General features: G+C 40.3%; 4 protein-coding genes across 4 annotated transcripts; 3 read left to right on the top strand and 1 right to left on the bottom strand.

Moving 5' to 3' along the window:
- Nucleotides 1-44,019: 44,019 nt before the first annotated feature.
- vax1 (ventral anterior homeobox 1) lies at nt 44,020-52,255 on the top strand. The gene is made up of 3 exons (XM_038736826.1): nt 44,020-45,221; nt 46,882-47,069; nt 50,265-52,255. The coding sequence occupies exons 1-3, from the start codon at nt 45,008-45,010 to the stop codon at nt 50,805-50,807; spliced, it is 945 nt and encodes a 314-aa protein (XP_038592754.1). The 5' UTR covers nt 44,020-45,007; the 3' UTR covers nt 50,808-52,255.
- Nucleotides 52,256-85,260: 33,005 nt separating this feature from the next.
- On the top strand, nt 85,261-145,235 carry LOC119916859 (V-type proton ATPase subunit B, brain isoform). Its single transcript, XM_038736825.1, has 14 exons — nt 85,261-85,470; nt 121,064-121,119; nt 121,885-121,983; nt 123,007-123,100; nt 123,741-123,818; nt 124,680-124,819; nt 133,392-133,493; nt 134,892-134,989; nt 135,216-135,339; nt 138,273-138,423; nt 139,084-139,166; nt 142,629-142,733; nt 142,820-142,949; nt 144,066-145,235. Exons 1-14 carry the CDS (start codon nt 85,362-85,364, stop codon nt 144,206-144,208), a joined length of 1,512 nt encoding a protein of 503 aa, XP_038592753.1. The 5' UTR covers nt 85,261-85,361; the 3' UTR covers nt 144,209-145,235.
- Nucleotides 145,236-145,662: 427 nt separating this feature from the next.
- Nucleotides 145,663-191,155, top strand: shtn1 (shootin 1). The gene is given in 18 exon segments (XM_038736827.1): nt 145,663-146,291; nt 150,143-150,195; nt 150,629-150,817; nt 152,015-152,075; nt 162,380-162,464; nt 171,059-171,068; nt 174,029-174,200; nt 177,590-177,687; nt 178,641-178,722; nt 178,909-179,003; nt 179,118-179,264; nt 180,739-180,892; nt 181,128-181,251; nt 183,077-183,159; nt 188,541-188,644; nt 190,554-190,604; nt 191,043-191,063; nt 191,065-191,155. Coding segments are annotated over 18 exon segments (1,671 nt in total). The 5' UTR covers nt 145,663-146,236; the 3' UTR covers nt 191,152-191,155.
- Nucleotides 191,156-195,559: 4,404 nt separating this feature from the next.
- Nucleotides 195,560-255,703, bottom strand: LOC119917681 (enolase 4-like). The gene is made up of 13 exons (XM_038738099.1): nt 255,506-255,703; nt 244,580-244,708; nt 242,625-242,803; nt 223,694-223,836; nt 222,855-223,021; nt 222,633-222,761; nt 222,369-222,437; nt 221,642-221,806; nt 221,362-221,487; nt 214,830-215,004; nt 208,891-208,952; nt 196,171-196,288; nt 195,560-195,672 (listed from the first exon to the last, which is right to left on the bottom strand). Exons 1-13 carry the CDS (start codon nt 255,671-255,673, stop codon nt 195,560-195,562), a joined length of 1,743 nt encoding a protein of 580 aa, XP_038594027.1. The 5' UTR covers nt 255,674-255,703.
- Between the last annotated feature and the right edge of the window lie 18,775 nt (nt 255,704-274,478).

Below are 274,478 nucleotides of genomic sequence, written 5' to 3'. Positions count from 1 at the left end.
CTGCAGGTGTTTCTGGCTCCAGAGATGTGGGGTCTGGATCTGTGGTTGCAGGCCGCCTGCTGCCCCCCTGTTCATGCTCGGCACCCGCTGCTACAATTATTATTATTAGTCCTATTATCATAATATTTCTATTATATTATTAATTAATTACATTTAGTAAATAGTTATTCATTTTCTGTCTGTACCACTACTACCCTTACTGTTTTTGTATTTATGTGTGGATATGTGTTGGGCTGCTTCTTTCTCTTGCATTATATTGTTTTTTCATTATTGGAATTTCTTTTCAGCAAATTGACATTGGGTAGGGGATGGTCAAATACAATTTCTTTCTTTTTTTAAAGTTATAATGTGAAACAGTCATACTCTACTTTTTAGGTTCAGCTTGAGAGCCAAGGCCTAAAAGGCAAAGCAGTGTTGGGCAAGCTACTTGGAAAACGTAGTGAGCTAAGCTACTAGCTACTCTACATTAAATGAAGCTCAACTACACAGAAGCCCCCAAGTGAAATGTAGCAAGCTATGCTACAGCAACGTGGCAAAAGTAGCTTAGTTACATCAAAGCTACTTTTAATTTTTTAATATTTTATAGTTCATTTATATACATATATATATACACTCACACACACAGTATATTGAACTAACTTCATTCCACATTAGCATAGAAGAAAGACTAAAAACCTGCTCCAAACAGTTTGTGTGTGCCAGAGAGAGCTACATCAGACACACAAACTCTCCTACTCATTGCAGCTAAATGTAATTCCTCATGCAACAAACGGAGAACCATTGTTGTTTGTATAAAGTAACTTAATTATCACATTAACAATTAATATATTTTTATTGTTTATATGTGAATTTGTGCTCTGGCAACATTGCGACCTAAACAACCTAAACATTCATGGCAATGGGCGAGAAAGAGAGAGAGGAGAGGGAGGGAGAGACAAATCTCTCATCTCATCTCATGGAAACAAGTTTCTGCCACTACATATCAAAGTTTCCTCCTCAGTAGAGGAAGAGGTGTCCAGGCTGGACCCTGATCCTTCTCACAAGAGGTGTTACAATAACTATCACAATAGAAATGACGTTAATTAGTTAACTTAGGTTCAGGAGCAGGTATATCTACACCCGGGCTATTCAACCGGCCTCCTCTGTCTCTGTTTGCTCGACCCACCCTCCCTTTCCTTCCCTTCATCCACTCACCCTTACCCGCTCATCCCTTCATCCCTTCCTATTCAACCCAGTGCACAACTCTCATGTCTCATCTAGGTATCCTCTGGGGGGTCTATAAATCACTCGGGCGAAACCTCTACCGAGACGGAACCCCCACTCTGAGTCTCCCAGATCAGCATCCAGATGGCATCCTTCTCCACCACCATTCCCCTCTACATCCATTTATCTATCTGTACATTCAGAACATTCATGAAACCTTTAAATGACATATTGTTGTGGCGTGGTCCTTGCTAGTGGAAGTAAACTCAATCGTGTGTGTCTTTATTCCCCTGCAGCAAAGTTGCAGACATCGGCCCAAGGATCGGTACGTGATGTCACCTTCACAGGAAGCGCTTCTGCCTGCTGCACATACAGGTCCGTGTGTGGCGGTGGCGTGACTTACTGATCCTTCAGAAAGGCTTGGGAAAATGTAGTGTGTGTAGAAGCTACCGCGCTACTCGGTCAATAAAAGATCTTCGTTACTGAAAAGCTGTTTGATTTAGAAAATAGCGACGCTACCACCAAGCTTCTGAGAAATGTAGTTAAACTCGTAACGGCGCTACTTGTACAGGGTTCTTAAAAAGTCTTAAATTGAAATTAGGGAAATTAAGGTCTTAAATTGTCTTAAATTTACCGTAAATTTGCTGTAGGTATTAAATTTGCAGATGGTGCGTTTAAGGCGGTTGGGAAAATTATCACACGCTGTCGCCTAAAACGCCTAGGCGTAATTATGTGTATTTGTGTGATTTCTTTTAGTAATTGACATGTGACATGTGAGACCCCGCCATTAATAGAACTCATATGTTACGTTTGCTGCAGACGTTGACGTCTGGCTGCCTGTTATGTTATCGTAAATCGTGGCTGCAAGATTGGGAGACGCAAGTTAAAGTGGTTGGAGGAAGACCGATCGTTCTGTCTAGCTCAAACAACTGTAGCCTACATCACGTCCTCCTCTCATTTACGCAGGTCCAAAAAATTATCTATAACTACTGTAATATTCTCCTAGAATATGCTAGATGATTGATTTAATGACAATATTGAGTACATGATGCAACACTGCCCCCCAACTGATGCTAAATGTCAGTGAGTGTGTCTGTTATCTTATACAGATTCCACCCCGCTCATGCTCCGGTGTACGTTCGATTATCAATAGCAGTGCATTTGTTATCGTCATGTAACGGCCAATAAGAAGCTACAGCACGTCATTGTCTGAATATAATCTTATACGATGCATGCAAACAAGACAACTACAGGTTAAAATAACTTTCTAAAGCATGTCTTTCACCGTGATTTGTTTTCCTCCATGGATTATTTTCCCGCTCTTTAGCGGTGTACCTGTGCATTAGCTCGGCCGGAAAGTGAAAGTGAAACTTAAGTTCGGTCCGGCATCGTTTTCATGCTCCCTTTCTTATTAGGTGTAAGTTACTCTTTTCTGTTATTTTATTAGTTTATATTGAGTTTAACACAGCAGTGAATGCGTAAGGGCTGGGCGATATGGACAAAAATGGTAAAATCATTATTCAATCATTATTTTTAATTATAAGTTTAAAGGCTGATTTTTTGCTCCTGAAGAAACCAGATGGTTAATTGTGCTTTTAAACGTTTCTTTTGGTCAGAACATGACAAACACTTGATGCCAACAGCAGCCTGGTATCAAACAGTGGATCACTTCACAGAGCTGAGGTAGAACATTCAAAACAACAAATATGCATGAGAAAAACAAAGTAAGATCTTTTTTCAGTCCCTTTTCCTCAACACAATAAATATAGAAAAGAAAGTGCTGATTCGTTTGTGATTCAAATGAATTAAATATTTATTTTTATCTGAGTATAAGAAGGAGGGCAACTATACATTTTTTTTTGTATTAAATCTGGGCAATGCTACTTTTCTATAAGAACAGTACTCTCGTCAAGGGGGAAGATAAAAAGCAAAACATAGAGACCCATCAGGCAGGGTACTCCAGGGTGTGTGCGATGACCAGCACAGAGATGGGACACCCTCCCATGGGGAAACCGGTGAATCGACCCCAATGAGTGAACACTTTACTGGAGACCAGCAATGGGTGAAAACAGTCGTCCGAAGAAGTTGATGCCCCCAGGCAACCTCCCACCAAGCAAAGCGTCCAAAATAATCTACCCACAAGCCAGCAGGATACACCTGCAGCCACAGTAAAACTCCAATGATTCGGATTCCAACAGCCAGATGAGCCGGCATTAAAGCGATAAAATCAGGTTCGGGAGAACAGTGTCACGACCAAAAATATAAACACAACCAGGGTGGCTTGTGTAGCAGTCAATCACTGCTACAGGTACGAACAAGCTGCCATCTTGAAGAGGGGCATGACAGAAAAAGTTTGAGAACCACTGGGTTAGATAAAATGGTAGAAGAGAAACTGGCCAATAGTTCTCAACTTGAGTTGGGTCGAGTGAGGGCTTTTTAAGCAAGGGCTTAACCCAAGCCCTTTTGAAAGTGGTCGGGAAGGTTCCTGAAGCCAGAGAAGTATTTGATCACATGAGTGATTGCCGCGACCAGAGTAGGAGATATAGCTTGGAGGAGATTCGTAGGAATCAGGTCCAGTGGGCATGTAGTGGGAAGGCAATGGGTCAGGAGTTCTGATACTTGAGAAGTGCCATTGACCTAGGAGGGCAGAGGAGCAAATGTAGTAGGACTGGTACATGTTAGCCTTAGTGTTGAGCCTTTTGCGCCATTTCCCGAGGAAGATGGAGGGAGACATGTATAAGGACTGTTACATGGTAGGTTTTCCTGTGCCGTGTTCACTATGGAGAGATTATTTGGTCAGAACTAAAACTAAAAGTCGAAGTCGAAAATTAATTTGGTATTTAGGATAGGGCATTTAGTCATTTAGCCGTTTAGGATTGGGGATTTGGTATTTAGGATAGGGAATTTTGTATTTAGGATTGGGGATTTGGTATTTAGGATAGGGCATTTAGTCATTTAGCCATTTAGGATTGGGGATTTGGGATTTGGGGATTGAGGATTGGGGATTGAGGATTGAGTTGTGTATGCAAATGAGGAGGCGTGGCCCAAAGGCTGCAGGGAGGGTTTAGAAGGACTGAGGCGCAGAGGCACTTTATGGACTGCAGGGGGAGCTATGACTGCCAGCACACTGCCATGACAGCAAGCAGAGGAAGTGAGCAGGGCTGGAGAGAGGACTATCATTTATAATACCATAATATCTCTGACGAGAAAGCAGTTAAGATATGATAACATAACCAAGTTATCTGTAAAGATAAGGTGACAGATGGGCAGGTGACAGGTGTGTATTTACAGTGTTTGTGTGCTCTGAAAAACATAACAGCGCAGCTATAAAGTCTCAGCCGGCACACCTAGTATGGTATTATTACTACACATGTATGGATGTAACATTGAGGCCTGATAGATATCCACTAATCAGAAACAGAGAACACTACCTACATCACTGCTGATGTCATTTGACCAGGGAGTGAATGGTGATTAATGCGATTGTCATCAGTGTTTTCCTAGTGTCTCCTTTTGTTCTTTTACTTGACTGTGTTTCCAGTGTTCCGTCTGTCCCTGTGTTTATTGCCCCATGCTCAGTCTCCTGTCTCCCGCTCAGCTGCCTATTAGGGCCTAAAGTCTACACTAGAGGTGTTTGAGGTTAACACAACTCCACTGTTTTTCCCCACTGACTTATCCTCCCCCCTGCAGAGAAAGATGTTTCACTTGGACATGAAGGACCACTTGGTGTCACAGCTTTGGATCAGCCATCTGCAGCAGAGTCCCAGTCCACTGGGTCACACCACAAGTTGGAAATTACAGCTACAGCTGATTCAGTAACTTCTGGATCCACTCAGCACTTTTTCTCTCTCTTAGACATAATTTACTCTTCATTGAAAGGCTTCTATTTTATCTTGCAGAGTTTCTATGTGATCTATAATTACTGTGTTTTATTTTGCTCATTATATTATGCATATAAGTAGCACAGAGGTGAAGTCTGACGGGAGAAGCTGCTTGTCTTTGTTTTCACCATATATAATTGCTGCTGTTGCACCTGAATTTCCTTTAGTGCAGTCTGATCTTAACTAGTATACATGATCATACAGCCTGTGGACTTGCACAGTTTCTATGAATAAGTGTTGTACTATACCCAGTCTATGGCTATACCTTATTTGCTACTAGTGGTGGGTTCTGCTGAAATTAGAAAGATATTAGGGCAAATTTGGCTTTTAGTTATGATTATGTAGTTTGTCATTTGTTCTGCTGTCTTTGGAAGAATTTGCTAATTTGTAGAGACAGCGAAATAAAAGTGGAAATAGGCATAACATTTCATAATACTTCCAATTTTACAATAATAAAATGTTAAAATCAGTGTTCTTCAATTATGTATAGACGCTTCCTACACCAGGTAATGACAGATAGAGACAGTGACGTCACCTCACAAGGCCTGACCTGCACACGTTTATTTGACGTCATTTTTTCATGCTGAAGACAAGTCTTTTAAAAACTATTTGTAAGATATAAATATTTACCTTCTGAGCCATGACACTCTAATTTCCAAGTTTTGCAGTTTAAGAAGCAACATTATATATTTAAATTTGATGAAAGGTGTGGTGTCCGAACAATAATGCTGCGATGATGTGTTGAGAAGAAATCCGCTTGACACTGTTCTTGATCATAAAAGTTTATTACATCAAGGAATTCAGCATCAATTACAAGCTCTGCAGCAGCTTGGAGAGTGACCCAGCCCGATAACCACTCTGTCTCTCTGTACATCAAACACAGCTTATATAGGACATGTTTAGGTATCTGCCAAATACCATATACCGGGTCAGAGTCTGCACTCTAAAGCTCCAATCCACATAAGGGCACAGTGCTGTAGGATAAGTGTAAACATCTGTTAGACACCATAGACGGGTTTAGTCCCTTCATACACACTAATCTCTACTCCCCCTAACACTGGGTCAGAGGTCAAATTCCATAGGAGGGTTCACTGAGCCTCTTTCCAGCTGCTAGAGTGTTATTTTAAACTGTAATGGTCAAATGCACATATGTTATACACCACATATTCCCCCCTACGAGACTTAATTGAGTCTCGAAAAACAAAAAGAGATCAATTTCTCCAACACATGTTTCTTGCAATATTATTTTTAACAACATATCAACTTTATGGAGTATGAGAACGAAAAACCTGTCCGGCAGCCTTCATTCCAAATTCCCTCCAAGACAATCTAGACAGGAAAATTTTCTCACGGCTCCTCTGCCTTAGGCGGCCACGCATGGTACTCCAGTCCAATTAATAAAAGACATCTTTATCAGTCAATGCAGAGATATGGTTTAGCCAATACATGTGAAAACCTCAGGAAATTAAACAAATCAAAGCAATGTCCGAATTCAGGCTGGTCAACCCATCGGACCCTCCAACGGACCTTTCCCTGCCTAGACCCTATTTCCCTAAGCATCAAGAAAAGAAAAAAAACCTGAGGTCCCCAAATATTAACTCCTAACTGAAAGTATAAGTCTTTACACAGTTAACACAAAAAGAATATGATTGTTAATTAAGTATTATTCATTCGCATATGTATTCATATCTATATCAAAGTAGACATAGAAAAGTATTCCACTGCAGCTCCTCAGCAGTGTCGATGCAATCCAGACGTTTCCACACCATCCTTGTCCAGAGTCCATTCATATTGTCCTTGTTTGAGTATTTGAATCCCCATCTGTACATCCCCATATACTCTGGAAGAAAAGAAAACACCAACCATTATCTTGTTGCAAAATAACACATGAAAATTAAAACCTCAATGTATGAAAATACAAAGTAACATTAAAATGGATATCTTTCCATCATTACTTCATCGGGTTCCACTTCATCATCTCCATCTAAATCAGCCATAGTTAACAAAGGCATCTGAGTGTTCTCCCCAGGCATTACCACTCCAACCCATCTCAATATCATAGCTTTCGCAAAAGTCAATAGCACCGTACAAAAGCAAAACATCAAACACAGTGCTACAAAGGCTGCTACCAAAATCTGAACCACCACTGCTCCCACTGGTCCTAACTGATTTTGTAACCAAGTATTTGCTGACCATCCAGCTCCCTCAGATTGACCAAACGCATCCCTTATACTCTTTAATGCATCTATAACACTAGTGATATTATCAGAACTATCTGGGATCAAAGTATAACAACCGTCTCCTGTCAAGTTCATAGCCACACACATACTTCCTTGTTTGGCTAAAATATAGTCAAGAGCCATGTCATGTTTCAACAATGTCAGTCTGTGACTTCTTTGAGTATTTGACAGAAGATTAAACCCTCGTATAGTTTCATTTGCAAATCCCTGCAAAGTATAAGTAATATTATCAATGTGATCTGCCAAAAATGTTACACCATACCATGGAAAAAGTCCAAGTCTCCACTTCTCACCTAGACTTATCCTCCAATGGTAGGATTCAAGATTATGAAATTGTGCCATGCTCCTTTTCACCCTATTTCCAGAACCCGGATCAGAATGTTTCCCCTTTATGGATTGTAAACACCTCATATGTAAGTTTTAGCGTCGTCATGTAACAACATCCTATCCATCCATAAAGTAAGAATATATATGCCTTATCACCACAAACCCACCAAATATCTTGAAAATTCCCTATCGTCACATTGCCAGGCAAAAGCTGATCTCTTACCATCAAAGTCCTTCCCTTCTTACTAGATGGCACAGCAAAAGTTACTTTGTATGTGTTTTCTCTAACCTTACGGTCATGCTTATCCAAAGACATCATATACTCATCACACTCTGATATTCCCATAAACATCCCTGGCCCATCATACGTCTTATTTGAGCAAAAACAACTACTAGCCCTCACGGGTCTTACCTCCATTGCTTCAGGAATTGCTGTTCACTTATTTTCCTTCTGATCTAACAAATTCACATAGGGTAATTCATTTATCCAAGAACAATTAAGTCTAGGTCTAAACAACTGTGATGACCAAGACATCACTATATCTGTTGACGATTGTTGCTGATACAACAGCCATGATAAAGCATAAGATTGACACATAACGGATAGAGGTTGGGCCACTGTCTCTAAAATTGAATCCCATGTGCCTGGTGCGGGAACTTTCAACAGACATGGACCATCTAATTTCTTAACTGATCTTACAGAATGAGTTAACTGCTGGAACCATAAATTCCTACCTGCCCAGCCATCTGTAATTTTCAAAACAGAAGAATCAAACCCATATGCCTTCCATGTAGCTTCCCTCTTCTGTAACGAGCGATATTGATCAGTCATATCTTCTGGTATTTTATCAAAAGTAAAGAACTCATTTTGTACATGTGGGATAATATTCTGAACGGTTTCAGATGAATCTTCATCATTTTCTTGCATTCTTTGCTCCCCAGTCTCCATCTGTAACGTAGGCTTCTGAGTTACGTCTGTCTACCAACTCCTTTACTTCCCGAAAAATTGTAGTCGGTGTCTGTGTCATATTTACAATGGTTGTTATCGCCTCTGTAACATTCATTTCTTTCAAGGTTTCTGCTAAAACAATCACATTAGTTGATGTATTAACTCTTTCAGTTATTTCCAAGGGCCAAATGACAACTGTTCTCTGTGTATTATTCACTCTTGGAGTGACTACTGTAGTATATTGCTCCTGAACTCCTTTGGTGACTGTTGACACTTCACCAGGCTCTAAATCTTTCATCATAAGCGTCACCTTACGGTTCACATAACCTTGTATCCAATAATTTTGAAACGGAACAAATTTAAAATCTGGCTTTAAATAAGTACAACTATATTCCCCTAGGTCTTCCCAGGTAGCATTACAAGTGGTATTTTCACCGCCTCATATAATTAAGCAGAGAATACTTTCTTTGACTAGGGGGTGCACCCTCCAGTCCTGATAACAACACATCTTTACCGCGACTATTTAACCACTTGGGAGGTATATTACCACCCGTATTCCATTTCTCACATTTACAGGGAAGATATGCCGAACCTCCAAACTTAACCTTAACCACAGTAGACAATGAAGTTGGCGTTGACGAAATCATCTGAGGCGCCACTGTAGTCAAATGTGTTACATTTATACTTTTAGAAACTGTTGACGATACAAGAATAGAGTTGCTTCTTACTGCTCTTGCATCAGGCTGAAGTGTTGATGTTACTGTTGTTGACTTTCCTAGAAGTACTTCAATTCTAGTTTTCGTATCGTTTTGGTCTGACTCTTTTCTGAACTGGTCTGGGGCTGTTTTGTCTAATTGGAACACTGGCTTCTCCTGTAACAGAGGTGCAGCCCTTGGTGACCTCTGCGGCTTCCCCTTCCACTGAAATAGGCCCTGCTGATTCTGGGACATATTGAAAACCAATGTCCCCAAATCTCCTTTCCTCTCCATCAATTGCAGAGTCATATCTGGCATCATCAGAAGTGTGCACATGATTACCAACATTGTCCACTGAATGGACAATATCCCCTTCTGGGTTTTGGTTCTGGATATTGTCATGCATCTCTCCTTCTGCCTGTTCTTCCCTATTGTCATCCAGCTCTCTTGAGCCTTCACCATCTTGGCTGTCCACTCGTGGCACCTTTTCACTAGGCGCTTTAACACAATGTGATAAATGATACCACGTTGGAGACCCTCTAACCTGGACAGCTGTTCCAGTACTACGAACCACTTCAAATGGTCCCTCACGGCGTTCATTATACCACTTCCTCCTAAAGACCTTCACGAACACCTTGTCCCCAGGTTGCACTGTGCTCCTTTTTTGCTCATCGAGCTTCTCCTGCACCTCTTCTTTCCTTTGCCTGTCAGAAACATATGTGGACAATTTTTTATGGAAATTGGCCATGTATGTGACATACGCTCTCATTTCGTCTTCCAAAAGAGCCAAACTTGGACCCTTGCCACTTGTTCGTAAACAAGGCATAGGCATCCGTCTTCCTGTGACCAATTCATGGGGCGTTATACATAAATCACGCAGCTCACTTGAGCGACACACCATTAAGGCCAAAGGGAGCGCCGCTATCCAGTTTAGACCCGTATGTTGGCAAATCTTGACAATACGGTTTTTCAAAACCCCATTCATTTTTTCACAAACCCCTTGACTTTGTGGGTGATAAACTGCTCCAAGACGTTGTTTAATTCCCAATTTTTGCAAAATCAATTTCACTGTTTTATCCACAAACTCTTTCCCATTGTCTGACAATATTCGATCTGGAAGTCCCCACCTGCTTATGACTTCTCTACACAAAAACTTGGCAACCGACTGAGCGTCTTTCCGCTTGGTTGGACAGGCCTCCGGCCATCGTGAAAATCTATCCACAACCACTAGCATGTATCTTTTCCCTTCAACTGGTTTTATCATATCGACAAAGTCAACAACTAACTCACACATAGGACCCCTTGGGGTGGGAATGTAACCAGGAGGAACAGTCATACCCCTGCGGACATTATTTTTCAGACAGATTGTACACCTGCCTATGACATAGCCAATCTGTTCAAGCAAATATGGTGCCCAAAAACCATACTCCTTTGTGATTTTTCTCCTAACCTCCCCCCTGGCAACATGAGCTAACCCATGTGCTTCCAACAGGTCCAGAGGTGCTACTATCAGTCCCTCGTGATTTCTCCAAAGACCCGTAGAATCCTTAACAGCACCTCGGTCTAGCCACAACTGTTTATCAATCATAGAAGCAGCTTCCTGCATCAAAATCACTTCCTTAAGCATAATTTTGTCTTCCAAGTCCACCCCATGAGTGACCAGAAAAACCTTACCCAATTTGTCAGCTCCTGTGACAGCTTTCGCAGCTTCATCAGCAGCTTTGTTCCCTTGTGTCACTCTTGACACATCTATTTTATATGCACATGCATATTTACCTCCAGTGGAATTAGACACATACAACAAGAAATTCTTAGAGTAGTCTGGTAGTGTGAGCGCTGGCGCCTCCTGTAACCTCTGTTTGATTGTTTCAAATGCCACAAGGCCTTCCTGTGTCCAGGACAGATTGCTGTGAAGTTGAGCGTTCCCAGTATCCTTAACCATAGCTCTCAAAGGTCCCGTTAAGCTAGAATAATCCTCAACCCATGCTGAAGAATAACCAGCAATACCAAGAAACGTCAACATCTCTCTGACAGTTCTAGGCTTTGGAGCCTTACGAATAGCCTCCAATTGACAATCTGAAATGCTACTCTGTCCATGCGTTATTGTCTGACCCAAATATACAACCTTCTCCTGGCAATATTGCAACTTCTTTTGTGAGGCCTTATGCCCCTTTTCTGCCAATATTTGTAGCAATTTAATTGAGTCTTTGTGACATGTTTCTTCATCTTTTGAACAGATCATAATATCGTCGACATATTGAATTACAGTACTCTGCAATATCTGATCTATCCCTACCAAATCGTCTTTCAATACTTTGTTAAAAAAATGAGGACTGTGTTTAAATCCTTGTGGCAATCTCTCATACTCATAGAACTGTCCTTTATATGTGAATCCAAATAAACCCTGACTCTCTACACTAAGAGGAACACTAAAAAATGCACCACACAAATCTAACACCGTGAAATGTGTTGCATCAGGAGGAATTTGGGCTAACAAAGTATGTGGATCCGGAACTTCTGCTGGAAAATCAGTTACCACTTCATTTACTGCTCTCAAATCATGAACCATACGATAAGTCTCATCAGGTTTCTTCACAGGCAACAAAGGCGTGTTACTCTGAGGATTTGTTGTCATCTTCAAAACACCTGCTTTCAAAAGTCCTTCAATTTGTGGTTCGATTCCTTGAATTGCTTCATCCTTCAATGGATACTGATACTTCCAAGGAGGTCTAGCTCCTGGTCGAAGTTCTACTTTCACTGGTTGGGCTGACTTCACAAGTCCAATATCGGTACTGTGTTGAGACCACAAACATTCTGGAACTTGTCGCAACATCTCCTCTTTCATAGAATCTGAATCCATCTTGGCACTACAAATAGATTCATGTGTCATCCGTACAGCTTGTGGCTGTCCTTGTCCTTTAGCTGAAATCATGATTTTGACGAATCGCTGATCTGTACTCCTCCAAATTGCCAAATTCTCTTTTATCGGTACAAAAACAGTTTCCTCTGCTTCTGTCATCATTTCCACTATGTGTTTCTGCTCATAGTCTTCAGAAACCAACAAAGTCACATGTGGCACACTCTTCTCAATTTTGAATTCTTTCTCCAGATAATCATCAGTGTTTACCTTCATAGCTGCTCCTTGTGGTCCCAAAATTATGCAACATGAGCTTAGTTGAATTCCCTTTGGTTGATGAGCCAACCATTCCTCTGGGTTTGATTGGGCAGCATTCTTGAAATACTTGAGCGTACAATGGAATGGATATTCCGGAAGTTTCGCATCTGGCATGTTCGCCACAATGAATTTCTCCCATATCTTAGCCGGCTCCAAGAAATCTGCACTGAGATTTCCAATCCAAAATACTGCAGAGGACTCCATCTCTGTTGTCATCAATAGTTGGTGGACCATTTCTTTTGGCACTTCTATCAGACAGCCATCTGGTGTACATTTTATTGTGCAGTTCAATCTACACAAAGCATCTCTTCCCAATAGAGCAATAGGTGTATGTTCTGATACCAATATGGGTGTTGTAGTTTTCTGATTTTTATAGCAGAGCTCAATTGGTTCCGTGAGAGGAATCAGCTGCTTCACTCCCTCAAACCCGATTGTCCGAATCAGTTGATTGGACATAGGAAGATGTGTAGCATCTTCAGGCCGAACACAGGTGAAAGCAGCTCCGCTATCCGCCATCACTTCCAATGGTCGGTTATTTACTTTCACCTCAATTGTTGGATCTCTTTCCGGCCCTGATGCTACCAGCTGACACCCCCCTTTCGGATTTTCTGGGCACCTCTAGAATCCTGGCTCCGGGCCCCTGTGAGGGTTCACCAGTCCTCCAAGCGACCTTGACTGGCCCCTGAATCCTCCTCTGAAATTTCCTCCTCTGAAATTTCCTCCTGAGCTATTGCACTCACGGGCAAAGTGACCAACCTGTCCACAATTGTAACACACTTCTGGAGATTGCTGAAAGTATGGATTAAATCCTCCTCTTCTTGAGCTTCCTCGTCCTCTTCCTCTCCAATTCTGCATCTGTCCATAAACTGGCTGTGGATATGAAACAACTGGAACCACTAGTGGTGGTTGGGGCAATTGCGGTTGTTCCTGGTTTGACTGAAGCTGTGGTGGTGATTGTTGCTTTGGTAAACACTGATCCCGCATAACCAAAGCCTGTTTCTTCTCCTTCTTCTTATTTTCCACCAGTTGTATTTGATTGAGTTTCCTGAGAGTCACTTGGTCCTGTTCTTTCTGATCATGTTCCTTTTTCCTATATAGTTCCACTTGATGGGCTATATGATCTGTATAGACTCCTATTGCCATGCTTCCTAGTCCAACCACCTCTGCCAGTTTGCTCCTTACTGGTGGAGGCAGCCCCATCTGTAGTTTAGCACGCAAAATTGACCGCTCCATTTGACTCGCCTCTGGATCATTTCCTGTAATATTTCTCCACACCTGATGAGCTCTCGACACATAGGCTCTCGGATTCTCTTCTTTTCCCAATGGATCAATCAAAATATTGTCAGGATGCACATTTGTTGGAAACGTGTCTTTCAGTGCTCTCCACAGTCGATTCCTACTTGCAGTGAACAACTCCGGATCATTTACAGCAGTCCCCACATATCGATTAAGTCCAGCTCTCTGAAAAATTTCTTCCATACCTGGAATCCCCAGGAGATTAGCAAAAAGTCTCTTAATATCTCCTATGGCAGTTTGTGTTCCTACCGTAATTTCTTCCAACTTCGAGATCCAAGGATGTGCTCCATCTTGAAGAATAGGCAACTTCTCAAGTATATCTGACATATCGGTATTCTGCAAAGGCTTATACTCCAGATTCTGTCCTCGGATTATCACTGGCAGCATCTTCTTACTTGTGCTCCCTTTCCTTGGGCGTAATACATACTTCTCCAATTTTTGGGACCCTTTTTTCCTCAGTTTCTCCCTCTGTATTGTCAGCTTCTCGAGATGTTCTTCCAATTCTCTTATTTCTTCTGGATAAGTCGACTTCTCCAAACATGATATGCATCGATCCATGTCTTTTTCTATTTCTTCAGTAGTCATTGGAGGATAAAATCCTCTTGAACATGAAGCACCTTTAATCTCCCACTCTTCATCGCTGTCTCCATCTTCACTTTCATCAGAGATCTGATCTCCTGTATCCTTCTTTTTCCAACTTTCATCACCCCTTCTTTCCGCTCTGGCCAGCCTCCGTCTGATCACAGGATCATATCCACCCATGATCTCTTCTACATCACTCTGTTCATCATCATCTTCCATTCTCCTAAGCCTCGCTCTACCCTTAGTTTCCAAACGTGTCATTTTCTTCTTACTTTTGGAGCTTGGAGTCATCTTTATAGTTGTTTCTGCTTGTCCTCTCTCTATGATTGGTTCCTCTTCATCTCTGATGCAATAATCACCCTCCTGAATGATCACTGGAAGCTGAGGATAGACATCCTTAAACTCCGCTTCCTCCTCGTAAGGTGGAGGTCTTTTTGCTGAAACCGTATGTGAGAAGGGTATGTTGACTTCTGGCATTAGTTTTTCTGTTATCTTTGCCTCTTTTGCCATTTTCTCCACACCTCTGTTCCTTTTATCTTGCATATCTTTCATCAGTTTTTGACCTTCATGTTCAAACAACTTAAGAACACCCAGCTCTCTTCGTCTCTTTTCTTTACGTCGTTCCCCTTTTTTAGCCTTTTTTCCCCTTTTTTGTCAACTCCAGAGCAATCACAAAAATCTTGTTATCCAGCAATCACACGGCGCCAACTCCTACCTAATAAGCACCCACTCACCTTAGTTTTATCCCAAAAGCTCAATACCAGAATTCCCAACACAACTTGAATTCAAACGACCCCTGCACAAAAAACTCCAATATGTAATATTCAAATACAGTAACCGATCAGTCCGTTGCCAAGTCTCCCCTTAGATAGTCATAACATGAAATATGGCAGGCATACACAAATAGATTCTCTTTGTTACAAATGTGTCTATAATATCCTGAAAGGAAACAAACTAAATGTGCATCCGTAATAATTATAAATGAGTATAGACACATATGCACAGGTGTTTGTAAAGAGTTTGTGGATTGCACAATACTGGCCAGACTGGATCCGGGGCTGCTTTGCTGTGGCGCGCTGGACGGCACCCCCTCTCTCTCCTTCTCTCTCTCTCTCTCCTTCTTGTCTCTCAGACCACAGGAGAACAAAAACCAAAAACCAAACAACAATTTAGTCCTTTTTTGTACTCACAAGGTTATTTCCCCCAAAAAATAAGAGTGTTAACTCTCTGAGTAATCATAATCTATTTTCCCTAACTTTTTAACATATCTACGTTCACATGGAAGCTAAGAAATTTCGGTGTCATTTACACTGGGGATGCTGGGGACACTACTCTTCACTCCTATTTAAAGCTTACTCTGTTGAAAACGTTCTGAAATATAGCTTGTGGTTCAATACCAATGAAAATGCCTTCAGAAAAATGTATTTACACACATAAAAAACCCCAAATGAAATGCAAGTAAAATATAGAAAAAAACAAATGTGCACTTCCCAAAAAAGTAACTAACTAAGAAAAACCCCAACTGCTGCTTCTGAAATGACCCAAACCATACAGCAGCATTAATCAATAACAAATTTCAAAACACAGTTTTCCCCTTGATCAAATTCCCTTCTCTATTTCTTTATTCCTATATATATATTTTCATTAATCCCCTGCATAGTCTTTCACACACTAGGCTTCTCCTATTCCTCACACACACAACCGAGACACAGCAGGGGCAGCTCTCCACACACACACACACACACACACACACACAAGGTAGCTATCCAGTCAACAAGAATGCATTCCTTCACACTGTTTATAAAGCATGCTTCCGCCGCACCTTTTTCCTTTATTATTTTCCTTCCTAAATTTGTGCTACCTCGAGTTTGCAGATATTTAATGAGAGGCCACTTCGGACATAGTTCGTCAACACATGTATCGAGTGGTAACTTACAATTAAATTTTTCTTCTACAAGCTCCCAGTTCCTTTGAACGGACCCAAAAATTCACCTAGTTCCTTTCCAGGATTTGCGGCCCATCTAAGATCGCCTTTCAAGGGCTTTTTGTCCAGATCTGCGGCGTCCTAATCCTTATATTACCTTTTTCCTTAACCTTATATTTTCTTCCTTATCCTTATTAATTTGTATTCAAGCCGAATGACCCTGGCCAGGGTTACACTCTCTCTCTTTTTCCCTTAATCCAATTTACCTATTCCTTAAAGTCTAGTTTCACGCGACAGTAGTTTCCATCCCACATGACTTACGGTTATAAGAATCTGAGGGCCCATATTCTTAATTTTTGCAAAGTTATGAAAGCTCACTTCCCGTTACTCCTAGGCTATTCCTTTTTCTTCCTTTTATATCTATCTATCTGTCTTCATTACATTCACACACACCCCTTTTTTCATTATCCACAACGCACACAAAATTTAGAACAGAATCTTCTCACACATCCACCCGCAAGCATTCACACGGGATCGAACCGGTGTACCCTTTAACGCACACACAGACACACGAACTGACCAGCGCCCACAGTTTATGAGAAAACTCACCATATATGCTAGCTTCTGGAGCGCGAGTCAGCTCGACGGTGCCTGTGATGGAACGATGAATTCAGGCACAACACGGTCCCTTCGTGGTCGCCAATTTCTGTGGCGTCCGAACAATAATGCTGCGATGATGTGTTGAGAAGAAATCCGCTTGACACTGTTCTTGATCATAAAAGTTTATTACATCAAGGAATTCAGCATCAATTACAAGCTCTGCAGCAGCTTGGAGAGTGACCCAGCCCGATGGCCACTCTGTCTCTCTGTACATCAAACACAGCTTATATAGGACATGTTTAGGTATCTGCTAAATACCATGTAAGGGTCAGAGTCTGCAAACTAAAGCTCCAATCCATATAAGGGCACAGTGCTGTAGGATAAGTGTAAACATCTGTTAGACACCATAGAAAGGTTCAGTCCCTTCATAAACACTAATCACTACTCCCCCTAACACTGGGTCAGAGGTCAAATTCCATAGGAGGGTTCACTCTTTACACACCCATCAATCATTACTCCCCCTTAAGAGTTCACTGAGCCTCTATCCAGCTGCTAGAGTGTTATTTTAAACTGTAATGGTCAAATGCACATATGTTATACACCACACGGGCAAGTATATTTGTGTGTCATCAGCATTAATATGAAAAGAAATGCCATGTTTATGGATAATATGTCCAAGGGGAAGCAGATACAAGGAAAACAAAATGGGTCCTAAGACAGACTCCTGAGGCACACCATATTTAACTGGACAGAACGAGGAGACATAGTTGTTTACAGACACCCAAAACTTCCTATTTGACAGGTAGGATGAAAACCATTCTAGGGCAGTACCAGAGATTCCCACCCAGCGCCTCAGTCTGTCTAACATAATGTTGTGATCAATGGTGTCAAAAGCAGCGCTAAGGTAGGAGTATCAGGACTGAGCACATGCCTTCATCAGCAGACATTAAAAGGTCATTGGTGACTTTAAGCAGGGCAGTCTCAGTGTTGTGGTACTTCCTAAAACCAGACTGAAACTTTTCAAATATTTTGTTATTTTCCAGTACAGTGAGCAGCTGTTTGGACACAATTCTTTCTAGAATCTTTGCAATAAAAGGCAGTTTTGAAATTGGTCTAAAATTATGTGGGAGGGAGGGATCTAAACCAGGTTTCTTTAAAAGTGGGTTTTGAAATAATCAGGGACACAACCAGTAGATAGGGAGCTGTTGAAAACAGAGATCAAATGGGGCCCAACAGAATCTATTACTTTCAGTAAAAACTTTGTAGGTATTACATCAAGTGGGCTGGAGGACACTCTCATTTGTGATACTGTTTTTAAAAGCTCAGACAAGTCGATGGGATAAAACTGGTTAAAACTCTCTTGTTGCTGGTGAGGAACCTCTGAGTAAGAGGCCGCGGGGGTAATAGAGGCTCTGATTGACACCACCTTATTGGTAAAATAAGATAAAAACAATTCACAGTCATCATTACTTCCAGCTGAGGCACAAGGAGGGATTGGGTTTACCAGCTGATCCACAGTCTTAAACAGAAACCTGGGATTGTGTTTATGTGTAGTAATGAGTTCAGAAAAATAGTGTGTTCTCGCATCCTTAACCAAGTTATTGTAGTTAATTAATAAATCCTTCAGACTGAGGTAATGGACTTGGAGACTGGATTTTTTCCTGCATTCCCTTTTTAGGCTGCGAATGCTGTCATTTATCCAGGGTTGCTTACTAGCTTTAGACGTAGGCCTAACCTTTAGAGGAGCAGTAATATTTAGTGACGACAAGCAGATATGATTGAAGTGATCGACCAGATTGTTGGTGTTGGAATCAGACAGATGTTGGCTTTGGCTCTGAAAGAATGCGCAAAACTTTGAAACACTTTGTTCATTAAAGATGCGAGAACACACGGAGCTTGATGAGGCGGCATGAGTAACAGGCGAATCGCAGCTAAAAACAATACATCTGTGGTCAGATATGGTCATGTCCACCAATTCCACAGGGGAAATGCTGACACCCAGGGTAAAAACCAAGTCCAATGTATGACCACGGTTATGTGTTTGCCCTTTGACATGTTGTTTGAAGTTAAAAGAAGTGGCCATATTTAAAAAAAAAAAAAAAAGTCAGTTGCATTAACATTGGTGGGGTCATCAACATGAATATTAAAATCGCCACAAAGAACAATTCTGTCATAATTTAAAACCAGAGTAGATAAAAATTCAGGAAGTTCTGATAAAAATCCTCCAGGTGGTTTTGGGGGGCGATAAATTATAAGAAATATGATAGGTTGCAGCCCTCCAAGTTTAAGAGTGAGAACTTCAAAGGAGTTAAATTCATCACAGCCTACTTGATGACATTTAAGATTTTTCCTATACACGCTCACTAGCCCACCACCACGACCACTGACCCTCGGTTGACTAAAACAATCATATTGAGGCGGACACAGTTCAGATAGCTGGCTATAGTCATTATCGCAGTGCGGGCTAAAACAAAGCACATCCTGGATTATAATAATATCACTCCACATTCTGAACTGTTCATCTGTCTAACCTTATTAATTCATAACAAAATGGAGCCAAGAGAATAATTCATAACGTCAGATTTCAGGAACACGCAAATTCTTTAAAAAAAATATTCCATTTCAAAAAATTATATTCAAGAGGTACTGAGATTAAGAAGGGCTCTAATAATCACAAGGGGTACTCATCGACTTACATTATCGACTCATCGACTACTATATTAGAAAGTTGATATGTGTAAACATATACACTTGTTTGTGTGAATATATGTAGGCGATCAAGTTTGTATGTGAACTTTTTATTGACGTATTATTGTTAGTAGATGTATTTAGTGAATAAAAGAGTACATAAGGAGTACATAAGTTTGACTTCTTCCTACTCCCTTTCACATGTAAATAGAGATGGTTTAAGTACGGGAAAATATGGATTTATGTTTTGTTGTTTTGTGTTTTTACCACTGTTTGTTGTTGTTTTTTTGTTTTTTTTACATGTTTGAAATAAAGACATCAGTTAATCAAGACATGGAATGAGGCTTATTCATACTGTTTCCTAATTTTGTGCTGAAATAAACAGAAAATGTGTGGCCTGCAACAAGTCCTGTTATTATACATTGTTGCAGGCCATGGTGTATTGTGAGAAATTTGATTTAGTGAGACTGACACTTTTTTTGCATAATATTCAAAATTTGGGGGGATTTTAATATACATGTGTGCTGCCCTTCAAAGCCCCTGGTCAAAGAATTTTTATATTTATTAGAGGCATTTGATTTTTTACCATGCGTTTCGGGCCCAACTCATGAACGTGGTCATACGCTTGACCTTGTATTATCTCTGGGATTCTCTGTTGATAGCGTGAAGATTGTTGATACTGTTTTTTCTGATCATAAGACTGTTATTTTAAATTCTAACTTTCCTTGTAATGGTAATATTGTTTCTGCCTCGGTTTCATCTCGCATACTCAATCCATGTACAGCTAGTAGTTTTTCAGCTGCTTTTAATACCTTTTCATTGACTGAGTCACACTCTCCCTGTATGGGTTTAGAAGAGTTCGTCGATCAGTTTAACTCTTCTTGTTTAGAGATTTTAGATGTTGTGGCTCCTCTCAAAGTCAGGGGGAAAAAAGTCAAATCGCAGCCCTGGTTGAACAGTACTACCCGTGCTCTTAGACAGGAGTGTAGGAGGGCTGAACGCAAATGGGTTAAAGATAAATTACAAGTGTCTTATGAGTATCAAAGAGCTGTTAAATTGGCTAAATCAAATTATTTCTCTGTCATCATTTCCAGAAACTATAACAATTCTAGAGTACTTTTCTCTACTGTAAATGCTGTTCTTCATCCTGCTGCTACTCTTTCATTCACTCCTTCTGCTGACATGTGTGAAGAGTTCTTAAACTTTTTTATTGGTAAGGTTGTTGGAATTAGATCTCAGATTTTATCTGTTGGCATTGATTTTATTCCTTCTGTTGACCCTACAAACAAATTAACTAGTTTTATGCCTGTTTCTTTGCAGCAGCTTAATGATATAACTGCTCATATGAAGCCCACCAGGTCTCCTGGTGATGTGCTCCCTTCTTTTCTGTTTAAGAAGATACTTGATTCAATTGGCCCAAGTGTTCTGTCTATTATGAATATTAGCTTGTCATCTGGTGTTGTTCCGGTTAGTTTTAAGCATGCGGTTATTCAGCCCCTTTTAAAAAAAAAACGGTTTAGACACCTCCGACATGAGTAGTTTTCGTCCAATCTCAAAATTACCTTTTATTTCTAAGATATTGGAAAAAATTGTAAATGCACAGCTTAATGAATTCTTAATGAGGAATAAGATTTCGGATAGATTCCAGTCGGGTTTTAGAGCTGGTCATAGTACAGAATCTGCTCTTTTGAGGGTCTCTAATGATATCCTACGAGGTGTTGATTATGGAAAATTTTATTTTCCCTTTATATGCTCCCTCTAGGTTCGATTTTTGAGAAATTTGGGATTCATTATCATTTGTATGCGGATGATTCTCAAATTTACTTACCATTGAAACATGGGCATAAATGTGCCATTCAGTCTCTTCATGCATGTTTGGCCGAAGTTAAGTGTTGGCTTGCAAATAACTTTCTCCAATTAAATGAGGTGTCATTTTTGACACCTTTTTAAATTTGACCGGCAAATCAATGTTGTCGTTAAGAATAGTTTCTTCCATCTTAGATCAATATCTAAATTGAAATCTATCCTCTCTTTTTGACGATATGGAGAAGGTTGTTCATGCCTTTGTGTCATCCTGTTTGGATTATTGCAATGTGCTGTATCTGGGTGTGAGTCAGGCTTCTCTCTCCTGTTTGCAGCTCATTCAGAACTCAGCTGCCAGACTTTTAACGGGTACTAAGAAGAGAGAGCACATTAGTCCGGTGTTAATTAAATTACATTGGTTACCCATATGATACAGAATTCAATACAAAGCGTTGTTGTATGTTTTTAAGTCTCTGCATGGCCTAGCACCGCGATCCCGTTTAAAATGTAAAGGTGATTGGGCTTTCTCTGTTGATGCTCCTAGGCTCTGGAATGACCTTCCTGTGTCTGTAAAAACTAGACCTTCATTGCGTACTTTTCAGAGTCCGCTTAAAACTTAGTTGTTTTCTTTAGCATTTGATAATGCTCTGTAAATTGTGTATGTTATATGTTTGCTGTGTTTTTTGTCTTCTGTACAGCACTCTGGTTCCACTTGTGGTGTTGAAAGTGCTCTATAAGTTGAGTTGAGTTGACTGTAAAAAACAAAAACATGATGTAAATTAATAGAATTAAAGCATTTAAAAATTAAAGTGTACACGAGGTGGTGTAGGTGATAAACAAAGCAAGTCCAAGAAACGAAAGGCAGATCAGATGATCAGGGATGGAACACTCACAATGGCGATGACCAGTTTGTCACAGGTTTGAGTTGGTTGGGTGTGTTTTGTATTTGTTTCTGTGTTCTTTCCCTGCCATTGTGTTTGCTCTTCTCTGTAGTTTGATTATGTATTACTTTGGTCATTTGTTTATTTTTTTAATTAATTTATTTTATTTTATTGTATTTGCACTGTTAAAATTACATAGAAATGACAATAATAATAAACAATAAACAAAATATTATTTATTAAATATTAATAAATTATATAATGTGCAGGAAGGGCTTATTTAACGCCTCCACCTATAGATACAATCAAAGTAAAATCCAAACAAAAAAAGAAAAAAAAAACATTTCACTGTAATGACAAACTAATGATAGAAAATATACACTCACCTAAAGGATTATTAGGAACACCTGTTCAATTTCTCATTAATGCAATTATCTAATCAACCAATCACATGGCAGTTGCTTCAATGCATTTAGGGGTGTGGTCCTGGTCAAGACAATCTCCTGAACTCCAAATAGAATGTCAGAATGGGAAAAAAAGGTGATTTAAGCAATTTTGAGCGTGGCATGGTTGTTGGTGCCAGACGGGCCGGTCTGAGTATTTCACAATCTGCTCAGTTACTGGGATTTTCACGCACAACCATTTCTAGGGTTTACAAAGAATGGTGTGAAAAGGGAAAAACATCCAGTATGCGGCAGTCCTGTGGGCGAAAATGCCTTGTTGATGCTAGAGGTCAGAGGAGAATGGGCCGACCGATTCAAGCTGATAGAAGAGCAACTTTGACTGAAATAACCGCTCGTTACAACCGAGGTATGCAGCAAAGCATTTGTGAAGCCGCAACACGCACAACCTTGAGGCGGATGGGCTACAACAGCAGAAGACCCCACCGGGTACCACTCATCTCCACTACAAATAGGAAAAAGAGGCTACAATTTGCAAGAGCTCACCAAAATTGGACAGTTGAAGACTGGAAAAATGTTGCCTGGTCTGATGAGTCTTGATTTCTGTTGAGACATTCAGAGAGTCAGAATTTGGCGTAAACAGAATGAGAACATGGATCCATCATGCTTTGTTACCACTGTGCAGGCTGGTGGTGGTGGTGTAATGGTGTGGGGGATGTTTTCTTGGCACACTTTAGGCCCCTTAGTGCCAATTGGGCATGGTTTAAATGCCACGGCCTACCTGAGCATTGTTTCTGACCATGTCCATCCCTTTATGGCCACCATGTACCCATCCTCTGATGGCTACTTCCAGCAGGATAATGCACCATGTCACAAAGCTCCAATCATTTCAAATTGGTTTCTTGAACATGACAATGAGTTCACTGTACTAAAATGGCCCCCACAGTCACCAGATCTCAACCCAATAGAGCATCTTTGGGATGTGGTGGAACGGGAGCTTCGTGCCCTGGATGTGCATCCCACAAATCTCCATCAACTGCAAGATGCTATCCTATCAATATGGGCCAACATTTCTAAAGAATGCTTTCAGCACCTTGTTGAATCAATGCCACGTAGAATTAAGGCAGTTCTGAAGGCGAAAGGGGGTCAAACACAGTATTAGTCTGGTGTTCCTAATAATCCTTTAGGTGAGTGTATACATATACACACACACACACACACACACACACACATACATACATACATACATACATACATACAGTTAAATGGGCTTTTAATTATCTTTTGTAACATTTTAATGAGGAGGAGTTTGTTGCCAGGTGGGAAAAGCTATTCCATGATTTCCCCTAAATCTGATAGTAAATTGACCTCTGCACGTAAGAAAGGGAAGATGACGATCTAATGATTGACGAGTTGAATAAGAGTGAACCTGTGAGTTAAATTAAAAATAAGTCTTGAAGTGCTCTGGAATATTTTCAACTTGAATATACCTTATAAATAAAAACACATATTTGAGTGATATTAATATCATGAACCGTAAGTATCTGAAGATTCAGAAATAGAGGCACAGATGAGGAATGTGACTCAGATCGGGTTGCAATCCTAACAAAAGTTTTCTGTAAGACCAAAATTCTGTGAAGCGTAGTAGGAAAAGTGCTTGCCCAATTAAACTGTAATAGAGTGTAAGAAGACAGTTTGGGTTAATAAGATTACTAATCCTCCTAATTATACCAATAGATTTATTAATTTTCTTGCTAACCCGGTCAATTTGTGTTTTCCAATTCAAATTCTTATGAACAAAAATTCCCAGGAATCTTGCTGCTGAGAGTTGAGATATCTCCACAGTCTTTATTATGACTTTTATGCCACTAAAAATTATATAATTAGATTTTTCTTAATCAGAGATAACTTATTTAATCCGAACCATGTAGCATATGCAGTTAAACCAGCATTAACATTTTTGATCAGAGAATTAAAGTTTTAATGAGAAGACATTATTGGAAAAAGAGTATTTGAGACATTTGATAAATCATTAATGTAAATAAGAAATAATAACGGTCCGAGAATGGACCCCTGTGGGACCCCACAAAGTAGTCTGGCTTTGTTGGAATAGCATCCATTAATACAAACAAATTGTTGTCTGTTGGAGACATAGTTTTTTAACCATTCAAACGTGACATCATGAAAACCATATTTTTGCAGTTTTTTCAATAAAATATCATGGTTGACTGTATCAAAAGCTTTTGAAAAGTCGATGAATATACTACAGGTAAATTCATTATTTTCTAATGCAGAGTTAACTTTGTCAATCAAATGAAGCAAAGCCATATAAGTGGAATGACTTTTCCTGAAACCATACTGATGTTTATAAAGAATTAAATTAGAATCTAAATGAGAAAGGATCCTTTTGTATATAACTTTTTCTAATATTTTTGAAAAACAAGGCAATATTGATATTGGTCTATAATTATTGTAACAACATGGGTCATCTGCTTTAAACAGAGGAATAACTTTAGCAACTTTTCTTGAACATCAGGAGGCTGAAAAAAGAAATGGGAGGATACTTTCTTATAATAAAATCCACTAGATTTTATTATAAGAAATCAGAAAAAAATCATTAAATGTTTGAGCTATATCAAATGAATTATTAAAAGAATTCTCACCTTCATAAAAAATTGAAGGTAACTTTGGGTGAGTCTTATGCAGCAACTGATTTATAACTTTCCATGTGGTTTTAGTATCATTTGAACACCTCTTAAATTTTTCACAGAAATATTTCTTTTTTGCAGATCTAATGTAATGAGTATATTTATTTCTACAAGATTTATAAGCACCATGGGTAAGGGGTGTAGGATTTGAGACGTATTTTTTATACAATTTATTTTTTTTCCTAAGCAGCTTCAGCAAATCAACTGTAAACCAAGGCTTACTAAAGGCCTGACTATATTTCTTAGTAGAACTAACAATTGGCAAACATTCATTAAAACTAATGCTAATAACTTTCATAAAACTTTGATATGCAAAATGAGCATTATTTTCTTTGTAAAGGTCATTCCATGAAGTACTGGCAAGCATATCTTTAAATTTAGAAATATTTCGCCTGCACATAATTCTTTTATGCATCTTTTTCTTTTTTGTTTAGTTGTATTAAACTTAATTAACGAGTACGAACAGATCTAAATACAAGACCCCAGATTTCATTCCTTCACTCAAATTGTTTGTTAAGATATTATCAAAGTTGCTGAATTCTCCTTTACTCTAATAGGTTTATGAGTAAGAGGGAAAAAGTAACTAGAATAAAAAATATTTCATAGTTACAAGGAAGACTTCTTATGTTCAAATGGAAAGTGGAGAATATATTAGAAGGCATAGAAACATATAAGTCATTAAACTGAGTTTCATCATAAAATCTGCAAAAAAAAGGTTTGTGGCATCAAATGATGAAAATAAAAGTAGATCTGGGTCAACATCAAAATTATAAGAATCAATTGCAGAAGAATCAAAAGTCTTAAAAACATTACAATCAGAATCAGATGTATTGTAGTAGTCCATAGAGTGTATATTTACTGTACTGTAGATATGTCAAACAAACAAAAAAAGCTAAATACTTTCTAATTAAGATATGGTGGGCAACTATTGAACCAACATCTAAATGTAAACCAGATTGGAAGCACCTGGGCCAGATGCTGTGGGAGGATAAATACTGATCTGGTCCCACTCCTGCCAGCAGCATTCTTTTGTTACATTATGTTTGTTACCACTCTTCAACACCCAAGCTCCATACTTGTCACTCATCCACATCTACACCACTGATTTCACTAACACACTCTACATCGTTGATTATTAGTTTTGTCATTTAAGTTGCTACAATAAATATGTTTATTATTGGCAATCCTCCGTGTCCTCTCTGTATTTGTCATGGCCTTTGAGCCGGGTTATGACAGCAATGTCACCTCTCTCTCTCGAGCCGCCTTCATTGTAGGGAGTAGATCTTTCCTTATTTGTCGGACGGTTTCAGGGAAGTCCTCATTTATGAAGATGCCTGAGCCCTTCAGTTTTTTTGCTTTATCCAGAACAGCAAGTTAAGCCTTAAGCCACAGAAATCTGACCACAATGGGTCTGGGCTTTTCTGAAGGTGTCGCTGGCTTCCCAGTTCTGAGCCCATTCAAGCTCTATTTTCAAGTGATCCAATTGTAACTTTTCACTAAATAGTTTTCTCACTTCTTCAGAATCAGACACCTTTTCTTTCGCAGACTCTTTGATGCCATCCACAACAATATTATGCCGTCTTGACTGGCCCTCCAGAAACTCAGCCTTCTCTGAGATTAAATTTAAACTTTTACAGATTGTGGCCAAATCTGACCTGGTTTCACCACAGATCTTAGACCAGGTACCACAAGAGATTTTAAAGTAATCAAATTCTTTGAGTTTTCCAGACTCACCTTGAAGTCATAAACTTGCTTTGACAGATCATCAATCCTCTTATTAGAAGAGTCAACTATGATCTGTACACAAGATTTGAAGATTTTTCTTGCTGTTCAAGTAAAGTTCTGTGGAAGTCCTTTTGCTGATCCAATAATTCACGCACTTAAGCCATGGTAACATAATCCTCGGTGGTGTAGTTAGAAGCTTTAGGTGGCATTGTTTGGTGAACAAGGCTTACTAGGCCCGAGGATTTAGTAGTAGAGTCCCAGAAACACTTCACAAAATACAAACAATAGCCACAATTTTGCTTGAAGATAATTGATTAGACTCTTCATGCTTCAAACAGCAGCTGATATTTTGAAATTTAAAAAGGATTCCTCTATAGATCAGAAAACCAAGTTCAGAGAAACACAGCTTCAGCCATCTTGCCGTCAAGGTTTCCTTGTTATGAGTTATCGTCTGTGTTTCTAGTCTTGTTTTACTGTCTCTGTTCCTTGCTTCTGTAGGTTTTGTCAGCAAGTCACCTAGGTTGTTTGTGTTGTTTCATTTTGTGACAGTGTTCCTTGTGTGTTAGCTTTACTTCCTGTTGTAGTTTGTAGTTAGTCAGCCCTTGTGTTTCTTGTCTTGTTTTACTTCCTGTGCTTGTCGTTGATTGTCTGAGTGGTCTCACCTGTGTGTAATTAGTTTCTCCCTCACCTGTGTATTTAAGTGGTTGTCTGTCTTTGAGTGGTTGCCAGTTCATTGTTTGTTGTTAGCTTGTTTCTATAGGAGTCTCTGCATGTTTCTAGTTTAAGTCTCTCGTTTGTCTCCTGTGTAGTTTCATGTCTCCCGTTTCCGTGTGGACTACTCTCTCATTTGGACTCAAGGACATTCTTGTTGCAACTGCAAGTTTTCACCGTTGTCGGGAATAAACACCATTTACTCTCCAGTTACCTTCTCCGTGTCTGCATTTGGGTCCAATACCTCTGTCTCCAGCGTTCAGCCAAGAGGCAGAACGCAACACGGACACAGACTGAAGAAACAGACAACCATTTCTACAGGAGCAAAGGAGCAGGACGGGAGTACAACAGGTGACACAGATGTGAGGCCTGTACTACGAAAGGAGTTTAACCTACTCAGATTATAACTCTTTGCTTTTTCAAGCAAAGTCAAGGTTGACTAACTCTGACTGCCTACACTGGTGTTAAACGATACATACTACGATGGTGAATAAGATGTTAGTTGAGTCTGTGTTAACTTGGAGTTGGTACGCGCTTACTTAAAAAGGGCGGGTTCGGCCACGGAGGCACAGCATTTTCACAATTGCATGCCCTGTAGTTTTCCCAGAAGAATGCCCAATGGTGGTGATGACACAAGAGCAAGACACTTTAACCCCTAGTTGCTCCAGAGGCGTGCGACCTCTGACATGTATAGCAATTGTAAGTCGCTTTGGATAAAAGCGTCAGCTAAATGTAATGATAAAAGATAAAAAAGATGATAGTGTCAGGATATGAGGAGTGTAAAGAAACATTAATGGCCAAATCTAACACCGTGGCGACCAACATATCTATGTTAGGGTTGGTGGCAGTGCATTGAGTAAATTTGTCATTATCTTCAGTGTTCTTGTTGTAGGCTAATTATCTATTTAGTATTTTATGGACTTTTCTTTTGTGTGTAATATGATTAAACCAGCAACTGCATAATAAGATATTTTATTTAGAGTTTAGTCATGATGTTTGAATATTCCATATGTTGATAGTGTTGATAATGTTTCAGATATTTATTGGTCAGCAGTGTTGGGCAGTTACTAGTTCACTACCACCCCCCCCCCCCCCACCCCCCCCCTCCGATCAAATAAAGCAGTCTCTCACTTTTTAACTAATAGCACTTTTATCAGCAGCAAGCAGCACGTTTCTAAATGCCACAGGCTTAAATAAAAAAATAAAGCAAGTAAATCCCGACTTTTGAACTATTGTTTTTCTGCACATGTATTTTTAAGAGCAGTATTCAGTATTTTTGCAAAACATTTCTTAACGCCACTCTCACGAGTCCAAGAATCACTGGCAGTAGCGGCCAGAGTTTCTTTCTATAAGTTTCATGTTGCTGTGCTGCTTTAGCAGAGATAGAAATCAGATGTAGAATTGTTTGCGGTTGAAAGCTTTTTTGCTTGTCGCACAAAGTTAACAATGGACAAAAATGTTCTTTGCATCTTAGACTATGTATAAAATAATGGCAGTAGCTATGTACAGCTGTGGAAAGAATGCTTATCTCTCTCGTTCTCCATTCTTCGTTCAGCCTTTTGGCTAACAGCTGACTTGAACAACATAAGGGTTCAGTGTCGCTACGCAGTTGCGCATTCACGTCAAGGATGATGCGTTCAGTAATGCAGCATTACTTGGTTTAGTAACTGTAATATTACTGTTTTGGAAATAGTAATCCGTTACACGACTAGTTACTGGGAAAAGTAATATTATTTCAGTAACGCATTACTGTCCAACACTGTTGGTCAGTCAGACTGATCTTTAGTAGGGTGCAGTCTTCTTGCTAAGCCTTGTTCACAAAACACACACACCCAACCAGCTAAACAGTGTTGCTAGCAATCCATGCCAGAGGCTCAGGTGAATGCCATGATTCTGAATTAATATTGTATATCCAACCAAGGGACAGTGGGGCCTTTGTAGATTTCAACATAATGTTGCTAGCATATATAAATATATTACTAGATACAGGAATACAATGGGCCGTTGCAAGTAGATTACACCTCTGAAGACTGCGAAGGTCAGCATGTGACACAGCACATGAACCTGTTGATGTGAACTCTCTTTTGTCTCATGCATATACACTTTTTGCTAACATCAAGATGGTGTCTTATTTCTGATGTTTCTGATGTGTTTTATGTGTTTTATACTTTAGGGTAGAATATACAATTGTTTTAATACTGAATATGTGTGGAGGTTAAGGTGGGTGTTGTAACGTCAACTACTGACTCTCTGTATCCTAGTTTATTTGCTCCAAACCAGCTAATGGAAACGCACATATTTCACACTTTCTTTTTTTTTTCATTTTTGCGACATTTCAAAAGTACGCTTAAAATTCACATGACAATTACATGGAAACATGGCTAGAGATTGCAGTTGGTGTAGGATTTAACTGACCTCACCGTAATCAGTAAGACGCTGGCAGAGAGATTCTTTAATGTGTCCACAACTGATGACACGATGACCAACAAGGTTGCCTTGATTAGTTGAGACCCAGGGGCCGTATTACAGAAAGCTCCTATCTTAAGTCTTAAGTTAAGATAGGAAGAATCTAAGATATTATTTTCCCCAATTTGGTATTACGGAAGCAAATCCTAACTAGGATTATAACTAGGATATTTGCAACAAAGGAATCCTATCTTATCTCAGGTAATGAAATCCTAAATACTCAATCCAACATCATCAACATCATCAACTTTTATGTCTGTTACCTAGCAACCAATGCCACTTTTCTCATCTCACCAAGCTAAACAGCTTTTATTCTCTGTTTTTTGGTAGTTTTTTTAATGAAACATACACTGAAAATGGAGCAGAAACAACAACTATCATTGAACTTTAGGTCAGATGACTTACAGGTGTTTGTATAACCGTACTCTTCTCGGGAAACTAATCATGAAGGTAAAAAAAATAATAATAATAAAGGCTGCGGGCTAACGTCATCATGTTGCATTTCTTCTGTAAAACACTTCCTGTCTTAAGTTAGGAAAGGAACAATGACTTAGGAACTGTTAATTTTTAACAGTGTATTTCCTAAATCACTAACCCCTATTACCATGGTTACCAAGCAGTTAGGATAGGATCTGCCTGTTAGGAAGTTTCTGGGGTAAACAGGAGTTTGCCAATTTTAAAGAAGACGTTGACAAGAAGGCGAACTAGTGACAAACTAAAGGACCAGAAGAAAAGTCACAAGCAGAGAAAGCTACAAGAAAAGCTAACCGACCTTGAGGGAAAGGTCCAGGAGGAACAAAGTGTGGATATTTGGAGTCCCGGAGGGCTCTGAGGGGGACTCAGTCACCCATTTTGTCGAGGAGCTACTACAGAGAGAGCTAACTCTGCCAGAGGGGACCAACCTGCTAATTCAACGAGCACAAAAACGGGTGAAAGTTAACAACACACCTCTGTTCTTTGACAATGATTACGCAGCCGAGGTGGTACAGAAACGCAGAGCCTATATGGAAATATGGAAAATGGACCGACGGACCTCGGCTCTACAATAGCATGCAAGAGGCAGCGAAAGAGATGAGGAAAAGGGGAATGGATGTACAGATGAAGGAAGCTGACGCACGATGGAGGAGCGGATTCAGGTGGCATCAAGGTGGCATCAAGGTGGCAATGCCTCGGTGAACCATGGGCGCATGGTGGATTAACTCAGCATGCAAGGGGAAGGCTGCAGGAGTTTCGGAGAGCCGAAGATGGAGACAACATCTGATTGAAAAGGGAGATGCAGGCTTGAATAAAGTTTCATGGAGAAGTATGGAGAATGAATATTAGTGTACTTAATAATCCAGGATTTGTTGAGGAGATCAAATATATACAGCGAAGAGAACGACAATGGGGAGGGAGATTTTACTACTCTTTGGGATGCCATGAAAGCAGTCATTAGTAAGTAGCAGTAACATAAAATCAGAGACCTCACAACCAATTCACTAGAATTCGAACCAGGAAAAATAGAAAAAGTATTTGAGAAGTACTACAAAAAGCTGTATACACAACAGGACTCAGCAGACAAGGAATTAATCAAAAATTTTAAGTTCATTAGATCTACCAACAATAGGAGAGAAACATAATAAATGTATAAATTCATACATCACAGCAAAGCAACTGGAAAAAGATAATTAATAAGTCAATAACGGCTTCCAGGCCGAATGATACAAAATGTTTAAAATGCTATTGTGTGCGATGTTATTAGCAGCATTCAATGAAACCTTAAAAAAGACAAGATCCCCCCCTCTTGGAAAGAAGCCACAATCACGGTGTTTCCCAAGATAAGGAATTCTGTGAAAATTATAGGCCAATATCAATATTAAGCTGTGACTATAAGATTTACACAATCATCCTGGCTAAGAGACTCGAAACTTTTATGACAGTTCTAATTAATTAAGATCAATGTGGCTTTATCAAGGGACGCCAAACACAGGACAATATAAGGACGACTACATATAATTGAAGAAGTACAAGAAAAGGGAGAAACTGCACTGCTGCTCAGCTTGGATGTAGAAAAAGCTTTTGATAGCATCAGTTGGAAGTTTTTATATCTTAGTTTAGAAAGATTCAGCTTTAATAGACTCAGTAAACATTATTAAAACACTTTAGAATTAAACTAACTGGCAGTCTCACTAACTGGTTCAAAGTGGAAAGATCTACCAGACTGGGCTGTTGCTTATCACCATCTTTCTTTGCAATTTATACTTTGCAGTGATACACTTGAGTTTAATGTTGTTATCGATCAGCTGAAGCACTGAGGGATCAGGGAAACGGAAAGCAGAGGGACTCAGGGTGCATTGTAATCATGTGGTGATCATCTGACTTTTCACATCTGGAGCCTGGACCACAAAGCAGGATTTGAGCTTAGTGAGGTAACTTAAGGGTTAACCCTGGGTTTTCAGTACCACGAAGGTGGTTCACTTCTTAGTGGTAGACCACCATGGTAACTTATGCTAAATAGCTAACCTGCTCTGGAGCTAGATAAGAGATCAACTCTATAAAAACACCGACAAGCTGAAAAAATAAGGCTAACACAGTCATACACGCCATTAGAACAAGTCAAATCAACACATTCACATTATAGGCTACGTGCGTTAACTTAGGCATTTACACTGTCGGCGACTTTCTGTCTTCCTGCATGTTCCTGTTTGGTTTGGTCTTCATTTGTAAAATATGCCGCTGCCAGTACTGCCAGTAGACTTGTTCATGTTTGCGATTGGTCATCTTCTGCTAACACCTCCGCTTTTATGAGAACACGCTCATGGCTGGATTGGGAAACCCTGGGTTTAGTTGATAACTCTTGATAACTTGTATTGATAATTAGAAAATGTGAGCATGTTAACATACTTATGCCTGCTTAACATCAGCATATGGTTGATTCTCAGCCCCCTGACGGTTACGTTTAGGAAACTCAAAGGTTAGGGAAAGATTGTGGTATCACTTACAACTTGACAGAAAGTACAAAAAAACTTATGCGTTTTATAGACTAAACCTCATGCAACTTTTGTCAGGCATCGTCCTGATAAAGGTCCATGAGTGAAATGGTTTTATATATAATAAACTCATTGCTGACAGATGTTTAGATTCAAGTTGTTCTGTCCATAAACATCCATGATGTCCGTAATCTCTGCTAGATATGAGTCCAATGAGGGTGGTGTGCAAACTTCAGGAGCTTGATGGACTGGTGACTGGAGGTGCAGCTGTTGGTGTTCAAGGAGAGGAGCAGAGGGGAAAGAACGCAGCCTTGAGGGGAACCACAGCTGATGGTCCTGGAGTCAGAGACATGTTTTCCCAGCCTCATGTGCTGCTTCCTGTCCATCAGGAAGTCTGTGACCCACCTGCAGGTGGAGTCAGGCACAGCTGGGAGTCCACAGAAGAGAGTCCAGGTGCTGGACACAGAGGTCAGGGCCATGAGTCTGTGATCATTTAGTCCTATGGTCCATGGTTTTTGGGGATGAGGATGATGGTGGAGGTTTTGAAGCCCTTCCCCGTTAGTCCCATACCACTGGCTTTACAGACAACACTGTTGTCTGTCAATAATAATCTCCTCATATAACATGGCTGTAACTAATTGACTTACTGTGAAGAGGTCAGTAGTATATAAAATTGAATAAAATCACATTCACAACTAGTACTGTACTGAACAGCCACTGAGCAGGTCTACATTTGATAAGTGAGAGTGCTATACTTCCAATCAAAGACCTATGGCACTGTTCACCAACCATATCACATCAGGACTCATACATGTATGCATGCTATCATTAAGAAAATCACTTCACTACCTGACTGATTCATTAGACCCAATTTCTTTGGCTGAAGGTTCACCATCAAACCAATGACTAATGTTGCTCTTGATCTCAGCATTTGACCAATCTTGGGAGTATTACCTTCAGAGGCCACATGAGGGCCCCACAGGCTTAATGGTCACACATCTCTGACTGATACTGAAATGTTACAGAACTGTCCAGCGATCTGATTCTGCATTCCACAACCTTATATTTAATGGTATATGCCCCATCTGTGACAGACATGTATTCCAGCATCATAATTTATAGTGGTGAATTGGCCTTGGGCTAAAGAATAGCAAATCAAAATATGATTACATGTAAATCAAACAAGATGTATGCTCATCCACTGTTGTTATGACAAATTAGATGGAGCAGAGGGCAAAGGTTTAGTCCTGTAGAAAAGTTCCAGGTATTTATTTCAGGTGAGTAAATATTATAACTTGTTTAATGTTGTGATCTGGGAGACAATATAGTGTCCAAGTGTCTGCTAGGCCATTTTAAATACCTTGTTGACACATTTGAGGTCTGTTAGGGTCAGGGCCGTAGCTACAATCTAGAATAAATGTTTCTTGTCTTGTCTGGGGGTTTAATTACCTGAAGAGTCTGAATCTGATATTTTCTTAAGACAACATATCTTTAAATTGTATTATTTTCAGACAAACAAATATTAACTGAGATCAATATATAATATAATGATTTTCTTTCTCCCCCAGTATTATTACGTAGAGCGGAGAAGGGTTTAACGATCATTTAGGGAGAAAATATTACAGAAAATATAATTGAACAGTTACACATGACATAAAACAGAGTTAGAGAGTTTTGTTGTTGTTTTTGGTGGCTTGTCAAAACATTATTTTCTTCAGGTAGTGGGGGGAAGCTGAGGTGATCTAAATGATCTGGTGTTTCTAAAATCCTGGCTATTAGCCTGGTTAGAGGATTCTTATTAGAATAGCTAGGAGCATGACGTGCTAATACTTAGCTGAAGTGGGACACTGTGAAGTGTCTGTTCTATTAATGACATCATCTAAACATTATGATCCACCTTGTCCTAAAAAACAACGTTCATGTTGGTAAAGTACACAACCATTGTGTAAAAAAGGATTCTTCAGGAGAATACTATGATGTTGATGTAATTCTTATGATCATATAATATGCAACCCTTCATACTGCGACTCAAACACAAATTGAACACGTCACATCATTTCCTGTGTAATGCCATAGTGTCAAAGTTAAGATTTGGACAGAGACCATTACATAACAGGATTGTCTTAATGGCAACAATGTTGTGCTTTAAAATGTTTTCTTGCAACTAACCACAAATATACTACAGATAAGGTGGATTTGAATTAACAACATATTATTTTGGAATAAAGGCTACAACCTCTGTTTATTATAATTATTGATTAACTTCTAAATTCTTTTAGTCAATATAATGTGCAAATACACCTGCCTGCCTGGTGATGTCTTCAAATGAATTGTGTTGGGACCAGCAGTCCCACACCCAAAGAAATTTAGTTGACAATATTACAAAATAGAGAAAATCTTCAAATCTTCTCTTTTTTTGTTTTGTTTTGAGAAATAAAAACCAAATTTTTTTTTTTGGGGGGGTGGATTTGCTTGATAATTGATTTTTTTATAAAAGTTGTTGCTGTTTTATTTTCTGTCCATCAACTAATCGATTAATCCACAAATTATTTGGTCTGTATTTGTAATTTGCTTTTCTACAAACTTTCAGAACAGTCATCTAGATTTTGTTATCATCCTTAAACACACAATCTATGGGCATACATAAACTGTATATACTGAATATTTACAGATCTGAATAAAACATGTATTTACAGCAATTTAGTCTAATGGACATACTTAGAGCTTGTACAAGCTTATCACATCTGTAAAAAAACAACAACATTTTATATTCAATGTTAAAGAAGCGCCAAGGACATCTTTTATTTGGCAGAAGTGAAATGAAAAGGATGTTTTGATTAGACGAGACATTGCCAGACTGAATCACTTTCCTTTGTTTAGGATGTATGAGAATGTGTGAAAACTGATATATCTTTTCGTCCCACAGTCAAAGTGAGTTACAAGTACTGACTGTGACCGCTTCCACCTATCCTTCAAGTATGACTCCTTTTCATCTCTCGATAAGACTGTTATTTCACTTTGATCCAAGCAACCTGACATAAAGACAGTTCTTAAAAGTCCTGATGACTGATGAAAACCATCTTGTAAAACATTCATCAAACATGTTGCTGCAATTGAGAAATACAAAAACAGGAGAGATGAAGAGCAAAATTTTCTCATACCTCATTTATTCATCTACATATTCATTGTGCTTGTATGTGATTGCTCTGTTGCGTTTCAGGACAACACACTGCTGTATATCATTACTGATTTTCCTGATTTGATGTTGAATATCAAGAAAATGACTGACCACAAGTGATGGTGAATATCTAATCATGATTTCACTCATTTGTGCATCTTCTTAGCTCTTTTAATTGTGCTTGTGCAGCATTTCATCTGTGAGGAGATGTTGCTGCATCATTTGGGCATGACAGAAATCACTTTACCTTGCCTTCCAGTTGTCGGTGAATCAGTATGGGTTTTAATTTGTTTGCAAGTGTCTGTTTAAATCATATGATCCCTGAAATGCTGTCATTCATTGTATTTGCCTCTTTCTTTATATTTGCGGCGCAGTAGTGTTTGTTTGAGTCATACAACACCTCCTCCCTAACTGACTTACAGTGTGCAATAGATTTTCTGGAGGCATACTATATAGGCGTACTGCATAAAAATTCATCAGTCCTCCAACAAATGCAGACACCTTGATTTCATGGAACAAAAAAATAAACAATTTCAAAAATAACAATTGTGATTGAGTGCTTCATCCAGACTTCTGTGATACGGGTCCTCGTCCTCCAGGAGATTTAGCCAGTGTTTGCTCTGTCTTTGCTTATAACTGTTCTCTCATCATGTGATGTCTGCAATTAACTGCTTTATCATCTACTTTTCTGTGTGTAGTCTGGCCTCTTTCCAGGTCTTTGTGGTACAGATGAGTTTTTGGTCTTACTTTGTGGCATCTGGAAGTTACTTAATGTCTTATGAGATATTCTTCAAACATGTTTCCATATTAAGTACCTAATTTTGTCATTCCTTACCTCCATAGAATCATTTGACTTGTTATTTCCATCTACTCTATCCACATGTTTTTACAACATGTTTTTCCTTATCTGCATCCGAGATCTAAGGATGGGGCTGTTGCATGTTGTACACAACATGTCATTAAACTTAACAACAGAATAGGCTGTTTGCCAATTATTCCCAAAATGACATGCGTATATGACTTGACACATTTAGTATGTGCAATAGCTAATACCTTTACTAAAAGAAAATAGTGGCTGCTAGTCTCATGTTAACAGTGGCATCATTGGTTCCACTCCAACTTCTTGTCCCAGGTTGCATTTAGTATGTCTATCAGTAATGTCTATTAGTAATGCTTCAATACCATGAACAGACACTCTGTAGTTTATTCTGACAGTCCCACACACACCGTCCTGCTGCCAGAAATACTCACTAGAGCACCAAAACACATGTTCATGCGCACCAATGAAGGACTCATCCAGTGGTTTAAAAAACAACTAACAACTAATGCACAATTCCACAACGTTGACAAGCTGTTCAGGAAATTACTGCGCCTTTTTTATTGAAAGTATACATTCATTACGTGTTTTTAAAGATTTAAAGTCTTTGGCAGGAAGCAGTGAGCTTTGAGCTAAGAGTGTGGGTAGGGAAGTTATAAAGTACAGAGAGACAGACTAACACATTGTTGGTTTGTGTCTTGACAGTTGTTGACGATACAAAGGAAAACCATCTATCCTTCAGTTGTCAGTGCATGCTTCTTTTCTCAGGACCTTCCATAAGTTACTAAAGAGGAATACAAATAAATAATTTTGCCCAAGTTATACTGTATCCTTGTATAACTGTTCCATTCTGTGAGCTTGTTGCATAGAGAGAAATAATACGAGAGAGAGGAAGAAATAGAGAGTGAGGGGCTCGATGCCAATATGTAGATCTTCACTTCCAACATACTAGCTTCTTAGAGGTTACTGTTCAACAGCTGTATGCTACTTAATCGCTATAGCCCCCAGCAGGAATAATCTACTGTAATTCTTTATCACCCAATACAGTTAAGATTAGGTTAAACAGAGAGCAGCGCAGCTTCACAGCCAAGCCTGCCGTGTTTCCAAACACTCCCAAAAGATTTGCCCTGTTAAAAAAATCCATCTCTGTTCTGACAAATGGTGGGCTGAGTGGTGAGAGAGGGGAATAAAAACACATGATTTATTTTCAAAGCTTTTATGATGCTTTCCATTGTTCCCTTCATGCGTTAGTCTCGATGCACACTACGTTTGCCAATGGGGACGTAACTGTTGCAGAGACACAAAGGAGCTGCTCAAATTACACCTGCGACAATTACTACAGCAAGGCGCTGTCTGCGGGACAAAAGAGTGTTATCTAAAACTACTCACAGAGAATGTACAGAAAAAATCAATTACTGCTAAGGCTTTGTTGCAGGTTTTAGGCTGTCTGGTATGTCACACTTAAAATTGTATTGACAACAGCAGATTAGTACAACTGCACTGAGATATTGTTTGTCTTTAAAATGACAGAATTACATGTACTGGCATAAATACAAATGACCTCTGAGCTATACATTACTCACTTTTCTATCTGCAAAATGTATTTATTGTATTAATTATCATAGTGTAATAATGTTAGACAACTCGCTCCTCAGGCCATGGTGAATTGCAGTAACTATGCATAGGCAGTCTAAATCTTAAACTTCTTGTAATAATATTTAAACCTGGAAAACATCCACTGAGATGTGGCTGCTGCTGAGAGCCAGGCCTATCACAAAAGTAGATGATGATTTTATTTGCTGCCTCAAAAAACTCCAGAACCTTACTAACCTTGCTGCTACATTTATATAATATAATATTAAACAAAGTAACCTGATTTAGTTGGTCATTAGGAGATTAGACATGTCTGCAAAAGCTAAACAGTTCAAGGAATAGTAGCAGAAAAGGAGAGCGCTGGCGCTACAACTCATTTAAAATGGCACCTATTGAAAACATGCCTTACCAAACCACATTGAGTGAAGCAAAAGTTAAGGGAATTTGGCAAGTGTTGAATTGTAGTGAAGTAACACTGCACCTTAAGTGAAAACAGTATACCGGTAATTGGTTTCCTGCATTGGGCACTATGTAGAAAAATAAGGCTTGAGCCACTGTACTTATATGTCTATGAAGATTCTTGTACTTATATGTTGTCTATGAACTAATGTGCAGGGATTTGACTTTTCTTAAAACACATACTTTTCAACCAGACGTCCTATGCTGAAAATTCATAATGAACGAGTGTACAGCTCCTGGTAGTATCACACCGTCACACGATCTTAAAAAGATTCATATTGAAATATATTTTCATTATAAAAAGTCTAATGTCTAAATTCCTAAAACAGCTGGTTATTGCGGTTTTTAGCAAATGTTACTTAAACAGGAGGAAATAGTGCATTAGTTAGGGACTATTTTCAACGGTGGATTAATCTACATTTGGTGCTCTAATGTATTTCCGGTAGAAAGACAGTGTATTTGGGAGTAGAAGCCCTCACTGTCCATTAACAATAGAGCTGTCACTGGTCTAAGAAACCAGAAACCAACACAGACAACAATTAATATTAATTATTAGCTCAAAACTACTCAGTTAAAACCCAACATGTAAACCTTAACTGCTTTTTATGAAGGTTTATTTGTAGGAAAGATTGTTTTCACGCCATCAGAAAGCTACACCAAGGATTTTGAACAAAGCAGGATAAAAATTCCCGGCTTGCAGTGAAAACCATCAATGCTCAACAATTTTGGAGCTCAGCTGCCAGTGTAGCCCTCCGCCATAGATGGCAACAAGCTCTTTATTTAATGGGTTCAAGAACAGCTTGCTCTCTTACTGTGGAACATAATAACCACATTTGTAAGCGTAAAGCAGGGTTTTGAATGTAATCATTCATCTTGAGTTACCATGTTGTCGTTCGGACATCAAGGCTCTCCAAGGCTTGCACTCTCCGCAGCAATCCACCTAGAGCTCTGGGTCCTAATAATGGGACCACAAAGGGCCAACTTAAAAAAATTGCAGTAGATAATAATGCGCGAGTCACAGCCGTTTTCTCCAGTTTGCTTTGACTGTGTTAACTAACTATTACTATTTAACTATTTATGTGTGCCACAGTCATAGCAAACAAGAAGTCATTATGAACACGCTGGCATCTCAGCGGGTCCTGTAACAAAAGTAACCATTTCCTCCCTTGAAATAACTTGAAATTTCACCCCTCATTCTGATCGGCCGGCGGGAGCAGTTTAGGGTCTGATTTGATTTCCTCTGACACATTTATTTCTAACCAAACATTAAGTGTGTTCTAAGGACAACTCTAATTTCCGGTGTCGAAATACGTCGGGGTCACATTACAGCACAGCACATTGTGCAGCATTTTAAAGAATGTCACTGAAGCTTGTTGTGGTTAAAGCATGACTGTAATAGTGCAGATAATGCTGGTGATTTTCCACTGGCCTGTGGTGATTTGACCATTGCAGAGCTGTGTGTGTATGTGGGGGACACTCGCCTCCAAAGTTGCATGCTTCCAGTATAAATACACATGAAGGAATATATGAATGTATATTACATTATGGATGTTTTTTTAATGGAGGCAGTGCAGATATTCTACAATAATATTAAATAATGCTTGGAAGTTCAGCCTCCAGCAGGAGAAACACGAAGGCTGTTTGGGTAGAGAAGAAATTGTAGAAAATAAATTCTGGTTTGTTACTAGTCATCATGTTTAACATGAGCAAATTGTGAACAGTAATGTAGTTTCAGAACGTACAGTTTACTTTGCTGGTTATAATGCAATTGGTGGAAGAAATATCAACTGCAATAGAAAATAATGAATATACAGTGAGGGTGATATGTCTTGATCTTAAAAACCATTTCATATTCCAAACTTTCATTTATTTGAAACTTCTAAACAGTTGTTTTGATTTTACAATCTACACCTGTGAAAAAGCTTGAGATTTAATTAAATTCATAATCTTTGGTAACTGTATAATAGATTCACAAAGGAAACTGATGATAAATTATGTTAAAACTGAATGTCTGAGTGTCTGAAATATTTTTTGAGTCCACAAAGACAGTTGCAATACTGATTAAAGATTTCATTACTCAGGCTTTATTTTCCACTGTTGTGTGGAGGTATGAAGGAAATACATATAAAACAAATTCAAATCCAATTGATATTTTTTGTCGTACAGTGTGAGTGAGTGATGGTATGATGGCGCAACCATATTAAACAGCCTGTTTTGGAAGTCGAACAATGCTTTATAACTCTTTATAGCACAAAGTATATTCTCCAGGTCTGCATAAATGCGACAGTCCACATGACATAAATTTTATCTGCCCATGTCTGTGCTAGTATGTGCAGGCATCCATGTGTAACCTTAACTACAGAGATGCCCGTACCTATAAGTTTTAGACTATATCAGGGTCTTTAGACTTGGGACAAAAAATTAATTTATGCTAACAATAATTGATCTAGTGTCAGGAATTCAGGATTATTGGGCACTTCCTTTGAATATACAGTGATATCTGTGAAAAAACATCTATGTTGGTGACCCAAGAACTTTTTGTACTTGCCAGTTAATTTCAGAACCATCTTTTGTAATATTTGTTGAAATTCTCTTTACATCCCAACAGCAATCAATAAATCAAATGCTCTGACATGAAAATGAAAAAAATCTGGTATCTGTGGCTGTCACAGGACTGTAATAAGCACGGCCTACCTGCCTGTCTACGTGCACACTCTGCCCAGGCACTCACTGCGCATGAACATGTGTTTTGGAGGAGTGGCTTTGAAGGAGGACTGAAGGGAGGGTTTATTTTCGGGTTAGATACTTTCAAAATCTAGCTGTCTTTTGCTGGTTCTCCATCATTGTCTACCCCAGCTTTAAGTCAGACTATCCACTTACATCATTGTAAACCCTAATAAAGGGTCCCCTGATGTGACTATAACATTAGTAATCCATCCTTGTCTCTATATCCTGCACTATATTCACTCGGACCACTGTGATTCCCTCACATCATGCCACTGTCTTGCTTTGGCCAGTGGTAAAGCTGTAAAAAAGGAAATTTAGCATAACAACATCATTAATACATGAGTGTAATTAACATTTGTGTTGGAACAAACAGAAAACCTGCTTTTTCCTGCACATCCTCACACCTTAATGACAGAATAGGTTGTTTGCCAGTTACTCCGAAAACAACATATGACTGTTGGAGTGTACCAGCGACAGGTGTACTGGACCTTCCTCTCCATGGTAACAATAATAAACACATGATTAACATTGGGAAATAGTTGCAGTTTGGTTGGGTTTAGGAAAAGATCGTGGTTTGGGTTAAAATAAGTACATTAGTTACGTAAGTTAAGTTACTTCACGTGTAACTTACTAATCTAACTTAATTTACATAAATAACTTATATTAAGTGCAGTTATTTACAGAAGAATTTTCAGTTTTAAAATGGACAGCACCAAAAAGGGTATCTGCTGTGATAGTCTAAAGGATCACTTTCTAGATTACTTTCTATAAAGAACCCTTTGGTTTTGAGTTTATAGATCTCAGCTGATCCAGTGTGCTGCTGCAGGAAACCTTCATCTACGAGGGACAACTCAGAAATCTCACTTTCCTGCATGTACAGTAGTGAAGCCTGGTTGTTTCTGGTGTTTAATATATATATTATATTTATATCATTTTTCACTGAACTTGCACTGCAACGTAGGTGTTTGTGTATCATTTACAATGCCAATATAATTACGAATGTGCTCTTTAATTTTACTAATCTGCAAATTGAATTGCCATTCATAGTTTGATTCAAATCACCTGAAACACGGTGTTGGCAATTTGCCATTGGAAAATGTGTGTGTTGTAAAAGGGATTACAGTCTGTTATACAGTATACATGTAGTATTCTTTGCACATTATGGCACTGAGTGTGTGATATTTTTGGGGATGTAGAAACTGAACAAATCAGTCTTTTCTCCTCGTCAGCTATTGTGTTTAGCTGAGAGGCCAAGACGCTGTGTCCTCAATCTATTTCCCAGGCTGGGGCTCTGCATCGCAGCTTGAGAAGCCCAGGTTCCCTTTAGTCGCTCCCTTTTTAGCCTCCTTTTTACCTTTTTTAAACAATGCATCCTGCTCCACTCCAAGCAGCAGACCCCCAAACACTCAGTGAATAAAGTTAGTCCAACATGCAGCCCTTAAACCCACCCCAAGACTGCTGCGGGGCAGCCACACTCGCAGAATTGTTTGTTAATAGTCCAATTAGATAATTGCCATCTTTCACTCCTTTTCCTCTCTGTTTCCCATAAAGGCATGAATGGCACTCAGGGAGGGGGGCAGCTTGAAGGGGGCTTCTGGCCAGCTAAGGTGACAAGAAGGACCAGAGAATGCTCCTTGCACTAGGCCACTGGTTTGAATTGAATCATTGTGGCTTAATCAATGGTCTTATTGGATTACTGGCCACTGCTGTGTTCAGAGATATTGTTGCACTGACAATGAAAATTGCTAAGAGTTGGTGGGTGGGTAGTGGGCTGAAAGGCGAGTGGTGGAGAGAGGTAGGGCCATTCCAGAGGTATGCGTGTGTATGCGTGTATGTGTGTGTGTGTGTGTGAGAGAGAGAGAGAGAGAGAGAGAGAGAGAGAGAGAGAGAGAGAGAGAGTGTAGGCAGCCTAAGCACTAATGACAAGTTTTGTTCCCTTTCTTTGTCTTTTTCAAATGCGCAGGTTAAGATTATGAGAGCTGAAGATGGCTTCTGGGGTGCAATCATTTGAATACTGAAGGATGTGGCATTAGCGGTCAGGACCTCACTGGGTTACTCTGCGTAGCTCTCTGAATGAACACAGGACGGCACAGGAAACTTTAACACAATTCCCGTTAAAGCAGAGTACGGTGTTGGCTGGGTCAGTGCCTTCATAAATTTTGATCGCCGTGGATTTGTTCAGTATTTTTTCACCTGTCTCTCTCTCTCCCTCTCTCTCCCTCTCTCCCAGTGTCTCTTGTCTACAATAGCATAGTGGCGAGATCTGCACATTGCAGAATTCCGTTGATTGGTGAGACAAGCAAAGGGAAAACGGGATCAAAGTTTGCTGACATGCTGTGGCGATCAGGTGCGCGGTGAAAAGTTGGGGGGGAGGGGGTCTGGCCGTGTTCTGCCGGCGGAAGAATGAAGCACCTGGGAACTTTTTTCAGGTCTGGAAGACTCGTATCCCTGTGATTGAGTGCGTTCATGTGGGGTTCAGGGATGCTTGGTTGCGAGACAAGACCAATCATTTGTCTTGATTCTCTGGGCTGAGAACAGGCTAACTGAGGGGGACGGAATGAGCAAACCCCTCTATCAAGACCTGATCTATTTCCCCAAACAATTTAGTGTATTCATGAGGTTACGCTAATGTGGAGGCAGCAAAATTACCGTAATCAATTGAAACAGCGAGTGCGCATCCATGGCTCTGATTATTTGGAGATCATCTATCAGCCTGATGTCTATGTAAGAAGGAAAGGGGGGCATTGAATTACTGTTGAGTTTCACTGAGAAGTCCATGATCATTGGGCAAGGGAGTTTGGTCAGTGATAATAGGGCTCCTTGGTCGGGCGACGGAAGTATTTCACCAAATATTAGATAGCTGACTCTGCCCTGCTGAAAGGTGCTGTTTTGAAACTAAAACCCACACTGTCCAGACGATCCGGTGTGCCGTGTTCTCTGTAATCTCCTTTTTTACGACAAAGGAAAAAAGAGGCGGACAAGTTGCAGGTCCAAGAGGATAAACTGAGCATGGAGGTCAGGTACAACCAAGAGACGGAAGGGATGGGGCTGAAGAATGGACTAAAGAAGGGGAAAGATGACAAGGACTCCCAGAGCACCTTGTCCAAAAGCTTTCTCAAGGACCAGCAGGACTCCTTTTCCCCTTCTGGGACCGTGGAAAACTGTGAGAAGAACAGGGGGAGCACGGGGGACCCGGACTACTGTCGGAGAATACTAGTCCGAGGTAATGGTTGTTTTTTTTTTAAGAACTTGCAGTGTGGTACTTCAGAGATCATACAAATGAATCTTATGAAACATTGGAGACAAACAGTCTACAGTCTGCTGTTAGATTACATGCATTTTAGAATCAGGAATATCTGATGTCTTCAAGAACAAAGTTGAAAAATGAAGCCTGTGTAAAATCAGGCAGTGGTTGTTAATACATAAAGAGACAGTTGACAATTAATATATTTTATTGTTTAATTAAGAAGATTTCACTGAACGTATATTAATATTGTGATTTTCAATTTACATTTATGGAGGCTATTTAAAATAAAGATGGTTACCTCTGGGAACACTATGAGTACAATTGTAGGAACATAAAAATGTAAGACAAATACATTATCTGTCATGAAAAAGAGCTAATTGTTATGAAAGAAATGTATCTTTAATTTTAGGCCTTACTGTATGACCACAGTCATTTTTTTAGATATTTTGTTAAACACTATAATGAGCTAAATATTTCTTCAGATTTCATTCTTAAATAAATCCTAATGTTAAATTTTTTTTAAAAATGTTCAATGTCCCTGTGTAAATTTAAATGTGTGCAAGGTCTTGCATTTAAAGAGAAACACCTACAGGGTTTATACTGTATGTACTGCATTACATTTTCAGGGTAAAAAGATTAAAATTATAAATATTTCATTTAATACCATTGAATATTAGAGTTTTTACAGATATTTAATGTCAACAAATCATATGTGGAATTGTGTGTATGAGTGACAGTGGCCCAGTGACTAAATAATGTAATTTCTTTCATGCATTGTTGGCCCAACATTCAGAGTGTATGAACACAAACTAGAAATATAACTTCAACAAAAACAGAGGATTAATTACGCAAAATATAACGAGACAGAGCAGCCTCAGTACTTAAAATATACATCAAGGTTTTCTATTTAAATACTTTATTGTATTTATCAGTTATTTATTATTCATGTTTTTGATTAATAATAAAATAATTATTAATGAATTTCTTGGAACATTGCAACCACTTTTATTTGCCATGATTTAAAATTATAATTAATTTAATACTAGCTTTAAAAAATTGTTAGTAGAGATTGGGTTTATTTTAATGTTGTCGACAGCACCCATTGTTGTAATTTCTCCTTTGTGGTTAACAAATGAACCACAGCATATTCATTTTTGTTTTTATGTGATCTTCACTCATTAGGTGTACACATTTGTAAACACTTTATTTACATATTCATGTATTTTATTTAAGATGTCTCCATTGAACTCATACCAATTAACAGAATAGTTTTGCATTCATGGGATTTAATCCAGACTGATATTTTCCCCCTTAGTAATTTAAAATGTAGGGTGTTGTAAACTACTACATGTAATGCATAATTTAAACAAACAGTATTTGTACATTATGTTACATTTAGTCCACAATTACTTAGATTGAATTTAATAAATAAAATCTCAATTTGAGTTCTAAGTACTTCCACTACTGTAATCTATAATAATAATACTATATAATAATATAATAAGTTTCACATAATTAAGTCTATGTTAACATAAAACAGTCTAAAACTAGGAAAATATTGCATTTATCCATTCTTATTGTTACTAGCTCTACTCTTTGCCTCAGCATTGTTCATTTAAAGTGCTAATTGTTGCAGATGCTAAAGGCTCTATCCGAGAGATTATCCTGCCGAAGGGTTTGGATTTGGACCGGCCCAAGCGAACCCGCACGTCCTTCACTGCAGAGCAGCTGTACCGGTTAGAGATGGAGTTTCAGAGGTGCCAGTATGTGGTTGGGAGGGAACGGACAGAACTGGCCCGTCAGCTCAATCTGTCTGAAACTCAAGTATGTATGCACTGAACTTGTACCACCTAGATTGAAAACATTGTGAATTTATTATGTGTCTGTGCAAAAGACATAATGGATGCTTTTGTTTTTAACTGAAATAGCAATAATGTGCAGTGTCAATTTAATGTACTTTTCTGTGTGTCCTTTATCTTTTTAAACCAAATACTACAGTTAAAGCAGTTTGTTTATTTTAAAAGGTGCATTTTTTGTCCATATAATTTAAATAATTTGAGGCAAGGTGGAAATAAGACTTTTGTGTTTCACAGCTGATCATTAATACAAATATAGGCCTGTTGTATAAGCACTGCTGCTGTAAATAAAGCTTTAATGGCACCACTAATCATTAAAAACCTGTAATTGTTGTCAAGTGTTAGTATTTACAGACCTGTCAGTTCATTTAGGAGTGCTCGCAGGTTCTAATTCAGTTTTTGGAATAAGAGCATTGTGGTGACCTTTTGGTTTATATTTAGATTATTGTTTAGATCATTACTTAGATTGTACATTTAAGGATGTCCCACAGAAATATTTCTAATTGTATGTATCCCTTTAAAGTAAATGTAATCATCTGGCCGGTACAGTGCTGAAATAGCTTATTGAATGTTTGACGTCATTATCTGAAGCTGCTAAAATAAAACCAATAGAAAATGCGCAGACTTCCACCTCATGCCATACATGTGGGGTCAGCAGTGGGTCATGCAGTGTCCGCTGTGAGAGAACTGCATTTGCACTCCGTGTTTGACACCAGATTTTAAAACAAGTCACCTGGTAATCCTGTATGATTTGGACTTAAGGCAACCCTGGCCGTCTGCTGCAAAGCTTTGGTGTATTTTCAGCTCGAGTTTCATTCATCTGTTTATTTATTTTTTAAAAAGTGCAAAACGGCTAACGGTGCCATCGGCTTGGTCTTTGGTGCTAATGTGTTGTGGCTTTCAAAGCAGCTCTCGCAGACCTCCACTCAAGGTCAACCTTTTCTCACAAAACGACACCACAACCAACAACTTTAATCTGTTTGTTGATGTACAACAAGGTCACTGTTCCTTTTAATAATAGCTCTGCACATTTTACTGACTTATTTGCTTAAATTTTTTACATTTTAAATGTTTTAATATTTCTCTTTTTTATTTGATCAACACAATTGCTGCTTTTCTTTTTCACATGAATTCAAAACGAGTTAAGTGTCTGAAGATGTTATTTTGCTCACATAAAGGTAATATAGAGAACAACCTTTGCTCCCTATTTAGGCAGGACAAAGGCTTAAGGATTTTCTTCCAGTGTATGCTTCTTGTCCTGATGAAAGGCCTTTTAATGAAAACATGGAGAAATTAACATTTTGTTCCCTGTCACTCACAGGTTGCTACATTAAGGCCATTTGCTGTGTGCACACCTAATCATCTTTGTGGGAGTTACCAGCTTCATCTTGTTATTTTTTTCTATGTAACCTCTTTACAACAGAAAACATGGGATTGAGCGGCAGGACTTCTTCTCTTGACGCAAAAGACTGTTAACAGCTAGTGAAGAGTTAAACCACCTACTGAGGTGTAGGAAAAAATATTCAAATGTGACTGGACTAGCATTAGGACTGAGCTGGAAGCTTGCTGCTGATTGGCACATGTACGTTTTGTTCCATATGAAAGCAATTAGGTGTGATTACAGGAGACTTACAGTTACAATTCATAGAAAACCCTGTATTTGTTTCAGTTTTGACATGAATTAAATCAAGAAGATTTTGTGAAACAATGGATATGTCAGAATAACTAAATGCATCTGTTGAGACAGATGAATGACTTTATTGAACCTGTTAAATTACAAGGTTGGTGCTCCTGCACGAACCACTAAGAGTGCATTCTTTTTTTCCACCCTTAACTATGAATTTATAGAGAAGGAGTTTTTTCCTCTTTCTTGTGATACTCCATTAACTGCATGATATATACTGTACATGTTTCCAACAAAATCTCAAAACTGTGAGAAATATTTCTGAAACAAAGGAAAGCTTAAAATTCTCAGAAACAACAAGAAATACTGATCAGATATTGTAATTTATTCCAAGATGTAATTATGATTAATAATAACATCTGTGTAATTCTAGAGGCTAAAAATCTCATAATGCTAACTAAAAGAAGGTGCATGTCATTGAAGTCAGTTAATGGTGGCCATTTTGAATGTGGAGACAGAAAGAATGAAAAGTGGAACAGAACAGTTGAATGTATTATCCAGGGTTTAAAAAGTGCGGTGTATCTTTACATCAACTGTAAACTAACAACATTAGCTCTCCAACCGACTATTTTTCCCATGATTAATTTGATTGTCATTTGATTTTCAAATAAACAAGAAATTGTTTAGTCTGTAAAATGTCCCCAGAGTTTGATGGTGACATCTACTTCATTTCTCAAACCAAAAAGTCTAACAAGATATTAAATTTACATTGATTTAAAACAGAGAAAATCCACAGATCCTCACATTTGAGGAGCAGACTCCAGCAAATGTTTGGATTTTTTGCTTGATAATTGACACCTATCGTTAAGCAATAAAACCAACCAATAAACAATTCAATGGTTGTAGGAGGTTTTTAGTGCCACTTTTATGTAGGTTTTCAAAGATAAAATTACACATGGGAGCTAACTTTGGATCTCAGTTCATGCATGAACCTTTTGTAGTGGACGAGGTTAAGAAAGTTAAGTAGTGGTTTATATATGCAAGGCTATCTTTGAGTTTTGAATTAACCTCCTGCCACTTCGCCACAGCAAGGCCTTCCCTCCATGACTGAATGAAATCATTGTAGCTTTTGATCAATCCCAGTCTAGTCATTAGCTGGTGGACCGTGTGTATGTGTGTGTGTGTAAGCTTACCTGCATATATAGCTACTATAGATTAGTATCTGAAAGTGCGTTTAGCAGTCTACTTAATCTATGAACACAGAGTTGTTATCTCCGAGTACTGAGATTATCAGATTATTGCGGCACTATGATCACAGGCCTTTTTACAGTGTAAAGTATGAGTGGATGTGAATTTTTGCAGCTTTTTTTATTGCTATAATACCAACATTAGAAAAGGTTTTTCAAAGTTATGCTGTTATTTGTGTTTAAATTCATATTTTCTTCCACATACAGGAAATATTTAATAAATAATGAACTTTAAATTACACATTACATTTAGCATGTGTCTCAAACGGCTCTCTTCTGTGTTCCTCTCTAGGTGAAGGTCTGGTTCCAGAACCGGCGCACTAAGCAGAAGAAGGACCAAGGGAAGGACTCTGAGCTGCGTTCAGTGGTTTCAGAAACAGCAGCAACCTGCAGTGTCCTCAGACTGCTAGAGCAAGGTCGGCTGCTGACGCCTCCGGGCTTGCCGGGCCTTCTGCCCCACTGTGGCAGCGGCACACTGAGCTCCGCCCTGCGCCCTCCCTCCATGGCCATGGCCAGCAACGGCAGCAGTAGCAGCAGCAGCAGCGGCAGCAGCAGTGGCACGGCGGGCAGCAGCCCTCCTCTACCTGCAGTCACTAGCTCAGGGACAGTGGCGGGCCTGCAGAGCTCACCAGCGGCTCACAGCCTCTTCAGCTTCCCTATGCCCTCCTTACTCAGCGGCGTCGCCACCCGCATTTCCTCCAACCACCTGTCCATGGCTGGCTCACTGGCTGGCAACCTGCAGGAACTTTCTGCCCGCTACCTGAGCTCCTCTGCTTTTGAGCCTTACTCGCGGACCAATGGCAAAGAATCACTGGACAAGAAAATTCTGGAATGATGCTTTGTTTTTACATAGATGGCTTCCTGTTTCGCCTGGACATGTTTTCTTGGCTTTTACTGTCCTTGTTTGGTTTTGCTCATCCTCTTTCATCTGTCTATGTCATGTTCTGTAGCAGTTCATGTATTCCACTTGCACATCTGGCACCTTGTTCAAGGAAGAAAACAAATACACAAAACAATCTCATCTAACAAAGACAGGGTGGCAGTGGAAAGATTTTGCCCAAAATCTATATATAGGACTTTGTTACAGAGATTTAGAGAGACACATTCTGAGGAGATTACTGAGGGACCCTTCAGGTTTCTGTTAAACAAATGTTTAGTCCTATCTTTTAATCTAAAATAACAATATATACAGGGGCCCAGAGAATATGGCTGCTTCATAACACAAAATATCTATTCCTCCAAGAGAAGTAGTACATAGTGTATAGGAATGGTGACAGAAAGTGTAAAGTGCTGGTCCTTTCTAAATTGTGCATTATTATTTGATTGTGTTGGGTAGATGCATGTCACTGCAGTGAGTAGATGTAGAGACAGAAAGAGAGTTGTCAAACACCTGAGCAGCAGTTTGTTCTGTGAGATCCAATCAGCAAATAAAAAAATAAATAAAAATTGCAGCATTATGAATGAACAAGCAAGGTCGATTTCTCAACATAGAATTGGGGGAGAAAAAAGGGCCTCTGTTTGAAGGTCACTGCAAGGCCAGTGTCAGTACAAAACCCAATGCATCTGACGCGTGAATGCAATTTGCTTATGCAGATGCCTCGCAAAAATTCAGTTTACAAAAAAGTCTTTTGTATATGTGTTTGTACTGAGTTTGGACCAAACCAAAACATAATCCATAGACGGTGTTGTCATACTGTATGATGGTTCAGTTGTTCAGTGTTGTTTTCTCTATGGTTTAGTGAGGATTTTAACATTTTATGACTAAAGTCTTCACTTTGTGGTTTTTCCGTCTTCAAGATGCAGTACCTGACTTTTTTGTCTGTGATTTAAATACCACTGTGAGTTCTCAGAGTTTTGATGTACAGGTTCTATTTCATGCAGGAGCAAGCGCAGGAATGAGCTGCTGAAAGGGGGGATTCTTGAAGAAAAGCTTTTCAGCATTAGTAAGCTGCTTGCTTTGTTGAACACTACAAGGTAACAGGTTTTATTAAGACAATATAATAACCTTTCCTTCTTGTGTAAAATTTTCAAAATCCACAGCCTTCATAAAAGATTTAGGCAGAGCACTGCATGTGGAGACTGAATGGAATTATTGTAGTATAAAAGTACTGGAAATGGGAAACGTACCTTAAAATTGTTATTTTATTGTAAATTATTCACTTCTGTAAGTAATAGATTATTAGTATATCTGGAAAATAATGAATGGATGAATGTATTAGCAGGGTTGAGGAATCAATCAAAAGCTCTTTGGTGCTGTTGTTGTGAAATATCTTGGAATTTGTGAAATATGTGGTTCAAATGTTCATATATATCATGTATATGGCTACATACAAAGACAAATGTGTTTTTCATTTTCTTTCATACATGTTGCTATGAATTCGAGTTATGATAAATGTCATGACTGGTACAGTATACTTCATACACCATGGCCTGATGTGTCTGCTCCTGAACGCTTTTTTAAGATTTTTGGTAATGCGACAGTGTTATTATTACCACTAACCTTCGAGCAGAGTGGAACGACGTGTAGAACTTCTGGTTATAATAGCAGCATGACAAATTGGAAGAGACGCTCCAAAAAACAATTCCAGGAGTACTATCAGTGGGCAATAAAATAGATTTCCTTAGGACTGCAACTAATTATTTTCATTTATCAATTAATCTGGCAATGATTTACTCAACTAATCGTGTGATCTCAACAGTGTCAGAAAACAATGAAAAATGCCTGTCCCAGTTTCCGAGATGACATTGTTTTTTTAGAACCAAAATATATTCCATTTACAAAGATCTAAAACAGAAGACAGCATCAAATCCAAGCTGGAATCAAAGAACGAATAACCTAAATGATTACTCAATTATTGAAAGTAGTTCCTTATCGATCAACTAATCAGTTAATTGATTATTTGTATCACCTCTATATTTCTATATTTAATTGCCTAAAATGGTATAGCTACTAGTTTGTGACCAGTGCAGGAATGAAGAAACCCCTTTCACTTTTTTGCATGTTTTTATGGTGAAAAAAATCATGTAACATATTTTCCTTGAGAGGTATTATTCTCCTAAAATACAATAGAACTGAACTTCAATCAAAGACAATGAAGTAAAGGACAGTTTTCTTTCTTTCTTTTAGTAGTATCAGGTGTCTGTCATTGAAACTAAATTAATAATACACCATTTTCCATAGAATGTCAATGGACATCATTATTATGAAAAGAAAAAAAAAGTTATAATACTAGATTGATATAAATTCATGTACACACAAGAAATACCATTCACAAAGTTTGACCAAGAAAAAGCACATCTCAAGTTAAGATATTTTCTGTTTTTTAAGGGGTTGAAGGACCTTTAATTTCATTGTGCCCCCCACCTCTGAAAACCAAACCCACAAGAGGATTAGTTTACTATGCACTCGTAATCTGTATGCTTACTTGGACTGAGCTGAGAGGTAATAACAGGACAATGCCTATTGAACTGTTAGGAAAGGTGCTGGGTGAGCCTGGTGCGTCGTGGTTGTGATGTGTAGCACAACAGCTTTACGGGTTCCACCATTAACAACAAAACACCTCCCCTGGACGATAAAAAGACCCGAGACCCGAATTCTTTTTTCAACACACATAAAGACACCATATCTGAAAACAACTCAGAAAACAGAATATAGAGTCATTTGAATAATCCAAGACCAACAGTAGTCCTCATCAAGCAGTTGAGGATATGGATCAGAAGCACTGCTGTAGTAGTGTACCGTGCTGAATTATGGTTTATGTCTGATGTTTCCAGTGGTAGAAGTACTGTAGTTAAGCATAATTTTGAGGAACTTCATGTTCAGTTTATACTTTATGCTACTTGACTTCACTTTCATGCAAAAATGTGCTTTTTATCCATAACAATTATCTGACAACTGTGCTTAATTTGCAGATTAAGATTTTACATATAACGTGATACATTGTTGAAGATGAACCTACCCTACAGTATTTGAAGTAGTTAAAATTAGCTTAACCGTAAACAGCTACAACATAAGAATGCATACTTTTTGTAGTTAATACAGTAATATGCCCATTTTGCCAGAAGAAAAAGTTGTAAAAGGGCTTTTACTTATATAGTGTGGCAAAGCAACATTTACTCAAGTAAATATTCTAAGTACTTCGTCCACCACTGGCTGTTGCTGTGAATGCAAGAAATGGATTTCAGAGCAAAATAACTTGGGGTAAGAGAACAAATACCATTGCTGCACATAGTGGTTTGAAAAGATACTACCACAAGTTTAAGCTTGTTTGTAATATTCAGTCAGTTTTGTGTTCTGTTCTAAGTTTAAGTCTGCTTCTTTTGTAATCCCAGTAGAAATGAAGGGACTGTCCAGTAACAGAGAAACCTCTTTTGTGAGCAGACCCAAAGAAACCAATGTTACCCACTGTGTCTTGGGAATCTCCCAGAGGAGAAAAAAAAAGGTCACAATTATGCCTCCTGTCCCCTCTCCACCTACCCCTACCCATTCTCTCCCTTCAACAGTCCAATTAGAAGGAAGGTCTGTGAGGTTTTTGTAAGTGAGGGGTTTTGCAGGGGGGTGTATATGTCTGTGTGTGTATGAACGCGCAGGGCTGTCATAGCTGCAGACCACCAACACATTTTCTCCCATCACATGGTCTTTTAAGCTCAGGTTTTAGTAGTTGAAAGAAATGCTACATCCTTTCTTACTTTTAGAATCTGCTTTTTTGGCCTTGTCCTTTTTGTACTATATCTAGGTCTGGGGATTACTGAAGAAGCAGCCCTCATCTAGCACACTGATCCAGCAACTTTAAGCTCTGCAGTGCTAAGAATCTGCAGGATTCCCCTCTAGGGATCCCAGGCCTTTGAAAAACCTACACAGCTTAGTCACTGTTCTTCCTCACAGAATAATTAATCCCATTAAGTAATCAAAGGAGTGAGGGGAGCGGAAACCCCTCGAAAGCAAGGGTTCCACTTGTGTATTCTGTAAAACACTTAGCACAAATCCACAAAATAATCATAATTTCCAAATGTATGGAAATACTACAATTTAATTTCAGCTGCAGCACCATTGCTACTGTATTGTCTTGGCACATAGTTTGCAAATTAGAATACTATGGTATTTTCATGTCACTTTTACCAATGCTATCAATGGCTACACAGAAAGAATACAAATGTTAATATACAATATTATATTATATACTTTATTTGCAGTGGAGCTGTCATTTAGCCCAGTCTCTATTATGTTTAATTATTTACTTGCTGTGCTAGCAATATTTTGGATGGATCAAATGACTATGTGTAATGTAAAAAAAAAAAAAAGGTTGCAGTTCTCATCTCTATGGAGTGTTTAAGCCTCGTTGAGCTCACTGTTTTGGTTTACATCCCGCAACCTGTTTTGGTTCAGTCTTAGAGGTCTAATCACCATCCTTTCCATCAGCAGTAGGCAGCTGCTCTCAGGAGGTGGTGCAGACCCAAACAGAGCTAGATACGTGTCCTCGGTGTGTCTAAAGACCCCCAAACTATGAAAAAAAATCCTGTCTTGGGCTGCAAATTCATTGCAGCCCTTCATCACATCATGTACGGATCTGGATAGCATAGGATCTCCTCCAGCCCTTCATAGCAGTTGACGGCCCTGCCCACTGAACGCGAACTGAATACACCGCTCTTAGCCCCACCATCCAACACAACACCAAGCGGCCATTCCATCCAGTTAATAGGACAGCTAGCTGTATGGCTAACTGAGTTAACTAGCTAGGAGTAGCTACTGTTTGCAGCAGTTACCAGCTGAACTGCTAACAACAAGTAAAGCTGTCCATCAGTAACTGATAGTTGAGGAACAGTAGCTAGAGGACATCATAGGGAAAACCAGAAAATCTTTTCTCCACAAAATCTGATCCAGTTTCACCAAAACCAGTAAAAAAAAGTTAGAAAGTCGTGTTTTGTACAGTAATCAGTTGGCCTAGTCTTGCATAGCCATCCCTGTCTCCAAACTTTGATTCAGTGCTATGCCAGCTAGTTCCTGCCAAGGTTATTATAGTTTTGGATTCTACAGTAGTTATTTTGTTTTGAGTTTTGTTTTCAATCTCAGCTTAGTCTTAATTTGTTTTTAACTTGGGTTTGCTAGGTTAGTTTAGTTTTAGTTTATTGAAAATGCTTTGTTTTAGTTTAATTTTTATTAGTTTTTAGTGTTAGTTTTAGTCTTTGTCGCAGCATTACACCAGGCAAGTGGCACAGCTAAGAAATTGGAATATTGTGTAGCTCTCCTTGGAGCCACAGACAACAGGTCCCCAAAGCCCTGAAGGTATATTAAAATCTAAACCTTTAATAATCAAAAAATAGGTACGTGACCATTAGACACGTCAACCCAGCGCAAGGGAATAATATACTAGGGGCAAAATTATCACACAGGCAGGATGAGCACTAAGCCAGACCGTAAACAAAACAAGGAAAATAAAACCACAAAGGCAGTGACTCACTACCTGCAACCCAAACTAAAAATAATTACAGTTAATTATAAATAAATAGTTAACTATATAGGTGTTGCATTTATATTACTTTGTACGATTGTATTTAGGGTTGCAAAAAATAGGATGTGAACTGTATTTTATTAACTTATTAATTCAACATGTCCATAGCTTATTAACTATAAATAGGCTAAATCAAATGCTTTAATAAGATTTGATTGAAAAGACTTTTGCAAAGGATTTTCCATGAACATCATGAACATAAGTGGATTAGAAGTAGTAGGCTTGTGTGCAGTGTTGGAGCATGTTAGGCCTACTTCCTTTTATAAATGTTTTCTTGTCAGAAGTACACGACTCGTGCAGCACAGAGTATCTGTTTGTCTTTCAAACTGCTACAGTAAAACTATGAACAGAAAAAGCTCACTCCTAATGAGTTCCACAGAGCACCTGTTCTTTCAGAGAAATTGCTAATGAACTTGAGTAATTGTAAAGGGTGGTGTGAACACAGATTTTGGTTAAAATATTTGTCATTGTTTGCAGTTACCATCCAAACAATGAAACCACACATAAATAACCTACAAACATTTCTCAATTAACCATTTTTATGATTTGTCAGTAAATATATTTATGTATTTATATAATCAGTTTTTATTCAGCCAATTGTTAATTTTATAGTATTGAATCATGCAATTCTATAGATTGGTTAACACATACTTGTTATTCTTCACATAGGGACAATATTTTAATAATTAAATGTGCATTAAATAGCCTATATCTCTCTCTTATCTCTTATTGAATTAATGCTGATATGTCTGACTGTATACCTTTAAAAAAAACTAATCATACCATAATGTAGGCATGTGCTTAATTTACATTGTAACAATATTTCTTAACAAATAGGCTGACGTCTGACAGGCCACCGCGCACCACGCAGAACACTGGCCAACAAATTGTGACATTTGGCTTGATACTCATCAAGTAAGCTATTTAATTTCTCCCACTTTCGTCGTCTTTTGCAACAGTGATGTGCCACCTGCTACGCTCCGGCCAGACGCTGCCAGACTAATAAAGCAACACCAATTCCAATTCAAATCTGATTCATTTACATCGTGGCAGGACAGCCACTGAGCATGCAACATGCCAGCTCTTCATGTGGAGGACAAAAGCATAAAACACCAACGGTATCATCTAATAACTTCCCGCACCGCTGAACTGCCAGTCCAGCCAGACGAAATGCCCCGCAATGTCAGTTAAACCCGGCTTCATATCCACCCAAAATATAGGCTAATGTAGACCGTAAGAAATAAATTGACAAAGAGAAAAATTAAAGACATTTACATCACTTTTCACTCTATTTTAATTAGTTAATACAGTCTCCAGTATCTTTTTCTTGTAAAGCCTTGTTTCTATTTATATTTTAGTTAACGACAATGTTTTTTCACACCTAGTTTTCATTAATCCATTTGTTTGTAACGATAATAACCTTGGTTCCTGCCCCTTTGCAGGCTTCCAGAAGTTGGCCAATCAGAAGAATGTGGGCTTTTAGGGAGGGGCCTTAAATAGATTGGAGCTAAAACAGAGTGTTCCAACAGAGGGTGAATAGAGATGCTGAAGCAGTAGACAGTATGAGAAAAATAATGTGTTTTTTTTTTTAACATTAAGGCATGTAAACATTTTCTAGTAGACACCCAAAACAAAAGTATGAATCTGAAAATGAGCATAATATGGGACCTTTAAATGAGATTCACTATATAAACTATATAAAATCATCTGATCGACACAAACACAACTAATATTGTTTTATGCTTATGCTAACACTTAAAGGACAGGTTCACAATTGTTATACTGTACTGGCCCAGAAGAGATCCCTTCCTAATGTGCTTTTAATATAAGCGATGGGGGACAAAATCAAAAGAAAAGGGAAGAAAGAAAGAATGACAAAAATTTAACTGCTGTATTATCCAATTGGATTTAATATACTAGTAATATATAGCATTCCCAGTCTGTCCCTGCCAGAAATGATCATAACTGTGGCCACAGTCCTGCAAGAGTCTAGTTTTGCAAACCCATGCCCGCAATGTATAGTCCTACCACTATCAATTCTGGATCTGACACATTAGCTGCAAGATGAAGTTTGGTGTGCCTAAATGTGAAACTTTTGAAACTTACCCCCTATTTGCTATCTAGTGCATGTACTTTCCACCATTAAATTTGAATTTCCAAATTCAAAGAGTAAAAATTATGCAGTATGTAATTTCTTTACAAATGTACAGATCGAAATAGATAATGCACTCTAAAACATGTACACTTTTTATATGTATGTGTGGGGTGGTGATGGCGCATAGATAAGATGCTTGCCTTTGGTGTGGGAGATCTTGGTTCAATTCCCACTGTGAGACATCCACCATTGTGTTCCTCCAGAGGCGTGTGACCTCTGACATGTATAGCAACTGTAAGTTGCTTTGGATAAAAGCATGAGATAAATGTAGAATCTCTACTTTCTTTTCACCAAAGTGTACACAATTTAGAGTTTATTATGGGGAATAGAACACTCTTTTCTCCATGGCGGACATTTTGACTTTTCATATGCAGATGTCATAGGTCATCTCATGTTATAGTGTGAAAGGCTGAGTCGCCTGTTACTTTACTCTCCTCTAAGAATGAGATATCTTTTCAGTAGCACAACTTAACATTATGCTATATTAATTGTCCAGATAATTCACTCCATGTGTGACAATAAACAGTTAACTTAAGCCTGTCTGCTCATAGTCTGCAGATGAAATGTTATATTGAATGTCTGCATGTACTAGTACTGGTACAACACTGGTGCCCCATGTCTCCCATCTGTTGCTTCCATGTTATCTTTTAAACATAGAGGGAACACAATTGTATTTTCAGGCCATTCTCATTTCAGGCTGTCCAATACCAACGCTTTCAGAAAAAGTGACAAAGCGTGGTTATTTGACGCTTAAGGTACCCTTTAGCATCTGTGTGAGATGCCCCTGGTGCGTCGGAAGTCATAGGTGCCATTTACACTGGGGACGCTGGGGACATGTCCCCACCCCTTTTTGAAATGGCTGATTTTGTCCCCACCACTTTTTAAAGCATCATTTGTTTAAAAAAAAAACATTCTGAACTATAGCTTGCAGTTAAATAACAAATGAAAATGCTTTTACAAAGGTTTATTTGCACATTAAGAAAACTATAAATATAGAAGAAACAAATGTGAGTAGTAAATAAAGGCCAGCAAAGCGCGTGCACGTGAATAAATTTTTGATTAATAAAAAAATGTATTAATGCAGGGGTGGGGGTCGATCACCAAAAGGTGAAGACAGGTGTGAAAAGGGGGGTTTGTGTATACGGGATGTCAGGTCTTATCCTCTAAAAGCGGATGTTTGGGAGTGGCTTTAGCAATGGTTGTATATGGTTGCAATGGTTGCCCCCTGTATAGCGGGCTAGTTTTTTGACTTACATCTGAGCGCGAGAGCATGGAACAGTGTGACTGAACGATTTTTGGGACGAATCCGTATCAGAAAGAGCTATTTTTGTGCAGAACAACAGCGCCATCTTTGCAGCATCACAATTATGGACGTCACAGGTAATCAATTAGGAGTAATGACTCCAAAATTACATATAATTATAGATCCTGTTGCAATGAGTATGGCTCCCAGAAAGAAGACACCCCCAACAACATTGGCTAATTTTCTGGACCGAAAGGCATGGGCGCCTCAGAAGATTTTAGAATGTCGGGATTCTTGTTTGAGCACGGAACAGTTCATCTTTATACAAGAGAGCTTGATGAAATTTTTCTTTGTGAAAGCACACCACACATTAGTTTTTCAGCCAAAGACTGGAATTACTTCAGAAACAAAGCCTGTAAAGATATGAGTGCTTCAAAAGGAGTCTATACCACACAATGGTGCGGGTCTGTGCGAGGAGAGCTCTATCATGTAGAAACAGACCTTGAAGTCTACGACCCAGAGATATATCGTGTACAAGATAAAGAACACTGTTGTGTAAAGCTGTTAACAATGCGATATGTGACACAGATGGGACACTATGTTGTTCTAGATTTGACAAACAGACAGAATGTGTTAGACAAATGACCTCTGGATGGCGTACCATGGTGCAAATGACAGCGGATAAATATGCAGATGTGAAATCTACTCTACTCGATATAGCAAATGTTTTTCCTGTGAACGATAATGAATTTCATACGGGTCATGTGTTTTGTTTTTGTACTTTTAGCATTGATTTGTGTGTTTTAATGCTAACCAGAAAACAACATGTCGATGTCGATGTCGATGTTGCTGATGTGATGTATTACTTAACTGAATCGGCGGCTGTGGCTCAGGAGGTAGAGCGGGTTTGCCGTTAATCGGAAGGTCGGCGGTTGCGTCCCCCTGGTTGCGTGTCGAAGTGTCCTTGGGCAAGATACTGAACCCCGAATTGCCCCTGGCGGCTATTCCGCCAGTGTATGAATGAGTGTGAATGTTAGTTTCTGTTTGAGCACTTAGGCTCAGTGTATGAATGTGTGTGACTGGTGAATGCAGATGTAGTGTAAAAGCGCTTTGAGTGGTCGAAAAGACTAGAAAGGCGCTATACAAGTACGGAGCATTTGAATCTTTGGTTTGTAAAAACATAGGTGCTCTGAAAAGTGTATACTTGTAATCATTGCTTACGGATATCTTGCGTATGTTGCTGGAAATAAAATACAACACAGATGTTGAAGTGTCAGTCTTTGTAACAAAGATCATGGAGGAGGTGATGAGGAATATATACTATGCGACTGAAAATGCAGGGGGTTACGGAGGCAAGCAAAAACTTAAAAAGGCCATATTTGACACTACAGGGGTTCAGTATGCAGATTCAGAAGTAGAAAAATGGCTCATGAAGCAAGACGTCTATACTCAACACACAATACACAAGACGGCTCCAATGCATTTTAAGAGAAACAAGGTTTTAGTGAATTCAATAGATTGGCAATTCCAGATAGATCTAGTTGACATGTCCGCTTATTCTACTGAAAATGATGGGGTATGCTATTTATTAACGTGTATAGATTTGTTTTCAAAATACGCATGGGTTATGTTAAAAAATAAGAGCGGTGAATGCGTCACAGCGTCCTTTAAAGATATCTTAACTGAAGGTAGAATACCGCATAAAATTCAAACAGACAAGAGAAAAGAGTTCCTAAACAGAGATTTTGAGGCGTTAATGAAAATTAATAGTTTCGTACACTTTACCACATCAAATGAGACTAAGGAATTTCAAAACTACGCGGCCCTTTTAAAAAAGGTTATGAGCAAAATTATACTGATGAATATTTCACTGTAAAGGAATGCGTGTCAAGGGACCCTCCTGTTTTCAGGTTAAAAGACTATGACGGTGAAATATTACAGGGGACATTTTATGAGCAAGAGATGCAAAAAGTTATTATAGATAAAAACAAAACATTTAAAATAGAAAAGATTTTATCTAGAAAGAAAAGACAAGACCGGGACATGGTGTTAGTCAAATGGGTCAGATGGCCAGATAAATTTAACCCGTGGATTTTGGAAAAACAGGTCATTCAGCTACTTTAGCAGATTACAAACACACGTATTAATGGATACAGAGGATTTTTTTGTCACCTTGCCCAGCAACTCGTCTGCATTATTTTACCTGAGCAATACAATAGCAAACTTTAGAACGAAACTATCCAAGCCTTTACACTTCAACTCAGCATACGAGGTGGGTTTAATAGAAATACAATATCCAAAAACATGGGAATCGTTTTCATCAGAAGACTCAAAATTTGTCGTGTTTGATAGCTAAACTAAACAGTTGTTTATCTGAAAACGACATGGGTCACATTGAGCTTGATTACAACAACATTACCAACAGAGTAAGCATTTTACCAACGAGAGACGTAGAATTAACGTTTCAAGGAAAACTTGCACAAATGTTGGGATTTATCCCCGGAGCGGCTTTTAAAACTCATGAGGGAATTGCAACATTTAGATCTCTAACTAACACAGTTTTGACACAGATGCCGTATTTGGCGCCACATCCTGCCGATGTTAACGTACGGATGTATAATATATTTGTTTATACTGATATTGTTGATCATCAAACGGTAGGGGATAGTTACGTCCCTCTTTTAAGAATAGTACATATATCGGGGCCAAACAACCATATGATCACAAATACTTATGACAGACCACACTATCTGAGGCTCTGCAAAACACACATTGATAGTATCGAGATTTCTCTCAAGACAGATCAGAATCAACATATCCCTTTTACATACGGCAAAGTGATAATAAAGTTACACTTTCGACCCGTAAAATATCGGTATTAGACAAGGAGCAAACATGTACCATCCATATGCTCACAATGCAGACAAATACGTTGCATATTATACAGCCCAAACAGGTGGTGATTTACCAGGATACAGCGACAAACACCGACAAAACGTCAGAAGACAAGAGACATTTTCTAATGAGAATGTCGTTGGTACATAGCCTGTCACAAGAGTGCGTTAAGTCGGAGCTAGACCTGTTTATGGTGCCGTTAACACAAACAAGTATTGAGAAATGTGTCTACGTCGAATTCCCACCTCTAGCAGCGGTATCAGACTCTGCACCCCTTGAATTTTTCATTCCAGCTAGTACAGAGGACTACCTGGATCTAAACAATACGTTTCTGTACACGCGCGCAAAAATCACCAAAGCTAATGGCGGAAACCTGGATCAAGCAGACGAAGTGGGCTTTATCAACTACCCTGGATGTACAATATTTTCACAGGTCGACATATCGTTGGGGGACCGACTCATAACTTGTCTTTCACAATAGTAATTGTTAGTCCACGCAACATTCTATTAGACAAGGTGTGGTATGGTGTGCAAATTTGTGAAAAAAATACAACCCTCGGTTGCATGTGGTCAAAATAATTATGCAGAATGTAACCAGTGTGTCCAAGTATCAGATTCTTTTAAGTGTGTATAATAATATTAGAAGTTGTGTGCCATTCATTATCAAAATGATTTATAGATTGAAACGTGTACGACAATGTTTTTTGTTATTATGGTGATATAAATAAAAACACTTTGAAATGAGAAAGTTATGTCTCTATGTATTTATTTAAAACAGATAACGATATAGAATTAAAAAGTTAACCAATCACTCAATTGCATTTCAGGAGACACAAATGGACTTGTTTCATTGTTTGCTAATCGATGCCCTCTGGTAACAAGAGGTGTAGATGGCGGTCCAGTAATAAGAGGAGAAGATTCTCCAAAAGTCTCTCTTAATCTCATCAGCTTTTCTTTTGACCTGTTGATTTGGTACAACTGATAAAGGTATATTCAATATAGCCAACGATTGCAGATATTCATCCCAACCTGTAGGTCTCTGGCTGTCCGACGCGTTGTGAGAAGCAGTCACTCCTCTTATCAAATCATACACATGAGACCCTTTAATAACATTACCATTAAACACAAACTCCCCATGTTCAGTCCATGCAGATATGTTTTTTGAGGAGGACATTTTATCCAAAATATTCTGGGCTTTATTCCTGCTGTTTTTTGGCATGGTTTGGCAACTTCTTCAAAAACAAAGTCTCTTCCTGCGTGATTCTTCTGCTCTGAATCCTCAGCGACCGGCATTGACAAAGTTAGTGTGTTCTGGTCTTTTTCTCCTTGTTTTACCATGGTGAGAAATCTCTGCAATGCGATGGAATATTTTTTTGCTTTTTCATGAAGATCTTCAGTCTTTTGATCCAGAATGTCTTTTATAGTTCGATCCAGGTCATTTTCAACAGTTTCTCGAACAGACTCGTGTGCTGGAGGTCTTCTTAAAAGACCAAGCTGTTGTTTAGGTACCAGAAACATTTTTTGTGCATATTCCATAGTCATCTAAGCTTGTCTTGAACAAATAAGACTCATTATAAAAGGCACAGCGATACTCAGGAGGGGGAGAAGAAAATCGCCAGACTGTTTAGGCAACGTCTTCTTTTTCTTTGAAGCGCAAACCTTTTTATTGGCAAAAAGTCTAATCCCCGCCTTCTTCTTTTTAAATTTTTGATACTGTTCCTTATTTAAAGGAATTTTACCTTTTAAAACATTGTAAGCTATTTCGCATAATGCTACCAAAAGGTCTGGTGATGCAGATTTAATAATATTCACTCTCTGAGATGGAGATGCTCCATGCATAGTTTAGACAGGTTAAAGACAGGTTTCTTTTAATGCAATCAGACATGTTTATTTACTTTCTCTTAGGCACATACACAACAGGCAGCTCTGAAAGCAAGTCAGTTCTGAGTCTGAAATCATCAGGTGTCTTAGCTTTAAAATCAATCATCAAGTAACCGTAAGGAACACTCGTGGCATCCTCGAAACAATCCATAAAAAAATTACTCTTCCCAGGAAACATTTGTCTAGCCATTAGCATGACTTGGTATTTATCTCTGGGATTTTGAAACAAAACAAGATAATTGGTATTCAAATTAATAGTATGGCTAACTTTGCCTTGAAAAAACAAATTCTGAACTAGGTATAAACAACTTAAAATTCTATGATGCACATATTTTGTAAACACAGTTTGGACCTCAATGTTATTGCTAGCATCACTCATTAAATCATCAATAATCAAGAAATTGTTTTTATCTAAAGGCAATGTATCATAACATAAAGAAGATGGCAATCCTTCAACGAAATTCACATTTCTAATTTTCAATAACTGGTCATACAATGGTTGCCAACACGAAAAAATAAATACTACATTTTCAGTCTGTTTTGAAATGAGCTTATCGGCATTTTCAATCAACATTTTCACAAAATATGTTTTACCGTTGTTTGAAGGACCTGACACAATTAGACTAAAAGGATGTTGTAGTCTAAAATCAAAACCATCAGTCTCCCTAACAGCCATGGTATGGTAAAGTTCTCAGATCAGGAAAAACGTCTCGGGTTACGTATGTAACCCTTGTTCCCCGAGAAGGGGAACGAGACACTGCGTTGGTGACGACACTATGGGAACGCCTCTGGGCGTGGCAGGGCTGAACTATGAATGAAACTACTCCAATACTATTGGTGTTGCTAGAACGGTAGCGTGTGACGGCGTAACCGGAGGGGTATATACGCACGCTGGAACACTGGACACATTAGCCCTTTTGCTATGAAGCAAGGCACTCCAGGCGGGTTGAGGTGTGGCGGACCAACGCAGTGTCTCGTTCCCCTTCGAGGGGAAAAAGGGTTACATACGTAACCCGAGACATTCCCCTTCGAGGGAACTCGAACTGCGTCGGTGACGACACTATGGGAACGAGATGCCCACTTAGGCCGCGCCGAAACCCCGCCTGCCCCCAGCGTGCAGAACCTGACGGCACGACTAGGAGGAGAGCGCACGGGTGCCGGGTGCAGAAGGAAGGTCCAGACTGTAAACCGGATGAAAGTGTGAGAGGTGGCCCAGCCAGCCGCGTCACACAAATCCTGGAGTGACGCCCCTGCGAGGAGGGCCCAAGAAGCCGCCATGCCTCGAGTAGAGTGCGCCCTTTCTTTTTGGCCAAGTTTTCCGCTCTCACCCTTTGAACATGACAAAAGAGTGAAGACTAAATCATGCCTCAGCAGGGATGATATGACATGAGAAAAGTTGATCTACAGGAGAAACGGATCTGAAAGCCACACAGAATGCCTGAGAGCTGCACTGCTTTATATTCTGTAGTTATATATTTTTAAATGTCACATGCTACCTGAATTTTGTTTCCTTTTACATAAATAAAAACATTTCCACCATAAATTGGTGCAGAAACTTTCACCAGAATGCAGGAAATTAAGTATTTAATGATCAAAATTTCCCCCAAGGTCCCCCAAGACCCTCCGCTCATATATCTCTGCATTGAGGATATCTTTAAAACACTGTTTAAGGATCTTTTCTTCTCATTCTCGTGAAACTAATATCACATATCGTGATGTCTCGCGAGCTAAGGGTCTCTTCACACCCCTAGTCTGAGCGCCTATGTCCCCACCACTTTTCAACACAAAGTGTTGTCGGAAGTGCTATGTTAATTTTAAAGGTGTTGATAGCACATAAATAAATACATTAAAAAAGAGGTAATAAATAAATAAAGTACATTCATGGTCATAGCGCCACCTGCTGGCAACAGGGAATGACTTTTAACGAAGCAGCCCCCGTGGCACGTTTTACCTACATGTATGGAATTTCTGTGGCACATGTATCATGTCCAGACGTACCAAAAAGCTTATTGGAGTAATGCCCTAAACTCAACAGGAAGTCGGCCATTTTGAATTTTACGGTCATTTTTGGATGATTTACACATTCCGTACTTTAACGAACTCCTCCTAGAGAATTAGTCCGATCGACTTCAGATTTCTGCTGTGCCTTCTAAAGGAATTGGCGATGAAAAGTTGTGCTATCTGTGAGTTCTCGTCGTGGCTTGGCGTCCAAAATCGATGATTCGCTGTGAAAAAGGAAGTTGTTATAACTTCAGTGTGCATGCTCAGATCTGCACCAAATTGTACATGTAGAATGAGAGCCCTGCCCGGAATACATCTGTATGCCAACAAAAACACAATGTCATAGCGCCACCTGCTGGCAACAGGAAGTGTCAAATTACACCGTTATGTACTACTCCCAATTCAATTAAATTTTTCAATTCAATTTAATTTATATAGCGCCAAATCACAACAACAGTTATCTCACAGCGCTTTTCATAAAAGAGCAGGTCTAGACCATACTCTATGATGCTATTTACAGAAGCCCAACAATTCCCACCAAGAGCAAGCACTAGGCGACAGACTTGCCTAGTGCTTGACTCCCAACAGTCTCAGAAGAGCCTTAAGACATTGATGATGCTATGTTTTCGGATAACGGCGTGTCCTTGGTGTGGCGTCAAAGTTTAATAATAATAATAATAATCTTTATTTGTAGAGCACTTTTCAAAAACAAGTTACAAAGTGCTTTAACAAGTGTAAAGACAATAATACCCAAAAAACAATAATACAAAAACAATACAAGATAAAGAAAAGAAAAGACTAAAATACACGTTTAAGATAAATATAAAATTAGTAAAATAGAATATAATAAAAGGGATAAAATAAAGTCAAATAAGATCGGGAAAGGCTCTCCTATGAAAGTATGTTTTAAGAAGGGACTTAAAAGAGTTCACTGACTCAGCTGACCTGATTTCCTCGGGCAGGCTGTTCCAGAGCCTCGGGGCCCTGACAGCAAACGCTCTGTCCCCTTTAGTTTTCAGTCGAGACTCTGGAACAGACAACAGACCTCTGCCCGAGGATTTCAAGGTACGTGCTGGTGTGTATGGGACTAAAAGTTCAGAAATATAACAAGGCGAGAGGCCATGAAGAGCTTTAAAAGTGATCAATATAATTTTAAAGTCAATTCTAAAACATACTGGGAGCCAGTATAATGAAACTAAAATAGGAGTAATGTGGTCATATTTCTTTGTTCTGGTTAAAAGCCTGGCAGCTGAGTTCTGGACAGTCTGGAGTCGATCAATAGATTTTTGGATTAAACAGGTGAAAAGGCTATTGCAATGATCAAGGCGTGATGAGATGAAGGCGTGTAAAATGGTCTCGGTGTCCTTAAAAGTTAACATAGATCAAATTTTTGCTATATTTCTAAGTTGATAAAAACATGATTGAACAAGCTTTGTGGTGTGCTGCTTGAAATTTAAATTACTATCAAACCAAACACCAAGGTTTATTGCCACAGGCTTAATGTGATTTACTAGGGAACCAGCAGATGGCAGTATTTGTTTTGCCATCTGTTGGGACCCAGTGACCAGGATTTCTGTTTTGTCTGAGTTCAGCTGGAGGAAATTATTTGACATCCATTTTTTAACTTCACAAAGGCAGTTTGTTAAGTGAACTCAGCATTCCAGGGTCTGTGGATCTAAATGTGGAAAGTTTATTTGTGTGTGTTTGAAATTGGTCTAAAATTTTCAATTCAATTCAATTCAATTTTATTTATATAGCGCCAAATCACAACAACAGTTATCTCACAGCGCTTTTCATAAAAGAGCAGGTCTAGACCGTACTCTATGATGCTATTTACAGAAGCCCAACAGTTCCCACCAAGAGCAAGGACTAGGCGACAGAGGCAAGGAAAAACTTCCTTTTAAGAGGCAGAAACCTCGAGCAGAGGGTGTCGAGCAGGAACACGGGGGCAGCAGGTGACCCGCAGCCACAGCTCCAGACTCCACAGCTCCAGAGCCAGAAAACCTGCAGGAAGTGATAGGAGGAGAGAGGAGAGGGACGAGAAAGCACAAGACTACCAGAAAGGGGAGAAGTTGTGTTAGTAACATGCAATAATGGGATAAGGTTGCATACAGAGGGAGAGAAAGTAGAGGAGAGAGGAGCTCAGTGCATCATGGGAAATCCCCCGGCAGTCTAGGCCTATAGCAGCATAACTAAGGGATGGTTCAGGACTCACCTGAGCCAGCCCTAACTATAAGCTTTATCAAAGAGGAAAGTCTTAAGCCTACTCTTAAATGTGGAGATGGTGTCTGTCTCCTGAACCCAAACTGGAACCTGGTTCCACAAGAGAGGAGCTTGATAGCTGAATGCTCTGTCTCCTAGTCTACTTTTGGAGACTCTAGGAACCACAAGTAACCCTGCATTCTGGGAGCGCAGTGCTCTGGTGGGGTAGTGAGGTACTATGAGCTCTTTAAGATAAGATGGTGCCTGACCATTAAGAGCTTTGTAGGTAAGAAGAATGATTTTAAATTCTATTCTGGATTTTGCTGGAAGCCAATGCAAAGAAGCTAAAACAGGAGAAATGTGATCTCTTTTCCTGGTTCCTGTCAGAACACGTGCTGCAGCATTCTGGATCAGCTGAAGAGTCTTAACAGACTTTTTCGAGCAGCCTGATCATAAGAAATTGCAGTAATCCAGTCTAGAAGTAACAAATGCATGGACTAGTTTTTCTGCATCATTTTTAGACAGGATGTTCCTGATTTTCGCAATATTACGTAGGTGGAAAAAGGCGGTCCTTGAAATTTGCTTAATGTGAGACTTAAACGACATGTCCTGATCAAAGATAACTCCAAGATTCCTCACAGTGGTGCTGGAGGCCAGGGCGATGCCATCCAGGGAAACTATATCTTTAGATAATGCGTCACGGAGGTGCTTAGGCCCCAGAGCAATAACTTCAGTTTTATCTGAGTTTAACATGAGAAAATTACAGGTCATCCAGGTTTTAACATCCTGAAGGCACATTTGAAGTTTAGCTAACTGATGAGTTTCATCTGGCTTGAGCGATAGATATAACTGAGTATCATCTGCATAACAATGAAAGCTTATGGAATGTTTCCTGATAATATTGCCTAAGGGAAGCATATATAAAGTGAAGAGGATTGGTCCGAGGACAGATCCTTGAGGAACTCCATGACTAACTTTGGCATGCAGGGAGGACTCATCGTTAACATGTACAAACTGAAATCGATCTGATAAATAGGACTTAAACCAGCTTAGAGCGGTTCCTTTAATGCCAATGAAATATTCCAGTCTCTGCAATAGGATCTGATGGTCAATGGTATCATTGTTTAAGTCCTTTGTCTGATGCAATAAGGAGGTCGTTAGTAATTTTCACCAGTGCTGTCTCTGTGCTATGATGAACTCTAAATCCTGACTGAAAATCCTCAAATAAACTATTGCTCTGTAGAAAGTCACACAGCTGTTTAGCAACTGCTTTCTCCAGAACCTTAGAGAGAAATGGAAGGTTAGATATAGGTCTATAGTTTGCTAAAACATCCGGATCAAGTGTGGGCTTTTTCAGAAGAGGTTTAATTACAGCTACTTTAAAGTACTGTGGTACATAGCCTGTTGATAGAGATAGATTGATCATATCTAGTATAGAAGTGCTGACTAAGGGTAAAACATCTTTAAGCAACCAAGTCAGGATGGGGTCTAAGAGGCAGGTTGATGGTTTAGATGAAGAAATTGTTTAAGTTAGTTGGTAAATTGAGGGAAGCAAAGCAGTCTAAACATATATCTGGTTCTACAGCTGTTTCTAAGGTTCCTGAGTTAAGAGATAAGTTGGTGCCAGTTGAGGGCAGGTCTTGGTGAATTCTGTTTCTAATAGTTAGAATTCTATCATTCAAGAAGCTCATGAAGTCGTAACTACTGAGAGCTATGAGAATACTTGGCTCAATAGAGCTGTGACTCTCTGTCAGCCTGGCTACAGTGCTGAAAAGAAACTTGGGGTTGTTCCTATTTTCCTCTATTAATGACGAGTAGTACGCTGCTCTGGCATTATGGAGGGCCTTCCTATAAGTTTTAAGACTATCTTGCCAAATTAAACGAGAATTTTCCACTTTGGTGGAACGCCAATTCCTCTCAAGTTTCCGCGATATTTGCTTTAATTTGCGAGTTTCAGTATTATACCATGGAGCTAACCGTCTTTGTTTTAGTATTTTCTTTTTTAGAGGGGCTACAGAGTCCAGTGTCATTCGCAGCGAGCCTGCAGCTTTATCAACAAGATGATCGATTTGGGAGGGACTGAAATTAGCATAGAAGTCCTCCGTTACTTTGTGACTAGATAATGTATTTAGAGCTGATGGCATCGCATCCTTAAATTTAGCTACAGCACTATCAGACAGACATCTTGTATAGAAATTTTTGCCCAATGGCGTGTAGTTCAGCAATACAAACTCAAAAGTTATCAAACAGTGGTCGGATAAAGAGGGATTCTGTGGGAACACCACTAAATGTTCAATTTCAATACCATACACCAAAACAAGGTCGAGGGTGTGGTTAAAACAGTGAGTCGGTTCATGAACACTCTGAGAGAAGCCAATGGAATCTAACAGAGAGATAAACGCAGTACTAAAGCTGTCATTCTTAACGTCCACATGAATATTAAAATCCCCTACAATAATAACTTTGTCCGTTTTAAGGACTAAAGTTGACAAAAACTCTGCAAATTCAGATAAGAATTCAGACTACGGGCCAGGTGCTCGGTACACTATAACGAAGAGAATTGGTTGCAGTGATTTCCAACTTGGGTGCGAAAGACTAAGAACAAGACTTTCAAATGAGTTATAGTTTGGTTTTGGTTTAGAGCTGATTAGTAGGCTAGAGTCGAAGATAGCTGCAACTCCACCTCCTCGGCCTGTGCCTCGAGGAATGTGAGTATTAATATGACTGGGAGGGGTGGATTCATTTAGGCTAACATATTCTCCATCACCCAGCCAGGTTTCAGTAAGACAAAATAAATCAATATCATAATCTGATATTAGTTCATTTACTAGTACACCTTTAGAAGAGAGAGATCTGATGTTTAAGAGTCCACATTTAACTCTCATATTCGTTTGCACTATTGCTCTTGTGGTTTTAATTTTTATGAGGTTTTTATGCACAGCTCCTCTTCTGCTTACCTTTTTAAATAATTTCAGTGGTCAGGGGACAGACACTGTCACTATAGGATTTTCACTAAGTAACTCCTGAAATGGAGGAGCGGAGAAGTGTGTTAGACTGCGACTCTGCGTAGGGTTTTGGGTGGGCAACTGCTGAAAAAGAAGGGCAGAGAAGTGTGTTAAACTGCGACTCTGCCTCCTGGTCTCAACTCTGGGTTGTCATGGATTTGGTCCACTAATAAACTTGGCCAGATTTCTAGAAATGAGAGCTGCTCCTTCCCAAGTGGGATGGATGCCGTCTCTCCGGATCAGACCAGGTCTTCCCCAGAAAGTCTGCCAATGATCAACAAAGCCCACATCATTTGCTGGACACCACCTCGACAACCAGCACTGTCGACAACCAGCGGCGGAATGACGACATGCGACTATACATGTCATCACTGGTCAGATTTGGCAGGGGTCCAGAGAAAACTACGGTGTCCGACCTTGTTTTTGCATATGTACACACCGACTCAACGTTAATCTTAGTGACCTCCGATTGGCGTAACCGGGAGTCATTACCGCCGACGTGAATAACAATTTTACTGTATTTATGTTTATCCTTAGCCAGCAGTTTCAAATAAGACTCAATGTCGCCCGCTCTGGCCCCAGGGATGCACTTAACTATGGCCGCTGGCTTCGCTAACTTCACGTTTCTCAAAATGGAGCTGCCAATGATCAGAGTTGGTTTCTCAGCGGGTGTGTCGCTGAGTGTGGAAAATCTGTTAGAAATGTGAACAGGTTGATGGTGCCCCGTGGACTTTGAATGCTTACTACTATTCCTCCTTCAGACAGTCACCCAGCCCCCCCCCCCCCCCCTTTCCTGGCTACTCAGGAGATCCCAGGGGACGGCTACCACAGGCTAACTCAGGCCGTTCTGCACCGACTACCGGGGACTGGCTAGCTACCGTAGCTAAAGACTGATCTACCAAGGTGCGGAGCCGGACTTCTAAATCACTGAGCCTCGCCTCCATGTCTATAAATAAACTACACTTATTACACGTACCATTACCGCTAAAGGAGGCAGAGGAGTAACTGAACATCTGACACACCGAGCAGGAGAAAGTTGGAGAGAGAGAGGGAGAAGGAGAAGCCATCGCTAGCTGCTAAGCTAAAGTCGCTAACGGCTAAGCTAAAGTACTGTAGCGTCAGCTACCAAAACTTTAGAACAAGTATGAGATTGAACAGCAGTCACTAAAAGATAGAAAGAACTGTGAGTGCTTAGGCAAAATTACTGTAAAGAATAAGTGTTTAGCGGACAGTTGGCCGCTGTAATCTAACAAATGTAACTGTTATTTAGCGAGAGCAGCACAACACGGTACCAACACACAAGCACCGGAAACGGAAATGAGTCGACACGCTTACCGCAATACGTCAGCAGTACGTCAGCAGTACGTCCCATCTCAAATGTGGGACGTAGGGATCTAAACCAGGTTTCTTTAAAAGTGGGTTCACGCAAGCCGTTTTAAAATAATCAGGGACACAACCAGTAGATAGGTGTTGAAAACAGAGATCAAATGGGGCCCAACAGAATCTATTACTTTCAGTAAAAACTTTGTAGGTATTACATCAAGTGGGCTGGAGGACACTCTCATTTGTGATACTGTTTTTAAAAGCTCAGACAAGTCGATGGGATAAAACTGGTTAAAACGCTCTTGTTGTTGGTGAGGAACCTCTGAGTAAGAGGCCGCGGGGGTAATAGAGGCTCTGATTGACACCACCTTATTAGTAAAATAAGATAAAAACAATTCACAGTCATCGTTACTTCCAGCTGAGGCACAAGGAGGGGTTGGGTTTACCAGCTGATCCACAGTCTTAAACAGAAACCTGGGATTGTGTTTATGTGTAGTAATGAGTTCAGAAAAATAGTGTGTTCTCGCATCCTTAATCATGTTATTGTAGTTAATTAAAAAATCCTTCAGACTGAGGTAATGGACTTGGAGACTGGATTTTTTCCTGCATTCCCTTTTTAGGCTGCGAATGCTGTCATTTATCCAGGGTTGCTTACTAGTTTTAGACGTAGGCCTAACCTTTAGAGGAGCAGTAATATTTAGTGACGACAAGCAGATATGATTGAAGTGAACGACCAGATTGTTGGTGTTGGAATCAGACAGGTGTTGGCTTTGGCTCTGAAAGAATGCGCAAAACTTTGAAACACTTGACAAGATGCGAGAACACACGGAGCTTGGTGAGGCGGCATGAGTAACAGGCGAATTGCAGCTAAAAACAATACATCTGTGGTCAGATATGGTCATGTCCACTAATTCCACAGGGGAAATGCTGACATCCAGGGTAAAAACCAAGTCCAATGTATGACCACGGTTATGTGTTTGCCCTTTGACATGTAGTTTGAAGTTAAAAGAAGTGGCCATATTTAAAAAGTCAGTTGTATTAACATTGGTGGGGTCATCAACATGAATATTAAAATCGCCACAAAGAACAATTCTGTCATTATTTAAAACCAGAGTAGATAAAAATTCAGGAAGTTCTGATATAAATCCTCCAGGTGGTTTTGGGGGGCGATGAATTATAACAAATATGATATGTTTCAGCCCTCCAAGTTTAAGAGTGAAAACATTTTAAATTTTTCCTATACACGCTCACTAGCCCACCACCACGACCACTGACCCTCGGCTGACTAAAACAATCATATTGAGGCGGACACAGTTCAGCTAACTGGCTATGGTCATTCATTTGCAACCATGATTCAGTTAAAAACACAAAATCTAGATTTGCAGACAAGATAAAATCATTTAAGATAAAAGTCTTACTTGAAAGTGATCTCACATTGAAGAGAGCCATTTTAAATGAGTTTGTTCTAGGTGCTGGAGTTGGTGCAGTTGTCCTAATCCTTAAGAGATTACTAATATTTCTGTGTGGGATGTGCACATTTCGGTTTGCTGGTCTATGCGTGATGATGACAGGAATAGAAGTCTGTGGAACAGCGCTGGGAGCAGACGGCTTTACATGCCAGCAGGTGGAGACAGTTGTTTGTGGCAGTGAGGCAGAGATCTGTTCAGTGACCGGTGGTGTGTCCAGGTGTGCTGCATGAATGATTAGTCATTCACATAAGTCATGTGTGGACCGCACTACATGCTGTATGTGAGCAGCTAACATTTCTGAGCCCGTCTGTCTTAAAAAGAGACTTTCTTTGCCAGAAAATATTAAAATTATCCACATAACACACACGGTGAGCCCTGCAGGCAGACTGGAGCCAGTCGTGGAGGCCAAGGAGTCTACTGAAGCGGCCAGCACCGCGACCAACTGTGGGAATGGGACCAGAGATAAAAACGGACTTTCCACACTGCTTTAAAAAGTTAAAAAGACCGTTAAAATCTGATTTTGTCAGCTCAGACTGCTGAAGAGCTGTGTCATTTGTTCTGACATGGACTATCACTCTCTTGCAGCCACGGACCACCACTTCAGCCCAGGTTGACTGATGCTTTGGAGTCGAGCAGGAGGAAAGCCTGGGAAGGCGAGAGGGGTCCCATAGCACGGTGTCCTGGATGTTGGCGGTTGCGCTAAGGGAAACAGTCTGTTTGGCTTGTACTGAAGCCACATCCATAAAGCCAGTCAGCAGGGAATCTTTCTCTTTGAGTTCCTCTGAAAGTCGTCAGATGTCTTCCATAAGGTCAGCAATATTTTTGTTCGCTTTCTTAAGGAGTGTGCATTGCTCATGGGGCAGAGTTATCTCGGCTAGCATAGCCGCTGGAGCTTTGTTGTGGTCAGTAGCGTTGATAGTGTTTTTACGGTCATCTAGCTTAAAATCCATGTTGGATGACAAAATCCTTGACCCACGTAAAACTTAACACGTAAAAACTGGATAAGAGTCCGGTTTAAGACGGAGCTTCCGACAGGTAGCTACAGAGTGCGGATTACATCAGCAATTACGTCAGTGATCTTGTGACTTACCCAAAACTCAGTAAGCTTGACCCAGACTAGATGTCAATGCTTCGCCATGACACAGGAAGTCGTTGTAACTTCGCTGTACATTCTCATATCTCTACCAAATTTCACACATTTGATAAATGTCATGCCCTCAACACATCGACAGGTCAAAATTCACTCAACCTCATAGCACCACCTGCTGGAATCAAGAAGTGTCCCTTCAAAGATGCAGCCCCTGCAAACTGAATCACCAAGATGTGCAAAACGTTTGTGGTACATGTATCATCCCAGGACGCACAAAAAAGCCTCTTGGAGCCATATCGTAAAACAGACAGGAAGTCAACCATTTTGATTTGAATATGCAATTACAGCCCATTTATGGCCTTTTACAAGGTCCGTACTTAATCGGGAATTAATCGGATCGACTTAAATTTTCTACTGTGCATTCTACAGCCATAGACGATGAAAAGTTGTTCTATCTGTGAGTTTTCGTCGATGGGCGTGTCTGTGGTGTGGCGTCAAAGATCAACTCTTCGCCATGACACAGGAAGTTGTTGTAACTTCAGTGTACATGCTCACATCTGCACAAAACTTTACGTGCTTGATAACTCTCCCACCCCGAAGACATCTACACACCAATATTAATTTTTAGTCATAGCGCCAAGTGCTATGTAACGCCACAAAGGGGACACAGGAAGTGACGTATAACACCTTCATGCAGCATCCGAAGTGCGTAGCAAATTCACACCTCATCACAGGAATCAATTAAAAAGGTTTAAGCGAGACAACTTTTGTTCGACAGATCTGTTCATGCAAGTTAAAAGTTATGGGATAATGGTTGATGCTAAAGCATAACAGTACTTTATACAAATACAGAGAAATGACCCACATTGTTTTGTGAATTGTTCAATTAGTGAAAACTTTGTGAAACGCTGTCTACGACAAATTCTTCATTTATTTATTTGTCTCTTGTAAATGTAATAGCCTACATGATTTTTTTTTCCGTCACACACACAGTTATTTCTTACTGGATGTCAGACATTTCCCACTTGTATTGCTGTATTGTAATTATTCACGCAATACTGGCACTTGGCAACATGGCACAGAATAGAGGCATAATCAGTCAATAGAGAGGCCTCTCAGTCTTCTCACTTTCTATATTTTTATGTTAACTAAAAACAAATGTCTTTAGGGTATAATGTTATGTTGCGCATGTGACTAAGGTCACTTTACTTGCGTGACGTAGTTAAGGTCTGTGTTACGGCCCCGGCTCGAGGGGTGCAACATAAAAGAAGCGCCGATACGAAGAACTCAGCAGATGAAAGTTTACAAATGCAGAGATTTCAGAGACACGTGGTGTTAAGGGAAGTTGCCAATATCCCTTTAACATGTCAAGTTTAGTGACATACAATGCAGGACTACTTTCATCAATGCAGTCATCAATGAGGGGCAGCAGATATGCATCTGGTACAGTTACAGCATTTACCTTGCGGAAGTCAGTGCAGAATCTTGGACTTCCATCCGACTTTGTATCTAGGAGACACGGAGAACTCCATGGACTAGAGCTTGGTACTGCAAATGCATTCCTCACAAGGTAGTCAGCCTCCTTCTTCATGACTTCCCTCTTGGCTGGACTGACCCGATGGAATGGGAATGGCCTCTGGATACCTAGTGGAAGTACACATCAGAGTTAGAAGAAACTGGTTTCCAGCTTTTGACTTGGGCAATGGTCCAACACAATCTACGATTACTCTTTCAAATGGCTCACCCATTACTCGAATGGGGTTAAGAGGAGCAGGGGAGATCAACTGATTGGGTTTTCCAGCAACTTAACATACATGGCAAGTACGAAAATAATTGACAACATCATGTTTGAGTCCTGGCCAAAAGAAATGCTTAAGAACCCTGTTATAAGTCTTAGTGACCCCCATGTGTCCTGACCATGGATGGTCATGAGCCAAGGTGAGTACCTGGGAACGATAAGTTGTAGGCACAACAATCTGGTAAGTCACATTCAAGTCCACCTCCTCTGGAACAGCATTAGTCCAGCAACGCATCAGCAGACCATCATCAAAAAAGTAGGCCACTTTCCTCCTTCTTGCTTCTTCCTGGCTGAGAACAGAAGTTAGACATTTCGAAAGGGTGGAATCACCTTGCTGTTCTTCGATGAACTGCTTCCTGATGGCCAGCAGTTTCACCGCCATTGGAGAAGAGGATGTTCCGATCTTAGGCATCTGTACCTCAGGCTGACCAAGCAGGAAAAAGGTCAGGTATGTGTGCCGTGTCAGACTCAGGGTTTGTTTCTGGGCTATCTAGTACCTGAGGCACTGGCATAACCTTGCCCCCAGCGAGGTCATAGCTCAGAATGAAGTCAACACCTTTGATGGGCAAGACAGGAAGGACAGCAACATTAAACAGTACACTGACTAGAGGAGACTCAACATGTACATGATGCAAAGGAGCAGGGATGAACCTCATTCCCACACCCTGAACAACTGCACTTGACTGACATGATGATTCAGATGACAAAGGTAAGATTCCGTCCCTAATAATGGACTGTGAGCCACCTGTGTCCTTAAGAATAGTTACCGGCAGCCAATCTTTTGGGTCTCCAGTTAGTGACACGAAGCCTTCTAGAATGAAGGGTTTGAAGGCTTCGTATAAATTAAACATATGCCTTTTGACTGTGAAACGCTGGGCTGAGTACATTTATGCTTTAAAGATAAACAATCAGCAATCACATGACCCTTCTTGTGACAGTAGAAGCCTTCTCGGTCACCACGTGGAGGTGACTGTGGCCCCCTTGTCTTTTCAAATGGAGGATGGCCAGGGTTAAGATTCTCATGTCGCGGGCCTGAACCTCTGTCTAGACGAAAGGAAGACACAAACACATTTTTGTGAGTTAACACAACCTCATCAGCCAAGACTGTTGCCTTAGACAAATAAGTCACCTTTTGCTCATTTAAGAACACCACCATTTTCTCCGATAAAGCATTCTTAAAATCTTCCAACAACATTAACACGTCTGTTGCTGGACTGGTACTTGCTAACACTCATACGGATTGTTTTGGAAACCAGTCGTATATGTCATTTTTGGACAACATTGACCTACTCTGTCGATTAGGTATGAGGACTTGTTGGGAAGATCCATCAGGGCCTATTATATTCTAATAAATTATATTTAAAGGGAATACATGTAGTTTTTCAATGAAATCACTTATTAAAGGTTCAGTGTGTAAGATTTAGTGGCATCTAGCAGTGAGGTTGCGAATTGCAACCATCTGTCCAGGCTACCACTGACCCTTACCCTTTCAAAGAGCCTAGGACAGATACGTTGACTGACACAGCACAAAAGGTGTCTCTTCTGAGACAGCAGAGAGTAGCCAGTCAAGAAATGAGGTTTCGTTTGGTATATTTCATTGGCATTAAAGGAACCGCTCTAAGCTGGTTTAAGTCCTATTTATCAGATCGATTTCAGTTTGTACATGTTAACGATGAGTCCTCCATGCACGCCAAAGTTACTCATGGAGTTCTTCAAGGATCTGTCCTTGGACCAATCCTCTTCACTTTATATATGCTTCCTTTAGGCAATATTATCAGGAAACATTCCATAAGCTTTCATTGTTATGCAGATGATACTCAGTTATATCTATCGATCAAGCCAGATGAAACTCATCAGTTAGCTAAACTTCAAATGTGCCTTCAGGATGTTAAAACCTGGATGACCTGTAATTTTCTCATGTTAAACTCAAATAAAACTGAAGTTATTGCTCTGGGGCCTAAGCACCTCCGTGACGCATTATCTAAAGATATAGTTTCCCTGGATGGCATCACCTTGGCCTCCAGCACCACTGTGAGGAATCTTGGAGTTATCTTTGATCAGGACATGTCGTTTAAGTCTCACATTAAGCAAATTTCAAGGACCGCCTTTTTTCACCTACGTAATATTGCGAAAATCAGTAACATCCTGTCTAAAAATGATGCAGAAAAACTAGTCCATGCATTTGTTACTTCTAGGCTGGATTACTGCAATTCCTTATTATCAGGCTGCTCGAAAAAGTCCATTAAGACTCTTCAGCTGATCCAGAATGCTGCAGCACGTGTTCTGACAGGAACCAGGAAAAGAGATCACATTTCTCCTGTTTTAGCTTCTTTGCATTGGCTTCCAGCAAAATCCAGAATAGAATTTAAAATCATTCTTCTTACCTACAAAGCTCTTAATGGTCAGGCACCATCTTATCTTAAAGAGCTCATAGTACCTTACTACCCCACCAGAGCACTGCGCTCCCAGAATGCAGGGTTACTTGTGGTTCCTAGAGTCTCCAAAAGTAGACTAGGAGCCAGAGCGTTCAGCTATCAAGCTCCTCTCCTGTGGAACCAGGTTCCAGTTTGGGTTCAGGAGGCAGACACCATCTCCACATTTAAGAGTAGGCTTAAGACTTTCCTCTTTGATAAAGCTTATAGTTAGGGCTGGCTCAGGTGAGTCCTGAACCATCCCTTAGTTATGCTGCTATAGGCCTAGACTGCCGGGGGATTTCCCATGATGCACTGAGCTCCTCTCTCCTCTACTTTCTCTCCCTCTGTATGCAACCTTATCCCATTATTGCATGTTACTAACACAACTTCTCCCCTTTCTGGTAGTCTTGTGCTTTCTCGTCTCTCTCCTCTCTCCTATCACTTCCTGCAGGTTTTCTGGCTCTGGAGCTGTGGAGTCTGGAGCTGTGGCTGCGAGTCACCTGCTGCCCCCGTGTTCCTGCTCGACACCCTCTGCTGCAACGACTATTGTTGCTAGTCTTATTGTTATTATTGTTATTATAATCATTAACATTACGATGGTTACCATTAACACTATTATAAATATCTGTACCATTTTTCATTTAGTCTATAGCAACATTACCTTCACTGTGTGTACCTCTGTGTGTATATTGTGTAGGCTGCCTCCCTCCCCTCTCTCTCTCCTTACATCTCTCTCTCCTTACATCTCTCTCTCTCTCCTTACATCTCTCTCTCTCTCTCTCTCTCTCTCACCCCAACCGGTCGAGGCAGATGGCCGCCCACCCTGAGCCATGGTTCTGCTCGAGGTTTCTGCCTCTTAAAAGGAAGTTTTTCCTTGCCTCTGTCGCCTAGTGCTTGCTCTTGGTGGGAACTGTTGGGCTTCTGTAAATAACATCACAGAGTACGGTCTAGACCTGCTCTTTTATGAAAAGCGCTGTGAGATAACTGTTGTTGTGATTTGGCGCTATATAAATAAAATTGAATTGAAATTGAATTGAATATTTATTAAGAAATTATATTTACTTCATTATTCAGTAAAAAAGGCTTGGCCACGGAACATAGAAAATGTAAGCCAAGAGTGTGAAACACTGTCACTGTTTCTGCACCACAGTCCATTATAAACCACACATTAGATAAAGTTTATACAAACATTGACAAGGGAAACACATTCATTCTCTCTGTGATTATGGACCCTCACCAAAACTTCCCGCCAACAATAATATCTGGCTCGCTACCAGATTATGAAAAAAAATATATAAATAAATAAATACTTTGATAGCTGCTGAAATAGATCTCAGTCATGACAGCAACAGTTACTCACACAATCACTTCCTGTTTGGTGTTTTTTCCTACAAAATAAAAGCGTTAGAAGCTTGTTTACTGTAATGCAGTATTTGGAGTTGAACTGAGCTCTTATTTTGAAAAATTCTGAACAACAGTAAAAGAGTCTGCTTGACACATCTCTGAAAGAGCCGTCAGAAAATGTGATTCCCCTAAATGTCCTCTGCCTGGAGATACTGGGGAAATGAAAAAGCGTCCGTAGGTTGATGGGTGAGGATCAAACACCGAAACAAAAACAGAGCAGCACATTCGCTGCAGAATCTATTTGTTAAAGAGAGAAAAAAAATTGTCCCCAGGTGGGATCAAACACTCAACCCTTGGGTTGCAAGTCCTGCGCTTTACCAACTAAGCTAACCAAAGATTATGTTGACAAAAGTTAATTTTATGGCTTATATCCTCATCCATCTAATGGTTGAAACTATTGCTCTGATGCAAAACTTATTTGCAGACCCCTGCTGTATATTACTACTACTTCTTCTTCTTTGAAAGTAGGTATTCAGCTTAAGTGCAATTTATACTTCTGCGTCAAATTGACGGCGTAGGTGACGGCGTAGGTGACGGTGTAGGCTACAGTGTAGGCTACGGGGCTACGCAGAGGCTACGCCGTCACCTGACGTGCACCTCCTCAAAAATGTAACTACACGTCAAGTCGACGCGGACCGTAAGCTCTGTGATTGGTCGGCTGGGTAGCCTCGCAAAGCCTCCGAGCCAACCGGAAGTACCCCGGCAAAAATCAACACAGTGGACGCTATAGCGCTACTGCCGACTAGCGTTTGGGGGTGTAATTGCAGAATGACGGACACACCTACTCACAAGTATAAATGGGCCTTTAGTGATGAGTGTCTGCACTGCCTGAATTCTACCAGAAGTAGAACAAGAAGAACATAGTGACAGAACCTACTGTAGAAACATGGCGGCGCAACATGGCGACGTCCATGGAAGGGGGGATCCGCGGTTATGTAGATAGAAATGTCTCATTCTAAGGTAATAAGAACATAATGGTTTATTATGTCTTTATACACCACTGAAAACATAGTAATGGATCTTATATTACCTTTCTGTCAGTCGATCCTCAGAAATATTACACACTGAACCTGTAATAAATTAACTTTTTACTGCTTTATTGTCAATGGGCTGTAACCTCACTTAGAAAATTAAGCACATGCCTGTTTCTCTGTTGCTTGGAACAGCCACTATTCTGATTCTTATGTGAAGGTATCGGGTCGGGATGTGGCCCTGTGCATGTTCCCGGCGTCTCTCTGACTACAGTGCAGCTAACGAAATGCAGTCCATTAACACTCCCAGCACAGCTCAGATTCCAACACAAACATTAATTCCAGTAAGGATAAAAACAAAGTATTGTTTTAGTTGGCTAAAGATAGATAATATTAGTTCGCCTACTAACAAAAACATGGATTTATTCATCTCGTACTAACTTTAGTAGATCGTAACATATCAGGTACAGAACTAATCTGCAGATGCTCTGGGTCAAGATGAGACCAAACATGTCTATGGATGTCAGTTTTTGAGCCATGACAAAGGCCAAAATGTTCCCTGCAACAGATGAGGGAAGCCTTGTTTTTAGCCAACTGATAGTCAGAAATGCCTTCTGCTATGTTGTAACACTCTGTCAATAATATAGGCTTTTCAAAAAATTGTTAATCACAGCAACCACAAGAGGTCCTTGAGCATTAGAGATGTGCATCTCTATCACTGAGGCCAATGTGTGTGCATCTCAATGCATTGGCAACAATCTGATACATTAAAGATACATTAGCAACTACCAATGCGGGACAATACGATTCATCCCATTGCGATTCAACACGACGCAAAAGAATAAGCATAAGCTATACAATTCAAAATGTCACAGAGACTTAGATTTTATTTGATTGTATTGATAGAAAATTAACTTAATCATAATAACTTAAATAACTTATTATTTATTTATTACACATATTTATTTCTCTAGTGCTGCCACTTTGTAAGCATCTCATTTATGCAGTTTCTTTTGACCTCTTTCTTCTTTTTGAAGATAAAATAAAACCTAAAACCAGTCCCTCTTTTGTATCCTGTCTCCAGTTACACTTTTATAACCCCTCACACATTTAACATTTAAACAATTTTAGGAAGTTGAGCCACTCTAGGCTAATGTCTGGCGGAGATAATAATAAGATAATTTTACTAATTCATATTAAACATATTGATTTGTGCAGCTTTAACGTTATAGAAAGTTTTTGGTTATGGTTTAAAAAAGAGACCTGTCTACAGCAGGGTGTGATCTCTGGTCATGAAGGCCAGATGTACTACACCCTTCCACCATCCCAATCACCACACTCTTACTTACTTACAGTACAGTACTTGGTTAATAGTGTATGCTGAGGAATCACTCAATATGATTGTAGGAGTACTAGGCTGAATTTAACATACAGTTTATACATTAGGACAATGTGTGAGCCCTTTAAAACAACAGCAGACATACAAAAAAAATGCATGAATATTATGATACCTATTTGCCTAGATGGGTGGATCTGAGGAGTTTGAGGGAAATCACCTTTTCTAAAATGAGGGCACTGCTCCTGTAGGCAGAAACCCTTCACTTGCATTAATTTGCTATTTTTTGCATGCAGCCTGAAACATTTGGATGAGCTCTCTAGGGGCTGTCATCAGCTTCACCATGGCAGTGCTTACCACTTTAATCTGTAGTGCTTTTCCACCATCAGAGAGCTGTGCTTGTCTGTATGTGATGTGTGACTGCCTGTGTGTTGGTTGTGCAGGGGGCATGGTTCAAAATCATCTTCAAACAGTCGCTTACAAGCTATTGTGCAGAACATGCTGCGTCAAATGAGAATGGATCAGAGCTTTAAAAATTAGAAAACAGGAAACTAAGAGTTTTTAAGGGTAAAATGTGTGCAATCCTGTAATTTTACCTGTCACTCAACAGTTCACTCACCAGGACATTGTGCTGGTGAACGTGCATGTGTGACAGACAGGGAATCACAGAGAGAATGCACATATATATTAGATATAGCAGAGGCATCCAAGCTACAAATCACTGAGCATTTCACTCAGATTCTAAATATCTTACTATTACCTACAACTATTTCTTGTTTCTTATTTTATAAGTATATTTTGTCATATGTTAGTAAGAAGCATGCCTGTTTTCCGATAAGCTGTTGATGCTGCCTGCAGCTAATACCCAATTCTTTTTTTTAAGTAAACATAATGTAGGCATATGTATGCTATTTCGGCTGAGAATCTTAGTCTATGTCAACTATAGAATAAACTGTCCCCCAGAACAAATCTAGTAATTTAACTTGTGAGCACAGAACCTTACATTTGTGTGGGCTGGGTGATGATTGGTGTGGCTTCATATCAGTTGTAAATATTGGAATTCAATGTTTTTAGCTTCCAAACTGTGTGTGGATTTATAACTAATGTTTGATGAATGCAATTGAAATTGCACATATAGCCTACTAAAGATGGACTGTGATGTGGTGACCACTGTCTTATTTTTTTGTTGTGTGCTATGAAAAAAAGCATTCTGATATGCCATTACACAATATCTGCTGTGAAAAAGGCCTGTGTACCTGTCAGATGCAGCAAGAAAATGGCAAAAATAAACTTTAAAAAACAAACAAAAAACATTTTAATATTTACCCCCAAAGTCACCTCTCAAGAACCCCAGACTTACTTTTCCTTCCAAAGAAACACGTTTTAATACAGAAGAACTAGCAGCTACATCCAATAACTGGATGTCATAGAACAACGGTGTTTATAGTTTTATTTATTGTTATACTGTCAAATGTTTGCATACACACTATGCTTTGGCAACGTGTTTGGATGAAAAAGTAATGCGAAATTCCCTTCTTAACACTGTTATATGTTCCAGCCCCTTTCCATCAAACATCCGGTTCCTCAGTGTCACATGATCACCGCTCTGCTATCATTCTTGTTATTCAGCACCAGTTAGCAGAACACAACCACCAACGTTAGCTTTCTCAGGCTCTCTTTTCCTTATCCGACGATGGCAACATTGGTGGCAAACAGGGCGATGGACGTCAACGGCTTGGCAGCAGCTGCGAGGACACACACCCAGGCTGTGACCAGGAATTACATCTCTCAACCCAGGCTAAGTATGTGATGTTACCAGGCTGCTGGAGGTAGCTGCAGCTGTTAGCTAGTGGCTAACAAGGTTGTTGTGCTACATTCAATGACAAGCGAACAGTGGGGAATGCGACTGTCGCCATAATATATAGTTTAAATTAAGCTTTTAGTAGTAAAATAAACCTACAAAATACAATTTCTGTTACATTGGAAAAGTTTACCCGGATCCAGGATAGTAATGTATTGCATAAATAGTAATATTCCGATCCGGAAACTTGTATCAGATGACAGATGATGGATTTGGTTTCAATAATTTCCTGAATTCTGAATTGTAGTAATGACGTTAACGTTACTTCATTTCTAGAAATCTTTTAATTTCAGTACTGGGACTGTTGGTTTGTAAAGTTATCAAACGTGTGCTAAGACTGACAATATTTAAGAAGGAAGCCATGGCGTTTGATAATAGCATTATTCCCAGTGAACATAAACGCAGCATACGGGAGCAGTAATGTTAGCTAACGTTATTTAACAAGCTATGGAGCTGCGTACTGGGAATCACGACAATTAAATAAACCAGCTGTTTTTACAAAGGCTATTAAATTCGATCTGCGGTTACAACTGAGTAGTTTAGTATTCATAAAATAAGCTACACGTATGTATTCGTGTCAAAACCAGCTAACGCTAAGCTAGCACGCTAACAGTGGCTAAGTTAGTCCGTCGTTGAGTCGTCCTTTACCATTTTTAGCTACACCTACTTGCATTAATTAGCTTTTCCAAGCACAGTGTACATATAAGTCGTATGTAAATTTCATAAGGGAGAAATACACCACTGTGGCTGTTGTTATGACTGCGTAACGTTACTACAAACTGAGCATTAATACCAATCCGACAGAGCGTCAGTAGCACCGTCGATTACACTGCAGGCAGTCAGCTGACTCGGATGAAAACCACACGAATGAATGACACACCATGCAACTGTGTTTTCTTTAATGTGTTGAGATTTGAACATCTAGCGCATGCTGTACTGCCTTTAAAGCGTCCTTACTATGGTCACATTACTGTGTGGCGCTGTTATAAACGCTCTGCTTCTAGCACAGACTGGTGACAGATGGAATGCTGTCTCGTGACATGGTCACATGTTGTGGTGTTGACTTGGCCAGACATCCTGATGGAAAGAAAGATGCATTTTGTTTGAGAGTTATAGCTACAGTTGTTGACAAAGCTTAGTAAAGCTATCTGATAGAATACTTCAGGAAAGATAAAATCACATTTTCAGAATTATTAGGTTTTTTGCTGCCATAAATGTTGTCATATTTTGTAATGATGGAGGGGTGGGAGGCCCGTCGGTGAAGGGGTATTTTTCAAATAATAGTAGCTTAGGTTATTTCTTATTTCACCATTTTAATTCTTCGTCATTCTGCACCTTGTTTTGGTGATTTTTCACTAGCTTAGGCTACTTGGATCTGCACCCTTCCCCTTCACTTCTCTTTTCCCCACACATGCACATACCTCTTCTTGTCTCTCTCTCCCTGTGTGTGCCCTGCTGACTTACTCCGTCAGCAGTAACTTTTATAAATTCGCCTAAAAGACGCAGAACTCCTCTTTTGGATTTTTCTACCCATGATTTTGTTTTCAGCAGCAGGTGCGCTGCATGTGGAGGAGGCTTGTTAATGACGAAGCCTATCAAAACGACAGAAACAAACATGGTTGCCAATGAATCATATCTGCACTGGTGTATTCACTGTCACTTCACCTGGTTTGTGCTTGTAAAATATCCACTGTGTCTGCATCTTGTAACGTAATGGAAAGAACTCTGTGTTGGTCTGCAAAATGCTAAAATGGGTTGCCGATTATACCTGGGCGGCCGTTCAGATACCAAGTATCTGTTAAAATATATTGAGATATATTGCAATTTATTACCCTTTTCCAACTTCCAATTAGGTCCCTAAAGTCAAACTTTGTCAACATCTGTTTATCTAAAAAGAAACATTTCTCTGTTTGTTCACTTTTTCAGTCCTCTATATGGTCCTGTTAATTTTCTAGTGGACTAAAAAAGCAATAGATTTTATTATTCTAGTACCAAAAAGTTAAAACTCCCATCTGCAATTTATATACTAAAATATTGATACTTTGTGTACGTGTATCGATACAGTATTGCCATGGCAAATATCACGACACTATGCTGTATCGATTTTTTTCCCCCCCACCACTACTATACTGCCAAGAAGTGTTTTACACATACGAGGAATTTATTGTGGTGATAAGGTGCTACACGTAGACAAACATACAGTCAACATAAATAAATGTTGAAATATATAAATATGGAATTATGTGCACATTAGCATTACCTTATCAAGTAATATTTTGATAATTCAAATGAATGGAAAAAAACCCCCACCTTTAATATCTGTTAATACCTCTTAGTAATCTCTTGCATTTCTTGCTGTACTTGCTTGCCGGTACATCAGTGCCTACCACTGGGCTAAGGTGTCGTGTTTGTATGTGTATGTATACTGTTTTGTCTGCAAAGTTGCAATGTGCACTATTGGCCCTAGAAAAACTTCTCCTTGGAGAAAATAAAGTTTATCTCTCTCTCATATCTCTAATAGTTATTAGTGTTATAGCATATTTACAGTACAAACCATGTCAGTGAACTATGAGGGCAAAGATACCGAAACCAAAATAATCATTCATTAATCGTAATGGAGGAAAAATGTTCAATTAATCACGATTTCGATTTTTGGTCAAATCGTCCTAGTTTGAAGTCTTGGCTCAGCAACAAACGCAACACGACAGAGTGGCTGAGTGTCACTATGGCAGTCATGCAGCCAACTCAGACTGGCACAATGGCTGAAATAAAGAAAACATGGTCGACACAAAGTGGATGTCAAAAAAGATGGAAAAGAGTTTTTCTGATACAGAAATTGAGGTGCTTGTAGGGTAGAAGTTAGAAAGCACATATTGATTGATTGCAGCTTGTTCACAAACAAAATTAAATGCAGCAATTATAACAGAATTATATTATTTACTTACTTTGTTAATTTACACAATATGTGCAGATGGTGAAGATGTGCCGGGTGAGTCATGTTGTGTTCGCTGCAGTGTTTTCACGCACAAACTAAACTGAAAACTATACAGTTTTTAGAAGATATTAAAACTCTGCAATTCTTGCAATGCTATTTGATGTTATCTTTGTATTTTTACAACCGATGATGATAATTCCATCAGTTAGCTGAGTTAAATTCTGAAAAGGACTCATTAGCTGAATTGCTGATGAAATATTTATCAGATGGGATTTGAGATTTGAGCTGGAACTTGGCTTATGTGTTTTTACAATTTAAAGGTGCAATATGAAATAGTTTTGTGTGATATGAAGTGAAATTATACACACACCGGCCCCTTTATTAGGTACACTTGTTCAATTGCTTGTTAACACAAATAGCTAATCAGCCAATCACATGGCTGCAACTCAGTGCATTTAGGCATGTACACGTGGTCAAGACAACTTGCTGAAGTTCAAACTGAGCATCTGAATGGGGAAGAAAGGGGATTTAAGTGAATTTGAAGGTGGCATGTGTCGTGGAAATTATATCCCTGGTGAGAGGTTGAGCAAATAATTGAGTTACAACAAACCGTTGTCTTAAGAATTTATTTAACAAAACAGAGAAGTACTACAACACAAATCAGCTGGACCAGAGGTTCAGTCTCCTAGGACAGTCACTAACGTCTGGCCCAGAGCACAGGGATGTATCATCATTTACACAGTCTGGGTTTCTATGTTTTGGGGAACAAAAGATCCTCTACCAGCTTTGACTGGTCCCAGCCAAAACAGGAGAGGAACAGAAAACAACTCCACATCGCTGACCTAAACTCTACACATGTGGACAGACTAGCAGGATGAGAATAATAATAAAAGGAACAGGTTAAAGATTAAACAATGTATAAGACATAATAATAATAATAATAATAATAGAGAAATAGCACTCTTATAAGTACTTGCATAAAAGATAATAAGTATAAGAAGAAAACAACTTTCTGCCGTCACAGCATGGTTGTTTGTGCCAGACGAGCTGGTTTGAGTATTTCAGAAACTGCTGATCTACTGGGATTTTCATGCACAACCATCTCTAGGGTTTACAGAGAATGGTCCAAATCTCCAGTGAGAAAACATCCAGTGAGCAGCAGTTGTGTGGATGAAAATACCTTGTTGATGTCAGAGGAGAATGGGCGGACTGGTTCGAGATGACAGAAAGGCAACGGTACCTCAAATAACCATTTGTTACAACCAAGGTATGCAGAATACCATCTCTGAACGCACAACACGTGGAACCTTGAAGCAGATGGGCTACAGGAGCAGAAGGCCACACCAGGGGCCACTCCTGCCAGCTAAGAACAGGAAACTGAGGCTACAGTTCACACAGGCTCACCAAAACTGGACAATAGAAGATTGGGAAAATGTTACCTGGTGTGTTGAGTCTCGATTTCAGCTGCGCCATTCAGATAGTAGGGTCAGATTTTGACATAAACGACATGAAAGCATGGATCCGTCCTGCCTTGTATCAGCGTTTCAGACTGCTGCTGGTGGTGTAATAGTGTGGGGGATATTTTCTTGGCAAACTTTGGGCCACTTATCATCAGTTGAGCATTGTTTAAACGCAACAGCCTCCCTGAGTTTTGTTGCTGACCATGTCCATCCCTTTATGACCACAGTGTACCATCTTCTGATGGCTGCTTCCAGCAGGATAATGCACCATGTCACAAAGCTCAAATCATCTCATACTGGTTTCTTGAACATGACCATGAGTTCACCAGATCTCAATCCAATAAAGCCCCTTTGGGATGTGATGGAAAGGGAGATTGGCATTATGGGTGTGCAGCCGACAAACCAGTTAAAGTGTCCATCACAATTTCAAAACCCAAGCTAAGATTAAGAAGTCAAAAAATGTTTTGTTAATGGCGAAACAAGTCTTTAATGTTTGAAGGCTCCATTTTCTTAATGTCATCTCATTTACTGTGAATATTTAACTTAAATACATTTGAACTGAAAGTCCTTTATTTACTTTCTGTAATAAACTGTTATATTTTTATTACCTTTTAGAATGAGTCATTTCTATCTACATAACCGCGGGTCCCTCCTTCCATGGAAGACATGTTGCGCCGCCATGTTTCTACAGTAGCTGAAAACGGACAAAAAGCATTACGGGGCGCATTTCGTCCATAGACTGAATATAAAAATGTTTTGTCACTACGTTCTTGTAGAATTCTGGCAGTGTAGACTCTCATCACTATGTTGAATACGTACGTTAGAAGAAGAAGAAGTAATAATATACAGCAGGGGTCTGCAAATAAGTTTTACATCGGAGCAATATTTTCATCCATTAGATTGTGGGTGATAGTAGACTAATATGTAGCACTGCAGGACGCTCACCTAGAAGGTTGCGTGTTTGATCCCACGCTGGGTATAATTTTTTTTTTTTTCCCTCTTCAACAAATGGATTTTGCAGTGACCGTTTCTCTGGCTCACAACAAAACATGTGCTGCACTGTTTGTGTTTCGGTGTTTGATCGTCATCCATCAAGCTACAGACGCTTTTTCATTTCCCCAGTATCTCCAGGCAGAGGACATTTAGGGGAAGCACGTTTTCAGATGGCTATTTCAGAGGTGTGTCAAGCAGGCTACAGACTCTTTTGATGTTGTTCAGAGTTTTTCAAACGTTCTCGTGCTTTAATTATGCAGGCAAAGCCACTAAAACAGGAAGTGATTGTGTGAGTAACTGTTGCTGTCATGACTGAGATCTATTTCAGCACCGCTATCAAAGTATTTATTTATTTGTATTTTTTGCTGCTATCAAAGCATCATAATCTGGTAGCGAGCCAGATATTATTGTTGGCGGGAAGTTTTGGCGAGGGTCCATAATCACAGAGAGAATGAATGTGTTTCCCTTCTCAATGTTTGTATAAACTTTATCTAACGTGTGGTTTATAATGGACTGTGGTGCAGAAACAGTGACAGTGTCTCACACTCTTGTTTTACATTTTCCATGTTATCTGTCATTGGCCAAGTCACAGTAACAACATAATAATTAAGTAAATATAATTTCTAAATATATTGACCTAAAGAAACCTCATTTCTTGACTGGCTACTCTCTGCTGTCTACAGGTTCATTGTAATTTGCGACCTCACCGCTGGATGGCCACTAAATCTTAAACACTTGACCTTTAAAATCATTTTGTTTTTTTAAAGGAGGAATAGTACTTTCACACTGAGGTAATTTAACTTTAACAGTAGTTATTCCCTATAAGATATTACACAGATTCCCCCTTGAAAATTCACATGTGCACATTAGTTTAGTGAATCACATGTGTTTTGATGGTTTTAGATGAATGTCCTGCTTTGGGAATAATTATTAGTATTCTGTAAAGAAAAGGTAAATTATTCCCCTTTTTTCCCCCTACTCAAATAAAACAAAGACATAATTAACAAGCCTAATCTACCTTGGTGACACTGTGATTAGTTGTTGGCCTTACATTTCATTTTTTGCCCATGCTGATTACATAATTTGAATAAAGCTTTGTTGTTTTGCACTTTGCTCACTGTGTCTGATGTTGAGCTTTTATTGTGACTTTGATTCTGCTGTTGAACACGGCCCAAGCCATGAAGCCAGCAAGGTGATGGTTTTTCCTTTGTGCAAGTGTCAGAGAAGCAGGCAAGGACTAAAAGCCTTTTAGCAAACTAGAAGGAAATGACTTGATGGAGCTCAGGCCATCTGAGAGCCAAGCATAGAGGATGCAACATGTGATAAAACCCTTGTCCTAAACACATCTAACCATCCTACTTCTGAAATTCTCTTAATTTGGTTGTAGCAGAATGGCTCGCCTTTTTTCTCTCATTAAACGCATTACTAAACAGCAGTGGTCCATTCTGATGGCGAGGCAGCAATTCAGAGCCAAATGATAATCTCAAGTAGCCTAACTGTTAAGAAACCTTTATTGTGCTAATCAAATACGGTGGGTGCTGCATTTACAGTGTATGTTGCATGTTTTAGACCCTAGTGGCTAGAGTAACTTCTTTTTTGGCTTTAATGTAGCAAATACTACTTTTATATGGGGGAGGCATTCACAGAGGCCTGAGGCTGCAGGTGTAGTTTATCAACTTTAGCACAAAAACATAGAATATACAAAGTACATGATTACACTCATTACATGAGTGCCAGTGCTAATACAAACGCCTGTAGACCAGGGCCGGTATTTATCAAGCTTCTCAAAGTGCCATTTTAGTCTTCATGAAATTTACTTCTAAGAATCACTCTTACTTTCCCAGTTATTTAAGACAGCTCGAGAGGTCTCTCAAGTGGTTAGGAGTTGCCAGTAGGGCTTGTGATGGCACTATGGAGACAGAGACATGCGGAGAGGAGAGGAAGAATTCTGACGACGCGTAGTTAATAAGACTGGGTCGGACAGTGCAGGCATAATCTTTGTCAGCGAGTTGGTGAGGGACGTCATCTCACCACTGACTTTACGCAGTTATGTAACGTTTTCAGTTAAATTGAAGGTGGAGATGACGCTTCGTTTCTTTGCCACAGGACAAACGCAGCAATGCTGATGATTTTGGCCCGTCACAACCATCAATAAGCCGAATAGTCATGGAAACAATTGTAGCACTTACAGCTCCACACATTGTCATGCATTTCAGCGACTTCTCAACAACACCCTCCGTAATCCGACAGAAGCAAACACAGTTCATATTGCCGGCAATACAGGAACACATTTAATGGCGCTCATATAAAGAGAAACTTTTTTATCTTTCATTTATTAATGTGTAGGCCTATATCATATATTATCTTGAATTCTTTATTGTTAAATGTGTATTTAATATAAACTCCTCTTGGGAATTTCACCATTCAATGAGAATCTATCTGAGAATATTCTTAAAGAAGGAAATCTATTCAGTCATTGGTCCTTGGCGACATCGTCATCCAAAATCAGCCAAGTGTCGTAAATCAGCACTAAGACTGACACTTAAGATTTAGTCCTACACTTCACTCAAATTAGGACTATGATGCTTGACAACTAACTTTTAAGCACAGCTTTGAGTCAAGAATTTTTTTACTCTTAAGTCAGTTCTTAGCAGTGTTCTTATGAGTAATTCTGAGAAGCTTGATAAATACGGGCCCTGAGCAAGAGTGTCCAGCCCACATTTGGCCCTGCTCAGAGGGAGGGTTGTGAAGCTAGGTCAGATGAGATGACGCACCTTCCTGGTTTCAGTACTCTTTTACTCGTTTACAGTGCATGGGTGAATTGTGGCATATTATTCAGGAATTTAGTAACTTCTGAACTGTTCTGAAGAGTGAGGCTAGCTTCTTCCTGTTTTTGTCTTGACTTTGTAGGTTATGTGAATCACATTTTGTGTCAAACCATATCCAGAGACAAAAATGGAAAATTTTTTAAATATACCCTAAATTCTCAAATAAAAGCCAGTATTCCAATAATAACTGCATTCTAACATACAAAGGTAAGGTAAAGAACAGTCAGAGTGGCTATGGCATTACCTGTGCAATAATTGCTTACATGGGGTGCTTCCCATTTGGCTAATGTGGCTCTTAGCTTCTCCCAGCACGGTGAAAGAAAGACTTGAGGACTGAAGAATTCTATTTACCATCCTCACTCAGTCAAGCCAAGTCAGTTTTATTTACATAGCCCAATATCACAAATCATTTACCTCAAGGGGCTTTGATTCATTTTAGCTATGGAGTGTTACATCTTACCTCTACAGGATCTTTGTTGGGAGTTGCACATGCGCATTTCCTAGTTAAGGACTACTAGCCAATCAGAAGCAGAGTAGGGCTGGCCCTGGGAAGCTGGTAAACGCGGCTTCAGTTCAGCTGTATACGTTCCCCTTACCAGCTTAGCAACTAGGGGTGTGACAGTAAATCGATACGGCAATATATCGTTGTACATTTTTCCATGATACTGTATTGATATTTCAGTTCATCATATCGATACATAATATTAATAAAAAATAGCGCTTTGACGGTTAGCTCAGTGCTAACATATAATGGGAATCTCCATTAACGTGCTAACGGACATTAGTACAACGATCGAGAAAATACAATCCTAACAAACTACATATTTTGCTTCACATGCTGAACATCCTGAGTGACATATTGTGCAAATACTTCAAGTACATGTTTCCTGAGCTCTGTGTGAAATACAAAAGAGCTGCTAACTTTACTGTCAAAACTAAAATATTCCCAGTGGCCTAAAACTACAGCTATCAGTAGGGACAGAAAGGGCAGCACAATGCTGTGTCACTGAACAGTTATTAATATGATGATAATGTGATGTACAGATTAAACTTAGGTGGTACACAGCAATTTTGCATTTGCAGTAAAAAATTCAGTGCATTTGCATTTTATGTGCCTTTTATAAACAAATGTTTTTATAATAATTATTCACAGTTGCTCTTTAGTTTTATTTACAGACTGAGCAGAATTATAATGTTTGGACATTATAACAGTTTGGATTTGCAGAAAATAAATACTAAACTTTTTAATGGGCATTTTGTATTAATAGTTGGACAGACATCATGATGTATCACTTTAGGATTGTCAAGCGATATATCAATTATCGCAGAATTGCTGTATCGTGATATTATCGTTATCGTGAGCCGTGTATCGTATCATATCATGAGGTACCCTGCGATTCCCACCCCTATTAGTGTCATGGAGTGGAGCAAGAGTTTCAGAGTGGTGAGTTATTAATCTGTAACAAAAGTATCTTTCATCCATAAAGTTTTAACTGAGCTCTGTCTCTACATCACAGTAACAACTTTGTCTACTGACTGCCTGGAGGGTAGCTAGTGTTTGGAAGGGAGAGGAGAGGGAGCAAGCGGAAGTCTTGTCACTGTGTGCTGCAGCAGCTAAGTGTTTTTCCACCGGTGTTTTTGAGGACGTGTCGGACTAACTGCTAGGCGAACGTTATGACGCGGATTTTGCTGTGTCGTCACAGGGATCAAAGGGAAGCGGCTGGACTACAAACGAGCTGTTTTCAGGCAGTTCAGAGCAGTGCTTTCTGTGGGAGATGGGAACTCCCTTTGTGCTGGACTTTGGGTTTTTTACTTTGTAAACCTGTTACATGCACAAAAAATAGATAACTCAATAAAGGAGAGGGAAAAAGCTACAAAGCATAAACTTAGGACACAACATAAAGGTAAGGACTAGGGCTGCAGCTAACGATGATTTTAGTATTCAAATCTTCTATAGATTATTTCATCGATGCGTTGTTTAAGAAGTACTTTTGCTTGGCGTTACCTTGTCTGTGATCGGCTGGCACAACACCGGCTGCTTTCTGATAAGGCGCCGTCGTGCTGTTGCTGACGGTGGACGGACAGTAACATTTGTTGTTTTCCATCAGTTGTTGTTTTCTTTAGCTTGAAATAATCCCATACTTTGGACACTTTGCAAACAGCTCCATCATAATCACGTCGTGTTCACAGCGTAAGGGCGATGTGCGACAGTAATAAATGTCCCTGCGAAACACTGTGCTGTATAGTTACATGGATTAAACGAAGCATCACTGCAAAGAATTTGTGTTTTTATGAATTTATGAATTTATGAAGCATTTTATGAATCGATTTTATCGATTTAATCGATGAATAGTTTCAGCCCTAGTAAGGACTTCATAATGTCCTGAGTATGTGACTGAGTCTGTCTTTGGCCGAGGATAATATTAATTGTAGGACTGATCTGGCTTTGCCTTCATTAGAAAAAGATCTTAACCTGAAAACCGCGACCCAAGAGTTCTGTGCTGGTCAGTGTAACCGAAGGAGGCCGACTGCCTCACCCATCCAAGAGGATCTTTTGGCTGATCTGCTAAGCGGGGAAGGTGCAGTGGAATCATAAGGGCTGATGCATATGCTGGGGAAAGGAAAAACATGTTTATAAAATATAACACACTATCACAGCAACCTCTCATCTTCCATCGTGGTTAAAATGCAGAAGTACCGAGGGAAACCTGTGGAAAAGGCAGGTCATGCAGTTCCCAAGTTGTACATGTGTGAAAAAACCCAGAAGTAAAGACAACATATAGGACATTTGTAAGACCAAATTTTTCTTGTATTGTGTGAAGTTTTGAGGCAATGTTGCCACCTTATTACCAAAAAGTGCCAACAGCCAAAATGGCTGTTTCAAAACAGAAAATTTTTACTCTACAGAATTAGCTGTGATTTACTTAAGTACAAATGTTGATGTGATGCATTTCCATTTATGAAATTATTCTAATTCTTTGCACAATCTGGGAAATTTACCTCCACAATATTTCATTTCTGGAGGCACTGAAATCAAATTAACCCAGACACCAACCAGCCCCACTGAAGACTGGACCACTAATCGATTTTAACCACAAACCATATAAGGTATGTCGTAACTGGTTTCGGCATGCTGTGTTCATGGATGTTCTGAACGTGGTTCACCATCACATCTCAAATACAGTGGAAGAAGCTGCTGTTGAGTATAGATGTTTAATAATGGCTGGCCTCCACAGATCCAGTTCCTTTCTGCAAAGAAGAAAATGTAATTATAACAAAAGCCAACCTAAACAAAACAACCATCTGGCCAGAGGATTTGAAACTTACTGGCCTGAAGACAATTTTTACTGTCCCTCCTTCCAAAAGTGTTAAATCGTTTATTAAATACATCCTGGATATAAAAAAAAACTAAACAAAAATGTAATCACAGTTAACCTTTTTATTTTTTATAATTTTAACAAAACAATTTACTTTTAAAACAAAACATACTAACAGACTCAAACATGACGTGCTCTCCTGCTTACAGCCATCAGCCAATGTGCACAGAGCAGCAGGCACTAGTCGCCTCTATCCTGATGAACAGGTTGCCATGGTAGCGACCTATCAATCACAAGGTAGTCCCGCCCAAAAGCAAACGCTGCATAGGACCATAATATGCTCAGTGAACATCATGCTGTGTTGAAGAAGACTTGAAACTAGCGACTGAGACTATAAAGTAATTTAAACTTGTTTACTGAGGTAATAAATCAGCCTAGAAGTAGCAACAAATTTATCATTATTTCTAATGGAACTCGCCCCCTGCTGGCCGTTAGAGAGAATGCAGCTTTAAGTTCCATCTGCACTGTTTCACTTTCAGACCCAGAGGTTGCCTCATGATTGAGATTAGAGAAATAACATTTGACAACCTCTCGTCACGTCGGTGTGCGCCAAGAGCTGCAAAATAACTGCAGGATTTTGAGTTTCATTGTATATTTTATTTTTTATTTTTTTTAAATACTTGCACTGGCCCAATCAGCTAGTTCAACTGTCCCGATGTTACGTTTTACTGGCCATCGGGCCACCGTTATTGTCGAGCCCTGATATACATATTACATGTGTCTTAAGTTTCAGTGCGCTGAGCTCTCCCTCATCAACCTAAACATTAACGTAATCAAATCAAATATAAAACCAAAGCTGTTTGCCACTGCCAGGGAATTACCTTTTATCTAGCTTGTTAAAACAAGTTACCATCAGAGTCCAGACCCCCGATCAGAACATCATAACAGGCACCTTCTGAGCAACAGGTTAACATATATAAATCTGTTTTCTTGGGGTTTTTTTCTGAACAGGTATCAGCAGAAACATTATTCTTTTATTAGGGAGCAGCATTTTGCACCCTCTGGACACCTTTGTGGCAAAAATGTACATGCACAAAAAAATGCTACAAAATCATCATCAATATTTTTATCTGTTTTTTTTTTTTTTTCAGAAATCTTTTAAGAACTTATTCCCTGCTTAACAATACCAAATATTCAATCATTTTCAGGATTTTAACCCTTTAAATGCCAGTTGATGTTAAATGAATGAATTATTTGAGAGATTTGCAAAATACTCCCTCTGGACACTCCAACCTTTTCCCATTGTCGGCCGATGCATGAAATTTTGCCAGACATATTATGGACTCATGTGACCACCGGAGGAAGGGGGAAGGAGAGAGAGAGGGAGAGAGAGAGAGACTGCAAGCACGCACTGGTATTTTCAGGGCTGAAAAAGGCTAAAGCCCCATATCCCCTAGTATTTATTATATGGAAAATAATAAATTTTTTGTGTCTTGCAATAAATAAGGAAATAATTCAATAAAGCAATGCTATTGTTAATTGCTAATGTTATGCGGTGCAAAGTTGTATCGCTTTCCATATTACTTCACCAACTAACGCGACCCACAGGGTACACCATAAAAGTATTAAATTTCATTACCAAAATAATAAATTTTGTTTACCATGGTGTTAAATTTGTTCTTGTCCTTTCGTAGGATTAAATAAATGTAACTTCATAAATAAACACTTTTTATGTGTGTGACTTTATAATTTACTCCATTTGGTGTGACTCTGATGTTCTTTGGCGAGCACTAATGACAGCAGAGCTGGAAGACCCGTCTGCAGGTTCCTGGTCAGTTAATGTTACAACCGCAACGGAGAAACAGTTGTGTATGAGGACAGTGTCTGTGTGTCGACGTTGCGCCGCTGTTGTAGTGTAACGTTATGTGAATGGAAACATCCGACATGCTAACGTACATCACCCAGATGCGCTGATCACCGGGACGAGGAAAAAACAAACCGGAGCCGGCCCTTTACTCACACACCACAGTGACTCTGACCGCTGGAAAACCAGCTACAACAGTAAATGGAAAAGCAGAGTTTAACTGAAATGTAAAAAAGTAACAGACTCGTTCTGTAGTAGTACAAGTACCAGGGTCACAGATGCTAAGACCAGGAAGAGAAGGATGCCACAGCCTGGTTCACGAGTGAAAGATTAAACAGAGGACAGCGAAGCCACAGATAGTGCAGCTGAACAGTACAGTGTTCCCATACATTGATTTATTTGTGGCGGCCCACCTCAATATCGACGCTGAACGCCACATATTGATTTTCAATTTTTTTTACTAGGCCTATTAAAAATCTCTGCAGAGCTGCGCACAGTGCAGCTCAGGATGGATCAGGAGGACAGCTGCTTTACTCCAAACACTGTCTCTGTATGAACCTGGACTGTTTGTGGGACTGTTTGGATGTGTTGGAAAAACATAGCATATTATTTAACATTAGATCCTGATGATCCTGTCAGCTTTTCGGGAGATTTAAATATGAAGTTATGCTGCTGTGGCTCGTGCATAAATGCGCACAGCGTCTCTCTTCATGGGGAGACGCTTCACTCTATTTCACCCATCCTGAAATTCGCTACGTCTTTATCGCCCAAAACTTTGCCTGCAAACAGCAGTGCTCTCAGTTTATACGTGCACAACGTTGTCATGTGCTTCATGTGTTTCCTCAGGTCTGGACACTGACCATCAGTGGGGAAACAGTTTTTCAACTTGAAATGAGGGTTGCGACAGTGTAATCACGTAGGTGTCATTTACACCATTTACAGGGGAGAGAGAGAGACGCGCAGACAATAAGCCTCAGTTTAGCTTCGGCTGGCAATCGGCGCACACAAAAACACACATGATTCGACTACAGGCAGGACTTGACGATTCTGATTCGTAAATCCTTAGTCGGGGACAGCCCTAGTAAATATAGAAGAAACAGATCTGCCTTGTCCAACAAAAGTAACTTAGGCTAAAAAAACAAGCAACCGATTACTGCATTATATACAATAATATTTTTATATTCTGATTTGTCACCGGCCACATGCATTTTCTTTCCCTTCATATAAATAAAGACATTTCTACCATACGTTGGTGCAGAAAATGTCTCGAGTGCAGGAAATTAGGAGTTAAATGCTCAAAATCTTATGGGGGAGGACCCCCAGACTACCCAATCAAATAGCCTATTTCATCAATGAATATTTCTTCAAAATAGTATTGGAGTATCTTGTCTTGTTCTCATGACTCCAGTATTGTGCATTCTCACGTCTCATGGACTAAGTGTTTGGTCACACCACTAATATGAGGCCTTAAATGTCCCCACCACTTTTCAACATAAAGTGACGCCCCTTGTGTAATCTGCAGCGTCCACATGGTCCTAAAGCCTTTATTTAAGTTGAGCTTGTTATCAATAGCTTTTACTAATATTTGTTTTAATAATATACAGGTGCTGGTCATATAATTAGAATATCATCAAAAAGTTGATTTATTTCAGTAATACCATTCAAAAAGTCAAACTTGTATAATGTATACATTCATTCCACACAGACTGATATATTTCATATGTTCATTCCTTTTAATTTTGATGATTATAACAACTAATGAAAACCAAAATCAGAATCACCTGGTGCCACACTCTAATCAGCTAATTAACTGAAAACACCTGCAAAGGCCTTTAAATGGTCTCTCAGTCTAGTTCTGTAGGCTACACAATCATGGGGAAGACTGCTGACTTGACAGCTGTCCAAAAGACGACCATTGACACCTTGCGCAAGTAGGGCAAGACACAAAAGGTCATTGCTAAAGAAGCTGGCTGTTCACAGAGCTCTGTGTCCAAGCACATTAATAGAGAGGCGAAGGGAAGGAAAAGATGTGGTAGAAAAAAGTGTACAAGCAATAGGGATAACTGCACCCTGGAGAGGATTGTGAAACAAAACCCATTCAAAAATGTGGGGGAGATTCACAAAGAGTGGACTGCAGCTGGAGTCAGTGCTTCAAGAACCACCACGCGCAGACGTATGCAAGACATGGGTTTCAGCTGTCGCATTCCTTGTGTCAAGCCACTCTTGAACAAGACACAGCGTCAGAAGCGTCTCGCCTGGGCTAAAGACAAAAAGGACTGGACTGCTGCTGAGTGGTCCAAAGTTATGTTCTCTGATGAAAGTAAATTTTGCATTTCCTTTGGAAATCAAGGTCCCAGAGTCTGGAGGAAGAGAGGAGAGGCACAGAATCCACGTTGCTTGAAGTCCAGTGTAAAGTTTCCACAGTCAGTGATGGTTTGGGGTGCCATGTCATCTGCTGGTGTTGGTCCACTATGAGGTCCAAGGTCAACGTGGCCGTCTACCAGGAAGTTTTAGAGCACTTCATGCTTCCTGCTGCTGACCAACTTTATGGAGATGCAGATTTCATTTTCCAACAGGACTTGGCACCTGCACACAGTGCCAAAGCTACCAGTACCTGGTTTAAGGACCATGGTATCCCTGTTCTTAATTGGCCAGAAAACTCGCCTGACCTTAACCCTATAGAAAATCTATGGGGTATTGTGAATAGGAAGATGCGATACGCCAGACCCAACAATGCAGAAGAGCTGAAGGCCACTATCAGAGCAACCTGGGCCCTCATAACCCCTGAGCAGTGCCACAGACTGATGGACTCCATGCCACGCCGCATTGCTGCAGTAATTCAGGCAAAAGGAGCCCCAACTAAGTATTGAGTGCTGTACATGCTCATACTTTTCATGTTCATATTTTTCAGTTGGCCAACATTTCTAAAAATCCTGTTTTTGTATTGGTCTTAAGTAATATTCAAATTTTCTGAGATGCTGAATTTGGGAATTAAAACTGACAACTAATGAAAAAGTTGTCAGTTTTAATCATCACAATTAACTGAAATAAACATTTGAAATATATCAATCTGTGTGGAATGAATGAATATAATATCCAAGTTTCACTTTTTGAATGGAATTACTGAAATAAATCAACTTTTTGATGATATTCTAATTATATGACCAGCACCTGTACTATAGACTAAATATAATCACGGAGGTCCGGACCTCGGTGACCTCATACCTGGTTACGGCCATGCCTTTTTAAAGTTGTAGCCTACTGCCATAGTGATCAATGGCTGTTTGTAGGTGCGTGCATTAGCAGGGCAGCCGTGGTGGAGTATACAGTGGATTGTTCTAGTGGTCTGGATCATTTTTTACTCCCAGTCCGTCCCTGTTTGCTTCGTAAGGTTCAATTTAGATTTATTGCCTTTTACCAATACTCAGGTACACAGCTTCTCCACCTCTCAGTCCCTGTAACTAATATGACCCACATAATATACAACACAGACGACGAGCCATCCACGAACACTACAGTAAATCTTACTGCGGTCTTATTAATATGAAGTGACACAATCTCGTTATATTATTCAGTCCAGCTCACTACCGTTTCGTTATCATTCAATACTTTTAGCTGTGCTGACATTGCTGAGCCTCCGGTGAAAGACGCAGATAGTAAAGCAGCAGGCGAGCTAACGACGGCTAAATGCAGCCACTGTACTGTTATTGTGTAACAAGCATGGATTAGTTCAACATCAAGCTGATAAAAATATTACTGTAACCATAACGTTGCAATGGGAGTCTACCTGAGTTTCCACCATGTTGTGTGAATCTGTCTCTCTAGAGCCGCTGTCACTCTACCTTTTTTCGGGAGTACTGTGCCTATATGCCGGTGTCTCGCTGCACTGAATGAAGTAACATTACGGAGCCGGTGTTGATCTGCCTCTGAGACGGGAACGTTGATGTAACAAAGCCTGAACATGTCTGAGTGAAAAGCCACAGCCGGCATGCCGGTGTTTCTGTGTTTATTTCTGTATGAAAGCGGTTGTGTTTTGGATTATGCTTGCTCATGGGTTCAGGTGAGCACACGGACGGGCACACGCTTGGTTGCAGTCTTAAAACCGCACTGCTAGTGGCCGCTGAAAACTACATAATGCCCCTTTAAAGGGTTAAAATCCTGAAAATTATTAAATGTTTGGTAGTTTTGAGCATGGTAGAAGTTGTTTAATTGATTTATGAATGTTTTTGATGTATGATGATTTTATAGCAGTTTTTTTATGTATGTACATTCTTGCCATAAAGGTGTCCGGAGACTTATTATTTTTATATTATTACTGTTACCTGAGCCACAGAAGACATTATACAACTGTTTACACAGACTGAGTAGTACTTTGATGAAAAGTAAACCGAACTTGTAAAAACTGTAGAATTAAAAGCAAACAGTGAGCTGGAGGAAAGCACAGAGGAGAGTGGCTTTCTGAAATAGTATATCATAGTCATCATTGACTTGATTTAAGTAGTATATAGAGAAAGACTGAATTCTCTATCAGACTTCTGTTATTTGTGTTGGTACATCACAGAATGAAGCCCTGACAGCTAATAGCCTCAGAATCAGTAATGTCCCTGGTAGGTTAAAGTGTAACCTCAGCATGGAGTGTTGGAAATCAGAGACTTTGTTCAGTACAGCCAGTTGCGAGGCATCAAACAGTCTGCAGTATAAGATCACGATGTTGAGATGGTTTTTCACTACCTTAGCTCTAAGAGAGGCAGCTATTGAAAAGCCACTCCAAGACTGAGCAGGAAAATAAACAAATAAAGAGATTTCTCATCAGACCAAGTCTTTTCTTTTAAGAGGCCTTTGTCTCTCTCATGTCAAATGCGACAAAAGCTATTAGCCCACGAAATGGCTTGTCTTTGTTTTAGTGGTGCATTCTGTCATTTAGTGCTATGAAAAGACATGGAGCAAGGCACTATACTTCTTTGTGAAGATTTAATTAATGGTAATAATGTAGTCATGGTAAACAAATGTCTCATCTGTCACTATGAAAGTAATTTCTATAAAATCAATGTTATTTTTGTAACAGTTCTATAATCCACATTCTAATTAGGCTTAAGCAGCTAGCTTGTCAGTAGAAAAAAGAACCCCCCGTGGGCGTTTGCCATTCTTTTAATGAAAGAACATTAAAATGTAGGCTAAAGATTTGACACCATTTCTGTCTTTTGCACGAGCAGAAACCAATCCACATAAATGGTGCACATGGTTTGCTGACCACTCATCACTCATTTAATGACAATCTTTTCCTCATTTAGAGAAGTGTGTATTGTCGAAATATAAGAAATGCCCCATGACACTGTATCAGTCAAGTCATTTCAGTCCATAGAAATGATTCAATCTGTGCAGTGAGCCCAGTGTAGGGAAGAGTTTCTCAAGTGGATTGGCCTTTTTGTGTACTGGCATATAAAGTGGCACTAGGACACACAGAAGATCTTCATTATATTTTTTTTCTTTTAGTAATACAAATTTTCATACACTAAAACTATTGTTCTTTCATTCTTCACTCTTATTTTTGTTTTAGTTTGATATTGTATCACAGAAACCCTTTAATAATGGTGAGGAGAAAAACCCCACTAACATCTGGCTTTTGTCTTCAGCGGGAAAGGGCACAATTGGCATTCATTTCTGGGTCAAATGACTCTGCAACAGTCACTGGTAATTATCGGCTCCAGCTCCCATTGGCAGTGATGGAAACGTCATGGCGCTAATTTTGGTGTAGAAATTGTATAATTTACAAGTATTTGGGTTGTACATCCAAGGGCCTCTCAGGCTCACTGTACTACACCTCTTGGTTCAGGTTTCCTTGTGAAACTAGAGCCAGGCTTGGATAGTACCAAACGATATGTGATTTCAGGTTTTAGGTCAATAGTCAATCAACAGATTTGTTATAAACAATACTAATTTGGCAATTGTTATAAAGCTGACAACTTTGTCCCTGGTCATAATGAGCAAATGTAATGAAAAGGTTTGTGAAGTCAGCAGGTTACTTGGTGCACCAAAATATGCCTCAACCACAGCAAATGGCTGTAAGCTGTGTCAAAATCCAAGCTTCTCGCTATAGTAATTAGAGCAAGACGCCATCTTTTGTAATAAAGTTGTATTATCTAGTTGCCTTTCTGTGGACAGCCCTGTTCCTCTACTGTACAACTTGTCAGCAAAAAGTCCCTGAAGGCATGTGACCCCACTCAGCTCGCAAATTTGCTCCTGGTTCAAGCCTGATTACATTTCGTCACAATCAGTGCGGTGAGGTAGGGAGTCCTCTTTATATGGAGTACCTGCAGGGTTAAAAGCCCATCTGATTTTGTATGGGTGTCAAAACCAGGAGCAGGACTGTCGACATGTCAACATACAGATTGGTCGGCAATTATTTGGAAAGAGGCGTGTCTATCCTAGCTTCTGTTTATGACCCCCCATAATTTTAAAATGCTTTTATTTATTCTAAAAGTTGTCTGCCATTTGTTAACAAAACATCCGTCTTGGCATTCATCTGTTTGTAGATTCATTTTAGTCACACAGATTTTGTTTCTAATGTTAAAAGCACTTTCTACAGGCTGAAAATATAATCCTAGATGTGTTCTTATTGCTTTTGTATCAAAAAACATAGCAGTTGTTTTTTCCGCCACTACACAAATAAAAGGTTGAAAATAGAACAGATTGTCCTGTCTCAAACTCTCGAACAAATAATAGTTGCTATTACTGTATCAATTTTTTTTTCATTTGATCAAATCTCAGTAATTTGTTTTACCTCTTATTTGTTATGACCTTGGTGTTTATTTATCTGTTTGATTTAACACAGAATTGTTGAGATAATAAAGATATAGTGATAAATTAGATAGAGCAATCTATTCTCTACATCTTCTGTCTTCTTAGATCATTTCATCAGTTCACAAAACATGTGGCAGTTGTAGTGAGTGGCGTGATGATATTGTGCAGAATGAGTGTACACTAGGGGTGTAACGGTACATGTCTTACCGGACCGTTTTCGGTACAGGACTTTTTGGAACGGTGCACATGTGCACTGAATGCAATCTTTACTACTTTTTTACAGCGCTACACAAGCATCCGCTTTAACCCAGCCTCTCGCTAACTAGTGACTTAAGCATCACGGCCAGTGCAGAGAAGCCAGAGCTTTAGACCCCCCCTTATTGTTAAGGTCTTCTGTTTGGGAACGCTTCGGTTTCCTAGTGAAATACAACAACGGACAAGTCGATAAGATGAAAGCAGTGGGCCGACATTTCTCAGTAGTGATCAGGTATGTTTCTGGCAACACGTCAAAGTTGCTAACTCTCTAATGGTATCACACGAAGCAGAAGGTCACTGCAACAGGGGGGAAAAAACAAAAACGACCACAGTGCAAACGCCTTTCAGCATTTAAACAGACTTTAGACTTTGGAAACTTTTTTTTTTTTATCAGAGCACGCCTTCAATCTGGGATTGATATTGCTCATAGACAGAATAAAAGAATAAGAAAAATGCTGCACTGTAATCCATATTATATATTTTATTATATTTTATCAGCTATATGTGGTATTGTTTTGAGAATATTTTAGTGTAGAACTTGTTAGTAGTTTGCAGCAGTTTAATTTCTTCTTTTTTATTATATATAATTTATGTGTAATTTGGAAATTTGTTTAAAAAATTGTAAAGTAATTTGGATGTTTACAAAAGTTCATAATAAACCAGCAGCAATTTAATGTTTGCATTTTTTCCCCTTACTGTACCGAAAATAAACCGAACCGTGACTTCAAAACCGAGGTACATACCGAACCGAGATTTTTGTGTACCGTTGCACCCCTACTGTACACAGTAGTCCTGTAGCCTGTACTACGAAGGGAGTTCAATCTACTCAGAGTTAACTCGGGGTTATCAGGCAAACTCAGGGTTGACGAACTCTGACCACCTACACTGGAGTTAAACGGTACTATGAAGGTGGATAAGATGTTGGTTAGTTGAGTTGGTGTTAACCCCATGTTAACTTAATTGGAGTTGGTGCGTGTTTGCATAAAAGGGGTGTGTTCGGAGAGTTTTTCACAACGGCACATGCACCGTGTTTCTCCAGAAGAATGCACGTTGATTGTGTCAGGATATGATGAAGGTAAAGACAATTTACAACTAAATCTAATATCGTGGCGGCCAACATAGCCAGGGAAGCTTGTTGGCATTGCATGGAGTAAATTTGTAGCCTAATTATCACACACATCTGCCGTGTATTATGCATGCAGTGGGAAGTTGTATTAGACTTAACAATCCGATTCAGCAGTGAGGAAATACTCGTGAGTTTAGCCCACAATCACTATCATGCACCTTAGAGACTTTGCTGTGGATTGGGCGTATTCAGAAGAAAACACCAGAGTGATGTTTGATTTTTTTGTGACTTTAATTTCAGGGAATTTCCGAGTTTTGTTCTTGTAAATTTACCACTTTCATCTAGGATTTTTTGTTCTCAGTTTAGGCTATTAACCCCCACCCTAGCTCCGTAGTTTTTGGACATGTAAATTAGTGAATACACTTAGGAGAATTTAATTATAGACTTCAGATGGGCTACATCTAAGAAACTGTCCCTTTAATTAATTAAGGTCTCCTCTCTAAAATCACAGAGGCTGCAGGGCTCTCTGTATGAATGTAATGCTGTTGTGTTCAGAATAACTTCATTTCAGTTCACTTCATTAACACTGAGTACAGATGTGGTGTGTAGTCCACGTTGAGGGTAACCTCGAGTTAACCACGAACAAAACCTGCTCGGAGCAGTTTAGAGATGCAGCGTAAATTGCCATAGCAACAGACCTTGGTTAACACCTATCCATCTTTCGTAGTACGGGTTAATCAGGAAGTTATACCCGACTCCGGAAGTTACCTGGATAAGCCAGTTACCTCGCTTCGTAGTACAGGCCACAGTTCACGTGCCATATGTACATTGAAAAAGTGGTTGGTAATCATTCATCTTGTCTGTACCGGCTGTGAAGTCTTCTTTTTGTAGTACACTGTTTAAAAAAAAAAAAAAGAAAAGAAAAGAGGGGGGACAAAATTCGCAGTACATTTTTAATTTCAGCCGAAGCTATTATAAGCCTCCAAGTGGGTATTTTCATCCTGGTAGTTGTTTAGGTTTATTAGTGGTGTTGTGTCTTGGCACAGACATGTGACTAAAGCACGTATTCTTCCGTCACAGATCAACAAGCAAACACTGTCCCTAACAACACAAAGAGCAGCATGCCTTGTGGTACCACAGAGGGCACTCCAAAACCTCACTTTCAGCTTGACCTATTACATGTCCTATTGACCTATCCGTAAACCAAACTAATAAATAACAAGAGTAGGTAGAATCCTAGTATATGTCCTAGTATATACGTCAATAAATTGTGTAACTGCTGTTGCAATAACAATACTTTTTCACTCATATCTTAAGATGTTCGATTTGAAAGAGAACTAATTATAATTAGAACTATTGTAATTATCTGTGAGCTCCCCTTGCTCTTCCATTGGTTTCTATCTGCAGGATGTCCCATTTTCTATAACTCACTCTGTATTGAGTGTTTTGTCAGTGATTGTTATTTAGGTTGCTGTAACTGTGCACTCTCCCTCGTGCATCGTGGTGCATGGAGAGCTAGATTTCGCTCCTACTCTGCTCTGTGCAGGACAGTGCATAACTATCGTCTCCACTTCTCACAGGAGTAGTTTTTATGTTTTTCAGGTTCATTCCCTCATTTTTGCTTAAATTCAATATTTTCAACTCACAAATTTTGTGTATTAGCATCTTTCACGTCATTGGTGTCGCAATTTTGCATCTTTGCATTGAGTTAGTATGTAATCTCCCCACATGAAAAATTCACTTTGCTTTCGGTGTGAACTGAAGGAGGTAATCCCACTAATTTCTTAGCTGAAGAAATAGTAAGTGCAAAGCTGTTTTTGGGAGCTTACCCACAAGATGTGGCCGATGCGAGCCCCACATAAATGGTGGCTAAAAGTCTTCAATGCTGTGCAAGTGAAGTATAAACCCACTAGTGATAGCCTTAGTGGGCTCCGCCTAAATGCATAGAATCTGAAATTAAGGTACATAGCTAATGTTCACTCCTTTTCATTTTGAAAGAGCAATGGAAAAACTCCAACACTGACCAATGTAACTTCATCAGTCAGTAAGTCATGTGGTGGTCCAGTTGAAAATGAAGGAGGGCACGAGCAAAGCTGTGCTGATCAAAGAATCATGACTGTGTGGAAGTAATTTTGGTTTTTGGCATAGGGCCCCAATCAATCGTGGAATTTGATAATAAAAATTGAATCAACTGTAATGCATGGAATATCATGGAATCTGCCAAAAAGTGGGAAGAATTATAAAAATCAGGGCATTTCCTTGCATTATAAGCATTTTTCCATAGCACTTAGGCCAAAAAAGTATGCTGCTATGTTGTGGTGTCATTTACCATTGTAGTCATCCAGAAAATTGTCAGTTGTATTTTAAAATGCTACTGCAGCAATACATTCATGGTGAATTGCCCCCATAATATATACATTTGAACATTTCTGCATATTTGCATGATACACAAGATTCGTTGACATTTTATTCATCCACCACATGATTAAACACTCTCTCTGATGATGTGCAGGAATTGCAAAACACAGAAAATTCAGAAAAAATATAACAGAAAACAAAGAGTATGTATTAAAAATAATTAATTAAAATGGATTTCATAGGGCCCTGATGGCAAAATTACCAACAAAGACACAGCTGTTTGTCCACTTTTTCAAAGCAGCTGCTTTACTCGACAATGATAACAAATCTGAGGAATCACCTGCTAGCTAAAACCCAAGTGAGGCAGCAGAAGCACCAGAAACGAGTGGAGCAGTGTCAGCTCCCCCTTTTCTCACTGCCTACTTTTTATTACACTCATCCTCATGCAAAAAGGCCATCTCAATAAGATTTATATGCAAGGATACGTGAGGGAGAAAGTTTCCAGGATAATGAAGCACATAAAATTCCAAGGTGCACCACAATCTTAAGACACAGTGCAGTTAAATGACACCATGTGGGAAAATATTTAGGCAGTTGAAGGGTAAGACACTCTTACTGGCCAGTGAAGGGATGCATTACACTAAATGGGTTTGAATTAAGTCAAAGAAATGATGTATAAGATACGATTTAGTTTGAACTTGACTTTTGGAGAAAAAAGTGACGGCCCTACTGTGACAACATACACATGGCATGAGTATTGTATTAAGGTAGACTTGAAAAATCCAAACCTTCAGTGATTGAGCAGGCCTTCTACAGCCTCATATCATCTTGGCTGCCCTTGATACTTTTTTACCACAAGTCATTGTTCTGAGATTTTGTCATCAGGGTTTGTGTTTTAACCAGCCACTGGAAATGTGGAGAGGAGGGTAAATAAATTATCCTGACCTGCAGCATAGCTACACAGATTTGTTTTGGGGGTGGAAGGGTGGGGGTGGGGGGGGTGGTTTGTAGGTTGTAGGTTTGAGCCAATTAGCATTCCCATGTCCAGTGGGGCTGTGGGAATCCCTTGAAGTAGAGGCTAAGACGTGATTGTGAGGCTGCACATCACCGCAGCCACTGCTTTGTAGCGCTCACTTATTGTCAGAATGATGATGCGCCCCATCTTCATCCCAGCTCTGACCCCCGTCCTCCCATGGAGTTCCCCCCTCTTTCAGCTGCGAAATTGAATTGTGTTGGAATGCTCTGTGCCTCTTTTCTCTGGCACTTGAATGGGCTCTTTAGTATTTCACACCAAGGTGTCCTTCAGGGTGCGAGGTCAGGCTACCAAAACAGCTTCTAGTGGCGGATTAGGACCAATTAACATCTTTGTACACAAAGGGCTCTGGCAGCTGAACAGGCTGCAGGGTGACCCATACTGCAGTTGCATGCCAAGCCAGGGGACTGCTGCACTTGAGCTGAAGTAGCAAAAGAGGGGTGGAGAAAGTTTTCCAAACCTAATGGGAAATGTTGCTACTTCACACTTCATCAACGTATAGCCCTTTGAGCAATCGTTATCTGGTGAAATGAGAGAGCAAACCACTTTTTTTGTCATCACAGTTATGTGCAAGATGAACTGTCCTGTTATTTTTAATCCCTCTGGAACCACCCATTCAAATATTATATGCACTTAGTGCCACCACATGGCAGATAATTTTACTATAAGAAATCAAACATAAAAACAGTATTAGGATGTAGCAATTGATGATATATGTATGTATGCTGCATTCATAATTTTTTCCTCATTTCTTTAGGCAGTTGGCCAAATTTCAGCTAGAGCCCAACAATTACAAGACTTTTGAGACAGATACCATTGGCAATATTTGAGATTAAAAGATGCAATAATTATGAATTGGCCAACACGCTTTCTGAAAAAAATAATAAATGTACAGTAGCTGGCCGAGTGAAATGGAAAGGATTTGAGAACGTCTACAGGCTGACAAAACATAAAGTTTTCTTCCTTTCCAAGTATCAACAAGGATGTTTGTTTGTGTTCAGCTGTGTGTTCCATGCCTGCGCAGTGTAACAGTCGCTCTCGCGCATCAGTGATACATAACGTGTTGGGCTGTAATTCTGCAATACCATGCAATATTACTTTTCCCAGTAAAGTGTTATGTAACGGATTACTATTTCTAAAACAGTTATATTATTACTTACTAATCCAAGTAACTTTGTGCTACTGAACGCACCATCCCTGATGTGAACACGCGACCGCGCTGCAGCTCAGCGGCACCGGAACCTTATATTGTTCAAGTCAGCTGTTAGCCATAAAGCAAAAGGAAGACTGGAGAACTGGGAGAGAGAGGTATTTTCGACAGCTGTAAGTAAAATTATTGCCATTATTGTGTCACAGTCTAAAGGCCCATTTATACTCCTGTGTAGGGTCTACGTGCGTAGCCTACGGTGTAGGTACGCACGTAGACCCTATGCTATGACCCTATGCTAGAGCTGTGCATTTATACTTGTCCGTAGGTGTGTCCGTCATTCTGCAATTACACCCCCAAACCTTGTCGGCAGTAGCGTCCACTGTGTTGACTTTTGCCGGCCAAGCAGGCTAACTTCCGGTTTAGCCCTCCGCTAATGTAAATGGGGGTAAAATTGTAAACGTGCGGCTGGTGTAGCCATTTCAAATGTTACCGACCGAATGGATCACACTCTGACAGCGAAACGAGTCATTTCGCTTGGGTTGCGACGGTCAAATATATTGATTCACTGTGTTACAGGCGCCGTTTTGGCCGCGAGTAAATGTTTCTTCAAAGCACGGGGTACTTCCTGTCGGCTCGGAGGCATTGCGAGGCTACCCAGCCAACCAATCACAGAGCTTTCGGTCCGCGTCGACTCGATGTGTAGTTACATTTTTGAGGAGGGGCACGTCAGATGACGACGTATCCTCTGCATAGCCCCGTAGCCTACGCCGTCAATTTGACGCAGAAGTATAAATTGCACTTAAGATGCAATGAACATTGTCGTCCGTTGTAAACTTTGCAACCAGCAAAAAGCTTTTAACCGTGAACAATTCTATATTTATACTTAAGCTAATTGAAGCATCAGCTGAAGCAACACAGCAACATGAAACTCAGAAATAAACTCCGGCCGCTACTGCCAGTGATGCTTGAAGTCATCGGGAGAGAGTGGCGTTATATCACCCAGTAATAAGTAGAGTAGCTAATATTAGTTTTAAGGAGTTTATGCTGAGTAACTAGTTGGTAATAGCTATATTTCTGAGTAACTTGCCCAACACTGAGTTGACAATAAGGATCGGATAAAAACGTACGTTTTGATTATTGCTTGTTATAGGCTATGTGTAATGTTTACTTTGACTTTGTTGCCGATTGATCAATCACATAGGCTATATAGACAACACTTTTCTTATATTAAAGGTTTTGGCAAGTTATAAATAAATTTCTTGTGAATGGTTGTGACAGGGTTTATATAAGGCCTTTTCATACGGCTTGGATCTGCGGGGTTGCTCTGCGCTCCTCATCAACAGACAGGCAAACAAGTGCTTCACGAGGTAACCATGGCGACGGCTTCCGTGAAACTGTCGCGGCCGTTCTCGTCTCATGCACACGCCCACCTGTTGCCAGAGTTGAAATGTCAAACTTTAGCTGTTGAAGTTTGGTAAAAAAATATAAATAATAATAATAAATAATTATTATAGAGAGGTTGCGATGGAGCAGTGGATTAGACACTTGTCTTTGATTCCCACTGCAGCACATCCACCAAATAACTTATTGTCATGGGTCCTACTTAACCATCATGTTATAATAGAGCCGCTGCCAGTTTTATTGGGGTGTGGGGAGGGTCTCAGTATATTTTCTTGCTTTTTTGCCATTTGCCAATCACATGCCTGACTTAAAGGGGCGGCTGTGGCTCAGGAGGTAGAGCGGGTTGGCCGTTAATCGGAAGGTCGGCGGTTCAATCCCTGGCTCCCCCTGGTTGTGTGTCGAAGTGTCCTTGGGCAAGATACTGAACCCCGAATTGCCCCTGGCGGCTATTCCGCCAGTGTATGAGTGAGTGTGAATGTTAGTTTCCGTTAGGCTCAGTGTATGAATGTGTATGACTGGTGAATGCAGATGTAGTGTAAAAGCGCTTTGAGTGGTCGAAAAGACTAGAAAGGCGCTATACAAGTACGGAGCATTTACATTTACATCTGACTTTAGCCTTTCTTCATCTTCGGTCATTGTTGGACCTCACTAATGCTTTTGTAGCTGAAGGGGAGAAAATCCCTGCAGCTGAATGTCTTAACAGACTGTAAGTAAGTGTACTGAAAGTTTAATTGCCAACTGTTATGTAGACAACTTATACAAGCCTGGAGTTCAGTTTTTTAGAGCGCAGCTGTCTGAAAGGTCTGCTCTAAATCAGTAAACTAACAGGGTAAATGATGCAGGTTAAGGGAAAATGTTCCATCGTTTATGATCTTTTTATACTTTCTGTATAGCTTTATGTTTGCATGTCTGACGTGATAGCGATTGATGGTCACACTGAATAAGGTATGGCAAAGTTACTAAACATTTCTTAAAATTACGTTCTTACCTTCTCCCGTCACCTTTCCAAAATATCTACCATTAGGATGCAGTAGACTTATGGATTTCTAAGAGGTTCCTGTATAATTATGTAGTCCAATTTTCCCTGCATCATTATTATTATCACCTTTCAGTTAATAGCCATATGTATCTCTTTTGAGACTTGTGGGCAATTTGTAGTAAGTGTAGCTGTTAAGTCTTTTTATAAACATGACCAACATGGACAATCTGCCATTTGTGTGTGTGGGGGGGGATTGGCCATAAAAAAACACGCTGTCTCAATTTGCGCACTTCCATACTTACACTTACTATTTTGAGGGCATAAGTGCGTTCACACTGAGAAGTATGGCAAAATGCAGTGCAATTTTATGCATCACCCTGACTTTTATATCAGTGTTACTGGATGACAATGGATGCTGTGAGCCATTGTTCTCTAATAACTTAAGATCCAGGTCTCCAATGACTAAATTCCTTCATCCGGTTAAAAAAATATAGTAAAAAACTACCAGGATCAAAAAAGTTTATCGTAAAAATGTGGCTTAACACTGGATAATGGAGTCAATTTATGACAGCTTCTGGCAGACAACCACAATGCTGACACAAAGGGGATATGATGCCATTGACGGGCAACCAAATGAAATGCATTTTGAAAGAAGAAAAGCTACATATTATTCCTTTAAAAGGAGTCTGCTGGCTTAGGCATTTGGTTAAATCCAGCATCCCCTCATTAGATTTGGCTTTGATGTCCCCCATTTGAGCCCATTGAGACTGCAGATATGAAATTTCTTTCATACAACACTGTACACTGGCCTTTTGCTTTGACCTCCGCAAAAGGGGGGAGCGACCTTCATGCTTCCCTGTGCATCTTGTATCCAGCTCACTTTGGACGGCTCCAAGGTTACATTGTGCCCATATTAGCAGGATATTTGCAGGGTATCCTTGCGGCTATGTGCCACACACCTACACGACTGCACTCTGTGTGCATTTATATGACCAGTTATTTGTTCTGATTCATTTTGCATAGCGGGCCAGGGGTAACAGCACTCTCTCCCAGGCTTACAACAGCAGAGGTCTTCCGTTTCCTCATGGTGTGAGAGTACATTCGATCAGGGACATGACAAAATCATGGGCTTTGTTTAATGGGGTATATGTGATGTGTGCGCTGGAGCCATTTGGTCATCATACTGCACACTTTTGTTCGATGATGAGGCCGCTGTGGTTTAGAGGTAGACTAAAGGTAGGCTTCCCCACTCCCCCAGTCTTCATGTCGAAGTGTCCTTTGGCAAGATACTGAACCCTGAATTGCTCCTGATGGCTGTGCCAGTAGTGCGCGAGTGTGTGTGAATGTAAGTTCCTTTATAATGAGCAGTTGGCATCTTACAGGGCATCTTACAGGGCAGTCACAGCTTATGTGTGGATATATATATATATATATATATATATATATATAATCTTATATATCTTTGTATAACTATGACCTGGATGACTGAGAACCTTCTCGGACGTGTTGCCTTGACAAGTCTCGATTTCAGATGTGACATTCAGATGGTAGGGTCAAAATTTGGCGTAAACAACATGAAAGCATGGATCCATCCTGCCTTGTATCAACGGTTCAGGCTGGTCATGGTGGTGTAATGGTGTGAGGGATGTTTTCTTGGCACTCTTTGGGCCCCTTAGTATCAATTGAGCATTGTTTAAACGCGACAGCCTACCTGAGTATTATTGCTGACCATGTCCATCCCTTTATGACCACAGCGTACCCGTCTTCAGATGGCTACTTCCAGCAGGATAATGCACAGCTGCATCTCAAACTGGTTTCTTGAACACGACAATGAGTTCACTGTACTCCAATGTCCAAGGACAAATAAACAAGTCAATAACGTGGGGCAGGCTAAACACTCCACTGCTGAAACACTTCTGACACAGTGCACAGAAGTCGCCAACTTTCTGCAGAGTCAATAGCTACAGACCTCTAAACGTTGTGTGGCCTTCGGATTAGCTCAAGAACAGTGTGTAGAGTGCTTCATGGAGTGGGTTTCCATGGCCGAGCAGCTACATCAAAGAACGGTACTTCAGTTCAGTGTTCAGCACTTTGGTCAACAGTGTTGTTTTTAAAGGTGCTATATAAATAAAGGTGGATTGGATTGGATTGGATACTTGCCTGACTGCATTGTGCCAAGTGTAAAGTTTGGTGGAGGGGGCGTTGTTTGTCAGGGGTTGGGCTTGGCCCCTTAGGTCCCGTGAGAGGAACTGTTAATGCTTCAGCATACCAAGACATTTTGGACAATTTCATGCTCCCAACTGTGTGGAGACAGTTTGGGAATGGCCCCTTCCTGTTCCAACATGACCACCATGCGCACCAGTGCACAAAGCAAGTTCAATAAAGACATGGATGAGTGAGTTTGGTGTGGAGAACTTAACTGGCCTGCTCAGAGTCCTGACCCCAACCCGATAGAACACCTTTGGGATGAATTAGAGCGGGGACAATGAGCCAGGCCTTCTTGTCCAACATCTGTGCCTGACCTCACAAATGCGCTTTTACGTGAATGGTCAAAAATTCCCATGAACTCACTCCTTAACCTTGTGGACAGCCTTCCTAGAAGAGTTGAAGCTGTTATAGCTGCAAAGGGTGGGCCAACTCCATGTTAAACCAATGGATTAAGATTAGTCAATTACACAAAATTAGTCGTTAGATTATTCTAAAGTAGGGCTGGACGATATGGCCAAAAATGTTATCATGATAAAAAGTTTCATATCTTTAGATATTGATAACTATCATGATAAGTATCATAATATTTATTTCTTTTGAGTTTAAAGGCTGAATTTTGCTCTTGAGTTAAAGTTGAAGAAACCTGATGGTTAATTGTGGTTTAAACTCTTCTTTATGGTCAACACTTGATGCCAAACAGTGGATCACTTCACAAATCTGAGGTAGAACATTCAAAACAATTATGATAAAATCTTTGTCAACAAATATACAAGTAAAATTAAGTAAAAGCATTTCTCCTCAATAAAATAAAAATCTTAATAAAAAAATTAAATCCTAGTTCATGTATGTATTGAACATTTGTCATATTGTTATTGGAAAAAAATTATATCTCAATAATTATTATTGTTTTATTGTCCAGCCCTATTCTAAAGAAAAAATGTTAGATGACACATGGTGTAATGTTACCATGACAGCAGCGGGGCAGAAATTACTTTTAACATGAAGGTGATGAAGAAATACTTAAATAAATTTAATGTGTCCTCATGCTGATAATGTGCTTGTGTGGAGACAGAATAAACACAACTCGCAGTGCTGCCATCAGTGCTCCAGGATACTTTCGCTTCACATGTTGATGCTGCTTCACATATTCGTGGACAGCAGTTGTGCTGCAGTGAAGCTATTTCCAATTCACAGAGCTCACGCAGCAGCATGCTGTTGAGTTTCTGTCTAAAATACTCCCAAACTTTAGACGGTCGAAGGCGCAGTCTTGTAGCTGGAGCTGGTCCGGGGGAATCCCACTAACACCAGATGCAGCGACGCTTCGATGCACATAATGCGACGTATCGACGTATTTTCGTAATCGATTACGTTCACTACGTCGACAAATCGCCCCGCCCGTAAAATAAATATATAATTAAAGCTGCAAGCAGCGTTGGGCGGGCCCTCGCACGTTTAGCGCGTCGGGGAGGGAGGCGGCTGCGTTGCATATTCTGGAGCTCTGCGGCTGTGAATTTGCTACACACTTCGGACGCTGCATGAAGGTGTTATACGTCCCTTCCTGTGTTCCCTTTGTGGTGCTACATTGCACTTGGCGCTATGAATATAAATTAATATTGACGTGTAGATGTCTTCGGGGTGGAACGGTTATCAAGCCCGTAAAGTTTTGTTCAGATGTGAGCATGTACACTGAAGTTACTACAACTTCCTGTGTCATGGCGAAGAGTTGATCTTTGACGCCACGCCACAGACACGCCCACTGACGAAAACTTACAGATAGCGCAACTTTTCATCTTCAATGGCTGTAGAAGGCACAGCAGAAAGTTGAAGTCGATCCGAATAAATCCCTAGGAGGAGTTCGTTAAAGTACAAAGTGTGTAAATCATCCAAAAATTGCAGTAAAATTCAAAATGGCCGATTTCCTGTTGGGTTTAGGGCATCACTCCAAGAGGCTTTTTGGTACGTCTGGACATGATAGATGTGCCACAGAAATTTCGTACATGTAGGTAAAACGTGCGGCGGGGGCTGCTTTAAGGTCACTTCCTGTTGCCAGCAGGTGGCGCTATGACTGTGGCTGAATGTCATCATGTACATGAGTTCAGGGTGGGACTCTCATCCTATATATAAAGTTTGGTGCAGATGCGAGCATGTACACTGAAGTTATAATAACTTCCTGTTTCATGGGGAGTCATCAACGCCACGGGCACGCCCATTGACGAAAACTCACAGATAGCACAACTTTTCATCGTCGATGCCTTTAGAAGGCACATCAGAAAGTTGAAGTCGATCGGACTAAACGCCTAGGAGGAGTTCGTTAAAGTACGAAGTGTGTAAATCATCCTAAAATGGCCGTAAAATTCAAAATGGCCGACTTCCTGTTGAGTTCAGGGTATGGGTTCTTGAGGCGTTTTTGTGCGTCTTGATATGATACATGTCCCCAGAAAATTTCGTACATGTAGGTTGAACGTGAACGAGGGGATAATCTTTCCAATTTTCTAGGTGGCGCTAGCGAGTCATTTTGCCACGCCCATGCGTGAAACGCATAAAATACTAAATTTTTCAGCAGTTCTGACATGTTTGCAAATTTTGGTGAGTTTTCGAGTATGTTTAGGCCCCGTCAATGGAGCCTACTTTGCAGAAAAAAAATAAAAAATCTTAGTAAATTCAATACGGACCTCACACGGTCGTGCTCAGGCCCTAATAATAATCCTTACAGTTTCAATAGGGACCTCGCACGGTTCGTGCTCGGGCCCTAAATATATGTGTGTATATATATTTATAGAGTGACTGGTATGGTCCTCAACAAGCTGGGAAAACAAAGTTGTTGCTGTAGCTGAGGCACCGCACAGTTTAGGGGTGGTGACCCATCACCAATGGGTCCCTGAGCAAGACACTTAACCCCTAGTTGCTCCAGAGGCGTGCAACCTCTGACAAATTTAGCAATTGTAAGTCGCTTTGGATAAAAGTGTCAGCTAAATGACTAAATGTAAACATGACAGCATGAAGCACAACAGCGTAAATGTGATTGTGAACTAAAATAAAACAGCACATTATATTTTCTGTATTAATTACCAAAGCATTTATCAGTTATACAGTTAAAATGTGGCAAATGTGAAAAATTGCATTGCAGGGCGATTTAAGGTGTGCACCACTAAATTTTCTGCCTGTGCCCCTAAAATTTTCAGTTAGCGGCTACAGTGCTCCTAGTAAAAAAAGTTAATTTGGAGACCTGATATGTGTATATGTGCGCCCTTGCATTACATGCACAACTAAGGAAATCACAAGGTTATCCATCCATAAACTGCATTTGCTTATGCAGGTGTCTGTGGGAAATGGCTGCAATATTGTAACTCAAGGGGTTATTTTGTTGGCCTCTTCCTAATTAGTGGCATAGTGGATGCACCCTGCTATGCTTTAGGGCTTTATGTTCATTCCAGCCTCCTCTGATTTCCTCGCGCCTTTGATATCAGCCCCAAGATTGACGGTTCTAACATAAAAAGGAACACCAGATCACGATAGACACCCATTGGAAACAATGCTGCCAGCTTCACTTTCCCATTCCCAACCCCTTCAGTCCCATGTCTTTGCATTTAGACACTATTGCTTCATTCAGAGAATTAGGTCGAGACCCTTTGCTCCTCTGTTTGTCTCTCCCAAGAATCTGCTGATGGTTACCAGTCAGTTATCACTCCAGAAATCCATTGTAGTCATGTTTTGTTTCTAATGTAGTACCTGTGGTAATTCTATAAAAGGTAGATTTATTTGTCACTTTACAGCAGGTTGCACCGTGATATAAAAGCAATTATAAAAATGGTAAACAGAAATAAACTATATTCAGTGTAGCATGAATTTGAGTTTAAAAGGCTCCGCTTTAATCTTGAGAAGCTGCAGAGCTGCAGTCTGTTCATTTAACTTACACTGTAAATTTCCAGCTAAATTGAGGCTTATTGTACTCACTCACTCACACTCTCTCACTCTCTCACTCACACTCACACACACACACACACACACACACACACACACACACACACCGGTCTAGTGCAGAGTTTTGCGTACCTGCCGTGCTGCGGACAACATGTCGCAGTTCCTGCATAACACCAGCTGGAGCTCCTTAAATGTTGAAATGTATATTGTAATAAGCTGTATATTAACTTATTGGGAGAAAACTGGTAGTTCTATGTAAAGTCAGACGTTGAGCTCCCCCATATCGCCAAAATGGCATGATCCTTGTTTCAGGCTCCGCCCATCGAAGCATTGAATCTTCGACTATTCGGGGTCAGCCCTATTTTATATTAATGTTTATTCATATTTTTATAGAAAATAGCTTTTTTTTTTTCATCCCTGAATCATATGAAACAGAAGCTATTGAAAAAAGCTGTTTTTCATAAAAGTATTAATAAGGGGAGGGGGCTCCAGGATCTTCTTTGCCCAGGCCCTCCAAATCACTAAAACCGCCCCTGCTCCTGAGGTGCTACTAGGATACAACAATCTGGATGCATAAATGAAAAATTGTTTGGACAGATATTTCAGTTTAATATCCGGGAATGCCAGAGGCTGTTTCCTCTAACCTTCATCAGTACTAACCACGTACCTGTGTAATTGTACTCACATATGTGAACAAGTGAATTTCATGCATTTTTACCTGACATTTGCCTGCCTGTGACATTTGGGCCTAGAAGTGCATCAACACTGTTTAAATCTCATTGTGAAAGGTCAGCTTGTGATTATTAACAGTGTTAGCTGTAAGGATGTCTACTTATTGCCGTGTTGATTGGTGGCTTTCAGCCACACAAAGAAAAGGGAATGCAGTATTACCTGTGTTATTTTCCTGTCCTGTGGCCTGTTGAAATAAAGGAATGAATGAACTATGTAACTCTCCTCTCTTTCAGCCTACTCGACTGTGTCCGGTGTAAATGGTCCCCTGGTGATCCTGGATAATGTGAAGGTGAGCCTGCTAAGAGGTTAAATTTTTATTAAATATAATATTTTTATTGTTTTTAAAATTTACATCCATAAATTAGTTCTCATAATACTACTAGTAATTCTGTGCTGTTATTTATCTACTGGGGAAATCCATTTTGAGAATTTAATTATGAGGTTGGAATTTGCAAACCTACAACTCAACAAACTCCGAAAGTGTTTTTAGAAGCAAATGTAAATCACTACTAGGGATTGGGATTGAGACCTGGTTCTATAAGGACCCGATTCCAAATTTCTCAAAACCTGAAATTCGGTAAGGTCTGAGCTTATCGATATTGCTACAGAGACTAGTGGGTCCCATAATATAGCGTTATGTCTGGACAAGAGTCATGTCGTTTAAATCAAATCACTCACAAACATCTATCCATCGTCTAATAAAGTTTTGGATGTTAATTTAATGGCCTGCTAACTGCTGTTGAACTGAATTGCCTTATGCCGTGCAACGTGCAAAGCCGTCTAAGGCTTGGCTACATTTCAATAAAGCCAAAGATCACTCACAGTTTTTGCAATAACCACAATTTATTGTTGTCTTGTCTTTGCACCAAATAATGGAAAAGTATTGATAGTGGTACTGATAAAGACTTGGATTTTTAAGTACTTTTGAAAATGGTATCAAGATCAATAATAATTAACAATCCCCATCACCACTCATATTTGCAGGTGTACCCTTGTGTTATATATGATATAGATTGAGTTTTCAGGTGGCTGTAGTAAAATCTCTTCTGTCTAGTTCCCCAGATACGCTGAGATTGTTCACCTAACCCTGCCGGATGGCACTAAGAGGAGTGGGCAGGTCCTGGAGGTGATTGGAAGCAAGGCAGTTGTCCAGGTATGTTGTCCATATGTAAACTCAGAAACTTTCCCCCTTCAGCAGGTGCATATGAAAACAGCCTTCTACTTTCAAAGTCTGCTTGTACATCATTCTGCACAGTGAAGAAACATCCACGTGACACAACAATAATAAAAACATATTATTGCTTGTATTGGGGATATTAAAGATTTACATCTTCAGTAGGAGCCTTGGAGCTGAAAGCCACAGACGGGGTAGGGAATCCAGAAAGCCTTGAGAGATAGAATAACACATTGTTGGTTTTGGTCTTTTTGAGGGATGTTTCATCGATAAATGGTTAGGGGTGTGACAAGATTTGTGGCACAAGGTCTCGCGATAATAAAATCTGAAGATATTTCTCGTGGAGGTGAAAAGCTGCCTAACAATATCAGCATGACGGAGTGTGAGGGTTATGGAATGTAGATTATTGAGGGAATATGCTCCTGACACTTTTAAATCATTTGTGTGGCAGCATTTTGGGTACCTGGTGGAAACAATAAATGGCAACAGAGTGACAGACAAAAGACGTACAATATGTGAGCAACATTTCAAAATGCAACTGTATTGTTTTGCATTTTGTGACTTTCAGTCAAATAAAAGAAGTCATATACTTCATCATTGAAGGTTTCTTAAAAAGTGTTCTGAAAATCTCATCTCATTCTTGTGTTATTGAGTGATGTTGGTGTTTTTAAGGGGTAAAAACACCGAAGTCTCACAATAACAAACAAACGAACAGAAGTAAAATGACTGTTTGTATTTTTTCTATGGAGTCTGGTGGCTTTAAACAGAGCCATAAAGCTGATGTTTCTGGTTAAACAAAAAGGATCTTACTCTTTAAAAAAGGTCTCTCTCTGTAGGGATCCTTTCCATAATGTTGACACAACCGCCTGCAGCGCACTCACTCAATATTGGACCAATTTAAAAAAAAAAACAAAGAAAAAACCCAGACACACAAACATAGGAAATGGCATTGAAAAAGACCAAAGTTCCTGTTAATGGCTTGTCATTCTTTTGTTTGCTCAGGTGTTTGAGGGAACATCAGGGATCGATGCCAAGAAGACAGCCTGTGAGTTTACTGGCGATATCCTGCGGACCCCAGTGTCAGAGGACATGCTAGGTATGATCCACATGATTTCACATTTCATATTTAATCCATGTTTAGTGATAACACTATAAAATAAAGAATCCTCTGATTAGTCCACAGTTCTGCACAGTTCCCCTTCTATCCTTCTATCTTAGTGACACAAAGATGAACATTTAAATCGTTTTGAATGCTGTCTAAAGTGTTACTTTATACAGCATTTTCCTTCATTAAGCTTATTTTCTTACATTTTCAATCTACTCAGTAAACTGTAAAAGCAGAACAGCCCTGAATCAAACCTTTTTTATTAATGGTCTTGAATGTCTCAATCAGTATGATTATCTCAGTACAGCACAAGGTTACATGTGGTTGAATAGCAGTAGAAAGTAAGCCTGCTTTTGTTTTCAAGTATCATTAATCATGTCCATGAATTTATAATTACTTGAACTTGTAACTTGTAGACTCAACAAGAGCCATCAGAGCCACTCTTATCTGTTTAGGGTCTGACACAAAATAGAATGGATCAGATGTGGTTGAAAGTGTCATGTAATTAATTTCATTTGGTCTGTTTTTCTTTGAAATTATCTTTGATGATCCAGATAAACCAAATAGTTATTTATCAAATGATGATCTTGATTTCTTCTTGGCTCAAAGAAGGAAAATTGTTCTCTTTCAGGGCGTGTGTTCAACGGCTCAGGCAAACCCATTGACCGTGGGCCCACTGTTCTGGCTGAGGACTACCTGGACATCATGGGTATGACCTCATGCCAAATATTTTGCTGTTACATGAACATTTAAGCTACAATTCAGAAAGCACTTTTATCAACATAAAATAAAACATGCTGATAAAAATGTGGAATTTTACACATCTCCAAATATTCAATGAGAAATTATTATTTTACAATAACAATGGAATATCAAATGTAGATAACTACTTCTTCTTTTCACTGACACATAAGACTGTCATGTGATGAAATTTGGCAGCAAATTTCACATTCATTATTTTGTTTATTAATTCTTTGATTAGATGTTTCCTGAGTTAAATACAGTTTTTGCCAATTTACACAATTTTATTCAGGTTTTGTGAGTGTATGTGTTTAGGCAACATTTGAGAACTTTGGCATATTTTGTCAGATGAAAAGAAGGGTTTTGTTTTTGTCAGAGTGAAGTTATCCAGCCCTACCAAATGCACATGTTAGTTATGGGGACCTTTTCAGCACAGTTATAAATCACAACCCCTCTGGGAGCATGCGAAGATTATTATCAGAATCAGCTTTGTTGCCAAGTTGGTTTACACATACAAGGAATTTGTTAAGAATAATTAAGAATATGTACAAGATAGCAGTTGGGGCAGTGATGTGCAAAATATTTACACTATGCACTTTAAAGAGGGGTTAGGTTTGGGGGGCATGAGAGTCAGTGGGGGTCCTGGGCCTTGTTGATGAGGCCAGCTTCAGATGGGAAGAAGCTGTTCTCATGGCATGAGGTTTTGGTCCTGATGGAGTGTCTGAAACAGTTTGTGTCTGGGTTGTGAGGGGTCAGGGTCCATGTACTTGGCGGCCAACGGATTTTCGTTTTATAATGAAAAAAAACCAGTTGTTTCTGTGTGTTCCAGGTCAACCTATCAACCCTCAGTGCCGTATCTACCCCGAGGAGATGATCCAGACTGGCATCTCAGCCATCGATGGCATGAACAGCATTGCCAGAGGACAGAAGATCCCGATTTTTTCTGCTGCTGGGCTTCCCCACAACGAGGTGAGCCCACCAACCCATTTCATTTCATGAGACTCAAAGAATCCCTCTGATGCCTCATTGTCAGCATTCTGGGAATATTTCATGAATGCAAGGAAATTGATATCAGAAGTTCAGTTGATTTTCTCTAATACTTCCAAATTAAATATTGATATTTCAAAGTAAAAGAAATGCTTCAATTATTAATTTGACCGGGAATTCATTAAAGGTTCAGTGTGTAAATTCTAGTGACATCTAGCAGTGAGAGTTGTGAATTGCACCCCCCCCCATCCAAGCGAGCAGTATAGCTACGGTGCCTGAGACAGGACAAAGATGTCATCTATGAGATAAAAGAGATTGCCAGTCAAGAAATGAGGTTTCTTTTAGATATATTAAGAAATTATATAAAATGTGTAAAACCATATGTTTTTTGAATATTATTGTTACTTTCTCATTAATAAACAACAGCCACATGAAAAAATGAAGTGCTACATGATGTCTCATACTCCTGTAATACATTATTTTACATCTTGGGAGGGTTGGCTCATCTGGACTAACATACCAAAGAAAAAGAAGAACATCTCAAACACTATCACATCTAGTACATCAAGTATGACCACCGACAGATAACAGGACAATGTAAGCCTCACTGTCTCTGCACCACAGTCTATTATAAACCACATATTACATGAAGTTTACAAATGCATTGTCAGGTGAGGATCAAGGCTCCTCTCGCTTAATTAGATAATGGGCATTTACCATGTGAAAGTAAAAATTACACATTTGTGTGCACAGTGGCAAATCAATATCCAAAAAATACCTTTTGTAAATGCAAATGCAAAAGTATTCATTATTAGTCCCTTGATAGGGACACGGCCTTGTTATATATCACCATTAGCAGTAAAAAGAAATACATGTTTTCCACCAGGGCAGTAAAATGTGAAGTTTAGCTGCTGATCTGAGCTTCCCTGCTGGTACCATTTTATTGCCAATAATATTCATCATCTGTTTGTCTCAGGAAGGTAACGGCACGTAACAAAGCCATAACAGAGGCTGGAGAAGAACTACGTGAAATTACAATCCAACTACATATTTCTTTCTACCAGCGCAGTAAAAGTTTAACTGGCTGATCTGAGCTCCGATGCTGAAAGCTGCCGTTTTATTGCCTATTAGCGATCAGCTGATTCTCACTAACATAACAAAAAACGATTAATGAAATTAATCGAACTAACATAACACCACAAGCCAAAGCACAGCGCTGGAGAATAAACCAAACTAACAATACATTTTATCTACCAGTCAGTAGCTGGCTGATGCTTCCATGCTCTAAGCTAACGTTACAGTTTTATTGCCAATTAACATTACTGACAAACAAAGTTAATTACATGTCCAGCAGATAACAGACAACTTCAGCACCGCTTTGAAAACATCTGTCCCACATTAACATTATAGCCTTCCATCTGGGAAAATCCACAATATCCGTGATTTCTGCCGTGTGCTCGTTCATTTGTCCAAATGTCACTTCTCTTCTTACTTCTAATAAACCAGAAGACTACTGGGAGACTGTATATTACTATTAATATTATTATTCCCTCTTCTTCTTCTTTGTACGTATTCACTGTAGTGACGGGCGTCTACACTACCGGAATTACACAAGCAGAATAAGAACGCTGTGATGACATAATGCGCTCTGTAGCGCTGTTTGTTCGTTGACTGCTACAGTAGAAACATGACGACAAAATACAGCGACCTCCATAGAAGGGGGTGCCTGCGGTTATGTAGATATAAATGGCTCATTCTAAGGTAATAAAAACATAATGGTTCATTATGTATACACCACTGAAAACATAGTTATGGATCTTATGTTGCATTTCTGTCGATAGATCCTGAGAAATATTACACACTGAACCTTTAAATGGGAACTCCTGTCTCTAGAGGGAGCTGTGTGAAGTCTGATAAATGTCACAATCAATTGGGGCTGAAGACTACAAGTTTGAAAATGAAAAAGTGGAGTTAGGAGTTGGACAAAAGTGAGCTTACCAGATCACAGTAGCACGCTCCTCATTTCTGCTTGAGGCTAGTTCTAGCTACTACTGACTGAACTGTCAGAGATTCTGTGGCAGGTTTTCACAAAGAAGAAGAAAGTGTGGAATAAAATAACTTTGCTGCATCCATTTAGAGCCTTTTTGCTGACAATCACGATGGCTACAGTGTTATAGGAGTCACGTTTTTTCCTGCAGAGAATTATGAGGCAGCCGCCTCTGTCACATTTGATCCCGCCTCCAACTCTCCACAAAACTGATGGTGTCTTCTTGGGTAACTGTTTTCCAGCAACAGTTGCACTGTGTGGATTTTGGTCATTTGTAACTGCAGTTTCAACATTACGCTCACGTGGTGACGCTGTGTCGTAATCAGCAGTGGGAAAGATGCTTGCAAAACTTCCAGAGAGGAAGAAGGAAGAAAAGAGCCACTTAACTGACTTTACTACCAGGCTGACTTAGTTATCAGCCTGGTAGTAAATGTACGTGTAGGTCACATAGTGTCCGTTAATAAAAGTCTGTTGTTTCCCCACCTACTGGAAAAGTGAAGCTGGTTAGCGCTAGCTAACATCTCCCCTGTACAGCACGTTTTTTGGCTGCTATCTAAGTTAACATTAGCTAAATTTATAACAGAGTAGTGTTAATTAGTTGCGTGTCAAACCTACCAGGGTTGGGAAGATCAGGTAGAAGCGAAGACTAAACTGGTGTACAGCTGTGTCCTGTACATATACTTTATGTTACATCCTGATAGTTAAATTATACTTCATTTTTCAGAGGAAGGGGTCTGAAAGCTGGTTGTTAAATAAAGGACTGTGGTGACCAGGAGGAGCTGAGCCTAGTAAAGTAAATTAGGGATGCAAACTAGTCCTTTTAAAGCAATTTAGGAGATGTTTCTTTTGGATTTTAATGTGCAAATTAAATTCTTAGCAATTATCCAGAAATCACATAGGGGGAAAAAAACACATTGAGATGCACTGATAATCGTTTCATAATCGCATTGTAGCCCTCTGAATTGTAATGGAATCATGAGGTGCCTAAAGATTCCCACCCCTACATAATATACAATGATGCAACATGGACACATTGGAAGAACTAATGTTTAGAACCCGACCGATTTATCGTTTTGCAGATATTATTGGCCGATATAAAGTACTTGCAGATCCGTTTATAACAGCCGATATATGACTATTAAAATACAAACAGTCGGATCCTTCCCTCAGGTCATGAGTGTTGCATAGTTTGCCCACCAGTGCAGCTCCTCTGCAGTATACTGGAGCTACGGTGAGTAGCTCCTGGTTGCTCTCACACTCAGTGTTTGCGGTGAGTTGTCCATTTGTCACGTCAATTACATGACTTGAATAATAATAAAAACAGCCTTCATCACTTCTCCTCTCCTGAAAACATTCATACCACACTTGCTAACCCTCCCGTTTTTCATAGCAGGATGTTTTAATGTTACAGAAGGTGAGTGGTGGAGGCTAAGATAACGCTGACAGACGTGTAGATTTATTTCTGAAACACTGCGGCACTTCTAGTGAACGGTACTCTCATTTCTCCCTAGTTTATTACTTCTAAATATTATTTAACATAACTTACAGCAGCTAACGTTGCCCGTTGTTAAATTGGCCACAAAGCCAATGCCATGCTTATCAGTGTAGGAGTGCTAACATTGTTAATGAGCAGTTAAACTATATTGTTTAACGTATTCTAAATATATCTGCGAGCTGCTTGTCTCTAGTTATAGTTGGTGTGTCAGAAATGATTAAATCAAAAGGGACATGTAAATAAACGTGAGCCGAACAAGAGTACCAGCGGAGCTGGGAACCCTGTTATTTTCGCTCAGATTTTTAGGGGTCCAAGCCCCAGTGGACTGGGAACCCGCGAATGCATTTATTTTTTTATTCTTTCGTGCATAAAACTCATACTGTGGCCTAGACGGTAACTGCTAGGGACGCGAAACTACTAAGGTAGGTCCAGTTCACTGCACATAACTCAGGCGCAAAAATCCGCACACTTCTACCTCTAGGGGGCGCTATAAGCAAGGTCAACGCGTTTGGGCTTGGAACTCCCGCCTACGAAGGCGGATATCAAAAACCTTATATCCACGCGTTCGGGGGATTGAGCTGAATCTCGTGTTACAGGCCACGCCCATTTCCGCCTAGACTTTGTTTTTTGCTACACGCGAAAACTGAAAAACCTTTTTTTAATTAACTCCTCCGATCCACACTCTTTTTAAAGTTAAAACGTTTCAACATTCCTCAGAATGTAAAGACAGATAAGCGGTATGAAAAGCTGCTGTGTTTTCCTCTGCCGTTGTTGCTGTAGCGGTCTGTGTGACGGCGGGAGCAGAGGGCTCTGTGAGCGGGCGATTGGCCGGCCTCACACGCTCCTCACAGTTTTCATTGTGACGTCACAAGTAAAGGAAGTAAAGTACTGGACTACAAACGAGCTGTTTTCAAGCGGTTCAGAGCAGAGTTTTCTGTGGGAGATGGGAACTCCCTTTGGGCTGGACTTTGGGCTTTTTCACCCAGCAAACCTGTTACATGCACAAAAAAGAGATAACTCAATAAAGGAGAGGGGAAAAGCCAAAAAGCAGAATACCACCTCTTTAAAATCCTCAAATATCGAAATCCCATATCGGTCGTGCTTTACTAATGTTATTTACTACAGTAACCTTACTTACTGTGGACTAACTGTTATAAAGTGTGGCAACAATCTTATTATAATATTCAGTGTAGCTCACTAACAGTTTTGTTATCATCCAATACATTTAGCTGCACTCACATCGCTGAGCCTCTGTCAAAGATACAAAGATGGTAATGTTAGTTACTGAAAAGCAGACAGTCGAGCTAACGATGTAGCATGTTGGCTAAATGCAGTAAATGTAACGTTATCATGTAACGAGCATGGATTAGTTCAAACTCAAGCTGATAAAAATATTACTGTAACGTTGCAGTGGGAGAACGTGGAAGTAACAGAGCCTGAACATGTCTGGAGAAAGCCACAGCTGGCATGCCGGTGTTTCTACATTTATTGCAGGATTTATGAAAGCGGTTGTGTTTCGGGTTATGCTCGCTCATGAGTTCAAGTGAGAACGCGTATGAGCACAAGCCTGGTTACAATCTTAAAACCGAACTGCTAGTGGCTGCTGAAAACTCCATATTGCCCTTTTAAGATGTGTTGCTTGTAAAAAGTGTTGGCTTGAGACAGCACATTTGTGCATGTGGTCAGGACGGGACCACCTCCGCCTCATTGTGAGTGAGAAAAAGCCCTGGGAGTGCAAAGCTGCACTAGTGGAGCACTTTTCTAATGCAATATTTGGCAAAACAGTAAAATATATTTGCCACTTTAAGTGGCAAAATATAAATATAAAACCTTTTGGGCAATTCACTGTTTCTTTCTGGAACAGTCTTACAATGGAAATGTTTAACATTGATGAGTCAGGTCATTCATGAGTGTCATTTGTTTTTGTTTTTTAGTGTCACATGACACTCAACAGTTTGAGTTCTGCTTTTTTGAAGGGTTTTTTATGCCTCACTATGGAAATTCATGACTCCGTTGTCCTACTTAAATGTCTTACATGCCTGAATATCTCGTTTTGTATAAATGTTCAGGTGGAGTAAAACAAACGCAGATTGTTGGTAAATGACTTGCAATGTTAAAAACAAAACAAAATCCCTAAGTAGGAAAAACCATGCATTCCATGTCTGTGTTCATAGGATTGGTACTTCACCCTTAAAGAAAGCAAAAATTCAACTGAACTCATTGTGCTTGCATAGCATTCATGGAGCTCTGGCTTTTGCTCCAGTGTCTGTTTTAATCAGTGTGACAGACAGCTGTGCAGAACACACAGCTCTATTGTGGCTGAGTGGAAATTAAACCAACAAGATCAGGTCATACTTAAAGAAGGCGAGTGATCTGTTATTTCCAGCTAAATGGAGGTTTTTGTCACAATACACTAGTTTAAGTAGGACAGCTTTGTAAATAGTCCCAAGGCAAAAAAATGTTATTTCATTCATTCTTGAAAATGAAATAAACAATGACACAAAGACAACTCCATTGTATTTGGCGACACAGTATTGATTGATTCAATCTATTGAAGCACTCCAGCACAATTGAGGTTTCTTGAATGACAAGCCATTGGTTGTTCTTGATGCTCTTCAGCTAAAAAAAGAGGATTTAGAAACCAACGTTGACCTCTGTATTCTTCTTTTCACTCCTATAGTCCTTTACACGTCAATGCTCAGGGACAAAATTTAATGGTATTACTTTCTGACAATGGCAAACCATTGTCAGACAGTAACAGCGTTGTATTTCTTTGTGTATTTTGGAGATATTAAGTAGTTGTCAAACAGCCAAAAATAAAGTACCTTGACACAGGGACAAGACTGTTTAAACTTTGGGGAGAATTTGATTTTGATTTTATCTGCCACCATCAGTTGTTTCCCAAATGCAAGTTTGAAAATTAGGCTGTTTAAAATGAACCTTTAGCAGTTTAAAATACAAATGTACATAAGGATAATACATTTTATAAGTACGAATGAAACAATAACTGTAATTTGAGTGTTTAGAATTTTTGACTGAGAATCTTAGCAGGGATGTTAAAATGAAACAAACAGTCAGAACTATAAATGCTTATTTTACTGTCAGGCTTTTCTTTTAAGGTAGTCCTGTCACTCTTACTAACCTCATAAAACTACAATAAACAACACAGTATTGCATATATCAAATGTACTCAATTTGAGTCTTATACTGCATCAAAAATTTCATCCATTTTTACTGCCTCTATAATCAGTCAGACTGATGGATGACTTCAACCTCCTTTGGACATCTGCTTTAAATTATAATTTTAAGACAAGAATTAAAAGTAGTAAAGGATTGACACCCTGGAGGAATCATGACATTTTCACTCATATGAGAGAATGTAGAATGGTGAAAAGGAGGTGGAAGAAGACGAGGCTTCAGGTACATTATTAAGTGAAAGAGTTGATGGTTTTATGTACGGGTTAGGAATGCAATGGCAAACTATTTCTGTTTTAATTCATATTAATAAGCACAGCCCCAGAGCTCTTTTTTAAACTGTAGACAGTCTTTTAAATCATGTGCATTTTAATCACTGTAAGTCATCTAGTTAGAAATCTTAAATGTTTGTGCAACCTTTTTAATGATACAGTCAGTGAGATAAAATCAAAAATGATTCATTGATCCCACATGCCCAAAACATGCTATTTTATGTCTCTTTAAATGAGCTTAGGATCACTGTGGCACACCTCAAATACTAATCAAGCCCCATACAGCAGCCCTTGTTCAGCAGTCAGCTGTTTTCATCGGTACACTAATTGCTCAGCACTTAGCGACTAGCTAATAAACGTAGTGCAGCATTGGCTAACTAAAGAGCAAAAGTCATTTTTCTCAGGGGTTGGTGGAGACCAAACCAGAGCTAAAAGAAGAGTGAATGCATTCATTAGGTGGACACTAACACAACTTAAAATATATGCCAATGTTGCTCAGTAAGCTCATCATAACTACTCAAGGTGATGATTTTGTTTCATCAGAGTGGTAGCCCAAACAATGAGGCTCCTAATGCTAATAAAGATAAATCAATTTCTTTAATCAACTGATGTGTTATGAGCACAAATCCGGACCTGAATCTCTAACGCATGATCAAAATCTCACTGTAGAAAATGGCAAACAAACACAGTGTATGTCCTCAGCCTAATGATGACGGCTTGGCGTGCCACCGGGATGGTGTGAAAACTTGGCTCATTATTTCATTAAGCACATGTCACAGGGGTCACTCATGTGGTGGTTTCCTCTATGGGCCAGGTGCCTGAGCCCAGGGTGCATATAGAGGTCAAGCTGGATTAACACATTGGCCATGACATTATGAGAGAAGTGTGAAATTCCTCTTTAATTCCACAAATTTATGAAGTATCACACATGCTCCTTACTCTGCTTAATGTTTTGTTCAGGAAAGAAACTGGTGTGGTGTGTTGTATAATAAATGTATTAAAGAATTGAACACTAGGTAAGTTGTCTGTAAGAAGTCTTTTAACTGAATACATTTTAAAGCATCTAGGGATATTCTAAATGTGTGTAGTTGTTGACAATTCCATTAAAAGACCAAAACTAACAATGAATTGATATACCTATAAGTATTATCTGTGTAAATGGACTCAGATCTCAGATGGGAAAGTCGAAAAGTAATGAGACATTGTTGAATTTGATTTGAAAATGCCATACTTTTCAGTATCCATTTATATATTATTTAATATCGATTTTGGATCAGATAACTGGTTTGCGAAATGCTCAGATTCACTAAACTCCAACGCTAACAAACCTCTTTTACTAGCATCTAGCAATTAACATGTAGACAACATTAGATGTAATTGTTCATTGTTTTTTCCTGTAAAAAATGTTTAACATGACTAGCTGCAGATGATATCTGCTTTAGTTGATTAATGTTAATTACTGTAAAGGCTAAAAGCAGATTTTTATAATATTATTAAAGACCTCTTGTCTAAATCCTACTGTACTGTATGTGTTCTTTTTCCCAGATTGCTGCCCAGATCTGTCGCCAGGCCGGCCTGGTGCAGAAATCTAAGGATGTGATGGACTACAGTGCTGAGAACTTTGCCATTGTCTTTGCAGCCATGGGGGTAAGCAGACAAACAGCAGCATTCCATCTGTGACTCTAATCCCCCTCTTAACCCTGACATGTCACGCTGTCCACTCTCCGCACCCTCATTCACCAGGTGCCAGGTGATTTAACCTTTAAGTCCCTCGTTACTTCTGCACCTCTGAGCATATCCCCCGGCCATGTAGACAGGTTACTAATTCAACAGGCCTTTAAATGCTGTCAGCCCCGCAGTATCAAGTTCTCTACACCTCAGCTGCTCCTCCTGTCTACTGTAATGCCCTGACTGTGACAGTTTGATCTCTGCCAAACACACATGCACACACACTCATTTGCTTCACTTGCTGAATGGTAATCCTTCCCTCTTCCACTTCTCCACCAATTCACATCCCATTGTTGTTACTCAAAGAGGTGTTAATAGGGATTTATATAAGTCAACACATAAATATGCATTTTAAAAGGACAGCTCGAAAGACATAGTAACAGCAGCCTTAATCCTTAGAGATTTCCTTTTTTTTGACAGTTTTTGACAAAAAAAATTAACATTTTTGTGAGGTGTTAGTCAAGACCATTCATCGATTATTTTATCAACAAAAAATTTATTGGCAACCAGTTTTATAAAGTTATTTTTCAAGCAAAAATGACACAAATCCCACAGTTCCAAGTTCTCAGCTATGAGGATTTGGATTTAAGTCATAACGGCAATCTTGTGTCTGTAACACTTTTAACAAGTCAAGAAAAAGGTCAAATTCCAACTGCAAGGATGAAATTATGAATATCTGGCGAAGCACTAAACATGCTGGAGGACCACTTGCATTGGAATTACACCAGGAGGGTATCTGTCCATGGACAAGAGAAACAATTTGAGTGACCAATAACTTTTGAAATGTACATACAGGTGTGTTTGTATGTGAGGATTGTTTCCAAAATACGTTTTAAAATGCATCAGTGATGTAGCATGTGAGAGAACTTATAACTTTTCCTGTGCTTGTTTGTAGGCCAAAACCCAAAACCAGCATTTATCTAACAGACACTTATCTGAATGACAAAAAGCTGGTACGCAGAGGTTTTCAAAGTCTGACGCTGTAGGCCCCCCTCAGACAAAATCAGGACAACTGGCCCCACTGCTCTGGGCTACAACTTTAGCCTGTTTTTTAAAAAATTTTAATTTAATAAATTGTGCTGGAGTTGTTAACATGACCTGCAGCACCACTGGCACACCATGCAGTGTCTTTGCCTTGTCTCTTCCTCTATGACCCCCCTTCAATTCTTCACATGTCACAGTTTGAAAACCTTTGCTGTCACAGATACATAAATGCAGTAATGTTACATATTGGTTTTTTGAAGATGGCTTATGTTTAATCTTTTGTCACTGGATGCCTGAGTTGTAAGTAAGTAAGTTGTATCATCTGTCTCTCAGGTCAACATGGAAACTGCCCGCTTCTTCAAGTCTGATTTTGAGGAGAATGGCTCCATGGACAACGTCTGCCTTTTCCTCAACCTGGCCAATGACCCCACGTAAGATTCAGTCAGAAAATGTACCAGCCAATCCCAGTTTTTGGATGTTTTGCTTAGTTTGGGATTCTGAATGATGTTCTATAACAGACTATTATGTTTATTGGCTTCATATTCTCAAATGTACAATGCATGACTGATCTCTAGAATAGATTTTAGAGTTAAATTCAGACCTTGAGTTGTTATGTGTGCAGTAGAATAACTTAATTATTTTTCTGTGACCAATCAGCATCGAGCGTATTATCACCCCACGCCTGGCGCTGACTTCAGCAGAATACCTGGCCTACCAGTGTGAGAAGCATGTCCTGGTCATCCTGACTGACATGAGCTCCTACGCCGAGGCTCTGAGAGAGGTATGACATCACCTCTTGTTACAACATTCAGATTTTCACATGCACCATCTGACACATTGGAAGTGGCTGAATGTGTAAGCATCAAAAACTAACCTCCCTCCCTCCAAGATCAACAAATAAACACAGAAAACAAAGAATGCCACTGCTAAATGGACAGACATCTCCTCTCCACTCTCACCTCTAAGATGTAAATCTTGAAATATATTCATAGTTAGATAGTTTCCTTTAAAAGAAAAACAGTCCCACTGATTTCCTCAAACAGCTGGAGGCTTTAGCAAACAGAAGGAAAAGATGAATTTGTTGGGGACTAATTTCAGCAGTGGATGAATCCACATGTGGTGGTCTAGTGAGTATTTGGGGCAGCAGGAGGATGTGTGTGGGACTGAGACAGAATAAACTACAGTGTGTGTGTTCGTGGTGATGAAGGAACATGTCACCCAGTGCAGCAGTGAGGCTCTCTGATTGGTTTTAATAGTTTTGGACAACAGTGGAGCTCTACACCTCAGAGGAAGAACAGACATCAGCTGTGAGACACACACAGTACTAATTATATGTTTGGTTTTGGTCTGTACATTGGATTTGTTGTCAGAAAAATATTGAATATCACCAGGTGTACAACACCTTTTAATGTTACCAAACCTTCTGCTGTGTGTTCTGTACATGGCTCTTGATCTGTCACTAGTATTCTTCTGATCTTATCTGATCTGTTAGTATATCTGCTTTACTGTGAGTGTTCTGTTATTTCAAAATAATTGCCACATGTCCATTATATTCAGTATTATTTCAGTATAGTACATGAAAAGGTTAAAAAAGCTAAACCTAATTAGTAAATAGCACATACTACATACTGAATCCCCGTGGAAAACTCCAGTTGAAGCACCGCACCATTGCAACGTGTCAACACAACACACCAATGTAAATTCTCTGTAGCATTAGCACAGAGGTGATAGACTCACTTAAATCTTTTGCTCCTTGCTGAAAGGGAAGATAATGTGTCCTTCATTCTTGAAGGAAATACCGCAGCTTCTTCATTGTGCAACTCCCCCCCCCGGCGCAGAGTCAGGCCCTCTCGACTCACTCTCTTGTGTCTCTCTAATAATCCTTTTAAATTGTACAGTTTGCTGTCTCAATATGCTGGCTGCACAATGTAGGTTTTTAAATGGTGCATGTGCATATGTGTTTTCCCTTCTTCCATTTGCTGTCCATAACCTTGGTACATGTATGCAGCACCAATAGTCAGCTAAGACTCATGCAGCTTGATGGGTATTTCAGCACGTACAAAGAGCCAGGAGGACATTAACATTTATCTTCTGTTCCCATTCACGCATGTGAAGGTTGAGTTTTGCATTGAATCAACAGTTCACAAGTGTTTAGCCTGCCCGTCAACCTTTGAATCCAACAATGAATTGGACTTTTTTTCCTTCCCTCTTGCTCTGAATTCATTTGGCTTTGGGAACCAGGATTTGCTTTTGGTCATTTTTGTGGAGGACCTGAAAACAGAATGGCAACATTTTCAACCTCTTCTGAAAGATACTGAAGGAGTCAGCATCACTTGACTCTCAGTAACAGTAAATGGGTTTAAAAGATTTTTTTTGTTTAAGAGAAAGCATATAGTAGGAAGGAAGATTTAGCCTTAAGAAAAAAATGAATATTTATTTCTTTGGATTGAAATGAATCATCCTCCCCTTCACATCCGCTTTGCCCTGCAGGTCTGTTGGGAAGCAGAAAGACTTTTGGACCCTTCACTAAGCCCTGCCAGCTTACATACTGTTATGCCCACCCATTGTAGCATGGTACAGTGCAGTATACAGTGATAGTGCTGGCATATTTAACACTTGAGATTTGTAGGAATTTTTTAAATAGCCCTTTCTTGATTTCAGACAAAGGTAGAAAAGCAGGTTTCTTCTTTTTAACCAGCAGCCGTTGATGCCTGAAACAACTACTTTTTATTACTCATAGCTACCTAGCTAAGGACCACATACATGATATAACCCTTAAAGATAAGAGTACAGTATCCTCAGTAGTGGATCTATGTAGAAGACATTGAAATAATGGAGCAGCATTGTTAGTGTAATGCAGGGTAGAACTAATTATCCCTAGTACAGTACGATAGGGGGAACATTTATTGTTTGTAATTTCAATCTGAATGTTGGACTTTAACAAAAGAAAGGGCTTCCGGGATGATGAATGATGCTAATATTAACCTAAACTCCCATGGCCAGTTCATGTGCCATTCCTGAATAGGGATTTTTCTAACGTAACCTGTGATGCAAACTGGAGTAAGAGGAAATGTATTTTGCTAATGCTCCTTGCTATATGCTCTTTCCCATTGGAAGTAATGCCCAGTTACTACTGTACGTAGTAGACTGGTCTGTCAGGCATGCTAACATTAGTAGCTGATTAGAGCAAACATCATCAGGAGCAGGTAGCTGTTTTCAGTGAAGAGCTCTGTTATACACACTGTACACTACTTGCCCTGCACCAAACAACAGACAGACACAGAGTCCAGCTGGTGAACACCAGCAGCTACAGAGCCAGATTTTTCCCTCAGCAGCTGGAGCAGACCAAAGACAGAGCTAAAAGTAAATACTGAACTTGGATTTATCAAATGGACATAAACATGACTCCAAATGAATGCTAATGTTGCTCTGTGTCTGCTGGATTTGTAGTCAGAAAATAATGTGGTAACATATTTTCTGCAGTAATTCTATAATAATAATATTAACTATGACACATAATAATCCCCTCCCTTATATTTTCAGCCTATTCTGCCACTTGCAAGTAGCCAACAAATTAATTAATGCAGCTTTAAAATGTTCTCAAATATGATGAAAATATAAAGAGACATCCAAATGTAAATGAATGATAACAACCATGTGTCCTTCTTACCACACATGTCGCTCCACCACTCACCACCCACTCCTCACCTGTAGGTCTCTGCTGCCCGAGAGGAAGTGCCCGGCCGTCGAGGCTTTCCAGGCTACATGTACACTGATCTGGCCACCATCTACGAACGTGCCGGCCGAGTGGAGGGCAGAAACGGCTCCATCACCCAGATCCCCATTCTCACCATGCCCAATGATGGTGAGAGCAGTAGCAATTGAAAAACAGCTTTCTTTGACCTGAACCAAAATTACACCTTCACCACTGTCGGCCTTGTAGGGTACATAAATATGAATTATAAACAAACATGTGTATTTTATGCATTCAAAGCAATGCTGTGTATCTGTTGGAAATCAGCGTGGTTATGCAGATTATACTCTATTGTCTGTCCTTAAATGCCTAAATCTCTCAGAAATCATTGTTTGAATTACTGGAGTAGGCATCTCAAATGGACTGAGACATTTTTGATGCCTGCAGTTACTATAGCAACATGTATGAAGAGCATACTCCTATCTTGTTGAACACGAGTCCCCCATTACAGCATCACAGGGAGGTGATTGTGTCGGCTTTTACTTAACACTGCGAATGTTTCCAAGGGCTCGTGGGCTTTTGATTTACAGTAAAGGTCTTGGGAAGCTAACAAAAATTCTGTCTATTTCTGTCCAATGTGTGGCATTATTTAATGCCTGCAAATAAGTGAGTGATTTGAATAGTGTCTCAAATGTAGATGTCCTTCACTGTGAATGTTAACTCATCTGAGGTAGTAGTGTTTAAATGAATTGTATTGCAGTATGTAACCGTTGTATAGTGTCGTGATTTGTTGGATATGTTGTGATTTAAATCATTTTGTGCCTCTAACAGACATCACCCATCCAATTCCTGATCTGACTGGATACATCACAGAGGGACAGGTCTACGTTGACAGACAGCTGCACAACAGACAGGTATTCGTCAGCCATTTCTTCAAAACACCATTCTTCCAACTTGGGGCAAAGACTTGGGTTAGCTTTGATTCAGAATGCCACCAATTGTACTGATCATTTTTATCTGCATTCATATACACATGGAGCAATTTACTGTCAGATGCTTACACCTGTGGCTTTGGTCATTTTACCAGGTGTGGGCAATGTATTCAAACTCAGGCATCGCCAAATAACCCAGTCAAAATGACAATTCAACTCTTCAAATTACTGGCCAGCTTCACGCTCATGTTTAAAAAACCCTTTCATACATTAAAGGTAGATAATGCAGGTTAACTGACATGCCTTCGAAACTGTGTGGACCCATTTGTGAGACAATGGTCACAGGTTAATCACAGCAGAGACTTCAGTCTCTAGCATAGTTCCATAAACGTCACTGACAAACAAAGAATTACACTGTGTCCACAGGTTTTAACGCACTGTAAATACAGTATCTCACAAAAGTGAGCACACCCCTCACATGTAAACCGGTAAATATTTGATTCTATCTTTTCATGTGACAACACTGAAGAAATGACACTTTGCTACAATGTAAATTAGTGAGTGTACAGCTTGTATAACAGTGTAAATGTGCTGTCCCCTCAAAATAACACATCACGCATCCATTAATGTCTAAACCGCCGGCAACAAAAGTGAGGACACCCCAATTAGCCATTTTCCCTCCCCAGTGTCATGTGACTCGTTAGTTTTACAGGATCAGGTGTGAATGGGGAGCATGTCTGTTAAATTTGGTGTTATCGCTCTCACACTCCCTCATACTGCTCACTGGCAGTTCAACATGGCACCTCATGGCAAAGAAGTCTGAGGATCTGAGAAAAAGAATTGTTGCTCCACATAAAGACGGCCGAGGCTATAAGAAGATTGCCAAGACCCTGAAACTAAGCTGCAGCACGGTGGCCAAGACCATACAGCGATTCAACAGGACAGGTTCCAATCAGAACAGGCCTCGCCATGCTCAACCAAAGAAGCTGAGTGCACGTGCTCAGCGTCATATCCAGAGGTTGTCTTTGGGAATTAGACCTATGAGTGCTGCCAGCATTGCTGCAGAGGTTGAAGGGGTGGGGGGTCAGCCTGTCAGTGCTCAGACCATACTACGCACACTGCATGAAACTGGTCTGCATGGCTGTCGTCCCAGAAGGAAGCCTCTTCTAAAGATGATGCAGAAGAAAGCCTGCAAACAGTTTGCTGAAGACAAGCAGACTGAGGACATGGATTACTGGAACCATGTCCTGTGGTCTGATGAGACCGAGATAAACTTATTTGGTTCAGATGGTGTAAAGTGTGTGTGGCAGCAACCAGGTGAGGAGTACAAAAACAAGTGTGTCTTGCCTACAGTCAGGCATGGTGGTGGGAGTGTCCTGGTCTGGGGCTGCATGAGTGCTGCCAGCACTGGGGAGCTACAGTTCATTGAGGGACCATGAATGCCAACATGTACTGTGACATACTGAAGCAGAGCAAGATCCTCTCCCTTCGGAGACTGGGCCACAGGGCAGTATTCCAACATGATAAACACACCTCCAAGACGACCACTGCCTCGCTAAAGAAGATGAGGGTAAAGGTGATGGACTGGCCAAGCATGTCTCCAGACCTGAACCCTACTGAGCATCTGTGGGGCATCCTCAAATGGAATGTGGAGGAGTGCAAGGTCCAGCAAGGACCAGCTCCGTGATGTCGCAATGGAGGAGTGGAAGAGGACTCCAGTGGTAACCTGTGAAGCTCTGGTGAACTCCATGCCCAAGAGGGTTGAGGCAGTGTTGCCAGCGGTTTAGACATTAATAGCTGTGTGAAGTGTTACACAAGCTGTCCACTCACTACTTTACATTGTAGCAAAGTTCTTCTCATTTCTTCAGTGTTGTCACATGAAAAGATCAATCAAATAATCGATTGAAATAAAAATTTGATCGAATCAAATATTTACAAACATGTGAGGGGTGTACTCACTTTTGTGAGTTACTGTACCTGTATATGAATAGGTAGTGGAATGTCAAGTGTTGATACATTCTAAGCTTACGAATGTCACAAAAGTTAATATATCTGTATTTGGCACTACTATAATTCTTTTTCTTACTTCAGTTTTGGATATATTAATGCAATAATAATAATCAGACAATCATTTGGAACTACAGTAAACAGGTAGGATAATGTTGCCATGGAGACAGTTAGTTAGCTGTGGGCTACAACTTTAGACCTGTTTTTTAGCCTATATTTGTTTACAGAATGTTGAATCAGCTGTTAGCAGTGTACCAATAAATGTACAGATGTCTGTCATTTGATTATACTGAACAAAAACATGATGATCCTCAGGCAAGTTTTTAGGATTTCTAAGAGAATTTATGGACATTCATACCCACAATGGACAGTGCAGATAAGTGCTGTACCGAACTGTATGAAGCTCCCTTTCAGACACAGTCAGTCTGAATTGGTTGTGAGTGCCTATTATTTAATTTTGAACAAGCCAAAAACTATGTTCAGTGTGAGATCTGTTACCACACTACATTCTGCACTATGCCAGCCTGCCAAGTAGACAGATCTGTCCCAGCCCACTGTCACACTGAGACAGCAGGGAGAGAAACAAAAACAATCTGTATTGTATGAATTAGGGTTGATCCGACTGGCGATTGGATCCCCAACGACGATTGAAGAGATGATCAGCGATTGGTTTTTCATGCACCGATATTAAGGCAATTTTAACTAACTCACTAACGGAACTAAGATGACATAAAAACAGTCTCTACAACCTGCACCACACTGCAGTGTTTCCTGTTCATTGATTTATTTGTGGCAACACCACAATATAATGCTGAAACGCCACATACTATTTAATATGAGGAAAATCATCATTCATCGCGGAGCTGCGCACAGCACATAGATTCACTCAGCCCCTCTGCTTGGTCGTTCGTTCCCCCCCCCCCTCACAAACACATTGAAACAGAGCCGTGTGTTTATAGAAAAACGAATGCATTGAAGTTAACGCTGAGAAGTTAGTGTATCTATTTTCTTAACACAACGCTGTCAATTTTGGAGACTGATATGTTAACTTTATAATACAGACGGGTTGTCAAGGTTGACACGCTGTACATAGCCGCTATTGATTGCACCCTCCTTCTCCCTGCTGCGCCAGTTACATGGTAATTATGTGGGAAACACCGTACTGTGCATTTCCAGATGTTTCTGGTGGTTTCTCTCTTAAAGCTAATAAGCCTGTTTCTTCCATGCTAGCATTTCACTGAGAAGCTACAACGTAACACTGCCCACTGGCAATCAGATCGCCAATAGGTGATCTCAAGTAGCCATGATCAGACGATATGAAAATAGAGAGGATCAACCGTAGTACAAATTTAAGTTAAACTAATCTTTTCCAGGGCCTAAACTCATTTCATTAACAAAACATGTAATAATTCAGTGAATTTCATACTTGTTTTTCAGATCTACCCACCCATCAATGTGTTGCCCTCACTGTCCCGTCTGATGAAGTCAGCCATCGGTGAGGGGATGACCAGGAAGGACCATGCTGATGTTTCTAACCAGCTGGTAACAAATCTTACCTCTTGTACCCAAACATGTGTCCTGTATGCTGGCCATAATGTTTCTGATGAACAGTGTGTCTCCTTATCTAGTATGCCTGTTATGCCATTGGTAAAGACGTCCAGGCTATGAAGGCTGTGGTTGGAGAAGAAGCCCTCACCTCTGATGATCTGCTCTACCTTGAGTTCCTACAGAAGTTTGAGAAGAATTTCATTGCTCAGGGTAAGAAGATTCCATGTGTTAGTTTCAGAGCTAATCCTGTCCACATCATTTATAACCGTGAGGGTGCAGGCAGGAGCTGGCAACCACAGCTAATATGGGCAGTTCATTGTTCCATGAATGAACTGAATAAGCTCCTCAAATGCTCCTCAAATGTCAATTTGGTGCTTTTCTCTTTACACTCGTGTAAACTGAATATCTTAGGGTTTTGGGCTGTCAGACAAAGCATGCAATTTGAAGACATCACCTTGGGCTCCAGGAAGTTATGATGGACATATTTCGCTATTTTTCGAACATTTTATAGTCTAAGTAGTTCATTGTAAAAATAGCAACAGATTGATTGAGAATGAAAATATTGTTAGTTGCAGCTCTAAGGGATTGTAATTGGATACCTATATACAATACCTAAAGTGTTTGCACACTGCCAGCTCTCCTGTGAGTTCACCACAGAGAACCTTGTGCCAGAGTTCACCTGTTTTATTTAGGAAGTGTTCAAGCAGGAGAAATTTAATTTAGGGTTAGTCACATATATATACATATACTGTATTCAGTTCAGTGTGGTGGAAATGAATAAATGACACCACATACAAAATCTTTATTCTAAGGTGATTATAAAGGAAATTCAGAAGTGGGAATGGGGAAAGGTGTGTGGCAGTAGCTGTCTCCTGTCTATCTGGTCTCTGACTGTGACTTCAGGACTGTGAAATCCTGTGTCACTCAGTTTTCCTGCTAGTCTAGATGACCTTGAGTTTAAGTTTGTCCCTGAACAATATCGATCTGTGTAGCGTCCTTCTTAGTTACTGAACCATACCTGACCATTTGTTTCTCGCTCTAGTTTCTTGAAAGTGACGGAACAAATGGTTTAATCTTCTTGGTAAATGCTGTGCATACAGAGCTGTATTTCCTCTTGAGCACTGATGGATTCCACAGGAGAATAGTAAGCACCCTTAACAGCGATCCAGGATGGGAACTGGGAAAGAAGTATTTTATCCCTTTCCATACGGCCCATTTTCAGGAACATCTTTGCTTGATTTGATGTACAGTAAAGAATGTGTGACAGCCACAGTCGATAATATGTGTGGATGCTAACCAGCATTGTGGCCCCACTGTCTCCATCAGGCCCGTACGACAACAGGACAGTGTATGAAACCCTGGACATCGGCTGGCAGCTGCTGCGAATCTTCCCCAAGGAGATGCTCAAGAGGATTCCTCAGAGCACCCTGGCTGAGTTTTACCCCAGGGAGTCTGCCGCCCGTCACTGAGGCACGCTGAGGGATGCTCTGGTTCTAGCCCAACTCACCTTTCTACCCACCATCCTTCTTTCTCTTTTATTCCTTTCTTTCATCTCATCCTCCAGCCCTGCACTTGAAGGGGCCTGGAGACCCATCCCAAACCTCACCTCTTCTTTCTCTACTCTTCTTACTACCTCCAGTTCATCTTCTTCTCCAACACCACCCCCACTTCCCTACCCTGAATGACCACAGGGCAATAATCTCCCCTTCTGTAGATGTACTGTAGCGTAGATGTGTCCAGACGGTGTATATGGAAAGTGTCGGCGGTTGTAATGTCTACCCTTGATTGCAAAAATGTGAACATATCCTTGAAATGATAGAGTCCTTATTTATTGGGGTGTGTTACTGCTGGATCTTCCTTTTCATTTAAAAAAAAAATGCTATGTAATATCAATCTTCCCACTAAAGAGTGGGAGATATAGGGTGGTTGTCAAAATACCAAATACCCTGAAATACAGCCCCCCTGCAGCCAGGTTTTTATTAAGACAGTCAGTAATGTTAATTCAACTTGATTGTCATTTTCTAAACTAAAAGGCAGGCTTACAGTGAATATTTGCTGAACACAAACTCAGAGCTTGAACATCATAAATGTCACCTGAGGGTCGAGTGTTTATCTTATTTTGTCCACTCCCTCTGTATTTGTTAATAATACGCAACTGCTATATTTTTTCATGTCAGTGGTTTATTTGGCTATTGGTCAGATTTCCATGCTGAAGAAGCAGTAGTAAACAGGCAAACTTGGGCCAGATGTTTACTGTATGTTACACCAGACTCTTTCCTCCCTCTTTTGGGCCCTCTTGCTTCCTCCACTGATTCTGAAAAGTATACAGTGGATGTTATCGTTATTTGTGTTTTGCTGTTTGATTTGTGTTGCGAAAGATGAGTATGTAAGAGTATATTAAACATTCCCATGTGTCTGCAAAAATGAATTCTTTGTTGTGCAACAATAATGGTTTTGTGAGTTTGTGTCCATGAATAAATTAAATTATGATTATGCTGTTGAGTCATCTCTGCACTTCATTCATCACATACATCAGCAACACAGATATTCTTCATGAGGTCGATTTGGTCAACTCAAATATTCAATCAAGCTTTCTATTGACAGATTCAGAGAGTGTTTAGTTGTCATTTCATATCAAAATTTCAGAAAAGGTGCTGTCAGTTGTTACAGCGCAACTTTTACATTTTGTTAAATACATTTCATCTCATGTCATTGGTGCCTTCAAGAGCTGCCATCTCTAAAGAACTAACAGCTTTAGCTTAGGTTTTTACACCCTGACAAGATTACAGTTTTGTGAGGTAGCAATGAATGCATGTCCAGTTTTTTAAGAAACAGAATCCACCTTAATATAAATAGGACCGAGTACAGCTCTGCAGACAAACAATGTTCAATGAACAAAAACGTTCAAATCCCCACTTAACTAGCTTTTCAGAACTTTCAGTCACATCTCAGGGTCTTCATTAAGCTCCTTTGTTTAGCCTGGTACAAACATGACCACCTGAGTCATTCTGACAACTAAAGATAGTTCTCAAAACAGGTCACCCAAAGCTTAGTCACAACATACAGTCTGCTGGATGTGTCCAATGGAATTGGCTGTTTTATATTATTTTATAGAATTGATTATCCACAAGACATATTTACCTCATTCCACAGATTCTATCCTTTGCTTTGTGAACTTATAGAAACATTAGAAGCATGTGGCAGGTCAGTGGGAACAAAACAAAGTTACAGTGTAAGCTTTACAAAGCATGTGCACAAATACAGTTTTAATGGCCGATTATTACTGTCCCATGTACTACCATACATTACCATTTAACTACTGTGGTATGATCATATTTTTCTTTTAAAAATAGAATTTTCAAATGTCAGCTCGGGTCTCTGGACGTCCTCAGTGAGACTGTACTGCAGCCTGTGTGCGTGCACGCGAGAGAATCCACCTTCCAGGTGTGTCGCATTGAAGCACTTCCTGGTGGACTTTGGTTCAGGATTTTGTCGGTATGGCTGCACAAGAGCTGGATAAAATGAGCGTCGTTACAGATCTGTCTAACCAAGGTGAGTTTGTTGTGAGCCGTCAGATGGTGAGGACAGTGCTGCTGGCAGTTCCAGGGTCTCTCGGTGTCTGGCGCGTGTCTTGCTTTTGCATTGGAATTAATTCGCGCTAAAAATATACAAATGAAAAACAGAGCTGTTTGGTAAAACGACACAGGGAGCACCTGCTTTGAGCGAAAGTTTGAAGGTTTTTGGTGAACAGGCAGAGCAGTTTTTATGTCGGTATAAGATCATATGGGGTCAGGTGGGAGTGGGATTGACACGCAGCTGGAGGAGAGTGGGTGGCTGGGAAGAACTTTCACTCCACTGTGAGTTGATGTCTACTAACGTCTGCTGAATTTATTCTTTCACCATTCTTTTCCAGCTCTAGTGGTTTCTGTTTTCATGGCCAAGGTCCATGTCCAGTAGGAGGACTGGCTTTTTACGCCTTACAACCAGGGCAGTTTAAACTGCTAGTGGGCCCAAAGGCCCCCTGCCCCCTCCACTCCCTATTGTATGTTAGGATTCCTGTGCTGGAATGGTTTCCTGTGTGGTCATTTGATTGAACACAAACAGTTGTGGAAGTATTCAGATCCTTCACTTAAGTGTGCTGGTCATATAATTAGAATATCATCAAAAAGTTGATTTTTTTCAGTAATTCCATTCAAAAGTGAAACTGTATAATGTATACATTCATTCCACACAGACTGATATATTTCAAGTGTTCATTCCTTTTAATTTTGATGATTATACTGACAACTAATGAAAACCCCAAAATCAGTATCTCAGAAAATTAGAATATTGTGAAAAGGTTCAATATTGAAGACACTGGTGCCACACTCTAATCAGCTAATTAACTAACACCTGCAAAGGCCTTTAAATGGTCTCTTTCTAGTTCTGCGGCTACACAATCATGGGGAAGACTGCTGACTTGACAGCTGTCCAAAAGACGACCATTGACACCTTGCACAAGGAGGGCAAGACACAAAAGGTCATTGCTAAAGAGGCTGGCTGTTCACAGAGCTCTGTGTCCAAGCACATTAATAGAGAGGCGAAGGGAAGGAAAAGATGTGGTAGAAAAAAGTGTACAAGCAATAGGGATAACCGCACCCTGGAGAGGATTGTGAAACAAAACCCATTCAAAAATGTGGGGGAGATTCACAAAGAGTGGACTGCAGCTGGAGTCAGTGCTTCAAGAACCACCACGCACAGACGTATGCAGACATGGGTTTCAGCTGTCGCATTCCTTGTGTCAAGCCACTCTTGAACAAGACACAGCGTCAGAAGCGTCTCGCCTGGGCTAAAGACAAAAAGGACTGGACTGCTGCTGAGTGGTCCAAAGTTATGTTCTCTGATGAAAGTAAATTTTGCATTTCCTTTGGAAATCAAGGTCCCAGAGTCTGGAGGAAGAGAGGAGAGGCACAGAATCCACGTTGCTTGAAGTCCAGTGTAAAGTTTCCACAGTCAGTGATGGTTTGGGGTGCCATGTCATCTGCTGGTGTTGGTCCACTGTGTTTTCTGAGGTCCAAGGTCAACGCAGCCGTCTACCAGGAAGTTTTAGAGCACTTCATGCTTCCTGCTGCTGACCAACTTTATGGAGATGCAGATTTCATTTTCCAACAGGACTTGGCACCTGCACACAGTGCCAAAGCTACCAGTACCTGGTTTAAGGACCATGGTATCCCTGTTCTTAATTGGCCAGCAAACTCGACTGACCTGAACCCTATAGAAAATCTATGGGGTATTGTGAAGAGGAAGATGCGATACGCCAGACCCAACAATGCAGAAGAGCTGAAGGCCACTATCAGAGCAACCTGGGCTCTCATAACACCTGAGCAGTGCCACAGACTGATGGACTCATGCCACGCCGCATTGCTGCAGTAATTCAGGCAAAAGAGCCCCAACTAGTATTGAGTGCTGTACATGCTCATACTTTTCATGTTCATATTTTCAGTTGGCCAACATTTCTAAAAATCCTTTTTTTGTATTGGTCTTAAGTAATATTCTAATTTTCTGAGATACTGAATTTGGGATTTTCATTAGTTGTCAGTTTTAATCATCACAATTAAATGAAATAAACATTTGAAATATATCAGTCTGTGTGTAATGAATGAATATAATATCCAAGTTTCACTTTTTGATGGAATTACTGAAATAAATCAACTTTTTGATGATATTCTAATTATATGACCAGCACCTGTAAATACATTAACTTAAGGCTCAATACAGTTAAATTCTTAGGAGCTGTTTTTTTTCTTTCAATACTTTATCATGTTTCCATTACTATTATTATTATTATATATTTAGATGTTTTAAAAAGGAATGACAACTACATTTACTCAAGTAGTATACGTGTGCAGCTTCTTGGCTTAAAAATGTATTTCAGTAAAGATTTCAAGTTGCTAATGTATTCTTTATTTCTCATAAAAAAGACAGATGACAAACTAAGTTCAAAAGCTAAATAATATATTAAGTACCACTTAAGTAAATAAAGCACATAAATAAGAGCTTTGTTTTATTTTAATAAATGATTTATCTGACAATTACTTCAATTAATTGATTAATCCTTTTGGACTATAACAAATCCCAAAATATTCACATCACTGTAATGTAAATGCAAGAAAAAGGAATGACATGCAGCAAATCCAGCTGGGGACATTGGAATCAGCTTGGTATTCAGCTAAATCACCACAACACCCCTTGCTGCATTTTCTTTGCTAGCTTTGTCTAGACTTCAACAGCAATATGTGTACTTTTACAGGTTACTTTTAGTCAGTGGTGCACCTAGTATTTAGATCATTAAGTAAAGTGGCAATACCACAATGCAAGAGAAAGTCTTGCATTCAAAATTATCATAATGTGAATGTAGAAACATGTATTTATAGTTTGATATTTTTATTATTAAATGGAGAAATGGAGAAAAGCCCTGCAAGCATGTCAAAACTGACCAGACATGAGACAAAACGTCAGAACAAGAACACAAACATCTCAACTGCATAATAACCTTTTAAGATCTTACATGTAATGTATTTTCATATATATAAAGATTTTTATGTAATAGTTCTTGGGTTATTATTACTCATGCATTAACATGTAAGCAGCATTTTAAAGTTATAGTGGTTTAAGTCCACCACTTAATTCCACCACATATTTAAGACCTATGACCAGTAAAGCTTGAGGCAGAGCAGAGTACTGTAGTGTGCACTGAAAGTCATTAGGTCCCTTGTTGCATGTGGAACAGAATATTAGCAGGTTCACTGTAAAGTAACTGTTTAGCATGTTAGTGAAATGTGCTGGTTAAATGTGTTGTATCTTGTTTATTTAACACTTATAGAATACACGTATAAAATGTGACGTTGTGTTCAATAGAACTGTTAAATATTTCTTGGCCAGCAACACTGGGCAAAGCAGAACTCCTCTCCTTGTAGTGGTTTGGCAGGTTTGGACACTGTTGTAACTATACCATATATGTCTATTTAGAAGGCCTGTTAAAGTAGAAACCGGGTAAAGCCATCCCTATATCTCTGTAAGGTACAGTCATAGTCTATTTAAAAAAAAAAAAAAGTTTCACAAATTTAAAGTTAACACAAATGTATTATAAAAGGAACTTCCTCCTTACTATTGTAGTTACACCCTAGGCAAATATTCAGACAACCAGTGTTACTATATTCAACATCTTGTGCTATGATAGTCAGGTGACACAGGACACAAGCTGTACTAGTCACTGAATGAGAAGTTATCACATGCTGGAAATGAAGAAGTTCCCATTGGTTGACTTTTTTAAACAGGATAATGTGAGTTGTGTGTTCACTGACCCTTGCGTTATTGTGATTTACTGATGAAGATGGCTTACTGGCATCCTTTGCTCCCTACAGCTATACAGGAGTATGAGAGCCTGCATAGGAAGCACAAGACCACAACCATGGAGGTAAGTGTTAATATTAAGTGAAGGAGCAGCAAAGGCAGCTAAAGTAGAAATATTTGTATTATAGTAAAAGCTTATGACGCATTCTTTGTCCAGGTACTGTCTGGGAAAGAGACCATCCTCAAGAAAATTAACAACATTTATTGTTGTTCAAATGCAAAAATCAACCAATGTTTATGTTAACTTGACAAGGACTTATTGTGGCATAAAGTAGAGTGACATTGTTACATTGCAGGGAGGTGGGTGGGGTGGATGGGTCTCATAGTGAGTTTTGACATTTAGAGCTGGTCGTCCACTCATCACATGGCTGGCAGTTCAGTCCCCTGCGCCTCCTGACCAGATTCTCTATGCCGTTCTGTCTGACCTCCTGCCAAGTTCATGCTGTGCAGCTTGACGCAGCTTCCGTCAAAAATAGACTTGTGTATTCTTCACGTAGCGGAGCCAAGAGCTGCATCTGGCACGTTTGTGGGACGTGCTGCGTCTGATGAACTCCCAAGCATTGACTAGAAGGGTCGCGACCAGCTCCGGCAGCCGTGGAGCAGCGGAAACATGCCATGGGCTTTGCTGGCTACTCTGGATTGTAGCAGCAGGAGGGTGCGTGTGCTGCCAGATCAGCCCCTTGGCTGTAAGTTTAGGATGCGCTTGATATGCAGCAGTTTTTCATGAGTGGAGCATGCATATCGGCGTCGATCATGTTGATTTAATTGTGGGAAGCTAAAATCGTAATCGCGATCAATATTCGATTAATTCTGCAGCCCTAACATAGAGGAACACAACTAACTCCTCTCTCCAACTCTGACTCAAGTTTCCACCGGTATCTTCCTGCAACAACTCTCCTTACAAGATTACGAGAAGCAAACCAGTTTTATGTTAAAAACAAAGGATGTCACTGGGAGTCCCTTTTAGGGATCCTTTCCATTATGTTGTCAGACACCCAATATAACAGTCTGAGTCTGTCACTGGCAAAAATAAGCACTTTCTGAGGAATTTTGTCAGGTGTAATTGCCCAAAAGGAATACGTTGCAGCCACTGCAGCTGGTCCAGCTGCCAGCTGAAGCATCTACTGCACGGATTCAAAATGTTTTGTATGTACTAGTCATTTAGACACAACAATATGTAAAAATTACCCATTAAGCTATTGTAGCCAAACTTAGAGCATGTTTTCGGATGCTAGGTCTGAGCTTCACTGAGTGCCACTAGGGGGCGCCAAAATACGAGACGTTTATATCTCGTAATTGGCTGAATGGATTTGTACAAAAATGGTTTGCACAATCAGTTGGTGCATAAGATTTGGTAACAACTGATTAAAGTTGGCATGGCTTATCATAACAAATGGACAAACTTCAGAAAATCACCCATTCTAGAGACCAGAAATTTTCAGCGCAACAAAAAGACAAACGTTTGCCTCTCTGCAGCCTATGGTCAAGTGATTCAAGTTTATAATATTTTTCAAAATGTGCTAAATCAATTAGCATCTATATCTCTACAAGTCTTTGTTCAAATGCTCTCATAATTGACACAGACATTCTCTGCTACAGCCATATAAAGTCTTCAGGCCTTGCTTTTGAAATTGTACAGTGGGTTCTTATGTTTTGTGTTACTCATTGTATATTATATATGGACACATCAGGCTCACTTTGGGGACATTAATTATATTTCTTAATCTGCTACTGCAGCGCTATATGTAATTTATCTTCTGATACCTTTTAATACATTCTGCTTTTTTCACACAATCTAAGTTGTGCTGTTGTACAGGCAAACAGGTTGAAGGCTGATTAAAACAGCAGTGATCCTGCTGCTCTGTCTGTCTCTCTTTCATAAGTGCAAGAGGCTGGAGGAGGAGAGAGACGAGGCCATTGAGAAGCTCAATAAGTTTCAGCAAGGTAAGTTTATATCTCCTGGGTTAATACATGTTATTCTACAAACAAGCTTAACTCGGTTAATGCTTGTATTTATATAGTCGCATAGTCGAATCAGAATCGTGTAGTCCTGCCTATAGGCGACCTATAGTCGTCATTATGTGTGTTTTTGTGCACAGCGATTGGCGGGGGGGGAGCTCCGTCTCTTCAGCAAGTGTTCCTCCACTGCCACTACCCACACGCTACGCCTACACATGCACACTGACGACCCAGGGTTAGGGTTACAATTTTGGATTTATTCACGCACTTCAAAAACATTTATTGAAAGTTTTTTTTTCTTTTTACATCTTTATTTACAGCATTAAACGTTGAAATGTGTATTTTAATAGGCTGTATATTAACTTATTGGGAGAAAACTGGTAGTTCTATGTAAAATCAGACATTGAGCACCCCCATATCGCCAAAATGGCATGATCCATATTTCACTGCGAAGCTTCGACTGTGAGATTGACAGTTGAATCAGGCTCCGCCCATCGCCATCTTTGACTATTTGGTATCAGCTGAGGATCTGAAAAAAAGAATTGTTGCTCCACATAAAGACGGCCGAGGCTATAAGAAGGTTGTCAAGACCCTGAAACTAAGCTGCAGCACGGTGGCCAAGACCATACAGCGATTCAACAGGACAGGTTCCAATCAGAACAGGCCTCGCCATGCTCACCAAAGAAGCTGAGTGCACGTGCTCAGCGTCATATCCAGAGGTTGTCTTTGGGAATTAGACCTATGAGTGCTGCCAGCATTGCTGCAGAGGTTGAAGAGGTGGGGGGTCAGCCTGTCAGTGCTCAGACCATACTACGCACACTGCATGAAACTGGTCTGCATGGCTGTCGTCCCAGAAGGAGGCTCTTCTAAGATGATGCAGAAGAAAGCCTGCAAACAGTTTGCTGAAGACAAGCAGACTGAGGACATGGATTACTGGAACCATGTCCTGTGGTCTGATGAGACCGAGATAAACTTATTTGGTTCAGATGGTGTAAAGTGTGTGTGGCAGCAACCAGGTGAGGAGTACAAAACAAGTGTGTCTTGCCTACAGTCAGGCATGATGGTGGGAGTGTCCTGGTCTGGGGCTGCATGAGTGCTGCCAGCACTGGGGAGCTACAGTTCATTGAGGGACCATGAATGTCAACATGTACTGTGACATACTGAAGCAGAGCAAGATCCTCTCCCTTCGGAGACTGGGCCACAGGGCAGTATTCCAACATGATAAACACACCTCCAAGACGACCACTGCCTCGCTAAAGAAGATGAGGGTAAAGGTGATGGACTGGCCAAGCATGTCTCCAGACCTGAACCCTACTGAGCATCTGTGGGGCATCCTCAAATGGAATGTGGAGGAGTGCAAGGTCCAGCAAGGACCAGCTCCGTGATGTCGCCATGGAGGAGTGGAAGAGGACTCCAGTGGTAACCTGTGAAGCTCTGGTGAACTCCATGCCCAAGAGGGTTAAGGCAGTGCTGGAAAGTAATGGTGGCCACTAGGGCTGGACCCGAATAGTCGACCGTTGGGTAGAGCCCTGCATTTCAGCCCGATGGGCCCCGACTTTCAGCCCAATGGGCCCCGACTTAGTTACGCCCCTAGGGGTGGGCTTCGGGCAAATTTTCACGTCATAGTTCACATGCGGGCCGGGCCTCGGGCCTTTTTGGGTTATCCTTTTTATATTTTTAGACATTAGGCTAATTAAAAGAAAATATGAGAAGTTGACGTCGACAATGGAAAAACAAACATAGAAAGACATTTCATAACCTGTTTTTAACCTATCTTATAATTACACTGACATACGACTGACATGACAGTCTCACGCACACACAAAGAAGGTTTCTCCTCAGCGCGACCCACGATTCACCTCATGTGCAATGGAGAATATTAAGAGAAAAATCGCAGATGGCCAACTTAAAACGGTAAAAAACACCAGAGGAAAGGCAAACTTCTGGGCTGTTTTTCAAATCGTGACAACCTTAAATGATGAGCCAACTGGTTATGCACAATGCACAATTAGCAAGGCTGTGCTAAGCTACGATAGTAAGAAGACGGGATCATCTCATTTACAAAGACATTTTGAGCGTGGTGGATGTACCGGTAGCGGACCAACCAGCAGCAGCAAACAAATGAGTGTGACTGATTTCCTTGCCAAACCAACTCCTTCTATGGTGAAATCACTAATCACAGCTATTTTCACAGCTAATTTCTGTTGTATGGACATTCGGTCATTTGAAACGGTAGCAGGGAACGGTTTCATCCAGTTAGCGCAAGAGCTAATAAATGTAGGCGCAGCCCATGGACGTCTGTCAGCAACAAGTTTACTCCCTGACCCCACCACAATCTCCCGAAAGTGAGATTGTAGCTAAGTAAAGTATTAGCTTGATTTGAGAGGCTAAAGTGATCAAACATGTTTCACTCGCTGTCGGCTCGGCTGCTTGGTCGTCATTAAAAATAAAATGCTCTAAACATTTGTATAAATTAATAAAGAAATGACATGAAACATAACTAACAAAACTGGCATATTTTAATGGCTGCAAATAGGGCAGGCTGTCGCTGTGTAATGAAAAAATAAAAAATAAAAACAGGCTTGGGCTCGGACTCGGGCTAATAATTTTATTGAGCTGTCGAACACGGGTCGGGCTAGGGCCTGAGCATCTCGGGCCAGGGCCAGGCTCGGGCCTAGATTTGAGGCCCGTGCAGGGCTCTACCGTTGGGTACACATTAGATTTTCAATTTTGAGATTCGAGTTTTTTTTTGGTGCGCCTGACCTCCGCCGACAGCGGTGAACGTAACGCTCCAGTTCATATAAACGGGAAAACAAAATGAAGCTCTCAGGTGTGTGGGAACACCTTAGACTGAGTGATGACAGCAGTAGTGTGGAAATTATGGCGTTTATTAATTTTACAATTGCTTAATTTTATTACAGATCAAAACACGCGAAGCTTCGATTGTTCGCTCTTAATTACTATCGAAGCATAGAAGCTCAAAAAATGACCCCCCACCCATGCCATCGTGTGAACATAGTGTTTCTGCTGCTCCCTGATAAAAGATACCTGCTGATACCTGTTCAGAAAAAACAACAAGAAAACTGGACTCTGATGGTAACTTGTTTTAACAAGCTAGATAAAAGGTAATACCCTGGCAGTGGCAAATACCTTTGGTTTAATATTTGATTTGATTACGTAAACATGAACTGTTATTAGTTTATTCGGCGAGTTTTAAATTAACGAATCATACACAGATTAAAATGTTCGTTAATTTTTGTTCAGCCTCTCTACACTGTTTCGATCCGACCTTTATTTTCTTTCTGAGATGGAAGAATTTAGCCTCCAGCTGCAGGAACACATGGATTATGCTAAAATCAGGAGGTCAGACTTCACCCAGCCAGAGGGAACGACCACTGACTGTCCAGTGCGACGGTTCCACTGGCAGCACAACCCATTGTAAGGTGAACGGAGGGGGAGTTGTAGGGACTCAACACCGGTCAAAGATAGAACAAAACGCACCTCCTTTGTTTTACGTTATGTGTTTAAAACACAAGAAACTAAACAGATGTCTGTTTTTTTGTTTACCGTTTTTCCATTTTTCCGTTATGGTTTTAAAACAGAACTTTTTATGATTTGGTTTTGAAACAAAATAATGAAAGAACGAACCATACACGGATTATTCAAATAATCGTGGTAATCAAGGTCAAATGTTCAATTAAAGAGGTATTCTGCTCATTTTCAGGTGCAAAATCTTATTTAGGGGTTGTACCAGAACAGGTTTACATGGTTTCATTTTCAAAAAACACCATATTTTTTGTCATACTGCACATTGCTGCAGCTCCTCTTTTCACCCTGTGTTGAAGGCTTCATTTTAGGTATGGAGTGATACATCTTGTCTCTAAATGATCTTTGTTGGGAGTTGCACATGCGCAGTTCCTAGTTAAGGACTACTAGCCAATCAGAAGCAGAGAAGGGCGGGTCAGCAAAAGCCAGTAATAGCCAATCAGAAGCAGAGAAGCTCCAGCTGCAGCAGCACCAGGGTCGACCTGTGGCGCTAAACCCCGCGGCCAGCGCAGTGAAAATTGCTTCCTATCTGAAAGGGCCATTGCCTAGGAAGCAAAATGTCAGGGGGCTGCATACAACGCAAGAAAGGTTTTCGGCTCAGTGCGAATCTACTCCGGCCAGTTGATGCAACACCTGTGATTGTAATCATGTGCACCTCGCATTGTGAGTCCAGACAGCAACTGGTAGACTACAGTTTTGCAATCTAAACATCTTAAAACTGAAGCGCAGCCTTGTTTTTTTGGACTGTAGTTGCACTTTATCAGTTTTAATTTAGTCCTTTGTCATCTTTATTATTTATTTAAAAATTTGTATGTGTATATGTTTGTCACCAGGCCGGACACGGGGGCAGAAATGGGGGTGGGAGGCACAAACATCACACAAACAGAAACCACAGAGAAAGGACAGCGCCTGTAAGAGAACAGGGGTGGGGGCCGGGTGGTGACAACAGGAAACATCAGAAAAGTAGAGCCGTTTGTCCGTTTTCAGCTACTGTAGAAACATGGCGGCTCAACATGGTGATGTCCATGTTAAGGGTGAACCTGCGGTGTAACTGTGCCCAGAAGGATAATCCCTCTTCGTCCTCTCTTCAAAGCTTTGACCTTTGACACGAGACTGAAGCGGGGCCCTGCTTACACGTGTGTAGTGAGTGTAAAGGACTGTCCGACTCTGGTTCTACTGCTGCTTTATGCTATTGTTATTATTATTTTGATCTGCTGTTCAATATTTTCAATTTCTTTCTAAAACGTCCGATCAAATGTCAAGAAAGTATTGATAGACAAAGTATGATATGAATTCTGTTTACTGAGGGACTTGAGCAGTTAATTTATATGGAACACCAACACCAGGGACATCAATGTGTCCCTGAGCAAGGCCCGTTTATACTCCTGCGTAGGGTCCACGTGCGTAGCTACACTGTAGGCTTCACACGCAGCCATGCATTTATACTTGTGCGTAGGTGTGTCCGTCCTTCTGCAATTACACCCCCAAACGCTAGTCGGCAGTAGCGCCACAGCGTCCACTGTGTTGACTTTTGCCGGCCGAGCAGGCTAACTTCCGGTTTCGGGAATGGGGGTAAAATTGTATACGTGTGGCTGGTGTAGCCTTTTCAAATGTTACCGACCGAATGACACATTCTGATAGTGAAACGAGTCATTTCGCTCGGGTTGCGACGGTCAAATATATTGATTCACTGTGTTACAGCCGCTGTTTTGACCGATAGTAAAAGTTACTTAAAGCTTAAAACTTAAAGTTACGTAAAGCACAGGCACTTCCTGTCGGCTCGAGGTATTGCGAGGCTACCCAGCCGACCAATCACGGTCCGCGCCACCTCGACGTGTAGTTACAATTTTGAGGAGGTGCATGTCAGGCTACGGCGTAGGTGATGGCGTAGTGTAAGGGGCTACGCAGAGGCTACGCCGTTGATTTGACGCAGAAGAATAAATTGCACTTTATCCCATAGTTGCTCCAGAGGCATGCGACCTCTGACATATGTAGCAGTTGTAAGTCGCTTTGGATAAAAGTGTCAGCTAAATTAGCTAATGTGATGTTACCTGTAAGGTAAGAATTAAATAAATAGCAAACGCTGTGTTTTCAAGCAATCAGATATTTCCATGTGAAGTGCATCATGATGTCAGTATATGCAATGGCACTAGGCAATTAAGGAACGTAACGTACAACTCAAGAAGGTGTATCAGATTCTACACATCTGCCTACCTATACCTATATCATCTCATTTGTGACAGCATAAACATTCATAAGAGAACATGTGTTCTGTTGTATTAAACATATGTTGTTCGGAAATGATCACAGCTGCACAAATATGTGAACCAGGACACAGATAATGGCGCTGGAATAGCACTCCAGCTTTCATCACAAATCTGTTTCCAAACACTACAAATATGTTTCAAATGTTTTGGCCCACCATTCAATTTTCCAAAATGATTTTACTTGCAGGTTGAATGCTTTGCTATGACCATTTTAGTGAAGACAGAATTTGAAATGGGGCACCACATGTCGAAAGATAGAGCAAATAGTTTGCCTTTGTAACGGTGACAGTTGGAACGGTGGATTTTCATCTGAATAAATCTGGCCTGTGCTCATGTATTCAGCAATTCTCCAGCCAAAACACATATTGTGTTTGACTTCCGCATTTATAGAGGCTGCCTCACTGTGCCAAGCAGCTGCATATTAGGACCTATTACGTGATTTCATAGCTCTTAGAAAATTGCTCCTATTCACAACGAAACGGCTGGGGATGGGGTGGCAGGGTTGGTGGAGGGGGTAGTGGGAGGACGGGAGAAAAAGCCCCCAACACACAATCATGCCTTTTCAATTGCCGATGGCAAGGTTGATGACAACATGACCATTGTGTTATAATGATAACACCACAAAGGCATCTGCCCCCCTCATCAAGGCTTCACAGCGGCTGCAGATACAATTTAATTCACTGCTCCGTTGGCGGCGCTGATACCATTATGCAGCACGTCGGCCCAGGGGTAATCACTGTCTTTCCTGAGAGGAGGATGAAAAAAGACAGGCACAAAAAAGACGGGAGAATAAAGATGGAGTGATGATGATGGGGAGGCCGAAACTTACAATTAAGACTGCCAATTCTGACGTGTCAGAGCCCCCCGTCGACTCATGCTCATACACTTTCAACACTTCCACCGCTGTTTATTTACCATGGCTACCAGTAATTATAATTAACATGTCATTTAGTTCAAGACGTCCTTTCATAGGTTGCTGAGTGTGGCCACAGCATTGTGGAGACAGGCAGAGAGGAACGGAGAAGAGGCACAGGACAAAACTGGCAGCTAAGTACTATTGAATGACTGATGTGGAGGGCACCAGACGAACACGGATATCGCCCAGCGCTGGCGTTCATCATCTTAATTAGGTGTCCCCTGGGGAAGGAATTGCCCACAGCAATGGCACTAATGCTTAATTTCTTCATCGCTCAACCACAATGTTTAATTAGATAAGTGGTAGGGCATTCTTTAGGGGCGTTCTTTTGTACTGAGGTGTGATTGCAGCTTAAACAACATTATCTGTGTGTTATCATTTGTGATCTGGAATTTTACCAGATTTTGTTCAGCTACCTAGTTTAGTTAAAGCTGCACTTATCAATATTTTTCATATCAACAACGGGTGAAATGATTGTGTATAAGGTGAAACACTCCACAGGGAATGATCACCCACTCTGCAGTTCACCTCAGCTCTTTGAAGCTTTGTAGCTTCTTTTAGTTCAATGTTTTAGTTTTGGACTACATTCTTCATACGTGGATAACCACGTAATCTGGTCGTGGTTTCAAATTCATCTGGAACTGTTAGAACAACAAATCTTTAAGCCCAAACTTGCAAAAGTGCAGACTTGCTGGATTAGGCTGAACCCCACATGAACTCTTTTAATAATAATAGTATTGTATTGAGTATTGATTATGAATTATGATTTTAAATCTGATCTGTGGGTGTAATAATCATAATGCAGAGTCACATATACTTACACAGTATAAAAGGTACACTGAAAAAGAACCAAATCAAATTCCGCTCGGGAAACTGTGAACAAAACAACATACCCTCAACTCAAAGATTCTGGATGTTAAAATACCAATGGAGCCCGAACATATGGCATTTAATCTAAACACTAAAATGGGATTATATCCATTAATCTATTGCTAACTAGAGAGGAGTGGGGTAATGTGCGGCTACATCCGCACTACTACTTTTTTAAAACAGTTTTATAACGAATACCATCTTCTCCGTCCACAGCAGCGTTTTAGCTGCGTATCAGAACTGATCTCCGACCATATTAAAGCGACTGAAGAAGAAAATAATACAGACGAATAACCACACCAGGTATTTTTTGCATTCATTGACAATGAAGTGGAATTTTTTTATGTAACACAGGAGCACAAAGAGGCTGTGGCGGCGGAAAATAGACTGGGAGTCGTTGCAAAGTAAATATGGCGACATGCAGAGTAGTGTTATTTAAACAGTATAAAAGATTTTAATAGAAATACCAAAACTAAAACTCTGTCAGTAGCACTGTGTTTTTGCTTTGCGTGACTGAAATCTATTTATTTTTTTAGCGTTTTCAAACAAACATTTTCGAATTTGCCCTTTTAATATGGACGGGAGGCGGAAACGTAGCAAAAGGTCTCCGTTTTAAAAAGAAAACGGAGAGAGACAGAGGCAGTCAGCTTATTGATTTGCGCTTCTCTTTGCATCAGGAAACTCACACTGAAGGATCAGTCTCTCTCTGCCTGATGTGCTGTGGGTGAAGACAATTAAACTCGACAGCAACAGTTTCACAGGATCGCTCCTGCTTGTTGCTCCGCTTGTCTAATTGCTGCGTAATTCTCAGTGTAAATGATTAACTGAGCGCATCAATCTGAAAAGGACTTTGGTGCTAGCTAGCTTTGAAAACTGCTCAGACCTTGTAATGAAACCATTTTAGCTGCCGTTAAAAATTTGTCTGGCGAGTATTGCATCATCTGATCGGCCTTTTTAGACACCACCGATCAAACTAGTTGAAGCCATTATCGGCCGATCGATCGGAGCACCCCTAAAAAGGCCACAAATACTCCAAAATGAACATGGAGTGGAAAGTAGACATGCACTGCTGCATGTCTACTTTCTCTACAATTCTGTTTATACAACATTATAGGTGTCTGCATAGACATAGACATGTATAATGTCCACATTATACATTTTGGGCTGCTCTCATAGCAATGGGCAAATGACGAATTATCACATGACACTTTGGATGTGCAGCAGTGATATATTTTAAGCTCAACATTTCATCCATATCAACTTTTAAAATTGATAATATCAAGTTTAATACTAAGCTTTAAGCAAGCATTAGATTTAAGCTTAACAGTTTATTCTGGCCCTTGGAAACAGTTGGCAAAACTGGAGCTGTCGATCGTACTTTTCTCAGTTGTTGTGGAGCTGTGGATGTTCAAACATTCCATTATTTGGAGGACTTATATAACTCCATTTGCTAATGAAGACCGCTTAATATGTTCGAAGACTCCATAAGAGTAAGTGGGCCTTAAGTTAAGGATGTTTTGTCAAAACATGTGAGATATTGTGTTTTATCAAATAAAAATGATATGCCATGGTACAGTAATGTTGCAAAAAATAAATGTAGTAAAAGTTAAATGTAAATGTTTCCGTTCATCCTGGGTTAAGTGCAACATCACATGTATCATACTTTCCAAAAAGCCCACATACACTCTGACATATTTTTATGCTCTAAACTAGTTTCATGCCTGCATTCAGTCTATACTCATTGGTCCACATTCCACCTTGGTCCTGGCTGATGAAAATAAAAGGGTAGGGAAAATGATCTGAATAAAAGATACATTGGTAACAACATTTAGTTCACTTCTTTTTGAATTCAAATCATAATGATGCACACAGGTCACGAACTACTGATAACAGACACAATAACAAGAAGAAATATACTTCAGTGTCAAGTGTTATGGCATTCTTCTCTCAATTAACTGCGCAATGAAATGAGAAGTCACAGGTATGCACCCACTCATTTACAACTTCCTAATCATATTCTTTGTTTCCTTGATTACATTTTGATCAGTTGACTTTTTAAGTTTGTATTGACATGAATGCAGTCATTCAGTACAATCTGAAATGCTGCTTTTCATATTTCATTATCATTGTCACATCATGCAAAGCTTCTGACTAGTGGGCTCCTTTGCTAAAGGTCACAGATTGTAAGACAAACATGCATAATTTTCTAGTCCCTGTCTCAGTCTGTTAGTTTGTTGCTTTGTCAGTTGGTTAATGGTGTTTTGATTGGCAATGTGAAAATAACATAATGGTCTCCACAAGGTGACGTTTGTTACTGGTTGGGCCACAAAGACTACTGTCTTCACTGGTAACATTTCTGTTGCCTTGTTTTTTCTGTAATAATAATGTTATTATTACAAATAATAACATTACAGTACAGCACATTAACGTGACGTAACATATTTCATAGATATAGTTACTAGTTAACAAATATAGCCTGACATACAAAACATATGATGGAGATGCCTTTAAAATTGTTCATTGCTATAGATGAACTTACTAACAGTGAATAAAGCTGTTAAAATGTGCTCCACCTTAACCTACCAACAGTACTTACAAATTAGTCAAGGCATCAATAATAAAATAATTTAAAATAAAATAGAAACAATATGGTTTATCATTGTCTTTTTTTAATTCCATTTTTTTCTTAGTTTCTCAGATGGTTATTGAAGAGGTCAGTGCCATTCAGGAGAACCTGGAGATCGAGAGAACATGTAGAGAAAGTGCTGAAGCCTGGCCTCCAAGGTACACTTCATCTTTAAACAATTACTGTCAACAATACTGCTAGTATTCTGTCAGATCATCCGTGTTAATTCTATGTTACGGACATTGCCTAAGGAAGCCTGGATTCAGACATGCTCACAACCAAGAAAATGGTATCATTTGATTTAAACAAGAGAGGAATAATGTTAACAGAATTGTAGGATCTGTTGATTTAGAAAATGTTTGGCTAAATAAATACTACAGCATAAAATCAGCAATTTGCAATTACACCCTGGTCAGTGTATCCCAGTAACATCACATTCAGTTTGTATGTTGCAATCAAAAACATTCCCCATATCTTAGGGTCTAAAATTGCATTGGATTCTTTTGATTCACAGCACACTTTTCTGGAGTCCTTGCTAAAATGTGAGCTGTGATTGAGAGTGGGGGAGCATGGCACATAGTGATTTTGCAGCCCACTGGCGTTGAGCTTATCACTGTAATCATTTCTCATTCAATTTCTGGACAAAAGCCCTCACAATCCATGTGGCTGGACCAGGTTTTGGGCAGTGGGAGGCTGAGGGAGAATTATGGTGAAGGTCGACTTTCAGGCCTTTTTTCTTACCGTTCCTTAGCCTTCAGTCCTCCTCTTTCCTTTGGTTTGTTTTTTATCCTCATCTTGCAGGGGTGACAAGTAAGATTTATACTGCCCCAAATGACCATAAGGTATCTGGGTTTACTTGCTGGCTACTGAGATTTCTAGATTTGAAAAACTTTTGACTCTCAAGACAACTGCAGAACTCATTATTTGACCTTGGCTAACGCTCATTGCTGCAGTTTATTCTACATTTTGTGAAGGTTACAATTTTTTTCAATTGCTTCGGCTCATTTCTTGAAACAGCGTGAGCAGTCTCAAAGCTCTAGGTGCATTTGTCAAATCAGCCTGTATGGTACAGCAAAACACCATAGCTCACCGGCAAGAGATCATTCCTTACCCAAAACACTCAACTTATGCTTCAAAACCATTATTGTATTGTAAATAGATAATATTACTGTGTACTGTACTGTAACGCAGTACAGTGTGCCTCGTGTGTTTCTTACATACATTTATTCTGACTTTTACTGACTATTTCTTCTGTATGTTTTTACTTCAATTCTACAGCATTATACTATAACTGAAATACAGAAACATGAATAATTTCAGTATTCACTAAGTACATATGTGTTTTTTCCCCGTGTTTGGATAATTGAAGACACTGTAGCACGGTCTACATTGGACTGCACTGGCCGACCAACATAAGGCCATAGTTAATTACATGGTCCACAATTGTGGCCGTCTTTCATCTCGGGCAGCTCTATTTCTTACTTCTACTTCTACTTCTTTCCTGCTGTCCTCCCCTCACTACACCCCCACAGATCCTTACTCACATTCCTCTTCCTCAAACAGGCAGTTGCCCCTGTTCATTATTTGCCTGTCCAGGTTCCTCCATGCTTAGAAGTTGTATTCTGTTGTGGTCAAGATCTAAAAATAGTTGACAAAATCCATACTAATGTAAGATGTGAGAAGCTCCCCATTCATTAGTGAAGTCAAGTTTTACATGACAGGCAGTTCCCCAATTTGGCGGATATTACAAAAAGAAATCCACTGCAATGTAATTCATGGTATATGCCTGACAGATTTAGACAATTTATAGGACTATTGTGCATGTGATGACTTACAAAATGAAAGAATTAATACATTTGGAGAGTACACTACTGAGAAGCAACATAATCAGTTTGCCTATTGGTTTTTGTAATTTGTTTAACACAGTGGTTCTTAACCTGGGGGTCAGGACCCCCCCAGGGGGGTTGCGAGAATGCTGCTATAGACACAAAAATAGAAACAAAATAACTTAAAAATAACTAGACGAAATATTTTCAAATTCAAAAAGGGGTCGGACTGCCAGAAAGGTTAAGAACCCCTGGTTTAACAGAATGAGAAATTTCAATCGGTTGCCCAGTGCCCGGTGGTTTGGAGGTTTGTACATGTTGTTTTGAAAATCATTATTATTTGGAATTGTGCCAAAGCGAGAAAACCCGTAAAAAGGCTTAACCTTTAAACTAAGTAGCTAATAATAAGTGACATTACTGTCATTATTTCATTGTTTAGTATGGTGGAATTTTGCATCTATTCTGGATGTTTCTGCTGAATCTCTGCTGCAATTTTGTAGTTTAATTTCTTTCTGGATTGAAGAAGTGTACCATAATGGGTATCGAGGACTGATGCTGACAATTTCACAATTAAATACAGAAATAAATAAATGGTCAATAAATAAATAAGCATCCGATTAAATGCACAAAAAATAAAATAGATAAATAAATGTAGTAATTAAATTATACAATGAGACATAAATGTATATATCTCTTTAAATTAACTTCTTATTTTTTCTTTTTAATAATTACCTTATTTATTTATTGTCCGTTATAATCTTCAACTTTATTTATTCATTACTTCTTTTTTTATGTATTTATTTATGTGTGTGTTTTAATATTTTTGTGTGTTTTATTCTTCCTTTGCATTTTTGCATTTCTTTCCCCCATGGTATTTCTTTCTGCCTGTCCTATTTACATTTCTCTAAGCATTTCTGGCTCATTATGCAAATGAGGAGGGGCTGTGTCTCAAGGGGTCAACTTCGCCCCTATTGGTGGACCAGTCAGACGGCAGAGCTTTACTCTACCTGCACACATCAACAAGCTTGCTCCTCACACAGTCAGATGCTTCCTTCAGTGAACTGAGGTGCTAGCAACTCTATTTGTAGACACAACTACCGCCATGTCTTCCTTCTTTTTCGTGTGGACGCTCTGACCTACAGAAGTTTTCATTTAGCAACTTACATGGACACACTGGGCAGCTGTGGCCCGGACGTAGAGCGGGTTGCCCGTTTATCGGAAGATCAGCGGTTCAATCCCGGCTCCTCCAGGCTGCATGTCGAAGTGTCCTTGGGCAAGATATGAACCCCGAATTGCCCCTGGTGGCCACCAGTGTATGAATATGTATGAATGTGTATGAATGTTAGTTTCTGTTTGAGCACTTAGGCTCAGTGTGTGAATGGTGAACAAGATGTAGTGTAAAAGTGCTTTGAGTGGTCAAAAAGACTAGGAAGGCGCTATGCAATACGGAGCACAGAACTGCGGGAAAGTGAGCTGTTGTCTGTGAGAACCACATGGTCAGCTTGCCACAACTAAATCTGGAGTATTTATGGTAAATGCTCCCACAAAGAGCAGCTCGTTGCTCTGCTACTATCAGCTGCTGTTTCAACAAAAACGCCATTCAGGGTGAAAATTCAACCGTGGTGTTGTGTTGGGAGATGCAGTGACTTAACCAGTGGTGAGTAAGAAATATTATGAATAGTACATTCTAGGCTAATTTATGTAGTGTTAATGCCATATAGGCTAAAGCTCTTAAGCTAGTGGTGGTGACTAACAAATAAACTAATCTTGACAGTTATCATTAAGAAGAATTTTATGCTTCTGTTAAATGTGATTGCTATTAAGCTGTGTTTTATGCGTGGTAATGGAGTCAATTTAAAGGTAACTTTACTGTACTTAACCAGTCAAATGATTTAATATAGGCTAGTTACTGTACTTCTATGTCTTGCGCAGAATACAGAGGAGGAGGTGGACACGGGTAGCCATAACCATATTCATCAGAGACAAGAAGAAAAGAAGAAGGAGAGCAACAAAGAAAATAGCCTAACAATAAAATAAATTCCTTTTATATTCTGTATATATGTAGATACAGAGGAAGAATGGGAGAACAGCACATATCTCATCGTTACTGTGTGATTATAGAGCATGGGAGAACAGTGGGTACTTTTAAGACAGCCCACACCCCTAATATTACTGTGTAACTACAGGATAAGTGGAGAACATTCAAGATTTTTTTTACAACTGTCTGTAATGTGTAAAGAATGAAAATGAATAGGCCTACTAGGCTCCTCTCTACTTTGACATTTAAAATTAGCTGTGTTTGATCCACCTTCATACATGTATGTGGCATTACTACATTACTGTATAACTTGAGAAAGGTCAGTTGTTTTCCGCTCCAGCCCGCCAAAATGAAAAGCATCTTTGGGATTAAATGGGCTTTATTAGCTGCTGCAGTGCAGGATGAACAAAGAACAGACCCGTTTTGTTGTGGTGGCAGCCCGGCTGACGGTGAGTGTCCTGGTTTTTTCTCCTTTTTATCAGTTTTTCTGCTTTTTCCTTGGTTTTCTGTTCCCTGCCTGCCTCCCTGTGTTTTCTCCCCTGTGTGCTCTCTCCCTCTGCTCCTGAGCCCAGCCAACTACCTGCACCTGCATCTCATCAGCCACCTCGTCAGCCTGCCACACCTGCCAGTAATCACCTCATCCTGCTGTATTTCAACCCCGGTTCTCCACACCATCCTCGCTTGATCGTCGTTGCTCCATACCCGGTACACTCACCCTCGTCCTCCGTTCAGTCGGCTGTGCTCATCCACCGGCCCTCTCTCCTCAGACTACCCCCACAGCGTCCTCCCTGTTCCCCCACCGCTCCTCGCTTCCTCGGCCCCAGTGTTCCCCGGCTCCCTGGCCCCCAGTCTTCCTGGTTCCCCGTGCCTGTGTTTCCCTGACATCCACCTCTCCCTCCACTCCAGTCCCTCTACCCTTTTTCCCTCAATAAACCTCCTTCCCTCAGAGTGCTGCTTTTGGGTCCTCTCTGTCCCCACACCACACAACCCCATAACACGTTTCTCAATTTATTATTCTAAATCATGCAAAGAAGTAGAAGAAATGCATAATAAATCCTGGGACAAAATCTGTCCACAAATACTGTACAGTATGTAGCCTAATTGTGTTATAGCTGACTTGGGCAGTGAAATGTTTAATTTTTTAATTCATGTCGTCCTCGTTGTCCACAACTCAAATCAGAATTTAAATAGAAATGTGTTTTTATAGCACCTCACAATCCATGAAGATTGGAGACTTCCTGTCAGAAAGGAAGGTATTTCAATGTACAACTGCAGTACTTCAATCTAAGTAAAGTAATTTCCCAAACATTTTAGTGTTATTTTACTTTTAATAGACACATGTAACAGGTTTTATAATTCCTGTGAATATAATCCAATTAATCTTATTTTCATATAGTATATATGCTGTATTAAGACCTTATTTTGAAAACAGGACGTTGTTGCATGTTATCTATGTGCTAATTTCAAAGTCCTACGTAATTTCATAAATTATGTGGTGCTCGCATCGCATACTATTAAGACTTCATTGCCTCTCTTCAAATAAGACTCTCAGACTGAAACACGTGTCTTTGTAAAGAGAGAAACTGACAGAACAAAGTCTCTAACCTGGCTGTCAGCTTGGCTATGCTCCAAACTGAATTTACCATATACCAGAGTCGAATACGTGTGCACTCCAGATCTAGCTGCTACTAGCTGACGTGTGCTTCTCACAAACAATGGTTTCCTTTATGGCAGTTCTGTGTCCGTGTATGTCGCAAACTGAAAACACAAAAAGGAAGGAAGACATGGCTGGTAGAATCGTCCTCAGATAGAGTTGCAAATCACTTCAGTTCACTAAAGGAAGCCATCTCTTGTGACTGTGTGGGGAGCAAGGCTTGTTGATGTGTGAGTTTTGAGTCTCTGACTGGTCCACCAATAGGGGTTCACCCCTTGAGACACAGCCCCTCCTCATTTGCATAATGAGGCAGAAATGCATGGAGAAATGTAAAAAGAGGCGGAAGAAATATATAACCATTGAAGAAATAAATAGGGTAGAAATGCAAAGAAAGAATAAAACAGACAAAAATATTTAAACAAACTTAAATAAATACATTTAAAAAGTTAAAATTAATAAATAAAGTTGAAGATTATAACGGACAATAAATAAATAAGGTCATTATTACAAAGGTGAATAAAAAAGATATATACATTTATGTCTTATTGTTAGTGCTGGGCAACAATTAAAATATTTAATCGCGATTAATCGCAAGCGGTCGCTTATGTGCATGTGTTCACTCGCAAAAACCTGAAATGACATTACAAGTTGCAGTGGATATTTTACAAGCACGGACCAGGTAACGTTAAAGCAGCATTGAACACAGGGTGCAGATATTGGTTTCGGTTGTTTGAGTTGTTTGATAGGCTGTGTCATTAACAAGCAAGCGGCTCACCTGCTGGATCGCAGTTCGAAAAATATGGAAAAAGAGACAGTGTAAAAAATAAATAATAATTTTTTTTAAAAACTGCGTTAACGTGCCCAGCCCTACTTATTGTATAATTTAATTACTGCCTACATTTATTTATCTACTTTATTTTTTGAGCATTTAATCGGATGCTTATTTATTTATTGAGCATTTATTTCTGTATTTTCTCTTTATGTCAGAATTGGTCCTCCATAAATGGTAGGGTGATTCGTTAGCAAAGCTCTGAGTTATCAAACTGACACTAAAGTTGCTTCTGCAAAGCTAGTGAACCTAACATGCAGAGAGGATGAGACTGTCCCAGAGCCAGCAAAGCAGCTGCAGACAGCAAATACTCAGCTAACATCACAACAACACCATGTCTTGGTGAACTAGAGCGTAAGCTGAATGTCCGTGGCCACACACATTATGGCTGAAAATTCAATTCAATTCAATTTTATTTATATAGCGCCAAATCACAACAACAGTTATCTCACAGCGCTTTTCATAAAGAGCAGGTCTAGACCGTACTCTATGATGTTATTTACAGAAGCCCAACAGTTCCCACCAGAAAAAGTCAGTAATAGTATAGTACAAACAGCACACACACAGAACGAACAGCTACCGCAGCGTTAGCAATATTCACTCAATCTGACAAAAAGTTGTTTTGTTTTTAGTCTGTTTAGTATCTACAGGCCATTCTATGTGTAGCATGGAATGATGAGTCTGAACCATCAGCTTCACATAATAATGACCAGACTCACCTCAAGATGCTTACATTTATGCATACTCTCTCTCACACACACACACACACACACACACACACACACACACACACACACACACACAGATACTGAGTTTGTATTTGTGTGTGTGTAGATAGTTTGTAATGCCATATCGCAGCCACAAACAACAACTTAAATTAAAGCTGCAAGCAGTGTTGGGCTGGCCCTCGCATGTGTAGCGCGTGTGAATTTGCCACGCGCTTCAGATGCTGCACAAAGGTGTTAATCATCACTTCCTGTGTCCCCTTTGTGGCGCTACATAGCACTTCGCACTACGACTATACCTGAACATGTAGATGTGTTCGGGTCGGGACAGTTATCAAGCACGTAAAGTTTGGTGCAGATGTGAGCATGTACACTGAAGTTACAACAACTTCCTGTTTCATGGTGAATCATCGATTTTGGATGCCCCGCCATGGGCATGCTGTTCCACAAAAACTCACCATTTGCACAACTTTAAATCATCGTCAGTGGGTTTGGACTGCACAGCAAAAATTTGAAGTTGATCAGATTTATTCTCTAAGAGGAGTTTGTTGTATGCACCCTGTAAATGGTATAAAATGGGTTAAATGGCACTTTCAATTCAAATTGAAAGTGCCAGGCGGACTTCCTGTTGCGTTAAGGGTATGGGTCCTTGAGGCTTTTCTGTGTGACTTGATGTCCACAAAAAACTTTGTGCATGTAGGTTAAACGTTGCCGAGGTGCCATTTTTTTAGGTGGCGCTAGTGAGCCATTTTGCCACAGGACCCATAAAATATGTAATTTTTCGTCACTTCTGACATGTGTGCAAAGTGTGGTGAGTTTCCAAGCACGTTTAGGCCGCTAAAAACGAGCTTACTTTGCAGAAAAAATATAATTCCTTCAGTTTCAATAGGGACCTCGCACAGTTCGTGCTCATGCCCTAAAAAATTGCAGTATTATATTACAGGCTAATACCATGCCATTAGAACTGGAGGGTCAATAGATACTGACAAAATACATTTTTGTACTGACAAAAAAAATTTTTCCTACCTTTGTAACATGACTTTCATAATTCAGGATAAAATTATTATGGCAACCATTTACTTGGGTCACGCAACAAGTTGGCACAGCGGCCAATCTGAAACATAACCCCCATCTCTGCCAGAATAGCCTACTTGAGAAAGAAAATATAACAGCAGTGATGGATGTTAATGGTATGTATTTGGAAATGTGACACTAATAATGACAGCTATTAGATAAGGCATATAAACTGAATTGGTCTAACTGTGGTTTAAAAAGACTGGACCAAGACAGCGCCTCTGTCCTTAATCTCGCTGTCCAGCATTCAATTCAGTTCACTTCAGTTTTATTTATATAGCACCAAATCACAACAACAGTTATCTCTGAGCGCTTTTCATAAAAGAGCAGGTCTAGACCGTACTCTATGATGGTCTAGCATGAGAGCAAGTGCTGGGTGAGTCCTATCAGACAGCAGCTGCACTGCTTATAGTTCCACCACTGATCTGAACCACGCATTTATAGAAAGTAGAATAAAGTATACTGATATTGTTGAATGTTGTGATATAAGCTAAAAAAAAAGCTGCTGTCCAGTTTGGACTTAGTTATAGACAGTGATAGTGTCAGTGTAATTGTGTTTTCATCAAAAACACCACATTAACACTAGTTTTATGGAAGTGCTAGTGTGGTAGATGAGATTTACTGTTTCTGTATTGTCTAGTGGTCTGAATGATGCTGTTCTTTATTGGACACAAGCTCAAGATCTCACTCCCAATTTCATGTATGAAACATTTACTTGCAATTAGATTAACTTACTTATGAAATTCAAATGTTCTCTTGTCAATAGCTCAGGACTCCAAGGAATAATGGAGATCAGGATGCATTGGTATGCTAGTTTATAACATATCCATTTAAAAATCTTGAAATATGCCACAACAATTCAGCAAATTGGTGTAGTATTTACCTTGTCATTGTGATATATGGATGCAAATGTGCAGTTTAGGAAATTCAGGATGTGCAAGCCCCTGATGACACAATCAAATGTGATGAATTGTCATTGCCTTAAAATGTGGGAGAGAAATTCTTTTTTGTCACATTTCTTTTCCTGCTGACTTCAGAAAAGTGTCAGGCTCTGCCCTCTGAACAGTGTGCTAAGAGGCAGCAGTAAACTAGTCCACTCCCGGTCTGACAGCAGGAATTAATCTATTTGTTCTTAAGAATATGCTGGCTAAAAGCTTGCTTTCTGTTCTCCTCTGCTCACTGCTTCTTTACACCTCTTTTTCCTTGATATAAATCATAAAAGTACCCATAACTGGTTACTCCATGTGCCTGCCTAATAATGTAGGGTGTATGAGCACTCACTGTGGGGGGTGGTCGTTGATTAGCCATTTCTGAGAATATATCCATATATCAACTATTCACTTATTCAGTTAAAAGCAACACATCTGTGCTCTGTGACTAGAATAAGGTCAGAATAAGTGTCATTATTTTTTTGGATAGTGTTGATGTTTCAATAGCTCTTCAGCAATACTGTAAAGTCACAATTCCTACACTCTGAGGATGTGAACATCAGTTTATTATTCATTTACATTTAAATGAAACCCAAATACACGAGGAGGTGTTCCCAGGAGGAGGAGGATTGAACTCTGTATTAATTTATTTGTAATTTTACATTCCAAATATTTCAAGGCCACTCTGAAAGAAGCTCAAGTTCAGAGCAATTCCTTAACTTCTCAGCATTTTGAATTAAAAAGCGACCAGAGGGTGTTAGCAATTTATAACCAGTCAAATCAGAATGTGGTTTTGATGCTTAATGCTTGTGTTGATGTGTGATCAAAAGGTAAGATAAAGGGGCTGTGACTTTGTAATGGTGACCTCCAGTGAGTGCTAGCCCGATGCTATGTCAGCCTTGATTTATCTTAGTATGTAATTTTATACATACATCTCTCACGAATTGTAGATCATCATCAAAAGAATGTGATTCCATGTTATGTATTGTTGATTGCATTTCAGAAAAAAAGATGCAGGCTGAAGGGCATAATCAAAAGATGGAATTGCTGCAATCTGCTCCCACCAGGATGCCATTATTAAATGCTTCTTTTATGGCTCATATTTTCTATTTTTCTTCTTTTCTCTTCTCTCTAGGCACTTTTCTTCCTTTAGATTACATCAAGAAACATGCATAATTGGCATCCTTCTCCTTCCCATAGGCTTCATTCATGTTTTTACTTGGCCTTCTTCATTAATACAAATGGCCGTCCCAATGATTGAAATTTTAGAAATGGATTGTGTTAGTTTAGTATGAAGGATTTAGAAAAATGCCACATAAGAAAACGTGTTAGACGTGATAATCACACACAAACGTGGATGCACAGAAATGCAAGATGCAAATATTTGTCGCGTCAAAAACTGTGATTACAAAGGAGAAATATTCACTTCCTTTTTCTTTGTCTGATTTTGCTCCTTTAATGATGTGTTTCTTCACACCTTATCATTGCTTTTGCATGTGTCCTGCCATTATGCTGATTGCAGGGCCAAAGAAAATAGGAAATCAACAACATCTCATCTGCCATGTCTGTCGTTCTGCTATCTTATTTCTTTGCGTGTTTTCCAATAGCTTAATACAAAGCACACTTGTCACTTTTTGCAGATTTGAAAAATGAAGGCGCTGTAAGACGCAGACAGTTTTTGTTAGATTCATGTCATGATTTATGTGGAATGTGCTGAATATGCCATAAATTATGCATTCAGAGGTTATTTCTATGGCTGCACCATGTAATCTCTTATTGAGATGGTCAGATCAGTGTATTCACACTCTTTACGTGAAACTATTTACACTTGAGTGTTATTGTCATGGCTTGTTGAACGAGCTGCTGTTTGACATCCATTCAAACAGAGTCTACTCTCTGAAAAGTTCAGTTACTTTTTTTCACTTCCATGTAATTTCAAGAGACAAAAGACAAAATACAATGAAATACTATATATATTAAATATATACAGTAAATACTATATAATACCATTTTATTCACTGCTATATATGCTATATGCTATTTATAAAAAAAAAATAGACTTGAAATACTGTGACCTCTTTGTGCCTTTCTGTATTCAGCAAGGCATGTTCCTGATACAGTTTTTGCAAGGAAGCAGATTGGAGGCTACAATTCTTCTTAGGTTTGAATGTTGTCAAAGATGGATATGGAGTTTGGCTCAGTGCTTTTGAAATTGGAATAAAAAAGAAGCCAGTGCTCTAAACCAATGTTTAAGACCAGACATCACTCATTGTCTGGGTGGAATTCTAAGTTAAAAATGTCTCCTCGTTATGATGGCCAGGATATGAGATAAGTTATTTTAGTGTTTGGAGCTTACGTTTATAACTATTTATACAGTTAACATTTTAGTGCTTCATGTAACATTTGAACACTTTTGTTTGATTATTTTTGTATAATTAACACTAAATGAATGAGATCACTTCCCAAAAATTGGCCTGACAGTCCGAAAGACATAATGTACCTTCAATCTGCGTATTTTTCAGGTAATGTGGACAGTGCATAACAGCACTTATTGAAAAGAAAGAAGTTTAAAATATCACATGCAGCACCAAATAGTTGACTGTAGAGTGCCATTGATCTTTTTTCCTCCTCACTGTAGTTGAACCGTCAGAACCGCTCTCTGAAGAGGAAAAGCATGTTGCTGCTGTCCCACCTCAGCCCAGAGACCATCACTGAGATCAACCTTGAGGATGAAGAGGAGGAGGAGTGTAAAGTGCTACAAGAAGCCAGCAATTTCTGTCTCTCCCTCCAGTGCCGGGCCACCATCTCAGGTACAAGAGGACTGTAGCTCCTCCAAGTGTGATGTTTGTCACCAGCAAGTTACCGTAGAGCTAGCTAAGTAGAAACAGCAAAACCGTGTCTAAGTAACTACCTTAATGGCAATGGTTTTATAAGGCAACAGCATGAGGTCCTATATATATTTATACGCTTACCAAACTGGAATGCAAAAACACTCAAACAAGCTTTCCCGGACAGTAGGTGGCGATAAAGTCAAATACCAGAGAAGAACATTCTGAGCGAGCAGAGGGAGCTTATTTTCCTTTGGCAGTAGAAACTAAAAAACAAACAATAGTAGCATCTTTTATTATAGTTATTTGAATTTCACACCTTTCTGGCACACGGCCCAAGGTGTGTGACAAGATAACAAAACGTAGAAGAAAATATTTGTTTACAAAAATCCTTACATGTGTGGACAAAGCCTGAGTTTGACAGCACAATTCCTGCTTTTTATCACCACCTTTTACCAGTCACTGATAACAGTTTGTGTAGTTGTCACAGGGTGCAGGAGAGTGGCAACAGGGGAAGGACCCAAACAGCAGGGGGATATCAGTGGTGTAATGACTAAAAATAGTGTATAGGCAGGCAGGCAAGTCCAGGTTAAGGTTTGGCTTTGGGTGACAGAAGCTCAAAAGCAAAAACACAAGGCAAGATAGCAACATAGCAATTAGGGCGAACTGGCAATGGAAGTGGACCGGTATATGTAAAGAGTGGCTGATGAGGAAAGTGGGAACAGGTGAGCTGGTGGGTAAGGAAGTTCAGGCACAGAATGGTTTTGGTCAGTTTTGGAGACAGGGGAATGTGGCCGGAGAGACACTACATACTGTACTTGGCTACTTATTCGCATTTATTAACCCACATTTTGGGCCATCAATCATCATAAAATATATTTCAAAATAAAATCTGAATGTATTTGACAAAACAACATTAATAAGTGAGTATATCACTGTGCAGGATTCATTTTTTTAATTCAATTCAATTTTATTTATATAGTGCCAAATCACAACAGTTATCTCTGAGCGCTTTTCATAAAAGAGCAGGTCTAGACCGTACTCTGTGATGTTATTTACAGAAGCCCAACAGTTCCCACCAAGAGCAGCACTAGGCGACAGAGGCAAGGAAAAACTTCCTTTTAAGAGTCAGAAACCTCAGCAGAACCATGGCTCAGGGTGGGCGGCCATCTGCCTCGACCGGTTGGGGGTGAAGGAGAGAGAGGGAGAGAGAGAGAGAGAGAGAGAGAGGGAGGGAGGGAGGGAGAGGGCAAGAGAGGAACAGAGAGAAAGAGAGAGAGGGATGGAAGGAAAGAGAGAGGGGAGGGAGGCAGCCTACACAATATACACACAGAGGTACAGACAGTAAAGGTGATGTTGCTATAGACTAAATGAAAAATGGTACAGATATTTATAGTAGTGTTAATGATAATAAAACAATATAACAATAGGACTAGTAACAATAATTGTAGCAGAGGACACGGGAGCAGCAAGTGACTTGCAACCACAGATCCATAAACAAAAACAAAATAGACAGATTGAAAAAATAGTGCAATGAGCAGAGTGCAATGAAGGAGTAAATTATTATTATCATTATTATTTTTATGTACATGTCGGAGGTGGATGGGATATACAGGTACACATACACATACATGCATACATGTACACAGTGTGATGGAGCATAGTGCAAAGGATGCTGGAATAAATAAGTACTATGTGCAGGTGTTATGTACATGAGGTAGGTGGATTTGGTATACAGTATATACAATATGAAAATATAACAATATGAACAGGTCTGAATAGAGAATGATGAATAAATAATAAGTGGTAACCAGTAAACAGGTTCTGATTAGAGACAGAGTTACTGGGTTATTGCACAGGAATTGTTCCTGACACTGTGGGCAGAGTCAGCTGTTCATCAGAGTGATGACTTCCTGAGTCTGTTGGTTTTAGCGTACAGTGCTCTGTAGCGCCTACCAGAGGGGAGGAGCTGGAACAGATTGTGTCCGGGGTGAGATGGATCTGCAGTGATGTTTCCTGTCTGTTTCCTGACTCTGGAAATGTATAAGTCCTGAATGGAGGGCAGGTTGGCACCCATGATCTTTTCTGCAGTCCTGACTGTCCGTTGTAGTCTGCTCCTGTCCTTTTTGGTGGCAGATCCAAACCAGACAGTGATGGATGTCCAGAGCACAGACTGGATAATTGTTTCAGTCAAGGTATACGCTGTTTATGTTAAATGTACCAAAATGTACAATAGTGGGCCAAAAAATGTAAACAACTCATTTGTAAACTGCTAAGATGTGCATTGCATATGTATAAAGGAACTATGTACAGGATGTTCTGTGACTCTTAAACGCACAACTAAACTACAGCACTAGTGAACTACTTTCCTTCTCATCCAGCTGTCTCTGGGAAATGTCATGGTCAGTTCCTTTAGTAAACCAGTAATTATACCCCGGGTGATAATGGATTCAAACTCCATGATGCTTTTCCCATCATGTTCAAGGCTGTCGGCATTAAAAGGGAGAGATAATCACGTCATTTGCAAATGATATACTCTGATGCAGAAGATGAGTGAATACAGAAATAAGTTGACTTGCTCAAAAATTGTGGGCTTATTATGTTGAAAAATCATAATTGCATGTTAATGGACAGCCAGTCAAAGCACTTCCTGTCACGGAACACATGGGATACTTTCACTCTACATGTTCTCACTTTTAGCATATAAAGGTTTATGATGAAAGAATGTCCGTTTAAATTTTCATCTGAGCGCATGACAGGTGAGGGTCCTGCCACTCTTTACCTGTTCAGAGACTGTGTAGCATTTTCATTTAACATGAGAATGTTCCCCAAATACTCCTCAAAAACAATCTTAGGTGTCAGCGACTTTTTTCTTTTTGAGTACCCTCCTAAATGTCTCAGCCTGGTCCTGCTGTGAGCTGCTTTGTATTAACAGATTTAATAAACAAATGACAAACGGCAATACTTCTTTTAACAATAACAATACAGTCTGTTGATGCTAAATTGTTTATTTCACTGTATGTTGATAACCATTAAATTGTACATTACATATTAAAAAGAAATAAATTAATGGCCACCACAGTATAGTCTCAGTCAGTTTTCACCACTGTCCTGGGGTAAACATAAATATTCACAATCTAAAACCAACAAAAATCTTAAACTTGATCACATGCTGTGTATTTTGGCCTGTGATATTTAGTTACTACTGCTGAATAGTATTTCCTCAACATTACATTAAGTCCAGTCACACAAACCTTGGTTGTACCAGCAGATTCATATAGCAAAAGGTTTACTATAATGTAAATATACTCAAAATGATGTGTGTAAAAAAGAACACTTTTTAAAACTTGCTTTGTTCTCCTTTGTTTCAGAACTACAAAATACGTTGGAGTTAACACTAAAAGAGAAAAGGCAAGCAGAAGCTGATCTTGAGGCAGTAAGAGAACAACTGAGGGAAACCAGAGAAGAAGTAAGTTGTTTTGTACCGTATCTGTCACTGGGATTACTATATACAAAAAAATGTTGCTCATAATAAATCTATGTTAACGTCAAGGCTACCAAATTGTTGAAAAGTAAGAGATACTCAGAGATTGTGGAAAGAGGAGAAGCTGTCCACACAATTTTCAAGCTTTTTAGCCTTGCATCACTGTGACTCATCAACAACAACAACGTTACATTAGCATGGATGACAGAAAGGGTGCTAGAGTATCTTTGTGCAGGTGTAGGTTTGCACTTTGCATGGTTTGTGCATCAACAGTGAATTCCATCACTAAATGTGATTTTAAAAATATATTGTTTAAAAAAACGTTTCAGAACAGGATTAGAATTGAATATTTTAAATATAGCTAAATGTTGTTTCTAGAGCAGCAACAGTAATGTTTACAATGTCACTGTATGGTCTATATATACTATATACTCTTTGTACAGGTTTACATGTGCTGAACAGGTGTATTGATAGTATTGGTTTTTACTCAGGAAGGAGAGGATAACTTGGTTCACGTCACCTGGTTAACGTCTCCAGCACGACCTCTGCTCTGCTGACCACTTTCTTTGTGTGTGTGTTTGTGTGTGTGTATGTGTAGTAGCCCACAGAGAGCATGATTTCTAGATTTCAACAAATAAATACGGTGCATGAATAGTGAGTTTAGTTTAGGAAGGTTTTGAAAAAAACAAAAAATAAATGTTAAGCCTTAAGTTCCCAGTAATGCCAGTTTCCATGACTTTGAAACATTTTTGAAAAGGTTTTGGTCCAGTCAGGAATCTGATATGAGAAAAGTATTGCTTGCACTTGGAGTGAAAAGAGTGACAAGAAGTGTTATATTTACTTTTGTGTCATCTCCATTTTCACTGATTTCTGTAAAACAGAACATTAATCAATTTGTTTGTACTGTTTCTCTACTCCGTCCCTTCCAACATTTGCAGCTGCTGAAAGAGAAACACGGTAACACTGCTTTATTTGCTGAGACAGTACTACAAAAGAAGCTCCTGGGGAAATATAACAGAGGTATTGGGGGGGGGGAGGTCAATGTGTTTTCATTTTTAGAGACACTCTACATACAAAATGGATAATCATGGGCAATTGGGCATGGTCTTATTTGCTTACAGTAATTACACCAGGGTATCACAAGTAATTGATTGTTGATATAGGGTAGACTACATGTTGCACTCCAGTGTGGAAATCTTTGTCTAGTATCTCAGTTTGCTGTGGAGGAATACGAGGTCTTACAGGACACCTTAAACCTGGAGAGGGATCTGAGGACAGAGGCAGAGAGCATTGCCCGAGCAGTGAGTGTTTTTACAGCAGCCCTCCATGTTCCTGTCTTACTCTGTGTATGACGAGGTTCATTATGCAACAGTGTGTCTGACTCTCTTCCATTTTCCTTGTGGTCCTTCCTTCAGATGCTGGTCGAGCAAAAGAAGCTGAAGAGGCAGAGTCAGATCCTAATGCAGAGCTCCTTGCCCAGTCAAGCTCTGCAGGAAGCCCTCAGCCAGGTCACCATACTAACCCAGGATCTGGAGATACAGAGGCTGGAGCACCAAAACCAGGTCTGTGTAAACAAATCATGCACAAACTAGACTCATTTATGTATGTAACGCCACACATAGAGTCTGGCTTCTTTGATTCATGGTTCAGTATGATTGACATGGAGGAGCTAGTGAGGAAACGGTGAATATAAGCATCTGGACAGAATGCAAGCTCTTCAGGCATGTGGAAGCTAAGCCTTACTATAATGTGTCCACCTTTGTCTCATCATAAATAAGTCATAAGCTCACAGGCATTTGGGCACATTTGTTTTTGTTGGTTTGAATTTCATTCTGAATGTGCTGTTCTCTAAAAAGAAAAAACCCAAAACCAATGTGAGCTTAATGAATAAAGCTTACACCTATAACAAGCACTTCATTCAGAATCATATATAGTGGGTTTTTTCCATCTTTATAAAACAGTCTCTGATACTGCTATTAAAGTTATCACTCAGCAGAGCTTAAATATAATCTAAAATAAGCCTGAAAGTGATGTTGTTTAAAAGAAACAATCAGAGGAACTTGAAATAGAAAAGCAAGCTACTACTACTTCTAACAATAAAAGCAGTGTTAAAATTGTCAAAAGTGCAGATCTGCACAAGTCGGTGAAAATGGCAGGCTTTAGTCTGTGGTGACCATGGCAACCACTGGCCATCCCTCAGCTCCATCAGCTCCAAACTGTTTCAGTTTGGATATTTTGTTTGTTTTTTAACTAGTTAAATTAATCAGTGTAAAGGAGAAAACTAACCAAAGTACACAGAATAAAAGTTTGAAGTAGCTAAGCCTTACTGTGGTTCCCTAAGATATCTTGGTTAAAGACCGACGCAGGAGACCTAGGGTCTATTATGTAACATACCAGATTCAACACTAGATTATGTTGACTTTTTGTCATTTATTCATTGATGCCTAACTTATTTAAAACACAAATATAGTTCAAATAGAAGAAAATTATTACATAAAAATATTTTATAAAATTAAAATATTATCATAGGCCATGACAGTAAAACCTGGGGGCCATGACCTGCCAGATTAATAATTAAAAGCAGCAGCATAGCCTCCAGCTCCCTCCCACCTCATCTAGCACTGATGGAAAACAATTATAGCTGAGTGGGATCACTGATCTCTCCTGGTGCCGGGGTGGAGGTGAGCCATACCCTTCATTTGAGGAACAATTAAAACACTGGTTAAGGAACTGGGGTTGGAGAGCGAATGACTGAATGTGAACTGGCAGCTACCCAATGCTACTTATTAGAAATCATCACCGCAGGAGCTGCAGCCGCCACAATGCTGCAGAACTGCTCTTTTTCTAGCAGGACGGTAGAAGAAAACCATTCAGTTTATTATTAATTAAAGTGAATAATAAGGGGATATCCTTTTAAGGAGTATAAACATATGAAGCAACCGAACAACAGATCAATACTGTACAGGCCCTCTGTGGTAAAACAGGTGCGTACAGAATGTTGTGACAATGAGTGTGGTGTGGTCCGTGTATCCTCAGATAAAGCAGATGGAGGACCGTCTGAGGAACTGTGAGGCTCAGAGAGAGCTGACAGCACTGAGGCGTAAACTGGAGCTCGTGGAGGAGGAGAAGAACGAGTACAGCGACAAATGCTCCAAGGCTGAAGTGGAGGTCAAGGATCTGCGCTTTACAGGTGAAGACATATTTGGAACTGTAAAGACAGGACACAGTGGGGGGACTGCACTGTGCGCTATAGAGGAGAATGTAGAATCAACTGTGTGTGAAGGCTACAATGATCCCAACACCTGATTGAAAGTGTGACCATGACATTCTCTTCATGTCTTCTGTCAGCATGGAAGGCCATTTGTTGTTATATGACTGTAATAGTTTCCTTTTTCTGTTCTTGGTGCTGTTGTTTCACTGGCCAGTTGAGGAGCTCCAAAAGAAACTAAATGCAGCTACCAACCCGACCCCGACTCGAGCTCCGGCACCTCCCCCGCCCCCACCACCTCCACCTCCTCCAGCCCCAGCTCCGGCCTCCAACCCGCTCAGGTTAGATCACACACAGTATGCTCTGTACATCATTAGTTAGGGAAATCTTTTTTATTCGCATTTTTGATGCACCTTCCACACAACTTCTGTGTGTGAGGGCTGAGTGGAGGGCAGTGGAGATGGCATCCTCTGTGGATCTGTTGGTTCTGAAAGCAAAGTGCTGAGGGTCCAGGCTGGCTGGGATGTTGTTCTTTATGTGCTGAAGAACCAGTTCCTCAAAGCACTTCATCAGAAAGGGGGTGAGAGCCACAGGGCGGCAGTCGTTCAGACTGCAGACTTTTTAGGTCCAGGATTGATGGTGGCTGTCTTGAAGCAGGTGGGAACCCTCTCCTGAAACAGTGAGATGTTGAAAATGTCAGTAATAACATCAACTAGCTGATTGGCTCTGGTTTTTAGTACACGGCCCTGGATGTTATCAGGCCCAGCTGATTTACTCATATTCACTCTCAGCAGGACTCTCCTCACATCTGCTGTGGATACTGACAGGGGCCGGTCCTCTGGAGGTGGAGTAGACTCTGACTTTCCCTTGTCTTAAGCCTAGTTCACACTACACGATTTGCCGCTCTGCGACCGTCAGGCTGTGATCGGGAGTAAATCAACAGTTGTCGCCAGTCGTAATGTGTGAATTACTCGACGCGTCAAAACGGCTCCCTGACACATTTCTGTCCCATCACCGACGTCTGCCAGATATCTAGCACACCAAATATCTGGAGGAGTCTGCCGACTCGACATCCAAATCCAGCCAATGAGAGCAGGCAGCTACTTTTCACCGCAAAACACTTTTTACTCACATCCATCTCTCTGTAGCTCAGACAATCCCTGCTACCAGCGTGAGCTAATCCATTCTTTCACCCAGATTCTTTGTCTTTACACTGCAGTCTTTATAATAACAAACAACTGCTGTTTTGGTGTAGGTTCGCGTCCTTTCCCGTTTCACATTTCATGTGTGTTTTCTTGACAAAGCGTGGTTTGGAGACCAACGTCAGGTGACACAGCCGCTGTCAGCTTGCGTAGTGTATGACCCCCTGTCACCGATCAGTCACGTAGTGTGAACGCCACATCGACTTCAAGACTCCTGTCACATGACGGCAAGTTGTGTAGTGTGAATGGCATGGCCATCGGCCGACGCTGAAAGACGTGTAGTCTGCACAAGCCTTTACAGGATACAAATAATTCAGGTGTTTTCTCCTAAATACGAACAATTTCCCAAAAGTCCCAATGCAGATGATAATATTGTGATGGTGGGCTAAAATCTCCTCCTCTTGAGGGTCTTATGGTAACACCCACCTTAACCTCCACACATATTCAGTATTAAAACAATTGTATATTCTACCCTAAAGCACTTCGAAAGACATAAAACACCTCTAAAGAAATAAGACACCATCTTGATGTTAGCAAAAAGTGTATATGCATGATACAAAAGAGAGTTAACATCAACAGGTTCATGTGCTGTGTCACATGCTGACCTTCGCAGTCTTCAGACTTGTAATCTACTTGCAACGGCCCATTGTATTCCTGTATCTAGTAATATATTTATATATGCTAGCAACATTATGTTGAAATCTACAAAGGCCCCCAGTCCTGCGCAGCTGCTGTAGATTCATTCATTCGTTTTATTGTTGGTTTGACCCTTTTAATCAGCTGGTTGTAAGTGGTATTCACTTATGAGACATACATTTGAAATGATGTCCTGGTGTGTGCATAATTATTATTAAAACATTTATTTGTTCCTGAAAGATCCAAATCAATACCAATATGCATATTTGGAGTCCTGTGAAAGCAACTTCCTAAATAACAACCAGTTGATCTGTGCCTTCCCCTGTAGCACACTGCTGTCATTGATCCGAAAGAGAAGAGACATCAGTTCTGACATCCCACTGGTGGTCCAGGACTCTGCCAAGACACCAGGTATACACCAAACATCCACATAATGGGCAATATATACATGTCTGGTCAACATTGTCGGAGGCTGGTCAGCACCCTTGGATTTTTATGTAACCTGTACAATAACTGAAAACATATCATCAGAATATTTAATATGTCCAGAGATATTCAACAGAAACATTCCTTTTCAACTTCCATGCTGTGATTTCCAAAAAGAAATGTAAAACATGACCTGCATTAAAGGCACCCTTCCCTAAAATTTGGATGCACACCTGTTGGCAACAAGGAAGGCCTCGGAACATTTCTTACCAACAGTATAAGCTTTTTGCACCGGTCCGCTGGTAGTTTCCACTGCAATTTGTTCAGTGTTCTGAATGTTTCATTTTCCCAGTGGTTGATTGCAGCTCTCTCCAAAGAATTCCAATTGGACTGAGATCAAGACTTATAACCTGCCAGTTTGAAACACTCCATGTTTTCTTTTTAGCCATTCTTTTGTGCTTTTGGATGTGTGCTTTGGGTCTTTATTGTGCTGATCTTTGAGCCAAACCTAGTTTTCTTATGCTGGGTAGCACATTTCACTCTAAAATGCCTTGGAAATCCTCTGATTTCATCATTCTTTAATACGGTACAGACCTTTAGTACCAGAGGCAGCAACGCAGGCCCACTACATTATGGATCCTCCACCATGTTTAACTGTAGGTAGGGTGTTCTTAAAGAGGTGGTATTCTGCTCATTTTCAGGTTCAAAATCTTATTTAGGGGTTGCACCAGAACAGGTTTACATGGTTTAATTTTCACAAAACACCATATATTTCTCATACTGCACATTGCTGCAGCTCCTCTTTTCAACCTATGTGTTGTACGCGCCGCTCTTGAGCTACAGAGTGATGCATCTTACTTGTACTAATAATCTTTGTTAGGAGTTGCACATGCGCAGTTCCCAGGTAAGGACTACTAGCCAATAAGAAGCAGAGAAGGGCGGGTCGTAAGAAACAGGGTAGTGTGATCCAAATCAAAGCCGCTTCAGACTGCGACCGTAACCTAGCAGATGGTATAAGTTACTCACAAGTCCACAACCACACAACATCATTGTTCCACATCTTACCATAAACCACTACAAAAATCACCATATTTCAACTCAGTTTTACATAAAAATTGGCCAAACAATTTGAACGTTTGCTCAGTAGCTTTCACATCAGGTGTAACATTAGCATTATAGTTATAACTTTAGCTGTGTTAGCCAGTGTTTACAACAACTCCGCACTTGAACAGTCTGTGAAGTTACATTGCCGTGTTTATTTTAAATATAATTCACAACCAATTAAATATACTTACAGGTTGTGATTGTGAATTTCCAGGCCCAAGCAGAGTCGGAGTTGCATCGTCTTTTAGGACTAAACGTTGAACTGTTGCCGGTGTTCTGACCGATCTATGCTGCCTTGCCGAAAAATGCTACCATAGCGCAAATCGATAGACTCGACTCTACTCGGCCCTGCTCCATTTTCCATTGCAGACAGTACCCAGAGATAGTACGTAGCTTGTCGTCAATAGCGACACACACAACTGCCGCGACATAATGTTCAATGCGCCACACACACCAGCGATCCAGCTGCCTCTTTTTAAAGTTAAAACGTTTCAACATTCCTCAGAATGTAAAGACAGACTCAGACTAGCTTGGTTTGAGGGCTTGCCTGACCCCGCTAGCCGCTTGTGAAGGGCTGGACTACAAACGAGCTGTTTTCAAGCGGTTCAGAGCAGAGTTTTCTGTGGGAGATGGGAACTCCCTTTGGGCTGGACTTTGGGGCTTTTTCACCCAGCAAACCTGTTACATGCACAAAAAAGAGATATAACTCAATAAAGGAGAGGGGAAAAGCCAAAAAGCATAATACCACCTCTTTAACTTGTAAGTTTCATTTCATCTAGAAATAAATTGCTGCCCTGCATTGCCAAAGAGCTCTATATTGGTTTTATCTGTCCACAGAACATTTGCCCAGAAGGATTGTGGGTTGCCTAGGTGCGTTTTGGCAAGCAACGGTTGTACCTTTTAATGTGTTTTTTTCAGCCCATAAAGCCCTTCTTGATTTAGTGTGCGGTAAAGGATATGAGTTGAAACCATCACTGCTGATTGCTCCAGGTCTGCCTTCAGCTTACATGTTTACATTTTGTTTTTACAGTTTGCACCAGTCTTCAGTAACTTCTCTAATCGATTTTGCTCTTCCCCCCACGTCCCAGGAGGTTCTTGTCAGTTCTAAGAGTAGCAAACTTCTAATAACATTGCACACTTTGAAACATGGATGTCAATGTCCTTGTACCCTATAGAATTCTGGTGTTTGGTGATAATAGCACTTCTGATGCTCTCAGACAGCTCTCTTGTCTTCACCATTGTGAAAACAAGGAACAGGAAATAAAGCAGTCTTTTTAAGTGTTCATTGGTTAATTCCAGTCATATGACCACTGACCATATCACAGATAAGTCTAATCAAATATTTTTCTTCTGCAAGAAAAGGGTAAAACATGACGAAGAGCAGTAAAATAGAGAACAATAATTCCCAGAGAGCTTCTTTCTCAAGAAAGCAAACTAAAAAGTGGCTCCCATATGGGGTCACTTTAAGGTCAGTGTCACATGATCACCAAAACTGCTGGGGCTTTGTTTGCTCAGTCAGGGTTCCACTATGCCCAAAAATCTGTTCAAATGTTTTTTATCTGCAACAAAGACACAATCCACTGTGGATTTTACTTATATGTACGGTGTGAGATATTTTTTCATATTTTGAATATAATTTAAAATATATAATACATTTGAAGGCACCATGATAGGAAGTTTAGTCCACTGGACAGCAGCTTTACAAACCTGATTAGCTATTTCCATCATATGATAAATGTAGGATGTGATAATTATATACACCATCCATAAACATGCACACTTTTGCAAAAGGTACTTATAAAACGGGGTGGGACTAAATTGTAAGGGGAATGGCCAACACAGTAATGAGCCATCAATGATGGCTCCCACAAGTGTCCACGACAAAACTTATGCGCCTTTTTGTATAAGCCAGTTTACATGAACAGTCATGTTCAGTCATGTGGTGTAGTCATGGACTCAGACCTAAATTTGAGGAGCCATATTAAGACAATTATGTCAGCCTACTATCACCTGAAGAATATATCAAGGATTAAAGGACTTATGTCTCAGCAGGACCTGGAAAAACTTATCCATGCATTTATCTTCAGTCGACTTGACTACTGTAACAGTGTACTTACAGGAAATAGAGAAATACAGAAATCCATCAGACAGCTGCAGCTGATTCAGAACGCTGCTGCTCGAGTCCTCACTAAGACCAAAACTCACATCACTCCAGTTCTGAGGTCTTTACATTGGCTTCCTGTATGTCAAAGAATTGATTTCAAATTATAAAGCACTAAATGGTTTAGGGCCAAAATACATTTCTGATCTTCTGCTTCGTTATGAACCATCCAGACCTCTCAGGTCTTTAGGGGCAGGTCTGCTTTCTGTCCCCAGAGTCAAAACTAAACAAGGAGAAGCAGCGTTCAGTTATTATGCTCCGTATATTTGGAACAAACTCCCAGATAACTGCAGGTCTGCTGAAACAGTCAGTTCTTTTAAATTAAGACTGAAGACTTTTCTTTTACCATTGCTTTTAATTAAATATTTAAGATTTTTCTTTTTATTGATAACTTACACTGCACTGTAACTTTTACTGTCCTGTTTTCTTTTTCTTTGTTTTTAACTTTTTATCATTGCTTTTAATTAAATATTTCCATTTAACTCTTTTAACCCTGATTGTAACACTGTAACTTTTATTATATTTTATGTTGCTTTTAAACTTTTTAAACTTTTATGTTTTATGTAAAGCACTTTGAATTACCTTGTTGTTAAAATGTGCTATACAAATAAACTTGCCTTGCCTTTTTGCGATAGGCCACTGCCAATTTAGCCAGTTAACACAAAACTCACCTTCACACATACACACTTAACCTCGATGCCAAGTTTCAGCCTCCTAGGTCAAAAACTTTGGGCAAGTTTTTGTGGAGTGAGCGACAAAGCAAGATGCAAATATTCATTTATATATTATATATTTCTTTGCGTTCCAATAAATGATAAATTGTATTCCAAGTGATGACAGTGAAATGCTGTATTGATATCCATATTCTGTAACTCATACTCTCCATTGAGTTCAAACATTCAGCGTATCTTTTCTTTCTCTGTGTGAGGTATGTTCATTTTGTATTTTATTCTCCTCAGGGCCACTGTTTCTCATACATGTCAGTGTAGGAGAACTGGTTTTGAATCCTATTTTTGCTTTTCAGATTTGATCCTTTTCGCCTTTTCCTTTGCAAATCAAAGTCACTTTTGTGTAAAAGGATAAATGTGGCAAGTGGTGCATAAGACATTCAAACTCAAATCTCCATCATTGGCCTATTAGGTCAACATGTTAAATTCTTCAATTTGAGCAAACAAAAGGGAAGCCTTGACTTGTTGGAGCAGGTAGGACGTCCATGTTGACAGAACAGGCTATGTGTCTTCATTTTGTTAAATAGTTTTTGAATATATGCGGCCTGAATTGGGCACTATGCACAGGGTATTTGTTGGAATTACATGCAGGGCTGAATAGGTGCCACCCAAGGATCTTCGACTCTGACACCTGAATAATAGACTCTTTCTGAGCACTTTGGAGGAAAATATTTTACTATTAGTTTAACACGAAATAGTTTTTGTGTGACATTCTAAAGACATCTTACTGACAATAGTTCCATTCTGTATGCCACTGATTGTTCTATGTTTGAAAATTAAATATTCACATTTCTTTACCAATGGGATGCATTATTGCAGAATTATATATTTTGTTCCCATCTTTTGTGAACTTGAGAAACTCTTATCCTCGCAAAACTTTTGAATGAAAGATGTGTGAGAGTTGAAATTCATAGCAGAATAATTTTGGTCTCCTCACACATTACAAAGGTTATGAACTGTACATGGGGCCTTATTAATTGTTGCCTGGTTATAACCAAATCCACCCTAAAAAGGATTCACAGTAATACAGTTCAGTCAATATCTATGACATAATTAAGAGGAAAAACCTGGAGTTTCTCCAAAAGAAACTTAATTGATTGTCCCTGGGGGCTCGTGTCATTTCTAAGCTTTTACATCCAAATGAGCTATATTTCAAGTGCAGTGCTAATGATGCATGTGAATTACACAGTCCCTCTCAAAATCATTTAAACTCACTTTGGTTCTTGGCACTGTTTCCCACTGAGGCAGACTCCCGTTTAGTATCAGTGAATCCACTAAATACAGCATGTCTGTTGAAAAAGACAAGTACAGCCTCAAGCTCACTGATGCAGTCTTTGCCTCTCTTGCTCGTTATGTGTGTCTGTCACTCGCAGAAGTGGACATCAGGCAGCAGGCAGTGGGGGAAATGATGCAAAGGATCAAGAAAGGCGTTCAACTTCGACCTGTCAGCCAGTCACCTAATAGGACCAGGAGACAGGTAACTTCAATAATCCCTTAAAATGATGTATTATTCTGACAATATCTGTGACCTGCTGTGTTTTTCACTTTTAAAGCCAGTTTACCCTCTAGTTTCATGGCAGTAAACTGTCAGTAAAAATCAACTAATATGTAATTATTTTAAATTAATTTCCTTTAATAACATTTCGAATTAACCTATGAAGAACAGTCTTAAACTTCAATGTAGAATTAATTTTGTTCATTCATTGACATGCTAAATTATTTTAAGGCTAATGTATTTTACAAAGTCAGCAAACAGTATTTACTGTCATTCACAGTTTCAAACTGAAAATGCTTCTGTACATTACTTCTCATATGGTTTGATGTCGATTCAGCACAGCTTGCACAGCTAGTTTTCTCCATTTTGTATTAGCACACAGAACTACAATAACTTACCTACTCAGGCTGAGAGTGCATGCAATGGATAACAGTGATGTTGCATTTTAGGACGCCCCCTGCTGGAGCACTAGGCACACTCTGTGCATATACATGCTTATGCATGCATATTGACTGTGCATATACACAGTCAATTTTGAATGCAAACTGATCATTACTGATTCAATATGACATGTTTAACCACATTTGAAGACTAGCTCGAATTTTGTATTGGAAATGACAGCCCTACACTCAGTGTTATCTGGAGAGCCGCAGGGCAGGATACACAGACACAGTCCCCGTGAGATTCACTCCAAATATGATTAATTTTAACTTTAAGATAAATGTGAATAAAATCACAAGGTAGATGACAGAGAAATATGACATAAAATGTGTGAAGTAAACTAAGCTCACTGTAAAGTTAATTAAAGTTAACTTGTCTAAGTCACTAGAGGGACATTATAGGAATATTTCAAGCCCTAAAATCAATACAGTAAGGTTTCACTTGATACTCCCACCTGCAAACTGCTTTCAGTTTTCATGTAGTCCTGCTTAATGATCATTAAATATATTTGGCAAAATCAATAACATATTTCACATTTAGGCTTATTGTATGCACGCAGAATTGGATTTGGTTAAATAAAGCCACTCAATGAAATGAGACACTAAGATGATGATGCAGCTGCATTTTCATTTGTAAGGCTGATGAATCTCAGTAGTGATGACAATCATGATATAAGTAGCTGAGATGGTTGGTAAAGCGCTGGTTTTTCCAACAGCACACACCACCGTGATTCCACAGGCCTAAATGGTTGCAGTCATAAACCTTCTGTGTCTGGAAAAAAGCTCCTGGAACACAGGAATGTGTATACATTTGTTTGGACTAAAAGGAAGAAGGATTTGTTCATCGGACAATGAAAAGAGTGCCCCATGCAGAAAGTTTGCAGAAAAGTCCAGTACAAACTGCAGAGATGCCTCACAGTGAATACTAAACACTGAAGACAGAGAAATGACATGAAACTGGAGAGTCATTAAAGGAAGTGCATGTGTGTGACAGAAAACGTGTTGAAATCATCAAACTAAACCACCGTCTGAATTAGGTTTTGGTACATTGTTGAGCGTATATTGTTCAGTGCTCTTAAATCCCTCAGTGTGTGGGATTATCTAAGAGCTGCTTGTTTTGATAAAACATGACATATGGCCAAGACATCTTTTAGTCTGCGTGTTCCTCCGCCACAACAGCTCTGCCAAATTAGATAGCATTAGGACCTGCTCTATGAGGTAATTATAAATAATGAGGATGGGAAAATTGACGTGACTCAAAATGATTGTGTGTTTACACATTTTCTTCTTGTAGAAAGCATACGTCCTCACTCTTGCCTACAGTGCCTACTCTCTGTGGTAAGAGGTGCAGTTTAGTCTCTAAGTGCTGAATGAGGAAAAATAAGTATAATGTGTCAGACTGCTGTTTATTTACCAAACCCATCTTTTTCCTCCTATTTTCCTTTTATCAGATGGAGAGACTGCCCTCTAATTCTGCCATTCAGGAACTTAAAGGAATCATGGTAATGGGACTTTAAAACAATCACATGTCCTCGCACGCCATATTTTACTGGTTGAACTTTCACAGTGTTTATTCAGGAGAGGCTTTGTTTTTTTACACTGTTCATGGATGTGCTCACACCGGAATTTAATGTTAAAATATAATAAAATTCAGCAATGGTTGGAAAGTAGTCAGATATTTAACCTATGAGAAAGTATTACTGTAACATTTAAAGAGCTAATGTCAATATTTACATACTAGACACACAAGATGAAGAATAACAGATTAAATTAGCACATATTATGCTACTGTTGTACTGTTAATTACCACTCCAGTTAAAGTCAGACAAGCAGCTGAACAAACGACATGTACTCATTTTGAGCTGCAATGGCTACTTTGCAGCTCTGTTGTTGAACAGGCTGTCGGCATGTAAATATATGTTTCTGTTGTAACTCTCTAGGAGAATTTCAATAGAACCTCCCCCCCAACTAAAGGCAGTGTCTCCGTCAACAAACCGTGACGAGGAACTGCAGAGGATCCTGCTGAGGCGGCGGGATGCACTGGAGTAGCGCAAGTAAGTTACATCCCTTTCACTTTAAACCTTCTGTGGGCTGTAATGCATCCTTGAGGAGAGAGACTAGACTAGACTCTTTTATTATTATTTTTATTATTCAATAATCCTGATGTGTTGTCTGTTTGTATGTCAATAGTTTCTGGTCTTAAGTGTTGATTTAAATGTAGCTTTTTTCAAGCAGGTCACAGGACTGCTCATTAGCCCACAGAAAGGCATCCGTTTCAGTATGAATCACTCTAAACAATAAAACTGATCTTCTGTGTTTCACAAAATTTTAAACATCAGTTTCAACGACAGATTTTGAATATAATCAGCTTCACAAAACAGAGCTCACACTGAAGCCACCATCTCATGTATGTGTATGTAAATTACTGAAGCAGCACACTGTCACATCATCATGTCACCTCAATGACAGAATGTCAGCATAGTCATTCTTACCTGCTGCAGTTTGAGTAAAACTGTTTCAGTGAGTGTTTGTCTCTTTGTGCAGGTCTCCATCCCATTCTCTCCCCAGCAGTGTGAAGGGTGCCACGAGCCCCAAGGTTGGCCCTGACACAAGTATCCACCTACACACACTGGATGTGGGTGACGGAAGATCACATAATGCAAAATCAATATCTAGCATTTTATTTTAGTGTGTAGACACATTGCATTTAAAATATTAATTTGACTGTATTATGAGGAGTCAGTACTACAGTCACATAGGTCTTCAGTGGATTTCAACATCAGAAAAAGAATCAAGCCAGAGGTTACACAGAATGTGGACTAAGAGCACAAGTGTGTCAGTGATACATTGAGGCCATTTGATTTCCTTGAAATGAAAGATGTGTATCCCACCCCACCTTTTTAAGGTTCATTCAGCTGTTCTAAGGTAAAGCCCAGTTTTTTGTTTGGATTGTGAGGAACAGTGGAGCCAGTTATGCAGCCTTGAGCTTTTGCCTAAACAGAGTATGTCTCTGAATTGTTCAGTCTAGACCAGAATTAACCTTGTAGCCTCCCAGTGAGCAGTACAGACTACTGTGGCAGACTTTGTTTCCACTGTTCCGCTCCTCACTCACACTTACATCCTTTATGTAGGGCACTGCCTCCTCTCTGCTGCCTCTACCCTCCAGTTTGTACTACCTGTCCTGCTTTAGAATGGATGTCAAGCTTTGGCCATGTCACTTCGAGAATACAGGGCAAATCAAGGGACGAACACTTTGAGATGCACTGATGGCGAGCATTTAGAGCAAAAACAGAACAGCTGTATTAAGGCATGCATTGGTCTCCATGTAACAGTGAGAAGAATATAATTAAAAAAGGCCAGTCATTTAATAATTTAATATAGATTCATATGTTATCAGGATGTTCAGACACCAAATATGGATAGATTTTTTTTCTTTTATTTTCTTTTTAAACCTGTCTATGGATAGATTTTACAACGCTGGAAGTTATCACAGCAGCAATAATTTTATCCTTGCATCTCAACGGACAAATGCAAAGAGATTTTAAGAGAGACGTAATTTTGCCCAGATTACAATTTAATCAACATATATAGACAGAACAGACAGAACATGTACATAGACAGAACATGTCTATTGAACCATTTAACAACAGTTAAGTCCAAAATGTTGAAAGTATCAATAAAATGTTCACTGATACTGTATTTCATTTGTTTTCCTAAAATATCCAAGTGGTACTGCCATCATTAAGCAAGCCAAAGCTCTAGGTTAAGACTCAGGTAAGATGGTGTTCTTATAATTTTGAAGATGTCAACTGTGACTTGAATCCACAATTTATCAACCTGCGTTCCGCTCAAAATGCATTTGGCAAAACAAAGTAGTAGTAAATAGATGTAATTTGTAGAAGACGGTTGGAACCAGTTTGTCTAGTTTAGAGCCAAAGTCTCAGCTCTGCTCCAACTGGAATGTCTCTGTACATAGAGTGTTAATTCCATTCTATGTAATTGTGGATTACAGACATGTCTGATATACTTAAGTTTGTGATTTACTGTAGTGGAGTTTGTCAAAATGTAGTGCTAAAATTCTGTTATATCTAAGTTGGGAAAATCATTATGATATGATAAACATTTTCATTTTATTTAATATAATGAAATGAAATAAAATGAAAATGCGTCCACAAATGCAAAACACTGCTGTTTTGTAACTGTGTCTTAGGGTGGATTTTCCCTTTAAGCCTCAGTCAGAGGTGGGTGTTATTCAGGTATGGAGCAGAGGATCAGCCTTTGCCCTTTGAAAATCACAATGACTGCTCGTGATTTAAGCACAATGTTGGGCTGATCGCGTGTTGTTTTGTTTTCCCTCGACACCTGCCCAGATTTCCCAGACACTTCCTTGAGTGAGGGATTGAAACATGAGAGCTGTGAACTGTGGGCGATGTCCGTCACCTATTGTGTGCTGCTGTTAATTAAAGCTTAGGCTTCGTTTAGCACTGAGGTGCAATTTCCAGCTCCCAATCCCCCCTAACAGAGTGTGAAGGAAATGTAATTGTGGCTCAAAGTCTCTTCTCTAACAAGATTCATCAGCAGCAGGCTGCAAGACTCTACTTCATCTTCCACACGTTCATTCATTCCTCACTCCACTGAACCAAATGTAGCGGAGGAAGTCACACTCTAATTTTATTTAACAGCAGACTTAGTCACAACAGTGGACCTCAGAGAAATGGTCTGTGGGGAGATTCAATAAACTAATCAGTTTTGCAGAGTGCATATTTGGCTTTTCCTCTATTTTCTCATGACAATAGTATGAGGATGTGTGAATTATCTTGGACATCTTGGAGGATAAAGTGTCAGTGAGTGGGTGGGGGTAAAATGAAAAAAGAAGAGAAAGTCTTTGTATTGATTTATGTCTCTGCCTCTTCATATCCTCCATATCTAATGAGGTTCTTCTAATCAAGGCCATCCTGGCACAACTCAATAGTATGCCAACATACAATATAATCTTTGATTCGGAGGAGGAGTGACGCAAGTGTCCTTTGGATCTGTTGTCTCTTCCTTCCCTTAGCAGAAACAAAGTCAATGACCGGCTCAACTCCTTCCTCCACCATCTGCTCCAGCCGCCGGACTCACTGTTGTTGATTGACTGACGGTACAGACACGGCCGATCGAGGCAAAACATGTAATTACACAAACCATGCTGGGTCCTTTTCTTCCCTCAGCCTCTCCTCCACCACAACCCATTCTCAGCTCTTCGTCTTTGGCAGATACAATATAATGTTTTGTTGTTTTTGTATTTTTGTCCCTTCAGGGACCAGCAATTAGGAAGGTCCTTTTAGTGTGTCTGGGAAACACTTAATTTGACCTATTTTGTTAGTCATTTCATTTATTTTCCGAAACATAGTAATTGCCTGCCAGGGAGCCTCAGTTCAGATGCTGCTGTGTCCAGCTCAGTTTGTCTGCATGTTTCATTGATTAGAGGTTGTCTTCACTCCCCGACATTTACAGCAACGCTGAGTGGAAGCTGCCAGCAAACCATAATCCCAAATAGAATGAAACTGGAAGAATTAGCGGCTGGAGAACATTTGTTATTTAATTTATTTTCCTGATATGAAGAAATAAAATGGTAACAATTGTACTACCTAGAAATAATCTAAAAATAGAACTTCATGTAAACCACGATGAGTTAAGTGAAATTGTTACATAAAAGAAAAAAGAAATAAATGTGTGTGTCGGTTTGTGTCGACTTCTATCAACACCTTCAGTCTAAATTTTCATTTCCAGCCTTAAAGAGTTTAGCAGGACTATTGTAGTGTCAGCAGGGCTGTGTCAGCCAGATTCTCTGTGTAATAGAAAAGAGCCGTGAATAAGGGATAACTCACTTGACAGGCCCATTGATGCAGCCGTACTTGGCTGGTACACAAAGCACTTGCGAAACTCCTCCATTCCCCACTGTATATAAGCAGCCTTTTTTTCTGTGCCGCAGGCCGGGCGGATGCTCCACCAGGCCTCTCCTGTTTTTCCACACTGACAGAATCATTTCCTCCAGGATCTGAGCAGCCATGAGAGGGGTCAGCGAGGGTGCTGACCAGTTATGAAGAGGGGCCTTTACCTCACGTCCCAAACAGACAGGAGGCAGGCATTGTCGGACAACACTGACATGGCTATGTGTGTGTGTGTCTTGGTGGGGGCTATCAGATCAAAACATTATTAATAAAATAATTTGGCTATTCTGGTGGAGGAGATTGATTGTGACCTGAAAGCAGACTTGTGTTTGTGTAAGGACCTGCAGCGTATAGCATCTGCTAATATGGCTTCTATATACCCGAAGTAGCAACAACATGTTTGAGGATTTTAGAAACTGAATAGAAGCAGGTTTTACATGTTCTTACCTGCAAGCAAGTGAAAACAGCAATTGAATTTTGAAAGTAAACTATATTGTGGTAACACTGACACAAATTTTAAGTGTTTATGTTCTTGATAGAAACAGAAGATGTGAGCAGGCTGTGTCAGACAGTCTCTCTGTGGACTCCTCCAGTGGTTTTTCAGTGAACAGTGGAGGTGGGTGCTTCTCCTTGAAGACTGTGGATGAGACAAAATAATGGAATAAAGTGAATGGGCAAAAGCATGACCAGTGATTCCTCAGATAACTGGACTGAAATAAGGTTTCTGCTGTTGCAGCTGAAGGACAATGAGCATTTCACTCCACCCCAGTCCACTGTGGGCTTCAGCCAGAATAAACATGTTAACTTTTTAAGATGGAATTGATCACACACAGATATACTCATCTCTCATTAACCTCCAGTGTCCCTGCCTGCTATTTGGAAATTATGTATGGGAAAGTATTTGTCCCTGGATGCAATTAGGCAGCCAATTAACAGATCCTGGGGAGGGGTTTTCATTCTTCCACTCACACACAAATACACATTTGAATGATTCCTCACACACAGTTTCCTTTCACATCAACAGAGTGATATATTCTCAAGCCCAGGCATTACTACCTCTCTCTCTCTCTCTCTCTGGCTTTGTCTGGCCTCCTTTTTCTCTGTCTGGCAAAAAAAACAAGTATAGAAATCCTACCCAGAATTCCCTGTTGGGCCAGTTCTTCCTCTATAGAAATCAGCCGGTTGTATTTAGTCATCCTCTCAGCACCATTCAGACCTCCCAGTTTGACATAGTCCAGGCCCAGAGCCACAGCCTGAGGGAGGAGAAGAAGAGAGAGAAAATGGTGGTGAGGAAAGGTGTGACACCACCAAGAGGAAGGAGACAGACACCACCAAACTGTCTCTGGGGTTACACTGAGTTTTTGTATTTATTTACTTGATGAAACTGAGGGCAGTTAGGACAGATACAGTAGGTCCAATCACAATTGAGAAGGCTGACCTAATGGTGGAGGGGATGGGTTTGTGACAGGGACATGTTTAGCTAATGGTTAAATTTCCTGGTAAAATTTCCTCTTCAAAGTTCCTCACAGACTGGGCCCCATGGTGTTCAATTCAATTAGAGTTTCAATTGTTATAGGTATGTAGGAATTTACAATGATGGTGACTTGAGCTGCAACTAATGATTTGCATTTGGTAGACATATTCCCTGAGTAGAAGGGTAAAACCACGTCTCTGAGCATGTGCAGTGACATCTGCAGAGCACTCAGCACAAATCTACCCTTTGGCTGAGTAAAAAAAAACAACCTGAGTACAGCTGGAATTCTTTACTGTTAAGTGAAGCTAAGAGATGATTGCGTAAATGCCAACAACATCAAAAGTCGTGTGCAGAATTTGGGCGATCAACAAAACAGCTTTTTGCAACATTTGAGGTGAGGGAGAACTGCAAAAGGTCAAAACCACTGAAAGTTTTTGGAAACTGACTGGAGACATTTAGAATAGAACCTTATAACCGTGAATCTACAGAATGAATAAATAGCCTTGTTTTGTTATATTATTCCACAATTATTATTAGTTAGATAATGTCAGTTACAGTAGCTCCTGTGGACCCATTTCTACATTGGAAAGATCACTACTGTTAATATGAGAATGGTCCACTGTGGACAGCTGACATGAAACATTGTGCCATCTTCCCTGTTGAAGGCCAAATTCAAGGCTGCATACTTTTGGCCCGATGCATTTTTGGGCTAAAAATCAAATGTGCATTCACACTGAATAGATGCTCACCAAAAAGCTTTATTGATTAAACTATGACATATTTAGCAGCATCTGTTCAGTGTTTTTCATGACAGTGTTTTTGCCTATTTTGCAAATGCACCTAATGTTATACTGGGATGTGCACACACTAGTTTATGACTAAAAATTTAGGTCATGCCGTAACATATTGTGTAATTACTCCAGAGTTATGGTGTAAAAACAGAATACCAGTGCAGTATGTACCAATACATGTTCCTGCTCAACACCCTCTGCTACAATTATTGTTACTAGTCCTGTTATTATTATAATCATTAACATTACGAGTATTATCATAAACATTACTATAAATATCTGTACCATTATTCATTCAGTCTGTAGCAACATCACCTTTACTGTCTGTACCTCTGTGTGTATATTATGTAGGCTGCCTCTCTCCTCTCTCTCTCTCTCTCTAAAAGGAAGTTTTTCCTTGCCTCTGTTCCCTAGTGCTTGCTCTTGGTGGGAACTGTTGGGTAAATAACATCACAGAGTATGGTCTAGACCTGCTCTTTTATGAAAAGCGCTCTGAGATAACTGTTGTTGTGATTTGGTGCTATATAAATTAAATTGAATTGAATGTAGGTACTGGGGAATAAGGTGTGAAGTTATGCAATATGGGGGTAACAATATGGGGTTTTACAAATAACTTATACTGTAGTTATTATTTAAATACTGGGTACCGATTGTATAATTACAGAGTCATACAGTGTATGACCATAAAAATCTGGATTTTCAAGGGTAGATGGACTTGGGTGTTTGCGGGTCACCTCTGCCCTTTGTGCAAGAATACTGAGCCAGGAATTAGTTTGGTGGTTTTGTGGTCTTATAGTCTGTGTTAGGTACCTTAGGTTAGGAATAAGAATCAGAATTATAAATGGATTCATTACCAGGTTGTTTTTTTACACAGACAAGGAATTTGTGGTGCTTAACAACAATAGACATAAACATAAACCTATATGAATATAAAGATATCTAAAAAAATATGAGTTTGACATTGATATATACAAGTATTTACATGTGCAGTAGAAGAATCAGAATCATCTGACATGTTGTGCAAAAATGAACAGGGGAAGGGGGGCATGAGTCAGAGCCAGTGGGCATCCTGGGCCTTGTTGATGAGGCCAGCTGCAGACAGGAACAAACTGTTCATGTGGCATGAGTTTTTGGTCCTAATCGACCACAGCCTACTGCTGGAGGGGAGTGTCTGAAACAGTTTGTGTACAGAGGGGAGGGGTCACAATCTTTCCTGCACGCCTCAGTCATGGAGGCATACAGGTCCTGAAGTGATGGAAGATTGCAGCCAATCACCTTCTCTGCAGAGCAGATGATACGCTAGTCTGCCTTTGTCCCTGGCAGTGACAGCATCGTACCAGATGGTGATGGAGGAGGTGAGGATGGCCTCAGTGATGGCGGTTTAGAAGTACATCATTGACTTTAGCAGGCTGAACTGAGCAAGGAGTGCATCATCTGCAGGGCAAATATGAATGTGTGCCAACACGGACCACCATAGGCTATTTATGTTAAAACGCAGGATTGGAGGAAGGAGTCAATACGTTAACAATATTACATTTTATACAGTGTAGCTCATTCATCATTTACCAGACTGGAATTTCCCTTAATGACAAAGTGCTGGAATTCACCTTGAGCCCATTACATTCATTTTTAATCAGCTATATTAATTCAGGGTGTAACCTGACAGGACAAAATGCCGATGGCAATAACTGAAGATGAAAATATTAATCAAACAGATCAGACACAGTTTAGGCTACTCATGACCATGAAAAACTCTTTTAGTTGCACCAGTTATCCTCAAAAAAACCACTGAAAGTGCGCTCAGAAATATTCGCATCATATCCAGTCCAAACGATAGGAATGTTCCAATCAGTGCAACTACAATAGGCTATCAAAAGATTACTGTTCATTGATCAGTTTTATAGATTAGTTATTAGGCTACTACAGTAATGTAGCCCATGGTAAGTGTTTCAGTGCAACTGTTGCCAACCTGACAGCTGCTTTAATATATGCACTCTGTGTTATAAAGGACAGTGCAGCCTATAGGTTTTATTCTGTGCTGATGATAAATCCACAATTTCCGGAGATAACTCCCTGTCCATACATCAATGAAAGATTGATCCTGCAGGTGGAGTCAGGCACACTTAGCTGGGAGAGCTTGTCCTGCAGCAGAGCTAGGATAATAGTGTTGAAAGCAGAGCTGAAATCCACAAACAGGATCCTCAGAAGTAGGTTCCTGAGGAGTCCAGGTGCTGGAGGATGAATTGAAGGGCCATGTTTACTGCTTCGTCTACAGACCTGTTGCCTCAGTAAGTGAATTGCAGGGGGTCCAGGAGTGGGTCTGTGATGGTTTTCATCAAAAGGTTGCATTAAAATAGAGGTCTCAGCGACCGGTCTGTGGTCAATAAGTCCTGTGATCCTTGTTTTTTGGGCACATGGCATGTCTCCAGTGAGGTGTTAAAGATGTCCATGAACACTGGAGATAGCTGATCTGCACAGTTCTTCAGGGTGGATGGGAGGACAGAGTCAGGCCCAGCTGCTTTGTGGGGGTTCTGCTTTCTGAATGGCCTATTGACGAGGAGCTGGTGCAGGGGCTGATCGTTGGGGTGACAGAGCATGGTGTTAGGACTGACTAATTGACTCTCGAAGCAACAGCAGAACTGGTTCAGCTCGTTGGCCAGGCGAGAGTGGGGGGCTTTAAAGCCCACGTCGATGGTCCTGTCACGCACTGCACATGCTAACTCCCACTACGTTTTATGGTGCGCTTACTTTACCGCGGGGGTGGGGGGTGCCTCCGCCGATGCATTGGTAAAACGGCCCTCAGTAAAATGCATGTTGCAGACTGAACATAAGACGGTGGCAGGTGAAAGTGTGACACGTTTTCTGTCATCTGTCCTCCAACACCGCACGCACAAATGCCATAATGAAAATGAACAGCACACTAAACCAAGAGGAGGAAACTAAAAAATAAAATTAAGACCCTCTGATTTCTAACTTTCTGCAATAAATATGCTAGCTAACTACACCTGGTAACTACAACTTAGTTAACTTAGCTCACTAAACTAGAAAGACAAACCAACAATCAGACACAGAGAGACATACCTACTGTTCTAAGTAAATGACATGATAAATTGGTTAGCTAGCTCACAACGATGTTTATCGGTTTGATGCTCTGACTTAACGAGGCGTGACGGTGTGACAGTTTTTTAACGAGGCATGAAAATATTTGGCAAACTATGTGGGTAATCAACATTGTAAGGAAATGACTCAGAAAAAACATGAAATATCATAGATATGTCAAAATACACTGGAGGGGGGCTTTAAGTTTACAGTTGGTGATCTGTCTGAGGCTACATCTACACTACTATGTTTTCGTTTAAAAACGCAGAATTTTTGTTATGTTTGCATCTCCCATCCAGACCAAAATACCAATTTTTGACAATGGAGGAGAGAATATTGTTCCTGTTTACACTGGCACGTGCATGCCCAGTGTACGTGAATGGCCACTTGATGTGCGTTTTCAGTCATTTTAATATAGACAGAGATCAATTCTAATATGCAGCTAAAACACTTTTTTAAACGAAGACTTTTGCTACGTTTCCGCTACGTTTCCGCCTCCCCTCCAGATTAAAACTGCGAATCCGAAGATGTTTGTTTGAAAACGCTGCTGACCCCATGGGAAAAAACGGAGGACTTTATAAATAATGACACAGACAATCACATTTGGCTTTCTGATTCGGTCTTATCAGTCATGCAAAGCAAAAATACAGTGCTACTGATATTTATAGTTTTAATTTCGGTATTTTTATTAAAATATTTTGTACTGTGTAAATAACACTTTTGCTGTGCACGTCGCCATATTTACATTGCAACGACTTCCAGTCTATTTCCGCCGCCACAGCTTGTACTCCCGTGTTACTTTCAGTAACAGTTCCACTTCGTTGTCGGTCAATACAAAAAAATACCTGGTGTGGTTATTCGTCTGTATTACTTTCTTCTTTCGCCAAATCTTCTGCAACTGCGGAGTAGTCTACTTCATGTTTACACCGGCACGTGCACGGCCACTAGATGTGTGTGAGAACAACTCTGATACGCAGCTAAAACACTGCTGTGGACGGAGAAGATGGTATTCGTTATAAAACTGTTTAAAAAACGTAGTAGTGTGGATGTAGCCGCACATTACCCCACTCCTCTCTCTACTCCTCTCATGTCAACCCTCCCGTTTTCCCCAGGATTCTCACGTATGTTTACGTTCTCAGAGTGTCTCTCCTCTGGTAAAGCCAGTGGCAGTAGGCCTATGTAAAAGATGTAGACTGTGCTTCTTGCACACAAATTTAATAGATGAAAACAACCCACTGAAATAATATTAGGCCTAGCCTGTACTAGTGAGAAACTATATGAAATTATAATGAATATAGTAACTCTAAGTAATATTAACAATATACTAACAGTATAAAATGGAATTAACATTGTACTTTTATTTATTTAAATTTAATTTTCAAATCTCATTGATGTCAGTTATGGCTCCTCTCTGTAGCCCACTCTCCCTCTCTCTGCTCCTCTCTCTGCTCCTCTCTCTACCCCCTAAAGCCCACAGCACCTGCCTGAGCTTTCCAGAACAAAAAGCAGCTACTTCAGATTTTATCAACGACTCATGATGCCTGTGCTCCTTTATCTCTTAAATACTTTGGCTACGGCCTTTTTTGTTGCAGTTTTTATAGTTGAAGTAAATTTATAACGATGCAATCTGTTATGTTTTTGTAGTTTATTCCAGAGGAAAGCTATATTTGTTAAGCTACAAGATGTTCGCAGTAACCAGGCTGCTATGGTTTAAGTCTCTAAGACAGAAGGAGTGTAATTTGTTGCCCATGTTTCCTGGTAATAAAATAAACAGTTGTCAATTCATGATACTTTATCATCTGTTCATTTTAATACTTAATGCATTGTTTTTAGGACTAATTAAATAAATATGCAGTACTATATAATGCTACATGATAAATAAAAGGCTTCAAATAGACCCAGTGATCTGTAATCGGTGATTGGTAGTCAGCCCAAAATATCCTGACCGGAGCAACTCTACAAAAAAACCCAACCACCATTACTACAGCTGTATGAACCCAAAACAAATATTTTGCTGTGATTTAGTTGCAATAAACATATCAAACTGATGCTAAAATAACTACATTATGATGCTGATTCATTAAACATATTAAGTTATGCTTTGTCAGGGGTGTCAGCAAGATTACAAGCTTACAACTTTAAAAATGCTTGTATTCAGCTAAGCTACGCTAACTTTCATACTAAAGTACAACAATAGCTGGAATCAAGTAACAGATTTTCTGAATTTACCAGGTAGTTCAACCTTTTCTTACTTTTCTCCAAGGTATGTCCTGTTTTGTCCAGTCTGTATAAATATGAAGTAGTATCACAAAGTTCTGGTGGCTACAATAGCAGTGGGGTCGGAAACAAGACAGCAAGCAACAAGGGGGGAACTAACATTGCTTAAGATTATTAACAGAATACGTTCCCAGTTGTTAAATAATACATATACTACAGTATTCTTTGTAAGATTTAGAATTCTTACCCCTTTATTCCATGACTTCCCATCATGTTCTCCAGTACCTACACGTACTGGTTCATGAACTCACAGTCAACTACACTTACAACAGCTAGGAACACTAATGAAGCAAGTTGTATCCGGACTCCCTGCCAATCTGTTAGAACTGAAGAAGCCTCTTGGCCGATGAATGTAGAATATTTAACTTCTAAGGGAAATATCTGGTTTTGTAGCTTTCAAATGCTCCATTATGTTCACCAGCTAGTCTATAACTGGGTCTGCTTGCTGTTTGGTACTGGGCAAGTAGTGTTGTGGGTTTTTAGAGTGTTTTGCTTAAAACAGCTGCCTGCTGCAGCGGATGGTTAGCTTCATTCTATGTTGTTGAAAATGTTCAACTATGGGAAAAACGCTGCACTCATCACTGTCACTTTTTTCTCAGTTGTCCAATCACAGTGCAGGAGGGGCGGGACAAACAGCACACCATAGCAATGGTTACTATTACTTACTTCGTCCAACCTCAGCTCTTGGATCAAACGGTGGTACTCGCCGAACAGACATCCAGCAAGTCCGTCCTCTCTCTCTCTACCTGCTTCAGCCTTCTCTTCATACAGAGCAAGGGCCAGAGATAGTACTCTACTCTGTGTTGACATTTTTACATCCAGTAAAGTTAGGTAGAACTACTTGCAACATCACTTCCTCGGATTTTATGTATCATAGCAACCAAAGCAGTCATAAAAAACGCTGCGCCTCAACGCCCAGCAGGGGCTGGCATTTTCAGCTGGCAAAATCGCTTTGGTGGACACGGGCCCTTATGGAAGACATCACTACTGCAGATGACTGCTGCTGTCATGACACCTTAACCTGACACCTGAGTCTGAGACTGAGTGAGTGTGTTTTGATTTATTTTTTCCCTTTGGGTGAATGAAGCATGCTCTGTGTGTTTTTATTAGGTCTGTTTGTCTCTTCTCTCTTCCCTTCCCTCAACTTATGGAGTCCTGGGTGTCGGCTTTCTGGGTTGGGGCAAGCTGCACCTGCTGGTATCACATGCCTGTTCCTGATCAGCCATCCCTACCACTTCTTAAGAAAAAGCCAGACATCCATTCCCTGTCTGATTGTTAAGTCGTGAGCTGTAGGTTAAGCTTTAACATCTAGCTCTGCACCTGTTTTGTTAAGCAACCTGTTTGCTTAATAAAACATCCAACCAATGATCCAACCTTTCCTGCCACTCTCCAGCCAGCCACGCCAGTCCCAGCCCACACTCGCCTGCCGCTTGGAAGGAAACCCTTAATGTCCTCACGCTGCCTTTGCTCACTCACTCTGCCGTTCTCAATAAACTACTGATTTATCTCCTGGTCTGCATCTGGGTTCAGGCATAATTCCTGACCAGGATGAACCCAGTGGATTTGGATGTCGTAAAACATGCAGTAACTTCGCAGGACATGTGCTTGGTGAGCACCGCGGCACTTAACAAGGGGTGTAGCCGATCTGCAACCCGCCTCAGCAGCCCCAGCCCCAGCCGCTCCACCAACATCTGACACAGCCAGTCCTGCTCAAATCACTCCAACTGATCTGGATGCCGCATTCACTACTGAGATGCATAAGATTTTTGATCATCCCATTCAAGGTAAAGATGCTTCTAAGAGACTCATGGTTCTTCGGCACACAGTGTAGCACAATATGCAATTGAGTTTTGCACCTTAGTGGCTAATTGTGACTGGAACAATGAAGCACTGCAGGCAGCTTTCTCTCAGGGATTATCAGAATTTATTAAGGATAAACTCATTTTGTACCCCGAACCTGGATGATCTGATCTCATTAGCCATACCACCCGCTCTCCGGGGAGGGACAGATCAGCCAGACCTCCAGCCTCCAACCCCAGCCAAGGTTATTGACTCACCTTTGTTCCTGTGATCTTGGGCCATCCCTGGGCGGGGTTGGTTAAAAATAAGTATTGGCTGGACCTCAGCTAATATCACTAGTTGGAGTACTAATTGCCTCGCCTGTTTGAAGTCTGCCTTGCCCCAATCTGTTTCCAATCTGTTGGACCTCAAATGCCTATCATCTGGTACGTATTGGGGGGGCGATGAATAGAAGACTACCTTTAACTACCTGCTGGACATTTTGAGTACCTAGTGATGCCCTTTCGCAGTATTCAAGTGTTTAGTCAATCCATCCATCCATCCATCGTCAAACGCTTGTCCTGCGTAAAGGGTCGCACGGGGCTGGAGCCAATCCCGGCTGTCATCGGACGAAAGGTGGAGTACACCCTGGACAGGTCGTCAGTCCATCGCAGGTGTTTAGTCAATGATGTTCTCAAAAACATGTTGGGGAAATGTTATTTTGTGTATCTGGTCAATGTTGGCATACATCAAATCTTTTGTCTCTGCTCTGTATGTGCCTAGAATAAGGTATCAAGCCAACCCGGTTCCGTCCTGCTACGACCCCTGCCTGTTCCTTTGTGCCCCTGGTCACACCTGGCATTGGATTTCATTTCTGGACTGCCCCCTTCAGATGGTGAGAGGGTGCCCCCCCCTCCCCCTTTTCCATCTCAGGAGAAGGACATTCCTATGCCCTCAGTCCAGGCCCACATCCGCAGTTGCTGCCTGATCTGGCTTCGGACCCCTTCTGCTTTTCTCAAGGCCTCGGGACATTACCAATGTTACGCCAACCACCACCGCACCCCAGCACCCAACTACGTTGTGGGAGATAGGGTTTGGCTTTCCACTAGTGACTTACCCCTTAAAACAGACTCCAGGAAGCGGTCACCCAGATTCATTGATCCGTTTGAAGTGGTTAGAGTTATCAACCCCACGGTGGTCCCACTCAAACTGCCTCGCTCCCTCCGGGTCCATCCTTCGTTCCGTGTCTCATGCCTCAAGCCTGTTTCCACCAGTCCGTTGGTTCCTCACCCTCCTCCTCCGCGGAAGATTGATGAACTCAGCGCTTATAAGATTCAATGGTTCTAATATCTTGTCGAACAGGAAGGCTATGGTCCTGAGGAAAGGAGCTGGGTTCCCTTGCGGCAGATTCTGGATGCCTCTCTTATCAGAGACTTTCATAGGCCCGTCGGGGGTGGGCGGGGGTCCTGTCATGACTCCTGCACCTAAGAGACTTGAGACTGAGTGAATGTGTTTGATTTATTTTTTCCCTTTGGGTGAGTGAAGCATGCTTGATGTGTTTTTGTTTGGTCTCTTTGTCTCTTCTCTCCTTTTGTCTGGGTTGGCGCAAACTGCACCTGCTGGCAATCACACACCTGTTCCTGATGAGCCATCCCTACCACTTTAGGAGAAGCCAGACATCCATTCCCTGACAGATTGTTAAATTGTGAGCCGTAGGTAAAGCCTCAACGTCTAGCTCTGCGCCTGTTTTGTCAAGCAACCTGTTTGCTTATATTAATACCTGTCTCTGTTGAACTCTTTTGGCCTTAATCAATGTGTGAATAGGCCAACACATAATCTTGGCCACACCTTGGATCTCATCATCTCTCTTGGACTTTCGTTTTCAGTCACAAAAATATCAGAATCTGGTATCTCACATCACTTCCCCATTAGATTTGAGATCAGTGTTCCTCCTGTGTCTTCAGTCTCTAGGTGTCGCTGTATCACCCCCTCTTCAGCTGGAGAGTTTGCTTCGATGTTCTTGGGCTCTCAGTTTTATGCCAAGAATGGTCTGGTTTCTCCATCTTCCCCAGATAACATTCTCTCTGCATTCTATTCTACAAGTGCTGAAATCCTAGACTCTATTGCCCCTCATCGGTTTAAGTCTATTAAACCTAAAGCCTAAACCTAAACCTAAAGGCAACGCTGCAGACAAGCTGAAACGTAGGTGGAAGAAGGACAAGTTACAAGTTTCTCTGGTTTTATTAAGGGATAGTCTTGTAGAGTATCAGAAGGCTGTAAAGGTGGTGAAGATGAACTATCTCTCATCTGCCATAGCTAACAGCTGCCATGAACCTAGGGTGTTATTCAACACTATAAACTCTATCGTGAATCCATGCACCTCTGCTTTGACAGGTTTCAACTAGTATGTGTGAGAAGTTTCTCTGTTATTTTATTGATAAAGTAGCATCAGTCAGGCAAAACGCCAGTGTGTTTGTACCTGCTGCTCCTGTGCATTCTGCTGTGTTTGAGGAATTTAAGCCCGTTTATCTGTCGTTGCTCACTGAGGTCGTACGCCACATGAAACCTACCAACTGTGCTTTAGACATTATTCCCGCCAGGATGGTGAAGGAGGTTTTTAGCACCATTGGGTCGAGTCTACTTACCTTTTTTAACTTTTGTCTCAGTTCTGGCTCTGTCCAAGATGCTTTTAAACATGCTGTGGTTAGGCCACTACTTAAAAAGCCTAATCTTGACCCCAATGTGTTGTCCAATTTTAGACCAGTCTCACATCTGCCTTTCTTTAGGAATTGCTGGAAAAAAGTTGTTTTTAAACAGTTACAAGTCTTTCTACAACAGAACTCTGTGAAAAATTGCAATCTGGTTTTAGATCGCGTCATAGCACTGAGTCGGCACTGCTAAGCATTCACAATGATATTGCCTTGTCTGTAGATGCTGGGGATCCTACTGTATTAGTGCTTTTGGACCTGACAGCAGCTTTTGATACCATGGATCATGCAGTCCTTCCCGCACGCCTTGAGCATTTTGTAGGCATTCAAGGCTCCGCACTTAAATGGTTTAGCTCCTATTGACAAATAGGAGTTTCATTGGGTGATTTCTCCTCATCATCTGCTCCTCTCTATTGCGGGGTGCCCCAGGGTTCAACTCTTGGCCCCATTCTGTTCTCTTTATATATTTTGCTGTTAGGGGCTATAATAGACAAGCACAACCTGTCATTTCATTATTATGCAGATGACCTGCAAATTTATCTGCCTATGAAACCTAATGACAGTGTTGCACTAAACTGCCTGCTTAATGGCATTAATGATATTAAGTTGTGGCCCTCTCGGAACTTTCTTAATCTGAATGAAGATAAAACTGAGTGTATTATCCTCACTACTAAATGCATGTCAAACAATCCAGCTTTAAGTCTGGGAGCTTTGACTTGAAATTTGGGTGTGACATTCGATTGCAGCATGAAATTTGACAAGCAGATTAGCAATGTTGTCAGAATGAGCTTCTTCCAACTTCGTCTCCTGGCTAAAGTAAAGCCTTTTCTTAACAGGCACGATCTACAAAAGGCTATTCATGCTCCCACATCACTCCCGCTCTATTTACACTACACTGGCTTCCTGTGCGTTTTAGAATCGATTTCAAGATTTTATTGTTTGTTTTCAAAGCCGTAAATGGCCTAGTCCCGGATTTGTCGTATTTGTCCAAGCTTTTAACTTTAGGTGGGCAAAATCAGCTGTCTCACGGGCTTTAGAAGTCCTGAGGTTGAGGTACAAACAGTGGGGCGATCGGGCTTTCGTTGTTGCCGGCCCAAAACTCTGGAACAAGCACATTTTAAATCAAAACTTATTTATTTAGAATGGCTTTTAGAGTGGTGCAACAACTTCCCTCTTCTTCTGATGATTTTAGGTAACTTTAGGCTTACTGTTTTCTATGCTTCATGTTTTTTTCTTGTCTTTTATTGAATGCTGTGCTGTTTATTCTTGGTTTATGTAAAGCACTTTGGACACCTGTTGGTTGCTGTCAAGTGCTATATAAATAAATGTTGATTGATTGATTGATTGATTGTCTTCCTGTCTCCAGATTGCCTGTTCAACATGCTCAGCCTGACTCCCAGTCCAAAACCCCTAGAGCCACTAGGAGATCCAACTCTTCCTGCCATACTCCAGCTAGCACCAGCCCACACTCGCCTGCCGCTTGGAAGGAAACCCCCTGTATCCTCACCCTGCCTTAGCTCATTCACTCTGCCCTTGTCATACTGTTAAAACTGCTGTTTTGTCGCCTGGTCTGCATCTGGATTCGGGCATAATTTCTGACAGCTGCTTTGGAACAAGGTTTCCTACTCTGAGAGACTGTTAAGCAAACAGAATGTGGGGAAGTGAGGCAGAACTGTTATCTGATCCAACAAATGATGTCAAGCTGGAAGAAAGGGAATAAGACTTACTATATCTGACAAAGAGGCATCACTGCAGGGCTCACTGCGTGTTGTTCCCATGAACACTGAACCTAGCAGGTAAACAGGTGAAGAGACAGACACATAAACACAATTGGCATTGATAGCAATCTACAATAGAAGCAATGTTTCACAGAAGAAAAAGAAGTGGGATTTTAATATGTATGTAGCGTTCATTCAGGCAATGAAGTCACACTTAAGCACTGGGCTAGGAAAGTCCAGTCTATATTCATGCAAGTGTACAGTGCAGCCATTTTAATATGACACTTCTGACTTTCACTTCATACCAACACTGTTTGCAGCTGCATCTCCCTACACTATCCCTACCTTGGTGCTTTTGATTTGTTCTTTATGTATTTCTATTAAAGTGGATTAGTTCTCCTAAGAAAAGGGACAATTCATTCAATTACTGAGAAGCACTGGCTGAAGCTGAAAGTATATATTGTTTATATGACCTGGGTATTAACTGGAAACAAGGAGAGAGCACATTAGTCCAGTTTTAACTACTCTGCACTGGCTTGCTGTATCATTTACAATTGATTTTAAGGTGCTCCTCCTTATAGACAAAGGGCCAGATTTACTAAAGGTTTGTGTGTGTAAAAACGTGTGCAAACTTTATATCACCAGCAAATTAACATGTAAGCTGATCTACTAATGGTGTGCACAGAGTATGACGTCTTTCAAAAGTGCAAGATAGCACCTGTTGTTCATTTACTACTTTTGCCTTAATGAATATGCAATGGGAGGGTAACATGCCAATACATTTATTTACTACACGCAATGTGATCTAATAAGCCTAAAAGCAATTTCATGTGAGTGCAACAGCATCTGTATTTAATATGTTTGAAGGGAAGGTGCAAACCGGCAAAGTATTACGCAGAGATGGCTGCTGTTATCGTTGCGAGGAGACACAGCCGTAATGAAAGAAGATGTAGAGAAATTAAAAATATTAGATATAGATAGATAGTAGATAATAGATGATATTATTCTATATCAATATAGAGAAATGAAATTATTTTATTTTATTTATTCGATGAACTATATGAATTTAATCGTTTTTTTGTACACTGCTCAAAAAAATAAAGGGAACACTTAAACAACACAATGTAACTCAAGTCAATCACACTCCTGTGAAATCAAACTGTCCACTTAGGAAGCAACACTGATTGACAATCAATTTCACATGCTGTTGTGCAAATGGAATAGACAACAGGTGGAAATTATAGGCAATTAGCAAGACACCCCCAATAAAGGAGTGGCTCTGCAGGTGGTGACCACAGACCACTTCTCAGTTCCTATGCTTCCTGGCTGATGTTTTGGTCACTTTTGAATGCTGGCGGTGCTTTCACTCTAGTGGTAGCATGAGACGGAGTCTACAACCCACACAAGTGGCTCAGGTAGTGCAGCTCATCCAGGATGGCACATCTATGCGAGCTGTGGCAAGAAGGTTCAGCTGTGTCTGTCAGCATAGTGTCCAGAGCATGGAGGCGCTACCAGGAGACAGGCCAGTACATCAGGAGACGTGGAGGAGGCCGTAGGAGGGTAACAATCCAGCAGCAGGACTGCTACCTCTGCCTTTGTGCAAGGAGGAGCAGGAGGAGCACTGCCAGAGCCCTGCAAAATGACCTCTGGCAGGCCACAAATGTGCATGTGTCTGTTCAAACGGGCAGAAACAGATTCCATGAGGGTGGTATGAGGGCCCGACGTTCACAGGTGGGGTTGTGCTTACAGCCCAACACTGTGCAGGACGTTTGGCGTTTGCCAGAGAACACCGAGATTGGCAAATTCGCCACTGGCGCCCTGTGCTCTTCAGATGAAAGCAGGTTCACATGTGACAGACGTGACAGAGTCTGGAGACGCCGTGGAGCTCTGCTGCCTGCAACATCCTCCAGCATGACCGGTTTGGCGGTGGGTCAGTAATGGTGTGGGGTGGCATTTCTTTGGGGGGCCGCACAGCCCTCCATGTGCTCGCCAGAGGTAGCCTGACTGCCATTAGGTACAGAGATGAGATCCTCAGACCCCTTGTGAGACCATATGCTGGTGCGGTTGGCCCTGGGTTCCTCCTAATGCAACACAATGCTAGACCTCGTGGCTGGAGTGTGTCAGCAGTTCCTGCAAGAGGAAGGCATTGATGCTATGGACCGGCCCGTCCGTTCCCCAGACCTGAATCCAATTGAGCACATCTGGGACATCATGTCTCGCTCCATCCAACAACGGCACGTTGCACCACAGACTGTCCAGGAGTTGGCGGATGCTTTAGTCCAGGTCTGGGAGGAGGTCCCTCAGGAGACCATCCGCCACCTCATCAGGAGCATGCCCAGGCGTTGTAGGGAGGTCATACAGGCACGTGGAGGCCACACACACTACTGAGCCTCATTTTGACTTGTTTTAAGGACATTACATCAAAGTTGGATCGGCCTGTAGTGTGGTTTTCCACTTTGATTTTGAGTGTGACTCCAAATCCAGACCTCCATGGGTTGATAAATTTGATTTCCATTGATAATTTATGTGTGATTTTGTTGTCAGCACATTCAGCTATGTAAAGAAAGTATTTAATGAGATTATTTCATTCATTCAGGAGGATGTGTTATTTTAGTGTTCCCTTTATTTTTTTGAGCAGTGTATTTTCCTTTAAGGGTTCAGTGTGTAATATTTCTGAGGATCTATTGACAGAAATGCAATATATATCTAAAAATTTGTTTTCAGTGGTGTGTAAAGACCTTACATTCTACCGTTATGTTTTTATTACCTAGACATTTATATCTACATAACCACAGGCACCCCCTTCTATGGAGGTCGCCGTATTTTGTTGTCATGTTTCTACAATAGCCGTCAACGAACAAACAGCCTACAGAGCACGTTATGTCATCACAGCGTTCTTCTTCTCCTTGTATAATTCCGGCAGCGTCAACGCCTGTAACTACATTAAATGTGTCTATAGAAGAAGAAGAGAAAATAATAACAATAAACAGTCTCTGTTAGTCTTCTGGTTTATTAGAAGAGAGAGAGCCGACAGCTGTGGATCTTTATACCATGAAGCCAGACCTGGACAAGTACAAACAGCTGACGGCAGAAATCACGGATGTGGATTTTCCCAGATGGAAGGCTTTAATGTGGGACAGATGTTTTCAAAGCGGTGCTGAAGTTGTCTGTTTTCTGCTGGACAGGTAATTAACTTAAGTTTGTCAGGCTTTAGAGATGCAAATGAAAGATTTTATTGTTTGATAGCTTTAGCTTGAAGCTGGCTATAATCACTGAGAGAGGTGAGGTGTTTCCCCTGCCAATATGTAGTTGCATTAATTTCATGTCACCTACTTATTCTCCAGCCTGTGCGTTGGCTTTGCCGGTTACATTAGTGAGAAAATCAGCTGATCAGTAACGTTAATTGGCAATAAAGCCTAAAGCCGTAACGTTAGCTTAGAGTATGGAAGCAGCAGCCAGCTAAACTTTTACTGCCCTGGCAGAAACATCATGTAAGGTTAGTTGGATTAGTTTATTCTCTATTGGTGTAAAATATGTAGATGGATTAATTTCATGTAGTTACTCTCTCTCTGCAGCCTCTAATTTGGCTTTGTTGGTTACATTCGTGAGACAATCAGCTGATCTGTAATTGGCAATAAAACGGTAGCTTACAGCAAGAAGCTCAGATCAGACAGCTAAACCTTTACTGCCCTGGTAAAAAAAAATATGTTGTTGGATTAGTTTCATGTAGTTACTCTCTCTCCAGAGCTCTGTTTTGGTTTTGTTACATTCCTGAGACAATCAGCTGATCACTAATTGGCAATAAAAGAAGGTAGCTTACAGCTGGAAGCTCATATCAGCCAGCTAAACTTTTACTGCGCTGGTAGAAAAAATATGTTGTTGGATTGTAATTTCACGTAGTTCTTCTCCAGCCTCTGCTATGGCTTTGTTACGTGCCGTTACCTTCCTGAGACAAACAGATGATGAATATTATTGGCAATAAAATGGTACCAGCAGGGAAGCTCAGATCAGCAGCTAAACTTCACATTTTACTGCCCTGGTGGAAAACATGTATTTCTTTTTACTGCTAATGGTGATATATAACAAGGCCGTGTCCCTATCAAGGGACTAATAATGAATACTTTTGCATTTGCATTTACAAAAGGTATTTTTTGGATATTGATTTGCCACTGTGCACACAAATGTGTAATTTTTACTTTCACATGGTAAATGCCCATTAAAAACGTTGCACCGTTTTACCACAAGCTGAAATTATGGCTGTCAGTACTACTTTGTGTTTCTGTTGTATTTAAAAAAAATTTAAAAAGACATTTTGGTAAGATTTGCAGATTGCTTATATAATTAATTAAGCAAAGTGGGAGGAGCCTTTATCCTCACCTGACAATGCATTTGTAAACTTCATGTATTATGTGGTTTATACTGGACTGTTGTGCAGAAACAGTGAGGCTTACATTGTATTATCTGTCAGTGGTCATACTTGATGCACTAAATGTGATTTTTTTTGTTTGTTTTTGAGATACTCTTCATTTTCTTTGGTTTGTTAGTCCAGATGAGCCAACCCTCCCAAGTTGTAAAATAATGTATTACAGGAGTATGAGACATCATGTAGCACTTAATTTCTTCATGTGGCTGTTGTTTATTAATGAACAAGTAACATATTAAAAAAAACATGTGATTTTACTGAATAATTAAGTAAATATAATTTCTTAATATATCTATCTAAAGAAACCTCAATTCTTGACTGGCAACTCTCTGCTATCTCATAGATGACATCTTTGTCCTGTCTCAGGCAACAACTCGCATAGATAGGGGAGGGGGGTGCAATTTGCAACCCTCACCACTAGATATCACTAAAACACACACTGAACCTTTAAGCATTGACAATACTGTTGTATTAACATTCATGCAAATAAAGCTAAACTGAACTGAATTGAGAAAGGTTTTTTTCCATTTGTGTCAATATTGTTGGCATGACTGAGGAACATTCTCCATGAGATGGAAGAATTTAGAAAGTTGTGTGGCACTGTGGAGAGGCCCCAGCTGCAGTAGTACATGGATCACACGTAAAATTCATCCAGCCAACTGTTCACAGCGTGGCCGTCGTAATAGCGACTCAACCCATTGTAGGTATCGGAGAGGGAATGGGGCGTTGGGGCATACCGGGCGAGGGACAGGAGATCACATAAAAAAAGCTTTCAAAAAAGTATTATTTTAAATATATTATATGGACTGTCTGGTTGTTCATACACTATAGGAATGGAAGTATATAGTATAGTATGTAAAATACTGCAAGACTTTAAAAGGACTTCTATGCCTGACTGAACTCTTTTCCAACACCTCTGACAAAGGAAGCATCTAAAGCAATGTGATGTACATGTCATGATGTTACTAATTATATTTTATTTTCCATGATTTATTTACATTACATTTACTCATTTAGCTGACACTTTTATCCAAAGCAACTTACAATTGCTATACATGTCAGAGGTCGCACACCTCTGGAGCAACTAGGGGTTAAGTGTCTTGCTCAGGGACAAATTGGTGGATGGGTCACAGTGGGGAACTGAACCTGGGTCTCTCACACCAAAGGCATGTGTCTTATCCATTGCACCATCACCCCCCCACTATTAACTATTCAACTGTTCTTTATTCTCTCCATAAACGGGGAGCACTGGTGTTGACATGTTGATGTTCTATGTTACAAACAGTTTAGGCATGGTAAATCAGCTGATACATCTGGTCAAACTGAAAGCTTGAAACAGCAAATATGCTTCTTATACTTTCTAACAGAGACAGAAATTCAAAGAATTCTGTTTCTATGTTGCACTTCCTCCTGTGGAGGTTGAGTTGAACAGCATTTTACCAACTTACAACTGAGTTGAGCTGTCTCTTTTAGTTAGCACTTATCCTGGTTCTTTTTCTCTATCCCACCTCAGTGGATCTGTTACCTTGGTGCTCTGATGTGATGCGGATCAAATCACTGACTGTTGTCTCATGGATGTGTTTTAAGATGTGACCTCTGGCTCCCAGAAGGGGCGGGGTCTTCGACTTGTACGTGGTGTCAGAGAGTAGTGAACATGAGTCTCCAAGAACATTGCTCAGCTTCTCCCACTGGTCTATGTCCTTACAAAGCACAAACACACAAGAATAAGGATACACATTTAAGTGTACAAAATGCTCATACATATGTATGTAAAGACATACTGTAAATCTAACACATAGTCAATCTCACAAAGACACATAAACATCAGTACACAGAGAAGAATTATAACCCAAACCAACTAACTATAGGAGTTCTATTTACACAGAGTTTGTATTTAATGGGAATTCATGAAAGTTTGATGTAAGCTGCACATGGTAAATGGAATGCTTTTATGTAGTGCTTTTCTACCGACCACTCAGAGCGTATTACAGCACATGCCAGCATGTCCAGAAGAACAATTTTTATTTCATTCAGTGAAGCTGTAACCACGTGACTATAACCCTCGGATCAGGAGCATTATACCAAATTAACAACACCTATGGGTGCATCGTACACCCACACACTCTCCCTCTTTCTATCCTCCTGGTCGGTAAGAGCTTATACCAGTGTGTGTTGTTTTACCTTGCTAAACCTCGTGGTTTTTTGCCAACAGTTTGGCACCCCCGTGGTATGCCGTGAGTGGTTTGTGCTCGTCGTGTGCAGGTGTGATCACATACTGCCTTTGTAAGTGGATGTGTGGTGAGCACCATAGACTGTATATAAAGTGGTGAATACGCGTTTAAGAGTAGCGCTCCGCACTGCCGGAGTGCAATAGTTTTCTCTGCTGTGTTTTGTTGTTGAATAACGCTCTTCTTCTCTGGTGGTAGGTGTTGGGTGTGCTATCGCCGCCTGTTGGTTGGAGTGTTATTACATTCAGATTGAAAGTTTGCTTATTGAGGTCTGTGTATTTCTTTGTTCCTGTGTAGTTGCTTTAATGCAGCAATTTTTAGCCACCCTTTATTAGGTGTTTATTGTGTAGTGATGTGTGGTGAGCGTTCTGGTGCTAAATGGCTGCCGTGCATCACCCAGGTGGGTGCTACACATTGGTGGTGGTTGAGGTGAGTCCCCCAACTTCACTTTGAAGCGCTTTGAGTATCTATGATAAAGCGCTATATAAATGCAATTCATTATTATTATTATTATTGGTTCTTAATAATTTGCTGCATGTGTGTTTGTCTTGTTGTCTTGTTTTTTTCTGTGAGAGATGCATTGTGTTTTCCTGCTGCACAGAGGATATGGAGTCTCCAGGGAGTGATGAGTGGGACAGTGGCCCCGAGGGCAATGTGCAACCTGCCCAAGCCCCTGCTCCCCGAGATTCGGGTTCCCTGGCAGGAATGAAGAGGTCCAGAAAACGGAAGTGGGCTGAGCAGTTCTGTGACCCCAGGGTCGACCTTATGCAGGGGCAGTTGGAGGATATGCGTAAGACCATTGAATGCATGGCTGCAACTCAGCACCCTGGCTGTGGCTCCTCTTGGCAGGTGGAAGCTTGCGATGAGGGAGATGACTTTGGTAATGATTCCCAGATGGCTGAGTGTGGTGATTTTTCTGATGAAGCTCTGCTCTCACGAGCGGCAACATTTGCTGGTCTTCCCCCCCCCCCTCTTCCCCACTGAAAACTTCTGCACTGGACCCGGGACCCCAGGAGCCAGAGGCAGAGGTTGCTCTGCCGGTGTACCTCAATTTTGTTAAAAATCTCCAGAGGTCCTGGGCCCAACCCAGGGAGGCTACTGCACCCCGTTCCGTCCTCAGCATACTCAATGGTGCTGCAGAGCATGGCCTGGATGGCGCAACAAGGGTGGGCCAGACTTTTGCACTGCTAGCTGGAGCCTCGTCCACGAGCGGTAGGGTTGCTCGTCAAATAAGAAGTGCTGCACCACTGATGGGTTGGTGGTGAAGGCCTATCAGTCTACAGCCATGGCCTCGAGACTGGCAAACACTAATGCTCTTCTGCTAGTGTACTTGGAGGGGCTGATACGGGACATGGAGTCCAAAAACCAGAGTGACCTCCTGCCAGTGATGTTTAAAGTTTTGGACACAGTGATCCAGGGTGCTAGCTCTCAGGTCAGGTTCTTGGTAACTCCTTGGCGTAGCTGATTATGGCCCGGAGGCATATTTGGCTGAGCCAGTTGGGTTTGGCGGATACAGACCGAGCTGCAGTTCTGGAAGCTGCCATAGCTCCCAGTGAGGTGTTTGGTCCTGCAGCAGAGGTTGCATTGGATGAGGCCCAGAAAAAGGCCCAGAAGGTCAGGCTGCAACTGTGTACGCAGCCTGACCTTCTGGGCCTTTGGAGAGGCGTGGCAGTCTCCAGCGGCCTCGTTTTGTGGAGCAGCGCTCCTCCTGCAGTTTGGGGACTGGGAGGCAAGGGCCTCCCCACCAACAGGCTTGGGGCTGCCAGCGTTTTCGAGAGCACACTGATCGTGGGGCCTCTGGGCCCCGCTGGAGCTCCTGACGGGGCGTATCCCCTGACGCCAGCTTTTTCCCCTGCCCATCTTCAGGCTTGGCGTCAGTGCACCTCTTGCCCCTGGATGGTCAGTACTCTAGAGTTTGGGAACCGCCTGCAGTTCAAGATCCACCTGCCTCGGTTCCGAGGGGCTTTGGAGACAAAGGTAAAAGACAAATCTCGTTCTGCCATTCTGGCCAGCAAGATTTCTGCCTTGCTACAGAAAGGTGCAATAAGACCTCTGTCTCCAGAGGAAATGAGACAGGGGTATTACTCCGGTTATTTCCTCGTCCCCCAAGAAGACCAGGGAATACCGCCTGATTCTACATTTGCGGAGGCTGAACAGGTATCTCAAAGTCCTCCCCTTTTAGATGCTCAAGTTGGGGGCTCTGTTTCAGGCCATAATGAAACTCATTGTGCGATTGGTGCACAACAGTGGACCTTCGAGATGCCTATTTTCACATTCTCATCAGTCCACATTACCAGACGTTCCTCAGGTTTGCTTTTCAAGGGAAGGGCCTACGAGTACATTGTCCTTCCTTTTGGTCTGTCTCTGTCCCAGGTTGTCCCGTTGCACACACGACCGCTGCAGCTTTGGTTCGAACACCAAAGGGTCTCGCTGCCCAGGGGCAGGTCGAGGACACTTGCTCCGTCTCGAGGGGGCCTCATGGTCCTCACATGGTGGAGGCACTCACAGGCTGTCCAAGAAGGGTGACCATAACGACCAATGCCTCCCACTCAGGCTGGGGCGCAGTCTGGGAGGGCAGGTCAGTTCACGGTCACTGGAGTAGCATGTGAACCTCCTCGAGATGTTCACCTCTGACAGGCTTTTTGTTTCATATGGTGACCTCATGCTGGGCAGGCCTGTTTCAAAGCCCCGTTTGGCTCATTGGATACTGGATCTGATTGCCATGGCCTATGTGCAGGTCGGGGTTGTGGCACACTCTGTGAGGAATGGCCGCTTCATGGGCTCTGTTTCGGGGCGCACCCTTGGAGGAGGTTTGCGCTGCTGCTGGCTGGGCTTCCACATGAACCTTCACCAAGTTTTATAAGTTGAACCTGGCTTCGTCTGCCCCCCCCCCCCCCCTTTACTTGGGGTGGCCACGACTGCTTAAGGTTCTTATTTATTTGTTCCCTGTCCGGGTCCTCTTTTGTTTATGGCTGTTGTGATATTCAACCTGGAGGGACATTTTTGTTCACATGACTTTCAGTTGTCCACAATAAAAAGCTTGAACTCAGTGGCATGTGTTCTGCCATTTACTGAGCTAAGGTTCACTCCTTTCTTGATATGGCCTTTTGACTGTTAGTTGAGGCCACCTTCCTCTCCTCGTGACTAATTTGGTATACTGTTGTCACGTGGTTACAGGTTCACTGAATGAAATAAAACGAATGAAAGTGAACCTGTAACCATTCATTGTCACTTGGTGGTGAAGGTTTGTCCCATGGATCCCTTCCCTTCGTCGCACCCACAGGTGCTGTTAATTTGGTATAATGCACCTGATCCAAGGGTTATAGTCATGTGGTTACAGGTTCACTTTCATTCATAAAACCGTGTTTACATACATAAACATTCGATATTGGTGTTGAAGGTGTTGAATACAAGTTAATTACGCAAACCAGGGGTGTTCTCAGTAACTATGGCAACGGATGATCTGAAACTAATTCGTCACATGTCAACCTGTCAACAGGTTACCTTGATGATAACCTCCTGGTTGCAAGCTAGTTTTTTTTAGGTTTCAGCGATTTAGGCGTACAAGCTCCTACAATCGTGACAAAACAGTTGTAGTGGGACAACGGTGTGGATTTGTGCATTTTATATTGAATAAATTTGGAGCTACTCCAAATTCCTTTTTCTCTCCCTCAGAGGAGCAGGGGGTGTTAAAGATCAACTTCAACAGACTGCTGGGGAGACCCCAACGGAAGGGGGGGTGAAAGTTGCTTTCTCTAAGTGCTATCCCTGACCATAAAACTGCCACCTTTTTGATTCTGAAGCTGATAACGCAGGGCCTGACTGTTAAACTGACAAAGGGACACGAACCAGCGATTAGCATTTCCCTGAACAGCCTATGAAAACTGCCCCCCCCACATGTGTAACCGTCTCCAAAAACTCTAAGCATTTAATTAAGTGTAATTAAATCTTTAGTTACTTGATTATGTTTGTGTTAACATGTTGTTGCTATCTGTTGTTGATATTAGTGCTGAAAATAATCTAAATAAGTTACTTTTGCAGTGTTTTTATTTTCAGCAGGACACTCCCTCATCTAGTGGAATCAATGCTTGTTCATAATACTTTCCTACAAAATTCCTTTAGAAATGATGATAAAGAAATGTCATACTATACTCTTAATCGCCAGCTTGAATTTAAGGATGAATACCTAAATTCCCCGGTTCCTAAGGAGAGATGATCTTGGATTAATCTAAGCTTTCCTCATGTAACCTGAGCTCCCCCAAGTGGACGAAATAAGTATTACATACCCTCGTTGGAAATGCCGTTAAATGTATAAATATCCTGACCAATAATGTGAAAATTGTTTCCTGTTACCAAATGCTTAACTTAGAACGGTACAACCGTTTAACCATTGAGGTTTGATTGTGGAAAATATTTTATTATAATACGCGCAAATAGATTTCTTTTCTTTTAGACATTAAGTTTAGAAAGGCAGTCCCTCGGGAAACCTGAAACGCCCTCTGGGGAACCACGCCCCAGGCAACAAAAGAGCGACACGCGACGCTCTTCTCTCTTCTCTGCTCTCTCGGCTCTCTGGACGCTTCGGCACGTGTCCGGCGTGCCTCGCCAGGCAACGCCCAGGAGTCGACCAGCGATAGGCCTTTGTTCGCTTGAAGCTACACACGCGAAGTTGTTTTATTTTCTTTCTTTCTTTCGTTTTGTTAAAGTTATCAGTCCGTTAAGTTACACTGGACTAATTCAGGAACGACCAAGTTCCATTTCTAAGCTTTTTCGTCGAGCCAACTTCACCGAGGTCAGACCAAGCCACATGGTCTCGCCAGCGGCAACGAAGGAAACCTGAAAACAGCCGAATTGCCAGACGGAGGACAGCGTTTTCTTCAGTCAGATACGGAGAACCCCGGAGAATCCCTAGCAAAAGCCAGGATCGGGCAGCTAACGTGGGACCCGTGCAACAGGCCAAAGCAGGCCGTCTACAAGCCGTAAGACCTAACCAACATTCTGTGGTCAGATATGTCCCGTAAGGTTAATATTTCCTTTTTAACTCCTAAACGCATAACTTACTTTCATTAGTTCTCCTATGCCATATGAGTCAAATGCTTCCCACAATCGAACCTCCAGGCTCATTGTGCCGCCATTGTTTATTTTCCCTGTATTCAACCACCCTTTTATATCACATTAGTTAGAGAGTAAATTCACTGTGATATAATCATGAACTGTGTGTGTTGCCTATTTCTACGTCCCTGCCAAGAGAACTGACACTTTAGATATGAGACTGACTGATTGATTTAAGATAATTGAGCGATTATTAACTAACTGATCACTAGTAATAATTGTATAATTATTAAAAGCTACCTAGAGGTCCGGAGACTCTAGGATTATCACAACTCTGGTGGTGCCCTGAAACGAGGAATATTGTTGATTTTATAAATATTAAAATTCATAATTGGATATTAAATCTCATAAATTTATTAAAATTCATAACAAATTTAGCCATGCTACACAGCTGCTGACATCAAATTATTAGGCCGTAATATCAACCAGAACATCCTCTGAATTCAGAACTAACCTGCTGCATTTTATGTTGTGCCCATTATGTAGTCTGCACATGTAATGTGCACACTGTGTTCCTCTCTGTCAATAGGAGGTGCTGCAACAGCCTCCGCACACCGCTTCCCGCACGCTTGGCCAGAGATGGCAGTTTTTAAACAATTTTGTAATAAATTCATTCTTAATAATTTCATAATATAAACAATGTCTTCAATATATAAACAGTATTGCCTAAATAAACTTCAACATGTTGATGAAAGAATGATAATATTATGAAGTTACCTCTCTCCTAAATGGATCAATTAAGGCCACCACTGCTGGGTATTTGCTGATGAGGGCTTGGTACATATCCACTAATTCATCTGGCGACTTCAAAACTCCTGTTGCAACCTCATACTTTCCTTTAGACTGAGAGGAAGAAAATATTAAACAAATTCTGCTTTTTGTCTTTATTAGCTGTGCCTATACTGCATTTGCACATGATCTGATCTCTTCAGCTATAGGCTTGATTTACACAAGGACCTTGGCTCACATTAAGCCTGCCAGCATTTCGTCAACTTACAAAGTCCATTAGCTCAGGGGCAGCACAGTTTACAGCTAAATAGATCTCTGTTCCCACTGTCAGTCCAAAGTTAGTGCAGGCTTCAGTGATCAGGTCCAGAGGCTGCTCAGGTCGCTCGTAGCTCACAGCCGGCGCTCCACTGTCACACAGAATTGCCTGGGTGGCCTCGGAGCAAAGACACCGTTCACCTTGTCAACATCTATGCATTGTGTAACTGAAGTAAATACATTAACCCACACTGTTTTTTAATCTGTCCTCTTTGGATACATCTGTTGAAAATAGCTTAGCTGAAGCTGTATGTGAATGACAGTAGATGAGTATTTATTCATAGGTATGAATGAGAGCACTGTCATTGTAAGATTATTAGAAGATGAGTGTGTTCCACTCACCCTCTCCACTGTTGTGAATGTAAGTGCTAGGGGTCATTGAACAATACAGGGGACAACTCTGTATCCAGTACAAATGATGTATGAAGGAAAAGGGAGATAGGAGAAGTACTGAATGCTTTAATAAGCATTTCAACATACCCCCAGGCCTGCATACCTGAGTTAATTTGAAGATTAGCCATGAAAATCAAATACAAATTGTTTGGTATATATCTTTTAGGAAAGCTGATTAACAGAAAAGGCCTCGAATCCTGCCTCCACCTTTTACATTCCTAGCTCTCATAAAGCCCGTGTCAACTCAGTTCCTATTCTTACAGTGAATAAATAGCAATGTCCCTTACCCCAGCTTTTGTTGAAGTGTTCATTATTCTCATTATCTCCTTCTGTAACTCAAGGGTCATTGTGATGATCTGTTGAAGAAGTTTAGTGTGTTTAATAAATGCTATAGTGAACATTTAATATACAAGAACTAAGGTGCCTTACCAATAATATACCACATCATAGCAACTATAAACAAAGCAAAGGAACTTAAAACACACACACACAAACAAAGACAGATAGAACATGTAACAACTACACAGATGTATTTGAAGAATGGTGAGTACTTGTCTGACTCGTTGTCCCACTTTGGGGATCAGGATGACTTCTTCCAGTAAATTCAGTTTTCCAGGAGAATTCTTCCCACAGCTTAGCAAAGTTACCAAGGGGACAGGTATGTGGAATTGTGTCGGAGCCTGAATAAATCAATTTATGACATCATTACTTCGTTAGTCGCTCCTAGTGTAGTGTTTGTGTGAATGTGTATGTTTACACTTGTGTGGTCTAACCTTTCTGTTCAGAGCTGCTATGTACTTGTAGAGAGGGATACTGTATATTTGTGCCCCAGTTTTGGCCACAGCCAGAGACACAGAGCCAATGGCCAAGCTCCCAGGCAGAACTGGTTCCGGTGGCTCTGTTGAAGGAAATGGCTTCTCTGCAGTGTTGCTCTTTTTACCTGTGATGTAAGCAAAAAAGAGTGTAATGGCTGCATTATGAATAATTAATCACCACCAGGACCTTCTGTGATGCAACAGCGCTAACCAATGCACCACCGGCTGCCCATAGTATTGATGTATTGTAGTATAGATAAATACCATTAAAAAACTACTAGACAGAGAGAGAAAGAGAGAGACACACAGAGAGACACTGCTATATGAAGAACATGAAACTATATCTACATGTATTTGTACAATTTCAAGAGTCTCTGTATAAAAGGGCCTTGATTTTCTAAAGGCAGTGCATGAAACTGAACGCAAGAATTTTTCCTTACAGTACATAATGAGCCAAATAATGAGTGGAAAGTTGTCTAATAATAAGGAGAAAGATGCCTAATAAATACAAAGTCACTATTCATGCTAAAACTTTACTTAGTTCTTTAGAGTTTAAAGCTATGAGGGTGGGGTATTTGGTATGATTAAAACCTCATGTTGTAAGAAACCCAACATTATGTGATAAAAGGGGCATTGTCATCCATATCGGTGGCAAAATATTAAAAAAGAGGAATTATAATGGTAAAACTTTCTCCATTGGAGATCTCTAGGATGCCTTTCTGGCTGCAGGTACAAGATTTAGGACGTGAAGAAACTAATCCCAAACAGTACTGTTGCCCAACTAGTCTCTATCCTACCTCTATCAACACTCTTCTTGTCTTTAGTCTGGTCAGGTGGTGGGGAAGGAAGTGCCACCTCAGCCTCACTGGAAAAATGGCTCTCTTGCTTCTCCTTGTTCCGGATGTCTTTCTCCTCCAGGTGGCGGGCCATGAAGAAATTGCTGCACAAACATAGAACATATGCAACAAGCTCTAAAGAAGGCTGACTGTTACAAAGGAAGTTCACAAATGAAATAAGTAACCAAATGTGTGTGTAAGGGTGTAGGTACTGGACTCCATAATATAACTAAAAAACAGGTATTCTCTTCTGATGGTCTCAGCACAACCTTACTTAATGATAACTAAGGAGGTATCACAAGGTTCTCTGCTTGGCCCATACAATATTACTAAAGGCACTAATATGTAGTTCATAAATGAAATTAGTTATTAAAAAAAATCACTTTTTTCTTCCTTTTTGTCAGTGGGCTGCCACTGTTCTGTTTCTTATTTTAAGGTATTGGGTCAGTATGTAGCTGCATGAGTGCTCCCGAGCCTCTCTCTAACTACATTAACAGCATAGACGCTAATGAAATGCAGTCCACTAACACCATAAAACAACTGGGTCCCAGCACAATACTCCAACACAAACTCCAACATAAACTCCACTTAAGGATAAAAACAACCACAAAGTTGCTAACGTTATCTGGTGCAAAATAATATACACTGCTCAAAAAAATAAAGGGAACATTAAAATAACACATCCTAGGTCTGAATGAATGAAATAATCTCATTACATATCTTATATTATTATCTCATTATATCTTTACATAGCTGAATGTGCTGACAACAAAATCACACATAAATTATCAATGGAAATCAAATTTATCAACCCATGGAGGTCTGGATTTGGAGTCACACTCAAAATCAAAGTGGAAAACCACACTACAGGCCGATCCAACTTTGATGTAATGTCCTTAAAACAAGTCAAAATGAGGCTCAGTAGTGTGTGTGGCCTCCACGTGCCTGTATGACCTCCCTACAACGCCTGGGCATGCTCCTGATGAGGTGGCGGATGGTCTCCTGAGGGACCTCCTCCCAGACCTGGACTAAAGCATCCGCCAACTCCTGGACAGTCTGTGGTGCAACGTGCCGTTGTTGGATGGAGCGAGACATGATGTCCCAGATGTGCTCAATTGGATTCAGGTCTGGGGAACGGACGGGCCGGTCCATAGCATCAATGCCTTCCTCTTGCAGGAACTGCTGACACACTCCAGCCACGAGGTCTAGCATTGTGTTGCATTAGGAGGAACCCAGGGCCAACCGCACCAGCATATGGTCTCACAAGGGGTCTGAGGATCTCATCTCTGTACCTAATGGCAGTCAGGCTACCTCTGGCGAGCACATGGAGGGCTGTGCGGCCCCCAAAGAAATGCCACCCCACACCATTACTGACCCACCGCCAAACCGGTCATGCTGGAGGATGTTGCAGGCAGCAGAGCTCCACGGCGTCTCCAGACTCTGTCACGTCTGTCACATGTGAACCTGCTTTCATCTGAAGAGCACAGGGCGCCAGTGGCGAATTTGCCAATCTCGGTGTTCTCTGGCAAACGCCAAACGTCCTGCACAGTGTTGGGCTGTAAGCACAAGCACCACCTGTGGACGTCGGGCCCTCGTACCACCCTCATGGAGTCTGTTTCTGACCGTTTGAGCGGACACATGCACATTTGTGGCCTGCTGGAGGTCATTTTGCAGGGCTCTGGCAGTGCTCCTCCTGCTCCTCCTTGCACAAAGGCAGAGGTAGCAGTCCTGCTGCTCGGTTGTTGCCCTCCTACGGCCTCCTCCACGTCTCCTGATGTACTGGCCTGTCTCCTGGTAGTGCCTCCATGCTCTGGACACTACGCTGACAGACACAGCAAACCTTCTTGCCACAGCTCGCATTGATGTGCCATCCTGGATGAGCTGCACTACCTGAGCCACTTGTGTGGGTTGTAGACTCCGTCTCATGCTACCACTAGAGTGAAAGCACCGCCAGCATTCAAAAGTGACCAAAACATCAGCCAGGAAGCATAGGAACTGAGAAGTGGTCTGTGGTCACCACCTGCAGAGCCACTCCTTTATTGGGGGTGTCTTGCTAATTGCCTATAATTTCCACCTGTTGTCTATTCCATTTGCACAACAGCATGTGAAATTGATTGTCAATCAGTGTTGCTTCCTAAGTGGACAGTTTGATTTCACAGGAGTGTGATTGACTTGAGTTACATTGTGTTGTGTAAGTGTTCCCTTTATTTTTTTGAGCAGTGTAGTTATTACATTACTTCACCAGCTAACGCGATCCATGTTACTATAGAGTGTACCACCGGTATTATGTCAATGTGTTGATTTTAGCTTATTATGCTGGCTCATGAGTTTGCAGAGATGCACTGTATATGTATATAGGAGGAGCATGCTGTGAAAGACGCAGCAATGTAGAGCAAAGTCTACTGTGCCCCAGTATGTCCCTTGGTTAAACTACTGCACGTCTGCCAGCTTGGGATGAGAAAAGGACGTGGTAAGTATAAAATCTATTGCCACCAAACCGCAAGGCCAGGTCTAGGATCAGTGATAGACCTGCAATCGGGGAAGGCTGAACAGATTATGTTACACAGGTAGGTTAGGTACACAGAGAAAGAGATGGCAAGTTCAACTGGCGTGATAAGTGACAACAATAAAACAAAAGCAACATTAAATAGAAATAAATAGCAGTCTAATCAACCAATAAAACATAAGCAACAACATAAAACAGTAAAGTAATCAAGGGGACAGGCAAAAGAAAAGACGGAAGGTTTGGGCAGTGGCACAACCATTGGTTGCTGACATGGGTGCGGTCTGTCAAAAATTTCCTTTTTTGGCAAAGATGCCGTTGTGACATCCCCATCTCTTTCAGCTGCTGAGATGTCTATCTCTTTGTGTTCTATGTTGAAGATGCTAGTAGGTGTGGTTAAGATCATCAGTTATTGGAGCCACCTTGGCCTCCACTATAAAAGCACGTCTCATGTTCTGCACTTTGGGCTAGAGAGGAAGGAAACCCTGTTCCCTATACTCCTTATTTTTGTTTTCACCATACAACACTCCACTCACTATTCAAGCATGCATACCTGCTGACATGACTGAACTACTGATTATCAAACTTCATAGTATTTGAATATTGTTTGTTGAAAAATAAAAGTAATGATACCTTTACTGCAGTTTTGTGTCATCGTACTGGTTATTTTTTTTTTGTCTTTGGTTTTTTTTTTTTTTTTTTTTGGTCACAGTTTTGAGCCAGCCGTGACACCGTGCACTCGGCAGTGTGTAATCTGGATGTGACCCTAAAGTGGCCCATGTGTTAAATGGTGAATATGATGTAGTAAGTGTGGGCCAAATATTTAAAAACAATTCAGGCAATTTTTGGCAAATATACAGCCAGCACTGGTGAATTAAGACGGGAGCCCAATGTGGCCCACATTTGAAACTGTAAATATGGCCCAATTATTGAACAGTATGGGCCACTTTAGGTAAAGATACGACACTTCATACTGGCTAATCTGAGTATGAGCCACACCCAGATAGCAAAATTGCTATCCATGCTTCTACTGAAGCAATTTTATCTTCTTGATGTCATCTTAAAAGATGTTACGGAAGAGTATGTATTGTTGTGGTGGTTTGTCCCCTCTCGTTGCTAGGTTTCGGTCGAGTGATGATATGCGGACAGAATCCACCTGTGCTCACTCAGCTACAGGATAAAGGAGGCGGTTCCTCCACGGGTCGCTCTCTCACTCCGTGGTGCCGGCCGGCAGCAGACTGTGCTCAGAGGGAGCATGTGTACCCGTTTTTCTGTTTCTGTCCGTTTGGCGGAGTATGTCTACTGTGATCTTTGTTTCTTTTTGTTCTAATAATAAAACACGTGGTTAATTTTTCATCAGGTGTCTCCCATCCTCACTCCCTAATCCCCTACTGGGACGTAACAAAGAACAAACTCTGAATCAAATTGTTAAATGGTCTAGTAGTCTAATTGAGTTACAGGTTAACCCAGCATGCCCATACACTAGACCGTTACAGCACATAACGGCTCAATTTTAAATGACGACTCCCATCCTTTGCACCATGAATTTCAGCTTCTTCCTTCTGGAAGGAGGTTTATAGTCCCAAAGTGTTTAACAAAGTACTACAAAAATAGCTTTGTTCCATTGGTCAACACCTGAATTTCACCTTTACTTATTCAAGTGGTTATTTTAGTGTATTTTATTCTATACTGAACAAAATTATAGACACAACACTTGTTTTGCATCATGAGCTGAACTCAAAGATCTAAGACTGTCTCTATGTACACAAGGGCTATTTCTCTCAAATATTGTTCACAAATCTGTCAATCTGTTAGTGAGCACTTCTCCTTTGAGAAAGTCCATCCACCTCACAGGTGTGGCATATCAAGATACTGATCAGATACCATGGGTATTGCACAAGTGTGCCTTAGGCTGGCCACAATAAAAGGCCAGGTGTCCACATGGATGACTTGTCTGTCTACTGCAAACCAAATCTACTACTACTGCAGCAGAGCTAAAATTCTATGTGGATGACGCAGTATTGTATGCATATGGATCTTCTCCAACTCAAGCCATGTGTATATAGTACAGTCTGCCTGTAATGTTTTTCAGGCATCTCTGTATAATCTCAACCTTGCACTGAATGCTGCAAGACAAAATGTGTTTTGCTCATTCATAGATGTAATGGTCCCAAATGTAATGTTGTTCAATCTTTAAAATACCTTGGGATTTGCTTAGATGGCTATCTTACTCTGAAACATCCAGGGGAAATGGCACAGAATCTGAAGATAAAGTGGGCATCTTATATCAGAGAAAAGCGTTTTGTTTTCTTGAGGTCAGGAAAACCATTGCATAATCACAGAGGTGGGACCAAGTCATCATTTTACAAGTCCGAGTCCAAGTCTTAAACTTTGAGTTTCGAGTCCTAAACAAGTCATAATGCGCTCTTCACCAAATTTAAAACAAGCTTTAACAAGTTAAAAATAAAACAATGTATTGAATGAAGCATTAGCCTGTACAGAAAGAAGGCAGAGGCGTAGTTTCTCTCAACAATTTTCATGAGTTAAATGTTCATGTAGGGCTGCTAATTATTTTGGTCAATATTGAGATCATAATTATTTAACAGGATTACTCATTGCCTTAGGAAACATTAACTATTGAAATGTAATATTTTCTTTTTAAAAACTAGGCTACTATATATGCATTACTCAAAAATCCCAAATAGCCCATGAAATAAACAATAATCCAACATTAACTTTAAGCAGCATCTAGTGTGCAAGAGGACAACAGCAGCACAGTTTCCCCCAATTTGACAGCTTTGGGTGACGGATGGGTCACTGAGGGGGCTGTATGTGTATGCTGTGTGTGTGTGTGTATGTGTGTACACACGGAGGGGAGCAGAGCAGGTGACAGGTGAACTAAGTTGACTACGTTATGTTACATAACGCTGAAATAAAACTGGTGTTTTGTCGGGAGATGCAGTGACAGAAAACAGCGGTGATAAAACTATAAATCGCTATGACGTTAGAAGACGCAGACACAGTGGATATTTTACAAGAACCGATCAGGTAAAGCAACACTGAACACACCTCTTATGGAGGGACGAGAGTCTCAGCTGTGAAGGAAAGGGGTGCGCTGGATTTTTAAAACAAAACGAGTGTCGTTTAGAAACAGTACCCGGCGCTATTATGGGTTGCTGGGGCACACAAGGGGAATGTTTTCTGGGGCCCAGCCGCTAGGGGGGGGGGCCATGCTGTACAGCAATAATTTAATCCTAAATATAAGCAAAGGTTACTATATTTTATTTTGAACCAAAATAACACCACTGTTTGTTGTAAGTGAGGAAAAAAATGTATTTTATTTAATGTTGCTTGAGTAAAATGTAGCCTGTGTCATAATGAAACCCCCTTCTCCTGAAAATGGTATGAGTAGGTAATTTTTTGTTGTAGGCCTACGCAACGTCTAAACATCACTGCTTCACTGTTCAGCAGCGCAAGTGACCTGAGAAAAATTACTAGCTAATATTGGAGTGAATTTCCTTGCTAGGCCAGGGACTGCACATAAATCAGGGTGCCAGAAAAGAAAGGAGAAGAAAAAGAGGGAGCTAGCAAGGGCTTTAGACCCAAATAATAATGTATTGACCAACTTTTTTCAGTCAGCTCAGAAAGCTGCTCCCAGTCCGGCTAACAATAGCCAGGAAGCTAATGTAATAGCTAATGTTATTTTTAGCGAAGGAGCCACCACCACCTATGAGAAAGAGGATGATGCTAATAGCAAAGATGTTCTGCATTTCACCCCGACACCAGGGTTTGAACCCACGGCAACATTTGTGGGGAGCACTGATAATGATGTTGTTGCGTCTACTTCTATGGAGCCAGAACCAAGAACACAGGCTGGACATGAAGGGGAAACCATGTGAGAGCGACACCAATCCCGGGAGCAACACCGATCCAGGAAAATGGCCCAAAAGACTTAACGATGTAGAGAGAGACAACATTGTAAGAGCACTGGCAGGTGTTGACAGCATTACTTTGTTACAAGGTATGTCAAAGATTCTGAAGGCAGGCCTTTCCCAGAGTATTTGTCATATTCTAAAGCAGCAAATGGACGTGAGAAAGTGAAAAGAGACTAGAGGCTATTTATTAGCGAATGTAACAAGTCATTGTACTGTGTTCCATCCATTCTCTTTTCTGACGAATTAGAAAAGAAGTCTACAACCGCTCTTAATAGCCGAGAGGGGTTTAGGGTGTCTACAACAAAGTGGCAAAAACTCTACAGTAAATTACCAGAGCATGAAAAAAGCAGCCCACATAAACACTGCTACTGGAAGTGGCGAAATCTCCAGCATTCCCTGATCCATGGCACAGATGTTGATGGCCAGTTTCAAAAGGAGTTCCAAACGCAAGTGGAAAAAAGGGGGCTTTGTTGGAGAGATTATTAGATGTAACGCTCTTTTTGGCATCTAGAAATTTAGCTTTCAGAGGGGACACCAGTGAGCTTGGTGATGTTCATAATGGAAATTCTTTAGGGTTACTCGAGCTGATTGCAAAATATGATTCTGTCATGCGAGAGCATCTAGAAAAAGTCAAGGAATATAGACAGAGAGGGGAACGGCTACCAGCTACCATCTCTCAGCAACATTCTTGGGGAAAGACTCCAGTCAATATATTTCTCCAATATGTGATGCAACCCCAGATATATCACAAATTGAGCAGAATGTCCTGCTTCTGAGATACATGTATAACGATAACGCACACGGCAAAGGATGGACAATAAACGAACGTTTTATTGAGTTTGTGGACTTGCAATAATGGGATGAAAGACAGGAAAAGAAATCGCCAGCATGATAGAGGAATCTCTCCAAAGGCATGGAATCGACCTCCCTGACTGCCGTGGACAAGGGTATGATAACGGAAGTAATATGTCGTGAAAAGTTAATGGTGTGCAAGCCCAAATTATCAAAGTAAATCCTTTGGCCACATTTTCCCCCTGCGCATCGCATACACTGAATCTAGTAGGTGTACATGCTGTCCAGTCATGTAAGAAAATGTCAACTTATTTCGGATGTGTCAATCGCCTTTACACACTCTTTAGCATGAGTCCAGACCGGTCTGTGTTAAAGGAAAAGACAGGATGTTCACTCCACCGACTGAGTGACACACGATGGAGTGTGTGAAATGACGCGGTAAGACCTATTGCTCACCACCTCCCCAGTGTGATTATAATATCACATCATAATATCGTCCTGTAAATTATCTAATGAGGCGTGAGGACCCACCTGAGTTCCCCCACAGCAGGCAGAGAAACCGCCAGCGCACTGAAGAAACGTCAGATGCACAGGAGACTCCTGATGTAACATTTAGGAAGTCTGTGTATTATATTGCAGTGGACACTATCATTGCACAGCTGAATTCCAGATATCAGTCAATCAGGGACATCTGCAATGATTTCAGGGGAATACTCAATTTCCAGCAGTTGAGTGAGGAGGATCTTAAGTGATCTTGTAGACATTTGATAACAAATATTCCAAGGATCTATCTGAAGATTTGGAAAAGCAAATGCTCCATCTGAAAAGGATTTACAGTGCCACATTCTCAGGATCATCAACACCCCTGGAGTTGCTCAACAGGATTTATGACTTGAAGCTTGAGAGCATGTATGGTGACGTTTGCATTGCACTAAGGATATCCTGCCACAGTTACTTTACCAGTAACTGTGGCAGGAGGAGAGAGATCTTTCAGTAAACCAAAAATAATAAAGAATTACTTGCGCTCCACAATGAGCCAAGAGAGACTCAATAACCTGGCAATACTTGCAATTGAGTGTGAACTGGCTAAACAGATTGACTTTAAAGACATTATAAAGGACTTTGCATCCAGAAAGACAAGGAAGATGGCTGTATAAGACGCAGATATGATACCATAAGGTAAGAAGAAGATGTGTGTGTGTGTGTGTGTGTGTGTGTGTGTGTGTGTGTGTGTGTGTGTGTGTGTGTGTGTGTGTGTACCTATGGAGCCCCTATCACTGAGTAAGTCTCTCTCAGTTAAATGTATGTGTTAATGTAGGAGATAGAGACAGAGCACACACATGATATGAGTAGCCTATAACAGATTTGGGGTGGGCCCATTCACTGGACCTTTTCAGGGGCCCAATCGTTTCTGTGGGCGGGCCTGCCTCTGCATAATCGAGTATATAGTCTTCACCTGATTGTGAAGCTTTCACATACGCTCATGCTGCTCATTCTACCCTAAAATAACTTGATGTAGTTCACCACTGTGCCCTGTGTTAAATACAAACAACTCATCACTCTGTACTGACTAAAAGTACAGCCACTCAGAAGCTCTCAGTGTGTCGACTCATTTCCGCTTCCAGTGCTTGTGTGTTGGTACCGTGTTGTGCTGCTCTCACTAAATACCAGTTACATTTGTTAGATTACAGCGGCCAACTGTCCGCTAAACACTTATTTTTGCAGTAATTTTGCCTAAGCACTCACAGTTCTTTCCATCTTTTAGTGACTGCTGTTCAATCTTATAGTTGTTCAAAAGTTTTGGTAGCTGACGCTACAGTACTTTAGCTTAGCCGTTAGCGACTTTAGCTTAGCAGCTAGCGATGGCTTCTCCTTCTACCTCTCTCTCTCCTACTTGAGAGGAATTGGCGTTCCACCAAAATGGAAATTTTTCGTTTAATTTGGCAAGATAGTCTTAAAACTTATAGGAAGGTCCTCCGTAATCCCAGAGCAGCATACTACTCGTCATTAATAGAGGAAAATAGGAACAATCCCAGGTTTCTTTTCAGCACTGTAGCCAGGCTGACAGAGAGTCACAGCTCTATTGAGACAAGTATTCCCATAGCTCTCAGTAGTTACGACTTCATGAGCTTCTTTAATGATAAATTCTAGCTATTAGAGACAAATTCACCAAGACCTGCCCTCAACTGGCACCAACTTATCTCTTAACTCAGGAACCTTAGAAACAGCTGTAGAACCAGATATATGTTTAAACTGCTTTGCTTCCCTCAATTTACCAACTAACTTCAACAATTTCTTCATCTAAACCATCAACCTGCCTCTTAGGCCCCATCCTGACTAGGTTGCTTAAAGATGTTTTACCCTTAGTCAGCACTTCTATACTAGATATGATCAATCTATCTTATCAACAGGCTATGTACCACAGTACTTTAAAGTAGCTGTAATTAAACCTCTTCTGAAAAAGCCCAAACTTGATCCGGATGTTTTAGCCAACTATAGACCTATATCTAACCTTCCATTTCTCTCTAAGGTTCTGGAGAAAGCAGTTGCTAAACAGCTGAGTGACTTTCTACAGAGCAATAGTTTATTTGAGGATTTTCAGTCAGGATTTAGAGCTCATCATAGCACAGAGACAGCACTGGTTCCCTCTTTGGGTGCATCCCAAGTCTCTTAATTGCATCCACATTTCCACACATCTTTTCCAAACCATGCGAGGAGAGAAGTTTCTGATGACAGCGGCAGCTGATCACAGCTGATTTTTGATGGAGTTTGTGTCTGCACATGTGTACTGTTCTGATACCAAAAAAGGCTCACAGTTATTACAGCAGAGCAGCATGATTCTCTCTATGGCTGTTAGCCTACCTGTTTAACAAACACCAGCACATGAATAGTTATAGGTTATTGTATTCCTGATCAGAATTTGCATTCAAAATAAACAAACGTGGAGGAGAGTGAAGTTTACTCATAACTGGATAATACTGAACAGGAGAAATCAGACCTGACCAAGCAAAAACGAGGCACTCATACAACACTATTCCAGTTGTTTCAGACATAATGTGTGTGTCAGGTAACGTTTAATGACTTGCTCAAGCACATTCAGTTTACTTTCTACTTCACAAAGACATGCTGTTGTAATGTTAGCTGTAGCAGTAGGGGTTGTTTCGCTGTCTGGAGCATCTGTGCTGCTCTGGTCTCATGTTAGCTTTGCAGCAGCAAGTAAGTTAGCCACAGTTTGCTGCTAAACCAAACCTAGCTCACGTTAGTTACATTACTTGCTGTTCACTCTATATCATGCAGGGTTTTCTTGTTATTTATGACCGTTTGATAAACAAAATATACAACAACCTGAATGAGTAAAGGTATAAAAGTAAAGTAATGTTAGTATAATAATATATTTACAGGTTACACTTGATTTGGATAATCTGCCTACAGAAAGTTTATTAGTTGAGACTCGGCTTTTTAAAAAAATAAAATCTTTCTCTGATATTAGCCTACACCACTGTGGTTAAGGTTTGATTAGTGCTAATGTTTGTGTATTCATTATAATTTCACATAATGGTTATATAGCTTACTATTAGTAGCCTAATATTAATTCCAGTTGGACAAACAGCAGTTACATTTTGTGGGTTGTTTCAGTTATTAAGTTATTGTGCAAGAAAAATGATCTACAAGGTGGTCAGTGTCTCATTTGTTTATGCAAAGTACTGACTTGTCCGTAATAAACTGTGCATACAGAACAACGAGTTCAATATTTCTAAACTTTGCTGTAGTACATTCAAGCATAAATGGCTTTTATATTGTGAGAAATAACAGGAAGTCATCGCTCCCAGTAGCGCAAACCTCTTTGGGGGGCACCAAAAATTTCTCTATTCAGGAAAAACCCTGTCATGGTATTTGATTTCTCTAGAATCGCATAAGTTACCAGACCTTTATGATGCAGAGAAATATTATGAGTTACTGTTGGAAATTCCAACAATAATTAATGTCTATATCAGGATATATATAGGTATTGGGATATGAAATTACCTATATCGGGATATAGTACAGCCCCTAGACTACTCAATACATTTTTTTATGCAAGTGACATAACTTGTCACTGATCGATCACTGTGTTCCATCATATCAATCCACCGTGTTTGGGTGTTTCTGCGCAGCAGCACTTCCATGTATACTTTCATCAAATTTTACTCACGGAGCTGCCGGCTGCTTTCATGAGATGCAGTCTGTGAGATTGGCTGGATGTGCAGGCTTTATGCTCCCTTGCTTGCTTCATTAGAGAATTTAGTGCAGTTTAGTAACTTACATTTTACATTTATATTTACTCATTTGGCAGATACTTATCCAAAGCAACTTACATTTGAGGAACACCATACAAGCCTACAAGATGTCCGACTACTCGCTCGTTTACCATGATTTATTGTCCTCTTTTTGGACTGAACACAGGAATGATCAGCTTTATATCTGATTGAATAGAAATTGTGATAAATGATGTAAAAAGTGTTTCTTGATGAATAACTCTCAGACTGTCTCTGACTTTAATTGTCTCCATAATAAAAGGTAATGGAATAAATAAAAGAAAGAAAAATCTTTCTAATAAATGAAGAAAGTTGAGTGGTGCTTTTGTTGTTCAGACCTACAATCAGGGCTTGAAATTAACACCCGCCAACCCACCAAGGTGGATTTCAGCCGTGGCGAATAACACAGTCGCTCCCACTAGCCACTTTGGTGTGTTGAAAAATTGTAGTCTTGTCAAAATGCACCTGAAATAACAAACGAATTGCTACGACACTACAGCTCCCATGAGTACTACCACACAGATGGCGCTGCGTATAGCTGCCTCAGTGTTAGGTGCACTTTGTTTTGTTATGTTTTTGTGTGTTGAGTCAGTTTTCAGCTGTGATTCCCGGAGCTCTTTCACCAGAGAAGAGCTCGTGAACATCAGGGGAACAACTCCAGCGGATTTAGTTCCCACTTTTCTCGCATTATCAGTGAAATTATTGGACATTTTGGTGAAGGGCTCTCTTGCTGTTGTTCGGGCGTTGAAGCGCCAGAGGAGAGGAAAAAGAGCTGGGTCGCTCATGTGTCTTCACTGTAGGGGACTCCTCACACCGCTATCTGCAATATTTCTCGCTCACTGTGCAACAAACTGGACGAACTTCAGCTTCTGGTGGGGAAGAACAGAGACTTTTATTCATCTTCTGTTCTGTGCTTCACGGAGACGTGGCTGTGTAAACTGATACCGGACACTGCGCTGCAGCTGGCTGGCTTCCAACTGTACAGAACAGACTGTGACACCGGCAAAACAAAAGGTGGAGGTGTCTGTTTCTATATTAACAATGGCTGGTGTACCGACGTGACAGTGATTCAGCAGCACTGTTCTCCTGATCTGGAATATTTTATCATTAACTGTAAACCATTTTACTCCCTCTGTGACTTTTCTTCATTCATTCTGTTCAGTGTTTACATTCCGCCGCAGGCCAACGTGCACAACACACAGCGCATGCTGGCCGACCGGATACTGTGTGTGGAGCAGACAAACATGGACTCCCTTGTTATTGTTCTTGGTGCCTTTAACAAAGGAAATCTCAGCCAAGAACTCCCCAAATACAGACAGTTTATAAAGTGTCCAACCAGAGAGGGGAACACTTTGGATCACTGTTACACCACAGTAGCAGTGCCTATCACGCCGTCACACGCGCTCCACTGGGAGACACTGATCACATCACGGTTTACCCGATGCCTGCATACAGACAGAAACTCTGTAAACCTGTAGTGAGGACATCAAAGAAATGGACCAGCTGATGGAATCGCATCCTTAAATTTAGCTACAGCACTATCAGACAGACGTCTTGTATAGAAATTTTTGCCCAATGGCGTGTAGTTCTCAGCAATACAAACTCAAAAGTTATCAAACAGTGGTCGGATAAAGAGGGATTCTGTGGGAACACCACTAAATGTTCAATTTCAATACCATATACTAAAACAAGGTCGAGGGTGTGGTTAAAACAGTGAGTCGGTTCATGAACACTCTGAGAGAAGCCAATGGAATCTAACAGAGAGATAAACGCAGTACTGAAGCTGTCATTCTCAACGTCCACATGAATATTAAAATCCCCTACAATAATAACTTTGTCCGTTTTAAGGACTAAAGTTGACAAAAACTCGAATACGACCAGGTGCTTGGTACACTATAACGAAAAGAATTGGTTGCAGTTATTTCCAACTTGGGTGTGAAACACTAAGAACAAGGCTTTCAAATGAGTTATAGTTTAGTTTAGGTTTAGAGCTGATTAGTAGGCTAGAGTCAAAGATAGCTGCAACTCCACCTCCTCGGCCTGTGCCTCGAGGAATGTGAGTATTAATATGACTGGGAGGGAAGATTCATTTAGGCTAACATATTCTCCATCACCAGCCAGGTTTCAGTAAGACAAAATAAATCAATATCATAATCTGATATTAGTTCATTTACTAGTACACCTTTAGAAGAGAGAGATCTGATGTTTAAGAGTCCACATTTAACTCTCCTATTCGTTTGCACTATTGCTCTTGTGGTTTTAATTTTTTGAGGTTTTTATGCACAGCTCCTCTTCTGTTTACCTTTTTAAATAATTTCGATGGTCGGGGGCAGACACCGTTACTATAGGATTTTCACTAAGTAACTCCTGAAATGGAGGAGCAGAGAAGTGTGTTAGACTGCGACTCTGCGTAGGGTTTTGGGTGGGTAACTGCTGAAAAGAAGGGCAGAGAAGTGTGTTAAACTGCGACTCTGCCTCCTGGTCTCAACTCTGAGTTGTCATGGATTTGGTCCACTAATAAACTTGGCCAGATTTCTAGAAATGAGAGCTGCTCCTTCCCAAGTGGGATGGATGCCGTCTCTCCGAATCAGACCAGGTCTTCCCCAGAAAGTCTGCAAATGATCAACAAAGCCCACATCGTTTGCTGGACACCACCTCGACAACCAGCGGTGGAATGACGACATGCGGCTATACATGTCATCACTGGTCAGATTTGGCAGGGGTCCAGAGAAAACTACGGTGTCCGACATTGTTTTTGCATATGTACACACCGACTCAACATTATTATTAGTGACCTCCGATTGGCGTAACCAGGAGTCATTACTGCCAACGTGAATAACAATCTTACTATATTTACGTTTATCCTTAGCCAGCAGTTTCAAATAAGACTCAATGTCGCCCGCTCTGGCCCCAGGGATGCACTTAACTATGGCCGCTGGCTTCGCTACCTGCACGTTTGTCAAAATGGAGCTGCCAATGATCAGAGTTGGTTTCTCAGCGGGTGTGTCGCTGAGTGGGGAAAATCTGTTAGAAACGTGAACAGGTTGGTTTTTATTTTTTATATTGTCAATTGTGTTATTCTTACATAACATTTTTTTTATTACATATTTATATATTTCTACATCTATAAAGCTCCTCCTGATTCTGATTCTTCTGATTACCTACATGTATGAAATTTCTGTGGCACATGTATCATATCCAGACGTACTAAAAAGCCTCTTGGAGCGAGGCCTAAACCCAACAGGAAGTCAGACATTTTGTGGTCATTTTTAGATGATTTGCAGGCTCCGTACTTTGACGAACTACTCCTACAGAATTAGTCTGACCGATTTCAGATTTGTGCTGTGTGGTCTATAGCCATTGACGATTAAAAGTTGTACAAACGGTAAGCTTTCGTGGAAAGACGTGGCCGTGGTGTGGCGTCGAAAATTGATGATTTGTCATGAAACAGGAAGTTGTACTAACTTCAGTGTACATGCTCACATCTGCACTAAATTTGACATGAGTAGTAAATAAATGTTAGCGTTGCGCGCTCCCACGAAAAACAGTCCCTTCTCTCATGGTTTCAATAGTAAACTGTCATAGGAATGACAATTACCAACAAAAAACATTATATTCTAACCAGAAACATTTAAAAAAAACATAGATTACAAAGTATCTTTTGTATTTCAAGCAAATAATACAAGTTTTTAACAAAACTCCCGTACAAATTCCACTGGAAGCCATGAGAATCTTGCTTCCTCTTGTATTGATGACTGCGTTGCGGGTGTGTGAGCCTCTGTCTCTCACATGCAGTATCACCTAGTTGTGAGAATGTGCTGTAGAGGCAGGAGGGTGTGTTGAGATTCAGTGTGGATTTTATGTATGCTTTTTCTTAACTGTGGCTAAACTGTTTCAAATGCATGAGTGGTTATTTACTTTATTCGTTCTTGTTTTAAAACTTCTCAGTAACAAATGTTTAAAAATGCGTGTGTGATTATTTTTCGTTCTTCTGTGGCTCTTACGACAATTGCAATAACCTGACTCGTTGTCAGAGAGGAGAGAAGAAACACTTATTTTAGTCCTATAGTTATCGTGGCTCGTTAAGAAACTGCTATGCGATTGCCTATAGTGTAACTGTGGAGGGTATTGCAGGTGTGTGACAGAGGATGGGGGGGTGAGAATAGTGACCGCCTGTCAATAGCCTGACAGCTGTCGACTTGAGATGAATACGTGGCTATTTAGATCCGATGTTGTTATATCCCTTCCTATACTTTAGTCTATACTATATGATAATGTTATCAGGTAGAGGTGAACTAAATGATGGTTTTATTTTCTTCAATTGTGGTTAAATAATAAAGACAATTAAGCTTTCTGAAAGAGTGAAGTAACCTATGGCTCTATCAGAGAGGAGAAAAAGGTATGCTTTTTCTTAACTGTGGCCAAACTGTCTTATAGGCTAGTAAATAATAATAATGACAATTAAACCCAGTAACAAGCTATTTCAAATGCGCGAGTGATTATTTATCGTTCTTGTTTTAAATTCCACCTGTATGGAGGGCGGTAAAGACCTGTGGATGATGCAGAACAGGGGTCTCAATTCTAAAAACATGCCCAGAAACCTCACTAAAAGTGTACGTGCGTCCAAAAGACAAAAAATGGCTTACACCCTTGTAAGCTTGTTCCCTTTATAAATCACAATCAAATTGAAATGTGGTCTATGTGAGGAAGCGCCACGTCTGATCCCTTCAAACGCTTACAACTGTCTATAAATGGTCAGTGGAATTAATATTAATACGTACTGACTGTGGGAAGAAAAGGAGGCAAACTCTGACAGAGGAGCTACAAAACGAGATTTAATTCAGCATGACACTGACGTTCCTTTTGGTGAAGCTGAAGTTGTTTGGTGGGTAAAAAACGCTTTCATGCAACGCTTGTGCACCAGAGGAAAGGGGGCACCGGAGCTCCACGCCCTTTATAACCGATCTGCAGGAACGGGGCATTCCTCCTGATTAGTGACGTCACTGACCAAAGGGGACACACACATACATACACACAAGACGAGATGAAGATGGGTACTTTTTTGGATTCACCCGTTTGAAAAGACCAAAACCAAATTAATTCCACCTGTGTTTAAACATGTATTTAGGTTACACAAACAGTCCACTCACTTAACAACAATGGTGATGAGTTAAAAGAAATAGCCTGTGACTTGTTGTAAACGAGTCCATAACAAACAGAGCATCACATCCACACGCTGGCGCACAGCGTTTGGCTCGATTAGGAAGCAAACATGTGATAACAATACATGAAACTATGCACTAGTATTTGCTCGACTGACGCATTGAAAACGGCATCAATTTAAATGTAATTTGTCCTCCTGTTCACCTTATTTATGAGAATAAATTGTACTGCATACAAGTAATTAATATGATTCCTGATTAAACGGTCCAACACATTTGAGGTGTTCTTTTGCAGAAACAGAATCTCCGATCGTGTTTATTATCCTCAGTCATGGTTCTTTTTGTGCGCCGCAAATTCTCTTAAATTATGTTTTTTTTAATAGCGAACTTCAGGGAGAATCAATCAAACGAGTGTCTGATTATTTAGAAAGGCTTTAAGGCGATACTACTCAGAGGTAATATTTCAATATATTTTACGCAGTTGTAGGACTATTCACTTCAAACAGTTTCATCCTTCTGCCATGTGAGTCGTCGTTTCTCATTTCTCCTCTTTATGTGTGTACACATGGTTCAGAGTTTACTTACAGGATGCACATTTTCAATGTCTTCAACCAGTTTTCCAACGAGGGTTAAAATGAAGGGCAACTGGACTTGGTTGAAGATACTGGAAGACGTTTCGTCCCTTATCCAAAGGACTTCTTCAGTTCTGACTGACTGGCAGGGAAACTCAGCTATTTAACCTCAGTGGGGTCGTTGGCCCGGGTCATCGATACCGCTGGTTCGTTAGTGTTCCTTGGTGTTGTGACGACAGTCGTTACAGTCGTTGAGACTACCTGTGGCCAAGACTGAACGACCATCGTTGGTATCTTCACCTGAGGCCAAGACTGAACGACCATCATTGGTATCTTCACCTGAGGCCAAGAGGTTACGTTTGTTGAGTTTCCTGGGAAGTGATGAAAGGACAGCATTGTAAGTGGGGGATAAGTGGTGGCGTAGACCCCCTCCTCTGGTCAAGGAAGCCATCTACACCAGGGTCGAGAAGCCGGGCCAACGACCCCACTGAGGTTAAATAGCTGAGTTTCCCTGCCAGTCAGTCAGAACTGAAGAAGTCCTTTGGATAAGGGACGAAACGTCTTCCAGTATCTTCAACCAAGTCCAGTTGCCCTTCATTTTAACCCTCGTTGGATAACTATGACCTGGATGACTGAGAATCTTCATAGACTTCAACCAGTTTGTTTTTTATAGATCATAACCTTTGCTCGGGAAGTGGCGTTAGTTGTTGTCACCTATATTGTCTGTCCATCCATCCATCATCAACCGCTTATCCTGCGTACAGGGTCGCGGGGAGCTGGAGCCAATCCCAGCTGACATTGGGCAAAAGGCAGTGTACACCCTGGACAGGTCGCCAGTCCATCGTGGGTCCCACCTATATTGTAATAATATTTATTTCTACTTGGTGTATTGTCGTCTTTTGTGTTACTTTCTTAGACCGATCATGTGTTTTGTCTACAACATCTTAATTATTAGCTAGTAAACAAAATACGTCAGATGTGATACGTAAAAAACAGATGTTTAAATGGATTGATGATAAAACTGAGTTTGCATTCTCTAACTGCGACAGCTGTGCTTAACTCTGGGCCAAAGTCTTTTTTCCGGTTTTATCCTGCAACACATGAGCGTCGGACATTAGGATGTGATTTAAGCTGAGATAGATGTCACCCTACTATCCTAACAATAGGAGACAATTTTAAGTATCTGAGAAATAAAAAAGCTTTCCGAGAGTTTAAAACAAGCCCTATATAGAAACTTAGAGCAATTCTAAACCATTTCACATTTCTAGCTAAAAGCATACATCTGGATATTTTTGAAATCTTTATTTCCACTGTTGTCCAAATTTGAATCCACTGCAAGACAGGCACTGCAATATAAATCGTCCACCCCAACCCCCAAGCCATACATAGTAAGTCATTAGGCTTTGCTAGTAGGTCATGAAACATAATACAAAAGCAACCAATAAGAGATGATATGATGTGACATTAGGCAAACAAGTGCAAAGCATTAACCTCAGCATGACCCCATTCCAAGGAGGTTTACACACAGTGGGTACATCTCAAGTCTCTTATTGCATCCACATTTCCCTGACACGCGACAGAGAGAAGAAATGATCACAAAAACATTCAAATACCAACCCCATTTGAACACTACCTGAGTATATGATCGACTTCTGATTGGTCACAGGGGTTTAGGCCCTTCAGGAGGTTGTTCAGAGGTTCATTGATCCACTGGACAGCAGTCATCACATGGTCAGCCCTCACCTGAGTGTTCCAATCCAGTGAAGTCTCTTTAGGCCCAAAGTGGCTGGAGACGACAGCTGAGGACATGCTCTGAACACAAGACGGAAAAACTTCTTCAAAAGGATAACAAGCTGTTTCCCACAAAATCGTTACAGTTGTTATGAATGACATAGTGGAAAAGCAGAAGCCCCCCAATTCACAACATCTTCCCAATCTGCAAACAAATACAATTCAATTCAATGTTATTTATATAGCACTAATTCATAACAAAAGTTATCTTATTGCACTTTTTATACAGGTCAATACCGTAATCTTTGAAATGCACACGTTTGCTGCAGAAACAAATCCAAACATTCCACTGTTGTGCTGAATGTTTGGGCTGAAACAAATTAGCATTTTTCACATACTGCTCTACTGACAGTCACCTCCACCTGCCCTGTAGCCAACAATGTGGTTGGAGGGGGAGAACATGAGTTATCTGCAATCTCTGACTCATCTCTCCTCATCCACAGCATGCTTCTCTCTCCACCTCCTTCTCCCTTCTTCTTCACAGAACACTTTTTCCTCTCATTACATATTACTGCTGAAGACTGATAAATTCCAAGCATTATACTATTCTTTCTTTGGATAATTTGCTCAAAGGGGCACACATCACCGATATGCTGCTATATCAAAACCACCATATGAGTTTAGGGTTAGGGTTTTGCAAAGGACTCCCAGATCTACTTGTCTTTCATTCTGATCATGCTAGTCATGCAACTGAGCAAACTACATGTCTCTGTCAACCATTAAACTTCCTTTAGATAAAGTCACAAAACTCAGCAGTTGTTATCATAGGTTCAGACTCTCCAGTTAATTGGATTTCCTAACACTACAGTTCCTTGTTCTACAACATAAAGCATCATTGCATAAAGTCTGTGTCATTTTTGCTTGTGATTTCTGCTGTCCAATCCTGATTCCTTCATCTTCGTGACATTTTAAAAAACCCAGTTTTTTTAAATCTACAAAGCAAAACAGTAATCCATGCTTTTATTACATCCAAATTGGATGAATCATGCACAAGATCTTGTCACACATGAGCCTGAGTGCATCCTGAAATCCTCTGGTAGGTCTTTGTCAGTAGTTCCCAGGTCGAGGCTAAAAATCAGAGGAGATCAGGCATTTGCAGTCAAAAACTGAACCTGCTAGAGGAGATCTGGCAAAACTGCTCTCAAACTTTATATTTGTGATATTTTATATAAAATCTCTCTTTTAAAACTCATTATTTAAGAATAGATTTTTTTCTTTTGAATTAAATTGTGAAATATCATTTATTTGTATTTTAATACATTCTAAAATACATGCGCTATATAGATAAAGTTATAGATAAATTACAATATGCTATTATCTATCATTGGAACTGAGGAACTGGCCTCCTCCCCCTCCTCACAATGACATTATAGAACAAAGTAATACTGTTGGATTAAAGTGTTAATGCATGCCTATTGGCTAGGCCCTAGGTATGCCCACAGTGACCTCGGTTCATGGTGTCACATCTCATCTTTTTGGCTTTTGTGAAATGGCAAGGGTCAAGGGTCATGGTCTGTTTTCTAATTGCTACCTTCATGGTCCCCTTCTTGCCTCCAGCCGCCTCTTTACATCAGAGCCTACTGCATGTTTGAAGAGGCCCCGTTCTGTCATTTCAAACCATCAGCACATCACTAATGAATCACATCTCCTTTGTTAAACCTTTTATGTTGTTAAATTGTTACACTTAATGCATACACTTAAGTTAATCTGTTAAAGTTATATTAAATTAGTGCTGATCTTTACAAGTAAGAGTTCTGTCTGTAGCCAAAAAGGCAAAATGTAACTCATGAGGTTTACCTTTTCCTTGTTGCAGATGATGCAGAAGACCTCAGCCTCAGTGGATAGCTGTCCTCTTGCATCATAAACCTCCTTTCCCTTCAGTCTGCTGATTTTTGGTGGTGCAGAGAGGTTTATAAAGTGATTTGCCTAAAGCGAAAAAAAAATTTAGTACATTTTCTCCTGAACTTTTTAAGATACGTGATTCTCTCAGCTTTTGAGCTGTTCATCACATGCTGTTTTCAGAACTTGTAAGCTTGATTAACAAGCACCAAAAAATAGCACTCTTCACTGATTGGTTACAGAAACTTTTAAACGTATTGGTTATGCAAAACAGAATGAGGGACACATCACTCTACAGAAAGAAGGCATTAAAAGCATCCTTCTGAATGATGTCAAATTAATCATTAAATACGTCAAAGGTGATGCTGTATGTAATTATGTTTTTGATGGGTTTGCACCATTGATTACGTGTGTTGCATATACTGTAGTGTAAAAACAGGCATTTTGATTAGGGCTGAAACGAATCATGATTAAAATTAGTAATTGAATTACTAAAAAGCATTGAAGCAAATTCTATGCATCAGTGCTTCATTTAATCCATACAACTATATAGCGCACTGTTTCGCACGGACATTTATTAAATGTCACACTTCGAGCTTACGCTGTGTGAACATGACGTGATTATGATGGCGCTGTTTGAGAAATTGGAGGAAGAGAGAGAAAATAGTGATGGACGAAGAAGAAAGTGTCCAAAGTATGCTATTATTTCAAGCTAAAAGAAAACAACAACTCTGTAAAGTTACAGTCTGTCCATTGTAAAATGAAATTTATGTCTCCTACCACAACAGCACGACAGCATCTGATCAGAAAGCACCTGGTCTATCATCAAGTCCATGGAGCGGACCACAGTCAAGGTAACAGTAACAGCAACTTTAGCATTTAACTGAAATCATGATTGATTGATTGATGAGTTGAAAGCTAGCAAAAGTAAGCCGCAATCCTCAGCTGTAAATGTGCACACGTGTTTGTCTCCTTCTGGTTGCCGCCAAGCAAAGGTGCTTCTTAAACGATGCATCGACGCATCATCATGAATCGATGAAATAATCTGTAGAACCTTCAAGTACTCTAGTTTTGATGGGTATTAAAATTAGAGCCCGACCAATATGGAATTTTTAAGACCGATTTCGATATTTGAGGACTTTAAAATCCGAAACGCCTGATTTATCAGCCGATATTCTTTTTTTCCCTTCTTTTCAGAAACACAGAAGCTAACATAAACAAAGATTATCTCCTCACCAAGAGTAACAAAAGTACAACAAAATATATTAAAGTTTTAATAAATGAAGGAATTAAAGTAAATTTTGTATTTAAATTATGCATTTTGTGTGGGCCTGCTAAACAGAAACTATAAATAAAAAAACACTAATATACTACTGCTTACAAAATAATAATACCATATATTACTCATGTCATTACCAATATTTTATTACATTATAATGGGAAACACTCTCCTACATAGGTAGTCTATTTTTTGACATGCACATAATCTGCCACAATGATATTTTAAATGTAGCATATTCACATCTAGTTTACCGGCACGCTTTAATCCTATCCAAAACTCCAAGAATTTTTTAACCACCGTCTATGATACAGTGACTCTGAGGAAACAACGCTCTTGAATGGATCTAACACTAAATTACTGTCTACAACGAGGACTTTCAACTTTGAGACTTCACAGCTTTGTGGGGAATCTAATCTATCTCTCTCTCCGTTCCTCTTTCTGCGTGCTTCGGTTGACTCCGGTTAAGGCTCGAGCAGACTACACACTTTCAGCGTCGGCCGATCGCCGTGCTGTTCAAACTACACAACTTGCTGTCTTTTGACAGGAGTCTTGAAGTCATTGTGGCGTGACAACGGCTGTGTCACCCGATGGCTGGTCTCCAAACCACGTTTTGTCAAGAAAACACACGTGAAATGTGAAACAGGAAATGATACCTACAAACCTACACATGTAACAGCTGTTGTTTGTTATAAAGATAGCAATTTTAAAGACAAAGAATCTGGGTGTCATTTACACTGGGGACGCTGGGGACATGTCCCCACAGCCTTTTTGAAATGGCTGATTTTGTCCCCACCACTTTTTAAAGCATCATTTGTTTTAAAAAAACATTCTGAACTATAGCTTGCAGTTAAATAACAAATGAAAATGCTTTAACAAAGGTTTATTTGCACATTAAGAAACATGCAATGCAATAAAAATATAGAAGAAACAAATGTGCGTTGTCCAAAAAAAGTAACTTAAGCAGAAAAACAAGCTACTGATTATAAAATGACCTAAAAACATGCAAGCAGCAATCATATATTTTAACTTCTTGACACAGTTTCTTTTTGGACAAGTTTTCTGTTGTCTCCCTTTGAACATGACAAAAGAGTGAAGACTAAATCATGCCTGCATATGTGTTGCCACATCTTCCTATTAACACGCTTTTAATCCAGGAGAAAGTGAAAGACAACAAGCCTGACTGGTTAGCTGTACACCAGGAGCACCTCCAGGATGCACGTGCAAGAGCAAAGGAGTGTGCGGAGCGGAAGGCGGCGGAAAGAGTAGCACTACAGCTGGAGAAGGTTTACTGTTCGCCTATCGACGTGAGACAATTGGTGTACCTCCGCCATTGTCCACCAGGAAGGAATAAGATCCAGGATGCCTGGGCAGCTGCAGTGTACAAAGTTGTTGAGGTGCAGGGGACTACATATACAGTGGTGCCACTGGAGGGAGGGCCGATGAAGAGAGTGCTAGGTCTAACTTGCAGCAGTGTGCAGGGCCAGTACCAGCGCCACGGCAGCGTCCCCAAGCAGCTTCCACTGAGAACAGACCTACCCTGAGTTTGGGATTGGAAACTGCGTCAGAGGATCCAGAGTCTGTGTTGGTGGGGAAAGTCAGGTGTCCGGCAGCTGAAGCACTGACAAGCCATGGACCCATCTGAGTGATGTGACTGAGGATGCACGCTAACAGGAAATAAATGACATATCGGATTATGATGACTTGGAAGCAGAGGCCTTGCCAGACCCACATCCCTCAACCAGCACAGGGTCCCGTGCCTGCTCCAAGGATAAGAAAAGAGGGAAATGTCAGGGTAGACACACCCATTCCCCTTCCGTGCAGAAGCCAGAAAACAACAGCAGAGATGAACAAAAACCCATTTAGTTAAATAGTGTTATATGGGTTACAATGTTATGTAATTGCTGGTGGGATTTCTGCAGCGATAACGTTCCTCTCTATTTAATGGCACTGTCACTTTAAGAGTACTGCATGGGACGGACTGCACAGGAGGGTAGAGTTTCCGAAAAACCGGAAGTGTCGGGCAACGCGGTGTACAGAAACGGCGAGGGATGTACTTTTGGGTTACCGAAACGGAGGATATCTCCATAAACAATGGTAAATGGTTGCTCTTGGTGGGAACTGTTGGGCTTCTGTAAATAACATCATAGAGTACGGTCTAGACCTGCTCTTTTATGAAAAGCGCTGTGAGATAACTGTTGTTGTGATTTGGCGCTATATAAATAAAATTGAATTGAATTGAATTAAAGTACATTAATAATCCTTGAGATCGGCAGACTGAAGAGTGAACTAGCTAGCGGACCAAGGTGCATGAAGACCTGGGTGACCCAGCTGATTCCTGACGGTTGATAGCCGAGTGAGTGTGTGTGTGTGTGTGTGTATATCTTCACCACGGGGGGAGACTCTGACCAGCAGCAATAGCATGAGTGACAACAGAGTAAAAACAAAATCACATATATTAGTGTATACTGACACTGTAAATAAACAATGTTTATTTCTTACTTTTCCACTGACTTAGAGGGGAGATAGTAGGGGTGTGGAAAATTATTGATTTTAAAATTATTGATTTTTAGATGCATTGCGATGTGGACTTGGACTTGGATTAACAAATGTCAATAATCGATTATCTAGAGGTTAATTGATAACGTAATGTTGACGGAACGCAAAAGGCGGAACTCGGAAATGTGGAAGTGCAGATCCAGACCATCTGTGCAGTGCACACAAGGGAGACGTGGGGTTCAGACAAGCAGCTGTTGAGTGAGTGACTGCTGCTACTAAAATTTAACATGACCAATAAAGTCAATGTGTAAATCACGTTAATCATTTTCACCCGCACAGTAGCGCTTAGCGAGCATCCTCTGCTCATTCTTCAAATAGTAGAAAAACTGTTTAAAACAGAGTGTTCAGAACAGAGAGATATTTGAGGTTTTGGCTCACTGGGATTTCTTTTTAATACTTTTACCTCATTATTTGAAGCTTTGGTCATGTTTAACAGGAACATCTGACATTGTAACATTATAGAAATGCCAGAAAATAGGAGAAAGAATAAAAGGTCCCCTTTAACAAGTTAACTTAATTTCACTAGCAAGGACCACGCCACAGCAAATCATTTAAAGTAGACAATGCCATCGTCCATCGCCAACGGTTCCGTCTCAGACGTGTTTTCATCTGAGTTTATTATGGGTCCCGAAAAGAGTCTGATTATATTGAGCTGAGGTGAGCGTTGGAGATTTCTCAGCTGCAGAGCTAGTTTAATGTTTACTGGTACCTACTGGATACAAATCCGATTCTGGGGCCAAGTATCTGAATATCTTAAACAGGAAACGATACACCGAAGCAGCGATGCTGTTGTGGTAGCCTGGAATGTGAACTGCCCTAAGAATGAACTGGTGTTGAGCTGAGATAAATATGAGTCTTCAAAGGAACTCTGTGATGACTGGAGAACAAGATTGACCTTTGTTTTAGAGCTACGACTGCAGTTTTATCAGAGTGGATGAGTATGGACTTCCTAGACCATTCATTCATGGGTTATAGTTTGTGAAGTGCTGACGGAGGAGATGGGGGAGACAAAGGAGAGTCGTCCCAGAAGAAGGAAATGCCATTCCAAGACGCATCTGGTGCATCTGTCTGCTGGGAGATAGTTCGACAGAAGCAGTGTGTCACAAACGAGGTCAGGGAATGTGACAGAGTACACTAGGGCTGCAGCTAACGATGATTTTAGTATTCAAAGCTTCTATAGATTATTTCAACGATTCATCAATGCGTCGTTTAAGAAGTACTTTTGCTAAAACACACGTGAAATGTGAAACGGGAAATGAGCGATCCTGCACACGAAACAGCTGTTATTATAAAGATGGCGATTATAAAGACAAAGAATCTGGCTGAAGCACACGCAGGTAGCAGGGATTGTCTGAGCTACAGAGAGAGATGCAGGGGAGTTAAAAGGTGCAGCCCCCCGACAGCCTGGAGAACAACAAACGCACGTGTGCACATTTACAGCTGAGGACTGCTTACTTTGGCTAGCCTTCAACTCAACAGTCAATCATGATTTCAGTTAAATGCTAAAGTTGCTGTTGCTGTTGCTGTTACCTTGTCTGTGGTCCGCAGGCAGAACACCGGCTGCTTTCTGATAAGGCTGTTGCCGAGGTGACAAAAGTTTTGTTTTACGGTGGACGGACGGTAACATCACAGAGTTGTTGTTTTCTTTAGCTTGAAATAATCCCATACTTTGGACACTTTGCAAACAGCTCCATCATAATCACGTCGTGTTCACAGCGTAAGGGTGATGTGCGACAGTAATAAATGTCCCTGTGAAACACTGTGCTGTATAGTTACATTAAACGAAGCATTTTATGAATAAATTTTATCGATTTAATCGATGAATTGTTTCAGCCCTAGAGTACACGAACGGTACTTAGTGAAAAGAAGTATAATTTTTAACTAAGAGCAAAGAATATCAGGGGTTCAGGGTGATGCCTGAGAAGTCGACGGAAGTGCTTGGCCCTGACCTTTTCTCTTTGGAAAGAGGGATGCCAAGTTCAGAGAAAGTTTTTGTCAGAATGGTTAGCCCGATGTGAGGTGGAGGATGGTGAAGTTATGACAAGAAAATCGTCGAGAAGATGGAGGACTGAGCATGGGGCTTCTGACAGAGAGTCAAAGATCTTGGGGCTGCTTCTGCGTCTGAAGGTAAGGCGCACAGAAAAATAAAAGGGTCCTTTGCAGCAAACCCAGAAAAAAACGCCAGAAGTGTGGATGAATGGGCAAGACTTTGAATGTACTGGTGTTGTCTTATTTAGAAAGCCAAGTTCCATGTCGTGCCAAACTGATGAGGCTGATGCCATGATCGAGAAATCTGGACTGGGGATGACACTATTAATGTTCAGAATGAATGAGCCATGTGGGGAAAACAGGTCTATTATTAGACACCTGTTGGGCTTACCAACATATGTATATATATATGAAACCATATGTGTAGCCATTGATGAGAAAGTGAACAAACTGATGATGGTTTTGTAGAGCAGCGGCAAGGATGTTTACCTTAGCGGGTGTGCCAAGTGCTGTGCCCCACAAAGGGTACACATTTATACCCACTACCCTTGGTTAGTTTTTCACAATACAAAATGAAGAGGCAGAGGAAAACACTCTTTAAATAAACTCAACCACGCAGTTCAGTTTCTGAGGAAAGAAATAAACTTTTGTCAAGAAAAGAAATGAGATATTGGGACAAAATAAACACCAGGCTTACGCTGACTCATGTCAAGAGATTAATAAATAGCTATCAAGTCTCCGGAGATGTTTAATGAATAGATCCTCGACAGATTCCAGGGGCAATATAATGAGGAGATTAGCCAGTGTCTATCACAGGGACAGACACTCACATCTGTGTAGAACTATTTGCACGATGCAAAAGCCAAGGTAGGCAAATGAAGTGGAGGACTGACTTCTCTCTGCTCGTCTCTCTGTTCCCGAGGGGACAGAGCATTTGCAGCCAGGGCCCCATGGTTCTGGATCAGCCTGCACAAGGAAATCAGGGCTGCTGAGTCAGTGAACTTCTTAAAGTCCCTTCTTAAAACCTACTTTTATCAGAGACCCTTTCCTGATCTTACTTGAGTTTTGATGTTAAACTGTCTTTTACTGTTTTTGTGACTTTGTGAAGAACTTAGTAACATGGATTTTAAAATGTGCTGTATTTATAAACACATACATAGAGCACTTACCTTACCATATTTCTTTATATAAAATATTATTGTTATTATTAAGTATCTCTTGTTGTTAGCCATTAAAGCCAACTTTAGTACTCAAAAGGTACAAGGTTTTAATTTTACAACACAGATGTTGGACCTTACTTGATATGATACAAAGAAGCGGTCTACATGTAAGGCCAAAGGCCTTAACAAAGCGGCCTACATGTCAAACAAAAAGCCTGAACAAAGAAACAGAAAAATCCCTCTGGTCCGTTAATCTCACACTTAGGTATGAGCTGCTACAAGAGGTAACCCATTTTCAGGGCTTGAACTTTATTTCCCTAGGTGAAGGTCTTAACTTGCCGGTCGAGGTTTTTTTGTTTTGTGTTTGCCAAACACATTTTTGGATCCCAAAGGAGAGCGTTATACACAACAATCTCATACCTGCAGAAGAAAGATGTTTTCTTTAAGAAGACAAGGATAACCTCTGATGACCCGCTCTCTCCACACAAAATCAATTCCACTGAGTTTGGGGCTGCTCCGCGAATCAGATGGCAGATGGTCAATTTGCCACTGAACACCAAGCCACCAATTGTTTAGAAGAAGACTGGCGCTTCACACACACACATAATATGCAACAGTTAAAAAATATGCAAGAATATTTTCCACAGACATATTTATATATTGTCGAATACAAAAACGCCTTGCGCCGGAGAACTTTAAGCCCTGTTATTGTATTATTTTACTCTTTGTGCCCTTCACCTCAGCTAGCTAGCCTCCGGCTTGCAAGCCATCAGCCTGCACTCTGGTAGATTAGCCTTGGGTTCGTGAGTTTGCCGCCTGCCGCCCTGACACAGCTACCCTGCCTGTCTGCCCTTCAAGCCTTTAGTGGACTGGACGAGGAGCCACCCTGGAGTTATTAACACCGGGTCCCGTGGAGTCACCAGAAGAAAGGTGTGGTCTTCAAGGCTTCTGAAGCCATTGGCTGTCTCAGCCGCCTAGCACCAGCCACCAGCCTCCAGCTCAGCTCTCCTGCTACCGCCTAAAAGAATTTAACATGAAATGTTTACTAAAAAGCAACAAACTCCAGACACTTACTAGAGTTTACTAGATGTAATTTATACAAGTTTACAATGACAAAGCTTTTTGCATTCTATTTAGGCTACTTATCTGTTCTATTTTTGCTCAAGTCCTGACTTTCACATTACAGAAATTTTTATATCCTTGTCCTCCTTCCCCACCTTGTCCTGTCCTTTCTGACCCATAAACTAGTTTTAGTGTCACCATCTTTCCAGCCATACAAATAGTGTAGTTAATTAATGAAACTTGAAGGTCTCATTAGAAAGCATTATCCAAGGAAACAAGATTTGCTATCAGTATTCTTAGTTGTAGTATCCAATATGTATGCATTTGACTCATAACAGTTCAAAATAGCACTGTAGCAGCAGAACTGAGGGTCAGTGACCTTCTACGGGGAGAGCAGTGATTGGAGGTTATGTAGGGACTGAACCCTTCTATAGAATTTGACCTCTAACTCCTTGTTTTGTTACCTCAGAATAGCACTGTACCCTTCTATGGGTTTGACCTTTTACTTTGCAGACTCAAACCCCTCTATGGTACCTAACAGATACCTACACATATCCTATATAAGCTTTGTTTGATGTACAGAGAGACAGAGTGGCCATCGGGCTGGGTCACTCTCCAAGCTACTGCAGAGCTTGTAATTGATGCTGAACTCCTTAATGTAATAAACTTTTATGATCAAGAACAGTGTCAAGTGGGGTTTCTTCTCAACACATCATCACAGCATTATTGTTTGGACACCACATAGTCACACCCATTAATTCCTATGTATCATTCTATAAAACTACACACTGATTAGCAACAAGCCATAGCTGACATGGAATGACGTGGAATAAACAGGGTTTCCTGCATAAAAAAACAAACATAAAATTTGGTCCTGCCTCCAGCTCTCGACAAAACTGTGATGCTGTCCTTCCTGGTAAACCTTTTTTAGCGCTGACATAACTTACAGAGAGGAAGAAAAGAGCTATCTGATTGGCTGGACTGCAGCATGGGGGCCACAACAGTGTTTCCCTGGTAACGTCTTTGCCACACAGCAAAAATAATCAAGAATAAACTAAACTGCTTTTCCTATTGTTCAATGTTTTAATTTAGTATAATAAATAAAGTAAGCTACAAAAAATGATGTATAAAAGTGTGAGAGGGGATTATTTTTAAAATTAATTTTTAAATGCTTCAGAAACAATACAACAGGAGAGGAGATCTACATTTGTGTAAATAATATTTTACCAGCTGAATTAAATATAAGCTATGCTATTATATGAAATTATAATCAATATAGTAACATTATAGCATTAACATATATTATACAGAGTACTAAAACAGAACAAATACTATTAAATGAACACTATACTTTTTATTTAATTTTATATTATTATACTAATCACTCATTTACACTTGTTCCTCCTCCAGTTTGTGAACAGTGCATCAGCAGTGGACAAATGTAGATGGCCAGAGCCCGAATGCCATCGTGCCAATATGTTCTAACCGCCTCCTCTTGAAAGCAACACCTTGTTCTGTTTTGCATCTGTTTTAATAAAGTTATTGTTATAAATATTTTTCAGTAATCTTGTTGAAAGTGTGGCATGGTTTGTGTTGGTGGTACCGGTGTATCGTGTATCCAGTCCCACAAGCCACAATGCACTTTTCACTTATCACTGTGAAGAGTGATCAGAGTTTTAAAAAGTTGTGTTCATGTTTGTGTCCATGAAATGTAGTACTCCTTGAGAAAAATGTTAGTGAGAGTCCTGCTTAACTGTGCCATGTGACATGCTTCAGTAATAACAAATATTACTGGGACCACTACAGAATAAAGACATGACGGGAATCTCGCCAAGACCCCAGTCCCCCTGGCTTTGACTCGTCTTCTCAAAAATACCTCTCCAAGGCTTCATGGCCCAGGTCAGAGCATCCCGGGCAAGTACATCACTGCCCCCCCTTAAGAGATATTCCCCACTGTCATCAGGCCACTCGTCGATACAAGCACCATGGCATCGAACATAATGAGCCTGAAGCTCCGTGTGGAGCCGGGGAGGGGGCAGTTCTTTTATTGCTGCTGGTTGTTTCTCAGACATTGTTTGCAAAACTTGGGGCTTTTATGTTTCAAGTCTGTTCACTTATGTCTTCTCTACTTCACTTTACTCCCTTCACTTGCTCAGTTCCTCCAAGCAAGCCTCTTTGAAATAGGCAAGTGTGACAGGACATGAGGAGAGAAGAAAGGGAATAAAACCACTGATTGGCAGAAGATGTAACCTAGCTACATAGGCATAGGCAAATTGTTATGGGCCTTGACCCCTAAAGAGCCTTCTGAATTGTTTCTTTTTTATATACTCTATATATTTATAAAACATGTTTCCTTTCTTGTCACTGCTGCTCTATAATATATCAAAATAAATTGGTCTGCATTTAGAGAAGTTGTTAGGCCTAACCAATTAAGCATCTATATTTGACAATACTTATTATCCCCCACATTCAGATTTAAAGGACTATTCCACTCCAGTAGACTTAGTTAAACCAGATGTTGTAGGCAAGCTGGAAAATATAGTCTGGAACCATGATGGAAAATAGAACAATAATGTGAAGTAACGTTAAAAAGCCACTTGCCAATTTGTTGTTTTATTTGGTGGATCATGCATATTTCAATAAATAGTATGTTAGGTTAACATTCTTAAAGCAGGCAAATACAGTACAGTAGCTAGTTAGCATAGTAGCTAGCTACCTATCCTAACCTACACGCTGCTGTGTTGTATTGTAGACTTTTAGCTAGCAGAACTTTGCGTGTGACTGTTCGAGGTGTCGCTCATGGGTTGACGTTACAGCAGGGAAACAAACTCCTACCAGATAGCCGTGAACGTCTTCGGGCTTGTGGAAGTATAGCTCGTTCAGAGCTCTCTCTATCTCCTGGGGGATTCTGTTAACCCGAAAAAACTCTGCCGCAGAATTTTTAATGTCGTGTAAGTCCTGCTTTTCCTTAGAAAGACGGCCGGTGAACCCTTCGTACGCCATTGTCCAGGTGCCATCACTCTCCCTGTAGTCTTTGTGTTGTCTGTTACCATGGAAACAACCCGTTCAAGTGACAGCGGGAGCCCAGGAAATCAGAGAGATGTTGCGCGCTGCTTCCATCTTTCATTTATCCCGTGTAGCCTGTTTGTTCTCATAAATAAAACTCTATCTACAATAGATTATGCCTCTATCCTTGCAGTCACGTTGTGGAATGTACATTGCCACGTCCTGTATGTGAGCTGCTGCTTTATACCCTACAGCATCGCAAAGTAAACCTAAATTGTGGAATTATAATTGGTTACTGCTCCTTACCAACAGTAAATTATAATTTATTAACAAAAACGGTGCGTGTGAAACCATTGCCTGGAAGGGAGAATGATATTCAAAAAATAAAGTATCGCCTAGCACGCACACACACGCACACTATAGTAAAGTCAAAACATGGCTTAATAAATAAAAACATTGCTGCAAGTTTCACTGATCAGCAGTGACGTAAAGTAGCCTAATGTGATTTGAAGCTAGTGTAAACAACTGTGGTACGGTCCCAAAGGGTCCTAATATCAAAAGCAATGGAAGCTGCTATGCTATTACCTGGCTGTTCCAATTGAGCTAAACAGGGTTTCAATAGCCTACTGAATATTTAGGCTATTTAGTAATATAATTAGGCCTAAATATTAACCTTATTAATATTATGGCGAAAAGCTACAAAACATACATTACCTGTTGGGTAGAGTTAGAAACAATCAGGAATTACTGTGTGTGTATTTAGCCTATATGTTGGATGTTTATATGATAACATCTGTAATTATCCATGTAGGGCCTACTCTTATAAATGTTTGCCTCCTCCATTAACTCTTTATCGTAGGTGTAAGACATGAGGCAAGAAGGATGAAAAAACCTTAAGTTACTTTGATGAAAGAGATGCAGTAAAGATATGTGGGCCTGGGATAACTTGTTTTGTCTGCCTGCCTGGTTTCTTTCTTACTTTTTAACTTTCTTTTAGATGATGCTATTACAGGGGAATCTGTCCTAATTTTTGTTTGTCTGTAAATAAATAACATATTAATATATAATTGATTACAAAAATCAATAGCTAGGCAACCATTTTAAAGAACTAAAACAAAAAATATAAATATTTGCATGCTGTCACAAATTAATTTAGCTAATAAGTGATGTGTTAAATACTAAAATGTAGATGTACACTTTTCCTGACAGGTAACAGGTTAGAATTGATTTCACTGGACATCCTGTGATGATGTAGGCTATTCAACAGCAGCCGTAAAAGTATCTGCATGTTCTATAATAAAAGTGTAAAATTTAACGCCTTCAGGAAAATGTAAATAAAATAAAGACCTATTGATTGTCCACGAACAAGCCTCTTTTACATTCACACGCACTCACATAGGCTGCATTATTTGAAAGGTCTTAACCCGGAGCGTTTCATTCCGAGTGTCGAGTTATTGCAAGGCTGTGAATTGGACTCACAAACAGTTCATCTCGCCACTGTTACACAAGGTCATATAAGGCCGGCTGAATTCCTAAGCATCGGTCAACAAAAATAAACAAGATTTTTTTTAAAAACATGTAGTCTACATAATGCCACGAGTAATGTATGTTCTGAAAATCTTTCCCGTTGTCCTCCTGTATTCAATGCGTTGTTGACGCTCAGGCTTTAGGCACTAGTTGCAGGATAAATAACAAGAAGAAGAGAACAACAACAACAACAACAGTAATAAGAAGAATAAGCTACTAAAAAAGAACTGCGAGAGACGCTTCAAAAATCAAGGGAGGTTATCATCTGTCCTCTGACCGATATTTCGGTGAACTGTTCGTGACCTTAATCACGGGAGGCCGTTTCAGGCCGATTCTAGCGGGCTCCTGCACATTTTATTCATAATAAATATAAAATCACTTAGGATCTTTTATCTTTTTTTTTACTTTGCATTCGTTTCTTTAGGAACATTTTCTTTTGAAATGTATTAAAGTGTTTATACCCCATTTTAGCCTGAGACGAGACTGATGTGACTGGCGTCTTTTAATGTCAGGTTTATGCACAGGTAAGCTGAAGCCCACAGCAGCATGCCTGCAACATGCACGCAGAGCAGCGCTGATCAGTTCCCGGCAGTCCCGAAGGATCAGCGAGTCAAGGGCTGCTCAGGGACAGAATGACGTTTCTGGATATAAACATAAAAACACACCTGTCGCTGCCTCTTAATTCTGCGCAGTTAAAGGTGTTTCTGATTCAACAATCTTCAGATTTTATCATCCAAATTCTGCCTTTTTAAAATCTGCCTGTAGCCTACTACGAGTCTACATTTAGTTTTTCCAGTGTCATTCTACTATTTATAAGTTTAATCAACAGAGGGCTGATAGAACATTAGGCTACTTTAAAAAATGTGTTCATTGAAATACTTCTAATTGTAAATATATAGGCTAACACTTAAAATTATTTTAAGAACTGTTTAAATTATTATAGCCTACATTTGTCAAGCATGCATAGGCCCTGTGTCCCTAATAAATTACTATTCAGTAGCTAATTAACCCTATGATTCTACATTCAGTTACGCAGCATATCTCATTCACACAATCACGTTAAAACTATTTCAGATTGTAAAAATGAATGCAAAAAATCGGGGGTTTGGGTGGGGGTGGGGGGGTGAAGTAGGCCTATAATTAAATTAAAATGGAGCCTGCGCAAAAAGAAAAACATCACTACAACCGTTTATGTCGGCCTATAGGCTATATAAACCCTTTTGTTTGTTTCTGGCATAGCTTTAGCATTATTATTTAAGGTCAAGCCGACTGTTCATGGCCATTTTAAAATAACAACGGAAATTCAAGACTGCTGGATTAGAAGCGGCTCCAGGGTCACCCCAGGGTCAGTTAGAGGGCTGAGTTGGTCCAGGACAGGAAGTCCAGCTGTCAAGGGAGACGTTGGAGCCGTCCACATGGCTTAAATCAAGCTGCATTTCTGTAGTGACACAAACGATATCTGCCACACAGGGAAATGAGTATTATGGAGAGAAAGTCTTCATGGCTCTATCACCAGGTACAGGATCACAGCCATGTTTGATGTCACCACACACGTTGCTTTTCATCAGAAACCTGCCCATCCACAGTGGGGAAATCATTTAATTTGGAAACCCAGTCTGAAGCCATTTACCTCCAGACATTTCCGATCGGCTTAAATGAACATTATCAAATATTTCTGCTGACAAAGTAAACCTGAGGATGGACACAAACTGACTTATACTCAGGGGGATAAACTAGATATACTTTATGACCAACATGCCAGCTTAAAATGCAAATATTTCCATTTCAGATAAACCTTCAGATAAAGATTTCTCAATCTTTGCTCTCAAAACTCCATTACAAATGACTAAAGTTCATTAGCGTGAGATACAAGATCATATGTAATAAATCAAGCTTCATGTTGCTTGATTAAATCAAGAAATATAAAGAGCTAAATATTTAGGCCTGTATGGATAGGCAAAATAATCAATATCAAATATCAAATAAATAGAAAATTATTGATGACATTAATGATGTGAGAAAAAATAAACTCTTGTTTTCCCCCATTTGAGTACATGGTATACTATCATCACATCCTTTAATATCCTTTAAATATCTATGCTTGAACATGTAATCTTGTGTTTACATCCACATTACAATTACTGTATAGGTTAGGTCAAGTCACACTAAGAAAATTACTGCCACCACTGCCTGTATGCAAGGTGAAGAAGTCTCGCTTTGTTATCTGGATCCCAGCGCAAGTTCACCTTCAGAAACTCAGAAATTCTTTTCACACAGAAAATACAACAATTATAACAACTGTATTCCCATGTATTCTAGATGGTACGCTCCTTACCTACCAGAGCAGGACTAGCAGGCCTGGAGGGACAGTTTGAGCCGAAGCCTTAAGGAACATAAAAAAGCAAGTAAAACCCCATTCAGGCCTGTCAAAAAGGGACACATTTTAAGACGCTAGATCCTAAAAAGGTGCAGCTTTCAACCAATGAAGCTGGGCCCCAACCTCCTCCTGGATACTCTCCTCTCACATCTAAGGCAATAATAGGGCCATCATTCCTTTCTCCCCCCCCACCCCCAACCCCCCTCCAGAGGATGGTAGGCAACAACAGCAGGGTGCCTATGGGCTTTAAAAAAAAAGTGCAGCAGCTGCAAAGAAAATGACGTGTGAGATGGCCAGTTTGGTCACAAAGTGACACAAATGGCATATGAAATTGGGCTGTATGAAAAGTGTTTATAGCTAATTTGTCAGAGGAAGGAGAATTCTGAATGTCTTTTTTAAAGCGCTGGTGGCCTTTGTGGGGGTCCACTAGAAGTCCTTGAGGGGGTTCCAGGAGGTTTTTTAGGTCTCCTAGCAAAATGAGCAATAGGTTAATTGTCATAGAAAGCACTGTTATATTTTTACCCAATAAGTTTTTACAGAGAAAATAAGTTTTGCCCAGAGGTTCCCTAGAAAGATAGAACCTAAGCCAAATGTTGTTGTGTTTTAAAGATAGAAATAATCCAAATAATGTCAAATACTCACATACTGTGTGCAAGCTTGTGTAAAGGAATATGTAACAGAAAAATCCTGTGGCACAAAATCTTACCAAAGTGGCTCATTGGCGCAATATCTAATAATATGTATGGACTGTACACTGAATAGTGTTGAAAGGAACATGAAAGGAACATGGCTGCACAGTAGTTCTATCCACCACCTATTCTGCTGGTCACCTGTTGCTGTTTGTCCATTCACACATGCCATTCAAGGCCCATAGACAACTCATCCCACTGCTGTGAATGTAATGGAGTCTGTTTATGTCAACATGCACAGTTCATTCAAATGAATTCCCGTTTTAATTGTCAGAGCAGTGACGTTAAACAGCTTGCGTGGGGTCTCCACAGGTCACATGAATAAAAGTAGCCTCCGGCCTAATTAGCACATCTTTTTTCTCCAGTCTAAAAAGCAGGGGGCGCATCCAGCATGGTCGCCATCTCTAATTGCATCTAATTAAAATCCCCTAGTCAGGTGTGGTTTGAATGGGAGCATTGGTTGGCATTAGAAGTCTGGTTTCAGAGGGGTATCTGGATTGCTTGTGATGGTGATACAGAGAGCTGAGGTGTTGCTATAGCGTGTTACTGCTGACTGTGGGTGTGTGTGGCCTGGTTTGTGCTTCAGACAACCACTAAAGTAGTATCTTTGCTCAAAGATTTCTTTATGATTGTTATTACTTAAAACATGTTCTCTTTGTCAGCCTGATGCTGTTAATCCACCTGTTTTGTCAGCTTTGTGATAATGCATTTTCAGATACTCCAATGGGTTTACAATGGTTATTAAAAATAGAATAATATAGGTCTGTCAGTTTTATGAAAATCTTAAAATCATAACATTCTGAGATACATGGTTTTGGCTTGACAGTGATCAATTGTATAAAAATTTATCCCATAATACAACAACGCCAATCCTTCATGTGGATGTATTCTTTTATTCTTTAGCCAATGAATCTATTAACAATAAATATATGCCTGTGTAATATTGCAGTCAGTCTTAACATAAATTCCTCATTCAATCCAGGATACTACCAGATAAGCAAATCATTATAGTGGGTGGCTAGTCTAGGGAGCTGATATAAAGCCACAGTACCACAGACCTTCAGACCGGCAGGCTGTAATGCAAACTGCAGCACTGATCAATGATTTAGTGAATAATAAAAAAGAAGAAAAGGAATATTCAGTACCAACTATATTAATTAATTCTATAACTCTCAAAAGCCTGTCTATTGTAAAACTACTTAACACAGGTCAGCGTTTGTGCATGTTTTTTAGCATATGAATTACTTTTACTTTGTTTTCACATGCTTGAGCTGCAACAAAATTTCTAAATGTAACTGTCAGTCTATGCTTAGTGACACGGGGATGATGGAGTCATAATGATGTATTTCAAGACAAAAATGCTAAGTGAATTCTATTCTCTTCTGTTATCAGCTTTCATTGCTTTGACATCTGCCTGTAGAAAAAGACTTGTGCTGTTGTTCCCTGGAAGGTGCAGAATGAGCTGAGGGCAGATCAGATAATCAGCACAGATGTTCAGGTAGCTCAGCAGTGTTTTGAGTCACAGCTCTTTGTTTAAGCCTAAGAAGCAGCCGACCCGTCGATGAACCCTTTCCCAGCGTGCTTAGGGGGGTGACTTAATCAAGAGAGTCGGAACTCGTTAAGTCTCAGGAGTGTGGTTTACAAAAACACAAATCTTCTTATTTCAAATGGGCCAACTGCAACAGCAGCGTACAGACATCAGCAGAAGTAACTTACTGTCATGTTTTTTAAACATACAGTGCCACATTTAATTCATGTTCTTGAGCAAATTGTAAATTAAATATCTGTTTGTCAGATTCTTCATTTGGAAATATTGTTACATTGTTTTTATAAAACAAAAGGGGTTTAACATAACGTACATATAAAAATGCTATTGTATTTGGATTGGAGGAAAATTAATGTGATTTCTAATATGCAGCAAAAATAAATTGTACATATGTCTATTTAGTTCTATTAATTGAAACTTCAAATATTACTTACAACAAATGTTTTATGAGTTTATGCTTGTTATTAATAATACATAATTCAGGACAGAAGCCAGTCTACATACATATTCTGACTGAAAAAACTGAATTCATCTTTACAAACCACCACCATATTTAATGATGGTTCATTTCATCCATGTGTTAATATCATGCAGTCCCCACAATGAAATTGCCTTTATTGTAGAAAGGCAGTTCTCAGGGACCTTAAAGAAGCTAAAAACCTCAGGACTAAAACGTATCACCAATAAAATATGCCAATCACAGTTCTGTCCAGCTCTCTGTGTGTGACTCATTTCAACAATTTCTGTTAAATTAGTAACTTAAACAGTCTATCAGACAGCTAATTCAGCCTGTTGGGATCTCTTTGCTGAAACCCATGGTGGAAGTCCACAGACCTTGCTGCAGGCCTGCAGTCTGCCTCCAGTTTCTATAATTGTACTACCCTCAAGTGATGCATACTGAGTACTGCAGCTTCATTTCCACCATCCCATAACATACAATATACTTAGCATCCCAGGGTACAAATACAAAATGTAACATGCAAATACCACCACACTATTACAGGTGTATATAAACTAACAAGACTTTAGGCACTTTGTGTCACCTCCCCTGATGTTGTGGCAGATAATAAGGCAGACTGTGAGCACCACAAAGCAAACTTCCACCAACAGAAATGTAAATGTGCTCAAACATATACTTCACAATTTAGTATTGCACATCCACAAAGTTGGGGGACAAAAGACATTATAAAAGAAGTAATCAAAAGAAAATCAAAGTAGCGGAGGCCAGCATATCCTGACTTTTAGTCCCTTGTATCCTTTGGGTAAAATTCTAAAACACTGGATCCTACTTTTCCCATGATGTAACTCAAAAGGATGTTTCTGTTAGACCCTCTCTCTAGAAAACTCCACACCCAGTTTGTAACACAGGCTCTCTTTTTATAAATGAGTTGTATCAAACTGAGATAGCCTCGATGACATTTTTATTATTTAACCTTTATTTAACCAGGTAAGCTGATTGAGAACAACTTCTCATTTACAACGGCGACCTGGTCAAGGTAGGCAAAGCAGTGCAGAACATGTAGTTTCACATAAAAGGACAAAGACAAGTACAATGTGATAAAAAAAAAAGAGGTGAATTGGTACTACAGCACACAGAGATAACAGTTAAATAAGCTATGAAAAGATAAGTGGGCCTATACAAAATAATTACTAATATGTCAAATTATATTAAAAATATAAAGGGCAAAAATTATAAACAATACAGTAAAAGAGATAATATGTTTAAAAATGACATGTGCAACGATCAGTTAATATCACAGACAGAAGGTCTTTAAAAGCTGAGTTTTTTGTAATAGATTCCAGTCATTGGCTGCTGAAAATTTAAATAAGTAGCAGCCAAAAGAGGTGTAAGTCTTTGAGGTGATCAAAGAAATAAATATACCTATTTGAGCGCAGATTGCGGGTGGGGAATGACACAGAGACTAATGAATTTAAGTAACTCAGGTATTTACCTAATAAGGTCTTGTAAATAAGCTGATACCAGTGAGTTAAGAGACGTGTTGTAACGAGGGCCAGCCAACAAATGCATATAGGACATCACTATGGCATCATCAAGGTTATTTTCTCTTGACCCGACTAAGCTCCTTCAATGCCTCAGAAGACAGTGTACAACTGCAGTACTCCAGTCCCCACAACTAGTAAACTGACCGTCATGTGTAAAAGTTGGTGTAGGTGTTCTTTAAATCATACATCACTGGCTAAATAGGTATAAAAATCATTTCCACCTTTATTGTTCCACTGAGGCTTAACAGATCTCTTAAGCTGTCATGGTAGTAATGATCAGCGTGGAAATGACATACTCTGCCCTCTTCTAGCAGCAGAGTGAATGCAAACAGCAATTAATACTTATTTTACTAATATGTAAACACAGAAAATATCAGAAAACATTTGTGTGCATCTGTGTGCATATTTTCCCAAATAATGAATTCTGAGGGTCTAGTATCAGTGATGAAAAATCCCTTTTAAACGTGCCTAGAAATCTGCTACCAGATTAATACTGCCTTAGAAAAAACATTTTACTTCATTTGTTCCTTAGTTCAGGGAAACCTCTGTCAGCTTATATGTATCTTACAGGCTTAGCTGTTCAAAAATAATTACACATTTCTTAATTTTTACAACCCACTTTAAGACATTTTTTTTTTAATCTTGTTCCAGAGAGAATCATGTACAATACATTAAACATCTGAATCAACTGTACACAGAACATGATCAAATCCTGGTTGAGTATTTATGAGTTCAGCACAAACAAACTTGCAGATGGATTTCCTCTCAGAATTTTCTCATTGGCTACAGCTGTAAAGCTACATAACAAAATTACAACATTTAAAGACACATGCTCACACTCAAACATCTGAATCACAAAACCTACACAGAGCATAGTCAAATAATGGTCTGGTATCAACTCACCATGATTTGACAACCAAAGAGTCTATACATCTATTTTGTGAGCAAATCACATATTACAAAAAATCCATGTGTAACATTTAAAAAAGTATAGCACTTAAATGCATCTCAAAAAATCCTAATGAACCTCTGGCTGCAATTTAATCATTAAAACCAATTTATACGTTCATACAAATAAAAATAAAAATAAAAGCAAAATCAAACACTCAAACAAAATCATGTTTTCCTCACTTACCCCTCTGAAATCTGTCTCTGAAACCTTTGCATGATCCCACTTTACTACTCAAAGCATTAAAAACACCAACATGTCTTTCCAAAACCAGTACCCCATCACTCTGGATTTTCCACAGACCTAAGGTTTCACTGGGACTATTTCTTTGGTAGAATGTTGAGCCATTAACAGCCTGTGCATTCTCAGTTTTCCAATGAAACTGAAATGAAGCCCTAAAACCTTTAGAACAGCAGAACTGTTTCACGGTACATCTTCTGTCCACCACAAGATATGAGCAAGTGTGTTTCTAGCTGTACATTGATCAGAGGCAGCAGTGGGGAAGGCCTAATACACTGAGTGTCCACTAGATGGGGTAAGATGCTGATCATGATGGTGGAAAGACAAAATGACCTTCCATCCTCACCCAAATGCTTCTGGTCCTCCACACTGCCACCTCTCAATTCAATTCAATTCAAATTTGCTTTATTAGCATCTCTTTACCTGTGTATGTACCATTAGTATAGGTGGAGCTCGTTTGGACTCATTTACATACTGTTCGGTAGTTTAACTGTAAACTCATCATACAGACAGGTGAAAAAGAAACACCTAAATGAAATGCATCTGTGCAGGGCACAACAGCTCACTGTATGTTTGATGAGCAGTATTTTTTGTTACTAGATATTATTAGAAAGAAGGTACTATATAAAATACACAAGTCGGAGGAGGTGAATAGATTAGATACCTGTCTTACAGCTAACAGCGTAAAGCAGGAAGTGTGCAGATTTGGTTCAGGGGGTTGGTACATCACATACAGATTGTGATCACTGTGTCTCAAGTACCAGTGTTAGTATATTAACAGGTGAGAAAAACCGTAAAGTGCATTGTATTGGGGAGTGTGAACCTGTTGGATTCACCGAACATGCGAATCATCGCAACAATAAATGTATTTATGTGCATTATCTGGCTAAATCCTGCTCTTACCTGTTCATAACAGGTTCTCATTATGCATATACATTCACTATACATTACTGCACAATCTGTCTACTTTATTGTTTTTTCACTACAGTCTACCTTAGTATTATAATTTCAGCCTGTCCTCACCAGAAAGGTGTTGTTAGGCTGTGATCTCTAGTGGCAGAAGTCAGGTGAAGTAGTATAAAGAGCGACAAAGTCCATGTCCGTGTGATGGGCAGATGGATGAGTGAAGCAAACTCAAGACTTTGAGTCCTGTGTGAAAGAAAGTCAAAGATGACATGTTTAAAGTTAAATAAATGTGTTGTATATTATGTCATTTATTATATTCTCTATACATTCTGTTTTAGTCATATATTTTACTTCTACACTATTTTATGTCTTAGATTCTTTACTTGTGTGATTTTCATTTTGTACATTTTATATGAGCATTGTTGAAGGAAGTCTGACAACAAAGCATTTCACTGCCAACAAATGCTGCACTGTCATTGTTTTGCATGTGGCAAATAAATAACTTCAAGTTGAACACACGGAATCTAAGAAAAGGAAACCCAAAGCTCCTGAGGCTTGTATTAGCACATCTTACTACCACACTTCACAGTATATCAAACACTGTAAAAAAAAAAGTTTTATTCCTTTTTATTTCACAGTTTTTTTCCTGTATTTTTGAAATACATGAAAAAATCAAAAAATTGCTCAAATAAATTGTGAATTTACATGTCTAATGTAAAATAACATGAAAAACCTGTAGCTGTGATTAACCATAACATTTCTGTTATTTTAAAGAAAATATCGGGTTTCTTGACGTAAAGACACTGTTACAATACATTCAGGAATTTCTCGTATTTTCACAAATATTATTTTTATTATTTAAAAGAAAAAACTGCTGAAGATAAGTTTAATACTGTAAAAACATTTCTTAAACTTGGTACAATTAGTAACAGTTAACCGTAACAAAAAACATTTGTTCTGTAACTTGACATAGATTTTCTTGTTAATTGACAAATATCTCCTTTAATTATGGATATTTGGAAAATAAAAACATTACATAAATGTTATTTTAATCCGTATATAGTGTCTACAAGTATTGTTAAACTCTCGAAACACAGTTTTGATAATTGAAAACAGCCATAATTACTGTAATTTTGAAGCTTTTGACTTTTATTATAATTCTTAGATTACAAGTTAGATTAACATAGTATATAATTGCCCCAAGGTGGTAAAATTACAGAAAGGTAATATTTAATTTATTGTTAAATGACAGGCGTTCACACCTTTTAATGGGGTTAAAAAAGAAAACTTCCTGTAAAATTACTGAATGAAAAATTAATTTTAATGCCATTTTAGATACTTGATTGAAGAGTCTTAGCTATAGGTGTATTATCAAAACCTAAAGTAAACATATTTAAATCCTGTTTTTTCATAATTAAATATTACCACATGTTCACATTATTACATTATTTTACATAAATCCATTTATCCTATAATAGAGACCAGAAACCCATTTTGAGTAATCTTGTACTATTCATTAGAAACCTAATTGGGTCAATATAAAGAATATTTTGGATACTGTTAGACACAGCTCCAAGATTAAAGTGCAATCTGAATGTAAAGTAATTGGAAACTATTTCTTAATGCTGGCATTTTGCTTTGATAGGACTGTACAGAGACATGAAAGGCAAAGGAGAGGGGAAAATGGTGGTTTTACATATAGTGAACTTAATGCACAATCCAAAGACTTCTTCCCTGGTTTCAATATGATATTTTATGACTTTCTAAAACCAGTTTTTGTATCTGGTAAATGTTACAGCTGTATGTGTTTCTCTGTGCTGTGCATCCTTGTTCCTTTTCGGTCATCTAGTTCTGCCCCAGGAGTGCTACAGCTGATTGCTGAATTAGGTCCACCTGGCCTTGCAAGGCAGTGCTCAGCTGTGTGCACGGGGAAGTCCAAAATTTCTTAATTAAGTTGGTATACAAAAAAGATGCAAATATATGCAAGTAGAAAGACAAGTGCGAATGTGAAGTTTTTCTTGGCAGTTCAAATTTGTTTGCAAGTTTTTGGTATGCAAGCCAAAAGTACATTTTCAGATTCAACTGACTTTGCACAACACCTCTGGATGACCTAAAGAAACCACTTCTTAGCTGAATTGGAAAACATAAACAACGGCAAACAAAATCAACAGTATATCTATCCAAGGTCTGCAAGACATTAAGTAAGTTTCCCTTAATAATTGGTATGTCGACCAAATTCTGGAAATGTGTTAGTCCATAGCCCTCTCCACAGAATTGGGGAAGAATTCAAGTCTGGTGGCTACATGGCTGCAAAAATGACAGGGCAGATAACCACTCCCCCTCCACCACCAGCTCTTCCATTATATGTGAGCAATAAGCAAAAGGCAGATGATCTACACTATATTGCAAAGCCCTAACTATAAGCTTTATCAAAGAGGAAAGTCTTAAGCCTACTCTTAAATGTGGAGATGGTGTCTGCATCCTGAACCCAAACTGGAACCTGGTTCCACAGGAGAGGAGCTTGATAGCTGAACGCTCTGGCTCCTAGTCTACTTTTGGAGACTCTAGGAACCACAAGTAACCCTGCATTCTGGGAGCGCAGTGCTCTGGTGGGGTAGTAAGGTACTATGAGCTCTTTAAAGGCAGGGTAGGTAAGCCCCCAGGCTCCTTCCAAAGCCACGCCCCCAAAACACGTGAACGTGCATTGCCGACACCGCAGGAGGACAAGCTAAAAACAGGCTGATACACATTTTCATCAGTTTTGCATGTTAGAGCTTCCATGGTGACAGCAATATTGTCTCTGATGAGGACTGCACCCCAGAGCCAAGCACAGACCGGGACGAGGCGAAGCAGAGGAGGGAGGGCTGCCAGGGTCCGAGGACGAAGATGCAAACGGGGAGGACAAGGTGCAAGCCAAGGAGCACATCTTCTAGGACCTGCGTCGAGCTTCACGCTCCAACAACAGCATATGAACAGGTATATCTATACATATATATTTTAATATTAGTCTATTGTCTCCCAGTGTACTTGTCTCAAAGTTTCTCTGGTGCTCGCTGCTCTGGCATTACGGAGGGCCTTCCTGTAAGTTTTAAGACTATCATGCCAAATTAAACGAGAATTTCCAGTTTGGTGGAACGCCAATTCCTCTCAAGTTTCCACGATATTTGCTTTAATTTGCGAGTTTCAGTATTATACCATGGAGCTAACCGCCTTTGTTTTATTGTTTTCTTTTTTAGAGGGGCAACAGAGTCGAGTGTCATTCGCAGCGAGCCTGCAGCTTTATCAACAAGATGATCGATTTGGGAGGGACTGAAATTAGCATAGGAGTCCTCTGTTACTTTGTGACTTTAATGAATATAGAGCTGATGGAATCGCATCCTTAAATTTAGCTACAGCACTATCAGACAGACGTCTTGTATAAAACGTTTGCCCAATGGCATGTAGTTCAGCAATACAAACTCAAAAGTTATCAAACAGTGGTCAGATAAAGAGGGATTCTATGGGAACACTATTAAATGTTCAATTTCAACACCATACACCAAAACAAGGTCGAGGGTGTGGTTGAAACAGTGAGTCGGTTCATGAACACTCTGAGAGAAGCCAATGGAATCTAACAGAGAGATAAACGCAGTACTAAAGCTGTCATTCTCAACGTCCACATGAATATTAAAATCCCCTACAATAATAACTTTGTCCGTTTTAAGGACTAAAGTTGACAAAAACTGTGCAAATTCAGATAAGAATTCAGAGTACGGACCAGGTGCTCGGTACACTATAACGAAGAAAATTATAATAATAATAATAATAATCTTTATTTGTAGAGCACTTTTCAAAAACAAGTTACAAAGTGCTTTAACAAGTGTAAAGACAATAATACCCATGAGATAATAATACAAAAACAATACAAGCTAAAAGCATGAAAAACATTGAGAAGACTAAAATACACTTTTAAGATAAATATAAAATTAGTAAAATACAATAAAATAAAAGGGATAAAATAAAGTCAAATAAGATCGGGAAAGGCTCTCCTATAAAAGTATGTTTTAAGAAGGGACTTAAAAGAGTTCACTGACTCAGCCGACCTGATTTCCTTGGGCAGGCTGTTCCAGAGCCTCGGGGCCCTGACAGCAAACTAAAGGGGACAGAGCCCCTTTAGTTTTCAGTCGAGACTCTGGAACAGACAACAGACCTCTGCCCGAGGATCTCAAGATACATGCTGGTGTGTATGGGACTAAAAGTTCAAAAATATAAAAAGGCAAGAGGCCATGAAGAGCTTTAAAAGTGATCAATAGAATTTTAAAGTCAATTCTAAAACATACTGGGAGCCAGTGTAATGAAGCTAAAATAGGAGTAATGTGGTCATATTTCTTTGTTCTGGTTAAATGCCTGGCAGCTGAGTTCTGGACAGTCTGGAGTCCATCAATAGATTTTTGGGTTAAACAGGTGAAAAGGCTGTTGCAATAATCCAGGCGTGATGAGATGAAGGCGTGTAAAATGGTCTCGGTGTCCTTAAAAGTTAACATAGATCGAATTTTTTCTATATTTCTAATTTCTTATTTCTGATTGAACAAGCTTTGTGGTGTGCTGCTCGAAATTTAAATTACTATCAAACCAAACACCAAGGTTCTTTGCCACAGGCTTAATGTGATTTACTAGGGAACCAGCAGATGGCAGTATTTGATTTGCCATCTGCTGGGACCCGATGACCAGGATTTCTGTTTTGTCTGAGTTCAGCTGGAGGAAATTATTTGACATCCATTTTTTAACTTCACAAAGGCAGTTTGTTAAGTGAACTCAGCATTCCAGGGTCTGTGGATCTGACGGGCAAGTATATTTGTGTGTCATCAGCATAAATATGAAAAGAAATGCCATGTTTATGGATAATATGTCCAAGGGGAAGCAGATACAAGGAAAACAAAATGGGTCCTAAGACCGACCCCTGAGGCACACCATATTTAACTGGACAGAACGAGGAGACATAGTTGTTTACAGACACGCAAAACTTCCTATTTGACAGGTAGGATGAAAACCATTCTAGAGCAGTACCAGAGATCCCCACCCAGTGCCTCAGTCTGTCTAACATGATGTTGTGATCAATGGTGTCAAAAGCAGCGCTAAGGTCCAGGAGTACCAGGACTGAGCACATGCCTTCATCAGCAGACATTAAAAGGTCATTGGTGACTTTAAGCAGGGCAGTCTCAGTGCTGTGGTACTTCCTAAAACCAGAATGAAATATAACAAATCTTTTGTTATTTTCCAGTACAGTGAGCAGCTGTTTGGACACAATTCTTTCTAGAATCTTTGCAATAAAAGGCAGTTTTGAAATTGGTCTAAAATTATGTGGGAGGGAAGGATCTAAACCAGGTTTCTTTAAAAGTGGGTTTTGAAATAATCAGGGACACAACCAGTAGATAGGGAGCTGTTGAAAACAGAGATCAAATGGGGCCCAACAGAATCTATTACTTTTAGTAAAAACTTTATAGGTATTACATCAAGTGGGCTGGAGGAAACTCTCATTTGTGATACTGTTTTTAAAAGCTCAGACAAGTCGATGGGATAAAACTGGTTAAAACTCTCTTGTTGCTGGTGAGGAACCTCTGAGTAAGAGGCCGCGGGGGTAATAGAGGCTCTGATTGACACCACCTTATTGGTAAAATAAGATAAAAACAATTCACAGTCATCATTACTTCCAGCTGAGGCACAAGGAGGGGTTGGGTTTACCAGCTGATCCACAGTCTTAAATAGAAACCTGGGATTGTGTTTATGTGTAGTAATGAGTTCAGAAAAATAGTGTGTTCTCGCATCCTTAACCAAGTTATTGTATTTAATTGATAAATCCTTCAGACTGAGGTAATGGACTTGGAGACTGGATTTTTTCCATCTGCGCTCTGCTTTCCTGCATTCCCTTTTTAGGGTTGCTTACTAGCTTTAGACGTAGCCCTAACCTTTAGAGGAGCAGTGATATTTAGTGACGACAAGCAGATATGATTGAAGTGATCGACCAGATTCATGAACACTTTGTTCATTAAAGAAGCAAGAACACACGGAGCTTGGTGAGGCGGCATGAGTAACAGGTGAATCGCAGCTAAAAACAATCCATCTGTGGTCAGACATGGTCATGTCCACTAATTCCACAGAGGAAATGCTGACACCCAGGGTAAAAACCAAGACCAGTGTATGACCACGGTTATGTGTTTGCCCTTTGACATGTTGTTTGAAGTTAAAAGAAGTGGCCATATTTAAAAAGTCAGTTGCATTAACATTGTTGGGGTCATCAACATGAATATTAAAATCGCCACAAAGAACAATTCTGTCATAATTTAAAACCAGAGTAGATAAAAATTCAGGAAGTTCTGATAAAAATCCATCAGGTGGTTTTGGGGGTGATAAATTATAACAAATATGATAGGTTGCAGCCCTCCAAGTTTAAGAGTGAGATCTTCAAAGGAGTTAAATTCATCACAGCGTACTTGATGACATTTTAAATTTTCCCTATACACGCTCACTAGCCCACCACCACGACCACTGACCCTTGGTTGACTAAAACAATCATATTGAGGCGGACACAGTTCAGCTAGCTGGCTATAGTCATTCATTTGCAGCCAGGATTCAGTTAAAAACATAAAATCTAGATTTGCAGACAAGATAAAATCATTTAAGATAAAAGTCTTACTTGAAAGTGATCTCACATTGAAGAGAGCCATTTTAAAAGAGTTTGTTCTGGGTGCTGGAGTTGGTGCAGTTTTCCTAATCCTTAAGAGATTACTAATATTTCTGTGTGGGATGTGCACATTTCGGTTTACTGGTCTATGCGTGATGATGACAGGAATAGAAGTCTTTGGAACAGCGCTGGGAGCAGACGGCTTTACATGCCAGCAGGTGGAGACAGTTGTCTGTGGCAGTGAGGCAGAGATCTGTTCTGTGAGTGGTGGTGCGTCCAGGTGTGCTGCATGAATGATTAGTCATTCACGTAAGTCATGTGTGGACCGCACCACATGCTGTATGTGCGCAGCTAACATTTCTGAGCCCCGTTTGTTTGGGTGAAGTCCGTCTGTCTTAAAAAGAGGCATTCTTTGCCAGAAAATATTAAAATTATCCACATAACACACACGGTGAGCCCTGCAGGCAGACTGGAGCCAGTCATGGAGGTCTACTGAAGCGGCCAGCACCACGACCAACTGTGGGAATGGGACCAGAGATAAAAACGGACTTTCCACACTTCTTTAAAAAGTTAAAAAGACTGATTTTGTCAGCTCAGACTGCTGAAGAGCTGTGTCATTTGTTCCGACACGGACTATCACTCTTGTGATGGAGGACGGGAGCGATGGCATCAGGTCCTGGAGTTTTTTTAAAATGTCAGCCGTGGTGGCACCGGGGAAGCAGTGAGTGGTAGCGTTAAAGAAACGGATGTTTCTGGTTATGGAGTCACCAATTATTAGTGTGGTTGGGGAGAAAAGAGGACGAGGAGATGCCGGTTGTGGGGTTCCAGAGCAGGACTGAGCAGGATCTGCTTCAACACTGCAAGCAGACTGAGGATGGAGTGTGTGAGCTGCCGAGTGTTGTGTTGGAGTAGCAGTAACAGACCTGAGAGAAGGGCTACCCGACGGTGCAGGGTAGAGACGGCTTCCGGAGCGTCTGAGCACAGCCTCCTTCAGAATCCTACATCGGGAAGCGGAGGTTTTTGACCGGGATGACGGCCGCCGATCAGGCCCGGCGGCAGACCGGCGGCCCAGTGCGGGAAATGTAGCTGGTGGAGGAGATGCAACAGTGTCGGCAGGCACTGTGCGCCGAAAGAGATCCGTATCAGGGAGACTCGAAGTCGCAGGTGCATCCGCTGGATGGACCGGAGTGTTGTCAGACAGGGCTGCATAGCAGTTGGAGAGGCTGATGTGCGGAGGAGAGGCAGCCCTGTCCGACCCTCTCTTGCAGCCACGGACCACCACTTCAGCCCAGGTTGACTGATGCTTCGGAGTCGAGCAGGAGGAAAGCCTGGGAAGGCGAGAGGGGTCCCATAGCACGGTGTCCTGGATGTTAGATGTTAGTTGCGCTAAGAGAAACAATCTGTTTGGCTTGTACTGAAGCCACATCCATAAAGCCAGTCAGCAGGGAATCTTTCTCTTTGAGTTCCTCTGAAAGTCATCGGATGTCTTCCATAAGGTCAGCAATCTTCTTGTTCGCTTTCTTAAGGAGTGAGCAGTCCTCATGGGGCAGAGTTATCTCGGCTAGCATAGTCATCGGAGCTTTGTTTGTTTTTACGGTCATCTAGTTAACCTAACCCTAACCCAAATCCATGTCGGATGACTAAAATCCTTAACCCACGTAAAACTAAAGTTAAATAAAAAGGATAAAAAGGAAAAAATGTAACGAAAAAGAGTGTTTGCAGTGATTTCCAACTTGGGTGTGAAAGACCAAGAACAAGGCTTTCAAATGAGTTATATTTAGTTTAGGTTTAGAGCTGATTAGTAGGCTAGAGTCGAAGATAGCTGCAACTCCACCTCCTCGGCCTGTGCCTCGAGGAATGTGAGTATTAATATGACTGGGAGGGGTGGATTCATTTAGGCTAA

This window comes from Micropterus salmoides, unplaced genomic scaffold, assembly GCF_014851395.1.
Source record: "Micropterus salmoides isolate LMB-PRFRI ecotype aquatic unplaced genomic scaffold, ASM1485139v1 Ms_hic_scaffold_22, whole genome shotgun sequence".
NCBI lineage: Eukaryota > Metazoa > Chordata > Actinopteri > Centrarchiformes > Centrarchidae > Micropterus > Micropterus salmoides.
The sequence above is the reverse complement of the archived record's forward strand: the minus strand, read 5'-3'. Positions and strand labels throughout refer to the sequence as shown.

Bases quoted from the DNA above. Each gene is read 5' to 3' on its own strand.
- vax1 (XM_038736826.1), top strand. From the start codon at position 45,008: ATGGAGGTCAGGTACAACCAAGAGACGGAAGGGATGGGGCTGAAGAAT. The intron at 45,222-46,881 runs GTAATGGTTGTT...TAATTGTTGCAG, and splicing joins TCGGAGAATACTAGTCCGAG to ATGCTAAAGGCTCTATCCGA. The intron at 47,070-50,264 runs GTATGTATGCAC...GTTCCTCTCTAG, and splicing joins TCAATCTGTCTGAAACTCAA to GTGAAGGTCTGGTTCCAGAA.
- LOC119916859 (XM_038736825.1), top strand. From the start codon at position 85,362: ATGGCAACATTGGTGGCAAACAGGGCGATGGACGTCAACGGCTTGGCA. The intron at 85,471-121,063 runs GTATGTGATGTT...CCTCTCTTTCAG, and splicing joins CATCTCTCAACCCAGGCTAA to CCTACTCGACTGTGTCCGGT. The intron at 133,494-134,891 runs GTAAGCAGACAA...TCTGTCTCTCAG, and splicing joins TTGTCTTTGCAGCCATGGGG to GTCAACATGGAAACTGCCCG.
- LOC119917681 (XM_038738099.1), bottom strand. From the start codon at position 255,673: ATGGCGTACGAAGGGTTCACCGGCCGTCTTTCTAAGGAAAAGCAGGAC. The intron at 221,807-222,368 runs GTAAGGGACATT...CTTTGCTCCGAG, and splicing joins ACACTTCAACAAAAGCTGGG to GCCACCCAGGCAATTCTGTG. The intron at 208,953-214,829 runs GTAACAGATCCA...TTTACCTGCTAG, and splicing joins CATCACATCAGAGCACCAAG to GTTCAGTGTTCATGGGAACA.